The sequence below is a fragment of the Meles meles genome, chromosome 2 (assembly GCF_922984935.1).
Source record: "Meles meles chromosome 2, mMelMel3.1 paternal haplotype, whole genome shotgun sequence".
Lineage (NCBI taxonomy): Eukaryota > Metazoa > Chordata > Mammalia > Carnivora > Mustelidae > Meles > Meles meles.
The window spans coordinates 92,918,656-93,207,013 of NC_060067.1; the positions used below are offsets into that span (position 1 = coordinate 92,918,656).

Genomic DNA, 288,358 nt, shown 5'->3' on the forward strand with positions numbered 1-288,358 from the left:
CTATCATTGCTATTGTAAAATTGGAGAAAGATCAATAAAAAAAGGGATATAATAAATTAGTATTTTTATAAAAATATTTTGACCCTGCAGACCCCCTGGAGGGGACTTGGTTTGGCCAGAGGTCCACAGACTCTACTTTTAGAATCACTACAGTAATGTTCTAAGTAAGGCTATGCACCAAGATGGAGATCTTACCTATTCTCAATCTGGATAATATCCAGTATCTGATGTGCTGAAGTCAGCTGCTGCTTAGATCTCCTCCTCTGTGATCTTCCCACTAAATTGGGCACTGTTGGTCCTGAATATTTAGACTTTTTAAGAAAAATGGTAGATAGGGGCACCTGGGTGTCTCAGTGGTTAAGTGTCTGGCTTGGGCTCAGGTCATGATTCTGTGGTCCTGGGATCCTGCCCCTCATCAGGCTTCCCGCTGAGTAGGAGGCCTGCTTTTCCCCTCTCCCACTCTCCCTGCTTGTGTTCCCTCTCTTGCTGTCTCTCTCTCTGTCAAATAAATAAATAAAATCTTTTAAAAAATGATAGATATTGGTGTTGTGATAAAAACAGTACATGTACTTAGAAATAAAAATTCAAATATTTCTCCTTTGTCCCATAATCTAGTCCCATTTATTAAGGGTAATTCCCTTTTACCTTTTCTGTTCAAGTTATGTTGATTATCTCCATAATTCTGATTATCTTTTACCTTAATTTCTTGGTTTACCAACTTTAAGCAATATCTGTTGGCTTCCCACTGGAGGATCATTTAGCTCATTTATATTATTCTTCTTATTTATATATATATATTTTTAAGATTGTATTTCCTTATTTGAGAGACAGAGACAGAACACACAAATGGAGGAAAGGGCAGAAGGAGAGGGAGAAGCAAACTCCCTGCTGAGCAGGGAACCTAATGTGGGGTTTTTTGCTAGGATCTTGGAATCATGACTTGAGCCAAAGGCAGACACTGAACTGACTGAGCCACCCAGGGTGCCCCGTTCTCATTTATACTTGTTCATCCTCATGATTTTTGAGCATATATTCATATTTTCATTTTTGTTTCTAAGCTCTTTTTGTTGTGTTTGTGGCTTTAAATGCTGTATTTAAACATAGAGTTCAGCTGAAATTTCTGCTGTGAAACCACAGGCCACAAGCAAACCAGAGTGTTCTCCCAAGAGAAGTGAGGGGTGACAGGTTAAGCTCCTTGGGCCCAGTTTCTGCTTGCAACTTGACCACCTAGATCATTCATGGCTCCTGCCTGGTGGGAGGATATGTGAGAGACAGGGAAAGCCAAATGTTACAATAACTGATGATAAAGCAAGGAGAAAACGGGTTTACAGTGATCACATTTGACTTCTTCCATTAACAGATGGAGACATTGAGGCAGCAAATGGAAAAGTGACCTATCCAATGATATTTAGTCAAGGATAGATAGTGGACTACAGTCTGACCTATTCTCATTGCTACTCTAGTTGTCCTGAGGACATCCCTATAATAAACAGGATAGAAAAACATGGTTTTATCAAGTTGATCCTAGATGGGAGTGAGACTTTCTCAATATTATATTTCATAACCTTTTGTTATTTTTAAAATGATAATCCTTAACTTTGTAAAAGTTTTTTGAACATATTTATTTGTATGGGATAGACTTTATTTTCTGATAGTAGGTTTTGTGGGCCTTTAGGAGTTGTGTTTGTTTTAATAATTATTAAACTTGTTCTGGTGATCTGTGATCAGTGATTATGACTTGCTGAATGTTCAGATGATGGTTAACATTTTTTATCAAGAAAGTACATCTTAAAAAAAAAGTACATCTTAATTAAGGTGGAAATAAGATAAAAAAATACGAGTTGTGTTTGCTTTAAAGGACATAAATTTCATAAATTATGAAAAGATACATTAGAACCCTAGGAATATATAACATTTTGAGCTTGCATTTCTGTTTAAAGTGGCTGAAACTTAAAAAAAGAATCAGATTCAGAATATTATTTACCAAATAGAGAAAAAAAGAGCAATCTTCTCTGGTCCGACTATACAAATTATGCATAATATTTAAGAGCAAGATCTGGTTTGCATTTTAGTTATTGATTTGAAATAGAGCATTTTGGCATCAGATATGTAGACAGCAGGCAGTTCCTGTACTTAATTTATCCCCTCATATCCAAGAAGCAGCTTGATGTAGACAGTTTTATGTAAGGTTTGTCACAGATCCTGTGTGCTTTGGAAATGTTTCACATTTCATTAAGTTTAATTCAGTGTTCTGTATGATAAAATGTGGGTAAATACATTCTTCCTAACACTATCTTGGAGACTTTATGCTGCGGGTAATAAATTTGTGAAATTTTTTTTTTCACTTCCTTGAAAGGGATTGCTAGGCAAGTAAAATATTTGCCTAAATCTGGAAAGTAAACGTCTTTCTTAAATACTTACTGACACTAGTCATGATTCCTTTCTCTAAGAGGTGCTCCAGAGGAGATGGTGAAAATATAGTGGGTTCCAATTTTAAGATTTACTAGTCTTTATATTTATAACTTCTGGGCAGAGGCTGAGAAATTATAGAAACTCACAGATTAAGACTGATATATGATTAATGGAAGAAGGTACAAGGGGTAGCTTTGTATAATAATAAATAAGGTACAAGGGGTACAATTCGTATAATAATAAATAAGTGAATAAATTCTTTGTGACCTTGTTGAGAGCAGTGAATATATAGAGAACTCTGACAGTTTATTGAGGACAATAAATGGCAAGAACTAGTGGTAGCACTGGGTAGTGGGATGTGGCCCCCAAATTCTGTTAGGTACCCTTGACTGCAGGTGAGTGGCATACTCAAAGTAGAGTCTAGGTTTTCTTGAGAATGGAATAAATGTCACAGAGTCTTGGCTTAACCAAGACATGGCTTGACCTTGTAAATTTAGTCTGCTCTTAGTAAAGTAAGTGAAGAGAAGGTAGATATTTCTATCCAACACAAATAATTTCTTAAGGATTATCTACGACAAGTATTCATTGCTCTTTCCATGACTGCCAGCTATTTCGGGATGGTGGTATGTGTGTTTGGGGTGGGATGGGCAGGAAGAAGGCAGCAGCTATGTTGTAGGTGGTAACCAAGAAGAGTCAGCTTTGGGAGAATAGAATTCAGTGATAGAGTATAATTTAAAATTAGAGAAATTCCTCCATAGCAAACGTATGAACAGTTCAGTGCCTCCGCATTAGTTAGACTTCGGGTTAAACATATCTCTTGGAAATTGCAGTACTGATATCTCTGGAAAGTATAATATTTTAAGTCATAAAAAGCCACTAACATTGACACAGTTGGTTTATTAACCATCACCAGTTGGTCTTGGAGTAGAAGGAACATAGGATAACATATTTAGAGAGAAAATGAGTCGTCCGATGTATTCCATACTAGAGAACTCTGTTTGTGGGAGACAAACCTATGGGGAAATCAAATGGTGCATGTAGGTGGGGGTGGCTGGGGGGCATTGCAACATGAGAAAATCTGATTTCTAGGGAAGAAAGGGGCTGGAATAGAGGAAAAAAGTTTGTGGAAGATGGGAATAAATGGCTGCCTCCCTGCACATCTGTTTGTTTGATTTTGTGGTTTTTTTTTTTTTTTTGGCAGAGATTTTTTGGATAGATTTTTAATAAAAGAGATTAGTTGACACCTTTTAAAGCTCTAAAGAAAGGAGACCATTTGTGAGCAGCAGAACAGAGTACTAGAAGTAAGAAACACTGTAATCATTCAGGTTCTCAAGTTTGTTAAGTAACAGCTGTGTGTTTCTCTTATTCTCTGACACTAGGATCCCACAGGGACCCTAGTTGTTGCTTCATATCTATTAGAACTAAAAATAAATAAATAAATAAATAAATAAATAAATAATGGCTACTATTGATTAGAAGGATCTGTGCAGGGTTATATTATTGAAAATAAACTTACCTATTTTCTAATTGGAAGTTTTCTATGCGTCTCTCCATTTTGAGTTATATTAGTGGTACTTGGGTTCTATAACCATCTCCCACTCTGTCCCCGGCAAACACAATCAAATACCTACTTATTACCTAAAATCACCAGGCCCAAACTTTTCATTTTCTTATCACAGTTTATTGTTGTACATATGAGGTACCATGCTACCATCAGAATTATATTCAGCTTTTTTATTTTAAAAAACTCAGAGAAAAAATGTTTCCAGTAATTTTCATTCAATGTGAATGACAAGAATATCATAGCTATAAACATTGAAATAACCGTTTCATTTCTTCCTGAGGAAGTTCCAATTTTAAGCAATGAAAAAGGAATTCTATACAAAGCTAGTTTTAAATCACATTAGCTCTCATTCTTTTCTCATATGTATTTATGTTACTTTTAGAATATCTTAATAACCAGCTGGAGTATATAATGTAGAAAGTATGTATGTCCTCTAGAATTTGATGTTGCCTCCAAGATACATTAAGTGGTCAAAAGTTCTTTCAAAGGTTTGCTACTATAGATAGCATAATGCCTGTCCTATGAATGAATAAATTTTGGTATGATCTTTTCCTTTTTCCTTCATTATACAAGCATCCAGTATGTTTTTTAACATTTATCTTAAAGGGTATGCTGTTCCCTTGCCTCAGTTTACCTAGACAAAATTGTGCCAGGAGCAGCTTTGTTTAGAAATTTAAATGCACGTCTCATCATTAAAACACAAATGTATCATTTTTTCTTTTTCTTTTTTTTATCAGTAGAAATGCCAAAATAAAACCATGATACTGTATGTAACTGCTGGGGCTTACTCTCACTATGTGTGCCCCTCTTAAGCTAGTTTTCTTAAATTAGTGGAGGTGAAACACTACATTCATTTTCTTGCCATGCTGGGCAAGTGCTGCTTTAAAAAAGCTAGGAGTAAGCATGAAGATTGAGTTCACCATATTTGTGCAAATGACTTTGATACTGCTTTTACAGTAGGGGTCTTGAAAACTTGTTCTTTCTCCAGTTCTTTTGGCTATTAGAGTATTTGTTTAAGACAGTGTATCATTTGGGAGCATAGGACCTTAAAAAATATTTAATAATTATAATGTGATTTAAAAATTTATAGTAAGTGGAAGGATCTCAGAATTTGTTTTCTAATTAGTGAATAATTGATAGAGTTTAGTTTCACACATTATAATGACCAAGAAAATATTTGGGCGATGACTTTTCCTTGCATATCTTTTTTTTTCCTTGATCATACTTTTGATAACATTTTATAATGGCTTATGTAATTGTAGCAGGGAATTTGCTATTTAATTTTTTTAATGTGTACAGTGAATTTAAAAATTAAGTAAATGTAAGCATAGGACAATAAGTATGATTCTTTTCTTTTCTGAATACTTTATTAACCATATGATCAATTAAAGTTTAAATTAAGGAATCATGTCTAGCTCATCTTTGTACTTCCTCCATTTAATTTGGTAGATAATCCCTATATTTAACTATGTTTTATTGCCTTTCATGAAAGAACATACAAAATATTCTAAAAGAAGGGGACATGGCCCTGGCTTATTTTCTTCTGCCTTATATTAAAAGTATAATGGGAAATATGAGATTAAATATATATCAATTTGGTTTTTTGTTATAAATCTCTATATTATACAATTTCATTTTGAACTATCTGGAAAGATGCAATTTTTCTATATTTTAAATATGAATAACATCATCTAAAGACACTGTGCTTAATTTTCATTTAATAGGTCTTGTTCTGGAGAAAATAAAAAAAAAGTTTTTTACTTTTAAAAGTCAGTATGTTTCTGGAGATGACACATAGCTCACATTCTATGCAAGTGTTTCTGTAGAACCAGTGAGGACTATTGGAGTAGGTTTGTAGCTCACAAAAAGAGAATATCAATTGTCAGTGATAGTGTCTTCAGACCCCTGCAGTTTCTCCCTTTTAGAGGATTTCGTGAGTACAATTTACATTACTATTTACCGTTTTAGTATATTCAGCATGTTTCCATATACATTTCGATGGCTTTACAACATATCTCAGTATAACAATTACATTACAACAGAGGAGTTAGTAATTTTTACATAAATGTACTAGAGTATGTGTATGAAAAATCAGGTTTTTTTTTTTTTTTTGCTAGAGCACTTACCTTTTTATTTTGATACAGATAAACCTCGTATAGAACTTTTCCACTCTCTGATCTAGCAACAAATTATAATTTACAATTCTTTCTAAGTATTCAGTGGATTTATATCTTGGCAAGCATTCTTCATGGGTATTACGCCTTTGGCATTTTATGCTACATTATGATGTTTATTTTGCTTCTTGTTTTGTAGGACACTTTATAGGATCAAAGAATAAGAAAACATTTTACAGGCAAACAGTGATCTAAAAATCTACAGAGACACAATTTTAGTTGATATATAAAAGTGTAAATATTACTATGAAATGGAACAATTCTGCATTTGCGTCTGACACCTATATTGGTTGCAGTTGACTTCCACATGAGTGCACAGTAGTCTACAATAATCCCACAGGCTCAGATATGGATTAAGAGAAAGGCCGTAGGCCTCAAGGCTTGTAACAGGTATGTTTTCTTTTTTTCTTTCTTTCTTTTTTCCCCCCTAGTCATCCACATGCCAGCACATGGAAGGAACTTTGTTCTTTTTTTCTTATTTGAAGAGGTATATTTTTAAACAGCCTTTTGGTAGCTTCTGGAAGCTTTGTGAAAGGTGAATGTTACATGGCAGATGGGTTCTCGAGACGTTTTCTCAGTGCTATCTCACTTTCTGCAGCTCCTGTCTCAGCCAGGATGGCAGAGGCTGCCCCAGTCTGTGTAACAGTTTGGACAGTTCCACGTTGTGATCTCGGTAGTAGCTTGACAGAAACGCTCTGCTCTGAGGTGGGATATAAGAGGACATTTCACTTTGAAGATTAAAGTACATTTCATCTACTGTAATGATGTTTAAATCTGCATGAATTATACCATACCTGGGTTAAGATTTATATTAAGCATGTGGGCTATTTATTTAGCACAACACAAACACAGCGACTCTCTTCTTCAAAATAGGTGCTCTAGGTACATACACTGTTTTTAGCAGGGAAGAGATTTTGTATTAAGCATGGGATTTACTTGATTGTGCAGAATTAAATGTTACAGTAACTTGACTGAATTGCTAGAAAAGGAGCCATGACAACTGGTTGGGTGTAATATGATGCTCTTATTCAAATCACTCCTGTTTTGGAGAATGTTAGTTTGGTACATGTACAATATCAAATACTCCTTGGTCATCATTAATTTACATTTAGATTTGAAAGGTACATAATACTTTCTTATGAGAGTGTAAAGGTGTACAAAGGCATACTGCTAAAACCAGTATTGTGGTAGGCTTGAAAATGCAGTAGGTAAACCAGGTTAACCTCTAGCTTGCTACATTTGTATGATTTGACCCAAGGAAGGAAAAGAATGCCTTGTAAACTATCTTGACTTGGAGGGTGGTAGATTTCTCCTCACTGAAGAAAAGATTTTAATAATTGAATTTGTCAAAACTGGAAAGGGCTGTGCTGTGAGATGGCATTTAGTGGCATTCATATATAGGTTGGATGACCATTGTTAGGAATGTTGTAAAGGGAGGATTTCTGCATCTCTATCTGTACCTCCAGGCTTTGTACTACTCTGAGATTTTCAGCAGAGTTGAACCTTTAAACATTTTTTAATTTAATTCCTTGTGTTGTTCTTTTAAAATGTCATATCTGGTACTTGATTTTAAATGCCATAGAAGAAAGTCTCATTTGGTATTGATTGATGTAACAGTGATTTTTGTAGGAATCATGATCACTGGAATTAAACAGAATAGTTGTGCTATATTCTAATATAGGGATAATAATCAAGGGAGAACCCAAACCACTGTGTGATTTGTGCCTGTCTGTCTCATTTCTGGTTTTGGTCTTCCTCAGTCTTTTGCTCTAAAACCACTGACAGGCTGAGCTGGCACACTCAGACAAAAGAAAACAGCGCAGATAAATTTTATTTCCAAGATACTATATCTGGAAATTTTATTTCCAAGATAATATATCTGGGATATATTTATATCTAAATATATTTATATTTATATTTAGATATAAATATATATCTATATTTCCCAGATACTATATATATAGTATATATATATATATATACTATAAAAGTGTAAATATATATACTATATATATAGTATCTGGGAAATTTTATTTCCAAGATACTATATTCTGTGCCTCCTTTGCTGCCACCCAGACCTGGAATCTAGGGAAGAACCTTACATATTTTTCTCTGAGTTTCTGTACTTCCCTATTTTTTCTTCTTGCCAGCTTGCGCCCCAATATTTTCATATGGTAAGTGATTGCACAACATCTTATCTAGGTCTAGGACTGAACCCCCTGGGATCCATTTCTACTATCCATCCCTTTGGTGTTTGAATTGAACTTCTGATACTGAGGATTATCTCAACCTTACCTCTACCTTTTGGGCATCATTTTCAAACCTGGCTGTCTGTGTCAATGTGCCAGTGCAGACAAACCTTTGTCCTGTGCCCTATTGTGTGTATGTGTGTCCCCATAATCATGTCCACTTACTCAAGTACCCTTTCCTCTTGTTGCTTTGCTCCCTCATTATGGCAAGACAAATGAAAGGAGATTTGTAATGTATGATATGTTCTATTTTGGAGTCTAGTATGTTTAGGCCAAAAGTTACTAGGATACAACTTTGTGGTATGCAAAATTTATTGAACATAAATTGTTATCTCACAGTCATTCAGAAGGGGGGTATTTTAGATGATAAAACCACAGATAGGATATATGCGAATGTATGTCAATGTAATCTGACTATTTCATACAAACTCATGTAAAATAATGTAATAAGAGGAGATAATATATACATTTATAATATAAAAGTATAAAAAGAAGGAATCATATAACACCTTCAATATCAGGTTATTTATTGGCCTATTATTAAATTAAAGAATCTATTACAGACTTTTGATTTGGAGAGATATTAGCTTTAGTTGTTTTTTTTTTTAAAGATTTTTATTTATTTATTTATTTGACAGAGAGAGAGAGAGAGAGAGAGAGAGATCACAAGTAGGCAGAGAGGCAGGCAGAGAGAGAAGGAGAAGCAGATTCCCTGCTGAGCAGAGAGCCCGATGCAGGTCTCAATTCCAGGACCCTGAGATCATGACCTAAGCTGAAGGCAGAGGCTTTAACCCACTGAGCCACACAGGTGCCCCTTGATTTAGTGGTATTAATTTAGAATGTCAGTTTTTTTTCTTCTACACTGTTATTTTCTTAAACAAAGTAAAAGTAAGAGTAGGCCAACAACTTTCTTAATTTACCTGGATTAAATGCATTCTATGATGTTTTGGTGAGTTGGGTGCTGGCATTTTTCTGTAATAGGGGGAGAAGCAAGCAACGTGATAATACTGCCTCCTCTCAAACATTCTCACATTCGTGTTTCTGTTGTCTTTAAGAAGCCATCTTTACTCTTGCCTTCTCTCTGGTCTCTATTTGCATAAAATCAACCACTCTACGCCCAGTATATACTTGATATTGTGACATAATAAGAAATATATGTATTTGGTTTTCATCTCAGGTTCCTGGCACAGAGCTTCTAAAACCATTTTTTTCCCCCCTGCAGTGATAGGGGTGAAAGGAGTGTGTTTTGTTATTCATAATAAGCCCTTTTAAACCATACCCAAGTTTATGCTAATGAGGTGACTCTTGGTGGGAACACAGATAATGTCAGATGGAGGGGGTGGGGTGGTAGTTGCTCTAGGAACCAAACATAATATTAGAGGTTGGAAACTCTCAGCCCTACCATTTGACCTCCAAAGATGGGAAGAGAGACTGGGGATTGAGGTAATGACTAATGGCAGGTGATTTAATCAATCATGCCAAGTTAATGGGACCCCCACAAAAACCTGAAGTGAAGACTCTGGAGAATGTCAGGGTTTGTAAATGCATCCGTGTGCCAGGAGGGTGGCACACCACAAACTCTACAGAGACAGAAGCTCCTGTGCTTTAGCACCCCTCTGGACCTTGTTCTGTGTGCCTCTTACTCTGGTTATTCATTTTTTATCTTTTATAATAATAGAAAATAAAGTGTTTCCCTGAGTTCTCTGAACTGTTATAGCAAATTTTAAAACCTGAGGAAGGGGTCATGAGAACCCTTGATTTATAGCCACTTTGGACAGAAGTAAGTAACCTAGGAACCTGTTACTTGCTTCTAGAGTCTGAAGGGAGGGCAGGCCTATGGTAGTAAGCCCTTTACCTGTGGAGTCTATACTGGTTAGTGTCACAATTGAGTTAAACTGTAGGGCACTTAGTTGGTATCTGTAGAAATTTGCATGCTTGGTTGGTATGAAATGCAAATTTGGTGTCAGAAGTGTGAATTAATAAACCCTTGGGGAGGAAGAGTCAAGATGGCGGAGAAGTAGCAGCCTGAGACTACATCAGGTAGCAGGAGATCAGCTCGATAGCTTATCTAAACATTGCAAACACCTACAAATCCAACGGGAGAGCGAAGAGAAGAAGAACAGCAACTCTAGAAACAGAAAATCAACCACTTTCTGAAAGGTAGGACTGGCGGAGAAGTGAATCTAAAACGACGGGAAGATAGACCGCGGGGGGAGGGGCCGGCTCCCAGCAAGCGGCGGAGCAACAGAGCACAAAATCAGGACTTTTAAAAGTCTGTTCCACTGAGGGACATTGCTCCAGAGGCTAAACCAGGGTAAAGCCCACGCGGGGTCAGTGTGGCCCCAGGCCCCGCAGGGTCACAGAAGGATCGGGGGTGTCAGAGTGTCGGAGAGCTCGCAGGTATTAGAACGGAGAAGCCGGCTGCAGAGACAGAGCCGAGGACTGAACTCTCAGCTTGGGGTTACCTTGAACTGGTCGCGGGCTGGGTGGGCTTGGAGCGTGGCTAGAGGCTGGGGATACGGGAATGATTGGGTGCTGTCCTCTGGGAGCGCACTGAGGAGTGGGGCCCCAGGCTCTCGGCTCCTCCGGCCCGGAGACTGGGAGGCCGCCATTTTCATTCCCGTCCTCCGGAACTCTACGGAAAGCGTTCAGGGAACAGAAGCTCCCAAAAGCGAAGCCGATTACTTAGTCCGGCTGCCGGTAAGGGCGGTGCAATCCCGCCTCGGGCAAAGACACTTGAGAGTCACTACAACAGGCCCCTCCCCCAGAAGATCAACAAAATATCCAGCCAGGACGAAGTTCATCTATCAAGGAGAAAGCAGGTTCAATTCCTAAGACAGCAGAGCAATTCCAGAGGAGGAGAAAGCAAAGCACGGAACTCATGGCTTTCTCCCCATGATTCTTTAGTCTTGTGGCTACTTCAATTTTTTTTTTCTTTTTTCAATTTTTTTTCTTTTTTCTTTTTTCTTCTTCTGCTAAATTTTTTAAAACTTTTACCCTTTTCTTTTTTAACGTTTTTTGACTAGTTCATCTAAATATATATATTTTTCTTTCTTTTTTATATTTTTTTATTTGTTTTATTTTTTAAATTTTTCTCTTTTTTTCCCTTTTTTTTCTTTTTTTTTCAGAACCTGTTTTTATCCCCTTTCTCCCCCCCACAATTAGGGGTCTCTTCTGATTTGGTTACAGCGCATTTTTCCGGGGTCTTTGCCACCCTTTTAGTAGTTTATTTGCTCCTTCATATCCTCTTATCTGGACAAAATGACAAGGCGGAAAAAATCACCACAAACAAAAGAACAAGAGACAGTACTGAAGGCTAGGGACTTAATCAACACAGACATTGGTAATATGTCAGATCAAGAGTTCAGAATGACGATTCTGAACATTCTAGCCGGGCTCGAAAAAGACATGGAAGATATTAGAGAAACCCTCTCTGGAGATATTAAAGCCCTTTCTGGAGAAATTAAAGAACCAAAATCTAACCAAGTTGAAATCAAAAAAGCTATTAATGAGGTGCAATAAAAAATGGAGGCTCTCACTGCTAGGATAAATGAGGCAGAAGAAAGAATTAGTGATATAGAAGACCAAATGACAGAGAATAAGGAAGCCGAGCAAAAGAGGGACAAACAGCTACTGGACAATGAGGGGAGAATTCGAGAGATAAGTGACACCATAAGACGAAACAACATTAGAATAATTGGGATTCCAGAAGAAGAAGAAACAGAGAGGGGAGCAGAAGGTCTATTGGAGAGAATCATTGGAGAGAATTTCCCTAATATGGCAAAGGGAACAAGCATCAAAATCCAGGAGATGCAGAGAACCCCCCTCAAAGTCAACAAGAATAGGTCCACACCCCGTCACCTAATAGTAAAATTTACAAGTCTTAGTGACAAAGAGAAAATCCTGAAAGCAGCCCGAGAAAAGAAGTCTGTAACATACAATGGTAAAAATATTAGATTGGCGGCAGACTTATCCACAGAGACCTGGCAGGCCAGAAAGAGCTGGCATGATATATTCAGAGCACTAAACGAGAAAAACATGCAGCCAAGAATACTCTATCCAGCTAGGCTATCATTGAAAATAGAAGGAGAGATAAAAAGCTTCCAGGACAAACAAAAACTGAAAGAATTTGCAAACACCAAACCAGCTCTACAGGAAATATTGAAAGGGGTCCTCTAAGCAAAGAGAGAGCCTAAAAGTAGTAGATCAGAAAGGTACAGAGACAATATACAGTAACAGTCACCTTACAGGCTAATAATGGCACTAAATACATACCTCTCAATAGTTACCCTGAATGTTAATGGGCTAAATGCCCCAATCAAAAGACACAGGGTATCAGAATGGATAAAAAAACAAAACCCATCAGTATGTTGCCTACAAGAAACTCATTTTAGACGCGAAGACACCTCCAGATTTAAAGTGAGGGGGTGGAAAACAATTTACCATGCTAATGGGCATCAGAAGAAAGCTGGGGTGGCAATCCTTATATCAGATCAATTAGATTTCAAGCCAAAGACTATAATAAGAGATGAGGAAGGACACTATATCCTACTCAAAGGGTCTGTCCAACAAGAAGATCTAACAATTTTAAATATCTATGCCCCTAACGTGGGAGCAGCCAACTATATCAACCAATTAATAACAAAATCAAAGAAACACAATAATAATACAATAATAGTAGGGGACTTTAACACTCCCCTCACTGAAATGGACAGATCATCCAAGCCAAAGATCAACAAGGAAATAAAGGCCTTAAATGACACACTGGACCAGATGGACATCACAGATATATTCAGAACATTTCATCCCAAAGCAACAGAATACACATTCTTCTCTAGTGCACATGGAACCTTCTCCAGAATAGATCACATCCTGGGTCACAAATCAGGTCTCAACCGGTATCAAAAGATTAGGATTATTCCCTGCATATTTTCAGACCACAATGCTCTGAAGCTAGAACTCAATCACAAGAGGAAAGCTGGAAAGAACCCAAATACATGGAGACTAAACAGCATCCTTCTAAAGAATGAATGGGTTAACCAGAAAATTAAAGAAGAATTGAAAAAATTCATGGAAACAAATGATAATGAAAACACAACAGTTCAAAATCTGTGGGACACAGCAAAGGCAGTCCTGAGAGGAAAATATATAGCGCTACAAGCCTTTCTCAAGAAACAAGAAAGGTCTCAAGTACACAACCTAACCCTACACGTAAAGTTGTTGGAGAAAGAACAAGAAAGAAACCCTAAACCCAGCAGGAGAAGAGAAATCATAAAGATCAGAGCAGAAATCAATGAAATAGAAACCAAAAAAACAATAGAAAAAATCAATGAAACTAGGAGCTGGTTCTTTGAAAGAATCAATAAGATTGATAAACCCCTGGCCAGACTCATCAAAAAGAAAAGAGAAAGGACCGAAATAAATAAAATCATGAATGAAAGAGGAGAGATCACAACTAACACCAAAGAAATACAGACAATTATAAGAACATACTATGAGCAACTCTACGCCAACAAATTTGACAATCTGGAAGAAATGGATGCATTCCTAGAGACATATAAACTACCACAACTGAACCAGGAAGAAATAGAAAACCTGAACAGGCCCATAACCAGTAACGAGATTGAAACAGTCATCAAAAATCTCCACACAAACAAAAGCCCAGGGCCAGACGGCTTCCCAGGGGAATTCTACCAAACATTTAAAGAAGAACTAATTCCTATTCTCCTGAAACTGTTCCAAAAAATAGAAATGGAAGGAAAACTTCCAAACTCATTTTATGAGGCCAGCATCACCTTGATCCCAAAACCAGACAAGGATCCCACCAAAAAAGAGAACTACAGACCAATATCCTTGATGAACACAGACGCAAAAATTCTTGCCAAAATACTAGCCAATAGGATTCAACAGTACGTTAAAAGGATTATTCACCACGATCAAGTGGGATTTATTCCAGGGCTGCAGGGTTGGTTCAACATCCGCAAATCAATCAATGTGATAGAACACATTAATAAAAGAAAGAACAAGAACCATATGATACTCTCAATAGATGCTGAAAAAGCATTTGACAAAGTACAGCATCCCTTCCTGATCAAAACTCTTCAAAGTGTGGGGATAGAGGGCACATACCTCAATATTATCAAAGCCATCTATGAAAAACCCACCGCAAATATCATTCTCAATGGAGAAAAACTGAAAGCTTTTCCGTTAAGGTCAGGAACACGGCAGGGATGTCCATTATCACCACTGCTATTCAACATAGTACTAGAAGTCCTAGCCTCAGCAATCAGACAACAAAAAGAAATTAAAGGCATCTAAATTGGTAAAGAAGAAGTCAAACTATCACTCTTCGCAGATGATATGATACTATATGTGGAGAAGCCAAAAGACTCCACTCCAAAACTGCTAGAACTTGTACAGGAATTCAGTAAAGTGTCAGGATATAAAATCAATGCACAGAAATCAGTTGCATTTCTGTACACCAACAACAAGACTGAAGAAAGAGAAATTAAGGAGTCAATCCCATTTACAATTGTACCCAAAACTATAAGATACCTAGGAATAAATCTAACCAAAGAGACTAAGAATCTATACACAGAAAATTATAAAGTACTCATTAAAGAAATTGAGGAAGACACAAATGGAAAAATGTTCCATGCTCCTGGATTGGAAGAATAAATATTGTGAAAATGTCTATGCTACCTAAAGCAATCTACACATTTAATGCAATCCCTATCAAAATACCATCCATTTTTTTCAAAGAAATGGAACAAATAATCCTCAAATTTATATGGAACCAGAAAAGACCTCGAATAGCCAAAGGAATATTGAAGAACAAAGCCAAAGTTGGTGGCATCACAATTCCGGACTTCAAGCTCTATTAGAAAGCTGTCATCATCAAGACAGCATGGTACTGGCACAAAAACAGACACATAGATCAATGGAACAGAATAGAGAGCCCAGAAATCGACCCTCAACTCTATGGTCAACTAATCTTCGACAAAGCAGGAAAGAATGTCCAATGGAAAAAAGACAGCCTCTTCAATAAATGGTGCTGGGAAAATTGGACAGCCACATGCAGAAAAATGAAATTGGACCACTTCCTTACACCACACACGAAAATAGACTCCAAATGGATGAAGGACCTCAATGTGAGAAAGGAATCCATCAAAATCCTTGAGGAGAATGCAGGCAGCAACCTCTTCGACCTCAGCCGTAGCAACATCTTCCTAGGAACTACGGCAAAGACAAGGGAAGCAAGGGCAAAAATGAACTATTGGGATTTCATCAAGATCAAAAGCTTTTGCACAGCAAAGGAAACAGTTAACAAAACCAAAAGACAACTGACAGAATGGGAGAAGATATTTGCAAACGACATATCAGAAAAAGGGCTAGTATCCAAAATCTATAAGGAACTTAGCAAACTCAACACCCAAAGAACAAACAATCCAATCAAGAAATGGGCAGAGGACATGAACAGACATTTCTGCAAAGAAGACATCCAGATGGCCAACAGACACATGAAGAAGTGCTCCACATCACTCGGCATCAGGGAAATACAAATCAAAACCACAATGAGATATCACCTCACACCAGTCAGAATGGCTAAAATTAACAAGTCAGGAAATGACAGATGCTGGCGAGGATGCGGAGAAAGGGGAACCCTCCTCCACTGTTGGTGGGAATGCAAGCTGGTGCAACCACTCTGGAAAACAGCATGGAGGTTCCTCAAAATGTTGAAAATAGAACTACCCTATGACCCAGCAATTGCACTACTGGGTATTTACCCTAAAGATACAAACATAGTGATCCGAAGGGGCACGTGTACCCGAATGTTTATAGCAGCAATGTCTACAATAGCCAAACTATGGAAAGAACCTAGATGTCCATCAACAGATGAATGGATAAAGAAGATGTGGTATATATACACAATGGAATATTATGCAGCCATCAAAAGAAATGAAATCATGCCATTTGTGACGACGTGGATGGAACTAGAGGGTATCATGCTTAGTGAAATAAGTCAATCGGAGAAAGACAACTATCATATGATCTCCCTGATATGAGGACATGGAGAAGCAACATGGGGGGGGGGGGTAGGGGGATAGGAGAAGAATAAATGAAACAAGATAGGATTGGGAGGGAGACAAACCATAAATGACTCTTAATCTCACAAAACAAACTGGGGCTTGCTGGGGGGAGGTGGGATTGGGAGAGGGGGAAGGGGCTATGGACATTGGGGAGGGTAAGTGCTATGGTGAGTGCTGTGAAGTGTGTAAACCTGGAGATTCACAGACCTGTACCCCTGGGGATAAAAATACATTATATGTTTATTAAAAAAAAAAATTTGGAAGGGGAGGCAAACCATAAGAGACTATGGACTCTGAAAAACAACCTGAGGGTTTTGAAGGGTCAGGGGTGGGAGGTTGGGGGAACAGGTGGTGGATAATGGGGAGGGCACGTTTTGCATGGAGCACTGGGTGTTGTGCAAAAAGAATGAATACTGTTATGCTGAAAAAATAAATAAAATGGAAAAAAAAAGAAACCCTTGGAATGTATTACACAGTAACATTTCTGGAGTATCAGTATGGAAGTACTGATATTCTAAAAGTTGTTTTTCTTATCTTTCTCTACCACAAAATCTAATATTATGTCTCATTATGTCTCTGTTTGATAGGAGTAAAATAACATGCTAAGAAAGATGTTCTACAATGTCTTTTAAACATTTTAGTTTAATAAATAGAGAAATAGCCTGGACATAAATGAAAATGATGTATTTTATATTACTTTCTTGAAATACCATGGAAATTGCCCTTGAGTTTCTATTAATGTGTAAGGATTATTTTTATAGTGCTCAAAAGTAAATTTTAATAATCATCCAAAGAAAACTGTCAAAGAAATAGTATTATGCAGACCACATTTACTACTATAGCATGACTTAATGGGGGAAAAAACAGAAATCTTTTGGTACTGTTTTCAATTTCCAGTTGATGTATTTCCTGTCTTAGTTTAAATTAACATTTTTTGTGCTAAAATTTCTATGAATGTATCATTTTTTTTGTAATCAGATGTTGCCTTCTATGTTCTGCTTCAAAATAGAAAATTCTGTTGTTTTCCTTTATTCCTGCTTGATGTGTATCATTGTGTATTAAATCCAAATAAACAACCTGGATACACTGAAATCCACATATCACTTGTAATTTTTAGAAGGGCTAATTTTTTATTTTAACCACTTTTATAAGAAAATAGATATTATTTGTTTGCTTATTTAGTTCGTATTTATAAGCTTTATACTTACATCAGGATCCATTGGAGGGTATTTTCTTCCTTTGCTCTTTCCCAGGCATTTTGTTTTACCTTCTTCCAATAACTGACACCAGAAACCTTTATGAGAATCAAACCTAAAAAAAAAAAATTAAAAACACAAAACACAAAAAAGTATTTTTCAAGCAATTTATAAGTTATAATGACCAAAACCATGAATATATTTTTGGATCTTAATCTATAACCAGAGAAACTGGCATATTTTTTGACTAAGTCACTTTGCATAAACTATTTTGGCATACTTCTGAATTCTTAGTCCATCTGTCATATTTGTACGTTTGCCAGATTCCTAATAGAAAAATTGTCAGCAGAAGGTCTTCTATTAATAGAAATTAATAAGCCTACCTCCTTCATCTGGAAGGAAAAAGTTTTATGAATTTCAAGTCTGTTCTTTTCCTTTGTAGGGTTTAAAAAGGACAAGTCAGGTTTCATCCATATCTATGGACTGAGGTAGAATTTATACCATACAATTACAGAATAATAGAAGAAAAAGTGTTTGATATGCCATGGAGTGATTAATTTTAGGATTCTTCAGCTGTCATCCACTTAATTTTTTTCCATAGCCCCTTTCTTATTTTGGTATGAGCTCTGTATTAAAGTCACAGTACCTATAAATGTGGATTTTCATGGCATAACTATAATCAAAATAATAGTAGCACATTAAATTTATATTTTATTTATTTTTAATCTTCCACATGGTTTTATTTGTTCATTATTTAATATTTTCTTACATTTTAATTTTAATTCCAGTTAGTTAGCATCTAAACTTATATTTTAGTTTGCCAAAATATATTTTTTTAAGATTTTATTTATTTATTTGAGAGAGAGCCAGAGTAAGCAGGGGGAGGGTCAGAGGGAGAGAATCTCAAGCAGACTCAGTGCTGAGCATGGAGCTGAAGGTGGGCCCTATCTCATAACCATGAGATCATGACCTGAGCCAAAGCCAAGAGTTGGACGCTCAACTGACTGAGCCACCTAGGTGTCCCAGTTTACCAAAATATTTTATGTAATTCTTTTTCCTTTTGAGTTTTCATTAAAGTCCCTTAATGATATGGAGTACAGGATTCTTCCCATTTTATGGCACTTAACAACATGTTTTTGGCTCTTCAATGATCACTAAATGTTAGCTGAATAAAAAAATGAAAAAGAAGGAAATGTTTGTCAAGGTTTATTTCTCTTGGACTATATATTTTTTCCATACCTGGGTCATGACTTAAATCTAGGCCTCCTTACTCTAAGTCCAGTGTCTTTTCTTCTTCACTGGTCTCTGGTTATATTTTATATTATTATTCATTATGAATAAAGAGTAATTCCCATGCTTGAATATAAAAACAAAAGTAAGAGTCAGCGATGATAATTCTTTCACATTGCTTTTGTAATTTGATAATTCTATTGCCTTTCTTCTTCATTAGAAAAAATTATCACTTGGGCTTACTTTTTCATTTTGTTTTTAAATCCACATTACTAAAAATACTGTTTCTGACTTTTTCTTAAAATTATAGTGTGAGCAGTGAACAATTGGCAACTGAAATAACACATTTAAGTTAGCCTAAAAATGTGAAATACCTAGGGAAAAATTTAACAAAATATTTGCAAGATCTGACACTGAAAACTATAAAACATTGTTAAGAGAAACTGTAGAAGACATAAACAAAGAGGGTTAAACCATGTTCACAGATCAAAACAATAAATATTTTTAAAGTATCAGCTCTCTCCAAATTTATCTATAGATTCAGTGTAATTCCAATCAAAACTCCAATGGAATTTGTAGGAATTGTAAAAATGATTCTAAAATGTGTATAGGAATGGAAAGGACCTATCAAGGTATAACAATTTGAAAGCATTATGCTAAATGAAAGAAAGTAAATGAGTGGTTGCTGGGGGTTGGGAGTGAGAGGGGAAGGATTGACTGCAAAGGAGCATGAAGAAACTTTTTGGGTAAATGGAAATGTTCTGTGTCTTGATTGTGGTGGTATATACAACTGTAACCCTTTGTCAAAATTCATCAGTCTGTACAGTTAAAATTGGTAGATTTTATTATATATGAATTTTATTTCAGTAGAGCTGATTTAAAATGACACTGTGATTGAATGTATGTGTATATGTATGGATGTGGAAGATAGTCTTTACGTAGCTAATCTTGTGGAGCTTATAACATAGTTGTATGAAAAGAATGCACACCTAGACTTCTGCCTCTATACTGGTTTGGATATTAGAGACACTAAAGGATTATCCACATCCCACTTAGGCAAAGCCCAATTCTCATGATTACTGACACAGCTGTAAGAGATCAAGACACAACATGCTATGTCTTCATGTTACTTATATTCTTGTTTGAATCAGTAAGAAAACTGAATAAAGTAGTCCCACACTCAGAGGTACAAGAAAAAAACGCATTTAACATTATTTAAATAATCTGTACATGAAATCTGGAAAGCTCTAATATGACACAATGGAAGTCTGGAAGTCTGCTCTCGATATAGTATTTTTCATAAACATTTTGTCCTTAGCAACTTCTACAATTGAATTCTGGCCAGTTTTATGTATTTAAGTGATCAAAATTTAGAATCCAGACCAACTATTTTTTTTTTTTTTTGTAATATTCTAACTATACATCATCCATCTCTGGAACATCCAGAGGCCTTATGTTAAAATGAGAAGCCTTCTGACAGAATGATGTTTTCTTAAGAGACACTGAACTTCAGACATAATATAATTGAGAATCAAAATAAAAATGGGTTTTTCTTTCATCTCTGTTCATTGGTTACATGTCATGCAGCAGGCTGTCACGTGGGCTTTATTGAGAAAAAGTATGTATGTGTATGTGTGGCTGGCATGTAGCCCAGGCATCTGTATGCATAAGCTCACAGGCAATGGCATAAGTGTGTTGGAGTGGAAAAGGAGAGGAAGGCAGAAGGGTGATCATGTTTATTTTCTAGGTGACTTGAGCTAGAGGTGAAGGGATTGATGTTGACATTATGAGTTGGAAGACATCAGCAATGCGATTTCAGAGTTCAGGTGAAGAAGCTTGACATGAAATAGAGAAAGATCTCCCTGTATCTGTTTAGAATATTACCAGTGTTTCTCTTAAGATTACCCTTGGTACCACTGGTATCTGGTGAGACAGTAAGAAACCTTTCTTTGTGTAGGCACTCAGTAGTCATGGCGAGGACCTCCTTTAGAGGACTTCAGGAAGTGAACCTTTTGGGGGAAATTTTTTGTGTTGTTTACTTTATCATATGAGATCCTTTATCATTGTATCCAGAGTCTTGCACATAATAGTCATTGAATAGAATCTTGTTGAATAAGGCTAAAACAAGAATGAATTGGTTCTTCTCTCAATCAAATAAATAAAACCTTAAAAAGGTGGGGGCACCTGGATGGCTCAGTCTGTTGAGCATCTGCCTTTGGCTCAGGTCATGATCCTGGAGTCCTGGAATGGAGCCCTGCATTTGGCTCCCTGCTCAGCAAGCATTGTGCTTCTCCCTCTCTCTCTGCCCCACCCCCCCAACTGTGCATGCTCTCTCTCAAGTAAATAAATAAAATCTTAAAAAAAAAAAAAAAGAATGGATTGGTTCTTAAGTTTCTATAGAATATCACCTGGAGATGTCTAGAAATAACTGGAAGAGACTTGTAGGCAGGGACAATTGAAATTCTCCAATGATTCAGCTTCCAACTGGTAACATTTGGGCAGGTGAATCCTAGGGAATATTCAGATTATACTTAGAAGTTCAAGTATGTTTAAAATACCTTTAGATTGAAATAACATTTCCATGGGAGAATAGTGAGTTGCAAACAGTGATGGTAAATTTCAGAATCAAAACACCATCATTCAGGTGTCACTAATATGGAACAAATACGGAAGTTAGTTTTTGTTTGTTTTTGTTTTCTAAATCAGTTCCCTCTCCACAAATTTGCTTTTATGATTTAGTGAACCACTTTGCTGATACCTGTTTTATTTGTAACAATTTTTTTAAGGTATAATTTACTTAGAACACCCATCTTAAGTATACAATTAGGTGATTTGTAGCAAGTTTATATAGTTGTATAACTATCACCACTATCCAGTATTAGAACACTTCCATAATCCCCCCAAATTCCTTAGAGCCCACTGGAAGCAATCCCTGCTCTTACCTCCAGGCCCAGGCTATCACTGATCTGCTTTGAGTCTTTGTCTTTTCTGGACACCCCCCCTCTTTTTTTTTTTTTTTTTTTTGGCTGGGGTGGATATGCCAGATTTTGTTAATCCATTTACCAGGTGATGGACATTTGGGTCAGTTCCAGTTTTTGGCATTCATTCATTCATTTACTTATTTATAATTTTTTTTGGTCATTTCAAACACATAGATTTCCTCACTTCATAAGAGCATTCTAAAAGCAGTATCAATAGCATACAGTCACAATGTTAGAGAACATTGACTAAGCATGAGTCTTAAAAAAAAAATCACAGGGCAGACAATGAGATGATAAACTGTTAATTTAAATTTATGAAGTAGAGTCCAACAGAGTAGGAATCACGTGTGGTTCCCACCATGCGGTTATCAGTTTCTGGCTATTATTAATAATGCTTCTTTGAACAAGTATTTATTGGACACAGGTTTTCATTTCTCTTGGGAGTGGCAATATTTGTAAGCCCCTGTTTAATTTTTAAGAGAATGCAAAATTGCTTTTCCATAGTGGCCATATATTATACATTTTCATCTGCAACATATGAGGGTTCCAGTTTCTCCACATTTTGGCTAACATTTGGCATTGTCTTTTGGATTATAGCCATTCTAGTTGTATTTCAGTGTGATTTTAATTTGCATATCACCATGATCGCACATTTATGATGCCAAGTGATCGTGTGTCTGAAGATGGATTCTTTTTATAAGAAAGCCTGAGACAATTTAAAAAGCTCATTTTAAAGTTTAAGTCTTTTAAAGAAAATACTTCCTGTTGGTATACTATTCATTAGTCACAGTTTATAGTATTGTTTTTCTCTGGTTCTAACATGTTGTGCCAACCTAAAGAGCTTAATAGATTGGTAGCACAGTCCAGTGGGCTGATGGAGTTTTAGTCCTGACTCCTCAATTTATTTGCTGAGTGACTTTTGGCTGAGTTTTTCTGTGCCTGTTTTCATTTTTGTTTTTGTTTCTTTTTTAGCTGAAAAATGGAGCTAATAGTACCTATCACATCTACTGTTGGTAGGAAGAGATATATGTAAACATAGAAATGCAGAATATATATATGTATATTGATTTTCAAATGTTATAACCACTTTTAAAACAAATTAATCATAAGAAATTGGGGCACACTATCTTTTTCACTACTTACCATTGCTAAGTGCTTCTTTCATGGGTCGTCCAGGGAACCAACAGATTTTAGCTACTATGGCTACTTTTTTTTGCTACTGAAAAAAGTTTTAATGTGGCACCTTTTTACTCAAACTCATCTAGAATGGGATAGGAAAGTCTTCCTCAGCAATAGAAATTTGGTTGCTAGGGGAAGTGGGATGAGACACAATTGAAGACCTTCTTGAATTCTGAAGCAGCTTTGATTTTTTATGACTTAGTTAAGCTACCCACAGAACAAAACAAAACAAACCCATGATCTTTATCCAGCCCCTGGCCTTCAAATTCTTACTGTTCATTTATTGAAGTTTCACAGGAAATTTGTATTAAAAATTCATATAACTCAATCCATTTTCATCTGTGTTAACAAACAAGTTAACTGACTGAGAAATAAAGATGTCAGGTTTAGGTGTTTAACCAGTATTTCCGCATATGAAACCTCTTGTCATGGTCATAGATGGCTATGTATAACTGTGGGTTCATAGTTCATGGAAAAATAAAAAGTTTATATTTTTCATAAATTAGTTTATACAAATTAGCACAATTCCACGCTAAACATGATTTTTGCTGGTTTCTCTCAAATGATTAGCCTAAAACACTATGTAACATATAACATGAAAGCTAAAATAGTTTGAGTATGTCAGTCCTATTTACACTTTAAGCATGAAGGTTATATTGAACAAGAATTGTAAAATACTCATTTCCTTAATTGATTTATATGAATCATTTATATTGTTAAAACTTTCATATTGTTTAAAACTTTTCTGCTTATTTAAATCACATCCATTCTGACCAAGAAAATCAGATTTTTTTTACATATTCAATGTCATTTAAAATTCATTATGCCAGTACTAATTCATGTTAAGATATCACAGACTATCCAATAATTGCATGAAATTTGGAAGTCTTGAATACTTTTTTTTAGCAATTGCAGAAAGGAATAAGGAATACTCTTACAATAGAAACTTACTGCCATTTTTCTTGAAAATAGTTTTGAAATTGGAACTGTTTTTATATTGAAGAGAATCAGTTTATAGTGTGTTTAAATTGGAGTACTTTTTCATGCCAAGACTGTATAGTAAAATCTTTGTGTAGACCTAGTTTCATTCACTTATTCTTCTGTGCGGAAAAAAACCCTGGATTTATGTCGTTAGTTGAGAATTCATATCTCTGTTTGCAGTTCAGTACATTCTTAGAGGATTTTAATTATTTCTTTTTAGTACTTTTTAAGTACTAAAGAGATAGTCTTCACTACCACTAGCAGAAAAAATATGAAGCAATAAATTACATTCCTGAGAACACACATTTTATTTGACTCCCTCTCATCCTTGATGAGAAAAAACTTATCAGTATAGTTACTTTAGCAAGAGTAACTAAATGATCAGGGCAGGATTCAGAACTGCAAAGGGCTTGGTGAAGGAGGATATGCATCAATTCAGACCTAAGACAATGACCTGGAATTCCAAATATTCTACAGTAGTTCCAGGGCTGATGTGTTTAAGGCCAACTGATGACTGACAAGAAAATCTAAAAAGAAACTGAATAGTTGTATATTATCTCTATCAGCAGGGTGAGAGCTTGGGCAGCCCTGTAGGGCGAGAGGCTGTGGTTTCAGAGACTACACATATCTTATCTTGCTGCTTTACCCACTGAGCCCCATACCAGGCTAGAGCGGCATATAACAGGCAATTTCAGCCAGATACATCCCGGGTGCAAAGTGATCCACAGTTCTTTGTATATAGTACATTCCTTTGATACTACTTCTTTTAAGTTTACACTCCCTTTTCTCGGCAGTGGTGGTGAATTAAAAGCTTGCCACTGAGCTGGACACAAAGGGGACAAATAACACAGCATGCAGGTCAAGGACCATTCTATAAAAAACGGAGATTATGTCTTTATAATGAATATATATTTTCACTTCTTTTTTTCTGAAATACAGTGCTTTGCTATATGCTCTATAAAAGAGACCCAAAGATAAACCAACTTGAGATAGAAAACTGTTTAGAAAATAAAAGCGTTCTTTTCTGAGAGATACTTAAAAAAGTTATAAAGCAAAGAGGACTTGAATTTCTAACTGCAAACTACAATCACTCAGGTTTCTTTAAGGTCAAGCTGAAAGTTAAATACCTAAGGCGAGTGGAGTCTGTGTTAGTACTTGAACTAAGCTCTACAAAGCTCTAACAGTACTCGTAGTATAAAAACACAGAAGTCAGAGGGTTAATAGTAATAACAAAGTAAATGGCTCTTGGGAAGGAGGCTCAAAACCCAAGTTCCTTTGTCCTCCATACCAAAACGTCTTTCTTACATATGTCTCTATATATGATTTGTTTAAGACATAAGCAGTATTTGATGTTTTTCTGCCAAGCTTTGTTGTAAGGGATGCTAAAAGGTAAAAGAATCCTCCTGCCTCTCACGGCATCTAACTTGCTATATGATGACACACACAATGAAAAGAGAAAATCAGTTGATCTATAGAAGTGATTTTTATAATGAGAAATACAATGAAAGAATTCCGTAACAGTCCTTTTCAGTTTCTTTAAGGTTCAGTCTATGACCCTAAAATTAAAAAAGAAAGTGTTATAGTGGGGGTCAGGTCCATGGACCATCCAACTCAGTATCTTCCACTTGCTCTAGGGGTGTGAAATAGGAACAAAAATAACCCTCAGAAATTTGATTGCTGACCATAACAGTGGAGAAAGTAAGATGGAGGTCTTATTTAAAACGCTAAATGGAGTCCAAAGTCAGGATTAAGGAAAGGTAAGAGAGGGACGTGAGGTGCAAAAATTCAGGAGGCACCCCTGCTCAGGCATTTGCATGGACCTGAGAGTGAGTACCTCCTTAAATCCTAATGCTTCTCTTGTGTTATCCTAGTCCTGGCCCAGATGGAGTCAGTTACCTAAGAAAATCAGAAAAAAAGAGGAAAAGAAAACCAAACCAGAGCTGTAATTGCTTTGGCTCCTGGAGAAGAGCTGACGGGGTCAGATAAACAGTGAGTAAAAACACAGAAGCAAAAAGGGAAGTATGTGTGAGAGCACATCTCCCTCTGCCAATTCATTCGCCTATTGGGTGATTTCTTGTTGCTTGACTTTGGTTTTGAAAATTGCACAAAAGCCAGTGGAGAGAGTTCATAAACCATCTAGTTAACGGCCTCTTTATGTTTCCATGGAGTTCCCACTATGGTCTGTTGAACAGGCTCTTTTGTGGTTAATTGTTGGTTTTAAGGTTTACAATTATTTTGCTTCCCTACTTTCCTTCTAGGGGAAATCTTTCATAGTTAGAAATCAACAATGGATTTAGGACATTTCTTTGCCACACTGTTGAAGTATGTTCCCAAGTAGTTGATGTCAAACTAATCAGAAAATAGTATGTAAGGAACAGTTAAGACAATAGCTGCATCACCAAACTACAATTTTTAAAAAAAACAATTCTCTCCTGAAATTCTAGTAAGTTAATTAGAATATAAACTTACGTTAAAGCTTCAGAGTAATTATAATGAGGAGAGACTCCTAGAAATTTCTGTACTTCATCCATCACTGTAGCAGGATCCATCCTTAGCTGTTGTCCATCGATAATTAGCAACTAAATTGCCGAAGGGGAAAAAAAAAGACAATGCACATTGAAAAAAGATGCTTAACTGTATAATAAAAAAAATAAAGAACTCTTGAATTTATTCAATAAGAGAAATTCTACTGAGGGGATTTGCACACGTTGTTGTGTACTTAACCAGACCCTTTCATTAATGACCTGGAATAAGAAATAAATCATACTAATTAAATTCACTCATGTTTTTGTAATCTGAGAAGTCCTGAAAATACTATGAAAGCAAAAAAAAAATGGTTTTTTTGAGGGAACCGAAAGAGCTTAAGAAATGTGGCTACACAATCACAAGTAGAAACCAAGCAAACAGTGATTCCATCGCTCAAGCTGGGAAGGAGCACTGTAGAAAAGAAGAAAAGTTGGAATAAGACCAGGTGTAATGAGGCAGAGGACATGTCATTCTCCATGAGTCCATTCAAAGGAGTAGCACTGTAAAGTTTTAAGAAATGATTAGATAATCCATTTGGAGAAAAAAGCAGGACTCCCAGAGAACCTGAATGTGGACAACAGTTCCTCAGTTGACTAAGGGGAAGAATTAGCTTGTTACTCTAGGGAAGGAGACAGGTGGCCAGAAAGATGAAATGCCAGGAGACCATGACAGAGGACCACAAAGTGACCACACTCTGTTCTTCCATTTTGCTCATCCCTCTTCTCCAGTATTTCTGCTTAGTCTAGACTGATATTGCTCACTAGGATGTTTTGTGACTATGGGCATCTTCTATTGTTGTGGAGTCTAACAGGTAGCTATTGAACATTTAAGATGTGGCTAATGTGACTGAGAAACCGCCTTCTTAATTTCATGTAATTTTAGTACAAATTTAAATAGCCAGATGGGGCAGTAGCTGTCATGCTGGACAGCATATCTAGACACATAGGCATTCACCACGTCTGAGTGACTGGACTGTTTTATGCAGTCCAATTTTGGGGCTGAGTTTGTAATCTAGGTTGGTGCCTGGCAAAAGAGAGAAGCAAGAAAGGCAAGAAAAACACAGGGGTCATGAAAAATTCAGCAAGGTGGTTCAAAGGGAAATAATGGCACTTAATTAAGCAAAACAATATTTGCCTTATTTGGTTAAGAGGTTCTCAAGCTTTACAGGCAGGCCAAGAATCAGGGATATGAAGCTTTTGAAATTCTTTACAATCAGGATGGGCATGCGATAGAAAATACAGCAGGGAGAATTACTCTGAAATACTTTTAGAAAGAAAATTAAGCAGTTTGTCTACCTCTGCCTAACTAGTATTCTTTGCCACAGTCTTACTTACAACTACATAGTAAAAGCTAGTAATGTTTTAATGAGTAAAAATTTCCTCTATCCTAGAGGCAAAGTCATCAACTTAATGAGATTGTAACATGAGGTAAATTCTTATTGCTCAGTACCTGAAAGGGAGGGAAATAAACAAGCCATCTCTCGATGTGGCTGGCATACCACCCTGGGACCAAACATCTCTTCTGCAAGGCTCTAAGCTCGGAGGGTGCACGGGGCCCAGCTGAGATCACTTCGTAGAAGCTAAACTTCAGAGCTGCAGGGTCTTCATGTGATCGCTGATGCTATGATGAAAAGGTGGATAATTAAACTAACTTGAACCACAGGCATGAATAATTAAAAACCAATCTCTGTGACAAGCCTCGAAGCTAAAGGAAGGAGCGACTCACTGCTGGGGAGTTATTTGTTTCGCAATTAATAAAGGATGAAAATGTTTGCTTGGAGCCTCAGGATTTAAAGTTATGATACTGATGAAGATATCTTTTTTGAGAACTTGTTTGGGAGAGGCTGAATTCTTATCGACAGGCCTCGTTAACCAGAATTACTGAGTTTTTTCCCTTAGTGTATGTATCTATTCTGAAAGTAAACTTTTCAAAGTTGCATTAATTCCCCCTTTACAGCCCATAAGCAAACCATTTGTTATGTCCATTGAATATCCATAACACACAAGCACTCTGCTAGTTCTGCCATATAATTTTGCTCCATCTAGTAATGCAGTTTTAGATTAGGAAAGCCCTACTGGCTATTTTAAATGCAGAGACTACTGAAAATTCTGACATGTACATTATCTGAAATCCACAGCTTTTATCACATACCACCTGCATCTGAAAGACAAGATTATTTTACCTAATGGTAACCTTCCTTTGTGATGAATCAGAATCATTTATTGTACAGAAATGCAGAAAGCAGCAATCCAAATAGGAAAGTGTTTCATAATGGCTCAGGCTGAGGCCCTTGGGTTTGAGGAAATCACCTTTTCCCTAAATTGACCAATAAATATTCAGGCTTAGTGGTAGGTTTGTGGATGTTTACCACAGCTAGTTGAATAGCAAATTTGCTGCAATTGAGATTCAAATTACTATAGTACAACCACTACTAGACTTTGTTAAAGCCTGCATTTTGCTACTATAGAGTGATTTATTTGTAATATTTAGAACATTTTGTTAGCTTACAACCTTGAAATCTCCCTTTATGGTAAATTCTCAATTTTTCAGGGGCTAAGTGGTTGCCAAGTTCCAATTTTCTTTTCTCTTTGAGTCAATTAAGGCCTATTTCTCTTTTTCTCTAGATACCTGGTGGAAAACGTAAAAGACACAGAATCTAATCAGTCATTTTGCAATTTGCTATATACTGTGATTTAAAAGATGGCTGTAGGAGTTTGGCATCAATGCTTGGTGTGGAGTTGTGGATTTCAGCTTTCCAGGCTGTCTCACTTCCTATTATGCAGATTATTACCAACATGCCTATCTAAGATCCCATCTGTTTTATCATGACCTTTTCTCACTCTGTCCCAGGCACAAAACCTTTCCTGACAATCTGTTCTTCCTTTTCCAATCTGGAAAAGCTACTTTTGTTAAATAACAAAAGGACCTGTGCTGAGAAACTTTATTGTCTAATATCCTAGATTGTCATGAATTATCTTTTTGAAATCCTATCAGTGGGAATGGAATAGACTACACTTGTCTGGAAGATCAGAGCTATGTGCATTCACTTTAATACAAAGAGGCAGCATTATTTCCAACCCAGAGATTCAGACAAGGAGTTTTTGGTTTTGTTGTTTTGCTTTTGGTTATTACCTTTGCCATTATGCGGTATCCTTCTTTGTCTCTTTTTGTCTCTTGTTTTAAAGTTTATATTGTCTGATATAAGAAGCATTGCTACCCCAGGTTTCTTTTTGCTTTTTGCATGTTAAATGCTTTTCCATCCCTTCATTTTCAATCTGTATGTGTCTTTAGGTCTGAAGTGACACTCTTGCAGGCAGCATATAGAAAGGTCTTGCTTTTTTATCCATTTATCTATTGATTAGAGCACTTCGTCCATTTACATCTAAAGTAATTATCGGTAGGTGTGTACTTATTGCCATTTTATTACTTGTTTTGCAATTGTTTTTGTAATTCTTCTCTGTTCCTTTCATCTCTTGCTGTCTTTCTTTGTGGTTTGATAGCTTTCTCTCTTGTTATGCTTAGATTACTTTCTCTTTATTTTTTTACATATCTGTTACAGGTTTTTGATTTATGGTTACCATTAGGTTCATACATAACATCTTATTTGTATAGCAGTCTATATTAGGTTGATGGTTGCTTAAGTTTGAGCCCATTTTAAAAAACACTAAATTTTTATTCCCCCATCATGTTTTACGGATACGATATCACACTCTACATCCTTTTATTTTGTGAATTCCTTGACTGATTTTTGTAGGTATAATTGACTTTACTGCTTTTGTGCTTTAACCTCTATATTGGTTTTATGAGTGATCAACCTACTATCTTAATTGTATATTTTCATTTACCTGTGAATTTTTTCCTTTCATAAGTTTCTTACTCTTGATTATGGCCTTTTCTTTCCACTTTTGAGTGGAATTCCCTTTACTATTTCTTGTAAGGCTGAATTAATGGTGATGAACTCCTTTAACTTCTGTTTGTGTGGAAAGCTATCTCTCCTATTCTGAATGATAAACTTGCTGGGTAGAGTATTTTTGGTTGTAGGTTTTATTCCTTTCAGTGCTTTGAATGTGTCATGCAACTTCCTTCTGGCCTGTGAAGTTTCTGCTAAAAAATCAGCCGACTGACTTATGGTGTTTCCCTTGTATGTAACTATTTTCTTTTCTTGCTGCTTCAAAAATTCTCTCTCTATCACTACTTTTTGCCATTTTAATTATTATGTGTCTTGGTGTAGACCTCTTTTTAGAAGCTATACTAGCCTAATAGCAGGTAAGGGGTTTTTGAATATAGGTTTTCACATTTATCTCAACTTTATATTTTCCAAGCAAAAGGGACCCTTACTCTATTTTTCAGTCTATTTTTTTGAAATGTAGATGTGTAGAAGCACAGATATACATACATGTACATACAATTTTGTTATATTTTCATTTCATTAATATATTTTATTAAATTAATGCAAAATTAATAAAAACTTAAGGAGAAAGTTCATTTCTCCAGAAACAAAGAAAACTCTATCCAATTTTATGCAGATATACAACTAGCAAATCTCTTTTATTGAGACTTGAGGTGGTTGCTATTGCTGTAAAACATCCTCCCTTCTTCATACTCTCCTTCTTACCTGTTAGATTCTGTCTATATTTTTCTTTTTTATTTTTTTTATTTTTTTTTATTTTTATTTTTTTTATTATTTTTATTTTTTTTTTATTATTTTTATTTTTTTTCCCTTTTTATTTATTTTTTCAGCGTAACAGTATTCATTCTTTTTGCACAACACCCAGTGCTCCATGCAAAACGTGCCCTCCCCATCACCCACCACCTGTTCCCCCAACCTCCCACCCCTGACCCTTCAAAACCCTCAGGTTGTTTTTCAGAGTCCATAGTCTCTTATGGTTCGCCTCCCCTCCCCAATGTCTATATTTTTCTTACCTGATACCAGGAATATGCTCGATCTGAGGGGTCGATGAGGATGGTTATGATCTTGGCTTTGGGGACCAGAGAAGCTGCTCTTTTAGGAGCTTCCTCTGAGTGGAAGTAATTGGCACTCTTTTCAAACAGAAAGTCAGTGGTGACATTAGATGGGACTGGGAAGAAATCCATATACCTGGAAAAGGAATATTTCTCAAAATAAGACTGGTTTATACTCATACTCTGGTGACTATAGATGTCAAAGGTATCCCACAAATTCATTTGTTTCCTAAACAAAAGCAATTTTCTATAAGGCATATGTTCTATATAGTTAGCAAGGGAAAAGTATACAGGACACTAATAATGTATTTTGAGAATGCTTCTCTAAATACATTTCTTTTTGTTTTGCTTACTATCAGGAAAACAGGTTTGGGAGATAGCAAAAATGTAGACACAGAATGATAGAATTGGACCAATAATCAACCTAACTGTGTAAAATGTATGTAAATGCAGAAATATTTTACAGAGAAAAATGTGAGTGCTCAAACAGAAGGAAAATTTGATCAGAACAGATGATATGTTCATTTCAAAGACATTTAGAAAGGACTTAGATAATTTTTTTTTTTACTTTATCACAAGTGAAATAATTTCCTTTCCACTAATGTGTTGTGCTGTGGTTGTACTCAACCATAAAATGTTAAAGGGCAGAACACATCTGTGCATAAATATCACCTATTTGCTTAACTTTTTTCCCATTTAGAGCCAATTGTATTCTTTAGAGTATTTATAAAAGTTTAGAAAGCATGTACATATTTCCAAATGTAAAATCCTATCAAATTTCCCAATATCAGTAAGTGGCTGAGAATGTAAATCGCCAGCAGTGTGAACACAGGAATACCTGCAGCCTTAAGCACAGATGCGTAGGACATAATTGATTTTGTATAATGTCCCATCTGTACAAAAGCTGTCAAACATAAACTAATTCAGCATGTGATACCATATATTTCTGAGGCCCTAAGGGTAAACTTTTAAAGGAAAAAGAGCCTTTTTAGAGAGCATATGGAAATTTAACTTCTAGGGTTTTTTACATTTGATCATAATGGCTTCTTCATCCTCCACTCCCACCCTCTTCAATTTATAAGTCACCAAAACTTTGGGCTACCAAAGCAGTCGTTCAATAATTATTGAACAAGAGAGACATTAACATTATGTGATGACTTCTTGATGCAGTGTGTTGTTTTCTTTTAGCCATCTCACATGTTAAAGCTTCTGGTAGGATTCCAGTTGTTAACATATTGCAAAATTTGGCTGACACATCAAAGTGATATCTTGAAACCCAGGACAGTAAAGAAATCCTTTTATATTTTCTGGAAATTGCCTTGGTAATATGTCATTCTGGTATCCTTTTACAGGGAAACAGAAACATTTCTGGAAAGTTTGATCTGCTATCTGTTCTTGTGTATAATCTATTTACGGAAAGTTCCAAATTTTAAGATATTTCTTAATTTAGATGCTCACCTTGGTTCCAGGGATGCTAAGGTTATGCCAGATGTCTAGTGGTATCTTATTTGCTCTAAGCTTGTCTTAGCCATGCTTATTCTGAGAAAGGCTCTGAAAGCCACAAAAGAAGGGCATAAAGTACTGAATTCTGATAACTTTTAGTTCCTGAAAGTGGTCCCACTTTCTCATCAGTCCTGTCTATACCTGGAACAGTTTTGGCCTTAAAAACTTTCTCATGCAGTTCTGGATCTTGGACCTATAATGTGTTGATATTGCCTGGCCCCCAAAGGCTTATGGAAAAAGCAGGGCCCAGTTCTTGTCCAAGTATTACATTCCTCTCCACTTTTAAAGCAGTTTTTCATCACCCTCTTTTGTCCTGATGTTAACGTAGTTTTATTCTACCATATACAGGCATATATATTTGAGTCACTGGTCAAATAACAGCTGAAGTAGTTGATGCTTTCTCAGTTCTCACAGTTGTTATCTAACTCCACACAATTAATCAATATCAAGTCCTGTACTGAATTGGCAGTAAAGGATATTACAATTAGAATATATGTAAATCCTAGTAGCTGCTCCAATTATTCTCAACTCATTTCTTTCCTTTTGGACTACACACAAGCAACTCTCGAGAGGGTTGATACTGATAAAATTAAGATCATGCAATCTGACAACAGAAGTTAATATATAACAACTCGTTATGCTAAAATACATGCAAAATATTTATGTTTATGCTCTAGAATTATTACAATAATTCCACTCTTTGATATCACTTTCTGTCTAGAATTTAACCTTTAACAGCAAGACTTAAAGATATATTTTATTATTAACATGTTCATATGCAACATCTACTCCTACTATATTACTCCTACTATATTATATTATATTTGACATTTTAACTTTTAACTATTTTCCTCAGATGGTTGATATAGTTCCAAATTCAATTCAGAGACCAAAGATTAAATTTTGTATATTGTTGATAGTTTTTTCATTTTCATTACTTATGAAATATATACACATTTCTAGTTCTATTAGTTTATTTACCTTTTATGCCAGAGCAAAATAGAAAATTATGTACGTGGACTGTAACATCACCATAATGCAAAGCATGCAAGAAGAGAAAGCTATGAAAGTATTTTCTTAAGAGTAGAGAGGAACGAAATTCCTGGGTCTTATGGTATTTCTCTGACTTTATATCTATAATTACCATCAAAGATAATTAAACTGAGAAAAGTTTCTTATGAATAATTTCTGTGCTGATTCATTTTATTCAATCCATTTCCAAGGCACAGAGGATAACTTTTATTTGTGGCTACAAACTTATATGTTTATAAATATTAGCACTAATTTTAACTGTGCACAGTACGTATACTTTTAGATTTATACTAATAACCCATCTTACCAATCAATCCCCCTGTGGTAGTTATTTCTATTAAAGAACTGTACCTCCTCAAAGGTTTTTGGGCTGGGGGAGTTACTAAAGATGGAAGGATGCATAACCAGGAACAAATACAAAGCAGTGGTTCCTGAAAAGACAATAGAGGTTTAGAAATTAATGAAATGAAAATAAAGTTTCCTATTATTAGCATTTCAAAGTCATTAATAAACTATTGTAATGGTCCAAACAGATACGTATTAGTACTCCTTGAATTAAACTGAATAGATAACTGGCATTTTAAAAGAAGCAACTTCTAAAAAACTGGAGATAAGTATGTTGTGAGGAGAAGAGGCCCATTGTGGGGACTATTTGACTGCATCTCTGTCACTGATTTGGTTTGTGACTTCGGCTTTTAGCTTCTCTTTGTCTTGGCTTTATCAGTAGAAAATCACCTGCCTTGCTCATTTCATAGGCTTTCTCTGAAGATGAAATGACATTTTGTGCCTGAAGATATTTTGATTTTAATCAAGAATTATATAAATGAAAGATCTCATTGTCTCATATAAGATAGTACATCACCAAAACCATTACTTGGGTTCTATAAAGTTCTTCTAGAGGCCCAAGAAAGCCTATTAAATTTGAGACAGAGTTTAAACTTCAACAGGTTTGTTTAAATTTGAATGTACTTACCTATATAAAAAGTGATGTCAAAAATAGTTTGTTTTTTTTTTAAATTTTGTCCTTTCTTAGTGACATAACTTACAAAATCTGCACTTTTGGAAAGAGAATGGCCTATCACAGGTGCCCATATAGATTTGTGACTATTGGGAATCAAGGGTGTGATTTTTTTCAAAATGAGCAGTGTTATAAACTGTAGAATTAGTATATTAGATCCTAAATTATGAGCTAAAGGGCATAGCTTAGATTGCACAAGAAAAAGTAAGGCAATCTGAGTTCAGCTTCCCTAAAATTTAACCTGGGTGCTTGTAACTATAACTATATTTATAAAATTATAATATAAAAATATTTCTGGTCCAGGTATTTAGGATTCCCAAGATCCTACTTTCTACTTCTCTGCTCTAATATGATTTACATTATTATGCAGTCTGAGTGAGTGGGACCTATTAATTATATTCCAGGTCAATAGCTAGCAATGGTCTTCAGACACAGCCTTATAATATTTTTCTCATTTGGAGAAATCACTGTTCTAGTTTTGTTTAGTAATTATGTTATGTTGGAGTCTGTATTAAATTTTGAAAATTCTGATTTCTCTGACAAGCTTTATTTAATATTGCATTTAAATCTAACATATCAACACAACAAAAAAGTTGTTAAAATAACTCTGTCAAAAGCAAAATTGTCTAAAACAATGAATTGAAAGAGGCTGTGTTCCTAGATTAATATCTTACCAAACAATGAACATTTTATCTCTAAAAATGGGTAACTATAGGGAATGAAACATAGTAATCTGTGGTATACAAAATAAAAATGCTCTTCACAAGCTTGACCTAAAACAGTGGTTCTCACACTTCACCATGCATTAGATTAGCCTGGAGGGCTTGTTAAAACAGAGAACTGAGTCTTATCCCAGACTTTCTGATTCAGTAAACTTTGAGAATCATGACTTAAAAGAAATGTGGAACAAAAGCTAAAACTTACTGGGGGAAAAATGTTCCATACTTGAAATGCAGAGTAGAATAAAGCTTTCTTGAACATGGTCTTTAAAGTTAGATAAATTCTAGGATCAGGATTTTATTACAACACTTATCAATTGTGTGAATGTGAACAAAAGCATCTAATGTGAGGCTTAGTTTTCTTATTTGTGTTGTGGGGGAGAAATACTTAGCTATCTATCAGGGTTTCAGGAGGGTTAATTAAGATAACCTGTATGAAATACCTAAATAGCTTCATATCTCAATATTAGTAAGGTATTTATTTTATTTTTATATTTATTTATTTATTTATTTACTTGAGAGAGAGAGGGAGAGAGAGAAAGAGGGAGTGAAAGAGAAGGTGCATGTAGTGGGGAGGGGCACAGGGAGAGGGAAAGAGAGAATCTTAAGCCTAGCACTGAGCTCCACACCGGGCTCTATCTAATAACCTTGAGATCATGACCTGAGCTGAAATCAAGAGTCAGATGCTTAATGGATTGAGCCACCCAGGCACCCCAAGAATTTTTTAAAAAAAATAACAGCTTTTATGAGATAAAATTCAATAATGCTTTAAAAAAATTGAAAAGAACAAAATCTTTGTAAGGATAGGAAGTATGAACATTATAATGTGAAAAAAGAAAACAGATTAATTCCTCTCATAGATCAACTGGAAACACTCTTTTCTGAATTTTATTTTTAAAAATTGTATTAAATCATGTTGTTTGCTTTTAATGGCATGACCAGGATCAATAAGCAAACTGAAAAAATATTACATAGTAAAAGTCATAATATAATGTATCAGTGGCCCAAAAATTCTTAGATTGTGGTTTCTGAATTCTATCTTTACCTTCACACATCCTTGGGTCTGAATAAACTGTCCTGTGTGTGTGTGTGTATCTATGTGTGTTTGAAAATATATAATGTGCGTATGTGTATAAAACAACCACCTATTCATAGACACACCCATTCAAATAACCATCCATAAATCTTATTTTATTTTTTGTCAGTTTCAACACTAAAAATATTTGAATGTGCAGAAGATTATACATCTATGCAAAATTATTCAGAAAAATGCCTTTGCTAAAAACTAAAGTTAAAATGAAGCTCTTTTATTTTTATGAAACTGATCAGAAGATGTTTCTCCATTTAAAAAATAAATTTCATAAAATATTGCTATACCTGGTAACATGGATGAATCTCAAAAGCATTATCTTAAGTGAAAGAAGTCAAAAACAAAAGATTGTACATTTAATGCTTCCATTTGTATGAAATTCTACAAAAGGCAAAACTGTAGTAGCAGAAAGTAGTTTCCAGTGACTGAAGACTACAAAGGCATGTGAATGGGGCATTGACTACAAAGGCATGTGAATGGAGAAACCTTTTAGGGAGACAGAAGTGGTTTTTTTGTTGTTGTTTGTTTTTGAGACAGAAGTGTCAGTGTTGTGTGGTTATACAACTGTGCGTGATTGTCAAAATTCATCAAAATTTGCACTGAAATTGGTGAATTTTATTACATGTAAATCATACCACTACAAAACTGGGGAAAATTTAGTTTCTATAAAAAGGAGATAAAAATTTTTTTCCAAAGGTAAGTGTCATATACAATTGTAACTAAACATTTGGAAATCCAACTGAGTTTAAGATGGCAAATAATGGTTTTGCCATCAAACCCTGATTTTAAAATGTCTGCACATCTAGCAGGAAACAAGAGGATGCACTTCCTGTGGGGCTTTCTGAAGTGAATTTGATATGCCAAGCTTCAGAGAGATGTGATCAGTAATGACAGTGGAAGTTTCTGAAGAGACTTCAGTTTAAATGTTTTTCTAGTTGTCTCTTGACTTTAAATAGATACAGACAAATGAAATAAATAAGGATGAGAAAAGTTTTTTTTTATCACATTTATTATTATTTTCAAATTGATATTGGCAAATGGGACCAAGAGAAAAAGAATAGGCTAAACTCTCTGTTTACATTACATACAATCTTCCCTAGTTATTTTTGGACAAATGAGGAAATGGTAGGTATTCCCCTCAGAAAGGCATATGACTGAAATGGCTGTTTTTTGTGAAGCCAGAATCCAAGGGCCCCAAATAATTTATCATGCAGGATACAGCATGGATGTCTGGCATTTTAAAGTTTCCACTGGGCTTCATTTTAATACTGATTCTTAAAGAAACAAGTATTTTATGGGGAAAAAATTGCATGCCAATTTAAGAAAAGGTGCAAAAGCTTTCTCCTGGGTGTGAATAAATACCTTTGTTAGCACAAAGTTTTGTTTATGTCTGGAATTCTGCTTGTCAAACATCCTTTAGATTTTTAGAAAACAGTCATCTCTGCAAAAAATAGTTTAGAAATAAGCTATATCAGGAAGATGGCAGGAAGAGGCTGTTTTTCTGGAAGGGACTGATTATAAAGAGTTATAGATACTTATATGTATCTGCCTTGACTTTTGATGAATTCCTCAAGATGTGATTCATTTTGATTTTAGAAATGTTAGCAACAACACCTTTCAATTTAGGTCTTAGGAAAAAAATTAACATTTGCTACCAAACTGACTGTTAGACATCCAAACCATATGACACTTATTTTCATCTTTTTCACTTAAAAAATTCCTTTGAAAGCATTTAAGTACATTATCAAGCTAAACAGATTATATCAGAGAACAAAATGTGTTATTCATTCATCAGTACTTATAAGAATTTTGAAAACACATTGTGACTTGAACTCACTGTCTAGTCATTGGGAGTTTTGCACTGTTTGGTAATGATAACAAAAAGCTCTCACCAGTTTTCTGGGGTCCTATTACCAAGAATTTTGGTAAGCGATCACAGGTTTTTTCTTTTGACCAAATGTCTCTGTGGCGTTTGTCATCACAAGGATTCTAAATGGGAGAAGAATACAGAGATGTATTTTTTTGTGAATGTCCAATGTGTGCTAAGAGTTTCAACTTTAAAAAAAAAGATTTATTTATTTATGTTAGAGAAAGAGAGAGTGAGTAGGGGGAGGGGCAGAGGAAGCGGGAGAGAGAGAGAATCTCAAGCAGACTCTCTGCTGAATGCAGAGCCCAAGGTGGGACTCGATCTCATGACCCTGAGATCATGACCGGAACTGGAATGAAGAGTCAGATACTCAACCAACGGAGCGATGAAGGTGCCCTGAGTTATTCAACTCCTGTCCTTAAAGAGATATTCCAGGAAACAGAGTCATGGTCATGTGTCTTCTTTTAAATGAAGGCCTTGAAGTGGCATCAGGGAAGCTTTCGAGTAACTCCTTTCTATTCTGAAGTTGAGTTTCTAGAGGGGTTGGGGGAGAGGAGACATTTCCACTGTGGGTAACAGTCTCTTAGCACTGAGGATTTAATATTTCTTCTGCTTTTGACAGTTCTATGTCTTAATTGTGTGTGTGTGTGTATGTTTTAAATAGTGAATCCCAACACAATGCTGGGCAGAGATTGTGCTTTCTGCTAACATGAAGGAAGGTACACTCTCGCCATTCAATAAGTAACTGAAATATAAGGCATAAAGTTTTTATTCTGAGTAACTTTGAGCTATCTTGCTGCGCTTCAAAGAGGTACCCATCTGGCCATAATAAAACTATTTAAAGAGATAGCAAAGTCTTTTTAGTTGCCTTCAGAGGTTGATAATTGTATATGTAAAACTATAACTTTACAGATTATGATCCTAAAAAGCACCAGATTTCAGCAAAAAGGGTAAAATGAAGGTGAATTACCACCTTAGGGACCTGCTTTTGGTGTATACTACCTGAACCAAAACGACTATGTGAGGTGGATCTAAAACATCCTTAATTTCAACTGCAAAGCACACATTATGTGAAGAATTGAAGATTGAAGTACCCTTTAATACTATTTCAGATATAGCAATCCGGACAGTACTCTGTTTCTATTAATATTACAGATGTATGTAGTTAAATAAACTCTCTGGTTATTTACAATAAGCAACAGATTAGTTAAGACTAAAGTGAGGGTGTTCTTTTTGGCTGCTGTTCTGGAAAAAAAAGAGTTGTTTCAAACCTGTCACCTCAAATAATGATTTCAGTTTAAAAATAAGGTATTGAGGTACCTAGGTGGCTCAGTCGTTTAAGCACCTGCCTTCAGCTCAGGTCATGATCTTGGGGTCTTGGGTTAGAGCCCTGTGCTGGGTCCCCTGCTCAGTGGGGAGTCTGCTTCTCCCTCTCTCTCTGCCCCTCCCCTTGCTCATGCTCTCTCTTTCTCTCAAATAAATAAAATCTTTAAGGAAATAAAAAAAATTAAGGTGTTAAATCCGCAGGAAAATTGCATATCTTTCCAGTCGCTAACATTTGGTGATATTTTGTAGTGGTTAAGAAAAAAAGACATGTGTTCTAGGAACTGCAAAGTAATACGTACTGAGAATTCCACAAGCACCGACTTCCACATTCTAAAATGTGTAGTTACATCTCTTGGAGTATCTGTTTGTGGTCAGGCAGTAATTAGATTACATTCAAAACTGAATGAGCGGAGTATATAGTTCAGAGCTTACTGCGACTTCAGTCTGTGAAATTTACTCAGTTCCACTTCTGATGATTATTATCATTGTACCATCAGCTCTGTTAGTAACTCTCTAGAAATTCAGTAATTCTCATTTAGAAGAGTGATTAAGAGCACAGCCTCTGGAGCCAGACGGCCTGGAACTTGCCTAGCATCCAACCTGTTTACTGCTCTTCCACTCTTTTTAGCCGATTGCAATCTGCAAATTGATCCCTCACTCCTGATTGAAAACACTGCATCTATGGAACCCTTAGCAGAGGTTTCAGAATTTCATAATTCCTAATGGGCAAAGGGACTGAATTTTGCCCACTATGAAGCAATAATATAAGACTGCAATTCAGGAAGAAGTGTTTTCTCAAATCGACTAACATTCCCAAAATATATTATTTTTTCCCCCCAAATGCCTTTACTTTTCAGATTTGGATTATCTCATAGAACTCCAAGATTTGTTTATGTTTATGGGATTAACTAATTATACCCATTATTGAAGCGATGTTACCTGCCAGAGAGGGTCTTTTTGATCAGGAAAGAGCTCAAAATACTTGTGAGCCAGCTGTGCTGGGGGCAGGGTCTGAAGTCGCAAGTTGGTCCAGCTCTGCACGAAGTTGGCCAGATTAACAAATGTATATAGTCCCAGGCGGTCATTCCCATAGTTGGACAAATGTGTCATGAAAATGCTGATCTGAAAAAGGCAAATGACTTCAGTGTAAACATGAGTTATTTTAACCCAAGGGGGCAGTGCAATCATAGCAATGCTAGTTTTTCTTCAGTAGTCTTTGCCCAGGGTTTCAGTTCATGCCCTGTTTTTGAATTGTGGACATATCCCAGATACTCATTATATTAATGCATATTAGAGGATGTGTTACTAATAAGATGTGGTGAACACTTTTTTTTTTAGATTTTAATATATTTCATAACAACAACAAAAACAAGTCCAACTGCCATATATCCATGTTGGTGCAATTATTTTGATGCTGAATAACATCCTAGACACTCACACATAATTGCTTCATGATATCAGTGACCTATTCATAATTTGTGACAGCAGAATCCCAAGAGATTGGAATTTTATAATTTCAATCTACTTAATTTGGCTTATAAAGTAGTACTTCCTGTTAAAGAATATAAATAATCAATGTATCACCATTATTAGCATGAACTGATTATCGTCTGATTTGTATTTATTAGAGGCCATAATGACACAAGACTAGGGACTGAATTTTTGCTAAAATAAGTATTAACTATTTTCCACCAATAACACTCTCAAACCCATTTCCATAGTCATTGGGTCTATTATTTCCAATATCAGATACCTCCTTTAAGACAAGTGTTTAGTGTTTAGCTAGATAGAATCAATTCTTCCTATGAAAGCAGCTGACCTAGATTGAATTCATGCATTGAAAACAAAATCACAGCATTTTCTTCATAATAAAATAAATTTAAATTCTACAGGTTTGATTAAATTTGTCTGGAATGTGGAATGGGCTTTTTAGAAGCTATTGCTTCAAGTGAATGCAAATAGTTTTTGTTGGTGAAGTGTTGACAAATGGAAATAATTCTGCATGAGATTTTCAATGGCAAGAAACCACTGTCGCATTTATGCTGCTATAAAAAGATCATAAAAATAATTCATGTGATAATAGTACTTTCCTAAAATATATAATGTCGTGTGAATGAATAGTAATAATAGTTATTATAATCATTATAATAATGAATATAATAGGTTCATTCATTAGAGACTGAAAGAAATGTTCAAGGAAATTTATTGAAGTAAAGTAGCAGAGATGAGAGAATGGTTACATTAAGATTTGATACAATGAATCAGAAAAAATCTAATTACAACTATGATTAAGAGGAAACAGTGATATCCTTTATTCTATAGAATAAGTCCTGTTGCTTTTATATGAAAAGCTTCAACTGTGATCAAGAATATTGAACTGTATTTCTATTCACTCTGCCTGAACATATTTTAAGTCCTAGAACTTTCACAAATAATATACGTTGAGAGTGACTTTAAATAGCTACCAGGGAACTGATGCAGTCATGGAATTGATAAACAAGACTTTTACTATATTGGGTATTTCTGAAAAACGAGACTTCTAAAATTCAACCTTCTGTTTATTTTTATAGTAACTTCAGTTCTATGTCTCCTGTTTCCCTTTCCTTTCTCCTCCAAAATCTATCAAAAAATCACCTATTGAGAGACTCAAGACAATCATGTTAATGATTAATTTAATTTGAAAATTCCTTTCTAATGTCTGTTAGAGGCAGTCTTTCATCATTTGTTTTATATGCCACATTTTTCAAGTAGCTCAACAACAGCAAAGTACTTCAAGTTGCTTATTAAATGAAGAAATGTTAATACAATGTAATATGTACATACATAAATTAATCCACTTAGCCACTGGTTTATATTTCTTGCTTTATATGAGAAATTTATCAATACTTCTATGTGTCTCTATTTCATTTGAATAGCATCTGCATTGGGCATAAAATGGGAAATGTGGAGATACTGTGTGACTTTGTGATACTAATACATTTGAACTCTCTTTAATTTACTTTTCAACCCAGAAAACATTTTACTCTGTGACATTTAAAGCAGAGTGTCACTGTTTTACCCGTATGAGTATAGAAAGTAAAAAAATGCTACTCTGTCTACTAAAGACAGAGGCAATCCAGAAAGAATTATGAGCTAGTTGATGACAATGCTTTTGCTGAAAGTTAACCTGATTGAAAAAAATTAAGGTAATACTTTTAAGGTGTTGAACTTAATCCTGTAAAAGAAAAGCTACTTAGCTGCCAGCCATGGAACCATCCCCAGGCTTTCAGCTCTTTTTTTGTATATCTACGTTAACATAATGCAAAGTGCATCATTAGCAAAAGGACAGTTTCAATGTGATAGTTTTGTCGTATGTGTTACCTCAAGACATTTTCAGACTTTGAACTCAAGCCTGGGATTTGTTTTGTTTTTCTAAGAAATACAGGGCCACGAAGGGAATATAATTGGTCAGAACATAAAATAACTTGTTTTTAAATAGAGTGTGTGTAGGGGTGTGTGCGTGTGTGTGTGTGTGTGTGTGAATCACAATATTCTCTCTACACGTGGAGTATTCTATATCTCTTGCTGAACATGTAACCTCTACAAGTTTTCTTTCTTTTCTTTTTTTTTTTTTAAATTTTTTTTAAGGATTTTATTTATTTATTTGAGAGAGAATAAGTGAGAGAGAGCATGAGAGAGGAGAAAGTCATAGGGAGAAGCAGACTTCCCAAGGAGCTGGGAGTCCGATGCAGGACTCGATTCTGGAAGTCCAGGATCATGACCTGAGCCGAAGGCAGTCGCTCAACCAACTGAGCCACCCAGTCACCCTCCAAGTTTTCTTTATTAATTTTTAGTTAGGAAGGTATGCACAACAAACAACAGGACTAGTGAGAACAGAAGTGCAATGACAATATTTTGGTAAAGTAATTAGTTTGTTTTCCAGACAGTGTTTCTTTCTTACTCTTGTTCTGACCTATGACAACTGTAATGTCACTTTTATTTCTTGGCAATCGTTTCTGCTGGAATAGAAACAAGGAAGCTTGAAAGGGTTACCTGTTCAGGGAAAATAGATACTAATCATTCCCTAGAGAGGATGCCTTTATAATTTTTGAGTGCTTCAGAACTAAGGATTTGTTTGCCTTTTTAAAAAGCGTAAATGTATCAAAATAAATTATCTTTATCAAACATGTAGAATCCAATAAGAAAGAAAACGTCAAAGAAGTTACAACTGCATTTCTGCAACAGTTTTTGTTTCATGCATATTATAAGTAATTGTTACCAAAAGGATTAATTAGCTGTTTAAAACTCAAATCATTGGAAAGTCTGGCAAAGGTATACATTTTGTTTAACAGTTGAAAATATTCTTTCCAGCCTGATAGACACAGACATGTATAACAACATACTCACGATGATTATTTTTCTGTAAAAAGCAAAAGCTAATGCCAAATAGCATATACACTGGTATTTATGGCAGAGGAAGCAGATTATCATTTGTAAAAGTGTGGCTAAGAGAAAGGTGTGGGCAGCTTTATCTCACTTTCTATCCTCCACCATATGAATCTAGTAAGTTCCAGGTATTGGAGATGCATGAATCACTACTAAGAAGAATAAGGAGCAAAACATGTGTCCTGGTGTAAAAGCAATTGACAGCACAGTATTCTGTTTTTTTTTTTTTTTTTTGAGGTCAAGGGGAGGGGAGAGGAAATAGGGTTGTAAAAAAGTGTATTACTTCTAATATTTATTATAAACCATGCCATTTATGACCAAATCCACAAACATTTTTCTTATCCTACTGCCAGAAATGCTCTGCCGGGTCTGGGGGCAAAAATAGAAATATGTGATGCCCATTCTTGTAAGTACTGTTTGTGGAAAAATGCAGAATTCAAAAGGCACAGAAGAATTTACAGTGAAAAATGTCTGCCTCCCAGTTCTGTCCTTCAGCCAAGCAGTTTATTTGGGTATCCTTCCAGCTGAGCAAAGATTCAAAAGCCTGAACATATATAACAGATCCTGTAGGCAGTTTATAAAAGCTCAGGTCAACAGACCTTACACTCAGTGATTCTGATTTGCTAGGTCTGGAAGATGCCCTGGTACCTGCATTTTAGAAGATCATTCCCATTGTCTTGATGCAGGTACCACTGAAATATAATTTGAGGAAAACTGACCAGACCCATTGTTTATTCTCATAGAAAAGATTCCATTTGCCAAAAGCCACTGTCTTTTTGTAGTTTGTTTTGAATACATTTTAAAAACAGACATGTCCTGTTAAGTCCATAAATGTATTTTGATGTCCTAGCCTCAGAACTATCCCTAGAACAAAGAATTTGGTAAGTGCTGTTGGCCATGCCTTTTGAGGGTTTCTGTACTGCTGACGTATGTGTGTAGATGCACAGAAAACTGCTTAAAAAAATAGCGAGAGAGAGAGAGAGATCTGGCCCATATGGACATATGCAATTAGTTCCTAATTCCCCTTCAATCCTATGTTTATTATTATTACTATTTTTTTAACTTCTAGCTTTTTTTTTTTTATTTCTTTTCAGCGTAACAGAATTCATTGTTTTTGCACCACACCCAGTGCTCCATGCAATGCCTGCCCTCCATAATACCCACCACCTGGCTCCTCCAACCTCCTACCCCCCGCCCCTTCAAAACCCTCAGGTTGTTTTTCAGAGTTCATAGTCTCTCATGGTTCATCTCCCCTTCCAATTTCCCTCAACTCCCTTCTCCTCTTCATCTCCCCATGTCCTCCATGTTATTTGTTATGCTCTGCAAATAAGTGAAACCATATGTTGATATCCAGGATCTATAAAGAACTTCTCAAACTCAACACACACAAAACAGATAAACATATCAAAAAATGGGCAGAAGACATGAACAGACACTTCTCCAATGAAGACATACAAATGGCTATCAGACACATGAAAAAATGTTCATCATCACTAGCCATCAGGGAGATTCAAATTAAAACCACATTGAGATACCACTTTACACCAGTTAGAATGGCCAAAATTAGCAAGACAGGAAACAACATGTGTTGGAGAAAGGGGAACATGTGTGGAGAAAGGGGAACCCTCTTACGCTGTTGGTGGGAATGCAAGTTGGTGCAGCCACTTTGGAGAACAGTGTGGAGATTTCTCAAGAAATTAAAAATAAAGCTTCCCTATGACCCTGCAATTGCACTACTGGATATTTACCCCAGAGATACAGATGTAGTGAAAAGAAGGGCCATCTTTACCCCAATGTTTAGAGCAGCAATGGCCATTGTCGCCAAACTGTGGAAAGAACCAAGATGCCCTTCAACAGATGAATGGATAAGGAAGATGTGGTCCATATGCACTATGGAGTATTATGCCTCCATCAGAAAGGATGAATATGCAACTTTTGTATCAACATGGACGGGGCTGGAAGAGATTACTATTATTTTTTTAACCAAAGCAAAATTTTTCTCCATTTCCACATGTACTTCTCAGATTCTTATTACCTTATAACGTCTCCATTTAAAAGACTGACTTGCATATTTATTTTTACTTTTTTTCATGGCATTTAAAATGTTGTGGCAGAGGACAAACATACAGTAATTCTTTGGAGAAAAAAGGGAAAACAGTTTATTTTTATGAGGTAGTAATCAAACTCTGGGAGTTTCATTTTTATTATCATGAAAATATATGAGTCCCACCACAGTCAAGATTGCCCTCCATTACATAAGCACATGTCTTTCTGGAAAATAAATAAATAAAAAAAATCTGGATTAGAAGGCTATTCTAATGATGCTTTGGGCCTCAATCTCCTATTCTATAATTTCTGAGCTTGAAACCACAGGTAGTTCCTCATTGCCTTCTGAATTAAATAAAATTCCGGATGTTATCCTTAGTGACGACATTGTCCCAGGTGACCTTTACAATCTTCCCTTGTATCCTGGTTCTGTTCCTCAGGCACTAGTCAGCTTGCCTTCCTTACTGCCCGCCGTTGCTCCCTGGTCTTGAAGACCTCCACGGCTTTGTTTATGCAGTTTCTTCTGTCTGAACTTTTCTACCTATCTCAATTCTATATATATAGATCCTGCTTCAATTCTCTCTCTCTCTCTATATATATATATCTCAATTCTATAGATATATTTTTATATATATATATCTCTCTCTACCTCTTCAGATCTCTCCAAGCAAATTCAATCTTTTAACAAAATGAGATCCAGAGCACCACTGTTAGGTCTTTGCAACATTTTCTTACTCTGGCTTGTATTATGCTTTTTTAAAAATTATTGCTTTATTTGTGTCTAGATTGCTAACCTCCTTGGGGCTGACACAGCGCCTTTTCAACTTTATTCTCTGAACTGCCTGTGATATTTGGTATGTGCCTTGAGATGGCACCACTTGTCTCATTTGTAAAGTGGGGAAAATCTAGGTTAGTTGTTTTTTTCAGTGCCATTCTTTCTGGTAATTCCTTAGCACCATTCAAATTGTGGCCTTCTTAATGATTGATTCTCACCTCTTCTAACTTAATCCCCGTTTACCTGTATTCCTCTGCCCTAATCCTGCCTAGTCTTCCCTTACTCTACCCCCCTCCTGCTTCTGTTTCCTGTGAAACTTCCTTTGTAAATAAACTGTATCTTTTAGGCCTTTGACTTTGGCCTGCACAGTGGTTAAGACAAACCACAGAAGCTCTTAACTTTAGGAAACAAACTGAGGGTTGCTTGAGAGGAGGTGGGTGGGGGTTGGGGTAACTGGGTGATGAGCATTAAGGAGGGAGCTTGAAGGAATGAACACTGGGTGTTTTATGTAAGTGATGAATCCCTAAATTCTACCTCTGAAACTAATAATACACTCTATGTTAATGAAATATAATTTAAATAAAAAATGTATAAAACAATAAATAAAAATGCCAAATTTTCATTTAAAAAAAGTGGGATCTGCCACCTACTGGTTCTTTGCTTTCTAATTTACTCATCTAAAAGAAAAAAAAAAGGATATAAAAAAGTAACTACCTCACCGTGTTGTTTTGTTAATTGAGTTCAATAAAACAAAACATTTAAAGAATTGCTTGACACATAGTAATTGCTTAATAAATTATAGCTATTTATTGTTGTTATTGTCCATATATTATTAGTATTTTGGAGGAACACCATTTCTCACTTATAGCTTCCTTCCAGCGGTTCATCAACCTTATCTATACCTCTAGGATCTTAATTCTCTTGTTTTTTTCTGCATCTGTCAGGGTCCATCTGATCACTTCCTCTAGCAGGCAAGATTCTGTGGTCAACAATTAGAACTCCTCTCCTACTATCACCTTCAGATATCCCAAATCATCTTTTTGCGTGAGACTTCAATTTTTCATTCAGTTCTTTCAGTTTCTACATTCCATGTATGGATTGTTCAGCATGCTAGAGAAAAGAACACATAATGTTTCAGGTCACACCTCATGTCCAGTCTCAGTGATGCCTCCATACTCCTGGCGATTCTTACTCAAGATCTTCAGTTCACTTCAGCGGCTCTGTCAATCTTCCCTCCTGTTCTTGAGGCCTTCCGTTTCATCTCCACTCTCCTCAACCTCCCTAGGTAACCCGCGCATGACCAGCCAGGAGTAATGGTCCTCAGGCAGGAGCTCTTTCAACTTCCTAGTGCCCTTAGCAGACATTTGTCCTTTTCCCCCAGTTTTATTGAGAAATATCTGGCATACATTATTGTGTATGTTTGAGGAGGACAGCGTGATGGCTTGATTACATATATTGTGATACGATTACCACAGTAAGTTCAGCTAACACCCATCTTCTCTTATAGATACAATAAAAAGAAAAGAAAGAGGAAACGAATGAATGGAAGAATTTTTTCTTGTGATGAGAAATGCTTCACACTTATTTATTTTATAACTTGGACGTCTGTACTTCTTGACCACCTTTCTCTAGTTCCCACTCCTCCCACTCCCTGCCTCTGGTACTCTGGTAACTACAAGTCTGATCTTTTTATCTGTTTATTTTTTTCTATGAGTTTGCTTTTCTTTTTAAGATTCCACATATAAGTGAGATCAGACTGCATTTGTCTTTGACGCATTTCACTTAGCCTAATGCCTTCAACATCTATCCCTGTTGTCACAAGTATTAAGATTTCCCCCTTTTTGTGGCTGAATAATATTCCAGGGTGTTTGTGTGTGTCACGACTTCTTTATCCATTCGTCCATCAATATACACTTAGGTTGTTTCCATGCCTTGTCTATAATAAATACTGCAGCCATGAATATGGAGGTACGGATACCTTTTTGAGTTAGTGTTTCATATATTCCCAGAAGTGGAGTTGCTACACTATAAAAATTAAAGACTGTCTTTAATTTTTTGAGGATTCTTCATACTGTTTTCCACAGTGGTTGTATAAATTTATAATTTGCACAGGGTTCCCTTTTCTCCACATCTATGCCAGCATTTCCTATGGCTTATTCTTTTGATGATGGCCATTCTAACAGGCGTGAGGTGATAGCTTTTTGTGGCTTTGACTTGCTTTTCCCTAATGACTAGTGATGTTGGCATCTTTTCGTGTACCCATGCCTTTCATATGTCTTCTTTGGAAAAATGTCTATTCAGACCCTTTGCCCATTTAAAGTAATTTTTATTTGTTGTTTGTTTTTATTTTCTATTGAGTTGTGTGAGTTCTTTAAATGTTTTGAATATTGACTCATTATTAGATATATAGTTTGCAAATATTTTTTCCAGTTCTATAGGTTGTCTTTTCCTCTTTTGATGGTTTCTTTTGCTGTGCAGAAGCTTTTTAGTTTGAGGTAGTCCCATTAGTTTATTTTTGATTTTGTTGCTTGTGCTTTAGGTGTCCTATCCAAAAAATCATTACTGTGACCGATGTCAAGGAACTTTGTTTCTCTGTTTTCTTCCAGGTCTTACATTTAAGGCTTAAACCATTTTGGGTTAATTTTTGTGAGTGGTGTGAGAAATAAGTCCACTTTCATTCTTTTACATGTGAATATTCAATTATCCCAGCATCATTTTTTGAAGAGACTGTCTTGCCTCCACTGAGTATTCTTGGCTCCCTTGTCAAATATTAGTGGACTGACTACGCTTGACTTTATTTCTGGGCTCTCTATTCTATTTTGTTACTCTCTTTGCCTGTTTTTATGCCAGTACCATCCTGTGTTGGTGCCCATAGCTTTATAATACAGCTTGAAATCAGGAAGTGCGATACCTCCTGCTTTGTTCTTCTTTCTCAGGGTTTACTTTGGCTATTTAGAGGCTTTGTTCCCAATAAATTTTAGAGAATTTTTTTCCACTTCTATAAAAAATGCCATTGAGGCCACAATTGCCAAACTATGGAAGGAGCCAAGATGCCCTTCAGCAGATGAATGGATAAAGAAGATACAGTACATATATTCAATATTGATATATTCAATGAATATTCATATATTCAATGGAATATTATGCTTTCATCAGAAGGGATGAATACCCAACTTCTGTATCAACATGGATGGGAGATTATGCTGAGTGAAGTAAGTCAAACAGAGAGAGTCAATTGTCATATGGTTTCACCTACTTGTGGAGCATAAGGAATAACATGGAGAACATTAGGAGAAGGAAAGGAAAAGTGAATTGGGGGAAATCAGAGGGGGAGACAAACCATGAGAAACTGTGGACTCTGAGAAACAAACAGGGTTTTGGAGGTGGAGGAATAGGTGAGCCTGGTGATGGGTATTAAGGAGGGCATGTATTGCGTGGAGCACTTTGGTGCATAAACAATGAATCGGGGAACACTGAAAAAATAAAATAAAAATTTAAAAAATGCCATTAAAGGCGCCTGGTTGGCTCAGTGGGTTAAAGCCTCTGCCTTCAGCTCAGGTCATGGTCTCAGGGTCCTGGGATCGAGCCCCACATCAGACTCTCTCCTCAGCAGGGAGCCTGCTTCTTCCTCTTTCTCTACCTTCCTCTCTGCCTATTTGTATCTCTTTCTCTGTCAAATAAATAAATAAAATCTTAAAAAAAATGCCATCGAAATCCTGATAGGGATTGCATTGAATCTGTAGGTGGCTTTCAGTAGTAGTGACACTTTAACAATATTAATTCATGTAATCCATGAACATATGATATCTTTCTATTCATTTGTGTCTTCTTTGATTTCTTTCACCAGGGTCTTGGAGTGTTCAGCATAGAGAAATTTCACCCTTTAGTTAAGTTTATTCTGAAGTATTTTATTGTTTTCGATGCTATTATAAAATATGATTGACTTTATTTCTTTTTCAGAAATTTTGTTAGTGTATAGAAATTCTACTGATTTTTGTATGTTAATTTTGTATCCTACAAATTTACTGATCTCATTGATTATATTAACAGGTTCTTTTTTAAATATTTAGGTCTTCTCTCTATAAAATCATGTTATCTGTAATTAGAGACAGCTTTTGTTTCTTTCCAATTCTGATAACTTTCATTTCTTTTTTTAGCCAAATACTCTAGCTAGGACTTCTAGTACTATGTTGAATTGAAGTGGTAAGAATGGGCACCCTTGTTTCTAATTTTAGAGGAAAATTTTCATCCTTTCACCACTGAGTATGATGTTAGCTCTGGGCTTGTCGTATATGCATGCCCCTTATTATGTTTAATGCCTAATTTGTTAAGAGTTTTTTTTATCATGAATGGATGTTGAGTTTTGTCAGGTGCTTTTCTGCATCTATTGAGATGATAATTTTTTTCTTTTCTTTTATTCTGTTAATGTGATATATTAATGTGATGTATCACATTATTTGATTAGCTTACGTTGAACCATCCTTGCATCACAGGGATAAATCCCACAAGATGATGGTGAATGAACTGAATTCAGTTTGCTGGTATTTTATTGAGAATTTGTATATCCATGTTCATCAGAAATACTGGCATATAGTTTTCTAGTAGTGTCCTTTTCTGGTTTTGGTATCAGCTTACTACGTGTCTCACAAAATGAGTTATGATTTTTCAAAAAAATTGAGAAGTATTAGTGTTTTTTAAGTGTTTGGTAAAATTCATCAGGGAAACCATTTGGTCCTAGGCTTCTCTTCATTGGGAGATTTTTAAGTACTGATTCAATTGTCCTACTGGTAATTGGTCTATTCAGATTTTTAAATTTATTCCTGATTCAGGTTTGGTAATTGTATGTATGTTTTTAAGAATTTTTCCATTTTTTTTAAGTTGTCCAGTTTCTTGGAATATAGTTCTTCATAGTACCTCTTATGATCCTTTTAATTTCTGTATTATTAGTTGCAATGTCACCTCCTTCATTTACAATTTTGTTGATTTGGGTCCTTTCTCTTTTTCCTTGGTTAGTCTAGCTAAGGCTTTGTCAATTTTATTTATCTTTTCAAGAAACCAACTCTTGGTTTTCTTAATATTTTCAAATTTTTTCTGTCCTCTATTTCATTTATTTCTGTTCTAATCTTTATTATTTCCTTCTTTTTGCTAACTGTGGGCTCAGTTTGTTCTTTCTGAAGTATAGAGTTAAGTAATTTGAGAACATTTGCTTCCTAATATTGGTGTTTCTTGCTATAAATTTCCTTCTTAGAGTGCTCTTGATGCATTGCACAAGTTCTGGTATGGTCACATTTCCACTTTTGTTTGTTTCAAGAAACTTGTTAAAATTTATTTTTCAATTTCTTATTTGATCTAGTGTTTGTTCAGAAGAGTATTTTTTAGTTTCTTTGTGTTTGTGAATTTTCCAGTTTTCTTCTTGTTACTTATTTTTAGTTTCATGCCATTATATTCAGAAAAAATACCTGGTGTGATTTCAATCTTTTTGAATTTGCTAAGACTTGTGGCCTAACATATGGTCTGTCCTAGATAATGTTCCATGAGTGCTTGAGAAGAACGTACATTCTGCTGTTGTTGGGTAGAATGTTCTGTATGTGTCTGTTAGATCCATTTGTTCTATAGTGTTGTTCAAATCTGGTTTCCTTATTGATTCTGTTTGGATAATCTATTCATTATTGAATGTGGAGAATTAAAATCTCCAACTATTATTGTATTACCATTTAGTTCTCCTTTTAGCTCTGTTAATTTTTGCTTTAAATAGTTAGGTGCTCCAGTGTTGGATGCAAAAATATTTACAATTGTTATGGCTTCTTGAGTTACTGGACTTGTATATAGTGACCTCCTTTGTCTCTTTTTACTATTTCTAGTTTAAGTTTACTTCACTGATGTAAGTATAGCTACCTCTGCTTTTTTTGTTACCATTTGCTTGAAATGTATTTTTCTATCCCTTCCCTCTCAGCCTATCCATGTCTTTAAAGCCAAAGTGAGTTTTTTGTAGGCAGCATGCAGTTGGATCCTGTGTTTTTTTTCCTAATGGATTCAGCTATTCTGTATCTTTTGATTAGATGATATGCTTATGTTTAAAGTAATTATTGTTAGGGAAAGACTTTTTATTGCCATTTTATTCATTGTTTTCTAGTTGTTTTGTAGACTCATTTTTCCTTTCCATTTTCATTTTCCTTCCTGTTGTCTTTTTTTAGTGTGTTTGATCTCTCTTGATATGACTATGCTCTGGCTTCTTTATCACCTTTGTGTAATTATTGCAAGATTTTTCTTTGTAGTTGCCATGAGGCTCAATAAAATATTGTAAACTTATAACACCCTATTTTAAACTTACAATAACTTAAGCTCAATAAAATTCATATACTTTACACTTTTACTTCTCTCCAGCATATTTTACATTACTACTGTTACAATTCACTTGTTTTTCATATTGTGCAATTAATAACAGATTATAGTATTTATGCTGATTTTTGGTATATTTATATTTTTTTAACTTTTAAACTAGAATTGTGAATTATGTACCACTGTTACCATATTGCAAAATCTAACTATGACTTATAATTGCTATTACCAGTGAGATTTATGTTATCTTTTTTTGTGTTTTTAGAATAGTAGTTAACGTTTTTTACTTCCACTCAGAAAACTCCCTTTAGCATTTCTTGTAAGGCATATATGATGGTAATGAACTCCCTGTTTTTGTTTGTTTAAGAACATTTTTATACTTCCTTTATTTCTGAAGGATTGTTTTGCTGGGTATACAATTTTTGGTTGAGTTATTTTCTTTCAATATTTTGAATATGACATCCCATTTTCTCCTTGCCTGAAAAGTTTCTGTTGAGAAATCCACTGATAGCCTAATGGAGGTTCCCTTGTATGTAACGTCTTTCTTTCTTCTTGCCCCTCTTAAATTCTTTCTTTGTCTCTGACTTTTGATAATTTAACTGAATGTGTTTTGATGTATCCCTATATAGGTTTAACCTATTTAGGATTCTTTGGGCCTCACAGATTTGGATAGCCTTTCCTTCCCCAGGTTTGGGAACTTTTCAGGCATTATTACTTTAAATATATTTTCTGTTCTTTTCTCGTCCTCTTCTTTTTCTGGAATTCTCATAATACAAAAATGTGTTTCTTTTCATTGTGTCCTATAGTTCCCGTAAGTTTTCTTCATTCTTTTTCATTTTTTCTTTTGCTTCTCTCAGTAATTTCCAATGTCCTATACTCCAGGTTGCTAATTCTTTATTCTGTGAGGTTGAGTGTACTTTTGAAACTCCATTAAGTTCTTCAGTCCAGTTATTGCATTTTTCTCTCTCTTTTGATGGCTATTTTCTTGCCAAGCTTCTCATTTTTTCATGTACTGTTTTCCTAATTTCCTTCAGTTGTCTATCTGTGTTTTCTTGTAGTTTACTAAGTTCCTTAAAAGGATTATTCTGAATTCTTTTTCTGACAGTTCATAGAGTCAGATATTGGAGATTTATTAGGTGTCTTGTTTTGTTTTGTTTTTGGTAGTGTCATATTTACCTGATATTTCATGGTCCTCGATTCCTTGCATTGTATCTGTATATTTTCATAATGGGACTCCTCTTCCAGACTTAACAGTTTGCCCTGGCAGAGAAAGTTCTTCACTAGCCAGCTCAGTTTGGGTTTCTGGGTATGTTTGTTGGTAATACCTTTGGACAAGTGGGGCCTGCTATGGTCTATTTGTGGGTGAGACAACTGTTGAAGCTCGAGAACAGGGATGGGAGATTTGCCAGTATTTGAGAACAGCTGGATAATCCTGTTGACTTACTTCTATACCCAAGAAAGTCTGTAGGATGGACTCTGCAGTTGCCTGAATTCTCTGGTCATGTTTACTAAATGTTTGACACTGAGTACTACCTTTAGTAGTGGATAGGGCTGTGAATTAGCTTTCCTGCCCTGGCACGGCAGCAGGCCAGGGCTCATGGCCTATACAGCTCATTGTTAGGGGGCTCCAATCAGACCTGAGTGTTCATGGAATTCCCTGGTCTGAAGAAACTACCAGTTTTGCTCTGTAGACAAGGCAAGCCATAGGCTGTGCTCTCTGTTCAAGTTCCACTGTACACAGGGATGTTTAATGGTCTGTACAACTTCCTGTGTGCTCTGATTAGTTTCTCCAGTCAGATAGCTGAACGATTTATTCAGCAATGAGTGGAGCTAGGAGTTAAATTCCCAGAATGGGAGCAATGGAATAAACAGCTCTAAAACTGGTAAAGCTCTTTCTTGTCATAAGTTCCCTGGCTGTACAGGGCTACTGGCTTTGCTCAGTAAACCATAGGTTCTGTCTGCTCTTCTCTTGGCTTGAGTGTCCCTGGGCCCCAGGGATTTCAGGTATTTTTGCCAGTCCTTCTGGTCAGATGGGGCTGGAAGATGCTCTTCTTAGTGTGTTGGGCTATGTCTCAACCCCTTGTCTGGGTTGAAGCCCCTTGCCTGGGTGACTGCAGGCTACTCTCAATATCCTAAATAGGCTGTCTAGTTGGGAGGGGCCAGGAGACACTCTCAGCTGTGGCTATGAATTAATTCCCCTGCCTGTGCATAGCATGGACGTCTCCATGTCTGGTACTGGCTTTGCTCTGAGGGTGACTGACTCTGCTCTCCTACCTCTTGGCTCAAGTGCCACTGGTCACATAGCTTCCAGGAGTTGTCACCAGCCTTCTGGTCAGTTGGGGCTGGAAGGGACTCTTCACAGTGGGTGAGGAAGTGACTCAGCACTTAGCCTATGTGGACAAAGCAGGCTGTAGGACTGGTAGAACACTTCATTTGAAGATCTGAATCAGGCAGCTTTGAATCCTGCCAAATTCCCTGGTCAGAGTGTGCTGCCAACTTGGTCCTGCATATGATCAGAGCTATGGTTTGGGATTACTACTTGGGTGCTATAGGGATGAACTTGGACTGCCAGGATCTGTACCCAAGAAAGGCTGTAGGATGGACTCTGCAGTTGCCTGAATTCTCTGGTCATGTTTACTCCCCACTTCTCCAGCACAGTCAGATTTCCAGTGCCTGGGCCCCCAGATTCTCCTGCAGTCACTACGGTATGAGATCAGAATAAGAGCTCCCACAAAGTGGCCCAAATGCTTTGGATGCTGGTTGTCGTCTCTGGGTTCTCCCCCCACTAGGGGAACTGAAGGGTTAGGAAAGTCATCTCTATGTGGTGATATGCTATCCTGGGGGAGGGACAATGTGGTAAACACGTGTCACTTCTCTTCCCCTTCTAAAGCAGTCTGACTTGGTCTATAAGGTACAAGGCTGTGCTTCAGCCTCACTGCCATGTTCTAGGATTCTCTCAGAGGTGTCTTGCTCTTGAATAGATGTTAATTGTTCTTGTGAAAGTGAGTGAAGTCAGGAATGACCTATGTTGCCAGCATGGTCAGGCAGACGTGTTTTATTTTGCATTCAATACTAATATATCTCCCAGTGCTTTCCACTCCATCTACTTTCAGCTCCCAAGAGATCTCATTCTATCACTTACACCTCTGTTTTCCTCTCTTTTTAGTTCTCTCTATTCGTCTCTCCCTAATACCTGAAAACATGCCTCAATTCACTCTCATCTTAGGCTCTCACCTCAGTGCTTATCTTTTCTAGCTACTGTCCAGCCCAGCCAAATTTTTCAGAGGAGCAGTGAATAGGTGCTGTCTTTAGTCATCAGTTTTGTCTTCCAATCTGGCTTTTGTCCTCACCATGCCACTGAAAATGCCCTGTTGAAGATGAGCAATGGCCTCAAATTACATAGTCGTATGGATATTTGGTAGTTTTAATCCAGGCTGCTGTATTTGGCAGTGCTCCATTCGACCACACTTAAGTTTTTCTCATTTCTTGTTTTTTTGGGTCTGTTTTCTCCTATTTCTCTTTTCCCTGATTCCTCTTTCTCCATGTTCCCTTTGAATAGCTGGTGTTTCTTAGGGTTTTATTTTTATTGGTGTTCCTTAGGTGGAAGCACCATAATGATTCTCAAATCTCTAACTACCATTCATATATTTGTCCTAAATTTTATATACAAACATCTAAGTTTCTAGTCAATCTGAATATCCCATAGCCATCTCACTTTAAACATGGCTAACTTGAACTCACTGTATGCTCACAGGAAAGTGTAAGTAGGTTCTAGGAGAGCAGAACTCTCATTTATTTCATCATTGCTAGATCTCTGGTACCTAACCACTGGCAGGTGCTCTGTAAATGAATGTTTGAATGAATGAATCTTTACATCAAGAGTTTGTATTCTTTTTGTATTCCCTGTTTTGTCTAAGATCACTACTTATCATATTGTCATCAAGCCAAAAAGCTTAGAGTATTCCAAATACTTACAGCTCCTTTTCATAGTTAGCTTATCTGCTTTGTCAATATAGTATTTTTTTTATAAATTTATCTCTTCCTCTCTATCCCTATTTGTGCTTGCCTAGTTCAGTCCCTCTTTGCATTTTGTTCTGTGCTCTTTAAAAGCCTTCTAACTGGTCTTCCTTCTTTTCAGTGTTGTTCTCTTCTAATCTGTCCTCTAAAAAAGTGCTGTCCCACATAAATAATTTAATATTTTTAGTAGTCATATTACAAAAATGAAAACAACTGAAATTGTAATAGCATATTTAATCTGATATATTAAAAATATCATTTCAGCATGTAGTCAACATAAAAATTATTAATGAGATTGTGGCATTTTGGGGGGTAATAATTCTTCAAAACCTGGTATGTTATTTTTATGCTTGCAGTATGTCCCATTGTGGGATAGCCCCATTTCAGGTGTTTAATAGTCACCTGTGGTTCATAGCTACTACACTGTATAGTGCAACTCTAAAGTCTGTGCCCTTAATGCTTCTAGAGTCCATCATGATCTAGCCCGTACCTTCTTCTCATTTTGTATCTTTCTGTTTGCCTTCATTTACTTTCCATTCCAACAAATGCCTCCATGCATTTGTAGATGTTTCTTCTTTCTCCTACCTGGAATACCCTCTTGTCTCTTTCCAATCTTTGACATTCCCAGTTTTAGGTGACCGCTACCTCTTTTATATCTCTAATGTATCTTGTGCTGTTTTATAACAACATTGATGTAAGTTGCCTTTGCTCCTTTATGTTACTCTGGCTAAACTGTGAGCTCACCAAGAGCAGGGGCCATGTTATAATCTTCTTTATACTTATATGCATGTTTCATTAAAGAAGTATTTGTTGAACTTAATTTGATTAAAGAATAGACTACTAACAAGTGTTTGTTGAATTGAATTGAAGTCCACCTCATTATGGGTGGGTTTTTTTGGCTGTTAAAAATTACATGTTTAATGTAAGAAATTGGAAAATTTTTAAAAAAGCAAGAAGAAGCCAAAATTGCCTCAAGTTCACCACCTACCCAGAAAATAATCTATGTTTGTATGTATGTATGTGTGTGTGTGTGTATATATGTATGTATAGGTGCATATACATGTATATAGGTATACACACGTATATATACACATGTGTATATACGTGTGTATACATATGTATATATACGTGTGTATACCTATATACATGTATATACACACACATATATATACATATATACATACACACATACATATTTGCAAAATTTGCATGTACTTTTTAAAATATGGCATAATTTGGTACCTAGTGTTTGTTACTTAGCAGTATATCTTTAGCAGCTTACTACATCATTAAAAATGTTTCTGAAATATGTATAGGTATATTTTAATGGCTATATAGTTACCTATCTTATTAATCATTGCAATATACTTTCTACTATTGGCCTTTTGGGTTGTTTGTAACTTTCCCTGTTATAAACAGCAGTGGATTAGTTATCATAGTTGATATGTCTTGGTTTGTATCTTTGACTACATTCCTAGGAAAGTTTTTAATGTGGGTGAAATTAATGAGTCAAACAATGTATATTTTAAAAGAAGGTGTCTTTTGAGTTACTTGACTTGGATTCAGCATTGTGGCCCAATTCCCTGGGCTTTATTCCTATTCACCAGGAACATAAATAGAAACAAAACAGGAGAGAGGAAGCAGTCTAGTGGAGTTCATGAATGATGACAGTTTATGGTTGAGCTCTGAGGAATACTGCCTTCTTCATGTCAGTCAAATCACTGCTCATTTTGCCAGATTCTCACTTCTTGGGAAGCATTATTCAGACACTGGATTAGTTTGACTATATAGCTTTAAATTGGTAATGAGCGATGGGTTGGGGGAGGTGGGAGGAATAGAAACCAACTGTGAATGAGGAATAATTAGGAAAGTAGAAGAATGGTCTTTCATCAAATTGTGGAGGGGGAAAATAGTACTTTTAAATATCTCCAGTTAAATTACTTGTAAGGCTTCAGTGAGATAATACGTGTGAAGGCCTCAACATGGTGTCTGACAACAGAGTAAGCATAGACATATGTTACCTGAAAAAGATGCAAGACATAATTTCACTGGGTAAAATATGATATTTAGATTGTCTTTAAATTCTTGTTATCAATTTTAAACTATTAGAATTGTTAACTCTAGTGAATATATTTTGGAGTTCATTTTGGTTCTTGCCTCATATGTAGGAAAAGAAGTCAGCATTCAGAGCACATTTAATTTTTTATTTTTATTTTTAAAATCAGGTTGGACTTCAAAGTTGTAGGACTGTTCTGCTGTAAATAGTCATATATACTCTCAATGTCATGTTATATGATTATCACATGTTATATTGAGTATAATAATGTATTTTGAGTACAATAATGTATTTTGTCTCCTTTAGCATCATGTAGAGAGTCATTACATGTCTCTATCTGCTCTATTTATAGAAAGGAATGAATATATTTCACTTTATGGCATATTTCTTCATCAGGTCATCACAAAAACAAATATAATATCTATGTTCTTAAAAATTATTGTGTAACTCATACACATTAAATATTTAGGATTCATGGGGAGTAACCACTAAAGTAACCTTATTCCTTTTTTTGTACACTCCCTTTAAAAACTATGCAGTGTTGGTGGTTTTCTCCTTATCTCTGAATGAAGGCTAGGGTTGGCAGCATGGCCTCCTTGGTTTCTTAGGTGACAGAAAGTTCTCCTGTAGCTTTAAGTTGCTAACAGAGACTTGATTTAGTAGTTTAAATCTCCTGGTCCAGGAAACAATCAAAATGCCAAACTAGTTGCAATATTAAATCTTCTCTCTCCCAGCTGTGACCTGGTGCCGGAGAGAATCTGTGAGAGAGGCTGGGAGGAGAGGCTGATTGATTCTTCTCCAGTGGGTGATTTTATTCTTTGTCTTGCTTACTGAGGTTTCTGACCCCTTAGTGTTTGGGACATGGAGATGAAAGAAGGAAAACGAGGCAGGGAATTATCAGCTGACTTATAGTGTCATAAGATGGCATATCTTTAACGCCATCTGAAATTTTTGGAGATACTCCTTCTAGGCCCCACCAATGCAATTTCCTTTAGTAGGCTAGTGCTTTCTCCAGTCCTTTTGAACAGGACCCCTTTTATATGGATTCCAGGGTAACATTCCTACTAAAAATTCCACAGCTAGATCTAGGATTTAGGGGCCTTTGTCTTGACTTTGGAAAAGAGGGTGCCTACTTCCCAGACGTATCCTGTCTTTTTCTGACACAGACCATTTTAGACAAACTCTCTCTCATGCTATATGGTCTTACCAGTCAAAAGGCAGACACCAGCTTAATATGTCCCTTTGTGTGGGGGAACCCATATCAAGCTCTCTGATGGTTCCAGTGAAGCTCATGGCAGAGCTGAGATGAGCAGCAGGGCAATCATTCACCTTTCTGCTCTCGCACAGATAGAAGGCAGTGGGGATTGTGCTCACTGCACAACATAACTCTTCGTGAATATCTTCCTCCTTAATTTTGAGAAACTTGATAATTTTATCCTGGGATGTAGGTGAGACATCTGACATTTTTGCATGGTGGTTCTGCTCACAGCTCATTTTGGTGCCTGACACCTTTCAAATTTTTGTGCTATTACAGCAGTTTTATGTTAAAAATTACTTTCATTAGTTTATTTCCTTTCTAGTGGGAGAAAAAAGATGTCACTTTCATATCTAAGGCTTAAATTCATTGAGTACTGTTTTTCTACCTGACTTGTAGCTTAGTCAGCATTTAAAAACCCAAAGGAAAGCTCAATTGCAAAACAATTTGGCAAAGGGCTCTTAACATTTTGAATGTAGGATCTGATGGGTTTTAAAGGAAATCTGGAAGGGTAAATCAATTGCTCTCAATTAGGGACAGGTTTCAAAGGTACACTGATGAGGTCAATGTAATTTAAAGCAATTGAGCTTGGATCATTTGTCTTTCTTTATCACATGTATGTCTCTCACTTAATTTTCTGGCTATATGTTCAGAACTGCGAGTTCAGCCCTTTTTTATAAGCTAATGATTGATGATCAAGTAACCTTTCTGTTAGGTGCCGGAAGAAGTAATTCTATTGGTTTAATTCATTGTCATTACTTCAGGTGCTGAACAAATGTTTGCATGTCATGTGAGTGTATCAACTCTCAGACCACTAATTTTTGATTAATTTTGCACTATGTACCTCAGATATGCTGTTCTGATGTTGTTCCTACATTACTCTGAAAGAAACCTGTTGCAGTTAGTTAGAGCCCCAAAACAGCTGTTCTTGTTCTATTAGACTCAGAAAGTGACAGGATAATGAATACAGTTATAGCTTATGATAGATTTAAAATTGACTAAGAGAAAACCCGATTTAAGTAGCAGTGTTGCACAAAGGTAATATTCAATTTTGCAATGAAAATATTTTTTTTCCGGTAAAAAACCATTGTTTTAAGTACTGCCTTCATCACATAATGAAAATATATAGAGAAAATGAAATTAAACTTCCCTGAAGGTGTTTACCTGAAAAAACGTTATAGAACTGAAAAAAAAAAAATCCTTCAAGTAATGACCCACATGAAAATCCGTTTTGAGCTCATATGTGAATGAATTAAATTTAGGTATTTACAAAATCAGCTTCATCATCGGGAGGTTTCAATTAATTGTATTTGCTCATAAAGCTGAATTTACTTTCGTTGGGTTGGAGGGGGAAAGAGTCACTAGATATTAACAAAGTCACTCGGATATTTATACCTTCAATGAGAAGAAATATAGTAGATCTTGACTAGACATACAAAGTCATACCTTACTATTTTGATTGAAAAAAGATATTTTAAGACACAAAGTTTGACACAAGATAATATAATCGAAGTAGTTCTTTCAGCTTTGAAGGGATAAGGAGAAGACTGACCCAGATACATGAGCCAGCTAAAGTACTGGATAAAACTTAACTACATGCTGCCCACCTGGGTGGTTCAGTTGGTTGAGCATCTGACTTGTGATTTCAGCTCGGGTCATGAGATTGAGCCCTGTCTGGAGCTCTGTGCTCAGTGGGGAGTCTGCTTGAGCTTCTCTCTCTCCCTCTGCCCCTCCCTTGGCTTGTAGGCACTTATGCTCTCTCTCAGAAAAGGAAAAAAAAAAAAAAATTAAGGGCAAGGTACCTAGAAGGTACAGAGTTCTGTATATGTGGCTCAGGGTCCCTCCTCAGTGTTAATGTACAATGACACCAGGGTGTAGTTGTCACATCCGAGAAAATGACATTAGTATGTTGTTATTAACCAAACTCCAGTGGTTCGGATCCCACCAGTTTCCCCACAGACTCCTTCTGTTGCTCGGTCCCAACCAAGGCACCCGGTTGCAGGAGGGGGTACGTGTTTTAAATTACACATTAAACCACACAATCAGGTTAAAATTAAATTTAAAAACATTAAAAAATTAACTAAAGGCAAGATACCTAGAAGAGCATTTCCAAAGAGATGGGGGAAAAACAGATACAAAAGATTCCAAGTATTATGGGTCAGCACAGCTAGAGGCACAGATCGCCAAAGCTGCTGGCAGCTGGGTTAATTCGATGCTTTGGGGAGAACACTACCATGACAGAGTTTTCTAATTCTAGAGATAAAAGGTGAAAAGGCCACAAAATATTGCAACTAAACCAGCTATCTATGTCAAAACGTGTTTTGTAGTAGAAGCCCAGCATTAAATCTATAATTTTGTTATTCTCTCATTAAGCTGTAAGTCCTTTAAAGTAATTCATTTATAGATAAACCAATCAATAAGTAATACTGTTACATAATGAGGAATTACATTCTCTAAAAGTGAATTTTCTTAGGAACTAGGTAAACTAGCTTGTTAAAAAGAACTAGAATTTATAAATGTTTCTGTACCAAAACTGGCAATCCTTTCACATAGCAGCAACTACCCAGAGCTGAACCTAACAGATACAAGGAGACTGGATGAGGTTTTGAAATCTGAAGTAGATTCTGTCTTCTACTAAAGTTCAACATTTCCATAGTGACTTAAGGGGAAGCCTAAAAATATTTGCTTGGATATTATTATTATTATTATTATTATTACAGTAAGGCAAGCCTTGGACACATTAGAATTTTGGAAGAACTGCACAGGTTTTTATAAATGGTCTCATTAATACCAATGTATAGGGAATAGTGCCTGCTGAATAAGAAAATTTGCCTTATTAAGGAGGCACATCGGTAAAGGGGGAGATGGGAGGAGGACAGGAATCTTCTGTCCCTTCCAGCTGTGAAGGCAATTTTCTATGCTTTTCTAAATACCTCTTTAATTTTTTAAACATTTTATTAATTTATTTGAGAGAGCAAGACAGAGTGCAAGCTGGGAGAGGCAGAAGGGGAGGGAGAAATAATCTAAAGCAAATTGCACTGAGTGGGGAGCCCAATGCAGGGCTCAATCCCACAACTGCGAGATTATGACCTGAGCTGAAACCAAGTCAGATGCTTAACCAAATGAGCCACCCGGGCGCCCTCATCTCTATTTAATTTTTACTTAGAGCTCTACTCTGACACTCAGTGTGCTACTTTGGGTGAAGTAATAAACCTCCAGGTGTTTAGGTGCCTCATCATTAAGTTGGGATAATAATTATATTCCCCAAAGGCTCTGGCTGTAACACATGATTTCTTAAATTCTCTTTCTGTCTAATGCACACAAACCTATGGTTCTCTACTTCAGGCTGTGTTATAACATGATACAATATTATTCAGTACTGGGCTTTTCACAAATTTCTGTTTTTGTATGTTCTGTTTTGTATGTATGTATGTATAAATATTTGTCCCTCACTATAAACTTTTGATAGGTTATCTCTCCAACCCTATAGCTACCACTATGACCTTAGGTCTCATTAATTTTAAAACTTATTTTGGTCTGACTTGGGACTTAGCAACTTTTCCTAAGCTTTTGTTACCCTTCCCTCCTGAGGCAAGGGAAACAAAAGCAAAAATAAACTATTGGGACTACATCAAATAAAAAGCTTCTGCATAACAAAGGAAACAATCAACAAAACTTAAAGACAACATACCGAATGGGATAAGATATCTCTGATAAAGGGTTAGGATCCAAAATATGTTGAACATCCAGAAGGCCAACAGACACACGAAAAGATGCCCAGTACCACTCATCATTGGGGAAATGCAAACAAAACTACAATGAGGTATCACCTCACACTTGTCAGAATGGCTAAGCTCAAAAACACAAGAAACAAGTGTTGGCAAGGATGTGGAGAAATAGGTACCCTCTTGAATTGTTAGTGGGGATACAAACTGGTGCAGCCACTGTGGAAAACAGTATAGATGTTACTCAAAAATTTAAAAATAGAACTACTGTATGATCCAGCAATTGCACTACTGGATATTTACCCTTGAAATATACAAACACTAGTGTGAAGGGATACATGCCCCTCTATGTTTACTGCAGCATTATTTACAGTAGCCAATTTATGGAAGTCGCTCAAGTATCCATTGATGGATGAATGGATAAAGTAGAAGTGGTATATCTCTACAACAGAATATTATTCAGCCATAAAAAGAATGAAATCTTGCCATTTGCAACAACATTGATGGAGCTACAAAAGATAACGGTAAGTGAAATAAGTCAGTCAGAAAAAGACTAATACCATATAATCTCACTTACATGTGGAATTTAAGAAACAAAACAAATGAGCAAAGGAAAAAGAGAGAGAGACTCTTAACTACACCAGAAGGAAGGTGGTGGGGGGATGGTAAAATAGGCGATGGGGATTAAGAGTACACTTATCATGATGAGCAGTGAGTAACGCATAGAAGTGTTGAATAACTATATTGTACACCTGAAACCAATATAACGCTGTATATTAACGATACTGGAATTAAAATTAAAAGCTTAATAAAAAACATTTTGGATGGGTAATATTGCATCATATAAGATTCTAAAGGTGCAAGAAGGTGCACAGTGAAACATATTCTTACTTCTGTCCTTCAGCCCCTCAGTTCTTTCAGCAAGAAGCCACTAGTACCATTGGTATGTGTGTGTTCTTCCAGAAATATTCTATGTATATAAAAGCAAGTACATACATATTCCTCCTCTTCTTTGTAATATTGATGGACATATGTGCCTTTCTAATTGATACATATGTATATTGATCCTTGTGCCTTTGTAATATTGATTAAGTATTGCCAAATTGCCTTTCACAGAGATTGTAGCAATGTACATCCCTACTAGGTAAGAGTTATGCCTTGTTACTTTTTTGCATGAACCATTCTAATAAATTCCTAAATGATCTCCTCACTTTTGTTTCTCCCAACTCTCTTAAATCCCAAATGCTAACACAGGAGAAATCCTCCTAAAGCAACATTCCTTTGCTTAGAAAATACTAACTCATTTTTCACTAAACTAAACTCCTTAACTTGGCACTCAGACTGCTTAACAAAATAGGCCCATACTCTTTCTTGAGTTTTAGCTTCTGCCACATATACTCACTAAGGAGTAAGTTGAATTACCCCTTATTCCTCAAATGCTCATGTGTTAGGCCTGGTATCTATTTCCTCTACAAAGCGTGCTTCTCCACTGGTATGTCTTCCAGGCTAAATTCTATCCACCTTTCAAAAACCATCTTAAATATTACCCACTTAAAGGTCAGAATAGGTCAACCCTTAGATCTATGTTCTTTATTCTGCTAATAGTGTCCACTTAGAATAAATAAATACTTCAATAATCATTGCCTTTTGGTTTAGCTGTAATTCAATCCCTTTTGGTTATGTAGTTGCCTAGTTCATAGATGACATGTAGGAAGAGATCAGAAGTGGGATAGATGCAAGGTTTTTGGTGTGAGTGTTGTAGAGGATGGTAGCAAGGAACACTGTATAGTAAATGTTCAGTATGTGGCAGGTACTGTAACTTGCAATCTCATCACTCATAAGAAGAATCCCTGTGAAAGTAGATGTAATGATCTTGATTTTATAGTCAGACAAGCCATATAGCTGGTAAATACCTGACTTAGGCTCTAAACCCAGGCCTGTCTGTATGCAGAGCCTGGACTCTCTCATACGACACTGTGTGGCCATATCTGGAAGCAAGGATTGGCTGATATCTTGTATCTCTGAAGACAGAGGAAAAATCTAATGTAGAGGCAAGTGTCCTACACTCTGGATGTCAGTGTATTAAAGCACAATGAAATCAGTAAATCATGTGCAGAATGGTCCGATTTAGAAGGCAGGGAAATGTTTATTATACCTAGCAAGACTTTCACTCTGTTCTTTTAAGTAACATGTACATGGGTCAACTGTATTGGAAAATGAATGTACTTATAATGTCTGTCATTCTGTAAATAGAGGATAAAATAGGAGTGTGTGTATGTGTGTACACTCTTTGATATTTATCTCTTTGTTTTTGAGTTTGTTTTTATGTCTTGAAGTCCATTGCCATCAAATAAAATTCTACCATCTTTACAAATGGACTGACATCACTATACACTGGGAAATAAGGCACGTTCAACTCTGGAGAAATATTAAGCACACAGAAAACAGAAACAGTGATAACATTAACAATATTATCATTAAATTAAAAAGAAATTGAACAAAATTAAAATATTTTTTAAAAAAATTAACAGTTTTGGAGTTAACAGTAAGTGAAGTTAAAAGCTACTTTAATGTAATAAATAAGCCAATCAATTGTACACAGGTACAGAGTGAATAAATGCTCACAAACTATTTAGTTTGTGGACTCTAATTTCAGATTAAACATGATATAGACAATTGTACCATGTAAGAATTAGTTCCACTAATTCTTTCTCTTTTTTTCAAACCTAACAAATCCATGGCTCTTAAGCTCTAAATGTTATGCAAAATATACGCAAAAGAAGGGACAGTGTCTTAAGATTTTTTGTGTCTTATAAATAAATACGTCTGTTTGCACATATATATATACATGTTTACACATATATAAACACATATTATAAAAGTATAGATAATTTAAAATAAATATATGATATATAATAAGATTATTTACCATTTTGATTTAATCTTGTGCTTACTGGCTTAATTTACAGGGCTATCACCATTTTAAATCTTATGTATTGTGCTAAGTTTGGTACAGTTGATTTATTTTCATGTTAGGGCAAACTAAATTTGGTAAGCTTTTCTTATGTCTATAAAATAATTAAAATGAATAGAGAGTATTAAAAATGTTTTATTTTGCATATACATATGGCATGAAGTAAAATGCTTTCTAAAATATTAAATAATGGGGGCGCCTGGGTGGCTCAGTGGTTTAGGTCTCTGCCTTCGGCTCAGGTCATGATCTCAGGGTCCTGGGATCGAGCCCTGCATCGGGCTGTCTGTTCAGTGGGGAGCCTATTTCTCCCTCTCTGCCTGCCTCTCTGCCTACTTGTGACCTCTCTCTCTGCCAAATAAATAAATAAAATATTTTAAAAAATAAAATAAAATATTAAATAATGATAAAACCATCTCATTTCTCTGAAATCCAATAGGCATTTAAAAATATACTTTAGCATATGTATGTATTATATTTCAATTACTTTTAATATTTTTTTGAGTTACAGTTAAACAGCTATTTCTCATCTCATGTTTCCATAGAATTTTTCCTTAAGAATATTTCTTAAGAAATATAAGAAACCAACAGGATATTTTGTACCGAATTTGGTGATTCATATTTACTGTCCTTGAAATAAAGTAGATAAGTCTTATTCATTTGTGCCTCACTTCATTGTGCAAATTGAGTAAGAATGCAAGAAAACAAATAATTGATAGAAAACAGACACTTCATGGAAAATTTAAAGACCTAAAGATGGTTTATAACCATCCAGCTTTCACGGTCAGAGGGCACAAATGGGAATGCAGACCACAAACACAGACATAAACATGCTTAGAGAAGGCAAGTATAATTTACTTCTTTGGAACACAAAATAAAAGTATACTTATACTAATCAGTTATGCACACTTGATATTATGTATTATTACAAAGTATTAAGAGTGTGTTAGTGTATTAAGAGGGGTTTTCCAGAGAAAGAGAAGTAACAGGGTGTTTGTGTATGTGCGTGTGTGTGTATGTGTGTGTGTTAGACTGAAGATCCAGGGAAGAGTTGCAGTTTCCGTCCAAAGGCAGTGTGCAGGCAGAGTTTCTTCTTGTTGCAAGGATATAAGTCTTTCTCTATTCAGGGTGTTAAATGATTAGATCAAACCAACCTGTATCATGAAGAATAATCAGCTTTACTGGAAGTCTACTGATTTAAATGTTATCTAAAAATAAATCTTCTTAGAAACATCTAGAATACTGTCTGACCAAATGTCTGGGTACTGTGACCTACCATAGAATTTATAAAATTAACCATCACAAGAGAGGATGAATATTATTTTTTTTAAAGTTTCATTTTGGGGGCGTCGGGGGGGGGCTCAGTTGGTTAAGTGTCTGCCTTCAGCTCAGCTCATGTTCCCAGAGTTTTGGGATCCTCATGTCAGTTTCCCTGCTTAGCAGGGAGCCTGTTTCTCCTTCTCCCTCTGCCCGTCCTCCTCCAACTCTTTCTTTCCTTCTTCCTCAAATAAATAAATAAAATCTTAAAAAAAGTTTCATTTAGTTTTCCAGTACTGTTTGTAACAAAACAATTTGTTAGATTATTTTGTCATGTGCATTCTCCTTACACCTAATTTTTTGAGAAGATTTTAGGAAGGAAGAGGGAGAGAGATATGACACTCTGCAAAACTAAGAATAGGACCAAGGTTTTATAAGGGAGGGGGGGTGCCTTAGCCACCCCTTTGACTACTCTGGGTTAGTGGCAGTACCTACCGTGTGAGTGAGTGCTTCTGTGGTACATCTACACAGGCTGGGTTTTAGGCCTCTGAATTTCCAAACTCAGTCCAGATTCCTTCATCTGACAAAAATAGAAGTTACAGATCTGCTGGTCTTAATAAAGCCATGCAGGCTTAGCCAATGAATAATTAAGAGGATGTGAAAATGCTATTATTTTAGTTTGATTTTCAACTGAGACCCAAAGATAATAGCTGTTAAATCCTAAATTCCAGAGGGAGACTCTGAACCACTTGTCTTTCAAGGGAAGTGGTAAAAAACCTTTGGCCATTCACCCACTTGAAGATTATTACATACTAAAGAATTGGACTGACCTTTGTGCCTGGTCCCCAGGAGGAAAGTTCAAAACCCTTGCAATTTCTCAAATGATTCGAGGTCTTTGTTATTTATGGTGGGTCTTAATACTTTATGCTAATGAGACGACTCAGGATATGCATAGATTGAGCCAGAAAAACTAACAATGTAATTAGAAGCTGGAGCTTTAAGCTGCAGATCGACTGAACTCTTTTAAAAGAGGAAAAAGAAGGGAAGGGCTGGATATTGAGTTCAGTCATGTGGCCAGTGATTTAATCAATCATGTCAATGTGGTGAAATGCCAAGAAAATCTCTGGACACCAAAAAAAAAAAAAAAAACAAAAAAACCCAAAAAACCTCTGGACACCGAAGTTCAGTGGAACTCCTTGGTTGGTGAATACTACCACAAGGGTGATGTGCCCTGATTCCACAGGAGTGGGCATAGAAGCTCTGTGTTATTTCCGAGAACTTGCCTACATGTATCCTTTGTAATAAAACTGTAATCATAATCATAGTACATTCCTGAGTTCTGTGGGTCATTCTAGCAAATTATTGAACACAGGATATTGGAAACACCTGAAATTTGTAGCCAGTTCTTCAGAAGTACCGGTAGCCTGGGAATCCCCCAAGGACATGTGGCTGATATCTGAAGTAAAGGCAGTTTTGTTGGGAATCATGCCCTTAAACCTATGGAGTCTGATGTTATGCCAGGTGGTTTCCACTATTCCCTGTGCTTTTGATTTGCATTTCCCTGAGGATTAGTGATATTAAGTATTTTCGTATGCCTGTTGGCCATCTGGATATCTTCTTTGGAAAAATACCAATTCAGGTTCTCTGCCCTTTTTTTTTTTTTTGATAAAATTATTTTTGGGGGTGCTGAGTTGTATGAATTCTGTACATATTTTGGGCATTAACTCCATATTGGACATAACATTTGCAAATACCTTCTCCTGTTCAGTAGGTTACCTTTTTGTTTTGTTGATGGTTTCCTTTGCTGTGCAAAAGTTCTTTAGTTTGATGTAGTCCCAATTGTTTATTTTTGCTTTTATTTCCCTTGCCTGGGGAAACATATCCAGAAAATTATTGCTAATATTGATGTAAAAGAGATTACTTATTTTTTTTTAAAGATTTTATTTATTTATTTATTTGACAGAGATCACAAGCAGGCAGAGAGGCAGGCAGAGAGAGAAGGAGGGGAAGCAGGCTCTCTGCTGAGCAGAGAGCCCAATGGGGATCGATCCCAGGACCCTGGGATCATGACCCTAGCTGAAGGCAGAGGCCTTAACCCACTGAGCCACCCAGGCGCCCCGAGATTACTTATTTTTTAAGTGGCTTTATGGTTTCGGGTCTTACATTTAGGCCTTTAATTCATTTTGAATTTATTTTTGTGTATTGTATAAGAAAGTAGTTCAGTTTCATCCTTTTGCATGTAGCTGTCCAGTTTTCCTATTACCATTAGTTGAAGAGACTGTCTTTTCATTGCATAGTCTTGCTTCATTTTTTTATAGATTAATTGACTATATAAGCATAGGTTTATTTCTGTGCTATTTTGTTCCACTCATCTTTGTATCCATTTTTGTGCCAGTACCATAGCGTTTTGATTACTATAGGTTTGTAGTATATCTTGAAATCTGGGATTCTGATACCTCTGTCTGGGATTCTGATACCTCTAGCTTTGTTCTTCTTTCTGAAGATTCCTTTGACTATTCGGGGTCTTCTGTGGTTCTATACAAATTTTAGTGTCATTTGTTCTAGTTCTTTGAAAAATGTTGTTGGTATTTTGACAGGGATTGTGTTAAATCTGTAGATTGATTTGGGTAGTACAGACATTTTAACAATATTAATTCTTCCAATCCATAACTATGGTATATCTTTTTTTTTTTAAGATTTTATTTATTTATTTGACAGAGAGAGTGAGAGAGCACAAGTATGGTGGACAGTGGGGAGAGAGAGGGAGAAGCAGACTCCCCGCCAAGCAGGGAGCCAATGCGGAGCTCAATCCCAGAATCCTGGGACCATGACCTGAGCTGAAGGCAGATACCTAGCCATCTGAGCCACCGAGATGCCCCTGTAAGCCTGGTATATCTTTCCATTTACTTGTGTTGTCTTTCATTTCTTTCATCAGTGTCTTATAGTTTTCAGAGTATAGGTCTTTTTGCCTCTTTGGTTAAATTTATTTCTAAGTATTTAATTCTTTTTGGTGTAATTATAAAAGGATTGTTTTCTCAATTTCCCTTTCTGCTATTTTATTAGTGTGTAGAAACACAACAAACTTCTGTATATTGATTTTGTATCCTTCAACTCTACTAAATTCCTTTATTCTAATAATTTTTTTTTGGTGGAGTCTTTAGGATTTTCTATATATAGTATCTTTTCATCCGTAAATAGTGACAGTTTTTTACTTGCCAATTTGGATGACTTTTATTTCTTTTTCTTGTCTGATTGCTATGACTATGACTTCCACTAGCATATTGAATAAAACTGGTGGGAGGGACATCCTTTTCCTGTTCCTGATCTTAGGATGTTAGCTATATGGCCTTTATTATGTTGAAGTACATTCTCTCTATACTAACTTTGTTGGGAGCTTTTATCATGAACAAATGCTAAATTTTGTCAAATGCTTTCTCTGAATCTATTGAGATGATCATATTATTTTTATCCTTCATTTTGTTAATGTGGTATATCACATTAATTGATTTTCAGATATTGAAACATCCTTGAATCTCTGGAATAAATTCCATTTGATCATGATGAATAATCCTTTTAATGTATTTTTGGAAGTGGTTTGCTAATAATTTGTTGAGGATTTTTCCATCTATGTTCCTCAGAGATATGGATCTGCAATTCTGTATTTTTGTAGTGTCTTTGCCTGGTTTTGATATCATGGTAATACTGGCCTCATAGAATGAATTTGGAAGCATTTCTTCCTCTTTTATTTTTTGGAATAGTTTGAGAAAGATAGATCTTAACTCTTCTTTAAATGTTTGGTAGAATTCGCCTCTGAAAGTATCTGGTTCTGGACTTTTGTTTTTTGGGAGTTTGTTGATTACTGCTTCAATTTTATTGCTAGTAATTGGTCTGTTCAGATTTTCTCTTTCTTCCTAATTTAGTTTTGGAAGATTTGTCTACTGTCCACCATAATAACGATAATGTCTCTTTCTAGGGCAAAAGACAAGCTTATTGCTCACTGTATGAAATTTGGATTCCCTAAACTTGGGGTTCCTTTCAATAATCCATCCCACTGTTTGTAGATGTCATCTGGACTTTTCCCCTCTCTTGTGAGATTTGGAGCTTAGAGAACTAGCACAAATGTTGATTGATATTCTGGCTGCTGCTATTGCTATGAATAATAAAAGCTTTTTCTTCCAGCATCCATAAACTATAGCAGGCTAACTTGTTAGTATGCAAGTAGGATAAAATCATAGATACTATTAAAATCACCTCACATCCATTAGGATGGCTACTATTAAAACAACAATAACACCAACCACCTAGCCTAGAAAATAACAAGTGTCAGTGAGGTTGTAGGAAAATTGGAAATTTTGTGCACTGTTGTTAAGAAAGGAAAATGGCATCATTGTTATGGAAAACAGGGATTCCTTAAACAATTGAAAATAGAGTTGCTGTATGATTCAGCAATTAAATTTCTGGATATATACCCAAAAGAATTGAAAGGAGGGTTTCAAAGAGATAACTGTGTACCCATGTTCAGAGCAACATTATTCACAATGGCCAAAAGGTGGAGGCAGTCCAACTGTCCATCAGATGAGTGGATAAACAAAATGTGGTATGGAATATTATTTAGCCTTAAAAAGGAAGGAAATTTAGACACATATTACAACCTCAATCAACCTTGAGGACATTATGTTAAATGCAATGAGCTAGTCACAAAAAGACAAATACTGAATGATTCCACTTATATGAGGTATCTAGGGTAGTCACATTTATAGAGACAGAAAGTAAAATAAATGATGGTTGTCAAGGGGTTACAGGGGGTGAGATGAATAGAGAACTGTTGTTTAATGGGTATAGAGTTTCAGTTTTGAAAGATAAAAGGAATTCTTTAGATGAGTTACACAGTGTGAATGTACTTAACATTACTTACCTATACACTTAAAAATGGTTAAAATGGTAAATTTTATAAAGTTATGTATATTTTACCATAATAAAAAATATTGACATGAACCATCTAGATTCCTCCTTGTTATATAGATAAGTTATGTGTTTAATACGATTATTACTATTATTAAAGGGACTAACACCTTTTAGATGTAAACTAGACCTACAGGACATTCTGTAAGACACTAAAATAGACTGTATAGTGGCTGAGTTATTCATTCATCTTTAACCATCCACCTTTGTTTCTCATTATCTTCCAGTATTAGATTTCTACTTCAGTAAAGCCCCTACTGTTTGTTTTTATTTTAAACACCTGAGGGCTATTCTTTCTATAGGGGGTTGCTTTCTCAATTTCTTCACCTAACTGAATCATGCACACTCAGGGAGAGTAATGATGTTCTTCTGTAATCTTTGATTAAGTTAGAAAATAGGCTTATATAAATTGAGGATACTGAGACTGAAATAAGAGAATGTTGTAAATATTCTTAAAATGGAAAATGATAAAAGCAATGAACCTAATGATTCCATCAAGGATAAGAAAAAGCTGAGCAGAAGGATGCTTTTGCCTTTGATTCACTGATTAATTTTTCAGAAAGCCTTCTTGTTATACATTATAAGTGATCCTGAGTAATCTGTGCGCCCTCTTGCTGAGTGAGAGGCAAATGGCAAAATCCTTCCTAAAATCTGTCTATATCCTGGGAATCCAGTCCTACTTCATAGGATTCTTCAATGTTTAGTTCCAAGGACCTTCACATACACTCTTGATCTTCACCATAGCCCTATTAGACTGATATTTACCCCTTTTTATAATAGTTAAGAAATTTGATATTTGGATTACTTGAAGCAAGTGTTGTGACTTCCCTCTGCTACCCAACCCAGGCAGGTCTCCTTACTGGCTCTGTCACCCAGCCTTCTCAATAGCATCTATCTGGCTTTCCTCTTCCATCCTAACCCTCCCTCACTTCCCCACAATTTAGGGACTTCACTGTTTTAATTTTTTTTTCACTTTTCACATTTAATTTAAACCCACCTTCTTGGAGACCTATGTTACTGACAAAGTTCACAATGATTTTTTCCCTTTCCAAACTGCATATTGGTAGTGAATAATTCAATGCCTGATTACATGTTATTTTGATTATTCTCCATATTTTTTTGTCAGACGTTTATTTCATACCTCCTAAGGTAAAATGTAAATTTTAATATAAGGGAAATTTAAAGGAATGTATCATGAGTCATAAAACTTTCTAGTTCTATCTAGTTCTTTGAAGTGGGTATCTCATATTAGAGGCTTAATAAGTATAACTTAAAATAACTTCTCAATTAGTTTTTTGACAGACTTCCACTCTACAGAAAATGATTTGGCTGCCTATTAATTTTCACAAGAAGGGTACATAGCTAGTACCAATCTAAGTATGTAGGAGAGAAGTGAGCTCATCACATGCAATGGATTCATTAGACATTAGGGCTTAACTGTCACAGGTTGAGAATGATGGTTTGATGAACTGACCATCATTAGTACCAAAATGAAAGGTTGGATAATAAATGACCTTTGCCATAATTATTATCTTGCCATAATAATATGCAACTTTCTATTTATACAAAATGCTCTTAATGCTTCTTATAAGAAATTATGTAATGTAATTTAAGAAGAAACACTTAAAAGAGTTTATACTCTTAAATGTATGGATGCAGTATGATAAAATATGCAGGGAACCAGTTTTCTCACAGATTTTTTTCAAATCTTAAATTCAGTAATGACCAGAAATGGCAGTGTTTCAGAAGTATGCCATAAAAAAATTGTCAAAAGCCTTATTAACCTTTTATATGACACATTTTTTACTAGAGCTAATAAAACATAATGACACACTTGCAGTTCTGTCTCACTTTAAGTAGGGGTAAGAATGTGTAATATATTGGCTAAAAAGGAATTGAAGGAAACACCAGCTGATCAGCCTCTGACCACCTGAGATTTAGCTACAGAGAAAATGACACACAGATGACTGCAAACATAGGAAAACAGTTCTTCACTGACAATATATATTTACATAAGTCTCTCCCCAGTGGCTTTCTAATTCATAGTGGAAATGCTGTTTTAACAGTTGTCAAGCACCCTTGCCACAAAGGTCCAGACTGAGAGAGAAGTTTGGTACATCTTTAGGAACAGGCAGAGGCAAACTACACAGTTCTTATTGTTATCAGTTGCTATAGGGATATAGTTTAGCTTCCTCCTGTGTGAAGGAGGGTCCATCGCTTGTACCTCTCAGTATACAAGGTTAAAGAGGATGGGTACAATTTTTATCTACCTATCCTTCTGTGATAATATGGAAAGAGAAAAGATTCTACCACTGAGCTTTGGCTAGTAAAGAAAAGAACATCAAAGGGACAGCAGATGTTTCACACCAGAGGATATAATAAAGGTAAGCAGTGCTTGGTGATGGATGACTAATAATTATTAATATATGATAGTAATATGATACTTAAGAAAGGAATGGAAGTAAATGGAACTAAGAGCAAAAGAAGCCTTAAATTACTAAAAGCATTAATGTGTAAAAACTAAGCAAGATTAAAGTGGGAAAAAGAAGAAATTGGGAGAAAAAATAATTCATGGTATTATGGTTAAAGGGAGTTTAGTTGGATGTTGGTGAGGTTGCAGAGAAAAGGGAACCCTCTTACACTATTGTTGGGAGTGCAAACTAGTGCAGCCACTCTGGAAAACAGTACGGAGGTTCCTCAAAAGTTGAAAATAGAACTACCCCATGACCCAGCAATTGCAATACCAGCTCTCTACCCCAAAGATACAAAGGGGCACCGAAGAGGCCCCTGCACCCCAATGTTTATAGCAGCAATGTCCACAATAGCCAAAATATGAAAAGGCCCAGATGTCCATCAACAGGTGGATGGATAAAGAAGAGCTGGTGTGTATGCATATATACATACACACATATATATGAATATTACTCCGCCATCAAAAACAATGACATCTTGCCATTTTCAATGATGTGGGTGGAACTAGAGGGTATTGTGCTAAATGAAATAAGCCAGTCAGAGAAAGACAAATACCATATGGTTGTAGTCATATGTGGGATTTAAGAAACAAAACAGATGAACATAGGGAAAGGGAAGGAAAAGTAAAATAAGATGAAAATTGAGAGGGAGACAAACCATAAGAGATGCTGAACTCTAGGAAACAAATTGAGGGTTGTTGAAGGGGAGGTGGGTGGGAGGATGGAGTAACAGGGTGAAGAGCATTAAGGAGGGCACTTGAAGGAATGAGCAGTGGGTGCTACATGCAACTGATGAATCACTAAATTCTGCCTCTGAAACTAATAAAAAGCATTATATGCTTTACCCCTGAAACCAATAACACACTGCATGTTAACTAAATTGAATCGAAATAAAAAATTAAAATATTTTTAAAAAGGGCGTTTAGTTGTAAATACTGGCATGCATAAGCTATTAGATAAAAAATATTCTGATGAAAAGTCTTTTGACTCCTCTCTGTGAGGCAAGAAAACAATCAGTGAAATCAAGGCTAAATGTTGGCGCATTGAATTGATGAAGTAAGCAAAAGGATTCATAGTCAAATCTGAGAGAGTGCTGCTGGTAAAATAGGGGCATTATTATAGGTAGCATGAAGTCCTCTGAAGACTGATGAATGATCAGGGTTCTGATCATGAATGTCAGCTGTTAATTTTATGAGGGTCGTGGAACAGAGTGAAAGGAAAAGATGGCTTTTATCATAGCAAGCTGGTTTAGAGCAAAAGAAATACAAAATTATAGGTGACAACAGGCAGGCAGTCACAGAAATGAATTCTTAAAAAAGCTACTGAAGATGAACTCAAGGATACTTGCACTTGGGTGAGCGACCCTGGAGAGAATTCTTTTGAAGCTCAGGGAGATAAGGAGAAGTAAAAAATTAGAATCAGAATTGTGCCAAACATCTTGTGAATGCTCATGAGATTTCCTCAAGTGGTGGGAGCATTTAAATACAAAAATTACATCCAATAGAATTGTTTAAGTTCGCAGCATGCTATCGAAATATTCCATCTCCTTTCACTTGGAAATATAAATGCCTAGCAGCATGCTAGGCAGCACTGTTGAGATCTTTGTATACTGATGGTTAGTTCGCTGTCCAGTCAGCCATTCAGAATTATGAATATAAATTTTAAAATTTGGAGCAAAATGGGGCATTACTTTCTGTACCGTTCATCAGATCTGATTTCTCTTGTAAATATAAGTAGGGATCATTTGTAAAATAACAGGGTAGAATTTCCTGTGCAGACAGATGCTTTTTATATTTATAAAGCTTGAGTTCCTTTTTTCTTTTTAATGCCCTGGGAAACTGCAAACTGATAGGATTTTTCATATCAAGTTTAGTTTAACATATGGCAGAAATCTCTGTGAGACTATCTCCAAACTTTGCAGTTAACAGTTTCCAGCCTACACAGGAAGCGAAGCTGTGCTTCTGACGCATTCCCATTATATGGGAAGACCGCAGAGAACAGCCTCAAGTTAAACCACAAAAATTATGTTTATACAAAGTGTAGCATTCAGTTGAAACCACAGTTGCATAGAAAGCTTCAGTTGGTGCTTCAATTCCATTTTTAAGTTGTCTAGCAAAATATTTCAAGGCATGGGGATAACCAAGTACCTATTTCTTCAGCTTTTATTATTTTTTTTTAAAGATTTTATTTATTTATTTGACAGATAGAGATCACAAGTAGGGAGAGAGGCATGCAGAGAGAGAGAGAGGAGGAAGTAGGCTCCCTGCCAAGCAGAGAGCCCGACGCAGGGCTCGATCCTGGGACCCTGGGATCATAACCTGAGCTGAAGGCAGAGGCTTTAACCCACTGAGCCACCCAGGCACCCCTTCTTCAGCTTTTAGATAGTTAGATAAGCAAAAAAGTTCTGAATCTGGATGTTGCCTATTTTGAGGGGCCTCGGTTTAGTAACTGCCTTGTGTTTGTAAGTCTTCTACTAGATTCTTGTTTTTTTTTTTAAACATTTTATTTATTTGACAGAGAGATCACAAGTAGTCAGAGAGGCAGGCAGAGAGAGAGGAGGAAGCAGGCTCCCCGCGGAGCAGAGAGCCAGATGCGGGGCTCGATCCCAGGACCCTGAGATTATGACCTGAGCCGAAGGCAGAAGCTTTAACCCACTGAGCCACCCAGGCACCCCTTCTACTAGATTCTTAAGTGTAACCAAACCACAGATAAGCACCTCCTCTACCCAGAACCCATGGAAGAGAGGGCTAGGATGACCTTTGTGCAAAATAAATTTTAGGTGTTGCATTCCTCCTATGTTACAAAGTATATGGAAAATAAAGCATTGCTTTAATAATATGTGTATATATATATTATAATATATAATATATATCTCATATAATAATTACTTCAGCACTGCATAGAATTGTATGTCCTGTCACAAATCATTCCATTGCTACCATAGAGCTATGCTTCTTGAGTTCTTCAATGCTTTTCAAAAAGTTTTCATTTCAATTCCAATTAGTCAGCATACAGTGTAATATTAGTTTCAGGTGTACAATATAGTGGTTCAGCACTTCCTTACAACACCTGGTGCTCATCAGGAGTGTGCTCCTTAATCCCCATCACCTATATTCCCCTATTCCCCTATCCACCTCCTCTCTGGTAACCGTCAGGGTGTTCTCTATAGCTAAGTCAGTTTCTTGGTTTACCTTTCTCTCTCTTTGTTTCCTTTGCTCATTTGTTTCTTAAGTTCCACAAATGAGTGAAATAGTATGGTATTTGTCTTTCTCTGACTGATGTATTCTCATAGCACAACACTCTGCAGCTCCATCCACTGTATGGCAGATGGCAAGAGTTCATTCCTTTTGATGGCTGAGTAGTATTTCTTGGGTGCTTTTTAATAAATGTTTTGTTGGGGTAGGATGTCTACTTTTGCCAGCTTTCCCAGTGTTACTGCCCTAGCCATTCTTTTTTTTTTTTTTTTTTAAAGATTTCATTTTATTTATTTGACAGTGAGAGAGAGAGATCATAAGTAGGCAGAGAGGCAGGCAGAGAGAGAGGAGGAAGCAGGCTCCCTGCGGAGCAGAGAGCCCGATGTGGGGCTCGATCCCAGGACCCTGAGATCATGACCTGAGCCGAAGGCAGCGGCCTAATCCACTGAGCCACCCAGGCGCCCCTGCCCTAGCCATTCTTTCTCTCCTTTGTCTCCTGTATCTCTTAGATGAGGGACCAGATTAAGAACTGTGGCTTCATTCTGCTGAAAAATGAGGCTCATCTAGGCCATGGGTGTGGGCCAGGGAGATGCTATCAACAAAATACGATGACAGTAGAAAGAATGAGGACCATTCTCTTACTGTTTGTTTCCCTTTGGCCAAATTTCCCTTTGGAATCTCTTTGAACCCCAGTTTCCTCATCTGTAAAATGCCTCATAGAATTGTTTTTCAGGTCAAATAATATACATATAAAACCTCACAGAGTAATTGCCCAAATTAAATAAGGTCATGTATAAAAAGCATGGAGCACATGGCCTAGCACAATGTAGGTTCCCTTTGTCTCCTTCCCTCCCTTGTCAAGGGCACTTTCTTGCTTACTTCCCTGTTCTTGTTGTAGTTATTAAAGGAAAAAAATATAATTACAGTTACTTGAACTATTATTATTCTGTGGAATTTTAGAAGGCCTTAATTTCAAAGTCCAAACAAAAGGATACTTTAGGTACTCAAAAAATATTGTTGAACTGAATCTCTTAATACTTTGTCTTAAAATAATTATATAAATATGAACAATAAATTATATAAGTATTAATTCATAGTTAGACTGGTTTGATAATATTTTGCTAATAAGAGCTCTTGTGTTAGCAAGTAAGTTCTAGGCCCAACATGGGGCTTGAAATCATGACCCCAAGATCAACAGTTGCATGCTCCACCAACTGAGCCAGCCAGGAACCCCTTGTGATTTAAAAATCAGTGCTTTACTACTCTGGTCAAGAAGTGATGGAAACTTATTAAAGGAAATTTGCAAAATATACAAAAGCAGAAAAAAAATACCTATTTCTCAGCATTTAAAGATGCATTTCTTTTCAGCATTTTTACATATAATTCATTTAAACAAAGTTTTAATACTTATATATGTATAATATTGTATCCTATTTAGATAAAACAAATGCCTCCCTTTTCATGTTATTGCCAGATTATTCACAGGCATAAATTTTTAAATTTGTATAATAATATAAGTCGACATAATTTATTTAAACATTTCCCTTCAGTTGGACATGATTTGTTTCCATTTTATCTCCCCATTACAATGTATTTTTCTGTATTTAGTACTCTTTCCTTAGGATGGATTCCTAGAAGTGGAATTATAGTATTAAAGAGTATAAAGACTTTTTTTTTAAGGCTTTTGCCAAGTTGGAAAATGGCAATCTCAGAATCATAATTTTACTTCAGAGGACACCTAGCCAAGCTTTCCTGGCATTTAACTGTCCTGTTTCCTCCAAACTAATACGTCAGCCTTCTGCTTCACTATCCATAGAGAATCTCACCTGGGGTTTGCTCACTTTACTCATGACGTGCAATGAGTATTCAGATGGCCTGATAATGGTTTTTGAACCTTGATTTATAATGTCTATTAAATGTCTAATTTCTAACAACAAGGACCTGTGTTATTGTTATTATTATTACCTCCAGTATTATTGACATTTTATAAATGAGCACATGGAAGCACAGAGTAAACTCTGCAGAACCAAGGGGAGCATGTCCTTTCTTTGTTGTCTCAAAACCTACACTGGTCATTGGCCCCATGTATGGCTGTGAGCTGCGGACACACTGAATTTACCAACCAGCCCTAATTTAAGACAACGTTCACTGATTTGGAAGGAAAGATGTGGCAATCCCCCTCATCTTAGAAACCAGAAGACCATTAAAAGGATTATTCACCACGATCAAGTGGGATTTATTCCAGGGCTGCAGGGTTGGTTCAACATCCGCAAATCAATCAATGTGATAGAACACATTAATAAAAGAAAGAACAAGAACCATATGATACTCTCAATAGATGCTGAAAAAGCATTTGACAAAGTACAGCATCCCTTCCTGATCAAAACTCTTCAAAGTGTAGGGATAGAGGGCACATACCTCAATATTATCAAAGCCATCTATGAAAAACCCACTGCAAATATCATTCTCAATGGAGAAAAACTGAAAGCTTTTCCATTAAGGTCAGGAACACGGCAGGGATGTCCATTATCACCACTGCTATTCAACATAGTATTAGAAGTCCTAGCCTCAGCAATCAGACAACAAAAAGAAATTAAAGGCATCCAAATTGGTAAAGAAGAAGTCAAACTATCACTCTTCGCAGATGATATGATACTATATGTGGAAAACCCAAAAGACTCCACTCCAAAACTGCTAGAACTTGTACAGGAATTCAGTAAAGTGTCAGGATATAAAATCAATGCACAGAAATCAGTTGCATTTCTGTACACCAACAACAAGACTGAAGAAAGAGAAATTAAGGAGTCAATCCCATTCACAATTGTACCCAAAACTATAAGATACCTAGGAATAAACCTAACCAAAGAGACTAAGAATCTATACACAGAAAATTATAAAGTACTCATGAAAGAAATTGAGGAAGACACAAAAAAATGGAAAAATGTTCCATGCTCCTGGATTGGAAGAATAAATATTGTGAAAATGTCTATGCTACCTAAAGCAATCTACACATTTAATGCAATCCCTATCAAAATACCATCCATTTTTTTCAAAGAAATGGAACAAATAATCCTCAAATTTATATGGAACCAGAAAAGACCTCGAATAGCCAAAGGAATATTGAAGAACAAAGCCAAAGTTGGTGGCATCACAATTCCGGACTTCAAGCTCTATTACAAAGCTGTCATCATCAAGACAGCATGGTACTGGCACAAAAACAGACACATAGACCAGTGGAACAGAATAGAGAGCCCAGAAATCGACCCTCAACTCTATGGTCAACTAATCTTCGACAAAGCAGGAAAGAATGTCCAATGGAAAAAAGACAGCCTCTTCAATAAATGGTGCTGGGAAAATTGGACAGCCACATGCAGAAAAATGAAATTGGACCACTTCCTTACACCACACACGAAAATAGACTCCAAATGGATGAAGGACCTCAATGTGAGAAAGGAATCCATCAAAATCCTTGAGGAGAACGCAGGCAGCAACCTCTTCGACCTCAGCCGCAGCAACATCTTCCTAGGAACAACGGCAAAGGCAAGGGAAGCAAGGGCAAAAATGAACTATTGGGATTTCATCAAGATCAAAAGCTTTTGCACAGCAAAGGAAACAGTTAACAAAACCAAAAGACAGCTGACAGAATGGGAGAAGATATTTGCAAACGACATATCAGATAAAGGGCTAGTATCCAAAATCTATAAGGAACTTAGCAAACTCAACATCCAAAGAACAAACAATCCAATCAAGAAATGGGCAGAGGACATGAACAGACATTTCTGCAAAGAAGACATCCAGATGGCCAACAGACACATGAAAAAGTGCTCCACGTCACTCGGCATCAGGGAAATACAAATCAAAACCACAATGAGATATCACCTCACACCAGTCAGAATGGCTAAAATTAACAAGTCAGGAAATGACAGATGCTGGAGAGGATGTGGAGAAAGGGGAACCCTCCTCCACTGTTGGTGGGAATGCAAGCTGGTCCAACCACTCTGGAAAACAGCATGGAGGTTCCTCAAAATGTTGAAAATAGAACTACCCTATGACCCAGCAATTGCACTACTGGGTATTTACCCTAAAGATACAAACATAGTGATCCGAAGGGGCACGTGTACCCGAATGTTTATAGCAGCAATGTCTACAATAGCCAGACTATGGAAAGAACCTAGATGTCCATCAACAGATGAATGGATCAAGAAGATGTGGTATATATACACAATGGAATACTATGCAGCCATCAAAAGAAATGAAATCTTGCCATTTGCGACGACGTGGATGGAACTAGAGCGTATCATGCTTAGTGAAATAAGTCAATCGGAGAAAGACAACTATCATATGATCTCCCTGATATGAGGACATGGAGAAGCAACATGGGGGGGGAGGGGGATAGGAGAAGAATAAATGAAACAAGATGGGATTGGGAGGGAGACAAACCATAAATGACTCTTAATCTCACAAAACAAACTGGGGGTTGCTGGGGGGAGGTGGGATTGGGAGAGGGGGAGCGGGCTATGGACATTGGGGAGGGGAGGCGAACCATAAGAGACTATGGACTCTGAAAAACAACCTGAGGGTTTTGAAGGGTCAGGGGTGGGAGGTTGGGGGAACAGGTGGTGGGTGATGGGGAGGGCACGTTTTGCATGGAGCACTGGGTGTTGTGCAAAAAGAATGAATACTGTTACGCTGAAAAAATTAATAAAAGGGGGAAAAAAAAAACAAAAAAAAAAAACTATCCCCATTATTCTGTTTGAAAAAAAAAAAACAAAAAAAAAAAAACAAAAAAAAAAACTATCCCCATTATTCTGTTTGAAAAAGAAACCAGAAGACCCAATTATTTATGTGACTAACACCTCCCCTGAAGGCTGTATTACATGACTTTCAGAAAGAATCACAATTCAGCTGAGACCCACGGCCAAAACATCAGGAGCAAATGTGTCCGAATGCAAATATGGCTCCAGTGAGGGCCTCTATCCGAGACAGGAAATTACTAATGTCTGCATCAGGCAGCACCATGCTTAGGGCCACAGACAAGTGAAGTCTGACAGAACACCGAGTAGTAGCCAAAGGCAAGAAAGCCAGTAGATTAAATCCTGCAAAGTACAATCTTGTTAAGGCCTACTCGTTATTACAGGGCATGCTTCGGCAATCTAAACCTCAGATATAATACAATACAGTGTGCCCTGGCGGGGAGATTCAAACTGTGTATCTCAGATCCTGAGGGGAATACCAAATTGGTGAAATCTCAATTTGAATATAACTGGGAACCTTCTTAAATTTTCCTTGCTGGCCCAGATTTCCCATTCCTAAGCTGAATTCTCAGGCCTCTTTGGGGGTAGTGAGAAAGGATCTGGCTTTGACGGAGTTCATCTAGGGCTGTAGTTCTTATAATCGAGAAAGAAGTGAATGGGCAAGGAATTGAGATTTCACGTCAAATCAGAAGTTCTCCAAGAATTGTACACAAGGATTTATGCATGAGATGTATAAGAGGCATCAATTAAAATGGGATATCATAAACAACTTGCTGTTCTAAAACGTGCAAGCACACCTGTGGGGCTTTTGTACTTGCTGTTCTTTCTGGGGTTGAAAGCCAGGAGGTAAGGGCCGTGGATCACAGAGTGTCCTAGAGGTCTTGGTAAGGAGTATGGCTCCTATTCTGAATAGGGAGGTTTAGAGGATGTGGGGAGAGAAATAATGTAATCGACTTATATTTTATTTCCTCCTCAATTATTTGAGAAGCATATATTACATAGAGAAAAGCAAACTATTAGAACAAGGAATATTGTATATACTTCACCTATTCTCTGATAGCTTACATTTCACTACGTTTGCTTCATATTTTGTTTCTTTCTCTATTTTATTTAAAAAAATTAATTTATTTATTTGACAGAGAGAGCGAGAGAGAGAGAGTACAAGCAGGAGGAAGGGTAGAGGGAGAAACAGGCTCCCTGCTGAGCCAGGAGCCCAAGACAGAAGTCGATCCCAGGACTCCAGGGATCATGACCTGAGCTGAAGGCAGACGTTTAACTGACTGAGCCACCCAGGCACCCTTCTTTCTCCCTTTAAATATCTTTTATTTTGCTAAATCACTTGAAAATAAGTTGCAGATGTCAAGACACTCCATTGTTTAAGTACATGTATATTATAAAATTAAATAGCATTATCATACCCAGGAAAACATTATTAATTCAATATTATCTGCCATACAGTCCATATTTACATTTCCCCAATTTTTCCTAATTGTGGCAAATTATAATATCCAAGGATAGCCATCACAATTTCTCTCTCTTCTAGAACTTTGCCCCTCCCCTGAAAAGAGGTGGAGTCTAATTCTCCTCCCTTTGAATGTGGGCAGGGTTTTGTGAAGCAGGAATGATGCTGTGACTTCTGAATCCAAGGCCGTTCTGTTTCTGCTTTGCTTGCTGAGACACTTGATGGAGCCTTAAGGCTGTATGAGGCCATCCTGATGTGAGGAATCCCCTAGAAGCCCATGTTTACAGATCACATAAAAGGCCCAAGACTATGCCAAGTCAGCTCGCTGCTGCTCCAGCTGTCTAGTGTTCTAGTTCCGATTATCATCAGAACTGCAAGCTCAAGAGACCCTCGAGGTCAGAATCACCCAGTCTAGCCCTTCCTGAATTCTGACCTACAAAACCATAAGAGGTGATAGAAGGATTAATGTTTTTTTCTTCAAGACATTGTATTTTTGGTTATTATGTTACCCAGTAATAACACCTAGAAAAATGACTTTTATTTAAAAAAAAATTCAGGATCCAGTGAAAATTTAAAGAATCTACAGATTTAATGCAATCTCTATCAAAATGTCAACATTTTTCACAGAGCTAGGACAAATCATCCTAAAATTTGCATAGATCCACAAAAGACCCTGAATAGTCAAAGGAATCTTGAAAAAGAAAAACAAAGCTGGAGGTATCACAATCCCAGATTCAAGTTCCACCACAAAGTTGTAGAAATCAAAGCAATATGGTTCTGGCACAAAAATGGACACATAGGTCAGTAGAGTAAAAGAGAAAACCCAGAAACAAACTCACAATTCTATGGTCACCTAATCTATGACCAAAGAGGAAAGAATACGCAATGTGGAAAAGACAGCTCTTTAAAAATGGTATTGGGGAAACTGGACAACTACATGTAAAAGAATGGAGTTGGACCACTCTCTTACACCACAGACAAAAATAAACTCAAAATGGATTAAAGTCCTAAATGTGAGATGTGAACCCATAAAAATCCTGGAAGAGAACACAGGGAGTAACCTCTTTGACAATGGTCACAGCAACATTTTTCTAGATATGTCTTCTGAGGCAAGCGAAACAAAAGCAAAAATGAACTATTAGGACTAGGTCAAAATCAAAAGCTTCTGCACAACAAAGGAAACCATCAACAAAACTAAAAGACAACCTATTGAACAGAAGAAGATATTTGCAAATGGCATCTCTGATAAAAGGTTAGTATCTAAAACATCTAAAGAACTTATGCAACTTAGCACGCCAAAACAAATAATCCAATTAAAAATGGGCAGAAGATATAAATAGATAGTTTTCCAAAGAAGACATCCAGATGCCCAACACTTACATAAAGATGCTCAACATTGTTAACCATCAGGGGAATGCAAATTAAAACTATTATGAAATATCACCTTAAACTTATTAGAACAGCTAAAGTTGAAAAGTCAAGAAATAACAAGTATTGGTAAGGATGTGGAGAAAAAGGAACCCCTGTACACTGTTGGTAGGAATGGAAATTGGTGCAGCCACTGTGGAAACCAGTGTGGAGTTTCCTAAAAAAATTAAAAATAGAAGTACTGTATGATTCCAAAGTTCCACTATTAGACATTCATGAAAACACTAATTTGAAAAGATATATGCACCCCTATGTTTATTGCAGCACTACTTACAATGCTAAGATATGGAAGCAACCTAAGTGTCCATCAATAGGTGAATGGATAAAGAAAGTGTGGTATATAAATGCAATGGAATATTACAAAGCCAGAAAAAGGGATGAGATCATGCCATTTGAGACAGCACGGAAGGACCTAGATGATACTATGCTAAGTGAAGTAAGTCAGACTGAGTAAAACAAATAACATATGATTCTACCCATATGTGGAGTCTAAAAAAAAAGTAAATGAATAATTACAGAATTAGATTTGTAAGTGAGAGAACAAACTGGTGGCCAGAGTGGGGGAGGGTTGGGATTGGGTAAAGTAGGTGAAGGGGAGTGAGAGATACAGGCTTTTAGTTATGGAATGAGTAAGTTACAGGAAAAAAAGGCACAATATGAGAAATATACTCAATGACTCTATGATAGCAGTTTATCAGGACAGATGGTAGCTACAGTTGTGGTGAACATAATGTCAAATAAACTTGTCAAATAACTAAGTTGTACACTGAAAATATTGTAACATTGTTTTTCAGCTGTACTCAAAAAAGTATTGCCAAGAAGACAAAAAAAGTATTTTTAAAGTTTTTTTTTTTAAACTCTGGTGATAAGTAACATGAATTTTACTCTGTTAGCAACTCTTGAATGTACATTACAGTATTATTAACTACATATACATTGTTGTGGAGCAGATATCTAGAACTTTTTCATCTTACATGACTGGAGCTCTATACCCACTGAACAGCAACTCCCCAATTCCCCCTCCTCCAACCCCTGGCAGCCACCATTCTGCTATGTTTCTTTCTTTCTTTCTTTCTTTTTTTTTTAAAGATTTTTTATTTATTTATTTGACAGACAGAGATCACAAGTAGGCAGAGAGGCAGGCAGAAAGGAAGGGAAGCAGGCTACCCTCTGCTGAGCAGAGAGCCCAATGCGGGCCTCCATCTCAGGACCCTGGGATCATGACCTGAGCCGAAGGCAGAGGCTTTAACCCACTGAGCAACCCAGGCGCCCTCTGTTTTGTTTCTAAGAGTTTGACTACTTTAGATACCTCAAGCAAGTGGAATCATGAAGTATCTGTCCTTGTGTGGCTTATTTCATTTAGCATAATGTCCTTGAGTTTCATCCATGTAGTAGCATGTGACAGGATTTCCTTTCTTTTTAAAGCTGAATAATATTCCATTGTACACATATACCACATTTGGTTTATTCATGCATCTGTCAATGGACATTTATTTCTACTTCTTGGCCATTGTGAATAATGCTGCCTGGAACACAGGAGAGCAAATATCTCTTCAAAATCCTATTTTCAGTTCTTTTGGACAAATACCCAGAAACTGGATTGCTGGATCATAGGCTAGTTCTATTTTTAATTTTTGAGGAAATACTATATTGTCTTCCATAGCAGCTGCATCGTTTTAAATTCTTGCATTAGGGACCACTTTGCACAACCACTAGGATATATGAGAACACCTGTTTTTCCACAACCTTGTTAACATATTTTATCAATATTTTGAATTTTGGTCAATATGGTAGATAAGAAATAATATCTCAGTATATTTTTTTTCCCTTTTTATTAATTTTTTCAGCGTAACAGTATTCATTCTTTTTGCACAACACCCAGTGCTCCATGCAAAACGTGCCCCCCCATCACCCACCACCTGTTCCCCCAACCTCCCACCCCTGACCCTTCAAAACCCTCAGGTTGTTTTTCAGAGTCCATAGTCTCTTATGGTTCGCCTCCCCTCCCCAATGTCCATAGCCCGCTCCCCCTCTCCCAATCCCACCTCCCCCCAGCAACCCCCAGTTTGTTTTGTGAGATTAAGAGTCATTTATGGTTTGTCTCCCTCCCAATCCCATCTTGTTTCATTGATTCTTCTCCTATCCCCCTACCCCCCCATGTTGCTTCTCCATGTCCTCATATCAGGGAGATCATATGATAGTTGTCTTTCTCCGATTGACTTATTTCACTAAGCATGATACGCTCTAGTTCCATCCACGTCGTCGCAAATATTTAACTTGCATTTTTCTTCCCATGAATGAAACTGAGCATCTTTTATGAATGTAATGACTTTCAGAAGAATCTGTCTGGATGCCATGTTGGGAGATCATTCTGCCCAAGTAATGCAAACTCTCTTGAATAAATTCTGTGATTCTGTGATTAGGTAATTTCCAGGCAACCAGATTTCCCTTCAGATTCAAACAATATTACATATATAGGCATCATAAATTAATTCACTGACATTTATGTGCCCCCAATTTTGCAGTATACTGTGGTTATAAAACAGAATAAGACACGATGTCTTATATCAAGGAATGCACAAACTATTGGATGAGAAAGATAACTGGTTAAGGTGCTGTGGCCAAGTTATTTTAGGGTTATGCCTGGGTGCTATGAGAATACAGAGGAGAAACTGGAGAGTGGAGGGAAGTCTTCTATAAAAAGATGATATATGAACTCAGATTTGCTGGAAAGAATCAAGTTGAACCCAGTAGTGTCCTTTAAGGCACAGAATGAAACAATAGGTCCTATTTAGGGAAACTATGGGTGGAGTGAAAGATGTGTATATGATTATTGAAAGAAGGGGAAACTATCAAAGGATTAAATAAGGAATAACAATATTCATTTTTTAACTTAATACCTATTTTTTATTTCTTAATACCCATTCCAATGACTTAAGAATTTATCATATTTCTTTTTTTCTTAACTGTGGAAATCAAAAGGTCTTAACCATACTTTCTTGTAGTATGTTAAATCTCACAGTAGCAAGTAATTATGTAACTTGCAGTTAGTTGTGAACAACATTACTGATAGAAAAATAGGGCTGATATGGAGGATAGCAAATAAGTGAAATAAAATAATTTGGCTTTACAAGTTTAAAAGTCTTATCAATTTATAAATAGCATCAACAAGATAAAAAGTGATTCTTTTATTATTTATTATTTATAGATCTTTAAATGAACATTCAATATTTTCCCTTGGCTATAAGTGCTTATTAAAGCCTTTTACAAAAGCACCTTTTTTTGTCTTAGTTTTTTTTAAGATTTTATTTATTTATTTGACAGACAGATCACAAGTAGGCAGAGAGACAGGCAGAGAAAGAGAGGAGGAAGGCTCCCCGCTGAGTGGAGAACCCGATGTGGGGGTCCATCCTAGGACCCTGGGATCATGACCTGAGCCGAAGGCAGAGGCTTTAACCCACTGAGCCACCCAGGCAAATTTCAGGTGTGTAGCTTTACCATTTGACATCTGGACACACCACAAAGTTATTATCACCACAAATCTAGTTACCACCCATCACCATATAGTTGACCCTCTTTGGCCATTTCACCCACCCATGAACCTCCTTTTCCTTTGGTAACCACTAGTCTGTTCTTGGTATCTTTGAATATATTTTTATTTTTGATTTTTTGTTTATTTTTTTAAATTCCACATTTGAGTAAAATCATATGGTATTCGTTTTTCTCTGACTTATTTTACTTAGCATAATATCCCCAAGAAACATCCATGTCGGAAATGGAAATATTTTATTCTTTTTTATGGCCAAGTAGTATTCCATTATATAAGTGTACCACTCTTCTTTATCCAGCCATCTATTTCTGGACACTTAGGTTGTGTTGGTATCTTAGCTATTGTAAATAATGCTGCAATGAACAAAGGAGTGCATGTGTCTTTTCAAACTAGTGTTTTTGTATTCTTCAGATAAATACCCAGAAGTAGAATAGCTGGGTCATATGGTAGTGTTATTCTTAATTTTTAAGGGAATCTCCATACTGTTTTCCATACTGGCTGCATCAATTTACAATCTCACCAACAGTACATAGAGTTCCCTTGTCTATACATTCCTTCTAACATGTGTTATTTCTTGTCCATTTGGTCACAGACATTCTAACAGGGGTTAGGAGATATCTCGCTGTGGTTTTGATTTGCATTTCTCTAATATCAATGCCGTGGAGTATCTTTCCATGTGCCTGTTGGCCTGTGCCTGTATATCTTCTTTGGAGAAATGTCAGTCCCTGAGAAGAGTCCCTGCTGTCCTGCCTCTCCAGTGGATGCTTTTAGGGTTATAAATGGGTGTCCTTTATCTATCATCTATGTGCTTTACAAATTTGGTGTTTTGGGCTGGTTTCTGGGTCAAGTGCGTTTGCACACAAGCCTTTTAAGAGTGGGGTTTTCCATTCTCCACAGTTTTTTAATTTTCCTGAACATAATTCCCATTGGTTTTCAAGTCCTGTTGTGTGGGGGGCTGTTTCTTCTGTGTAGGATCTGAGGGTTGGAATGCCTCATGTGGAACTTTGATCTGCCACTCCTCAGGAAAATGTTCCATATCCTTCATATTCCTCTTGATTGTGACCTGCTATAGCTGGGGTGTGTTATTATTCCCTCAAGAATCCATGTCTCTGCTTCTGTTTCCCTTGATGCTACCCTTTTATTTTCTGTTGTGGAGGCTCTGTTCATTTTGTTTTTAGGTCCCTATCTGAAGGAATTATTCTATATGTAGTTGCAGAGTTGTCATGTCCATGGGAGAAAATGAGTTCAGGATCTTGCTATACCACCATCTTGAACTCAGCTTCCCAAAGTACTTGTTTCTTTGTTTGTTTTTTACTCAACAGGGAGATGAGTTCCTTTTTACTAGAACATGGCTGGAAATTTTAAACCATTCACACTTTTTTCAGTACCAGGTAACTAAGTCACATTGAGAGTAATGTGAATCATATTAAGGCCAATTTAACCAAGAATCCAGAAGTAGCATGTTGGTAGAACCACTGAACTCAGAGTTAAGAAAATCAGCGTTCTCAGTGTAGTGTTCAGTGATTCATTAGTTGCGTATAACACCCAGCTACATAAGAAACTAACGATGTACTATATAGTGGCTAACTGAACATAATAAAAAAATTTTAAAAATGCATATTTAACAGTAAGTGAAAAAAAAACCTCCTAAGTGTGTGTGTATATATACACACATATAATGTATGTATATATATGTGTGTGTGTGTGTGTGTATATATATAATATATATAATATACATATAATGCCCATGCAATTGGAAAAAAAAAAAGAAAATCGGGATTCTCAACAGAATACTACAGAAATGATCTTGAGCCTAAAATTAGGTGATTGAATAGATAAACTCTGTGGCTTTCTTCAGCTTTAATTGTCCACTGTTCCATGTCAGGCTAATTCATCATCACTTGTGAAAACCTACCGCCATTAAGGGTCAGTTAAAAATTTCCTGGATCATGAATCACACTTATTTATAAACAGAGAATCTTCTAGAATGTAGTCTTATAAAACCAGTCTTGTTATTATTCACCTTTGGATATACCATGATCAAGCGATTCTCCTAAGACATAACTATTCATGTATTAAGGCAATCATTAAAAAAAAAATTAGTGACCTCTTATTACATTCAAGAGATTGATCTAGACACAGTGGGAAACACAAAAATGAAACACACATAGATCATTCCTGCAAGAATGTCTCCTTATATGGGGCGCCTGGGTGGCTCAGTGGGTTAAAGCCTCTGCCTTCGGCTCAGGTCATGATCTCAGGGTCCTGGGATCAAGCCCCACATCGGGCTCTCTGCTCCGTGGGGAGCCTGCTTCCTCCTCTCTCTCTGCCTGCGTCTCTGCCTAGTTGTGATTTAAAAAAAAAAAAACAAAAAAAATTTCTCCTTATATAGAAAAAAAGATGTAAACTCAAATAATCATGTGGTGAGGTAGGTGTTAGGTGACATATGAGACTTACAGATAGAAAGGAAAAACAACTGGAACTGAGTAAATACTAATTCTATCCTGGATAGGTCACAAATAATATAACATAAATAATGTTTTTAACAGCTGAGTGTATTCTATGATGGGGAAACATAATTTGCTTTACCAGTACCCCTTTTCCCCCTTTTTGGACAATTAAGTTCATTCATTTATGAAATTTTTTTTTTTAGTGGAAGTCATAAATAAGCAGCACTAGCTGAGAAGTACTTTACAGTCTATAGTAGAAGACATATTCAGACAAAGGAGAAGCATTTGAGTGTTCGTATTAAAGCATGAAGGCAAGATCTGGATTAGTAATTCTAATTTTTATGGACCCTAGAATTGCTAGGACTCAGAAGAACACTTTAGGTCCCCTGGGCCCTGATTGTTCAGCTGTCTGCAGACAACACACCCATTACTTGAGGTAGGCTGAGTGACTCCCTCATCCTTACACCAGAGGAACTCGACGAGAGGAAGTCTTTATAGTGAAGAGAAATTACATATGTGAAGCACAGTATATAACAGTATGTAATTTAGCCCCAGCCAGCTCATGAAATAGGTTCTACTTATGCTTTTGATTTGAGAACTATCTTACCAGCATGCAGATTTCCTTTCCTTTTAGATTTATTGTCTTTTTTCATTATCAAGTTATTAGAAGAGCCCGTTTCTCGTTCTCAATATATGTTAAATAAAAATTAGGTGTAAGACATCATGTTTAAACATGGGAATGGTTTTGGAGATGAAAGACACATTCTCTACCACAAGAAGCAAGCAGACTAATAGCAAACCCACAGTTAGACTGGTACTGTGGAGAGAGTCTGCAGAGCATGCTATGGGAACACAAGGCCGGCCAGAGTAGAGGAAGTTTCTTGAAGGTGATCTCTAAGCTAAGCTTTTAAAAGATAAACAGTAGTTACCTCTACTTTAAACTCCAGTTCAAGTTAGAGTTCTCTGGTCCCTAAGTAAAAAATTTATTCTCATTGTTTTTTAAATCCTACTGCAGGTCTGAGTTCCTTTTCAATTTTGATGCCTTAATCTTAGGTCCATGATTTCTTTTCTTTTTCTTTTTTTTTTTAAGATTTTATTTATTTATTTGATAGAGAGAGAGATCACAAGTAGGCAGAAAGGAAGGCAGAGAGAGAGGGAGAAGCAGGCTCCCCACCGAGCAGAGAGCCAGATGCGGGGCTTGATCCCAGGACCCCGAGATCATGACCTGAGCCGAAGGCAGAGGCTTAATCTTAGGTACATGATTTCTATAGCAGTTTTTAGCAATCTTTGATTACCAACATTATTTTTCCATTTTCTTCCTTTGTAGTATTTCCCAAATCTGCCTGATCATAAGAATCAAATGAAGCTCATGATAAGTATTCAGGTCCCCCAAACTGTTCCCTGAAGATTCTGATGCATTAAAGTTTGAATTTTTAAAAAATCAAGTGTCTCAGGTAATACTCATTATTAGGCATGTTCAGGAATTATTTTTCTACTATCCAAAGTTGTTATTATTATCATTTATTTAATTTTTAATAATGGGTTTTCTGTTACCCTTACAATTTTTTTGCAGGATTAATAAATAATTAGGAAAGAAACAAAATTTCCCATTAGGAAAAATAGTTGCTTCCTTTTAGATGAATTTATAGATAAGCACACATAACCCTTACTCATATAAGTTATAGTTTTAAAAATATTTTTCAGTGTGGGTTAATTTCTGTATTTACAGCTATGTTGTGTGAATTTCATTTAACTTTCATTGCAATCCACTCAAATATGTTCTTCCCAGTTTAAGATACTCATTCCTTTTGCATCCATGTTTCTGACTTTTCTTTAATTAGAGAAACAGAATGTAGATTTAGCTTTCAGGGATTTGGGTGGGAGGGTATAGAGGGTATAGTGGATGGATGCTACGTCAAATTGAGAAACACAAAGACAAAAAGTATTTAATAAAATATGGGCATATAGGGATTACCTACTGTTTGTATGGGATGTTTAACAGCTTGGTGAAGAAAGTATAATTTTGCTATGCTGTCAGGCTTTTGGTCCATTTGAATTCCAAGCAAGTGCAGTAGGAGCATGAAATCTCATGACTTTTGGATTAATAAGTGAAGCAAGCACTGACTTTATTATCAAGTATGTTTAAGGGAGGCCAAGCGTCCCACAGATATCAATTGTTAATGACTCAATACCTAGCATCTGTTTATTGAATAAGAGCATAAGCAAAGACTCAGAACAATTTGTAATTAGAAATAAGAACACTGGAGCAGGAAGGCGATATCTTTTTTCAGAGCCATACAAGATAATATGGCTCCCACAAGAACAATCATGTCTAATCCAGAACTATCCCATTTGTCACACCAGTTAGGTATTTTTTCTATCTTCTTAACATAGCTGGAACTGGAAAATCATATTAAAATGTACAGTATACTCTTACTAGTTCCTTTTCTATGACAATATCTGTCATAGATTTATAGTATTCTATTTGTTAAGGGCAATGTAGTCACTGTCAATGAATATTTTTTGTCATCTTCATAAGTTTCAGTTCTTAATATCCTTCTCCATAGTATCTTATAGGTATGTAAAGTATGTAGACTCTTTTTAAAGGGTATATGAAGGTACTTGTAGCACCATGAATTGATCAGGAATATTCGTGTCTGAGTATAGTATATGTTTATGTAGAAATTTTGTCTATAGCTAACAGCAACTCCAGGATAATTCCAGTGTCTCTCTTCTCTGGTATATCCATAAAGTAATTATCATTACCCTCCTGAATCAATAAAAAAAGAGTTCAGAATCTGCTACTTAGGCAAATGGGCTCCAAAATCTGATTCAGTACACTGACAGAGAGCTCCCATTTCTTAGTGGTGTAGAGTGAAATTAGCAAAGACCATGAAATTAATAAATAAGAACAGAATGCCATTTATTAGTTTAACATGGGAAATTGTAAATTATGGAGGGGCTGAAATATTAGAATATGTACAATTCGAAGGGATCTTCTTCTGGTAGGTAGGTTACACAAGAAGTATTCACCAATTGAAAGAGCTATAAAGTTGCACTGCAAATTACTGTTGTAGTGAGTTCAAGTTCTTATGATTGACATATTCTTTTCCTACAGGAAAGTGAATTATAATCAAGGAGTCACTAGGGGCACCTGGGTGGCTCAGTGGGTTAAGCCTCTGCCTTCGGTTCAGGTCATGATCTCAGGGTCCTGGAATCAAGCCCCGCATCAGGCTCTCTGCTCAGTGGGGAGCCTGCTTCCCCCTCTCTCTCTGCCTGCTGCTCTGCCTGCTTGTGCGCTTTTGCTCTCTCTCTCTCTGTCAAATAAATAAATAAGTAATAAAATCTTAAAAAAAAAAGTCATCACTGGGTGAGTTTAGAAACAGGCACACACACAAAAGAAAAGAATTCTTAATTTCTTTGTGGTCCTTGGATCAGATAGCCTGATGGGCCTACCTCCCAACTGTACCTAAACTTCAAAGTCGATATATTAACCAAAATCTCTGTATCCAATGTATATAAGAAGAGGTGTCTAGGCCTGTGATACTGGAAATATCATTTAGAGAAGGCTGAGGTTTTCTCTCTCTTAGATATTGCTAATATTTGTTTTTATCTGTATTAAATTTATTTGGTTTATTTCTTTAACAATAAAAAATACTTTGGTAACAGTAGAACATTTTAGTCTTGAGCGTTATTCTGTCTTCACTGTGATCTATTCTAGTTTAACTCTGAGAGGTGCAACTCTGTTGCAGCTACCTCTCACCCAGATACTGGCAAAACTTATTGTAGCACCTTGATATTATGTTGACATGTGGGCAGAAAACTTAAAATACGCTACTTAAATTCCTTAAAGTTTATATTTTACTTAAAGTTTATATTTTAAACTTAAACTTATATTTTAAACTTAAAGTTATATTTTACTTAAAGTTTATATTTTCTTTTTTAAAATATTTTATTTATTTATTTGACAGAGAGAGAGGGATCACAAGTAGGCAGAGAGAGAGGGAGAAGCAGGCTCCCCGCTAAGCAGAGAGCCCGATATGGGGCTCTATCCCAGGACCCTGAGATCATGACCTGAGCCAAAGGCAGAGGCTTTAACCCACTGAGCCATCCAGGCACCCCTGTTTATTTTCCTTTCAGCTCCAGTGTATTTGAATATATTTGAGACATAGGTATGTTTCCAATACACCTATGCCTTTTTGCATGTTGGAAAACTCATTCAGCATTCTCAGAAAATGGCACTTCTAATCAAGGACTGGGGTATTACTTAAGCTTATAATGGCTATCATTCAAATCCACTATAATTAAATTTCATATCTTTCCTGCAGCTAATACGTACTATGATTCCATCAAGGTTTTCTCATTCTTATTCTGACCTGAAAAAGAGTGCCATCTTACAAATCAGTAGCATGCCTCACTGCACCTGGACCTCTCTTAATTTTAACACAAGCTTTACCCAAACATGTAATTTTGGGATGGATAATTAATGTGAAACAGGTCACTCCTCCTCACTCTGCTCTGTAAGGCAAACATCACTAACTAATGATAGTGGTCTTCTCTTGGGTGAGACTTGGGCTGAGTTTTAGAAGTGGGCTTCTCAACCAGAAATCTCCAGGTGACTATAGTTGCTTCCAAAAATTGGAGTTGGCATATCAGATGAAATTAATTTGGATTCCTGCCCTATCGTATGGTGTCTGACAGGATCTGTCAATTTTGAATTCCAGCATTTATCCAAAAGTAATTGTCTACTGAAAGTTTTCTGAATCAGGAAATCACAAGTTCTCTGGAAATTTTTTTTCCCTCCCCTTTACTCCCTGTGGATCTTCTCATCAAGAAAAACAAAACTGCCAACATTATCTATAAAAGCCTGAAAAGTAGCTAGATTTGCTAAACATTTAAAGCATTTGCTCAGCTAATTTAGCTCAAATTAGTATCCATGATTCATACAAGCTTTACTGTAAGATTTTTAGAAAATAATTTGGGGGGGGGGTGCCTGGGTTGCTCAGTTGTCAAGCATCTGCATTTGGCTCAGGTCATGATCCCAGAGTCCTGGTATTAAGCTTCTTATTGGGCTTCCTTCCTAGCGGGGAGTCTTCTTCTCCCTCCCCTTCTGTCCCTCCCCTGCTTGTGCACTCTCTCTCTCTGTGTCAAATAAATAAAATAAAATAATTATTAAAAAAAGAAAGAATTTGGTTTTGAAACAGTGAAAAATATTTCTTATAAATCTCTTGTATATGAATGATCTAATATTGAATTTCTTCCATGTTAAATGAAACTAATTTCCTCTAGAAAGTTCAGAAATTATAATACCACTAGGAATTTCTTTTTTTTTTTAAGATTTTATTTATTTATCTGACAGAGAGAGGTCACAAGTAGGCAGAGAGACAGGCAGAGAGAGGGGGAGGCAGGCTCCCTGCTGAGCAGAGAGCCCGATGTGGGGCTCGATCCCAGGACCCTGAGATCATGACCTGAGCTGAAGGCAGAGGCTTAACCCACTGAGCCACCCAGGTTCTCCCCACTAGGAATTTCTTAAGCACCAAAGCAACGTTTGGGTAAAAGAATCAAAGAGGGGTCACCTGGGTGGCTCAGTCAGTTAAGTGCCTGCCTCTTGATTTTAGCTCAGGTCATGATGTTAGGGTTGTGAGATCAAGCCTCAAGCAAGGCTCTTTACCGGGCCGTGGAGTCTGCTTAAGATTCTCTCTCTCCCTTTGCCCCCACTTCCACCCTGGCCTCTAGCCCTGGCTCATGCTCTCTCTCTCCCTTTCTCTCTCTAAGAAAAAAAAGAGAGAATCAATATACATTATCTGTTCATAGTCATATTGCTCTATGATGAAAGGAAATATAAAATGTAAGAACTGTATACTTTACAGATTAAAGGGTCTTAAAATAATTGGTGAAAATGTTAACTTATTAAAAATATTTTAACTTAGTCTTCAGTTCATAATCAAGTATTTGTTTCACTCTTTTACCTGTGTATTACTGGCTGAGTTGACATGAAAAAAAAAAAGAGAGAGAGAGAGAGAGAGAATGAGAGAGAGAGAGGAAGAGGAGGAGGAGGAGGAGAAAGCCATAAGAGATGATTCCAAAGATGCTTCCATTTGTAAAGAATAGAATGTTTGAAAAATCAGATTATTTCTGATGTATAAATCAGAATTGTTTACATTTTGGGGGTATGAAGATGGATAAACTTCCAAAAGGGGAAATGGCATACTACCTGAAATCATCTTAGTTTTGGATACACATGATGATTTTTCCCAAAGATGAGTCACCCTTATGTCTAATCTCATTTTCTAGAAGCTGAGAAATAAATATCATCATTAAATACAAGAAGATGATGAAAAATGCCTGTAATTTTATTTGCAAGACCTGTAAAATTAGGATCCAGAATGGGGCTTTTCAAATTTTATTCTCTTTATTTCTATCTTCTTCAACTTTTATGCTAACAGGCTTTTTCATATTTGGAAAATTATACTTTTTCATCTTTAATATTGCTAATGCCAGAGGCAAACCCATACAACTGATAAATAAACCTAATTTTATTTTTTTATGTTAGTGATAGTCATAAAATCCCTTCTTTTCCTTATACACCTTACTTCAGTTAGTTCATCTTTTTCTACACAACTTTATCACACTAGCCTCAGGCAGATATATGCGCAAACAGTTATTGTAGAACTGGCACACAAGTATTAAGAAGTGAAGGAAGAAGAGCAGCAGCCAATTAAACAGGCTGCTCTGCCCAGCCTGAGAACTAACAAGACAAGCTCTCACATAAATGTATCCAAAATGACCATATTTACTCATCTAATTCCTCTTTCACTTTGCTTATACCTTTACTTATACTAGGAAGGGGAAAAACAGAATCACAGTGTTAATGGTCATTTAAATGAGAAAACTGGTCCACAGTGGGAACAGGAGAATTTTGCAGGTAAAAAATCTTGTTCTTTGGAAAAATGTCTATTCATGTCTTCTATCCATTTTTAATTGGGTTATTCATTTTTTGGGTGTTGAGTTTTATAAATTCTTTATATAAAGAAGACAGACAGATGGCTAATGGACATATGAAGAGATGCTCATCATCACTAATCATCAGGGAAATACAAGACAAAACTAAACATGAGATACCACCTCATACCTGCCAGAATGGCTACAATCAACAAAACAAGAACCAACAGGTGTTGGTGAGGATGTGGAGAAAGGAGAACCCTCTTGCACTGGATGCAAAATGGTGCAGCCAGTCACTCCGGAAAACACTATGGAGATTCCTTAAAAAGTTAAAAATAGAACTAACCTATGATCCAGTAATTATACTACAAGGTATTTACCCAAAGAATTTAAAAATACTAATTCAAAGGGATACATGTACCACAATGTTTATCAATGTTTACAGCAGCATTATCTACAATAGCCAAATTATGGAAAGAGCCCAAATGTCCATTGATGTATGAATGGATAAAGAAGAGGTGGTGTGTGTGTGTGTGTGTGTGTGTGTATATTTTTTAGAACATAACCCTTTCATTATCTAGCACCTGTGACAGTTTTTTTTTTAATATTTTTATTTATTTGACAGAGAGAAATCACAACTAGGCAGAGAGGCAGGCAGAGAGAGAGGAGGATCCCAGGACCCTGGGATCATGACCTGAGCCAAAGGCAGAGGCTTTAACCCACTGAGCCACCCAGGCGCCCCACCTGTGAGAGTTTTATGTCTCTAAAGGAGACAGGAATTTCGGAGCATTTTTGGCTCTTTTAAAGGAAAAGGAGTGGGTAAGCACACCCAGAGGTGAGTAAAAATCTTAACACAGGGGATCAAGCCCACACCTGACATGTTCCCCACCACTGTCTGTTCCAGATTTTTTTTAAGGGATATATATATATATAAATGGATAAAGAAGAAGTGGTATGTGTATATATATATGACTATTACTCAGTTATAAAAAAGAAGGAAGTCTTGCCATTTGCAATGACATGGATGGAGTTACAGAGTATTATATGAAGTGATATAAGTCAGAGAAAGACAAATACCATATGATTTCACTCATGGAATTTAAGAAACAAAACAAAGCAAAGGGAAAAAGAGAGGCAAACCAAGAAACAGACTCTTAACTATATAGAACAAATTGATGGTTAGCGGCGGCACGGGTGGGGGGGGGCATCAGGTGTTATAGGGAAGTGCTGAATCACTATGTAGTGCATCTGAAAGTAACATTATGCTCTTTGTTAACTGAATTTAAATAAAAACTTTAAAAAAGATCTTGTTCTCCATAAAAGAAAGAAATCTTTGAATTCTGAACACTTTTCAATGCAAAGGAGGTCCTGGAGCACTCTCCTGGCTTTCCATAAGTTCCTCATGTCACTGCTACTTGTAGAATGAGTTTGCCTCCTTCTCTAGATGGGGTTCCAAATTGAATTTTTTTCTGTTTTGGAGCTAGAACTTCATATCGAGTTGGCTGAAACTACCCAAACTCTGACCTTTTTGTCAGGGTAATTTTCAGCCACCTGATCATTTTTCACTTTTTTTTTTTGAGATTAACTCAAAGTACTTACTGGATTGAGAACCACAGTGAAGAAAAGTTCACCTCCTTGGATACTTTTGTCCAGCTCTTTAGGACCTCCTGGATATTCCTTGTAGAAAATTGTGTGAGTGAAAAGCCCACAGGTTTGTCTTGGAAGAACCTGAAGGAAGAATAAACAAGTAAGGAAAAGTTCCTTTGACCAATTAATTTGTTGAAACTTGGGTTTTTTTCTCATGGAAGTTGTTGATGCATAAGTTGGTGTCATTATTCAACTCTTAACTAAGACCCAGAAAATCCTTCACACTCTGGGAAAGAAGAACGACATCAGCACAGAAAGAATACTGAAGAAAGTTGAAGAAATATTTTAAAATTAAGATAGACTTTGAATTATTTTAGCCACTTATCTATTTTAAATCTCCAAGTCAGTACTGCTGCTATGAAGCCTAGTATGTTCCAGCATCTTAAGAAATAAAAAAGTGAAAATGAGACTTTAAAAATATTGGAATTGTCTACCCTATAATCTAGTTGGCAAAAATTTTAAGGATAATACTTTCTGCCAAATTCTACACATGCACTAGAAAATGAAGTCAATCATTAACAATTTGATTCTTAAGAAATGGCAGTATTATGCTGAGCGAAATAAGTCAATCTAAGACAATCATCATATGGTTTCACCCATACGTGGAATATAAGAAACAGGGCAAAAGACCATAGGAGAAGGGAGGGAAAACATGGGAAGTCATCAGAGAGGTAGAAAAACCACGAAAGACTCTTAGCTATAGGAAACTAGCTGAGGGTTGCTGGAGGGGAGGCAGATGGGGGATGAGGTAATGGGGTAATGGGCATTAAGGAGGGCACATGATATGATGAGCACTGGGTGTCATGTGCTACCGATAAATTATTGAACTCTACATCTGAGACTAATGATGTACTATATGTTGGCTAATTGAATTTAAATAAAAAAAAGAAATGACATTTTAAATTAGAACAAATATTTGAGACACGAATCATAGCATGTTTTCTAGTCTGGAAGAACAACTGCCCCAAATTTTAAGTCTGAAGGCTGCCAGTTCCAAAAGTTAAAAAGAGATTATGCTTTTGACTATTAATTTTTATATACCGCCATAAACAAAATGATAAAACATCACTTAGGAGAAAACTTTATTTTCATCCTTTGTATATGAAAACCATGAATTGTTCCAATTATACACATTCATGATAAGGATTTTTTTTTTTCAAATTCTCAAAGCTTTTCTGGTAAAATAACAGAGCAATTATAAAAGAAAGTGCGAATTAATGCTGTGTAGGATGGTACAATCTTTAGCTATACCTTATATAATGACTTTATAATGACCTGTGTTTCTTACTATATACTTGAAGGAATAGTCAATTAATGAATATACTTTGAAGAGCTACAGGCTTACAGAATCTTAAGCATGCAAGTGTTCTGCTTATTATCCTCAGTAAATTGATCTTCATTTTTTGGTCTTTATTCTTAAAGCATGTTTGGCTCAGTAAGTGCTTTCAAAATACTACCTATGTAGGACTTTTCATGCTTTGCAACCCTCTACAAATATACCAGTTCTTTTCCTTTAGTTTCTGTATTATAATAAATTTCAATCTCGTCCTTGAAAGTTTTGTTACAAAAAACACAATTCTTAGCTCAATCAGTATATCATATATTGCTGTGTAAATTGAAACTTTACATATCCTATTTATTTTTGTAAACTGGTCAAATATCCTTGAGAGCTGTTCTATCTTGATGAAATAGTTAAATGAACTTCAATTTATTGCCGAGTATTAGCTCTGGTGATGTTTATGTTTAAAAGTACCACATTCTTACAATGTTATGCACAAAATCAATGGCAAACAAGAACCCAGTGCAAAGATATTCTAGCTGAATTAAATATATTCCCTAACAATTCATGAAAATACCATTCTCTAGGAAATCAAAGTTTGTACAGCATTTGTTCATTTTTTTAAACAAGTACCTATTTTTAACTCTAAGTAAGTCCATGTGGGAGAACACAAATATACATTCTTTCTACTCTTGAAGAATTTAAGGTATATTGGAATAAAGAGAAATACTCCAAAGCTAAATAAATACCCACAGGTGATTAAAAGCTAGGTTAGTTTTACATTTTAACAGCGCATGATTCTGAATCACTTTCGGGATTCAGTTTGAATATCTTGCCTGAAAAACTATGGAAACATAAAGAGCTATCTTTGGGACTTGATTGCCTTGCTGATTCTATGCAAAATGGAGAGAGAAAAGAAATTGGAGTTTTGTCTATTTCTCAAATTATTTGAGTTTGAACACAGAGAAGAGGAAGTGCAAAGGCTTTACCCTTCACTTCCGGGAAGGATCCCACCTGCCAAGAGGATAAGAGCTAATGTGAGCGCTTGGATGATCAGCGGGCCACAACAGGAGGGTGAGGAGATACTTAGAATGTGACAGGGTCATATTCCATTGTCTCGCTCACTGAGCTCAATGCTACAGGACACTGAACATATTCCTTCAAATAGCTGTCTTGTGTTAGAGAAGGAATGAGAGAGGGTTTGTTGTTTGTTTGTTTTTTGTTTATTTTTAGGCGTTTTGCTAGGGACTGTCCTCTAGAACTGATTCTAGGAGTGTGACATTATCAAATTCAGACTTTGAGACATTGAGGAGACTATGGAAACCTTGCTGACAGTAAGTGGGAGATGGTTAAGAAAGCCCTAACCAACAAGAATCTTGACCAATTGGATCTGAAGCCAGGATCCTGTACTTAAGAACTAAATCTAGAGCAGCTTTCAACAAATGCTTTTAGGAGTTACCAGTTAAGACTATCTAGGAGGCTGCCAGCAGGGTTAATGGGAAACTTTATCAATGGGAATCTCCATTAGAAACAGTGGACAATCAGGATCTGTAGTCTATTGTTTAGAGGGCTCTGGCTTTCCCCAGAGAGTCACATTTAGCAATCAGGGGTTAGGGTAGAGAATCCTGGTTTTCCCTTAATTTCTTACTGAATGAAGATCGAATTTGTCCAGCAGACAGTGCACTAGGACTGGAAACTCAGAGACTCTGGTTAGGGCACAAACGCCTTGAAATGCCATAGGCTTTCATATTTTTGTGGAGTTATAAGAGGATCTGTTATGGAATTCACAGGAGAGCAGGCCTGAGTTAGCTGCTCAGCTGTTGTACACCGAGGTGCTTTACAATAAATTACGGGACATGGACTTGATATTGAGGAATAAAGGGAATAAGAGTAGGTAGAGTGGTCAGAAAGTCTTTTGAGGAGGGGTGCCTGGGTGGCTCAGTGGGTTAAAGCCTCTGCCTTCGGCTCAGGTCATGATCCCAGGGTCCTGGGATCGAGCCCCACATGGGGTTCTCTGCTCAGCAGGGAGCCTGCTTCCCCCCCCCCCCCCGCCTACCTCTGCCTACTTGTGATCTCTGTCTGTCAAATAAATAAATAAAATCTTTAAAAAAAAAAAAAGTCTTTCGAGGAAGAAAAATAACAAAGATATGGACACAGCAATATCGTTTTAGAAATTTTTGGCTGGAGTGAGTCTGTATTAGCTACAGGAAAATAGAAGGTAGAAAGGTAGATTTAGACTAAATTGTTTTCAGGTACCTGAAGAGCAAGTTAAAGGCTGTGGAGATAATTGGATGTATCAAGGTTAGGAAGGCCAAAATCACAGCAGTGTTCTAAAGAGAATTAAAAAAAAAGAAAAAAGAAAAAAAGACTGGCAGTATCAGTGGAACAGGCTATAGTTGGGGGGGGGGGGCGTAAATGGAAGCTATAAACAAAGTAGGAGCCAGCAGCTCAGTTTACACATGAAACCAAGGCAGTGAATTAGGCTGTGGGAAACTAAGGGGGATAAAAATGCATTGTAAAGGAATTATTGTTGGAATGCAGAGGCTGGAAGTTGGAGGGCAGTGGGCAGCTTCATGTCCGAATTGCAGAACTGAATCTGGAATAGCAGGATCAATAACAGCTGGCTTGAAGGGAAGTAATGCGTTCCATTTAAGGCCTTTGGAATTTGATTTATGAATATTTTTTTAAAAAGTGTCCCTCATCTCATAAAACAAAATATGGGTGTGATTTTTTTTTTTTTTTTTTCCATTCTCTTCCTAGGAGAGCATACTGGCTCTTATGGTCTTACTTGCATCTCTATTTGGATGACTCCAAGTCATGTTCTCTCTCTTTTACTGCACAATCATTTCCTGCTTGAAAATTCTCATCCAAGAGCCCACAAAGCAGATATAGAGGGTTTCCGTGGATTGCTACAAAACTGGAGCCATAGGGACAACCATCAAAACAGAGCCTTTATTACCTGTAAGATTTGTGCATTTGCAGTGCAGTTAAAATATGTTTTTAGGAGAAACACAAAATGAACATATCCCATGGGACACAGCCAAGCAAATTTTCTGGCATTATTGACAGAAACAGAAACAAAAGAGGACAATGTTTAATAAAGTCCTTAGGGACCTAAATTCACTGTTCTACCAACATTGCCTATGATTTTAAAATGCAGGAAAGTACTGAATACTCCTCAGTTATAACCCAGGTCTCCTAAATGCTCTCTGGTCAACAGGCTGGCAGTTGAGGCATAGGAGTTTATCTTCAGTAACGAGGAAGGGCAGACTGGGATAAAATAGAGCCCTTGTGTCCCCACCTAGCATTTACAGCAGTTTTTATTGAGGGAAAAGTCAAAATGGAAGATGATCCAACTTAAATGTCATCACCCGTTCTGTAATTTTTACAGACATTGGAAAACTGTATGGAAAGAAGTCAGTTCCACCTAATTCTAGAGATATCTGGTCAGACATAGTCTGACAGAGTGTTACAGTGCCTCACCGCACAGTATTTTTCTCCGTGGTATTCCTTCCCAGGAGGAGTCTAAATCAGGAAGCCCCTTCCTAACGTCATCAGTACTCTTTGGGTTTTCTAGTTTGGAAAAAAGTCGGATTTGTTCCTTTGGGAGGCCTCACAAAGTATTAAGTAATAACATATCTTGACAGTAGGCATGTGTCACCATTGTAAAACAAAACAAAACAAACAAAACATTAGGGAAGCTTTGGAGAGAATTTGATAGTGGATGAAAATGACTTAATTAACATCGTCTGGTATACATTTGTACTCTATATTATGATCTGTTAGTAATTACGCAGGGCTTCATGTGTGGCTTCTTGTAAGTAGTCGAGTTTTTCTTTGTTTGCTTGGTCTGACATGATAAAGAGAAGAACAGTTTGACTTGTAAAAGAGCAGCACGTTAACATAGGGAGAGTTAGTTTTCGTTTTACGTACTAAATAACTTTTTAAAAAATTTTTCTGAAAAGATTTTATTTATTTATTTAACAGACAGAGATCACAAGTAGGCAGAGAGGCATGCAGAGAGAGAGGGGAAGCAGGCTCCCCGCTGAGCAGAGAGCCCGATGCGGGGTTCGATCCCAAGACCCTGAGATCATGACCTGAGCTGAAGGCAGAGGCTAAACCCACTAAGCCACCAAGGCGCCCCTATTTTATGTACTAAATAACTTTTTGAAGAGATGATGGCTTCTGTAAATTACCTGCAAGTCAGATATATTGTTTCCTTAGTATTTTAACATCAGTTCCTGGTTAACAGTAGTGTCAGTTAAAAAAAAAAAGCAAGCATTTTGTATTCAAAGAATTGTATGGAAGTGACTTTAATTAAAACATCCTCTGCTTAGATATGATAAATATACTTCCTGCAGTAGGAAGCTTTTCCTATCGTTAAGAGCTCAACATTTTGCTCTTCCCTTTTGTTCCTTCTTCAAATGAAGAATGTAAATCTGGAAGAATTAGTTGTATCCTATGCATACCAGAGGAGGCTCACCATGATGTTTTTGTGGATGAAGCCCCTCCGGTGTCTGGCTGGTTTCAGATGCGGATATTCTTCTGTGCTGGTGATTCTAATATTCCAAACCTTCTTCCAAGCCTCGTAAAGCTGAACATGTACAGGGTAGACGCCCGAATGGTGAGGGGCCACTGCGTAGCCCATGTCGGTAGGAATGCCATGCTCCTAAGACCAAGCAAATATTGATTAGAATGTGGGAAGATTTACCTTGATCCTATTTTTACCCCCAGATTTTCAAATGTGCTATAAATGCATTTGTTTAAATCCATCACTACTTAATTGTATTGTAAAATTAAGGTGTCCAATATTACGACCTCTAGGCGTCATGAAGCCCGGTAACCTTTCCATTCGTCTTGATGTTAATACATTTGTATTTAAGAGGGGGCAGAACAGGACTGATGATTTTAATGAATAACTGGAAAGAGTCTGCATTTAGTGCATCTTGTCATTGCCACCCGTCCTTCTTTCTACTCTCACAATTTCAATAAATTAAAGGATAAGCACTTGCAACAAACAACACTCAGCACTCCCCACAAAAATAAGACCAATGTTTATTAGAGGGATAAAGCACGTTCCAATTTCACTAGAACTGCTAAGTGGGTTTTATTTTGCCTATTACCCAGGTTCTACCAAATTGGCCACATTTCTGCTGGTCCTTCGGCATGTGGGCTGGTAATAGATTATGTTTCCTGCCTTGGAGGAAGCAGGCACCTGCAATGAAGAAATGTGTAAATCTTGTAGAGCAATTTTCTTTGAAGTTGAAGTCCTGGTTATAGTAAAAGTAGAAGGTACTGAAAGAGCCAAATAATCTGGAAATTTAGTTGGTGTGAAGTCAAGATTTTGTGTATAAGATGAGTCCAGTTACAAAGAATAGTTTTAAAATTGCACATACAACACATATGTGGATACCACTAGGCCCTGACCGGGTCAGAAAATCCAAAAATAAATTTATGTGATATCTGGATATATTGGAGGATGTTTGGGGAATTTTGTATAATTGTCATTGTTCTTCTTCATTTGAATTGGTCCCTTAATCCTGATACATATAGGCATCTTGGCATACAGGGAAATTGCATAGGCATAAAAGATGAAACACATCTTTTATAAAAAGAATACCCATGGCTTCAGCAGTAGACATGTATTTTTTTTTTCCTGAAAAATAGTTTATTTTTCTATCTGTATTTTCAATTGCTTTATAGTCTTCAAAAGTTCCACCCAAATAGGCCTCATTTGATTTAGTCATGGCTTTTCTTCATGCCAAAGAACAATTTCACATACAGAGAACCATAGTTATCAGGCTTCTAAATGTATTGAATTACAGAAATACTCTCCAAATGGATATGGGAAAAGAAGTCAGCTTTGTTTGGCTAATTTGTAAGGCTAGCTTTTTTTTTTTTTCAACTTAGATAATGACAGGAGGTGAAGGAAGTATATGAAGTCCCTGAAAGAAAGAAAATGGGTTGCCAGTGGTTTGTTGTTCCTTAAGTATCTGTCCGACTCCCTCACACAGCGTAAAAGGCCCTCAACATTTGGTCCCAAGCCTGTCTACACAGCATTATCTCCTACCAGCATTCATCCTCCCCACCCACAATTTCTGATGATTCCCTTTAAGTCTTTGCTGTACACTGTATACACTTGTCCCCCTCAACTGAATGCCCTTTGCCCCTTATCTTGTAAATTCTGTTCATCATTTAAGAGTGAGTTCAGTCAGATAGAAGTACTGGAATTGCTGAAAAGAGAAGCTGCCACATTTGTATGGTGAGAAAAGAGAATGAGTAGTATTAGTGTTGAGTGGCCCATGTCTGTGTTTCTGAAGGGTGACAGAGAAAGTTTTGTGTTTTTCATTGTATTTGCATCTTTGTGGAGCTGGCCATATTTGATGGAATTGCTATTATATCATTTAGAATTTTGCCAAAAACTGAGCTGAAATATCTCGCTGCAGTTCTTTTACTGGCTTTTAGAAACTCAAACTAAAGCAAATTTTTTCAACTAAAAATAATTCACCAGTGCATACTTTGTGTTAGACTAGGTCAGTGAAGTATTCATCTAATTTGGTTTAAAAATAGGGGTGCAGTGATCGTGGACCAGATGAAAGAAAATGAATTTCAGTCCTTGAAATTTAAAGAAAAAAATTAACAATTACAGATTAACAGTTTCTTAAGAAGCAAGGATGAAATTCACAATGATAGGAACTGTAAGAAATTATGTAAGAAATTATTTGTAAATTATTTGTAAAATAAAATAAAATGTAAAATTTGTAAGAAATTATGCTGATAGAAAGCTCAAGGTAGTTTTCAATGCCCATAAGTAGTAGGCTCTGTGTTCAGGAACCCCATATAAGAAGAGGATGGCCCTGCACAGCAGGGACACTTCCCTCCTTTTGGAATATTCCCAAATATTTGGGGACCAATGTATGCACAATTTTGTTTTTATTTCCAGCTTTTAACACTGAAGAAATACTGAGACTTCTTAGTCTCATCTTTTGTGTGTTGATGCCGTGTGTCATGATGGTAGAAAACTCCATTTCTGGAGTCAGATATATCTGGCCATTTCACTCTCCCATTTTCTACCTGTGTGGCCTTTGGCAAATGATTTATGACCCTATCTAAGCCTCATGTCCCGTTCTCAAATGCTAGTCATAGGGTACTTATCTTGAAGGAGTTCCGAGTAAATTAAATAATACTACACAGGGAGAGCATTTAGTGCATGATACACATTCAATGTATGTCATTTATTGTTGTCATTACTGCCCTGCATCCATTTTTTTTAATAAGCTGTGATCCTACTACTCAACTCTAATGTGGAAATTATGAAACCACCAGGCCATCTTTTTTTTTTTTTAATCAGTAAAAGAGCTATTACACCCTCTTTTCTGCTTTCACTGTAGGTTTGGTTTTGAGATTCTCTCACATGAGGATTCTGTGACTTCTATCTTAGTGTCCTGTCCCAGCTTCTCTCCTGATCTGTCCATATAGTCGCAACCAGCACCATGTGGCTCCAGGCTATAAATTGCTGAGAGCTAGTTAGTAGGAAATCTTTTAAAAGGGCTTTAGATAAAGGCAACATAAATTGGCCCCCAGATTCCATTCAATACCAGAAAGAACAGTAGAAATGTTCTTGCATAGAAAAGTTTGCGCTAAAATGTAGGTAGTGTATTTTGGAAGGCAGACTATCAGGTTTTAGAGGGTTTAGCCACAATGCTTAATTCTTAACTGATAAATCTATCCACTTCTCTCCAATTTGGTCATCACCATTACCCTGGTCTCATTTACCATTTTATCCCATGGGCTTGTAGCCCAGGCTCCTAACTCTACTATCCATTTCCTCTCCTGCTACATCCATCCATTTTCTACACAGCAGCCAAAGTAATACTTTAAAGTCACAAATAGGATCCTATAACATTCTATTCAAAATCTATCCTTGGTTTCCCCTTGAACTTAATGATAAAATATAGAATTCTTAGGATAGTTCCAAGCATTGCATAGTAGGACCCTTGCTTCTCTCTCTATCCTGCACCCTTCACTGTATGTTAGTCATGTTAATCTTTTCCTGAAATCCACCAAGTGCTTTCCTACCTTAGCACCCTCCTCTATCTGGTTTCCTCAGCCTGGAATATCCCTACTCCAACACTTCCTGTGGATAAATGTGATACCTCTTTTTCATAATTTATTTTTGTCATATCTACAAAGAAGGCTTTACTGACAAGTTCTGATCTAAATTAAGTCCATATTAGGACTTTGCCTTATAGCTTTTGTTTCTTTTTCATAGTACACAGCACGATTTGCAAGTGAAAATTTTTCTGTATAATTATTTCTTAATGTCTGTCTTCCTCACTAAACAATAGACTCCACAAATTTTGGGTTCTCTTTCATCCACTACTATATGCCCAGTATCTTGCCAATAGCAAGCATGAAATAAATATTAGTGAGTGAGTTTGTGAGCTGATTCTGACCACCTCCCTCTCATGCTAACTTTCTCAATGATCTCAGTTAAGCTCTCAATTCACCCACAGACATGGGTAACTCACAGGGAAATTTTATTAAAGTAATATTTGAAAACACCTTTGAGACTATAGCTAAAAATATTATTCAAGTGTAAGACAGACATATTTATTATTATGAACTTAAATATTTAAATTATAGAATAAAAATTATAAGGTTTTCAAAAATTATGTATTTAAAGACTTTCAAATAGATGTGAGGATAATACATTTTTATCAAGCAAAAAGTTATGCTATATTCTTTAGAAAAATTCCCCCAAAAAACTAAAAGAAAAAAGAAAAAAATTGGTATTCAGGTACTTGAGCAATACTGAAGAATCATTGTTTATTATAATCTTTGATAATATTTATTTAAATTCTTTCTAGTATAAGAATGGTACTTTACTTTTTAAAATTTGAGTATAGTTTACACTGGATGTTACATTAGTTTCAGGTGTACAACTTAGTGTGACTTGACAGGTTTATACATTATACTATGTTCACAAGTGCAGCTACCATCTGTCCCATTACATCACTATTACAAAATCATTGACTCTATCCCTTATGCTCTGTTTTTTGCTTTTTATTTCTGTGATTACCAATCCCATATCTGTAGGCCTGTATCTACCACTCTCCATTACCCATTTTGCCCAACCTCCTCCCTTCCCCTCTCCCCTTTGGCAACCATCAGTTTATTCTCTGTATTTATAGTTCTGATTCTGCTTTTTGTTTGTTTATTCTATGTCTTTTTAAATTTTCTATTCATCAGTGGAATCATATGGTATTTATCTTTCTCAGTCTGACTTATTTTGCTGAGCATAATAGAATAGTACTTTACTTTTGGATTTTTCTGTTTTAATCTTTATAAACAGAACCTTTTAAATTTCCATTTATGACTAGACTGGTTGCCTGTTTCCATATTTCTCAGATTAGCAACTTTAAAAACGACTATAATTAGAAAACCCCACTATGGTAGGTAACCAAACAGACATTCTACACTCTGTAGTAGAAAAAATCTAAAATTTCATTACAACGTAGTTTGGAAAAAACTTGTGTTTCTCTGCAGTTCATTTTGGTTACATGTCCTACTTCTTCAGCATATAGACTTTCATTCTTTGGTTAACCATCATAGTACTGAGGATTTACATTTATAGTTTACATGGGTTTATGATAAAGTAGTAAGTTTTGGAGTTGTTTCTAGAAAAAAAAAATTATTTTGCTTTGCTTTTTAAAGTGGCTTCCTTAAAAGCTATTGCTTTCCACATAGAAAAGACTACATTTTTCCAGAGGACAGGAGCATGTTTGAAAAATGAAATTAGAACCTTTTAACATAGAATACATATGAGTGCACACATACGCATATATGCACACAGTATGTATGAAGAAAACGATTTCTGAAACTAGGCCTTTAAATTTGAGGAACATTCTAATGTTTCTAAAAACAATGTGTTTTCCTAAAGTTAAACTAATGGGCCGCACAGGAAAGTTAGCTTATGAGTGGTTTTATATTCAGGTGCTAAATATAAATGCACTATCTTTAATCCATGGTCTAATCTTGAGCTAACACGTGTAATTTTCCACCTATAAATTTAGGGACGTAATAACCTCCTAAAATGTAATTGGCACACTTACACAAATTTGGTTAACATTTATAGATTTGGCCAGTAGATTTATTTCTATTTTTTTTAACATGGTAATATTTAATTCTTCATATAAATTTCTGTTTGCTGGTTGGTATGTGAAAACTCTGCTGTGAGATCATGTTGTTTTTAATACATTTGGTTTAAGAATTTAAATTCATTATCTGTCAGCAGCTATTGTATAATAAAGAGTTTGGCTGGTCTTCATTATCCCCGGTTTCTGGAAGGTAAGTCTGAAATCCTCAGATTTTTAGAGTGATAAGAATGTCTTTGTTATTGATGGTGGGCCCCTGAGACCATATCTGAGCCATGTTAACAAGATGACTCAGAATGTGGTTTGGCCTGCCAGAAGGGCCACCCATGAAATTAGAGAGGAAGGGCTTTGAGCCAGGTGATATCGGCCTGACTTCCAGGGAGTGGAGGAGAACTAGATGTTGAGTTCAATCCCATGACCAGTGATTCAATCAATCGTGTCTATGAAATGAAACCCTGATAAAAACTCTGGACACCAAGGCCTAGGTGAACTTCCCTGGTTGGTGATTTTCTTATGGGTTCAGAAACGCCAGGAAGGTGATTTCTTTTTCTCATAGTTTGGATTTAAAAGAAGCATGCTACAGTAACAGGAGTCTTTGGATTAAAGTGTTAAAAGTGTTAATAATGAAATTTTGTGAAATAGAATGACATTTTTGTAACTCCTAAAAGAGAAGTATAACCTTACTACTCTAAAGTTACTCAGCTCTGGAAAAGAATATATAGTGTTTCATCAACTACATAGTGAGAAAATAATCTTATTCTTCCAATATCTAAAGATACCCAAATCCATGACAATGCAATGGTAGGTGTCAACCAAGAGTCTCAGGGAGAGGGAGAGCATAGTATCATGGAGAAAGCACAGATGTAGGAGTCCTGGGCTCAATCTCAGTGCTACCCTTCATTCATTGTGGGACTTTGGGCAGGTCTCACTAAGCCTCACTTCCCCTGCTTGCCAAGTAGGGGTAATAAAATTATTTATAAAGAGTTGTAGAGAATGACAGATATAATATAAGCAACATTATTAGTCAATTACTATGTAATTTCCTTTCATTTTATTAACATTATTCTCTTTGTGTTTTAAACAACAAAAGGACAAGGAACAATGGTAAACTAAGAACCCTTCCACATCGCTTCTACCCTTCAAAAAACTCTTTGGGGTGCCTGAGTGGCTCAGTTGGTTAAGTGACTGCCTTGGGCTCAGGTCATGATCCTGGAGTCTCTAGATCTAGTCCCACATCCTGCTCCCTGCTTAGTGGGGAATCTGCTTCTCCCTCTGACCCTCCCCCTTCTCATGCTACTCTCTCTTCTCTCTCTTTCAAATAAAAAGAAAATCTTAAAAAAAAAAAAACAAAACAAAAGAAAAACTCTTTAGAATTCTTCTTCTTCTTTTAAAAAAAATTTCACTTATTTATTTGACAGAGAGAGAGAGAACGCACAAGCACAGGGAGTGGCAATGGGAGAGAGAGAAGCAGGATCCCTGCTGAGCAAGGAGCCCCATGTGGGACTTGATCCCAAACCTTGGGATCATGACCTGAGCCAAGGGCAGAGGTTTAACTGACCGAGCCACCCAGGTGCCCTGAGAATTCTTATTTAAGAACAGACCTTCCTTAAAGAAGATACAATATCAGTATCAATCTTATCTAGAAAAAGTTTTACAAAAAAGTATGTTTTTTTTTTCTGGAAAAAGTAATTGATCTTACGTATAAAGTGGGAGGTAAAAATACTCCCGGCAAATCATAAATTTGATAAGGCTGTAGTGACAGTATCAGTAAAAACCCACCTTGACAACACATAGTCCCCTTCAAGTGTTATCCCAAGTTAACAGCTTAGTTATTTGAAAAACTTAAATGAAATTTAGTACACCTAATGCATTAAGAAATTCCAGTAACAAAAGTTAAGCTAATGATTCAGTACCAATACTGAAATTTAATCTTCATTTTCCCTGGTATCCTCTAAGAAGGGATTATCTGGGGGAGATTGAAAGATTTTCTTCTAGTCTTCCCTAATAATTATGTAATTTATTTCAAGTAAGTTTCTATTTAACAGAGCATGCTGTTTTCCTCTCTTCAAGTTCCCTTCAGAATTTTTGAAGTGTCGTCATATCATTGTTGAGTGTTTCATAAGTAAACACACCACTAAAGGGTGTACTTTTGTAAGAGTACTCAAAGGAATGATGTAAACACTTGTACCTTGCATAGGCTAGGCTCATTTTTTTCAATTGGTGGCATTTCTTCAAGTAAACACGTGAAGGAATTTGTAGAAATATAAAAAATGAATTTATGAATTTTTTTAATGCTGTAGCAAAATAACCAAAAATAAAATTATCTGGAGACACAGTAGAGGAATTGGGAGGATTTAGTTCAGTCTAGCTTTCTGGAGTATGAAGTGATGAGCTTTATGTGGATGTTTGGGGTCCTTGAAAGGTAATAAAGCTACAAACAATTCAGAGACAGGCTCACATTCCCAAGGTACTTGCGAGCACATTAAATCTTTCTGAAAATCCACAGGATTGATTATAGTAGGAATCTTTAAGTCTGCCTTGTACCAATTTTAATTTAATATTCCAGAAAGAAGAGAACAGTTGGTATTGCTCTTTGTTGTAACTACTGCTTACCCTCTGGTATTTAAAATAGCCACCAGGATGATTAACACTTGTGGTGCTGGCTGCACAAACACAGGAAATTACATAAATTATATAAAGAGCTATTTAAAAGGAAAACATGGTGAGAAGTAATTCTCATTGTAAGGTTTTGGTAATAGCATCAGCCATGCCATTGATACTGATATTAACTGCTATTACCAAAACCTTATAATCAGAATCTCATTTCTTCCCTAGAGAGTTATTTTAAACAAATTCAGAATATTAAAATCTGACTTTTGGGGCATTAGAGCTTGATAGCCCTGGGGTCAAATCCTTTCTCAGCTTTTCACTGACTGTACGAATTAAGGAAGATTATATAAGTGCCCCGAGCCTTATTTTCTGCACTTTCAATATGGAGCTGATCAGCCTTGCAAGTGGTTGGGAGGATATTAACTGAGGACACATGAAAAGCACGAAGCACAGTGTCTGGCAAATACCTGGAGGCTCAAGTTTCTCTTCCTACATTTTGTCTGGAGAGTCTAGAAACTTTCTACTTGAAATGCAAGGTCCTGTTTCATGCAGGGGAACAGAATAATAGAATTTCAAATTTCACCACCTTCCCTGATCTGAGCACAAATTAAAGGGAAAAATGGAGAATTAAGAAGGTTAGTTTGGATGTTGCTGCAATGATCTGGGTGCAGCGTGAGAAATGTGGAAGTGGAGTGGTGATAGAAAGTATCCAAATGGAGCAGGATATGGTGCAAAGAAAGAACTCACAGAATTTGTTGAATGACTGTGGACATGGAGTGGGAGATAGGAAAATGCCAAGCAGGTGCAAGATTAGCATTTGAGTGGACTTGACTGTCATTTCTTCTTTTGCCGTCACTTTCATCCCTGCCATGTTTATAATCACCTCTCGCAAAACAAGTGTGCCTTCCATTTTAACTAAATGTAAGACACTCAAGAAGGAAGGAGCAGTCAAAATTTAGTAGCAGCATGCATGAATCTGGAAATAAACCTTTCCCCGGCTCCATCCCCACATCTGACTCCAGCCCACCACTAAGAATTTCTTGGAGAATTCATAAAGGCTTTGAGTTCATTTTGTGTCCAAATAAATTTGGGCAGGGAGGGACTATTTTCATGTAGGACATGTACTAAATTTATCTTTCTTTTTACAAAACCAGTTTAAATCACCCTATATGCACTGGAGATGCAATGTAGAATTTTTTTTTTTAGAGGAAAAAAAAGGAAAGGAATCAAAAAGAATAGTTTTCCACATTCTCCCCGTTGTTAGGGAGCATGAAGTCTTCCTATAGAATAGAAAAAAGTAATCTGGAAAGGCATTTGCAAAGAAAAGGACTAAGATCCTGAGGTAATCAAAACCACTGTCAAAAGTTTAATAATGTATCCAAATGAGAAAAAAATGCTGTGTCACTATGGGAATGGGCAGGGGCCAGTATCTTCATGTAGGTGAAATCCAGAGTTTCTAAGGAAAAGCAGCAGATCATCCTTGCATACTTTAAATAAGTATGCGAAGATAGAAAATTGGGAGACTCAAACCTTGATGTTATTTTTGACCTGTTATTACCTTTTGCTTCCTCACCATCCATCCAATAAGAAGCCCTATTGATCTATTTCAGAAATAGTTTTCACATTGCTCTCCTTTGTAATCTCACTGCTGTTGGTTTAGTTAAAGCCTGTCTTTATTTCCTCTTCCTTAATCACTTTCATAGTAATCCAATTTGTCTACTTCCCTCCAGTCTCTCTGCTTTTCTCCATCCTCAACACTCCTACTCTAATATTCTGTGACTCTACAGTCTATGTGGACGTGACAGAACTCTGGGAAGGAGATGACAGTGTCACCTTGGAGTTCAAAATGCTTAAAATATCTAATTCTTGTAATTAGATACGAAATTCCAATTTAGGAAAACAGATTCTAAAACATTCTGATGAGAAAAGGTGAAACAATTGCCAGAAATACAGTGAAGGAGTACAACTGAAGAAGGATAGCTTCTTTAAAAACAAATGTCATTCTTTTCAGAGAATTATAATTATTCAAAACAAGGAAGAAAACATCTATTTAACAAAGTGATTAAGAGTCAGAAACATCTGAATTCAAGTGCCAGATCTGTTGCTTAGCTGTGTGGTTTGGAGGAATTACTAAACCTCTTCAAATATCAGCTTTGTTTTCTATAAAATGGAGATGACATCAGTAGGGCTGTCATGAGGATTAAATTTTTTTTAAGACTTTTTTTTCTTCACTTGAGAGAGAGAGAGAGAATATCAGCAGGGGCAGGATTAAATATGATTAATTAGAGAAAAATAAGATTATTAATTAAGAGCACCAGCCACATAGTGAAGGATCAATATTATTAGTGATTGTCTAAAGAAACTATGTACAGGGCCCTCACACACACAAGGGTTTAAAACAGGTACGTGAGATGAAAGGAAGTACACATAACAAAGGACGAAGCAATTAACAAAACAAAATAAACAAAAAAGGTAAAAAAAAAATTGTGAAGGCGGCTAAAGTTCAAAGTGAGTTTTTTCCATAAATAACTAATTAAAAATAATTCTAATAAGCAGAAGATTCATAAGTAATATTATTCCATGTTCACAGTTGGAGAGGGGAGGGCTGAAATATTTTGATGATCTGGGTAAAATGCAGAAATGTCCAGTATCTCTTCTGATTCTACTTTCCCTATCAAAGGGAATAGCTTTTCAAAATACATATGATGATATATACGTAAGCTTAGATGAAAGACATGATGAAGTAAATTGTAAAGTATTTCAATATTCTCCAGGTTCAGAAGAGCACATTTTAAAGTAATTAAAACAAAAATTTGTAGATTTTTAATTAACTTAAGACGTGCTCTTCTGAGCCTGTTCAACTTGATCAATAACCAAGAAGATGCAGTAAGTCATACTGACACAATATACTTGTAAGATATATGTATGACACAAAGCTAGGGAAGATGTAATGCATGTTAAATAAAGAATCAGTCTTTACAAGTATGTTGATAGACTGAAATACTGAACACATAACAAATAGGAAATGTTAAAGGGACAGTTTTAATCTCAAAGCTAGCATTTAGTTAACAAAATCTATCGGACAAAAACAAATACCTGAAGGCTTACTAAATAGCTCATGGACAGAAGGTCTGGCAGACACAGATGTGATATGATGGTTTAAAAGAATGTGATCTTTGGCACATAAGTAGATATAAAGTGTACATGGGGGTGCCTGGGTGGCTCAGTGGGTTAAAGTCTCTGCCTTCGGCTAGGGTCATGATCCCGGGGCCCTGGGACCGAGCCTCACATCAGGCTCTCTGCTCAGTGGGGAGCCTGCTTCCCTCTCTCTCTTTCTCTCTGCCTGCCTCTCTGCCTACTTGTGATCTCTGTCTGTCAAATAAATAAATAAAAATCTTTAAAGTGTACATGAAGGGAAAAATTATTTTACTGTTTTCTGTTCTAATAATGGTCAGATTAGGGCAACATATATTGGGAGACAGAATGACAAGTTTGAGGTTGTACAAATATGGCAACTGGGATGATGAGGGGATCTGAAAACCTATGGACTGCTTCAAGATCCATAACTTAGACAGAAGCACATGTAGTGGTATTAATCATGTCTCTTTATTTTCTATATTTCTGATACTTTGACAGCTGAGACCTTCCAGACCCTGCAAAGACTGCCTCTCCCATGGCTATCCAGTTCCTAGAGATAAACACCTCCCCAAGAGCATGTTCTGCAAGCACAAACCAACCAGTTCAGGCTCCCTCCTCTCAACCACTTCCTTCTTCTTCTTCTTTTTTTTTTTAATTGTGTTATGTTAGTCGCCATATAACACATCATTAGTTTTTGATGTAGTGCTCCATGATTCATTGCATGTAACACCGAGTGAACCGTGCAGTCAGTGCCTTAATACCCATCAACCACTTTCTTCATAAGCTGAGTGGCTTCATCCCTGCCCTAATCGTCTCCGGGTCAGGTATGGCACAATTAGAAAGAATCCCTTTACAATAGTGATCGCTGAAATTTTCATCCAACCAGCCAATCCTAAACCTGTTTACCCTGCCTCGTCTTGCCTCTCCTGTAGAAACCACACTAAATGCTCTTGCCTGTGCATTCCCCCTACTCTGTTTCTTGACTGACTTTAGTGCTACCCCATGGTTTCCTGGATGGTGTGGTGTACTCTCTCCTCTTTGGGAACTGAGAGTGTCAAGCTCTCTTTCCAATGGCAGTCCTCCCCTGATCTGATGATCTCACCATACCCAAATAATAATAAAACCCACATTTTTAAACAGTAATGATAAAATCTTAAGATCCAGAAGAATATTTATTTTTATTTTCATCTACCAAACATTGAGGACCTACTAGGTGTCAGTCACCATTCTGTGTACACAACTACCTAGATTAGCAGAACAACTCTACTTGAATGTATGGATTGTCTTCCCTCTTCTAGAGCTTACCTTCTGAGTACACTCGTTCAAATTCCTTGTAAATCATACAATTGATTATATTCAAGGGGTAATATTCAAAAAATTTACAAGTCAGCATTCTATGCAATTGGTCACTCAAAACTTCTGCTAAATGTAGAGCTGGAGATGGATGCTGGCCACTCGGAGCCAGACCTCGTTAGTTGCTGAGCAGTTGGGAGCTTTGGGACATCCTGGGGTAGGGGCTGAGGTGGTAGCGGGGTAAGGGTAGTAGCACTGACACATTTCAATATTGGAATCACTGGCATGGCCATACTAGTACTTTTATATTGAATATTAGTCCTGATAATATATCCTTCGGTCTCCCCTTGTCTCTTGTCCTTACCAAGTTCCTTCAGCCATTGTTTTTATGAAGTAAATTATAGGCTTCACCTTATTAGTAATTGTGCCCTGAATAATGGCTAGTGTCTTTTTTAAACTGCGCTACTTGGATAACTCAGAAGTGGTTTATCAGCTCAGGGTAGACTTTTATATCTTGACTTGAACTCTCTTTCTATTAGGACCACTAGAATTGTGCTTTGTTTTCAATATCAATAAAATAAAAATCTAATGTGTCTTTTTTATAAAGTGCTTCACTGAAGTGAAGATGATGGAATTCATTCATTCTGTAACTGGCAAGCAAACTAATTAAAAGATTATCGTATATTCCTTAAGCCAGCAAGTCTTTCAATATATTTTAAATTACATTTTGATACTATAATCTTTATTTCCATATTAGAAAAGTTAATGTGCTCACTAATCTAAAAAGTTGCTCACTTGACAATAGACATTTCAGCTAATGTGAATTAGCAGTTCTGCTGAACTTGGAAAAGAAGGGGGCCAAAGGACACTATTTGAAGGAATAATGATAATACAGGAAAAAGTACAATCCTTGGCAAGATTTTATGTTTTCAGGATCAGAAACATTGTTCTACTACTACTAATTTTACAAATATTGTCTATAACCGTGTTAAGTATTATCTGATACTGGCAGTGAATTCTAGGGTAAAAATTTCTACTAATTATTTTATCATTAAAATTAAGACACCATAATTTACCAAAAATGTTAGATATAATTCTTCAACTAAGAGTATATATCTTGATGATTTTTTGAGACTTAAATGCAATAAGTTATTTACTTATTGAATGGAATTTTGTCCAATTTTAAAGGCTGTACAATAGATATTTCAAACTATGTTGTAGGTCATTAACAAATGTTATAATTAATCCTTGCCTCAGATAAGGTACTTTTCAAAAACACCCACCCTTGTTAACATTTCATTTTAATACCTGAATTAGCCCATATTTGATAACTAAAAATATTTTCTAATCAGCCTTTAAAGCTGTATTTCCTGGTGGCTGTAACCATCAAATGCAAGTTTGCTTAAAGAATTTACTTGACCTTCCATAATAAGGTATTAGGCAGAGTTTTCAAAGCTAAATTAAAATGGACATCAAGTTCTCTTGTGAGACAGAAGTGGCCACATTGTGAAAAAGGATAATAGATCAGATGCATTTGCTAAAACTCAATGAAAATAACAGGTGTTTGGCTGTATAGATGGTGATAGAGAATGCTCAAACAAAAGAGTTTTATGTCATAGTCTCAGATTCTCTTACTTGAAAACATACTTTAAATGTTTTCTAATTCAATCACTTATTTGAATGCTGAATGTCATCCGTGAGCTCCGATCTTGTTTGAATGCCCAGTTGCTCCTAGAGCAACACTTTGGTTCTTTCTGTGTTCTTTCATTTCCTTAACTGGGAGAAATGCTCGTGCTCATATTAAAATTTCAGAGCCTCCAAACTGTTGGAGAAAGCAGGATGTTGCCTAATTTAGACACGTGCTATTATTAGTAGGGGTTAAGCTTTTGCCTATTTCATCTAGTTAGTTGATAGTTGATGAAAAATTTCCTTCAGAATAGTTTCTACTGAATTAAACTAGCCTCTTTATCTGTGATAAGAGATACTCATTCTTGTGGAAAGTTCCTCAGATTTAGTTGTTTGTTTCCTTTCCCAACATTTTAGAAACTGTCCATTTTAGGGAACCTCGGGGAAAGATGCCTTAGGAGATCAACCTGTAGTTCTCAGTTTCTCTTGTGTTATCAGAATTACCAAACATGCCTTTGGATTAGCAAGCAGAAGTGAAACCTAGACTTACTCCTTTGAGTTGGGTTGACAGGCTAGTGAGAAAGCCTGGGGGGAGGGGGTGTGTCACAATTCATACAGTTTTAGAAGACCTGGATTTCTCCACAAATAAGTGAAACCATATGATAATTGACTCTCTCTGCTTGACTTATTTCACTCAGCATAATCTCTTCCAGTTCCATCCATGTTGCTACAAAAGTTGGGTATTCATCTTTTCTGATGGAGGCATAATACTCCATAGTGTATACGGACCACATCTTCCTTATCCATTCGTCCGTTGAAGGGCATCTTGGTTCTTTCCACAGTTTGGCGACCATGGCCATTGCTACTATAAACATTGGGGTACAGATGGCCCTTCTTTTCACTACATCTGTATCTTTGGGGTAAATACCCAGTAGTGCACTTGTAGGGTCATAGGGAAACTCTATTTTTAATTTCTTGAGGAATCTCCACACTGTTCTCCAAAGTGGCTGCACAACTTGCATTCCCACCAACAGTGTAAGAGGGTTCCCCTTTCTCCACATCCTCTCCAACACATGTTGTTTCCTGTCTTGCTAATTTTGGCCATTCTAACTGGTGTAAGGTGGAGGACATGGGGAGATGGAGAGGAGAAGGGAGTTGAGGGAAATTGGAAGGGGAGGTGAACCATGAGAGACTATGAACTCTGAAAAACAACCTGAGGGTTTTGAAGGGGCGGGGAATGGGAGGTTGGGGGAGCCAGGTGGTGGTTATTAAGGAGGGCACGTATTGCATGGAGAACTGGGTGTGGTGCAAAAACAATGAATACTGTTATGCTGAAAAGAAATTAAAAAAAAAAAAAAAGAAGAAGAAGACCTGGATTTCTGGGCTTAATTCTACCCCTACTGAGCTTTATAAGCCTGAGTGAGTCACTGTATTTCTCCGATTTTTAGTTTCCTTATCTATAACGTGAGAATAAATATACCTACAATTCAAGGTTGTTATAAGAATAAAAGGGAATAACACAATATATAAAAAACTAAAACCCTTTTCTCCTTACCTCTTTACGTTTAGCAGCAAAGCAGCTTTGTAACCCTAATGCCTTAATGAGAAGTGAAAGAGTTAACATTTGTTTAGAAAATGTGTAGAATTCACATGAACCAAATGTCATTGCAATACAGATTAAGCTTTTAACCTTGAGGATTTTGTTCCTCCTACCTGTCACTCTGAACACCTGAGAAGCCTAGGCAAAAATTGAAGAGGGCAATTTTCTGATACTGAATATGTAATGATGATAAAAACAACAACTGTCATCTTCTGTTTGTTAGGTGCTAATCACTGTTTGCAATTGCTTTACATGCGTATTCTCTTTCGTGTGGTTATGGCTGGAAGGGACCGGTCTTGGATTTAGTCTTTTTTTCTTACCTGTCCTTTCCTGACAAAAAGAAATCCATGCATCCTATATTTTATTAACATTAAAGAACACATTTTGCCTTATTTCTGAAGACCCTCTGTGACTGTTCTCTATGCCTCAAGGACCATAATTTGGGTTGTCAACCTGTAGTTAGGAATGATATTTCAAAGAAAATGTCCTTTGCTTGGCACTTGAGTGAGGAATAAGAATGACCAAATTTCACTTCTGAGTTATTCTTTTAATTCATGATGCTTTTCAGTTGAGAATTCTAAAAAAATGTGTATAATTCCTGTGCATGTCTGTTCTTACTATGTGTACTTTCAAGTATTTACACTTGTTTTAAGTACAAACATAATATTCATTGATTCATTCATTCAAGTAATAATAGAATACCTATTATCTAGATACTTTCTTAATGGCAGAGAAATATAGATAGCAATGAATGTTATGTCATTCATCAAATCTGCCTTGAAAAACTATTTTCTTTTAAAAGCAAACAAAAGCAACAACAAACAACAAAAACCTCCCTGCTCACTTCTCAGTTTCTAATTTCTTATTAGTACTTTCTTTCATTCTATTTAAGTATTTTCTTCTTTCACATATTCTTTTCTTCACAGATTAAAGAAGAAAATACAAAGTAATTTTCTTGTTCACATCCTTTCTTGCTGATTAATGTTGCTTATATCAGCAAGTCTTAGGCTTCTGAAGATGACAAAATTAATGTGTGCTGTGTTTAGTGCTCTCTATTAAAAATTGAGATATTTACACACTCTTACATGCTCTTTACCATTTCTGTTTTTATTCTATGGAGGGAAAAGGAGGCTCTCCATCTCACAAGAGTTTGAAAATTCTATCAGAACATTTTCACAAGACTGGTATGGAGGACACTGTTCTCATCTTCTTGACAAAATGTCAATGCATGGCCATGGTGCACTTGAAGCCGCATATCTATTTTGGGCAGTCCCTGAAGTTGAAAGACAAGTATGGGCTCCCAGTGCTATCCGTAAAGTGTTTGGTCTTCTATATCCTCAAGAAAAAAGTACATTCTATAAATTCTAACCTTTTCTTGTACACATTTAAGTAAGGTGACATGTAGATTGATTACCCAAACATCTTGGCTTTGGAAGTTTATACAGAATACCACTCTGTGGTGAGTCCAGTACTCTGAAACACCGAGTAAGCAAAAAGCCAACAGTGACATGGCCAAGTGGCCAGCCTAGGGAGACATAACCCTTGCTCTTGTTTCCACCGATTGACAACTGCAATCTCTTATACCATTTTAGGGTGAAATATGTTAGGGATAGTTGTGTGATAAATAGAACTATACAGTTTAAGAACATAAAATACTGGGAGCTATGATGCTTAAGGACGATAATTTTGGGAAAGGCATATATGTGGGGAAACCTCAAAATTGAAGTCACATTTCAAATCAATCATTTCTAGTTATGGGGTCAGGACTTTAAATCTCTGGTAAAACATATTTTCTGTTTGTCAAGGGAGCAATGGTATTTTAGAGTTTCTCAAAATCATACTTAAATTAACCAGGGCTGTGTATTTTAGTTGATTTTGCACACTGGACTAAGTCTACTATTAGTAGGATTTGCTTAGAAACATGATTTGGTGGTTTTAGAATTATTCACAATATAATGTATGAACATTGTAATATCAACCTTGTGGTTTGCAAATAAGATAAAAGGCTATAACAAATAAGATATATTACATTTTAAATCTTTTTAAAAAGATTTTATTCATTTATTAGAGAGAGAGGGAGAGAGAAAGAGAGACAGAGAGCATGAGCAAGAGGGAGGGGCAGAGGGAGAAAGAGAAGCAAATACCCCACTGAGTGGGGAGCTGAACATGGGACTTGATCCCAGAACCCTGGGATCATGACCTGAGCTGCAGGCAGATGCTTAAACAACTGATGCACCCAGGTGCCCCTCAAATCTTTTTTGAGTGGTAATTTCTGTTGCCTTGATCATTTATGCTTCAAGTTCTTATTGAGTACCTTCATGATATAGGAACTGCCATCCTGTGATGAACAAAATATAGTTCCTGCCCCAAGGCCCTCCCCACCCAGGGTGGGAAAATGCTGGGTAAATAGACAATTGCCTGTCTCGAGTTCTCCCATGTGTTTCTGTGCCTATTGGTATTTTTCATAGAAACACAAATACTGTATGGGCCTGTTGATCACCATATACCATCCCTGCTGACTACATGCACATTTTCTTGAAAACTGTACTCATTAGAACTTTTACTGTAAACTTCCCTGTCAGGAATCAGAAACCCTTCAGTATAAAACAGTGTATGAAAATTTAAAAAAAAAGTGTATGAATCACATGAATGTCCCATCACTATAACATGTGTGTTTGCAGTGCGTTTAAACGATTTTCTTCTCATTTCCATTGCCTCCCTGGCTTGAGTCTTCATTACCTAGTCTCCACATTGTGGTCTCCTACATGGTCTTTTCCCTCATCCTCACCATACTTCAGTTCTTCCTGACATGTACATCTTATCCTTATTTCAGGTGTACCTAAATCCTATTGCCATAAGTACATTTTCCTGACCACTCCCAGTGACACTTATTTATCTGAACGGTGGGGTTTTATATCTGTACAGTTTGGCACTAGGTCATGGAATATCTCATTTTGTTGGAGGATTGTTTTATGTGCATATTTTGCCTTCCTGGTATAGCAAAAAGCTCTCTCTGGATAGGGAGCCATGTCTTATGAGCTCCGACTAAACTGTCATGTAGGTAAGTCTTGTGAGTGTCTTGTGAAGTTTTTCTTTTTTTAAATTTTAAAATTCTTTATTTAAATCCAATTTAGTTAACATAGACTGTATTATTACTTTGAGGGATAGGGTTTAGTGATTCATCAGTTGCATACAACACCCAGTGCTCATGAAATCAAGTGCCCTCCTTAATGCCCATCACTCGGTCACTCCTTCCTCCACCCACCTTCCCTCCAACAACCCTCAGTTTGTTTCCTAGAGTTCAGCATCCCTTAGGGTTTACCTCCCTTTTTATTTCCATCTTATTTTATTTTCCCTTCCTTTCCCCTCTGTTTGTTTTGCTTCTTAGATGCCACATGAGTGAAATCATAGTATTTGTCTTCCCCCGATTTATTTTGCTTAGCATAATACTCTGTAGCTCCATCCATGTCACTAGAAGTGGCAAGATCTCATTCTTTTTGATGGCTGAGTAATATTTCAGCGTGTGTGTTTTGTGTGTGTGTGTGTGTGTGTGTGTGTGTGTGTGTTTGAAGAAGTGATATGTATACCACCTCTTCTTTGATCATTCACTGTCAATGGACATCTTGGCTCTTTCCATATTTTGGCTATTGTGAACATTGGTGCTATAACCTTCCACTCTTCTCTTCTACTCCTCGTCTTCTGGGACTCCTATTACCCAGGTATTGTTTCACTTTATGGGATCACTGAGTTCTCTTAGTCTCCCTTTGTGATCCAGTACTTTTCTTTCTTCTTTTCAGCTTTCTTATTTTCCATCGTTTTATCTTCTATATCATTGACTTGCTCTTCTGCCTCATTCTTCCTTGGTTTATATCCTCCATTTGGGACTGCATCTCGGTAATAGCATGTTTAATTTTGGCCTGACTGGATTTTAGTTCTTTTATTTCTACAGCAAAAGATTCTCTAGAATCTTCTCTGCTTTTTTCAAGCCCAGGGAGTATCTTTATAATCATAAACTCAAGTTCAGACATTGTACTTATATCCATATTGATTAAATCCCTTGCGGTGAGCACTAGCTCCTGTTCTTTTTTGGGGTGGAAGGTGAATTTCTCCATCTCATCATTTTTTCCAGAAAAGAATATAAGAAAGAGAAAAAAAAAAACCCCGATAACAACAATAGGAAAAAACCCCAGAAACAAAACAAAACAAAACAAGAAAAAAAAACAAGGAACATAACAAAGCAAAGAATTAGACTGGGTGTGATTTGGTCTGCTTGTTAAAAGAAATGAGATCCCAAAATAAGAAAGAAAGAAAAACTTACATATATATACAAAAATAAAATAAAATAAAATACAATGAAAGGAAACAAATATATATAACACACATATAAAAATTAAAAAGAATAAAAATGAATTGAGAAAATAATGACTGAAAAAATAACACTGAAAGACTAAAGAATTGAAAAACAACAACAAATGCTATATACTATTTTCCCCAAGAGCTGAAGTTTTGTAGCCCTCTATGATCAGTAAACTTGTGTGAGCCAGTTGTTCCTGCTGGTCTTCTGGGGGTGGGGCCTGTTGCACTGATTCTCAGGTGCACTTGCCCTTTTGCTCATATGACTCTATTGCCAGGAGGCTGGACTGTAAGCAGCTCCAAAGTCCACTATGACTCTGTTTTGTTACCTGAGGGCTTTCAGCACTGATGGGTAGGATGACTATGGCAGTGCCCAGCTCTCTAGCCGGGGAGCTGAAAATTCGCACCCCTACCCCCCACTCTTCATTGAGCCCTCAATCAATCACTCTTCTCTCCCTGGCCTCTGTCTCAACTCTGTTCACCCAGCCTGTGACCGAGCATTTTTATCTCAGGCACATGACTGAGTTTCAAAACTCCAAATTTTATGGACTCCTGCAGTGTGGACCTGTGCTGTTCCTCCTGGGGAGGGAGGGGTCTTGGCATGCATCTGCCTTTTGCTGGACTTGTGCCAGGAAAGTGGTCACTTGACTGTACAGCGGTTTGCAGTTTATGGCAATGCTGAGCAGAGAGCTTGCACCTAGACTCACTGTTCTCAGTTGCTTCCCCGCTCCTGTGCCTGGGAACTCGGCTGGACCCAGGCACCCCCATTCTTCCTGTGACCCCAGGGATCCTGAGACCATGCTGTCACACCTGGGATTCCAGCCCACTTTCCCACCTGAGCACCTTTATGCCCAGGACATCCCCCAATGTAGCAGATCCTAAAAGTTTCGCTTTTGTGTTTCGTTGCTTACCATACCTTGCGGTAGCCTCCTTAAGCACCCTTCCTCCCCTCTGCCATATGGTCAGATGTAATGCCCGGTATTCAAGTCTCTGCACCTCCAATCTTCCATGAAGTGGTCACCTTTCTACTCATACGATTGCAGCATTTCTTTTCTCAGATGTCTCCAATTGATTTTGCAGGTGTTCAGAATGATTTGATAATGATCTAGCTGTATTCATTCAAGGGACCAGGCAAACCTAGGATCCCCTACTTTTCACCATCCTAACTCCACTCTTGTGAAATTTTTCTTAATTAGACCCTCAACACCTTAGGCATAGTATTGAGCATCCAATACAAATTCAAAAGTCACATCCTGAAAGGCTCCAACACCAAGTTTTTCTAATGTCAGTGTACACTACAGTTCAATGTAATATTCAAAGTGAGTTACTTACTAAAGCAAATTTTTTGTTGAGAATCATCTGCTCCACCAAAGATGACTCATTATGGAAGAGGTGAGGTTGCATGTGGCTCCACATATGAGGAAACCACCAAAACTCATCCACAGACCCCAGAAGATGGTCATCTCCTTCATCTTCCTCTTCAGTTCCTTCAGGGGAAAAGGATTGTTCAGTTAATTCCAGTTACAACAATTGCCCGTCACGCCCATGTATGTATTTAGAAGACTCCATTTATACTTTCTTTGATACACAGAAGGCTTTAAACATGAAATGTAACAAAGAAAAACCCGTTCCTCGGGGAACAGCCAGAGACTGTGACAAAACTCTTTTACAAATTTTTCAACATGAGCCATGGGTATAGAATTACTGCAAAATGGAAATACGCAACCATCCCCAAGGACATTAGAGCTCTTTCAGTGTCTGTATAATCTGTAGTTTAGAGAGAATGGGGGGATAAGTAGGAAATGGAATCAAGAGAATGTGTATAAAGAAATGAGTGGCAGGGCTCCAGCAGTAGGTCATTCTGACGTGGGTTGTAACACCACAGTCACAATAAAGTAATTTCATAGTTTATTTGGGTTCCTCATTAGCTCTGAGAAGAAGCTACTCACCAGTTAGTGAAAACTAAGGCATAAATAAGGAGGAAAAAAGTAAATGTAGGAATTGTTATTTGGAAGAGTAGAGAAAATTGAAGGGAAGAAGAAAGGAGAAAGGATGAAAGTGAAGGAAAGAGGCTGAGAAGTGGTAGAGTCGGAGTAAAGCAAGCCACGCTGCTCCTTGGCGGCACTCGGGTTTCTCATGATTGTCCTTTCTCTCAAGTTCCAGAAGCAGACTTTCTGTCAAGAAACTCCTGTTTCCTTTAGAGTCAGCCCTGTTGTCACTCTTTTGGTTTTTCCTATTTGGGCACATTTTATTTCCTCTGTTTTCCCTGCAGTTTAGTTGAATGGGTGAGAAATTCCTCAATTTTAACTTGAGGAGGATAGGACTCCCTTGGTTTCTTTACCAAAGCCTGGAATGAGAGCCGTAGAGGTTGCTTCACTACTATCCTGGCATATCATAAGATGACATTAATCTCCACAAAATTATGCAACCACACTTAAATTTCCGCCACAACACTGAATCTAACAAGCTGCTAGGATATGGAATAGTAGGTTCTTCCAGAGATGTTCCCTCTGAGTAGAGAAAATGCTCTCTTGTATTTTCAAAAATTTCATTTTTCTGATATGACTGGTTTCAATAGTGCCCTATGGGCTAACGATGGAGGGCAGACTGCTCTCCTGGCCCAGCTGGTAGTGCCTGCTACTACTGCTCTTCTCTTCATTTTCCCAAGAGAAGGAAGCCAGAGCCCATTGGAAGGATAAGAATCAGATCCTATAATTTACTGGGCAGTGAAAGTGACTTACCGAAGATAAAGGCATAGGACGAGGCTGCGCAGTCCTCATTTATATGCGGACAACAAGGGTTAGTAATGTAGAATGAGTGGAATGACATAATTCTTTAACAAGGACAGACTTTAATTTCACTTTTATATGGTTAAATACTCAGCTGATATGAAGAAACTTTTTTCCTTATATATAAAGAGCACCTTTAAATTTAATCTATTATAGTTCCCTAATTTTTTCCTCTTCATCACACATTCATGTTACCAAAATATAGTGGAACAAGGAGAGCCTTTAGAGTTAGAAGTTTTCAGTTCATTTGTAGCTTCCAACACATTTGAATTGTGTGATCGTGGGCAAGTCACATAACCCTTTAATGTCTGTATTTATGCAGGTAAACAGTGGATAGCAATACCTATTTTATTCTTTTGGGGAAGGAAGTGGCACTATAATCCTGACACGGATTAGCTAATCTAAAATGCCTTTTTCCTTTCTTTCTATGTTTCTACCCTCGTTCTTCTTGTGTCTTTTGCGGGCCTCCTTGTGTTTTATTTTTTCCCACGATGATACTGCATGATGTGTGGGGGAAGATCTCACTTGGGTGTTATGCGGCAGATGGGACGCTGTTCAAGAACTAACCATGCCATCATATTAACTGACTGACCTGATTAGTGAGTCACCAGCAAAAGCATTCTTGGGGCTTCTGAGTGATTATTTTACAGTTTAGGGGAAACGTCTAGAGAGGAATGCAAGGGAATATGAATATATGGATTCAAGATTTAGAATCTCTGATGACCTCAATCATTATAGGGTCTCCTTAGGTCCTGCTACCTTTTAGGTGATAAATATGGTGGCCATGGTGAAGAAGCATTTGTTATATTGACTGGTGTCATTTAAATATGTGGTTTTTTTGACATAAGGATGATGTCATTTAGTTTCCCCACAATTAAACATCTCTACTAACATCCAAGAGACTGTCCTCTTTCTTAACATTCTCAGGACACCATGAGTTAAGATTACCGTTGGTTACTTATTGCAGTTTTACTTTCCATTACTGAAAAGAAGCTTAAGTCTCTGGGGATTCCCAGTAATCAGTGCATTCCTGACTTCCACCTCCTCTGGATAAAGTGAATGTGGGTAGAGTGAGATGAAATTTCCTAGATTATGAAAACTCACCCCTCTACTGCTTTAAATCTCTATCCCCTATCCCCGGTAACTCCTATCTTTCCCTGCAACTTTATTCTCATCTCTTTGTTCATTTTTCTAGTTGGACTTTATCCATAGTTTCCTTATCAGGACAGTGGAAAGATAGCTTTGGAAGGAGAGCTCAGGCATTTGTTGTCCTTTCCTGGATATCATGGTGCCATCTGCTATTAAAATAGTCATACATTTGAATGATGCAGGAATTAGACAAATGATGTCTGCCCTCTGACAGATTTATATAAATTCATAGTGGGCATAAATGTATGCCTTTCCCTTTTTCCTTTATAACTCTGATCTGATTTCATTTAATCCTACTTTGGGGATGTTTTTACATCAGAATTAATTATATTGAGAACAAGTGTCTATTGCTTATTACTTTAAACAGTATGATAAAAAGCAGTTGAAACATAGCTGTAGTTGGATGTCCTGGATGCTTGCCATCCCATGATCTCCTAACTTTGCCCACCTTTGTTAGAGCTGGAGGAGGAGAGAACTAGAAATCAAATCCCTCAATTTTAAGTGTCATTTTTTAAGGTGTTAGAAAACTATGCTGAAATCTTAGAGTTATTGCAAATTATTATTTTATTATGTATCTATTTAAATAACTTATGTCTCATCAGTATCTTATCTTCTGTTTTCCTACTTTGATATTTAAAATCATCAGTGATTGAGACTGTACCTTTTGTCAAGCATTGTGTTAACTGTTTTAGAAGCATCGTCTCATTTAATTCTCACTAAAACCTTATGAGATAAGGGCCACTGCTAACTGTATTCTTCAAATAAGGAAACTGGTATTTGGAAAGGTGAAATAATTTGTCCCACATCACTGACAAGGTTGGGACAGAACCTGGTGTTTTACTGGGAATTTTTCTTCTGAGCTGTGGGAGGTGCCCAAGTGAGGAAAGGGGAGAAATCTTTCAGAAACAACAAGAAAAGGCAGTAACTGGCTAGAGTCATTCTTTAGCATTCAGCATTGGACAAAAAACTGAGTTGCCAGGAGTATTTTCATATATTTCTATTATGTTTGGGAAAGAAAGCTTTTAATTATTCTTAGTTTTTTTTTTTCCCCATTTTATTTATTTTTTCAGTGTAACAGTATTCATTCTTTTTGCACAACACCCAGTGCTCCATGCAAAACGTGCCCTCCCTATTACCCACCACCTGTTCCCCCAACCTCTCACCCCTGACCCTTCAAAACCCTCAGGTTGCCCCAACCTCCCACCCCTGACCTTTTAGTTTTTGAAGTGATTTTCTTTCACAACAAAGCATGGTCAAATTTTATTCTCTGACTTATAAATTCTAACCCAGATTAAACAACTCCAAATTTAGGGCCCTTAACTATCATGAATTGACCAAATTTGGAATTTAGAAAATAAGACCATCATTTAATTCAATATAATATTACTCTTCACATTAGTAATTAATTCTGTGGTACAGTTAGAATTTACCCATATTGTTGGTTCTCCAAGGTTTGGGGAAATACACAAACCTAAAGAACGTATAGATAAAGAGAAGGAACACTTTGCCATTCAGGTTCCTTTATCAAGGATTTCCAGATAATCAGTAAAAATCCAGTTTATCTAACGCATAAGACTTGGGCTCTGCCTGACGTAAAGTTGAAACTATTTTTGACATTAACTAGCTATATGACCTTGGGCCCCTCTAAATTTCTACTTAGAAAGCAAGGGAACATATTCTTTAACTCCTAGGCTTCATTGAAAAGGTACATGAAAAGTGCTTAGCTAAGTACCTACAATAGAGTGTTGCTCACTACAAGGGAACTATGATTTTATTTCCTCCATCTCTTATGTTTCTGCACAAACCCTTCAAAAACTAAAATATACCAAACAAGATGGAAACCCTCTCCTGAAAGAAAGTCTTACTATGATGATAGTGCTGTTTTTCTCCTTCCCTTCAAGATTGAATAAAATAGAATTTTTTTAAAAGGTTTTATTTATTTATTTGACAGACAGAGATCACAAGTAGGCAGAGGTTGACAGAAAGAGAGGGAGAAGCAGGCTCCCTGCTAAGCAGAGAACCCTATGCACGGCTCGATCCCAGGACCCTGAGATCATGACCTGAGCCGAAGACAGAGGCTTTAACCCACTGAGCCACCCAGGCGCCCCGAATAAAATAGAATTTTTAACAGGAGAAGGAATTACTCATTTAGAAAGAAGACAATGTAATTCAATTAAACATTACAATTTCTAATTTTGAAAGATTCAGAGTATTAAATTTTACATCTTTTCCCACTAAAAAGTGATTGTATTGATTTTAGATAATCCTAACTAAGTTTTTGTGGAAGCTTTCATATACACAGATAATAAGATCTGTTCAAGCCTTGACCTTAGCTTTATTCTGTGTTCTACTTTCCTTGGCTTAGGTAGTAGACATCCTTACTGTGAGCTATGGGAATTATTCAAGTAAGGAAAGAGGACAGATCTTTCAGAAACAAAAAGGGAGGAGAGCAATTGGTAGAGTCACTCTTTAGCATTCAGCATTGGCCATAAAATAAGTTGCCAGAAGTGTTTTCTCCTAATTCTATTATGTCTAGGAAAGAAAGTTTCTTTCTTTCTTTCTTTTTTTATAAAGATTTTATTTATTTGAGAGAGAGAGACAGAGAGAGTGACAGAGATAGTGAGAGAAAGCAGGAACAGGGAGGAGAGGGAGAAGCAGACTCCCCACTCCTCCTAACGTGAGGCTTGATCACAGGACCCTGGGATCATGACCTGAGCCGAAGGCAAACACTTTTTAATGGACTGAGCCACCCAGGGGCCCGAGAAAGAACATTTCTAATTATTCTAAATATTTAGAGTGATTTTCTTTTACAACACAATATTGTCAAATTTTATTCTCTGAAAAATACTAATAGTTAAAATAAAAGTGATTTTATTTTCGCTCAGTCATTTGTTCATTAATTCATTTTCAGTAGCCACCGTCCTAGTTGCTGGTGTTACAACAGTGAAGCCTCCATGGAGTGTTCATTTTAGTAAGGGAAGAGAGATAACAGATAAATAAAGACAAAGTGCATTCAACACCCATATATGGTAAAACTCTTAGCCATCTAGGAATAGAAGAGAGCTTCTTTAAGTGAACAAAGAGTGTCTAGGGGCACCTGGCTTCCATATCTGCGTGGCTCAGATGGTTAAGTGTCTGCCTTTGGCTCAGTTCGTGATCTCCAGGTCCTGGGATCAAGCCTGTGTTGGGCTCCCTGCTTCTCCTCTCACTCTGCCCCTTCCCCCTGCTCATGTTCTCTCTCTCTCTCTCAAATAAATAAATAAAGTCTTTAAAAAAAAAAGAGTGTTTACAAAATGGTCTATTGAAGGGATTCCCCTTGAGAATGGGAAAAAAAATCTACTGAGAGATTTCCCCTGAGGTCAGTAATAAGACAGGAGTGTTATCCTCACCACTTCTATTTACTTTTGTACTGGAGATAAAAGTTAGTGCAATAGGTAAGGAAATAAGAATTTGTAAGGTTCATAAAGGAGGAAGGACAATTTTTAAAATACAAAAATTACACGATGTATAGGTAGGAAATCCAAAAAGTGTCTACCAACAATAGAAGTAGTAAGTGAACATAGCAGAGTTGCTAGACGCAAGATCAGTACACAAAATCAGTTGTATTTTTACATACCATCAACAAAGAAATGGAAAATGAAATAAAAACAAGACATCATCTGCTACTGCATCAAAGAGCCCCACCAAAGAATAAATCAAAAACCAGTAAAGTTTAATTAAGTGTAATTAAAGATGACCTAAATGTGTTCAAGGATTGGAAGACTCAATATTTAGGATGGCATTTCTCCCTCAAATCAACAGATTTAATGCAATCTTAATAAAAATTCTAGCAGGTTTCTTTGTGGATACTGGTAAGCTGGTTGTAAAATTTATATGAAAATGCAAAAGGCCAAGAATTTCCAAGGCAATCTTGAAGAAGATGAACACAATTGGAGAACTTACACCAGTAGATACTAATATTAGTTATAAAGTTACTGTAAATAAGAGTGTGATGTGGCATAGATCCAATGAGCAGGAGAGTCTAGAGTCCTCATATATGGTTATATATGACAATATGACACTATGGTGCAATGGGAAAAGGAAGGTCATTTCAGTACTTGATGTGGGTTAGATAACTTTGTGGAAAAAGAAGGTATCTTGACCTCTGTCTCACACATACACAAAAACCCATTCAGGTGGATTTCAGATTTATAAGTTTTAAGAAAGTAGGAACATATTTTTGTGATCTTATAGTATGTGAAGATGTCTTCGAAAAGATACAAAAAGTTGACCACTAAAGGAACAAAAAGATGAACTGGACTACATGAAGTATTCACCAAAAACATCATTAGAAGTATGAAAAGACAACCCATACAATAGAAGAAAGTATTTGGAACACATGTAACTGACAAAAGGCTCATTAAGAACATGTAAAGGAAAAAGAAGAAAAAAGAATATATAAATAATTCCACAAATCAGTAAGTAAAAGCATACAATACTATAGAAAAAAAATCTCAGATAGTTCACAAAAGAAGATATCCAAATAGCCCATAAATATATGAAACATGCTCAATTTTACTGCTCATAAGAGAAAAGTACCTCAAACCATAACATATCTCTACAAGGTCACCAAAAAGGCTAAAATTAAAAAGACAAATAATATCAAATGTTAGTGGGAATGTAGAATAACATGAAAACTCATATACTGTTGAGAATGTAAATTGATAGAACCATTTTTTAAAAACTGTCATTTTCCTACTAAAGTTGGCCACAAGTGTGTTATATAACCAAAAGTTTTGCCTCTAGTTGACAGTCAACAGAAAAGAGTAGTTATGTTCTCTGAAGGATGGTACAAAAATGTTCTTAACATGATTATTAAAAAAAAGAAAAAAGCTGAAGACTAGAAAAAAACCCAACCATCTACATTGGAAAGGAATGGAATAAAGAAATTTTGGTATACACACAGCAATGGAATGCAACACAGTAATGAAAATGGAAGAATCATAGTAATCTCTGTAAAACCAGAGTAATGTTGAATGAAACAAGGTGGCTACAGAAGAGTCCTTACTGTATGATCCTTTTACACACATCTCAAAGCCATGAGAACTAGCTTGTGATATTAGAAGTCAGGGTAGTGGATTTCTTTGAGGGAAGCTAGTGGCTGTGAGGAAGCCAGGCGGTTTGTGGGGGGTGGGATTTGGTACCATTCTCTCTCTTGATGTGCGTGCTGCTTTGTGAAAATTCACTGAGCACTACACTTAATACTTATGCACATTTACCTATGTAAATTATAGTTCAGTAGAAAAGGAAAGCTGTTAGGCCATTAGAACATGGTGAATAAACTTTCAAACCATCCACATTTTGTAAATGTTAGAAAATGATATATTAAGTAGAATTGAATAATATGAAGAAAATAAAAATGGAGAGAGACATGGAATGTAGGAAGGTATGAAAAGAAGGAGGCACAATTTTTAAACAGAGTAGTCAGAGAGGCCTTATGAGAATAATTAACTTCCGTTTTCTTACCTGTATGGTAAAATTTTCCTGAAAATCCCAGGTTGAACGTAAAATTTGTGATTTGTGCACGCAAAAGATTCTGAGTGTCAAGCAGGGCCTGAAATACACAGTTTAAAAAAACCCCACATTATCTGGTTAGAGAGTGGTTTTGAGACGTTTTAAAAGATACATTCCTTTTGCACTCAAGGAGTAAAACTAGTCTTTTATACATGAGAGAAAATGATGGAAAGTAGTGTCTTTACCACTTTACAACTAGAGAGATGCTTTCAAGATTATGTAAACATATACATATATTTATCCTTTAGCTTGCAATAAATCAGCAAAAAGTGTCAGCTAGAAAAAGGAAGTTACACGAAAAGTTTATTCTGCATATATTAAAGGAACTATTATCTAGTACATAAAATATATCTCCTTTCACTTCTCAGGGACTTAGATCACCAATTGTCAAAAGAAGGACCCTCTTTAAGTGTAACTATATAAGAATGTATGTTGAAACAATCATTGTTACTTGTCACATATGTCTTTGCTCTTCAAAATCCAAGATTTTTCAATCTTTGAGTCTTAGATTCCCATGAGATAGTGATTATTCTTCAAAAGGGGATATCACAATAAAGTAAATCTCCAATTTGACCTTTCATTAAAAAACAAACAAAACCCCTACTTCTGGTAGTGAAACTCTTAAAACAGGGTCATCTTATAAAGTATTGACCATGCTATGAATTTTTAATGGGCTTCTTTTCTTCCTTCTCCTTCTTTTCTTTCTCATTCTCATTTAAATGCTTATTCTCACATTCCTTCTCTCCCTGCCATCCTCTCCACACAGACTATGGTAGTTGAGTACTCACATCAACTAGGCAGAAAGTAACACTAAATGTTAGATTTGTAAAAGATTTAGTTAACACTTCTTTTACACGCAGGGAAACTGAGGAGAGATGACTTGCCCATTTTCACAGATAAAATTAATGTAAGTCGTAGATTGAGGATATACATTGCTTGATTCCATTTTAGGTACTCTTTTCGCCCATTCCATAGTACAGCTGGGCCCACAATAAGATCTTTTTCTTTTTTAAAGTAGCATGGCTGACACCTGGAAGCCTTGCCCGCTCAGGTTTAAGGTTTCAATCTTTTTTTGGCAATATAAATAGATATACCTTTTATTCAGAGATTATCCCATGATTATGCCTTATCTGTGCATGTATGTGATTCTTCTTATTGTGTAAAAACAGAGGAAGAGGACTTTTGAATCTCAAATTTAAGTTCATCTGACCAATGACAAGTTTTTGAAATTCAGGTATCTAAATCTTTTTCTATCACTACTCTGTCTACTTGAACAACTTCCTTTGATTGCTCAACTGAACTGGGAAATATGTGGGTCCCGAGGGCACTCAATGATGGAAGACAAGTCTGTTTGTGGGTTTCCATGCCTAAGTATCAAAGCAACAATGTTAATGTCATTGCCAATGGCGATTTTCATTAAATTCTGGCATCACAAAGCTTGGACATGGGTTAGGCAGGGGAAGAAGAATTTGGCCAGTTCATCAGTGACAGATTAAATAGTGGGACCCAGAATCCTATTGTGTGAAGGGGTAGGGAGTGGTGTAAGGTGTGAGCCTTTCTCTTTCTGTCCTAACGGAAGGAACATAAGGTATGGAGTAGGAAGGTAGGGATTGAAGTGCCAGCTCTGGGACTTAGAGAAAAGGCATTTAAGACTTGGGAGTCAGATTGCTTCAGCCGGAATTCTGGATCTGCTTCTTCTTATTTTTTTTAAATTAAATTAAATTAAATTAAATTTAACGTAATTTTTTCAGTGATCCAAAATTTATTGTCTATGCAGCACACCCAGGGTTCCATGCAATAAGTGCCCTCCACAATACCAATCACGGCTCACCCAACTCCCCACCGCCCCCCTCCAAAACCCTCAGTTTTTCTCTCACAGTCCACAGTCTCTCATAGTTTGTCTCTACCTCTGATTTTGCTTCTATACAGTATTGGGCATGTTATTAAAGCTTTCAAACCTCAGAAGCATCACATGTAAAGTAGGGATAATAAATGATCTCATTCCCTCTCTCTTTCTCTCTCTCTGCCTGCTCTCTGCCTACTTGTGATCTCCCTCTCTGTCAAATAAATAAATAAAATCTTTAAAAAAAATAATAATTATCTCAGAGCACTGTTTTGAGGGTGACATATTTTATGCTCTTGGCACAGTGACTGGCACGTAATAGGTCCCCGACAATTATTAGTTGCTGCTCCTCTATTATGGCTGCTGCTACTATCACTATTATTAATGTGGTTGTTGTTATTGTCAGTGATGTTAGACAATTCATATTCTCTGAACTTTTCCCTTCGTTTATTGGAGTAGAGACAATTATCTAACTCCTAGAGTTGTGATGAGGATTATAAAAGAGGTAATATATGTGAGGGCTTAATAAGCATTTTTAAAAAGTGGCATAAATATTAGGTGTTGACATAATTATCAACATTCATAATATATATATGTATATTTTTAAAGATTTATTTATTTTAGAGATAGAGAGAGCATGAGCGGCAGCAGAGGGGGAGAGAGTGCGAGTACACGAGTGCCTGTTGGTGGGGAGGAGCAGAGGGAGAGAATCTCAAGCAGACTCCCCACAGAGCACGAAGCCTCTGATGCGGGTGTGATCTCAAGATCCTGAGACCATGACCTGAGCCAAAATCAAGAGTCAAATGCTTAACTGACTGAGCCACCCAGGTGTCCCTTATATATGTGTATATATGTATATATGTATACACATATATACATATTTGTGCATTTGACTCTTGATTTTGGCTCACACATATATACATATATACACATATATACATATATACACACATATATATGTATATATAAATTATATCATCTATCTCATTTACTTAAAGTTGTTCTTCTCATTTTATTTGGCTTCAGTCTCCTCCAGCCTTTCTCCCTGCTTCTTCTTTTTCACTTCTTCTCCCTAGTTGAAGATTCTAGCTGCTCTTTCTTCCCTTTTGATTTTATCTTCTTTATCCATCTTACTTATTTCATTTATTCATTCTACTTACTTTACTTAATGGTTAAAATATGGATTTGAAATCCATTTTGAAATAATTTCTTGTGTGTTCAATGCTTTAAAGTTGGAAGTTTTTCTTTCTATCTCTTTGGAAAAAAAAATCCCCAACTAAACTTGAACTTGAACTTTCTGCTTTGTGACTCTTGATTGCCTTTTAAAACTTAAAATACTCGATAAGAAAAAAAAAAAAAAACCAACAAGCCTATCCTGTTCTCTTAGGCCTTAGAAGCTAAATAATGTGCCTATGAACTAACCTCTAAATCAACTAGAATATGTTGATCTAAATTATTGAAATAGACCTGATTATGCAGGTTTGAGTTGGCATGTTACATATTTATTTAACATTCTAGAAACAAACACTAACACACATAAAAGATACTGAAACAGATGGTAGATACTAACATTATGCCTATATATGGTGAAGAGGGAAATTTATTTCTAGATGATATTTTATATACTTAAGATAAGCAGTAACACTTCTTATCTTTTATATATATTTTTTATGAACCAGGTTTTGGGGGTATCTATGAGAACAACATTGTATATTCATCCATTACTTCCATCTTTTCAAAATATGCTTTTGTGCTAGAAGCTAGAGCACCCAGCAGTTATTCTTAGAGGATACTCTTTTCATTAAACTCTTCATTGCTAGAATGATTTTATTCAACATTAGTCTTTTTAAAACTGAGATAGTCTATTATTACTATCAATGAAGTATTCAAAACTTATATAAATGATACTTTGCTTTACTCTTTATGTGTAACATGTCAAAAGTGGTGTGATAGTATTTAAAAAATCTAATCATAATAAGCCAAATCAGTGTTCTAATACCAAATTCAGAAAAACATATGCATTTTGCCCAAGCAAACCCTCTGTGATGTGCAGAGTACTTTGGTCATGGAGAAGGGAAAGAATCACAACCACCTGGAGACGTACCATCTAATGGTCTCCTCCAGGCCAAGAACCCTGAGAACATAGATAATCTACTGTCAGGAATGTCTGATTATTGAAAAATGGTACTTTGATTTTTAACTATTTTAAAACTTTTTATACAATAGCAAAGTAATTTATAATTCCATGCATCAGTAATTTTTTTTCTAAAGATTTTATTTATTTATTTGAGAGAGAGAGAGAGACAGAGTGAGAGAGGGCATGGGGGGCAGTGTCAGAGGGAGAAGCAGACTCCCATAGAGCTGGGATCCTTACTCGGGACTCCATCCAAGGACTCCAGGATCATGACCTGAGCCGAAGGCAGTCGCTTAACCGAGTCACCCAGGTGCCTGTCAGTAATTATTTTTAAAATAACATGTTACTTTTTTTTTTTTAAAGATTTTATTTATTTATTTGACAGAGAGAGATCACAAGTAGGCAGAGAGGCAGGCAGAGAGAGAGGAGGAAGCAGGCTCCCTGTGGAGCAGAGAGCCCGATGCGGGGCTCGATCCCAGGACCCTGAGATCATGACCTGAGCCGAAGGCAGCGGCTTAATCCACTGAGCCACCCAGGCGCCCCCATGTTACTTTTTCTAATTAAAAACTCAAAATCACTAAAAAATCCACCTCTCAGGATAAGTTAATATTATAATGGAATTCTTTCCCATTTTTACGAATAACTATCTAAATATATGCAGATCTATATAGGTATAGGTAAGTGAAATTAGAGCCATAAAGCAAAAATTAGAACTATACCAATTATTACTAAAAATACAGTTTCAAATTTTGCCTATTTATTTATTTGTCTATCTTTTAAATGTTTTGTTTGTTTATTTGAGAAAGAGAGAGAGAAAGAGAAAGATGCAAGCAGGGGCAGCAGCACAGGGAGAGGGAGATGCAGACTCCCCATCGAGCAGGGAGCCTAATGCAGGGCTTGATTTCAGGACTCTGAGATCATGACCTGAGCTGAAGATGGATGCTTAACCACTGAGCCACCCAGGCATCCCACCTTTGTCATTTAATAGTATATTATGAGCTTTTCCCTGTCACATTAACCTTCCAAAACCAAATTTGTTAATGAGTGCAGAATACTGCATCAAATTGATGCCCTACAATTTATTTAGCCATTTTATCTTCTCTTGTACATTTAGGTTGTTTGCATTTTTTGTGTAATATAAATACTGCTCTGTGTATCCATATATATTTATATAGCAATGAAGTAGCCATTTCTGCAAGAGGATAAGAATAATTCTACTCACTTTGGCAAACAAAACAATTTTTTAGCAAATTTGAAAATGCAATGAAAGTATTAAAAGAGAACATAATATCCACTTAAAATTATACAGATTAATAGATTTAATAAAATTAAATAGAACTGACCTATGAATATAATTTAACATGAAAATTTGACTTTCCAAAATGATTTTTTTCACATCTTAAATCTGAATGCTCTCCTACAAACTTCGTTTTTTGAGGGTTTATTCCACAAAGCCAAAAACCCTTGCAGGCATTAAGAGATACAGTTGAAGACCAAGAAGAAAATTAAAGAAATTGAGCTCTAAGAACTGAGCAACACGGGAGCTTTTATGAATCATTGGGCTTTCTCCAACTTTCTTTAACAGAGGGAATATATCAATTAAAGTAAATCAAAGATAAAATTTAAAAAATAATTGCAAAAAAGTTTTATATGGTGAGTCACATTAGTATTCATTATATGTGTGACATTCTTTGAGGGAACGCTTACTAATTTTGTGTTTCTTATCTGTGTTTCCCAGATGATATTTTGACCTGTTTTATCTTTTATAAAGTAACTAAAGGAGTTGGTGAGCCAAATTAAAGCTGGGGAAACATTTTATTGCTGGTTGTGGTATTTCAGCAGCAGGCAAAAATAGTGTTTCAGCACAGAATTTTTAGTCAGTGTTTTCTTAATCAGCCAAATACTAGTTATAAACATATGTAATCTCCTAAAGTAAGTGAAAACGATTGGGCAGCTAATTGCAGGATCTTGTGTCTATCTCCTCACAAACGTGCACACTCTGGCATCATAGGCATTAACATAAAAGATCATTATTCCCCCTTCAGACCGGATGCACGATTTATATAGCTGAAGTGACTTCCCACAGTCACAAAGTTAGTTAAGTGCTGAGGAAGTGATTCAAGCAAGGATTTTAGATTTCAAAGCTCACTGCTTTTGTTGCCCACAGACACAACAAGAATATTAAGGTTGAACACTGATACCAGTTACCTGACAGTAACATACCTAATGGTAAAACAATCACTCAACTTTTAGTTGTCTAAATTTAAAGTCTACACACAAAAAGGAAGAAACTATGTTCATCCCGCTGGCTTAAAATATAAATACCAAAGGTTGGAGTGTTTTCCATGATTTATATGAGCCCTATCACATTTAGGAAAATTGATAGGGAACTTTCACCTAGCAATTTGCTAATTAGAATGAGGTGTTTTAGAGATTATCTTGCTTACTCTTGACATTACCTTAAGCCACGGCCATCATATACTGAATGCTTAGACTTTGAGGGTGGTCTCACTAACACGGCATGATGAATGCATAGCAGATTTGGAATCAGAGTGACTTAGGAGTCTGACTCAGCCATTTGACTACTGTCTAAGCCTGGCCAAGTTATTGATCCTCTCCAAATCAGTTTCCTCCTCTAGAAAATGATAACAATATACTGCTTCTGGATTTGGTATAAAAATCAAATGAGAAAATGGATATATGGGCCTAAAACCTTCCCTAGGACATAGAAGTGTTTTAGCTCTGTGAATGGAACCATTTGTCCCCTTCTCAGAACCTTAGAAACTCCTTGTCCTATCACAAAATTCTGTCTTCCATTTCTCACTGTGACCTATCTTGAGTAAAATCAAGCATATGCCTAAAATTTCAAATGGTATTTTCAAATTTCCTTTCTAAATAACTTTAGTGAATTCTTCATTCTCCAACTCGATGTTTACATATTTTATTGTTTGCATTGTAGTAGCAGAGTAAGGACAAAGGTTTGTGTGAAAGCAAGGAGAAAATAGCTATATAATAATCTTAAATTATTTCTGTTACATATTTAAACTGGTTCAGAACATACATTATACATAACCTCTAAATTATACAGATGAGAGATGGTTTTTCCAGAACATCTGTTGACACGAAATTGGCAAATAATGATATGTGAGTAGGAAAATAGAGAACAATTAAGTAAGTGCTATTTTAAGTATTCACTTGAAATTGTTAGGCATACCCCGTTTAGCTTATGGCTGATATACTAAAATAGTCAAAATACTAATGTACTTTTTAAAGAAAGAAGCATAAAAGTAGTTCACAGTGTCTTACAATATAGCATCTTTAGGAAGCGGTAAGTTATATCTCACTCATTCCATTATACAGGAAAAATTTTTATGTGTTGTAATAAACGTAATTTTAACACATTAATAATTAAAAATTCTTGCTTTTAGCAGCAAAGCAGAGAAGGAAGCAGATATGTAGGATTCCATACCAGGGGACTGGGGCATTTCATTCCACATATGAATGAAATCATATGGTATTTGTCTTTCTCTGACTGAATTATTTCACTTAGCATAATGCTCCATCCATGTCATTACAAATGGCAAGATTTCATTCTTTTTTATGGCTAGTAGTCCTGTGTGTGTGTGTGTTTGTGTGTGTGTGTGTATGTATATATACATACATACATACATACATACATATACCACATCTTTATCCAGTCATTAGTCAATAGACACGGGCTACTTTCATAATTTGGCTATTGTAAATATTGCTTCTATAAACATAGCAGGGTCATGTATCTTTTGAACTGGTGTTTTTGTGTTTTGGGGGTAAATACCCAGTAGTGAAATTGAAGATGGTAGGGAAATTCTAATTTTTAACTTTTTGAGGAACCTCCATACTGCTTTCCACAATGGCTCCACCAGTTTGCATTTCCCATTAACAGTACAAGAAGGTTTCTCTTTCTCCACATCCTTATCAAAACTTGTTGTTTCTTCGGATGAATGGATAAGGAAGATGTGGTCCATATACACAATGGAGTATTATGCCTCCCTCAGAAAGGATGAATACCCAACTTTTGTAGCAACATGGACGGGACTGGAAGAGATTATGCTGAGCGAAATAAGTCAAGCAGAGAGAATCAAGTATCATATGGTCTCACTTATTTGTGGAGCATAACAAATAACATGGAGGACATGGGGAGATGGAGAGGAGAGGGAGTTGAGGGAAACTGGAGGGGGAGATGAACCATGAGAGACCATGGACTCTGAAAAACAACCAGAGGGTTTTGAAGGGGCGGGGGGGGTGGGAGGTTGAGGAACCAGGTGGTGGGAAATAGGGAGGGCACGTACTGTATGGAGCACTGGGTGTGATGCCAAAACAATGAACACTGTTATGCTGTAAATAAACAAATAAAAAAAAAAAAAAAAGAAAAAGAAAAAGAAAAAAAAAGAAAAAAAACTTGTTTCTTTTGTTTTTGATTTTTAGCCATTCTGATAATTGTGAGGTGGTATCGTAGTTTCGATTTGCATTTCCCTGATGATGAGTGATGTTGAGCATCTTTTCATGTGTCTGTTGGCCATCTGGATGTTCTTTTTTGCAGAAATGTCTGTTTGTATCTTCTGCCCATTTTTAATTGGATTATTTGTTTTTTGGGTATTGGGTTGTATCAGTTCTTTTCATCTATGTTCATCAGGGATATTGGCCCGTAGTTATTTGTATCTTTGGTATTGGTTGTAATTTCTCTTCTCTCATTTGTGATTTTATTTATTTGGGCCCTTTCTCTGTTCTTCTGAGTAGAGTCTGGGTAGAAATTTATAAACTTTATTAATTTTTTCTAAGAACCAGCTCCTGGTTTCATTGATATGTTCTTCTTCTTCTTCTTTTTTTTAAATACCTATGTCATTTATTTCTGTACTAATCTTTATTATTTCCTTCCTTCTGCTGGCTTTAGGCTTTATTTGTTGTTCTTTTTCTATCTCCTTTAGGTATATGGTTAGGTTGGTTACTTGAGATTTTTCTTGCTTCTTGAGGTAGACCTGTATTGCTATACATTTCCCTCTTATGATTACTTTTGTTGCATTCCAAAGGCTCGGACTGCTGTGTTTTCATTTTCATTTGCTTCACTGTACTTTTTTATTTCTTCTTTGAATTTTTGGTTGACCTATTCATTGACTAGTAGCTCTTGCTTCAGTGAGGGATAAATGGGGCTCAGACAGGCCTCTGGGTGCTTCAGGTAATAAAGTCAAGTTTTGTTCAATGAAGAACCTCTTAGTGTGGCTTTAAATCAGATTACGGATCCTTTTTGGAGTGGACTGAAATGCTTTATGACTTTTTATTTTTTAATGAAAACTGGAGTAAAGACACAAGTGTATACTTTGTCTAGCAACTTTAGTCTGCTGGAACCTAACTGTAAATGCAGAAATAAGAAAAATGCCTAGGAAATCAGAACAGCTACCCAGAATCAAGTATTAGAGCTATTGAACATTCTTTAAGAAAGGGTTTCATGCTCTCATTTGGAATCACTATTTTACATATGGGTCTCCAGACTTTGTCATCTGAATTTCAAAAATATAGCAGAGAAGTTAGCCTACAGAAACTGACCACAAGAAAAGATGCTAAAGAACTTAATGGAAGAATTAGATGGAAAAAGTGCAAATCAACACAAAAACTAAATATATATACATATTAGGTTGGAGGCAAATGGCTGAGTGCACCACCATAGCCTCTGAACCTTCACGGCACTAAATCCAATCACCGATGTTCAGTTAAAAACTGAATACGATAAAGTTGAAAGTAAAAGTTGTGCTGTTGAGTTAATTAATCAACTCATTAATCAAGTATACATTCACTGAGTACTCACTATGTGTCCGACCCTTTGCTGGTTGCTAGGATAATCAATTTACACCCATCCCTCAGTGACAAGATGTTTCAGGAAGAAAAGAGATATCTGAGAAAAGATTTTTGTTCTCTAAAGTGGTAAACAATGTATAAAAATATAGTCTAAAATAAGTTTTCTGGAAGATGGTTTATAGTCAAATCCCATTACTGAATGACTTAGAGATAAGTCAAACAATTTTAGGCATCAATTCATTCTTCGCACACAGGTCCAGCCCAAAGACCTTTTTATTGTTAGGGAAACACTCCAGAATTGTTCTTACTTCTGGGTCTTTGCTCTCAATGTTATGCCTGTCTTTCCCAATCATTACATTTTTACAATTTGCATTTCTTTTATGTCTCTGCTCAAATACTACCTTATCAGAGAGGCTTTTCCAGACCATTCTTATAAAGTTGCCAACAGCACACCTCCACCTCCTGAGGCCCAGACTTTCTCATCTTCATTGCCATACATTACTTTCTCCACAGCATCTGTCAGTACCTAATACGTTATATTGTATACGTGTTTATTTTATTTATTTTTAAAAGATTTTATTTATTTGAGAGAGAGAGGGAAAGAGAGAGAGAGAGCATGAGCAAGGGGAGGGGCAGAGGGAGAGGCAGACTCCTTGCTGAGCAGGGAGCCGATTATGGGAATCAATCCCAGGATTCCAGGATCATGACCTAAGCCAAAAGCAGATGCTACCCAATTGAGCCATCCAGGTGTCCTCTGTATACTTGTTTATTGTTGTCTACTCTCACTGAACATAAGAAATATGAGAACAGGGACTTTGTCTGCCTCATTCACTGAAGACTGGCCAGTGCCTGCAACTTGTAAAATTTGTTGAATGACTAAACAAATGAATCTATGCTTCTGAGTTGGAATTTCAGGTAGTTGAGCCTAAAGCTGAAGTACAATTCTGGAACTAAAAAAGTAACTAAAATTGAGAAAAATGAGTTTTTTAGACAGTCCAGCTTCTTTGGAACAGCAGTCATAGCAAAAAGGATGGTGACTCCAAACATGGAAAGAGAGAAAAGGCCAGCCAACTTGAAGAGACCAGAAATAGAAATGGCCTAACGTCTGACAAAGGCTTCAAGCCAAGTCAAGCTACCAGAATAATTTACTATGACTTTCTGACAACATTCTAATTGAGAGGCTATTAAGAAAGATAATAATGTAGTTTCTGGGAGGAAGGTCCCAGGGCTTGAATCCCAGTCCAAGACACTGAGTAACCTTTCCTTTAGCCTTTCCTAAGCCGCAATTCCCTTATTCTGAAAAAAAAAGGGGGAGGTGACAATGCCTATCTCATAGGGTTATAAGGTTATATAAGGTTATAAGTTCTGGATGATGTTGTTTATGTAAAGCTTATACCTTGAACATGATAATCACAATAAAATTTTAATACCTTATCCTAATTCTGAAAACTATGTATAACACTGAAAGTGATGAACATCAGACATGAGTTAAAAAAGTTAAAAAAAGGAAAAAAATGATAGGAATATAAAATGGAGTCAACTATAATACAAATATAAAAAAGGAACAATTAATATGCTGGGCACTGATATTAGTTCTGTTTTGGCTATAGTGCACTGGGCACGGTGGGGGAAACATATAACTACAACTAGAAAAGGGGAAAGACCCCAGGAGTTCTTTCATGGAGATGGTACTCTATTTCCTCAGGGGATGAAAGAAGTATTTGGTGACCAAAACCTGACTAGAGCGTCCTCTGCTTGGGATGGAACTAAGAATGCTAATAATGTATGATAATCACAGGGTAGAATCACAGAATGTTAGAGGTGGAAGATATTTTAGAGATTGCCAAACCTGTTAATTCTCAAATTGTTGCACTGAAGCATCTGTCTTTGAACAGGAGGATAAACATGTAACTGCCCATCCCTCATATTCCTGAGACTTTGCTCTATATATTGACATAGTTCCTATAAAGAAAAAGATTTTTTTTTGAGTCTATGTTTAACTGAAAAATCCAAGGAGATTTTTAAATAATTTACCGTGGTTTTAACAGAATATTTTAAATTGTTCACCAGCTAAGTTATAAAAGCCAACCAAAGCAAAATAGGGAAAAATTGCTTTTTGTTAAATTTGTAAAATGTAATTCTATTCATGTATATTATTTTAACTTCATCTCTTTTTAGCTGATCCAATCAGACCTTCTTGTAAAACTCTTGTGCCTCATAAAACCTCTAGAATTTTGGCCTGGAATTATTCTTGACTAAAGAAGCCTTTTTTAATACAGGGACTAACTAGGTCACAGACATTTGAAAATTACTATGTCTGACTAATTTACCTAAACGGAAGTATTTCCTTCCTTTCCTGATTTATTTTTCCTTTAGAGTGAAAAAAGTTAGGAAAAGTTATAGGTTTTAAAGAAATAATAAGATCAAAATCAGTCGGAAATAGTGCTTGCTGATTTTAATATCTGGTTTTATAATATTTGTTGTTAATGAGATAAATAGCAGCTTGTTTGTATTGCTCTCCCAGTTTGCATGATTTCAAGCTTCTCTTGCAAATAGGAAGTTCGTTTGGCTATTTTAATTACTTAAAGGTCAAAGAACCTACAGCCAATTAATGTCAAGTTAAAAAGCCCACGACTGCTAACTTCGTATTTATCCCCAGGGGATTTAATAAGATGGTGCAGTCCATTTCATTTTAGAATGAACTTTTCAGTGGTTTATAATGCCCCCCAAACTGATTTCTCAAAGCAGATTTGCTTTGATTTAAATTAGATTTGCTCTCAAACTTTTGCACACTGTTTAAAATATCTGACATTCACCTCTTTGTGAAATGTGGAATCAAATGCAGGATGGCTCACTGCCCTACCAGGTTTTCTCAGCAGGGTTGTTAGCTGTATAGGTGAAGGAGAAGGTAGTTTAGGTGGCTTCTTATTCCTAATGGTGAAGTAAGGGGTCCTATGAGACAATGCCATGAGGATCAGATGGTCCTTTGTCACAGCTGCTCCAAGGGCCAGGTATGTAGTTAATTTATGAATTTGTGTTTGTGGCAGGTGGTCTCTTTCCACTGGTGTTGCAGCCCTGTGTGCCTTTTCTTTCTAGGCGTGTTCTTTGAGCTACAACAGGGATAGCCTTTATGTCCATGATGGACTTAGCCTGATGTGTCCTTTCTCTTTTGGCTAGGCTTTTCCCCCCTGGTTATCACTACTTCTACCTTCTTCTCAAATTTTATGTCTTACTCTTCATTGCTCAGGATCAATAATGAGCTCCTAGTTACATGAAACCCTTTTTATTTTTAAATATATCACTTGTTATAAAATCCTCTGTCATACGCCTCCTGCTTGGAAAGAATGTGGAAATACTCACCAGATGCTGATGTGTAATTGGCATGTGGGTTTCACATGTACACAGGCAAAGCACAGAATAGAAATTTCAGTGCTTTAGTCTTTGAAATCATTAAACTGAATATCAAAGATCACGTTTGCTACATTGTGGCTTCAGACCATTCCCAGTATCTCTTCTAACAATATACCCTAGGCTTGATTTAAATTCTGAATTATAATTGGTAAGTTGACTCAAAACTGGAAAAAGATGCTGCTATTTTTTCGTCCCCTGTGTGCAACCCCCCCCTCCCCCCCCGGCTTTATTGAGGTTATTTTATTCGATTTAGATCACCAAACAATTGTTTGTTCTCTGTGACCCAGTTCAGATGCAAATCAATGACCTAGAAGGGAGGGAGTCCTCTTACTACTCCAGGAGGCCAGGAACTATTCAGTTCCCTCATGGGAAATTCTTTTCTCTACAAATATAACTTCACATAAAACTAAAATTAAAGTGTAATCAGTGATAGAACTGCCTGGGTCCCATAGGTTCTACAACACTCTCTGCACATCACTAAAAAATAACACATATATCCCATTACTAAGGAAGAAAGGACTTATACACCAAATTATTTGACATATTTCTGCATGATTGATTAAAAACATTGAAAAAATTTTTAAAATGTTCTTTTCCCACAAATGCTTCCAATATTATAAATTCCAAATAAGAGCTCCATTTGTTATTCCCTGAACCTATGGAAATCAACCACCTTTGTCTTATGTGCCATCTCCTATGATCACAATAGAGGTGGCGTGACTGGCTGTCAGGGAGCCCGCAAGGCCTGGACGTAGAAGCTGTGACTTCATACCTAAACTTCTCAAGCAAGAAACAACAGAAGTGTCAAGGAAGTTATCACCCACTTTATTCTTCTTACTCTGTGGGAACATACACACAGTGGGTTTTAACAAAAGTGGGTTTTGGAAAGTTAGTTCAAATGCAAAACGTTTAATAAAGTTATACAAAGTCAACCAAAACCAAATTGCAATTTCTTCTTTTTTGGAAGTTTGTTATGATGGATTGTGTAAAATTAACATTCCAAGAGACATTGTAAAGGTGCTAAGGAGACTGAGAGTCAAGTGTTCTTTCTTCTGGCAGCCTGGGGCTGGGAGCAGGTGCCATGTGCAAACCAGTCAGTCCCAGGCCACTCCGAATTTTGAGTTCACTGAGAAGAGCAATGCGTGTGCATTTTAGATACTTCTGAGTTTCACATTTATTTGTATGCTGTGTTAGCTTGCTTGTTATCCTCCATTAAATACCCTAGGATCAACACAGGGAAAAACTCATATTCTGTTTTGACCATGGTTGTAATAACTGCTGATAACCTTAAACATCTGCCTTCATCTCAGTAGTGACTATTTTGATAAGGAATGGCTTAAAATGTTATTCTCAATTCCCTCATTGCCATTATTTTTATTCTCAATCTTTTTTAATCTGGATACCACTGGGGCTTACGTAGATGTCTATCATTTCTGTTATTTGACTGGTACTTCCACAGAAAACCCTAGTGGTGACTAAGGTTTCTGCCAACTGTTCTGCTTATTTTCAATTTCACTCTGAACAAGGGTAGGAACTGAAACCAATGAAAGAAAAAAAAAATTGTGTAACGTTATAATTCTCCACCACCCCTAGTATGGTGAGTTTCTCAGTACCTGAAAACATCCCATATTCCAGTGTGTCTAACAACATCCCACAGGTTCTACTTGGGGAATCCTACCCTAGTAGAAAACCGATAAGGTCAGCATTAAAATCCAGGTTCAGAACTTGGAACTATCTCTTGGGAGAAGTGCAGTAAATCTGTATTTGGCCTTAAGTATGCATATTTTGTGTGTTGTCCTTTGTAACACAGAGAGAAAGCCTATGCAAACTGGAAAAGAATCCTTAAAAAGTCATCTTTCTCAGAAAGATAATAACTTAGGCCTTTCAGAGATACACTCCCTTATCTCCACCTCCCCTTCTGCCCCCCCACCCCCCATAATACCGGCCAAACAGATCCACTGGAGAGGCTCTAGGTTTGCAGCCAAAATTCCAATTCTATAAGATGGCACTGAAATCCAAGGATAGACTGGAACTGATTAGGGTTGTTCATGGCTGAGAAAAATCCTCCCACTCTGAAATATTATGACAAGGTGACAGTTCCACGAATCTGTGAATGTATGGGTGGGAGACTGATGGCAAGAAAGGAAGGGAATATGGAATACAAAATACCTTCTAGGATTCTCTTCATCAGGTAGAAAGAATTCTGATTTTCTTAGCCTTCCCAGGGATCTTGCACTACAGCAGCCAACTCAGGGGTCCCAACTTATCCCTGAAGAAAGGCAAGAGCTGCAGAGCCTCTAGCAGAAATGGCAAGCTGGCCCTCCAAGCATGTACAAGTGCTTTAATGGAGCACTATATTTTGTGCTACCAAGAGAATGATGAGGATACTAGAAAGCTGTAATTCTGATTTTGAGATAAAAATAATATAACTTTACATTTGTATTGCATGTAATTCACAAAAAGCTTCCAATATCATCTCATCTGATCCTTACAACAACTCAAGAGAGGCAAGGCATAAACTATTAATGCTACTGTACATTTAAGGAAACCAAAGCCTAGATAGGTTAAGTAACTTGCTTAAATCCACAGTAAATAAGAGGCAGAATAGGGGATTTAAACCCATATCTCCATATGGTGCAAGCTGTCTTGTCTAGAAACAAGAAAACTAAAAATATCTTGACTAATATACTTTCCAAGTATAATATCTGATATAGACAAGTCTTTCAATTCTTTTTTTTGAGAATATAAAACAACCTTTCCTGACATAAACCAAGATAATGTGTCTTATTAATTTTATGTCTATTTCTTAATCTACATTCTCCCCCTTCTCTCTCTATATATAGAATCTTGTGTGTATATGTATATACATATACATGTGTATGTATTACATATATATGTAATCTTTCATGGGTATGAATTAACCTTTCATTTTTCTGTTACAAAATATTTGAGGCATTTAAAGTGGATTTAGTATTATTAGACCAAGAAGTTTAGGCCAAACTGATGAAACTATAGCATTTATAAATTCATTCATTTACAGTGCAGAGTATAGATTAAGGCTTGATATCCTGAGAGTTAAGGTCTTAAAAGTGCTCTATTATGATTCTCCACAAGCAAGAATGACTTTCACGTTGACACTAAATGTGATTTTCTGTCCTTAGGCCAAGCTGGTTGGCAGATTGCTTTTATGTAATTCCTGTGAAGCTGGCAGGAGGTGACTCATATACATAAATGCCTCTTTCAATCAGGAAGAAGGTGTCAGAGGGCGGGTGGGTGGTGTCTGAATGACTAAGGTTTAAGATGTTAGGGGTACTGAAAAAAAAACAGTTAAAATGAGGGTTTCTAGGGAGATGCACACATGAGAATCTCAGGATCATGTCAATGAATCAAAGGAAAGCTTTGAAAGGATCCTACTACATTACTTGAACCTTAGTGCTCATTTCATAACACTATGCAAAGACAAATTCTGAAAACTACTTGTAAGTTAAAAACAGCCCAGAATTTAAATAAGTTCTAGGAATGAGACTTGATTGCAAGGTGATAAATCAGGAGAGTAAGTACCTTGTATGAAAGGGACAGAGGAGTTGTGGGTATGAGAAAGTTATGAGGAAATCCCAGAATCTTTCAGAAATCCACACAATGGAGGAGTGAAGTATATCCCTGAGAAAATAAAGTGCCTATCACATTTAAGTAAAACAATGAAACTTTCCTACAATGGTAGGTATGGGACAGAATAAAAATCTCTGTTGAAATCCTTGAACTGATTTCAGAGAAATGCAAAGTAACAGGCCAGGTATCTAGGTGGTAGTTCATAATAGCCCATGTTCTCAGTAAATGTCCAGTGGAACAGATAAAGGCTGGTATGTAACTGAATTCCTAGGGAAAACTGACCAGGTTGACAACGTGAAATTCATTTCATGGCTTTGTGTTCTGGATTTCTCATGAAACTGTTCCTACATATGTTTTTTTCATCCCCTAAAATTTTTAAAGGGGTCAGAGCAAAAAACAAAAACAAAAAACAAAGAATGGAGCGTGTATGAAATTGTTCATAAAAACCAAGAGTGATCAACGTGAGCAAGGAGCCTGGACTCAACAATGTTATCAACAAAAGATTGCAACACCTTTTCACTCACTATTACTCTGCATACTGTGTTGGTCTATTGGCTTTCCCTATACTACAATATCAATTTATTATTTTCAGAGACTCCATGCTTACTTTCAATTATAGCACCAGAACAATTTCTATCAGTACTTTTTTTTTCCTTTTCATTTCAGTTTAAGGACTATATGTGAATTCTAAATGTCTCCAGGAAGTTCTGGTACTGTTGTTTGAATTCTTCTACTAGTAGGCTTTTTTTTTTTTTTCCCTAAGTCTTCTTGATGTGATGAGTTTCTGAGTGAGCTAGAAGCATTATTTCAGAATACTTTTGATATGGTCTGCTCTTGCCAGTAAACTTTTCAGAAAATAAAGAATCTTAATTCTGCAGCAAATCTAAACAAACATCATTCTAGTGTTCAGACGCAATCATTATTTCCCCCAGAGTGATTCTTATATGAGTTGCTTTAAAGAATGTATAATCAATTTTCTGTGCAGACTTGATAAGAAAGAAAATTCCTATGGAACTAAGTAAAAAAAAAAAAAGCATGTTTTCACCTTTGTTTGTTTTGGTGTAGCATTTAGATTGTATCTTCTAAAGTTAAAAGTGAGCTTTTATGGTTTATCTGAATGAGTGTTTTGTTACTATCATAGGCTTACTGTAATTTACTTTTATAATTTGTCAAATGAAATGGCTCTTGAAAAAGCCATCATACCACACAAGTGTTCATACTCGCATTTCTTGAAGATGTCATACTGTCATTAAGGTTCCTGAGAGAGTTTTGAAAGCTACCCAAACTAGAAATCATATATTCAAAAGAGTGAGAAAAACATCTTGATTGAGCCTACAGATCTGGCAATAGACTTTGGTACAAACAATAGCATTTGGGACACAAATACACCTCAGACCTAACATATTGTGTATATCATTGTCCCAAAGGACAGATAGTGGAGAGAAGGAAGATTGAATGGTTCAAAATGTAAAAGGCAGTCAGATAGGGCTGGGCTCCTGCGCTTCCATTTACATGCTGTACAACCTTGGGTAATGTCTGCATCTCAGTCCACTCTTCTGTAAAATGACACCTTTTTAATGTAACTGCTGAGAAGAACTGACTGCAAATAATACATAAAAGCACTAGATTAAATAATCAACTTAAAACACACAAGAAGTCTTTCAAAATGTTACTTCCTTTATCTTTACCTTTTCATGAATGCTTCTATAACAACGAAAAGCAAATCGGCACTCTCCAGGTACATTTGAAATCGGGTCCAATGTTGGTTTAGTAAAGTGGGTGTTTTAAGTACCTCTCATCAAAGTGTACTTATAGCTAATTCTAATTAAAGCTAACATTTATTGAGCAATGGGCATTTCATGTTTACTAGGCTCTGTGCTAAGGATGGACAAGCTCATTTAACCCATTGAACAACTCGCTGTAGTTTTTAAAAAAGATTTATTTATTGAAAGATACATTTGTTTATTTGAGAGAGAGGGAGAGAGAGCAAGAGCCAGGGGAGGGGCAGAGGGAGGGAAACCCAAGCAGACTCTCTGCTAAGTGCAGAGCCTGAGGCTGGGCTCAGTCTCATGACCCTGAGATCATGACCTGAGCCAAAATTAAGAGTCAGACACTCAAGGGAATGAGCCACCCAGCAGCCCCAAAGATTGATTTATTTATCTGAGAGAGAGAGAGAGAGAGAGAGAGAGAGAGAGCACTGTATGGGTGAAAGTGGGGGGAGGGGCAGAGGGAGAGAATCTTCAAGCAGACTCCCTGCTGAGGGCAGAGCCCTACCAGGGCTTGATCTCACAGCCTATGAGGATCATGACCCAAGAGATCACAAGCTGAGCAGAAGCCAAGAGCTGGTCACTTAACCAACTGAGCCACCCAGGCCCCCCAACAACTTGTCGTATTATCTCAGTCTATTCAACTACTCACTGAATTAGGCTATTTAATTTGTTTTACAGATGAGGAAAATGAGGCACACAGAGGTTAAATAAATTGATCAGAAATTAAAAACTGAATTTTAATTAATTAAATAATATATATATATTTTTAAAAGACTGTTTATTTGAGAGAGAGCAAAAGCGATCCTAGAGGCTGAGGGAGAAGCAGACTCACTTCTGAGTGGGGAGTCCAATGTGGGGCTCAATCCCAGGAGCCTGAGATCATGACCCAAGCTGAAGGCAGACGCTTAACTGACTGAGCCATCCAGGTGCCCCCAAAAACTGAATTTTAATTTAGTTTAAAAAAAAAGGAATATGAGGTTTCCTTTGCAAGAGGACTGTGTGATTTGGGGATTATATGTTCATAGCACTAAATCCATATTACTTTTCAAAGCTTATATTGAGGGGCACCTGGGTGCCTCAGTGGGTTAAGCCTCTGCCTTCAGCTCAGGTCATGATCTCGGGGTCCTGGGATCCAGGCCCACATCGGGCTCTCTGCTCAGTGGGGAGCCTGCTTTCCCCCCTCTTTCTACCTGTCTCTCTGCATACTTGTGATCTCTCTATCAAATAAATAAATAAAATATTAAAAAACAAAACTTATATTGAAAGCATTAATAAGCTATAACACAATTCCATGAAGAAAAGCTATGACACAATTCTCCATAGTACTCTTGAATTCCTGCATGTCTTGTGAGAGGAAGCACTGTCTTTGCTTTGTAGTCTTTTCAAGGATGTTTGTAGAGCAAACAACCTTGTAAGACAGAGACAGTCTTCTTCAGAGCAAAGGGCAAGTTTGCTTACTTTCAAGTATAAAAAGGACTCTCTGCCTCGGAGGCAAAGGTCATGCTAGCTTTGGACCCATTATAAAAGATTCATTTCCTTAGATTAGGGATCCTCTTTGTTATGCAACCCACTGCCTGTGCAGATATCAATCATCTGGAGCTCTTCCCATCACCCTTCAGGAACTGGCACGTGGAGAACCAGCTTAAATGTGGATACTCTGGCTACTGCTATTGCTGTGAGTAATAAACTACCTTTTGTCAGCACCCATGAAACTGTGGCAGGCTGACCTGTAAGCTTGCAAATGGGGGTGAAATCTCAGACTGCTCATAGTTCTTAACACATGGCAAAAGGAAAATTGTAAACATGCATGGACAGCAAAAGATCCAGTGTGTTTCAGGTATTATCTAAAGCAACTGAAAAAGGATGTGTGTGTGTGTGTGTGTGTGTGTGTGTGTGTGTGTGTGTGTGTGTGGCGGGGGTGGGGGCGATAATCATTCCCAAAGGCTGTGCTTTATAATGGACCAGAGAAGCTTTGGGATGGGAATTTGTGTGTGTATGTGGAAAAAAAAAAAAAAAATAGAGGGCATGTTGCTTGAAACCATGGAAAACGAATAAATATACATGGCTGTAAACAGCTTTCTGAAGACAGGTACACCTTGCTGCACATGATTTATATGTTTGCTTCTGGCTTGAAAATGAGCACTGATACTAGATTCACAAAAGCTGTTAAATTCTTCTGAGGCTGAACACTGAACACTGCAGGAAATGGTTTCCTGTTTGTATTCTTACAAGCCCAATAAGCTGGTTTGTGACTTTATGCAACTATTATATCTAGCAAATTGTGTGGAGAAAGAAGGGTTAATTTACTGTGAGGATAATTCACTGTTAATAAACTGTAACAAGCATCAGTAAGTAAAGAAAGGTAGCTTAATGGGGATACAGTAAAGAGGAATTTTCTTGCTTTAAGTGTATTTAATTAACACAGTTCATCCTCTGGGGGGCAGGAAATAATGAGACCATAACAGCCCTTGCCTCTGGATTTTGCTAAGTCTGTATAAGAGCAACAAATTATTTCACATGTAGCAAATCCCTCCTGTTACATGTGAAAGACCTTGTCATACATACCTTTTAATTTAGATATAAGTAAATTTGTGAAAAACTAAACAGCATATTTTTATAACTCAATCTACTTTAATATTTACAGATAACAAATCTACTATTTGCATTGTACATATTATTTAAAAATAAACTGAATTTTACATGCACATAATTGTGTACTGAGAATAATGGATACAAAAGTGTAAAAATCTTCCTTAAAATGCAGTATAACTTGTAGGAGATAAAAGGGAACCAACATGTAAATATCCAGTGACTGCTAGGACATGACCTCAGACTTCTTTAGACTTCATGAAGTAGATATCATCATCCCTATTTTAAAGATGAAAAGACTGAAGGTTCGGATGAGTTAAGCAACTTGTTCAGTGTTCACAACTTATGTGGACCTGAGTGTTGAACCCATGTTTGCTCAAGTCCGAAGCCTTGTTATCTTTTCACTTTACATCTATTCCTTGTGTGACAAAGATAGGTTCTAGGAAGATAAATTCATTTATTATCCTGGATTCATATTATTCATCATAACATCTTTAAGTAATTAATCCAACATATATTTATTGAGGGAGTGGGGACAGTGAAGGACATTTAAAAATGCCACATACTCTTACTAGGAGGAGTCTATAATCTGATGGAAAAGCATATACATGAAATGTAAAATGGAGGGCATTTTGTGATCCAGAACTTCAAACGAGACTTTCATGAATTAATTTTGGAAGAGGACATTCCCTAAAAATAATGAGATAAAGAATTCATTCAGGGTCTCAGCCATTTCTGTGACATCTAAATATATCTCAGCCATGACCTTAATGATGAAGTGCCCCAGGGCTGCTCATCTTTTATTCTCTTCTCTCCCGTCTCTTCCTAGGTGATTTCATCCAGTGCTAGGGCTTTATTACCATCAATATGTTAATGACTTTTCAACTTAGATCTTTCCATGTGACTTCTCCCTGAACTCTAGACTTGCATACCCAACTGCCTGCCCATCTCCACTTGGACACCAAAAAGGCATCATACACTTAACAGGTCTAAAAGAGAACTCTTGATTTTTTCCCCCCTTAATAATAAGTAACACTGGGGCGCCTGGGTGGCTCAGTGGGTTAAAGCCTCTGCCTCCGGCTCAGGTTATGATCCCAGGGTCCTGGGATCGAGCCCCGCATCGGGCTCTCTGCTCAGCAGCGAGCCTGCTTCCCTCTCTCTCTCTCTGCCTGCCTCTCTGCCTACTTATGATCTCTGTCTGTCAAATACATAAATAAAATCTTAAAAAAAAATAATAAGTAACACTATGAGACAGCCACTGTCCTAAGTACTTTACATGTGTTTAATCATTGAATCCTTGGGGCACACCCATGAGGTAGCTGTTATGATAGTTCTAATTTTACATAAAAGGAAACTGAGGCACAGAGACTAAGTAACTTGGCCAAGGCCAGTAAGTGATGAAGATGGGATATCTATGTCCACAGTGTATGCTGTCACAACCACTTCAGGATACTCCTTTCTGTGTCCCCCAACTCAGGGAATATGCCACTGACAAGCCAAATGTTAGGAGTTATCCTCGGATCTACTATATCTTGAAGTTCCTCACATACCATTCTTTCAGCTATATGTCCATAATATATCTCAAACATGCTATCTTTTCACTATCTTTCTTACCACTGTCATTACTTACCTGGCCTATGATGGCCATCCATCTCACCTTCCATTTTTTCTATAGTGCCCTCTCCATATGACAGACACTATGTTTTTTTAACCTGAATCAGACCTTATCACTACCTTGGCGAAGATCTTCAGTGGCTAGTCCCTGAAATTAGATAATTCCAAACTTCTCTCCATGGCCTACCTGGCTAACTTTCTGAACCAATCTCACCTTAGGCTCCTTCACATCCACTGTGCTCCACCCACGCCGGCCTCCCTTTTCTCTCACTTAACCACACTAAGCTGTACTGTAGGGTACCTTGTGTGGAACTGTCTCACCCCAGATCTTTTTATTCATGGCAGGCTGGTCTCTTCTTTCAAGTCTCAGCTCAAATGTTATATCAGAGAGGATTTCCCTATCCAGTATCTCCAAGTCAGAACTCCCCTGTGCCTACCCCCAGCACCTTCCACCACTCTTGTGAGCTCACTGAATGCATTTCATTTTGTTCATATCTCTCTTATCTCTATACCCAAGATTTTGTTGTTGTTATTGTTCATTCGTTTTTATGTTTATTGTCTGTTTCTTCTCATCAGAGAAGTGAGATGTATGCCAGCAGTGAACTTGTCTGTCTGGGCCACCACTATATCACCAGCTCCTGCCAGAATGCCTGGAACATAGCAGACACCTATTACTATTTTCTGAGCAAAAAAATGGTCTCATTTTTTTCTAGCTGATCTTATACCTCTATGTTATTTAGAAGAACTAATTTTACTCATGTTAGAATACTTTCCAAAGTGCCGCTCAATTATTCTCTCCCAAATTCTTTCCAAATTTGTCCACAAATTTACTGAAGGCATCCTGGAATTGGGTATTTGGCAGACACAGTAATTCTTACAGGAGACATACATGCTATGAAGTTGGTATTATTCTCATTTTACAAAGATGGAAACTGATGGTTTCAGAGAGGTTAAGAAGATTGCATAGAGTTACTCCAGTAGAGAGGGCACAGTTGAGATTTGGACTCAGGTTGATTGGTCTGACTTTAGCTCCCACATTCTTTTCAGCAAATATTTTATGTTCAGCTATGCAACTGGCAAGGAAAAGTAAATAATCAGAAGATGAAATGACAGACAGCTTTCCAGCCTGTATAAATGTGAAAGCAGGGAGGAGGATGACTGATGTCTACAAATGGTTGAGGTTAGAAAGAATGGTCAAAGATTTTGTAAGAGCTAGGGGTTGGGAAATTTATTTCAAATTAAAAGTAAGCTTATGAGATGTATTACAGTAGCAGATGGTAGAGAATAATTAGATAATTATCTTTTAACTATTTTAATAAGATTTGTTATAGCTGGATCATAGGTTATTCAGGGAAACCAGAGTGTCTCGGAATATCCTTCACCTGAGATGCTAAAGTCAGAGAGCTCAACCACAATTTCTCACAACATGCCCTCCAATCTCATTAGAGCTGTCAGGCAAAGCAGAGCAGGTGGGCCGATGATTCTAAGAATTTCTAAGAGTTTCTAAGAATTTCTAAGAAATTCTAAGAATTTCTAAGAATTCTTAGAAAAGGGTGTTCTGCTCATGCTATTTCATCATATAGTTACTCTGTTCAGATCAGTTGGTGCTGGGCTTTCCTTAGTAATGTTTGAAAGATATTCATAGTCTGAACTGAAAGAAACCTTAGAAATGATTAAATCCAACTCTTTCATCTCAGCAAAAGAAACTAAACCCAGGAATAATAATTTATAACTTGTATAGTGCTTCCACAGTCATAGGTTCCCTGCATTCTCACAATGGCTCTCTGACCAAGGAGGTGCATTATTTCCACTTCCGTCTTTACATGGAGGAGTGAGGCTCTGAGTGGTTACGTGTAAGCTGGTCACTACAGGAATAGTGTGTGGGGTACTGTGACTTGGTATCTTCTGAAAAAGGCTGCATAAGCATTCTCCCTCTATGATATTAATGAGGTTCTTTAAATTTATTTTTTAAAATCTCTTGTACTACCAACTGATCCAGCCCCGAGGTTCTTTTAATTCTGATAATTTTCATGAGGCTTTCTGGGAATATCAACACATAAAGGCTATATATCAACTCAGAAATATACTGTTCTATCTATGGAAAGTGAAATAGAAGAGAAAATGTTAACTGACTAGACTAAAAGTGTAAGGAAACTAAATCCTCACTTTAGCTACATGAATGAATGAAAATAATTTCTGATGTGTTAAAATGGGGGCAATAAAGTGCAGAGACCATCACCTTCAACTGGCGTATGTCTTTTTCTTTGTAAAAACACAGTACTGTATAGACCAATAATGACAATTAACATCCCAGTGGAAAAATGGGCAAAGGGCGATTCTCAGAAGAGAAATAGAAATGGGCCATAAACATATGAGATCATCTTAACCTGCTGCCACAATTACATAAATATAAAAATTAATGAAATAGAAATTCTTATTCATCAGATTTTCAAACGTTAAAGAATGAGTAAATCCACTGTGTAGTGGGACTTAAGGGAGTTTTTTCCCCTTCTCTTTCTTCTTTATAATTGTCTACATTATTTGATTATTTATTACAAAGTGCATCTGAAAAACAAAGTGTATATATTATTTTACATATTTGAAAACCATGAAAATTTATTTTCATTTTGGACAATACAAACAAACCAACCTAGCTCACATTAATTGGAGTTTCTTAAAGACAAATGTTTAGAGCTTTCTAACATAAAATTTGTTTTCTTCATTCAAAAAATATTCCCCCCCAAAATGTTCCTCATCTGATGGGATAACTCTATCCCACCTACAATTCAAAAGAAACCTTTGTGATTTCTTGAATATCACATTATAAGCACATTCAGTTACACTTAGAAGAATACATCCCTTACTTTCCTCCCACCATCCCTCCCTCCTTCCCTCCCCACCCCCCTCTCACTGCTCCTTCATTCCTCCCTACTCTTACCCTCCCCTCAAATACCGCTTCTACTATGGTAGTTCTTAAACCTCCTGCTCAGGGACCTCTTTGCCTTAGGAGTCTTTCTTCTGACTGACCTGATATTCAGGTTCCTGAAAGATCAAAGAAGCCATGCACCATGCAAAATTATCCATTGTCTTCTTAATTAGCTCGAACTAAGCCATCCATTTGTTGGAATCATTTCCTCAAATCCTCTGCTTTTCTGCTTCTTTTGCCTTCATGTAAAATCTACTCTATGTCCACAAGTTGTTTCACATGTGTACACATTTGCTAAAATAATATCACACAGTCTTGCTACATGGTATGGCTAAAAAGTAAGTGAAAATAAGAATTCTTCCAGTGATAAATCAGTCTTCCAGTCTTAAAGTCAGGCACAAAAACCATTCTAATTCTATTATGATCGCTTCCCATCATATATTTGCTTACATAGGTAGAAATATATAGTTTAATATAAAAGCATTTCCTCGGGGCACCTGGGTGGCTCAGTGGGTTGAGCCGCTGCCTTCGGCTCAGGTCATGATCTCGGGGTCCTGGGATCGAGTCCCGCATCGGGCTCTCTGCTCAGCGGAGAGCCTGCTTCCCTTCCTCTCTCTCTGCCTGCCTCTCTGTGATTTCTCTCTGTCAAATAAATAAAATCTTAAAAAAAATAAATAAATAAATAAATAAATAAAAAATAAAAGCATTTCCTCTACAGAGAAAGATCATAGGACCCATGTCTTTGTATTTTGCAGTAATATTGATTACACTTTATTTAAATCAGTATTTTCCCAAATGCGAATGTTTATCAACTGCATTAGAATCACCTACGTGAGCATATTAAACATAGACATTCCTGGGCCCTCCTCCCCAGACCTACCAAGTCAAAATCTGCTAGTGTAGGACTGGGAAATTAGCATTTTTAAACAAGCTTTTAAAATGATTATTTTGCCTCTTCTGTGATTTGGAAACTCATAAAAATAGTTTCATCTTGAAACTATTGATTAAATACATCTATGTATTTAGATGTATGATTAAATACATCTAAGTATCTCTAAGTTGAAGACTGTTTAAGATGAAACTAGTGGCAAATTCTTGGATTGTTACTCTAAAAAACACTGTATCACCCTGATTTTTATTCTTTTACAAATTACAAGTTGATTCATCACTGATGACTTTAAATACATCTGTGTCTTAGGCTCAATCAACAATAAAAATATAAATTGTTGAATATGGAGCTGAGTCTGTCTCAGATGACGATACGTTAGTGACTTGAAGGGTAAGCTTAAATTTGATAATGATTTTGCTCCTTAGAGACATTCAGTTAAAATAGAGAACCAGTCTGAAAACTGTTGCTGGCTTGAAAATAAAGATGTGCAGTTAATTATCTTCCCAAGCTCTCCTTGTTCTTCGGGATGTTGCATTGACATTATGTCAATTTCTAAGTGCAGAGCATTGAACACTGGGCCTCTGCCTAGGTTCTGAATTATCCCAAAGGGATGATGAACAGCCTCCTGTCACTGGCATCTATTAGAGACTGATCCCATTTAAGGAAACAGAACTTTTTTGAGTACAGTGAACAACTGGGTCTTCTCTGAGAACGACTACTGAATGCTAATTAGTTCTTATGAAGTTATAACTGACAATGATTTTGGAGATCTGGCACTAGCAAGAAAGTTCCAACAAGAATGAAAAATATGGATTTCCTTTTTCATTGTTCATCGGTCCCTCCATCAGATCAATGACAATGCCCCTGTATCAGATAAGAAATAATAAAGATTGGGAAAGTGTTTTTCCCTTCATTCTCTTTAAATGCTTATGACATTTCGGTAGCAGATTAGCAAATTATGCAAAAAATCTATTGAATATTAAGCTAAACTATTTTTGTCAAAGCAAATACATTAGAGTTAAAATTAATTTTCATTATAATACCTTCTTGCTTTTGAAAATATTATCAGATAATTGTTAAAATGTTACGTAAAATTTCTTAAAGGTATTTTTCCGTATGTCAGAAATCCAAGTCTGCCAGGACACAGCAATGAACTATTTTGATGACAGCAACTCTAAGGCTTGAAAAGCTTATTGTCAAAACCACTCAATTCAATTACTCAAGAGTATCAAGGAAGTTGTCTTTCTAAGAGATGAACTCAAATACCTTGTCTCTTAGGGTTCCTAAGGAATGTCTGTGTTATATGTTGTTTTGGTGTAGTAGATTATTTCATTCAAGATAAAGATAGTGAAGAACCACCCCCCACCCCCCTTTTTTTGATAGATGATTGTTCAGTGCCTCAACCAGCTGGTTTAATTTCTACACGCAACGTTTCTTCTTTTTCTCTTTTTCTTTTCTCGGAAAGCTGATCCTACTCAGTATATATAGTTCAGAGGGAAAAAAAAAAAAAAAGAAACTGAGTTACGTAAAAATAAGTCTGTAAATCTAAATGGGGAAACAAGAAGCAATGCTGTACAAATCCAAACACCAGAGAATCAAACGAGGGTAGCAAGAGTGAGAACAGATACACAGATGGAATAGAACTCTGCTGTTTTTGGATTAGGGTAATTAGGGTAGGGGATTCCGAAGAGGGAAAGAAATGGTAAAATAAAACAAGGGTACTGAATCTGAGGTGGATACAGAAACACAAGATAAGATAAAATGGAAAGAGGGGAAAAAAAAAGCATAATAAAACTGTTACATAACTGTGTGCTTAAGTAACTGTGTGGTAGTTGTAATGAACTGGCTTTTACATTTGGTTTTTAATTCACCTAATAATGGATGCACTTCTAGAAAAATGATATCAGAAACTAGTGAAGTAGTGAATTGATGGAAGTCACAGATCTTATCCTACTGAGTAATCTTTGGAGAGCTAACTTTCTTAAACTACTGAGGTGAAGTTGCTCATGTTAACTTTTAGAGTGTAAGGGATAGAATGAGTTTCAGAGCATGATAATCTAATTGTCCTCAATTAATTACTACTGGTTCAGAGAGCTAATTTATACACACACACACACACACACACACACACACACACACGTTATGAAAGTTTCATTTTCCAGTGAGAACAGTAGTAAAATCTCTTGGAGGAATGAGTAGCTGTAAGAATGACTGGCATGATTGGGGCACCTGGGTGGCTCAGTCAGTTAAATGTCTGACTTTGGTTGTAGTCATGATCTCTGGGTCCTGGGATTGATCCCACCATCCAGCCTCCTGCTCAGCAGAGAGAGTCTGCTTTTCCCTCTCCCTCTGCCCCTCCCCAAGCTTGTTTTTTTTTTTTTTTCTCTCTTTCTCAAATAAATAAAATCTTTAAAAAAAAGTACTGGCAAGATTACATAAAGAGCATAGCTTGTGGTAGGCAGAAAAAAAGCCTATTCTCCCCCCGCCCCAGCCCCCAAGATGTTCAAGTCCTAATTCCTAGAACCTGTGAATATGTTACTTATGGTAAGTAGGATTTTGCAGAGGTGATTAAGTTAAGGATCTTGAGTTGGGGATTATCCAGGTGTGCCAATCTAATCACAGATATCCTTAGAAATGGAAAACCTTCCTACTTTTAGCCAGAGGGGGACAGGGCTATGAAAGAAAAGCAGAGAGAGGGCACCTGGGTGGCTCAGTGGGTTAAAGCCTCTGCCTTCGGCTCAGGTCATGATCCCAGGGTCCTGGGATCGAGCCCCGCATCGGGCTCTCTGCTCCACAGGGAGCCTGCTTCTTCCTCTCTCTCTCTCTGCCTGCTTCTCTGCCTACTTGTGATCTCTGTCTGTCACATAAATAAATAAAATATTAAAAAAAAGAAAAGCAGAGAGATGTACAGAGCTGCTTACTTTAAAGATAAAGAGAGGGAACATTAGCCAAGGAATGTGGATGGACAGTGGAAGATGGACAAGATGAGGCAATGGGTTCTTTCCTAGAACTTCCAAAAGGGGCACCCCACCAACACTTTATACTTAGCCCAGTGAAAGTGACATGTTAGACCTCTTGCCTCCAGAACAGTAAAATAATAAATTTGGGTTGTTTTATGCCACTAAGTTGGTGCTACTTTGTTACAGCAGCAATAGAAAATATATAGCTATTTTAGTAATTGGTGCAATTAATAATTATAACTACTAATTATAATCATTGAATTATTAATATGAAAAAGAAAAACCACTTACTCTTTTAAGGTAAAATTCCAGTATGCACCAAATGAGTCAATTTTAATACTTTTAAAATTATAGTCCACTTAGAAGCTTAATAAAACAAGTTAACTATTTCCTTTGTCTATAAGCAGTCCATAAATTATGTCAAGTGTATCTCATAATTTATTTTATATCAACATTATTATTATAAGATCTATTTTGTATCTCAGGCTACAGTTTCATTATGCATAAATGGCCTATAAAAGTTAAGAATAAAAAGTCCTTTAGCTATTAATTCATACTTCCCAGAGACTAAGAGACAATATATCAGAACTTTTTGCATTTTTATACACTTTAAAAAATGTTAAAAATGCCTGTATAAAGCACATTAAAACATTATAGGGACAGTAAAATCTGAGCACATACAGTAAGAAAAAAGTTAAAATAAATCATGGGCAATTTCTATTCTTTAATTAATCTATACCAAAAGTGTCTGTCATATGCCAGTTTAATTCACCACAAACTGCTAAGCTGATTAACCAGAACTGTAGGCAAAATGCCTACATTAACTCAAATCTTAAAGTAAAATCTAGCTTGTCCATATCATTGCAGTTATAAAGTCCAAGGCACTCTAAGGGTGTTTTGTTTCACATTTATAATTAAATCCACAGCAAAGCTTCAGATATGACCCATTAAGCTATAATAGACTCTGTCTTGGGTGCAATCTGCTATAAAGTAGAATTTGCTAGGGAGGATTTGATATGGACACCACAGTACTGTGTTAGGATGTAACTGGGAAGCAGCATGAGGTGGAAAAGTCTGCTTTGGCAGCCAGGTGGGCCTGCATTTTGTATTCTGTGATGGGCACATCCTAGTTGTAAGATCTTAGGCAAGTAAGTCTTAGTATATGAATCTCAGTTTCTTTACTTAAAGTGATGATACTTACAGTCATTGTTTTATAGGATTTTTGTGAAAGTGAAGTGACAATGAATGTGATATACTTAAAACAATATATGAACTTAGTAAGTATTAACCCGTTTGGAGAGCAGTTAAATACCCCCAAACATAGCATTATAAAATAACCACATCTTCTATAGGCTTAACATTATAAGTCATCATCACAGAAATACAAATGCAGATCCCTTCATATTTTGAATTACTTCTTAGAATTATGGAATGTTAAAAAAAATAAAAACTAACTCAACTCTCAATCCACAAAAGGACATACCCAGTAATCAGCAAACTGCAAAATTTTCTCCTTTTTTACTTCTTTTATATAAAAAAATGTGTTTCATTATTCATCAATGTACCCCTTAAAATCCCTATCACAGCACTTTGACAGAATAGATGTTAATAATTTTCTAAACTGAATTGACTATCTCTAGAATCTAAGTCTTAACTCAAGAGTTTTGGTCTTCTACTCTGCTGGTAGTCTAGCGTGTAGAGGTTGCCATGACCTGGTTGAGCTCTAGAACCATCGATAATGGCTCTGCTCTTTGTCATGCTTGGAAAGGAGATTCACTGTATCAGGACTTTAACAATGTAACTAGTCCCCAAATATTTTGTCTCTACATTCATATAGTGTTCCACACACGTTTGTCTCCTTTAAATGATTTAGAACTCATTGTTTTAGAATGTCATTGTGTAACAAATAACTCCTTAATAGTAATAGTAATAGTAATAGAAATACATTCTAAAAAAAAAAAAAGAAATACATTCTATCTCACAATTTAACAAATTTAATAAAATGTATTAAGTGTAAGTTGATAGTGATATGAAATAATTTTTTTCCCTTTGCCTAAACTATTATCTTATTTCCCCATGATAAATTATTGCCAAAAACTATTTCCAAAAAATTATTTCCTTAAAATAACTATTTGTATAATTGCTAACACTATGACTATTTGAGTTTGATAAGAATATTGAGTGATGCGGGGCGCCTGGGTGGCTCAGTGGTTTAAGCTGCTGCCTTCAGCTCAGGTCATGATCTCGGGGTCCTGGGATCGAGTCCCGCGTCGGGCTCTCTGCTTGGCGGGGAGCCTGCTTCCTCCTCTCTCTCTCTCTCTCTCTCTCTCTGCCTGCCTCTCTCCCTACTTGTGATCTCTATCTGTCAAATAAATAAATAAAATCTTTAAAAAAAAAAAAAAGAATATTGAGTGATGCATATTCCTGTATATTATAAATCACATTATATCAAATTTAGAAATATGTATTACATCAAACTGAAGGAGAAATATTTCATATACATACATAAGTACAGTCCCAAACTGACTAACTTTTTGACAGTTCTAAGATAATTAGAGACCAGTGTCTTCTCTTTCTTTTAAAAGATTTTATTTATTTATTTGACAGAGGGTATAAGCAGGGGGGGTGGCAGGTAGAGGGAGAGGAAGCAGCAGACTCCCCAGGAAGGTTGAGCAGGAAGCCTGATATGGGGCTCTATACCAGGACCCTGAGTTCATGACCTGAGCTGAGGCAGACGCTTGCTGACTAAGCCACCCAGGTGCCCCAGAGACCAGTGGATTCTGACATATTCTACTCTTACAAGCATTAAGGTGACTTCTAGGGATCCTTAATATTCCTAATGTGGGCTACGTTGGTTATAGATGAGGGAACTGTTAACTAAGTGTTGTAAACTCAACAAAACTATCTTTCAAAGATGAGGCTGAATAAAGGCATTTACATTCCATAAAAAAAACCTGGGAGAGTTTACCATGAAGAGACTCTCATTAAAAAACCTTTAGGGGCACCTGAGTGGCTCAGTGGGTTAAGCCTCTGCCTTTGGCTCAGGTCATGATCTCAGGCTCCTGGGATCGAGCCCCGCATCGGGCTTTCTGCTCAGAAAGAAGCCTCCTTCCCCCCCGCTCTCTGCCTGCCTCTCTGCCTACCTGTGATCTTTCTCTGTGTTTAATAAGTAAATAAAATATTGAAAAAAAAAAAAACCTTTAAAGGATGTGCTTCAGGACAAATGAGATTCACTCATTCAACAAATATATACTGAGCCAGGCACACTTCTAGGTGCTGGAGATCTGTCAGTGAACAGAATAGATGAGAAAATCTTGCCTTTATGGAGCTGACATTTTAGTAGCCAAAGTTACAAAGCGACATAAATAAGTAAATATATACAGTATGTCCAGTAGTATGCTGTTAAATCTTTACCAACTGGCTCTTTGTGAGGGGGGGGAAAAAAAAGCCTGCATCTGTGCATTTGCCAGTTTCTGCGGTGTAAATGCTACCTCCACGCCGAATTTCAAACTGCTGGCTAAGTCCTGAGGGAAGAGACAAACCCACCTGTCCTGCTGAGCCTGTTTGAACTGACTTGAGCACAGCCCTGAGGATCCCAAGTGCTAGGGAGAAAAACGAGCAGGAAAAGATGGGGAGATTTAGCAATTGCAATCTAAAAGAGAATGGCCAGAGAAATCTTCACCCAGAAGGTACAATTTGAGTAAGGAACAGAAGGAAGTGAGAAAGAGAGCCATGCACACAATTTTGGAGAAAACCATTTTAGGCATAAAGAACAGCAAATACAAAACCCTGACGCAGAAGCTGGGAACCGCAAGGAAGCCAGAGAGGCTACCGCAGAGTGAGAAATTCAGGTGGTTAAAGGCAGGGTATACAAGGCTGCAAGAATTTGGCTTAGCGCGAGATTGGAAGTCACTGGAGTGTTCTGAGCTGAGGAAGGACAGGATCTAAATTATATGTTAGTGGCCTCAGTCTGGCTTCTCTGCCGAAAAGGAGTAAGCCAGGATAATAAAACTTTGATGGTAGTAAAAATAATAATGTCTAAGATCTAGGATTCAACAACAACAACGAGTCTACATCCAAAACAAGAACAGCTCATCAGCCAAAGGAGAGTGGGCATGACTGGGACATAAAGTAACTGCATACTTTTTGACTGAGGTGTGAAGACATTAATTATTAGCACTTGTTTAGCAAATATGTTTAAATTTCTGGAGAAACTCCCAGAAGAAAAGAAATAAAATATATGCATTTCAAACCAGGAATGGGTAGAAAAAAGAAGGAAACTGACAATAAAGGCAATAAAAAGCAGAGCAAAAAAGAGGAAACTGAACAAGTGGGACAAATATAAGGCACAAAATAAGATAGCTGAAATCAATCCATACACCCTGATAATCACATCAACTGTTTGTAGATTGATCTTGTTAACTAAAAGACATATATTGGCAAAGTAGATAAAAAGAAAATTAGTTGACAAGTTGTTTTTTTAAACTAATTTATAATGTCAAGACATGCAGAGAAGACGGAACAAAGAAAAAAATGAGGTAATCTGCAATTTTTAAATAGTAACCTGCAAGAAGCTGGTTAGCAATGTTAGCATAAGGTAATGATAAAATTTTCAATTAATATATAAATATATATGTAAATATAAATGTGTATATATGTATATATATCCTTAAATAACATAGCTTTAAAATATAGAAGGTGATAATTGACGGAAAAGCAAGGAAATATTTACAACCCACTAACAGAGTTAAAGAATTAAACACACCTCCTTAGAAAACATCAGTTAGTACACCCCGTTCTTCCCCCTGCCTCCACAAAAAGATAAAAACAGTAAGAACATAGAAAATTTGAACAACATAGTTAACAAAATTGAGCTAACTGGAGAATATTTGTTTTTATCAAGTACACAAGCAATAGTATATCCAGTCACAAAGTGATCCTAGCAAATTTAAAGTATCCGTTTCAAGCAGACACATGCTTTCAGAGCAAACTGCAGTGAAAATGAATATCAGCAAATAAAGATGAGAAACAGCAGAGAAAATGGAAAGGAATTAGAGAACTATGAGGGAGAGAGAGAGGGAATGTGTGTGTGTGTGTGTGTGTGTGTGTGTGTGTGTAGGGGGAAAAGAATTGGGGCTCTGTAGGTTTTGACATTAATAGTGAACTATCTGGAGAAATTTTTGTTTCCTTTCTATTTTTACTTATGACAGAATAATTGATTGCAGTTGCCTTCCCTGCCCCTCCCCCCCCACAGACATGTGGTATGTTAAGTTCTTTTTCAATGGGTTTATGAAGCCTCTGGCTTTAGTTTAGCTGGGGTAGTGGATATTCTGATGAGAGAGTAAAGTCAGGCAGATCACCTTTACACTCCAATTACGGTCTCCAAGGGTCGGCCCCTCGTGAGACTGAGAAATCAGCCAAGTCTGTCTTCTGAGCCTGATACCGCTTATTTCTCAGACCTTAGTGGCTTTTCCTACTTCTATTTTCAGTTCTTTCTTTTCCCTAGGTACTCTGGGATCTTTAGTTAGTGAAGAAAATAATGATAAGTTCATGATGACATTGTATCAAGATTTAAGAACTGCCCTCTCCTAAGGCCACTTTTAAAATGTAGATACCTTTAAGGGACAATCTACAACAGCCAAATTAAGGAACAGTGATGGGTCAGAAACTAGTGGGAAAGACTGGGGATGATGTGGAGATGGAAGGCATTGCTGAGTTGCTAACCTCCAGTCACACTGTGGGCACCTCTAGTGTGCTAATAATGTATGGCTGCACTGGTTCCTCATTTTTTCATGGATGTTAGGAAGTTTGGCAAGAAGACAATGTGTGCCAATCTTAGGAGGAGGCGGGAGACACCGGGAGGAAGAGAGTGATATATAGCTCTTTTATTTGTTGACAGTATAACCACACATAGTTCCATAAAACTTTGAAAGACCCCCTTCCCTCCCACTTCCCAACTGTCTTAGGGGTGAAATGTTATAGGGAATGGTCTAAGTCTACAGATATAATGGATCTTAGCCCTAGAGTGAATTCATTCTTCTAAGGGATAATGTGAATTGTTAGTACTCATTTGATCCTGCTGTGCTTTCACTGATAGCTTTAAAATACTGTAATGGCAGAAACATCTATTCATAAACCACTTTCCCTCTCCAAAACCCTCTCCGTGCACTTAGTCTCAGGAAGTCTGAGGACAGGTCCTAGAACACTAGGAACTTGAAAATCACAAAACTAGTCCACGGTGAATTTGAGACAAGTCTTGTCCACACAGTTCAATAAAACACACCCATACCCCTTTTTCTGACTTCAATAGGACTGAAATGAGCATTGGCACTTTTGGAGAACATATTAATTGTCTGAACTGTATGTTCTTTGGTTCTCTAAGGGCTACGGCTGACAGTTTATAAATTCTGCAACTAAAAAGGACACCTTAAGTCTGTATTTTTTTCTTCCTCATGAAGGGTCATGTATTTTGTGCCATGTCAGCTTCTTTCGCTCTTTAAAAAGTGCTTGTGGGGGCGCCTGGGTGGCTCAGTGGATTAAGCTGCTGCCTTCGGCTCAGGTCATGATCTCAGGGTCCTGGGATCGAGCCCCGCATCAGGCTCTCTGCTCCACAGGGACCCTGCTTCCTCCTCTCTCTCTCTGCCTGCCTCTCTGCCTACTTGTGATCTCTCTGTGTCAAATAAATAAGTAAAATCTTTAAAAAAAAAAAAAAAGTGCTTGTGTTATTCAACAGCTATTTCATTGCTAATTCTAATTTTCTAGTTAAGTAAGAAAACACTTTTTTTGTTCCACATAAAGAAAAAAAATGACACTTTTGCAGTGATTAGTATAATAATTAAAATTTATGTGCCACACACCATCGTAGTTTTGCAAGAAACATTGTATGTTGCCTTCAACCGTCTCACAATCTTTTCTATTTTTCTAATACTTTAAATAGGGAAAATATAACATTCTTCATAAGGGGTAATAAATAAAAGAGCTTGATTAAAAATATTTCTATTAAGGGGCACCTAGGTGGCTCAGTGGGTTAAGCCTCTGCCTTCCGCTCAGGTCATGATCTCAGGGTCCTGGGATCGAGCCCCGCATCGGGCTCTCTGCTCAGCAGGGAGCCTTCTTTCCTCTCTCTCTGTGCCTCCCTCTCTGCCTACTTGTGATCTCTGTCTGTCAAGTAAATAAATATAATCTTAAAAAAATATTTCTATTAACTAGGTACTTTTAATTACCACATGCACAACCTTTTCTTGGATCACACATGCTCTTTAATCCCCCTTCCAAGGAAAAAAGATAAGGTAAGTTTCCTAACTAGGTTAATTAACCCTGGTTAGTTAGGAAGACTTGGGGCGCCTGGGTGGCTCAGTGGGTTAAAGCCTCTGCCTTTCACTCAGGTCATGATCCCAGGGTCCTGGGATCGAGCCCCGCATCGGGCTCTCTGCTTGGCAGGGAGCCTGCTTCCTCCTCTCGCTCTCTCTGCCTGCCTCTCTCCCTACTTGTGATCTCTATCTGTCAAATAAATAAATAAAATCTTTAAAAAAAAAAAAAAAAGAAGTTAGGAAGACTTAGTGAAGACTTATTGCTCCAGTTTGCGTGGGACTCTGAGTTTTAGCACTGAATGCTCTCAGTCCAGGGAAACCAAGGCGGTTGGTCACCCTAACTCCTGTTTGTCCTCCAGCTAATTTCTCTTCTATCCTTCACATCAAAATTTCTCCACTGCATATCCTACACTCTTCTTCTCCATGTCTTAACTCTCTCATTTACTCCTGACCTTATTGCAACTGTGCCTGTGCCTCGAGGCATGCCTCTGGCTCCATTCCCCTGGAGTTTGCAAGGGGCTCCAATGACCTTCATCTTTCAGGAAAGGAGACTTGTAGTTCTTACCTCAGTGGCCCCTGCTGCTGGATTTTATACTGCAGTTCATACCCTTCCCGACATTATTCCCAAGGCATATACAGTAGTCCGCCGTATTCACAGGGGAAATGTTTCAAAGCCAACAGTGGATGCCTGAGCTTGCAGATCATACCAAACCCTACATATGTTTTTTTCGTATACATACATCCCTATGGTAAAATTTAACTGATAAATTAGGCACAGGAAAAGGTTAACAACAGTAATAAAATAGGATAATTATAATGATATACTGTAATAAAAGTTATATGCATGTGGTCTCTCTCTCCAACATCATATTGTACTGTACTCACCCTTGTGATGACTGAGATGACAAAATGCCTAATGAGGAGATGAAGTGAGGTGAACGACGGAGGCATTGTGACAGAGTGTTAGGCTACTATTGACCTCGTGACCATTTGTCAGGAGGATCATCTGCTTCCTGACCATGGCTGACTGCTGGTATCTGAAACTACGGAAAACAAAACCACAGATAAGGGGGCACTACTGTATAAGAGCACAGTTTCTTAGTCCCTGACACTGTTCTCTTTGACTCTTAGTAATGAGATCATCTCTCTCCAGTTGACTTCTGAAAGATGATTTTCCTCAAGATTCTATACTATACTCCATCTTTCCCCCTTATCTTCTGTAAGCCCTTTCCCTGGCTGATCTCACGTACTTTCATGCTTTAAGCCATTCCCTCCACTGAATAGTAACTTTAGAACCTATGCTTGCCATCCAGACTTCTCTTGAGAGCCAACTACCTATTAAAACATCTGTACCTGTATTTCTCAGAGGCACTTCAATAATTTAACATTTTTAATATGGCCTCTAATTACCTTCACTATGATCTTCCTGTTCTCTGGTTTTTTGTTTGTTTGTTTTTGAATATTTATTTATTTACTTGAGAGAGAGCATAGTGGAAGGGGCAGAGGGAGAAGGAGAGAGATTCTCAAGCAGACTCCACACTGAGCTTGGGTGCCTGACATGGGGCTCGAACTGAGACATCACCAAGAATTGTACATTTAACCAATTGGGCCACCCAAGCAACCCTCTCTTCTCTTTCTTTGTTGTTGGAATAATCAACCATTATTCACGTAGCCAAACATCTTAATGTTATCCTTGAGTGTATTCTCCTTCATCTTCACTGACACAATAAATTGTTCAATTTTACCTCCTAAAGAGTTTTTTTTTTTTTTTTTTTTTTTTTTATTTATTTGACAGAGAGAAATCACAACTAGGCAGAGAGGCAGGCAGAGAGAAAGGAGGAAGCAGGCTTCCTGCTGAGCAGAGAGCCCGACGTGGGGCTCGATCCCAGGACCCTGGGACCATGACCTGAGCCGAAGGCAGCGGCTTTAACCCACTGAGCCACCCAGGCGCCCCTTTTTTTTTTTTTTTTTAAAGATTTTATTTATTTGTTTGACAGATAGAGATCACAAGTAGGCAGAGAGGCAGGCAGAGAGGGAGAGGAGGAAACAGGCTTCCCGCTGAGCAGAGAGCCCAACGTGGGGCTCGATCCCAGAACCCTGGGATCGTGACCCTAGCCTAAGGCAGAGGCTTTAACCCACTGAGCCACCCAGGCGCCCCTCCTAAAGAGTTCTTAAGCTGATCCTTCCTTCTCCATTCTTTATCATTTCCTAGTTTCAAGTAATTTCTTTTTGCCTGAACTATCACTGCTGTAGCCTCCCAAATCATCTTACTGCTCTAGCCTTGCCTTCAAAATCTGTCCTGGTTAATGGGGCTTAATAGTTTCAGGTACACAGCACGTAGTATAGTGTTTCCCAAGGCAGTACTTACGTAAAAGGAAGGAGAGAGAGAGAAAGAGAGAGAGAAACGAAGGAAGGAAGGAGGGGAAGAAGGGAGAAAGTAGAAGGTGAGTGGGAGATAAGAGGGAAAGAAAATGTTTACACTCTCAGGGTGTAAACAAAACGCTAATGTTTTGAGTGTTTTGAGACAAAAATTACAGATATAATGTAGAAGTAGTTTAAAAGCCCAAATAATTCAAAATATACTTTCTTTTAAGCCTTTGGATTGGTTAGAAAATATATTTCCATCTAAATGAGCAATTCATTAAATTTTTTATACATGTTTAATTCCTATTAAATGTACTCAATTGTAATGTGGTTTTTAAAAAATATTTTATTTATTTATTTGACAGACAGAGATCACAAATAGGCAGAGAGGTAGGCAGAGACAGAGAGGAAGGGAAGCAGGCTCCCTGCTGAGCAGAAAGCCCAATGCGGGGCTCGATCCCAGAACCCTGGGATCATGACCTGAGCTGAAGGCAGCGGCTTAATCCACTGAGCCACCCAGGCGCCCCTGTAATGTGTTTTTTTATACCCCTTAAAAATGGTTTAATCTTAAGAGCACTGAAGGCATTTTATATTTTGTATAATTTTAGAGGATATAGTAGGGTTTACATATAAAACTTAGGCTTATCTAGCACATTTTTAAATGGCATCACAACATATTTTCTCAGTTTTAAAGAATTATAGTTCAGAAATCAAACCTTAAAAACATGTTTTATCATAATATTTTGAAATGAGAATATTGGAAGAGAAATATATACTTTTTGTAATTTTCAAGTACATAATGTTTAAGCTACCAACTTGATTTTAATTTAGCTACAATTTTCAAGTATATTTCATAAGACTTAATGAAAACTTAAGCACAACTTCTATGTTAATTAATTTTTATTGAGTTAAAAAGAAGAGTCTAAAATACTGTCAAATTTTTTTTTCTTTCAGTTTTCACACTCTCTTATGGTAACATTTAATGGTCCTTCTGGTATTCTTAGCTCATTAACTAGCGTGATTAACATTACTACTATTTGCCAGATGCTTAGTCTTTATAGAAAAGAATGCAATTTTCAAGATTGTTTTCCATCTGATTTAGTCCTTTGTATTTTACCAAAAGGTTAAAGCTGTACAGAATAAAAAATATGAATCAAATCTCTCCTTTCACTTTTATGAGAAATCAATCTGTAATATAAGATAGAATCCTATAGTATTCTGAATGGAAAAGTAAGATAAATGTAGATCATTTTAATGTCTAATTTCATTAATATTAAACAACCAGTTGTTTATGTAATACAATTCATTCACAACAGTCAACTATCTTCAAATAATTGTTTTCTATTTAAGGGCAACAGTTTTATGCAATGAGAAATCTAATACCATTTAATGCAGCATGATAGGCTTCATATATGTATCAGAAGTGTTCAATGAATTTTGAAACTTAATTTAAATCCTTATGTTTGTGTGTGAATAAGTATGCTTGTATATTCATAACTTTCCATATTTAGCAGTGCTGATTTTAAGAGTTTCAAAAAAATGTAAGAAAATGAGCTGCACATTTGACTTCCAAAAATATCTGAACTTGCTACTTATGAGATCTTTAATTCTTGAAAATTTGTGGGAGTATTTATTTTCATTAAAACAAATTTACTTTGATTTCATATTTAAATGAACTGAAGTCTTAGATTAGTAATAGTTTTCTAAGGTCGATAGTTTCTGGAAAGTTAATTAAACAAGATGATTTCTACTCTGTAGCTGTACCTACCCATAGAAAAGCATGTCAGGATCCTGCCACACTCAAATTTTTAGCACAGTCTTCATTTTTCTTGATTCAGAGAGATATAGCCCTCTATCTCAAATATAACTGTGGGAAGCCATCTCATCCCAGTTTGCCTGAGACTTTCTGATAAAATGAATATCTCATGTCCTAGGAAATCCTTAGCCCCAGAAAAACTGGGACCATTGGTAAACCTACTGAAAGACGACCTAAACTTTGAAACTTTTGAGTTAAAAAGGGCCTTACCTTAACATCATTGATGTTCATTCTTGTTCCCTCCTTTCCCACAAAAATATCATCAATATCCACAAGAATGTACCTGTCCAAGGACAGTGTCAGCCTCTTTCCTGACAAGAAGGAAACAGCGTCTATGAAGATGAGCTTATGCAACCAAAAGTTCAAGTTGTTGCCAAAAAAAACTCTTTGAATTCCATCATGAAGCCCCAAGTCATGTATGACAGTGGCATAAAAAGCACCTTTAGAGATGGGAGGAGAAAGGTTCTCTGGGGTCTTTACTTTGGCAAATATTACTGGTTGGTAGGCTGAGTGATTAATCTGGAAAACTGTCCAGTCTGTTCCAGGTAAAGAACCTTTTTCCAGCTTGGAAGATTTGGTCACATGAAGCAATGGAGAATGAGGGTTAATACAACAATCTTTTACTGCAAGGTTTCCATATATGAAGAAAGGGAAACCTTTCAACTGAAAACTCTGTAGACTCTTCTCGCTAGTTTTATGGAATCCAATGATACCCACACCATATTCCACACAATATTTATCTAAAAGGCTTCGGTTCCAAGAGTCCATATTTATATACTTTAATATATTCTCATAAATAATGAGAATATATTTGCCTTTAGTTTTTTCTATAAGTGCTGGGAGATCCCCCTTTCCAGGAGCAATTTCAATGTGATACTGAAATCTACTGGATTCTAGAATCGTAATTATGTCTTGACCAAGTGATGAGTATTGGCTCTCCACAAACACCAGGACTGTGGGGTCTGTCCTCGAGGCATCAGAAAGCTTCATTGTCTTGACTTCCATAAGCCTGTATGGTAGGTGCTGGAAATCCCCACAGTCCACTTCGGACATCATCTCAGAGGGTTCATTTTCCTGTTTGTAGCCACTGTACAGGTAGTATGCAGATATAATAATGCTCACCATACAAAATGTGGCAAGCAGAATAACTGTCCTTTGAAAGTGTCTGTGAAGCTTCATGATAAAACTCATGTTGCATATACTTCCCTCAGACTGTTTCAATAGAAGCACCATAAAACAAAAAAAAAAAAGAAGAAGAAAAAGAAGGAAAGAAAAGATAGTATTCGGCTACTTTTCCAGTCTCAGTCGATAGTTTATGTCACCATCGCAGCGCATTTGTGTCACTTGATCAGAACTCACAGAAAATATAGCCTGAAAAGTAGAATAAAATAGAACAGAATGTCAAACATTCATTCTGTGGCATTAAAATGAACCAGTTTTTTCCTGCCTATTGGCATGAGTGGCAACCTGTTAGGCAGATGAATGGTGTACGGTCTGTAAGAAAGCCTCTTTTTCCTCCTGCCTGGTCTGGATGAGGACCTAGGAGGGAAAGAAACGGAAAAAGGGCTCCACATAACAGAGGCTCTCTATCCTTCATATAGAAAACACACTGGACTAACCAGAAATTTCCTTTTATTGATTGAGCTTTGCATCAGATTTTGTAGATAACACATACCTAAGACCACAGAGAGGTCACCTGAGCCGTGCACAGCCCGATCATGTAATGCATACATGATGCACATGTACTGAACATTCATAAAAGTGTCATGTTTCATTTGGTGCTGTAGTTAAGACACTAGTTTCTGCTGTTTGGAAAAGAGCACAGTAATTACATGAAAAAAGTAGTATAAAAAGTAGCATAAAAAAGTGGTATAAAAGTGTTTTTTAAGAACAATGAAAATAACTAAAACTTCATGAAACGCCTTGTCATGCTATAATTTTAAATCCCTTTCAAGACTTACTAATCTTAGAAAAATTTAGTACCTTTTGAAAAACAATAAGAAAGAAACCCAAGTGCTTCTTAGAGCGGAAGTTTATTAGAGTCTTATGGTGCTGCCACTTTTTGAGGAAATATGCACTATAAAAGAATTAAGGAAGGTCTTCTTATTGTCCAGAAGGCAGGCTGAAAGGGTTCACTGAACCTCTACCTCTCATTAATTGTGTCACTTTGGCCCCAGTATCTTTTAAGTAAAATGGTAAGTTTAGAGTAAATGATCACCAAGAACATTCTGGCTCTAAAATTCTGTGATATTCACCTATGAAATAAGCAATGGAAAATATTTGGAATAATATATGTTTATCTTTATGAATAACACATTCTGGCTTAGGGGTGCCTGGGTGGCTTAGTCATTAAATGTCTGCCTTCTGCTCAGGTCATGATGCCGGGGTCCTGGGATCGAGCCCTACATCGGGCTCCCTGTTTGGCAGGAAGCCTGCTTCTCTCCCTCTCCCACTCCCCCTGCTTGTGTTCCCTCACTCTCTGTGTCTCTGTCGATTAAATAAACAAAATCTTAAAAAAATTACATTCTGGTGTATAACTGCAGGATATTTATGGAATAGGATACTTATAGATAAGTTATTTATCCTGTAAATTATTCGTTCAAATATTTAGGGCATCTATATCATTCATTCAAATATTTATGGAGTAACTTCCTTTCTATTTAAAATATAAATGGTCAACAGAGTGAATTTCCTTAAGGTTTCCAAAATTATAGAGACAGTGACTAGCATGACAATAATAAATGATTGTTGATTAGAGACAAATGCCTCTAATGGGATGAGAGAAGTGCCTATGGCAAGTGGGGAAGCCTGAAATCATGTAGGATTTGGGTAGAGCCTTGAAGGTGAGGGTAATGTAAGTAGGCATGCGAGATGGAGGGGATTTATAGACGTAGGGGTGAGCACAATATTGGGCAAGGAACACTCTGACAAAGAATGGAAGACAAAGGAATGAAGTCCCCACCCAAAATAAATTTTACAGAGTATGGTTACCTTAGTTTATGGGGAGACTTGATAGCATACAAGTTCAGGGTTGACAAAACTCATTGGGAGACATTCTACTTTCCCACTTTGGGGAATAACATGGTAAGGATGAGATTTTTCAGGAAAATGAACTAACCAATAACACGGAGGATATTCTAGAGCACTGTTAGTAAAGGCTGGCAACTGGTACAGGCCCGTTTCTCACAATCAAGTCATAAACTGTTAATGATCTTGGTCATAAGTCAGAGAGAATGTGGGAAGAAGCAAGCAAATCAAAATTACCAGGACAACACAGAGTTTCCACTGCAATTGTAGTTATTTCGTTTTGGAAAGTAATTGCAATTTAAAAGTTATGTACATGTTTATGAATAATATAATATTCTGGAGTATAATAGTGGGATATAAAATCTTATATCTTTCTATGCCTGTTTCAATTTTAGCTGTGAGGTGTTTTTGACTGGATACAAAATGTATTACCACATTTTGCATTTCAGATAGCAGCATTTCATAGTTTATTCTTGTCAGAAGTGAATGGCATGTAACTCATACTAAGCTTATCTGTGATGAGGCAAAGTGGTGAGGAGGACTTGTTCTCACTATTTAGGGTGGATATTAGGGATCTATTAAAGCTACCTTCTCCATTACCTGGTATAAAATACTGAAAGACCTCTCTTTTCTATTAAACTCTTCAAGTTTCCTCCTGAAGCCAAGGGAATTCCCGTGTATGTCTCTGAGGGTAGGATTTGGTCTAAGATACTTAAATGGACACATTAAGATTCTGCAAGTCTTCTTCTTCTTCTTCTCTTTTTTTTAAGATTTCATTTATTTACTTGACACAGAAAGAGATCACAAGTAGGCAGAGAGGCAGGCAGAGAGAGAGGGGCTTGATCCCAGGATCCTGAGATCATGACCCGAGCTGAAGGCAGAAGCTTTAACCCACTGAGCCACCCAGGCGCCCCCCTCTCCCAGTCTTCTTTAAGCCTTTTTTTGACAGCACACTTCACTGTGACCAAATTTGGTCCCTGGTATAGACTCTCAAAAGTTACTGTTCCTACTGCAACCTCATCCACCCCAACTACTTCCCATTCTTTCTCTGTCTGTTGGCTCTAAAAATCACAGAATGCAGAGAACTATTGCTGTCCCTCCTGCGTGGGATGGTGCTCTAGCAACTTTTCCTGAGCTCTTCACTGGGGGGAATTACTAAGAAGACAGGAACATGTGGAAAATGAAGCTCCTCTACACAGTTTCCCTGTGAAACCTTCTCAGATGGAGCTGACCTTCCAAACGTGGTCAGACCAGCAGTGACCCATGCTGTTGTAGAATTGTTATCTTCTTCGTAATTCTTGACACTATTGTAATTAAAATTTTGTTTATTGTCAGTCTGTCAGTCTCTCTTATCCAACTGTGAAACACTCTAGGAGGGTAGAGGTAAGGCCTCTATCCTTGAGCGCATAGGGCCAGTGACAGAATAGGCACCCAGGGACTGTTCGTGGAATTGGTCGAATACAATGGCATATTAACCTTCTAGGCTAACTTGACAATTCTACTTTATTCTAATTTCATAACTTATTTTTAAGGTTACACATCACTAGTAATATGATTATAATTATCTATACATGTATAATTATCTATACATATAATTATCTATACATTAGCTGGATTTAATGTCTCTGTTTTACTTAATTCTAAGAAAATATAATCACACTATCCTGACATAGGATAAAGGAAGCCACTATGGTAGATATTGTATCTTTACCCGCCCAAAGACACCTATCAATTAATCACCCTGCCATTGGTCATCAGGTATTTGTTGAACACCTAGTTTGGGCTTAGGGCTGTATTAGATGCAGGGGACACCACAGAGATAATATTAAGAGTGATGCTGGTCTGTGGAAGCATGGTCTCTGTTGGAGGAAATGACTCGTGAAACAACAGTTAACACTATGCTGTACATAAGAGGTAGTAGTTAAGGCTGTACAGACTAGATTTGTTATAAGTTTCAAAAGAAATATTAATGATTAATTAAGGATTAATGACATTTAGGAAAGCAGTTTCTGGAGACATGGTGCTTGAGGAGGACATGACATGATGGGTAAGATTTGGAAATGAGGGTGGGATGAACATGTTAGGCAAAAGCACCTGGCAAGGGTGGGGGGGTCCCTGGCTGGCTCAGTGGAGGGAGAGAATGTTACTTGATCTTGGGGTTATGAGTTCAAGCCCCACATAGGGTCGGGGGAGAGCTTACTTAAAATACCTGGCAAGGGTGAAGAAATGAAATGGTTATATGTTTATCTGAGAGTGAGACTAAACTAATATGATACCATGTGTTGGGTTAAAAATGGAAATAATATTTCATTCAAGGAGTCCTGCAGATTAATGTATGTCCTTGGAAGTGACTGTGAAGCACAAAAGTGTGGAGTTGGAAACAGACAGCACTAGATGAATCTGAACAGAAGAGAGACAATAAAAATAATCACATTTACAGGTGATGAGTGTAGCAGCGGCATCCAGAATGGGCAAACAGCAGTCATATGAACAGAAAGAGTATATGCTACATTGTACAGAGTGAAGAAGCAGGGAAGGTCAGGACAGTCCCACTGAAAGAGTTGCTGCGCCATCTAGGTGGGGGGTGGTGGGGGTCCAGACTAAGGTGGTTATCAGGGAGAATGAAAATGAAGAGAGACAGGAGAAAAACAAAAAGGAAATGATTACTGATAAATTATGCTTGGGGACTAGAAGAATAAAAGTGCCAGCATTAGAAATATACAAACTTAGAGTGGAAATTGGCTTGAGCTAATCATGTTCACCTAAGGTGTAGACAGGTGAATGCTCAGGGAGATAGCAAGATCAAAATGTTCTGTAAAATAGGTGGATGTTGACATAGAAGATAAGGAAACATTTGAAATTAATGGGTCATAGGTGAATCTGGATATGCTGCACAAACTCAATTCCTCAGGAAATACTTTTGTGATCAAGTTTACTCCTCTCCCTTTAGACCAGGTCCCCAGATGATGTAATCTATAATTAAATTTTATTTCAGGCTTTTATCACAACTCTTACTAAATATTATTAGCAACATTATTTGTTTAATGTCTCTCTTTCTTGTTAGACTGAAATTTCCAAGGGTATATTGTTTGTGTCATTCCCAGTAATCTTTCAAACAAGAAATAGGATAATGACATTTTTAAAGGCCAACAAGAGCAACAGGCAAACACTTCAGTATAGTGATTATTGTATTTTTTAAAAAAGATTTTATTTATTTTGAGTGAGTGAGAGAGAGCGAGCGAGCATGCACAAAGAGGGGGAATGACAGGCAGAGGGAGAGGGAGAAGCAGGCTTCCTACTGAGCAGGGAGCCTGATGCAGGACTCCATCCCAGGAACCCAGGATCATGACCTGAGCTGATAACTGATAACGCCCAACCAACTGAGCCACCCAGGCATCCAGTGATTGCATTCTTGAAGTGCTCTCACAAAAAATCACACACTGAAAATCATGAATTTTTATATAATCTGAAGAATTCTCTGAATGACTAAAGAACAGGCACACCAGCCTGCATGTTAGTGAGTTTCCATGGACACGATCGTCTTTACTACAAGCAGAGAGCTGACAGGTGTGCTTGCATTAGGAGACCTATGATGGGTTATATGCTGAATGACCAAGGAAGTGTAAGTTAAATTAGAAAATCAATAAATCATTTAGGCAGGCATTTTGGGAGACCTGGAGTAGATACAGGAAAATTTCAAGGTTGGACTGGTTATAAACATCCCCACGTCACAGGATTTCCTATAAGGCACGCCAAAGGAAATAACATCGTAGGGGAAGGTACAGTAACAACAACAGCAACACAGCTAAGTTAGTGAACACTTACTACATGCTGACGTGGTGCTGGGCCTTTCAAAAGCTAAGTAACTGCCGAAAGCTAAGTAACACCTCATAGTGACCGAACAGAAATTGGAATGTGACAGGCTGCAATGAAGATACCATACGCCCAAGAAAGCAACTGCAACACTTTTCAGGCTAGGACTATGTAGGAAATGGACAGTGGGTAGCTATTATCTTTAGATGCTGCAGTTTCTGCATATGAAAATGGGGATAGTTGTGGTACCTATTAGTAGGGTTTTTATGAGGAGTATGAGGTCAACTATAAAAAGCTCTTAGAAAGTGTCTGGCACATAGAATGAATATACTAAATGTTACCCGTGATGATGATGAGGAGGAGGATGGTGATGATGGTGATGATGGTGATGATGATGATGATGATGATGACAATGATATAAATAACATGGGAAATGGGAAATATCCTGAAGATGGACAATAAAAATTCGCTAAGGGCTTTAAAGGGACAGCTTCAAGCATTCCAGTGTAAGCAGAGTTGTGGGAAGAGCAGAAAGTCCACCTTTGATGCAGGAAGCTAAATTCAGAGCAGAGGAAGTGACTCAATCAGAGGAATAACCCAATATCACGTCGATCCTTGGGCTTCTTCTCATTCCTCCCCATTACCCCAGATAAGCTCACATACTCATTGGCTTTCCCTACCATCTATGCTCCAGTAAATGCCAAATGTTTATTTTAAGTCCAACCTCCTTCTTCTGAGCTTTAGGACTGCCAATTGAACTATCAGCTTGATATAATAACAATAACTCACAGTAATTGTATTCTTCTTATTATATACCAGCCACTGTTTAGCTCCATGGGATTCATGTCACAAGAAAGCTCAACCTGTCTAAAATGGAATGAATGATTTACACTCTAAAACCATCTTCAGCTTCCCACGGACCGTGTAGTGGCTCATCCTTGACACCTTCTTTTCCTCTTACCTCTGCTTATCTAAAGAAACCCAAGCCCTCTCATTTCCGTTTCCCAAAACTCACCTCACCTCTCCAGTATTCTGCTCTTTCCTAGGCAACGTCCCTCTCACTTGAACTACTGCACCACTAGCCTCCTCATGACCACTCTGGGCTCCCTTTATACTTTTCTCAGTCTAGCATCAAAGTGAAAATCGAATTGTTTCTTCCCAGCAGAAAATGTGTCCCAGTGGCTTCCCATTTCACTTACTGATTAAAATCCCTATATATGCCCTAGAAGGCACTGTGAGGAACAATTCCTACTCTAACATCTCAGGACTGATGCAATGGTGTGCTCCTCTCTAAATTCCAGGTAAATGAATCCTCTTTCCATCCCCAAAAGCAACCACCTCTTTTCTGACTGGGGGTCTTCTCACATGCTGTCCTCTTCGGAAGGACTTCCAAACTTCATCTGGAAGTTTTCTCCCATATCTTTATCTGGCTTCATCCTCTGAATCCTACGGTTCTAAGCGTAAATGTTCCCGCCGCACAAAAGCCTCCTTGATTCCCCAGGTCTGTTGGGTCTCCCTTTTTACACTCTCACACCCCCATCTGCTTTACCTCCGCAGCACATTGCGTAGGTATAATTAGTCATGCAGCTTTTTGTGTAATATTTCTCCAGAGATTGCAAGCATCTGTAAGTACCTGTTCACCTTTATATTCTAGATACCAGTACAGTGCTTGAAGTAAGAACATCCTGACGAATACTTGTTAAATGAATGAAAAGAGAGCCTGTACTAAATTTTACAAATAGCTGTCTTCACAAATGAGGGCAGTCATTAAGTCAAACTGCCTTCTGTAAATGCATACCTCCACCAGTCACACTGGCCTCAAATAGTCAGGGTGATAATATGAACACTGTGAATGGCAGTGACCACCTTGATTGCAGCCATAAGTCAGACACATGTAGAAGTTACCTGTCACTGAATCTTACTCAAACATCTACTTTTCCCATTCTGGTATTTTTCAGAAATTGGCATGGCTAGAGTTGCTTTGTAATGCATCTGTTTTTTAAAAAGGAAAACATCTGTTTTCCACCAAGGGAGCATTAGCTGTTATTTAATTATATACCATTAACAAAAGGCAGAGGGAGAAATTATATTTTCGAATCATAAGCCATTCTGTATATACAGAGAAGAACTGAATATATACAAACATACATTTTGCAAAGTATTTTGATATCTGCAAGGGGCAGCACCTACTTGTCACTGTAACCTATCTTTTCTCTTCCACTAACACCCACCATCATTCCAAAGTAAAAATCAATTTCTAAATGCAATAGAATCACGTTGAAGTTGGCAGTACAAGAAATGTTGAAAAAAAGATTGCCATCTGGAAAATGAGTATTAATAACTAAAGAACTTCAGGTTCTAACATAAATGAAAGATATTTAAAAGAGCTTGACAACATTCCCCTTTCACAAAATTAACTGTATTTTATGGTGTTGAAAATGCACTGGGAGGCTTCAAATACATTACATGAATTCGCTAAAAGTAATTTAGTAGTATTAAAAATTGACAAAGAACACGTTCTTCTCTGGGAAGAAATGTGTGAACCTGTGTCATGTTAATTGAACCCTGATGTGGTGGGGAAGTCAGATGCTGATTTGCATGGAGTATGACCAAGAACACTCCTCCATCCCTAGAACTGCGGTTTTCCTTTGGGGTGGATGGGCAAAGAGCTGCACTTGGGGGCACGGGTTTTGTTGGATACATTCCAAGGAAAAATGCCTTTCTATTGCAATTTTCCCTCCTTCTTTGTATTTAGAAATTATCAAAGAAAAAAAATATTTTTCACCTCTCTCAGTCTTAATGCCAGCCAGTGAAGCAAGATAAGAAAACTACCCCACTACTGCTTGCTCTTTGTTCTGTCTTAGAGGAGAAAATGTCTGTTCTGACTTAGAGGAGAAAATGTCTCCCAAATCCCCTTAAATTGAGCTACAACGTATGCATCCATGTCTACCGAATAGCAGGGCACTGTGATGACTGCTAATGCAGCTTTCAGGATCTAATATAACCTTTGTTGTTTTTATTCTTCTTCAGAGTCATGGGAGCAGAAGTATTAACCTAATCTCTCCTTGTTTGCCTAGATCATACAATGTAAAGTTACAGATCAGTTTGGGCTATGTTTTAGGGCAGATTATATGAACCAGAGAAGCAGAGGCAGCCAATCTGCAGAGAGGATAATGTAAAAAGAGCAGAGAAGAGCAATGAAGCAATATGATAGGGAGTCCTAGGAAGTCTGAGGTCTTGTTCTATTACTCTCCTATGGATGCATCAACAAAGTCGTCAAGACATATTCTTCCTCTGTTACCTTAGGCATCATTTTGAGCAAGTGACACTCAACCCAATTGGGCTATCATGGGAGAGGAAAGAAATCAGCTAAACTGGACTGTATATACTTGCTTGGAGAAGGTACCGCATGTAATGGTCTTGGGCACTGGTTTAAGCCTGGCACAATAATAGGTGCTGAGTAAATATCTCTTGAATGAATAAATGATCATTTCATATGTAGGAGTACATTAGGGTAGAAGTGGTGGAAATGATTGAAGTGGTACACGAATTGCCAGGAGAGCAACTGCCATTATATGAGGAGGCGTATCAAGCACAGATCCTTGAAAACCTATAGAGAGACAATGTAATATGGTGATTCGGGGCACGTGTGTCAGAGCCAGACTCAAATTGAACCCCATCTTTTACCATTTGCAAGTATATGATCTTAGAAAGGTAAGTAACCCCTCAAGGTCTCAATTTCCTCATTTGTGAAATGAAAATAATTAGAGCATCTACCTCAGATTATCTTTTTGAAGATTACGTGAGCTAAAAATTAATATATGTGTGCTTAGAACAGTGCCTGGACAAAGTAACCACTTTATGAGGGTTAACTGTTATTTTGAAAACTTTCATATCTATTACTAAATATTTAGACAACAATACTAATCAACAAGTTTTGCATTATTCTAATTTTTTTCATGTCCATTTGTCCTGTCTTTCAGAACAATTTCTACAGTGTTGAGCAACAAAGAAGATAGGAAAGGATCTCTGAGACTGTCACTGTCCAGGTAAGGGACCAAGGCCCAGAGCTAGCAAGGGAGTTGTCCGAGAGTATGTCTCTCAGGGCAGAACAAGGCCTAGAATCCATATCTTGCTTTATGTTACACTCAAACGTTATAACCAAAGAAAAGAATTAAAAATGAAGTGTATGTAAAACGGATACCCATCATTGAAACGCTAAAATGTTTAGTATGGGATTTTAATGCTTGATTTTTTAAGCTCATGCTTGGCAATAGTAATCAAGAGTTATATCCCTCAGTAATTTTTAGGAGTTTTTGTGAAAAAAATTTGTGTACACATTAACTGTAGAAAAGCCTGAATTAAAAAAAAAAAAAAAAAGGAAAAAAGAAAAGCCTGAATTTTTTTTTCTAGTTACACAACTTACAGAAAATTGATGAAGAATGTTTAGAGTAATGTAAAGGTCACTGTGACATCCCAGAACCTAAAAATATAGTTTTTTATTAAAAACAAACAAACGGACAAAAAACCCAATTGGTTTTCTATAACCAATTATTGGGTACTCTAAGAAAAAAATTCAGTTATAAAACAATTTTGAGCACTGTTCAGACTAATTATCATTATAATGTAAGCTGTTGCTTTTGTGGCCTGGCAGCATCCTCTAAACTGGACAGGTGCTTAGAGTTCATGCATGTCAGTGTGATGCTTACCTTCAATAGCCACACCTCAAGGAAAGCAAACTTCCACTGTTTTTCCCTATTGTCTAAACTGTTAAGCCATTATAAATCCAAGACATTCATTTCGTTGAGAATAGTGTTTTATCACCAATTCTATTTCTCTGTTTTTATAGTGCTGCATACAAATCACAAAGTATTTAAATACAGTTTTCTTTGGAGTATTTCATACCTCAAAAATACATATTTAAGTTTAAAAGTTGGCACTAATCACTAAAGAACAACTAAGACTCAGCCAGGTTTCAAGGAAGTCATACAAGATTCCCTGAATTGAAAGAAAAAATTGTAATTTCTTTATGGTTTTAAAATTCTGAAACAGCAAGTTGACCACTGAATATTTAAAATTTAGCTCATAACAACTCTTTCAGTATTGAACTGAATATGTGTGAATATATATTCTATATGGTCCAGAAAAATGAAACTTACTGCCTAATTATCTCTTGTACTCTATATTTTTTTCAATAAGCCTTTCAGTCACATCACAAATTACTCTAATAACTTGCTGTAATCTTCAGAAATAATAGTTTCATCAAGAAAATGTACTGAAAGAGAAGGTATACCATAATTCAACTATAACAAATCTCTCTAGAAAGAGATAAAAGTTTTGTTTTATCTAAAACATTTTAGTAACCTAAGAATCTTTTATTCTAAAAACTGTGAAGAAATTAACTCATGTGACCAGTTTAAGAGTAATATTTACTTAACAAAGAGAGAAGCCTTCCATTTTACCATTAGGAACTATAAAGAAAAACAATAAAAATATGAGAGCTGGTAGATACTGTGTTAACTGAGAAAGAAAAAAAGAGCTTCTGTTAGGGCTCTTGATATGTTCAGTACTATTTTTCAAAAGAGTCTCTTTCAATCTCCTTCTCAAATACAATATTAATAGGAAGCTATAGCTGAAGAAAAAGGGAAAAATGCCCTCCAGCCGACTATCAGATGTTTGAGAGTTTGTCCTCCATATCATGCCCTGTGGTGAATAGCATTGTTCAATAGTTGATAATATGGTATTTTCTAAGGACAAATAAAAAGTGGGTTAGAGATGAGTTTCACATGTATCTGAATATGTGATGTCTATTTTAATCTAATGTGAAGACGTAGTGTTTACATTTACTTAGGAGTGATTTTCTTAAAACTCTTCCCAGATTACATATGTCGCTGTATTTCAATGTGTTTATAAAGAAAAATTAAATTTCAACTTTAAATGAGTTTGAAGCTTAAATAGTTTCCAGATAGTAGAAGAGCTAGTTGGAAGATGATCTAGGTAAAGCTTTTAAACAATGGTCACTTGGTTCTTTTGAGGAAAAAATTGTGGTTATATTAAATGGAAGATACATGTATTTTCTTTTAATTTAAAACTTCTATATTCAATACATAGGCTGATTATTTCTTTCCAGTTGCATGTAATTTTATTAACTGTGTAATTTAAAATAATGTTTATAAAATGAATTGCATCAAATAGAAAGACTTGTTGAGGATCATTACTGTATAGACAGACAGGTAGTTATAGTTTAAACCTCTTGCTTACAAATTTTTAATTCATCAAGCAATTCACATGTGTTCTGTTTAACAAATCTGCTGCAGAATAATTACAACTTGTTGGTCGAGATCTTAAACAATTATAAGGGATCATCTCTTTAATACTTCAATTTTATTTAAGAGAAGCTTTAAAATTACCCCAGAATGATATTTGTGTCTCACTTAATTTAATTAAAATGTTCTATTTCTTCTACAAGAATAAAATGAGGCACTTGTTCAATCCTGAAATTCTTAGATTAATTGAAAACAAAGTTACCATCTCTACCTAAAAGCCCTTCTTACGTTTATGGGTGAGCATTAATGGATAGTGTAAATAAACAGATGCACTTACCTGGAATTAAAGTTGAAAGCGCCGAAAATGCTTGAGAAAGTTTCAACAGATATAAAAGAAACTCAAACAGCAGCATCCACTACCACCGGCTCAGGCTTTTTGGCTTCACGAGCGGCAGCAATACCAGTTCTGGCCCAGTACCCTTGTGTTATGTAACATCTTATTAATATTAGCCATCAAACTGCTACCAAGCTGGTGAGGCACTAGAGGGCAAGAGTGTCACATGCAAGACCCGTCGCCAAGGGACAGGCTTTGGTACCACTTCGGGAAGACAGATGCTAACTAAGCTGATAAATAACACTATGCCTGAACGCAACAGCGAACTTGTAATGTTCCTCAAAGATTATTTTAAATGTCAATTTTCTGACTAGCTGCAGAGTTAAAGGTTAATAAATATGCATAAGCAAATAATCACACCATGCAAAACTTTCGGGATTATATTTATAAACCTACAGTCATCCGGGAGGCTATTTTTTTCATTGTCTAAATAAACTTATTTAAAACATAAGAGGAAAGGCTAATTAAATAATAACTAGTGACGGTTTCAGGACCCCTTCAAACCGCGAGAAACTTGTCGCGATCGAGAGTGCGCATTCTGGAGTCCGCATTCCGAGCCGCTGGGGTCGGGGTCCTGGGCGAGGACCGGCCCTGTCCGTCTTCCACGGTGATTACCTCGGGCTGCAGGCGTCCGTGGGATCCTCCTTCCCGGAGTGCTCGGCCCCAGCGACTCCCAGGGGCAGCCCCGCGGTCCGGGTGCCGTATGGCGGGAACTCAGTGCTGGGAGCCGGGCGGGGACGAGGCGGACGGCCCTTCCCTCGTCCGCCCGGGCGGACGGCTTCGGTGGGCTACCCCGGCTGGTCCAGAGCGCGGGCGGCGCCCGGCTGGTAGCGGCTGCGGGGCGAGCGCGGCGGGCGCGCCGGGGACTCGTGCGCTCGCTCCGACGCACACCGCGTCCCCGGGACCCGCCCGGCCGCGCCGCCGCCGCCCTCCCGCCGCCTCTCCGCTCCCGGCCCGCGCGCGCGCCCGGCTGGGGAAGGGGTGGGGACGGGAGCGGGAGCAGGGGTCTGGAGGAGCCGCCATCCGCCCGGCTCGCGGCCAGCCGGGGTCTACCCTGAGGATCCGCCAGCCCGGGCCTCTGCCGGATGACCCCGGGCGTCCCGCCCCGGCCGGCGCGTTCCGACGGCTGCTGCTAGCAGAAGGTGGGGGCCGCCAAGGAGGATACTGGTCGCGCCGCCTGGGAAGTGGGTGCATCGTTCCCTCTGGTCTTGCTCCTGCTGGTGGTCGTGGTGACACGACCTGGCAGCAAGTGGCGGGCGGCTTCCAGGTTGTAAACCAGAGTTGTTGCTCTGTTTGCCGGCTTTACGAAAGACCAAGTGTTCCAGTTCCTGAAGACAAGTAGAAGACCAACGATTGAAGCGACATTTTGGATACAAGGTGTGAGGTTGCACTCCTTCAAAACTTAAGTCGAGAATCGAATGATTTTTTTTTTTTAATCATATTTTGATCCACTAACATAGCATATGTGAGAGTTTAACAAGTCGGGGAGGTTGGGGCTTCTAACATAACGATAACTTGCAGTGGCTGTCTGTGGTCTTTCGTCCCAACTACTCGCACCTGTTTATGGAAGCATAGGCCTGTTTATTTTGGAGGTTCCAACCACACAGCCTCACCCTTTAGCCCATTTGCTTAAGATCAACAGCTACTCCCACTCACTGGGTGATCCAAGACTCAAGTCTCACCATTGGAGGTGTTGTGTACTCCTGGTAGCTAGGATTAGTTTACAGAAAAGTATGTGACCGAATCTGGCCAATCAGAGACAAAAAGCCACCGTTCTAGGATTTTTTTGGCCACCAGCTCCCACCCCCACTTAAGGAAGTGGACTCTTTTCTATGCAGTCTTTGCAGAATGATGTGTGAGGTTGGAACTTCTTGTATCAGCATATGAAGTTTGAGAATGAAGCTAATACTCAGGGAGGCATGCCTGGGAGTTGGAGGAAAGTTAAACTGCAGATGGGGAATATTTGAGCTCCAAGTCCAGCTATGGCTGAAACAAGATCTTACCTTGTTTTTCAGTATTCAAATATGAATCAGTAGTTTGCTTTGAAGCACCTTGAGTTGAAATTTTTGTCCATTGGAATTGAAAGACCCAAATAAGTGATACAGGAATTAAACACTTTGACCATTTATTAACTTTCTGAGGGCATTTGGGATATTGTAGAGCAAGACCTTTGATTAGATCCCAGTGTCCTGAAAGAGTTAGTTTGGAATTTTAAAAAGCTGGGAAAGTTGCATATTCTTTTTGCTCTACATGATAGAGAGGTTATAGAAGTGTCTGAACCTATTACTTCTTTTGGAAGACTACAAAAGTGTCAAGATGGTAAAAAAATCTCTGGCCAAATGACATGTGCTAAGTTGGTTTATTTATTTATTTTTTTAGCTGGTGCCCCTTGCCCCTGCTTGGTGCCATTCAGGAATTTTAAGAACCTGGATTTATTGTTTTACACTCCTTTTAAGAGAACCTGCTCTGTTATCCGTATGATATGTTGTCCGTATCATACATTCATCATTTCAATCATAAAAAAATTGAACATTTATGACATAGCTGTGGGAGTACGGTAATATTTTAAAAAGAAAAGCAAAGCAGGAAACTTCTCTGCCCTTCAGTGTACTCATGCGGGAATAGGAGACCATACTCTTTGACAAGATTTTAGGAAACAGACAAGATTCATGAGTCCATACATGCTGAATGGCATTCACTTCTTTCTTCTTCTATCTTCCATGTACAAAAACAAGCAAACAAACAAAAAAAATAGAAAACCTCTTTTACAGAATAAGATACTCAGTATTTTTAATGATTATATTCTGGCATTTTCTTTAGCTCGGTGTGACAGAGGCACAATTGAGTTTCCTGATGCTTTGGGAAGAACTGCTACTTCTAGTTCATGGATGACGGGTACTTCCAGCCATCCATATGAAAGTGCCAACTTTTCCTAGGAGATAGAGCCCATAGCCCTATTTCAGAAATTTCTATCTGTGCACCTGGAAAATTTAGGCCAGTGTTTTAGCAGATCAATATGCCACCTATATCCCCTTTCTCTTTACTTGCCCAGCAGACAGGTAAGGATGGAACAGGTAGCTCTGTCAACCATTGCTCCCTCTAGCCTTTCCTTCCTATCTTCTTTCTCTAACCCAAGAATATTAAGGCCAGGGAACAGTTTTCCCTCCAGACTGGTATTCCAATTTAGTGTAACAAGAGTTATAGACAATCAAGAACCTGTGACAGTGGGTGAGGCAGAGGTGAAGAAAACAATGTAGTCCAGGACCTCACATTTCTGAAGCATCTCAAGATAAATTATCTCCAAATGAGGTGATACTGTATTTTTTAATGTGACAAATGTGCTAATTTATACTTTAAGGATAAACCACAGTTTTTGTAGCCACCATTAGCTTATCTATTATTACTATTTACATACATACTGGGAACCTAAAAAAAAAGAAATGGAAGTTCAGGCTTTTGGCAACCTCTGAGAAGCTTTGAGACAATGTGACATATTTTTTGTCAGATGCATAGCTTCAAATGCAAAAGGAAGAGTCTGTAAATTAAGTATCTAAAGAAACCATTAAGAGAAAAAGAACAAATCTATACACTTTTGTAAATTGAAATAATTATTGTATTTAGTGACTGAAATAAGGTTTTGAATCACAGTGATGTAGAGATTTAAAACATTTTAAAAGGTTAAAAATTATTTGTATATTTTGATAGGTCTTTGGCCTTCATCTAAATGCTTCTACGTGGAAGGTGATGGTTATAAAAGAATTTTGGGAAAGGTCATTTCTATTTTCAGAGTTGTCTTCTATTTTTCAATGTCTAAATTAAAGCAATATATTATTCTAACTAGTTTCTAAAAATGTAGGGGTTTATAAAGAACACATCAGTACTTCTGGTCTGAAATCGCTAGTAAGTGTATTACTTTTCTTGAAAAATATTCAGCTTGGATTTATAGTGTAGTAATTAGTGACACTGTTAAGCTGAAGATAATGGAGTGAAGATTTCAAAGAAAACATGTTTCTAGCTGGGAACTGCGAACTCAGCTCAAGGAAGTGTACCCCAGTTCTACTGTCTTAAGAGATGTTAAAGTAAAAATAGACCAAAACCAAAATCTCAGCAAAATGATTGGTTAGGAGGAAGCAAAGTGGAATCAGGTATTCGGCTTCTTGGAAACCACAGAAAAATCACTTTTACTGGCTTCCAAGTCTCGTTGCAAACATTGCCTCTGAAAAGTATATAAGGTTCAGTTAGTGGGATGAAGATTTCATTTTCTATAACACCACTTTAAAGCTTCATAGACTAGGTTGGAACAGTGGTTCTCAAACTTAAGTGTATATCAGAATCCTCTGGAGGTCTTACTAAGTCACAGGTTGCTGGGCCCCATTCTCAGGTTCTGATTTAGTAGAGGTGGGTGGGGCCCGAGAATTTGCATTTTTAACAAGTTCATACGTGATACAGATGCTATTTACCTGAGACCATACTTTATGACTCTCTGGTTTAGAACATTATTGAGAATACTGGTCTTATGTGGTCTGTAAGAATGAGCATTTATTATTATTATTATTAAAGATTTATTTACTTTAGAAAGAGACTGTATGTGCAAGGAGGAGTAGAGGGAGGAGGAGAGAGAGAATCCTCAAGCATACTCCCCACTGAGTGCAGAGCCTAATGTGGGGTTTGATCCCAGGACCCTGAGATCATGACCTGAGCTGAAATCAAGAGTCAGATGCCTTACTGACTGAGCCACCAGGGTGCCTCTGAACACTTATTATTATATAAATTATTTGGTTTTCAAAAACTGTATCTGTTTTTATGTTAATCATAATAAATATACAATAAAGTCAGTATTTTAATTGGTTCTCCATACAACCAATTAAGTAATTACCAAATTAAAAAAATTTTTTAAAAGTAAAATAACAAAATTTGGAAACAGGTAAATGGCTGCAACACTCTTATGTCCTTGAGGGCTGCCCTGCTCACTGGTTCATTTTGTGTTTTCCACTGCCCTAGGTCCAGGGTCTGCACAACTGTGGTCATTTAAAATACACTAAGGAAGAGAAAAAAAAAAAATTTTCTTAGCCTGAAAGAGTGGGTTAGCATAAGAATGGCCATCTTGAAGGCCGGGAAGCCATTTTACTGGCCGTCCCTAACCTGCCGACACTGTGTACGTGACTTGAGATAAGAGGGACTAGCTAAAACCTGAAAAAACAATTTAATCATATACCACCAGGGCGGTTAGCCTAGTAGGTAATGTTTTACACTGTCCCCGATAAAGGAAATAATTTTATTTTATCCTATCATTAAATGTTTTTTATTCTTGAGCCAAAGAGTTCCTCTACTCACTATTTTCTATCAGTTCTGTTTAATTTCAAATGCTTTGTCCTCAAAAAATAGTTTTTCTCTTTGTGCAACTAGTTTAAGTTCTTAGGTGTGAGGCATAATGTCTGTAGAGTTAATTATAAGCCTAGGGTGATGACTGGCAGTATAAACGTATTTGTATCTATAGGTATAGCATACACTGTTGAAATAACTGTTGTTTTGTTCCACCTTATATGGGGAAATACAAGTAATCATCAGATTGTAGAACATGCTCTGTTGAGTCTTCGAAGCTATTCTTAATATTCAGGCAGGACCAAACATCATTAAGGTGTTTCTTTGAACTTGCTTGCAACATTAAAACATCGTTTTATAGTTTGGCCTCATGCCATGTAGTACCAGACAGATTCATTGTGAGAATAAAGTGGGTGATTCTGCTCTCAAATTGTGTGAAAACAGGCTTCATAAAGAACTCAGAATATATTCCCTTCCATCTCAGTATGCTATTTCTCCATTATATCTGATCCTTGGATTTCAAGAGGTTGAAGAAAATAATAAATATTCAAGGAGTAAGAGGTGTATGAGTTAATTTTGTTTTGTTCCTCTGAAAGTATGTCTTTAAAATAGTGATATGAGAAGTTGTTAGAGAAAAGAGAAATAGCAGAGAAAATTATTATGTATTGACAAGTCCAATATTCTTAGGCTGGAGGCTTTTTGACTGACTTCTCCACCAAACATTGGAATTAGAGAACTGTGAGTATAAAAAATGAAAATTTAATTGGTAAAGGGAAAATTTATGCATACAGTTTTTTTTTCCCCCCTCAGACATGAACAAGTGCCCTCAGTAGTATAGAAGAAATGGAAATGGAAACTCTGCTCACCTGGCATTAAATTTCAGTGTTGCTCAGGATCTTTGGCATTCGGAGCAAAAGGGTAATAGATGCTCTCATTCAGTTTTCTTAAAATCAAACTTCAAATCAAACTTATAGATGAATGAAATTACAGGAACTTACTGGTTAAGTTCAAAGTATTTTTCTCCAAAGTCTCATTTTAATTGCTGGGATTCATGATCATTTTATTTTTCTTCTGTAGGATACAGTGCAGCCTTCTGACAAAGATAAATAAGTATTGCTTGGACAAATGAATCCAAATATGAAAATGGTCCTTTTTCTTTTCTCTTTTTTCTTTTTTAAAGATTTTATTTGTTTATTTGACAGAGAGGGAGATCACAAGTAGGCAGAGAGGCAGGCAGAGAGAAAGGGGGAAGCAGGCTCCCTGCTGAGCAGAGAGCCCAATGCTGGGCTCCATCCCAGGACCCTGGGATCATGACCTGAGCTGAAGGCAGAGGCTTAACCCACTGAGCCACCCAGGCACCCCTGAAAATGTTCTTTTTTCTTAAGCCATTTATGTAAAGTATAAGAATTAACTTTTGAAAGATTCCATTGGTGGTTGTACTGGTAGTTTTATATTTCAATTATATATTTAGAACTTAAAATGCAATAGCTTTGTATTTACACACACAAAAAAATTTTAAACTTGGTTAAAGGGCTTGGGGTGGTAACAAATATTTTTCATTCAAGCTTCACTTCTCTGGGAGCAACAGTTTTCGGGCTCTTAAGAATCTTAACTGTAACTCAATATTGAAAACTATTGTTTTTCAGTATAAGATAGAATTTAAACCAAACAAAGCCAGGAAAACCATATCAATTCAATTTGTAATACTTTACAAATAATAAACTATATATTATTGTTCCTTTACATCAGACTGGATCATTTTATGTGTGTATCTATCTGTGTCTGTTTTACAAATCCTTTACCTAAGAACTTAGCCATTTTGACAAATAGTAATAATAGAATCTCTGCACAGTAATAGCAACAGAGATGCCGATGAGACGGGAAACACGACAAGCCTTGCTACAACTTGGGGCTTTGTATATGCTGTGTCATGTAATCTGTATGAGAGCTCAACAAAGTATCATTATAATTGTGTAGAAGTAGAAAACCAGGTTTAAGAAGTATAAGTCATGTTCCAGAGTCTATCCACTGATGGTGGATGACTTTAAAGCTGGTTGGTTGTAGGGTGGGAGGAGAGAAAAAAGAAAAAAAATGATGATAGGCAGAAATTTAATTCCAAAACTCATGCTCATTTCATTATATTGTGATGCTTTCCCAATGAATTAGTTATGTTTAGACCATCAACAAGTATGTATGGGGTATCTATGTACGTGCATATAATGTGCTGCAGAAATATAGTAGTGAGCTAGACCCTGACATCCTGATTTTCACATTATTATTACACAGCTATATTTCACACTTAATTTAATTACATTACTTATAGTTATTACTTATTATTATAAGTCAGCAATGAAACATACTGGGTAATCAGAGTGAATATCAAACAATCTGACTGAGTCTGAGGAGGAGTGAGAGCATGGAAAGGGTCAGAGAAACTTACCTCTGAGACTGATCTTTAGTGACTCATGACACTTGGCCCAATTTCTCTCTTTAGTTCTCCAGAAAAACAAAACAAAACAAAACAAAACAAAAACCACAGCCACAGCCATAGTGGGTCTAGGGTACTAGAGAGTGAAGGGTGGAGAGTGTATGTGAAAGAGTTTAATTTTAATAGCCTAGCAATAACCTGTTTTGGAAAGGTCTCAGTGTTTGCAATCATCACATTTCTGAAGGACTGGATTCACTTTGTAACTAATAATTTTCTTGACTTAACAAATTCTCTTTGGAGTCACTTATTCAAATGTTAAAGCTCTTCTAGTGGGACAGGACCCTTTAGTAAACTGCTCTCTCTCTTTCTGTCTGGCCTGCCTTCCCATCTTCTCTTTTCTCCTTCTTTTCATCAGTCCTTTTGGTTGAGGCTATCTCAAACACAGCAAAGGGACCAAAACAAGAATCTGTTAATTATCTGATATTTCCATATTTCTGGAACTTAACCAGCATCTAGCTTTTGTTCAAATGCTTAATATCTTGCATTTTTGTTCTTCAGTGAAATTGATTTCTTGACATTATGGTGTAGTAGAATCTACGTAGAGGTATATGACCTGTGCATTAGCTTGGCCTGTGCATTTGCCAGTTACTGAATTTTGAGCCAGTCATTTAACTTGACCTGCTTAGTGAGAGGAATGGACACTCTTTGAGAAAACTGAGAATAAAATACAATATGTGAGAAAGTCCTATGGATATGGCAAAATGTTATACACATACATACGTTTTTAAAATGAGGTTATCTGGTTAATGGTGTTTATAGGAGTGAAAGCTGTAAGACTGTCTTGAATTAATTTACCTGAGAACTAAATCTTGGGGTACTAGTAACTTGAGCATGATTTTCTATTCAAACACTTTTCTTCCTTTAACAGAATTTAATTTCTATTCTAATAATCAAACTACAAATTATAATCAGAGAATGTCATCTGACTGTCTGCTGATCTGTGTCAGATGCTGTCTTGTTCCTTATTTCACTGGATTGCCGCAGAAGTTCTGACTAGAAGTTCTCTGATTGGAAGGCAGTCTGCTAGTTGTCTCCCAAAATTCACTCTCTCCTTCTTCCACAATAATCACATTGGTATTAGGACACATGGCAATCTGGGGGAAAAAAGTCTGCATCTTCCAACTAGATGTCGCTCAGCTTTAGCTAATGGGATACAAGAGGGAAGACTGTGTAATTATGTTTGAGAACCTTCCTGTAGTAGACAGACATGAGAGAAGCCCTTATTATCTTTGTCTCCTGTTGTTCAGGAGACCTCTCCCTGTATCCTCTCCCTCTCTGTGAGGGCAGGCAGGATTAGTGATGTGTTGTAAACCAATAAAATATGACAAAGGTGGCAGGATGTTATTCTCATGTGTAGGTGATGTCCTGAGTCGACTTAGAGATGGATTCTTCCCCACTTTGCCCCCAGATAAGAATGCAGTTCAGCCAATATCTTTGTAACAGCAGTGTGCAACCCTAAGCAAAGGAACTACAAGGCTGTATCTGTATTCCTGACCCAAGGAAACTGTAAGATAATAAATATCTGTGTTTAAGGTGGTAAGTTCATGGTAATTTGTATGGAGTAGGTGACTAATACACTCATTCAGAGACCGCCAACACCAACTCTTTGCCCTTTTTCCTTTTTCATGTCTTTCTCCATTGTATTGCCTAAAACTCACTTACTGGGCCAAGAGGCTGAGGGCCACACTTTTGGGATGGTGGAGCCTTGAATTAGACAAGGTTTAGGTTCCTTGGGGGAACTTTACTTTGTCTTTTCTACTTTTTTATCATTTAATGCTGAAGTTTTCCAAATAATTCTCTAAGTATGACTAACTGGAATTTGTTTAATTTTACTCTGTACTACTGTAAGAATTCAAGTTTAATAATACAGAAGAAGAATTATCATTCATTACTTTACACACAGAGACCCTAACCATTAGCATTTGGTGTGTTTCTCTTTAGTATTTTAATCTAATGTTTTGTAAAAGAAGACCTCTATAGCAAATATTTGTGACATTTAAATGTCATGACTTCTCTGTCATTAAGATTAAAGTGTACTGAAATTACTTTAAAACATCTGTTTGCAATGTAAAAAATATCCAATCAAATAAGTATGTGGCACGAAAGAGAAAATATCCTATCCACTTTTCTCATTAAATTTAAGCTTTTATTTTTTAAAAAAGTCAATTTAGGCCATCTATTTTTGTGTTCAGAAATGTCACCTCAATAATTAAACATATAGGTTGGATTCCCAGTCTTTGGCTGTTGATATAGAAGTTTATTTTGGGTACCCAAACTATCTAGATTTTTTTGTTTCATTCACTGATGAATCTCAGATCATTTCTTAACTTCGGGCATATATAAGTTGTGCTTTTGCTAATATTTTCACAGGCTTTATATAGTTCCCTCCTCCACACCTTGACTCAACTCTCCAGCTGTACTGATATCACCTGCTTTGTACTTCACCTAAATGGACCTTTCCTATACAGTTCAGTTGAACCCTCAGCTTCTTTATGGAATCTCTCTTAGATCAGGTTAGACCTCTATGATTTCTCCATCCCCCAACCCAGATCATTCCCTCTCCACACCAATCAGATAACATTAAGAACCTGCTACTTTCTTATAATTAGACTTTCTTATTGCCACTTAAGTTTTGCTGGTCTGCATAGAGTAGAGATTTAGTAATGTTTTTGTTGGACAGTTAGCCAATAAATTATTTAGTAACATTTTTGTTGGACAGTTAGCCCAAACACTATTAACAGCTGTATTTTCCATTTATTAAATAAATAATATCATCTTCTTTTTAAAAAAGATTTTATTTATTTATTTAGAGAAAGAACAAGAGTGGGGGAGGGGCAGAGGGAGAGGGAGAGAGAGAGAGAGAGAATCTCAAGCAGATTCCATGCTAAACTTGGAGTCTGATGTGGGGCTCCATCCCACAACCCTGGGATCATGCCCTAACCAAAATCAAGAGTCAGACACCCAACTGACTGAGCCACCCAGGTGCCCTGCGTAGGATCATTTTCAATAAGAGGTCTATGAGGGGCGCCTGGGTGGCTCAGTGGGTTAAGCCGCTGCCTTCGGCTCGGGTCATGATCTCGGGGTCCTGGGATCAAGTCCCACATGGGGCTCTCTGCTCGGAAGGGAGCCTGCTTCCCTCTCTCTCTCTCTCTGCCTGCCTCTCTATCTACTTGTGATCTGTCTCTGTCAAATAAATGTTTAAAAAAAAAAAAAAAAAAAAAAATAAGAGGTCTATGAACTTACTTCATACATAGGAAAAATTTAAGAACAATATATGAAATGAGGAAACAAGCCAAAATTTTGGAATTTTATAGCAACCTCATTTTCTGAACTGAAGTCACATTAAGAAGGTATGGCTTGGCTCTGGTCATTGTGTTTCATGTACACTGTCCTTGATGTGAGCAAATCTATCCATGTACTCTCGCTGTGTTTTCTTTCAAAATGAGGAAAACTCAATACAATGATGTGAGGAGTACAACATGACATTTAAAAAATATGATAATTAATCAAGACTCTCCAATTCAAGATGAAAGTGTCAATTAACACTCAGAAGGTTTAATGTTCAAGAGTACTTCACAGAAAATAGGTAACCAAATTAAGGTGTTCCTCTTCTGAAATGCTCCCAGTGTGTTTAGCTGTGCTTTTATACTATGCAGAAGCACTGATGGCAAGATCCCATGACACGCATGTCAGTGTATTATTGACCCTTGAACAACATGGGTTTGAATTGTACAGGTCCATATATACACAAATTATTTTATAATGCAGTACTATAAATGTGTTTTCGCTTCCTTATGATTTTCTTAATAACATCCTCTTTTTTTCTAGCTTACTTTATTGTAAGAATACAATATAATATGTATTACATACAAAATATTTATTAATCCGCTATTTATGCTGTCAGTAAAGCTTCAGGTCTAGTTAAATTTTGGGGAAGTCAGAAGTTATATACAGATTTTCAACTGCACAGGGTCAGTGCCTCTTCACCCCTGTATTTCAAGGGTTAACTGTACTTAATGGAGTGAGCTGTAATTTTTTTAATTTAGCAAATTAAATCCTCAAATTATTTTAGAGACTTTTAAAACACTGAAGTGGATTTCCTAATTAGAAAATTCAAGTATAAATGGGATGATAAAGTGTGACTTACGGTCTGCAAAATCTTTTGTAATCAATTTCATTAAATTCTTAGATGATTCATTATATTATCTACAAGTGAAGCAGAGCCTCAAGGTGTAGTCGTTAATAGGTTCAAGTTAGTGATAGAATGAAGCCTTCAACTCTGATTCTTTAACTCCTTTAAATTAAACTTCTCTCATTCTTGTGAAAAGGAAATTTTATTTGTGGTGGTCAGTGTTCTAAATCCATACCAGGTAATTAGCTTAAAGAATAGAAAGCACTTTGTGATTTAAATTTCAAGAAACTGATAATTATCCTAAATTGAACAACTATTTTCTCTCCCACTTTCTGGGGAAAAAAAAAAGAAATTTTCTACAATGTTTTTTACATTTGGCACAATTTTAGATTTAGTTGCTTTTCCGCTTGATCAAGGTAGAATGGGTAAAGGATATTCCCTCTAGGAAGTAGAAAGCTGGTGAAAGGTGGAAAAATTTATCTTCTTCCTTAGCAAGTTGCTTTGTAAATTTGATGAACAAGTCCAGATTTTATTTTGTTGCAGTTTTATTTACTAAGCTTCTATGTAAGGTAAAATAGTCCAGGGGTTTGTCATTCTAAGAATAATTTCCAGTTTCAGAGAGATGCAGCACTTCTTTTTTGTTTTTAAACCAGACCACATTTAACGGTGGTAAACCAAGTGCTGCCACTCATGTGTTCCCAGGGTAGTTCTTTTTCAAGGTGATGGTGTCCTTGTAACTCTAACCACCAGTCAGTGGTTCTGTTCCAACCAAAGAGTCATGTTTTGAGTTTCCATTTATATCTTTGACCAGAAAACACATATCAGATCTTAGTCATCCCTCTCTGGAGCCAGAACCACAATAATATGGAAATAGTCAAAGTGATCTCAGTGTAGCTAAATTAGGTACTCCCAGGAAGAAAGGGTGACATTTCTAATAGTAATTTCTATAAATCAAGGTCAAAACTCAAAGGACACTTTGGATTGATAATTCCAAATATTTGCACAATGGGGTGCCTGGGCAGCTCAGTGGGTTAGCCTCTGTCTTTGGCTCAGGTCATGATCTCAGCGTCCTGGGATCAAGTCCCGCATTGGGCGCTCTGCTCAGTAAGGACCTTGCTTCCTCCTCTCTCTCTGCCTGCCTCTCTACCTACTTGCGATCTCTGTCTGTCAAATAAATAAATAAAATCTTTAAAAAAAAAAAAGTCAAAGATGTTGTGGTATAGCAGAAACAGTATTTAACTTGGAGTCAAGGGCCCTGAGTTCTGCCCATTTATTCATGTGTTTCTCAAACAGACTCTCTGAATCTGTGAATCATTGGGAATATTTGCTAAAATGCAGATCCCCCAAGTTCTGCCCACTTCTATTAAATTACAGTCTTTGATGGTGGCATATTGGGAAGCTGCATTTTATCAATCACCTGAAGTGATTCTTATGTACTCTGAAGTTCAGTATTCTCTGTTCCTATTTCTGTTTTTGAAATTTTCCTTATCCTCAAAATGAAAACAAAATATTTCAGAATTTTAAGTTTAATGTATTCCCTAGTTCTGTTGATTCCTTTCGTGCTTAAATACAATAATTTTGGGCATGAAAGTTATTTTGTTTAAAATATTATCACCTGTACCAATGAAAAAATTTATAACCTGTAAGTACAGTTAATGATTACACTTAACACATTGTACCCATCTTTTACTTATTTGTGAAATTTTTTATCTAAAATTTCAGAATTTAGTGCTGTGTGATTTCACTTGTTCTTGATCTTAGCACACAAAGAAAAATATTTCTTCTCATAAAAAGTACAATATTAGTGTTATGTTATGCCCTTAAAAGAAGTTATATGAGGGAGATGCCACACAATTTTAATGACCGCACTGCCAACAAATCCTGTAATGATTCTACAGTCAGTTTTTATTTCAGCAAGATTTTGGTACTGGAGAAAAACACTGAAAATAAAACTGGAATGATGGAAAGGCTTTGAAGAGGAATGAAGAGAATAATAAAGTGAAATTATTGAGTGAGGTACTAAAATCAGAGATGATGATGAATTTTTACTCCTTTGTAAGTAATACAAGCTTCGTAAGGGCAGCAGATTCTTATAAAATTCCTGAGTAGCATTTTAGCTTTTTTTTTTTTTAATTACTGCTCCTTATTAACATTTTTATTTATTTATTTTTTTTTTTTTAAAGATTTATTTTTTTGACAGATAGAGATTACAAGTAGGCAGAGAGGCAGGCAGAGAGAGAGAGAGGAGGAAGCAGGCTCCCAGCCAAGCAGAGAGCCCGATGCGGGGCTCGATCCCAGGACCCTGGGATCATGACCTGAGCCGAAGGCAGAGGCTTTAACCCACTGAGCCACCCAGGCGCCCCATCCTTATTAACATTTTTAAAATCTCCCGTGGTATCCTGACTGAATTGCAGGAGGAAAACACATAATTCCTTTCTAAAAATAAGGAAACTATGGTGTGAAAGAATTTATTTTTTTAATGCACAGGAAGAAAGGGCCATATAGACCTGAACTCAAGTATGCTCTATGTGGTTATCTAAGATAATATTAGAGGCCTGGGACCAATCACACTGTGTTTTCCTGTTCCCATGCCCCAAATATCTGCATATGTCGTATGCTAAAAGTTTTACACTGAAGAGATCATATTAAAATTTTTCATCAAAGATAATATTAATGGGAAAGGAATAAAAACAGGACATTCAGCTTGATGGCTTTAGCAGGAACAGGAAGAAAGAATGTAATGACTTCTGTTTGGGAAATAATGTGATGTATGTAGATTAGCCATTTGTAAAAAGCACTGGCTGAACATTAATCTCCCTTTCCCCTCTATCATTATGGTACTCTCACAACCTGGACTCCTGACCTTGGGTTAGATTTGCAATTTTAGCTTTAGTAATTGGCTTCCTATTTAGAAGGAAATTATCTTTTTTTCAAGTTTTTGTTTAAATTCCAGTTAGTTAACATATAGTGTAATACTAGTTTCAGGAATAGAATTTAGTTTTCTTATCCCTAAAATACATTGTTAAAATAGTAAAGAACTTAAATGAAGATCATGTATATGTATGTATATGTGTGTGTGTGTGTGTGTGTGTGTGTGTGTGTGTGTGTGTGTATGAACATTTCAAGGTGTATTTACCACTGCTTAAATATTGGCTTGTAACAACCAATTGAAAAAGTCACAGCTCTAGGGGCGCCTGGGTGGCTCAGTGGGTTGAAGCCTCTGCCTTTGGCTCGGGTCATGATCCCAGGGTCCTGGGATTGAGCCCCGAGTCAGGCTCTCTGCTCAGTGGGGAGCCTGCTTCCCTTCCTCTCTCTGCCTGCCTCTCTGCCTGTTTGTGATCTCTGTCAAATAAATAAATAAAATCTTAAAAAAAAAAAAAAGTCACAGCTCTAGAGTTGTCATAATGTCAGATGTTAGAAGCATTCTTTTTTGAAAGTACATAAATAATTATAAAATATTTGTAAGAATGCATAACATTGCAAAAATCAAACAGATTTGAGGTAACTTCTCCAATTGGCCCAATCTATGTGACCTCTTTATTAGACATATTACATTGTTCAACATGTGCCTTCTGCGATGTATTTTCTTCGAGTCCTTCTCATAATAGCTTTAAAACAGATAACCAAGGAATTCTCTAGCCAAAAGATGGAAGTTTGGAAAGAACTTGGGACTAGACACTTAAAATACAGTTTCAAATAAATTATTAGTTATTAGAAAATAATTAATGTATAGTCTACTGTTTGTATATGTTATCTGCAGGATGAGATTGTAAGTCTTTCTCCTCCAAAGGTGAATGATTGAATTCGTCTCTACTGTTACATTGCCTAATAAAAAATATTACTTAAAGTACATTTAGAACAGCTAGAATTTGAAGCACTTTTATTTCATGTTTACTAAGCTATATTGTTTACTAGTGTGAGTTTTTTGAGCATGAAATTTCTAGTTACGTCATGTGGAATTTTTCTAATTCCGGTAGCCATTTGGAACTTGTTCCTGATTATAGATTAGTGGAGGTGAACTCTGTACCTTTAGGAAAGGAATATAACCTTATCTTTCTCTAACTGCTGTGATATTTCTTCTCTTTGACATCAACAATAGCCCGAGTACTCCTACTAGGTCACATAGTGTGGAACAAACACAAATGGAACAAACACGAAATGATTTATGCACACTTAAGTGTGTCCTATATCTTATTAAGTGAAGATGAATTACTGTATTATGAAGGGGCACATTCTCCCCCTCCCCCTCTTCATTCTTTATAGATTTCAAGGGCTTGGTTTTAGGCTTATTGAAAATGTCTTTTAATGTATTACCACTGTTTTTGCACTTTTTGATGTCTGCTGTATGATTGATCCTTGCAGTGTTCCTGTAGGAAATCTGGGTTGGATTCCAGTTTGGATGGAACACAGCATATACAGGGTTTAGATTTCTCTTTGTGTTACTTGTTCATATGTGATTTATATTGAAAAATTTCCAATTGTGTATGTCATATTCAAGATTTTGATATAGATCATTTAAGTCTCTATTTTCCTTTTGCCTGTGTGTCATTTTATGAGGTCACTAATGAACATTCTATTAAGGCACTTTGGTTAAAGCACTTTAGCTCAAAGAATGGCTTTTAGGGATCAATAATTATGGTGAATAAAGTAATGCATTAATACAGAAAGGGATCATTTGTCATTAACTTCATAAATGCACACTGTCTTGTGGTTTAATGGACAAGCTTGCTCCAATCTATCACTCTATAGAGTATTATCATTTATAGTCTGATTGCTGTTTTATCAGAAAGTCCCAAGGCAAAGAATTAAAAAGTTTTTAAGAAGTCAGAGAAAGGCTATGAGATCTCACCCTTAAGCCTCAGGGAAATATTTTGCATAAAATCTGTTCCCTGATGCTTTTAAGTTTAGGATTGTGAAAGTCCTTTGATTTGTTGTTATTTGATTCTGCCAATGTGCTGAAAGGTCAAATGTGAAAGACAATTAAGTAACTTGGATACTGAAAGGCTTGTTGTTCCTAAACTTAAGTGGTGTACATTCCACTGATAAAAAGTGCATAGTTGTTCATGTCTGTGTAGGCAGAAAATTTTGAGAAAAGACTGTATTACAGTGTTTTACAGTTAGGGCTGTATATGTAGCAATATAATTGTCAATCTATTTAGAAGCCAAAGATTTAGTTTTAAACTACTTAAGAAATCTTTTAATCTGTTTCTATAATTAAATGGTCAGAAAGTAGTCTGATGTAAACAAAAGAAGCCCTCTAAAATTTTTGCAGATCAATGAGCAGGATTTTCTTTTCATAATATTTCTTGTTCCTTGTGTAGCAGAAAGAGGAGATCCAAATGCTAAACTTGTTATCCAGATCCTATCTCATTTTAAAAATGTAGTCAGCAAAAATTTGAGATATTAATGAACTTGCTGAACTTTACAGGAATAAATGATAGTATAATTCAAGTATTTTGATTTGGAAAGAAAATCTACAAGCCACAAAAAAGAGGAAATTATAGATGAAATAATTCCCAAATCTGAAATAATAATACAAGTTTTGTCTCCAGTTGCTTAAAAAAACCTATCTACTGCTTTCATATATTCTGGAAAATTATCATTTCTTAAGTGTTCACAACAAGTAAAGGATTGCCTGCTTTATGTAATTATGTGTATGTTCTAAAACGAATCAATAAGTTAAATCAACATTTCAATTTCAGTTAAGTTTTTTACTGCAGAATTGTTTCTTTAGGCACTAAAATATTTATTTTGATTGATATTAATATTTACTAATAATTATTGATTATAATTTCCTTGAACCTATATATTATTTGCAGAAAATATATTTAGTGCTTTGCGTTTCATTCAGGAATACACCAGTATTTAGTCTTTAAAAAAATCTCTTTCAAAAAAGTTTTTATGTTTTCTTCATGTAGACCCTTCAGATTAAGCCTGTGTATTTTTATATTTCATGTATTTTTACTATTGTGAATGGGGATCCTATTTTTTTTTAGATTTGTATGTTTAGAGAGAGCACAGAGGGGAGAGACAGAGAGAGAGAGGCAGTGAGACTCTTAAGCCCAGCCCAATGCGGGGTTTGATCTCATGACCCTGAGAAGAGAAAATGAACTGAAACCAAGTTCAGATGTGTGTGCCACCCAGATGCCCCATGAATCGGGGTCTTTTAAAATGGTTTGTTACTGATTACTGTTATCTAAATCTTTGGATTATTTTTGCTTTTTCTTCCTGTGCTTTGCAGTTGGGTTCTTCTAAATCTGATATGGTTTGAGAAGATAGGTGTGGTTCTGTGGGGTGAAGTCTGGAGCCAACCACCAAGAAAGAATTCTTGAGATCTCTTTGGTGCAAAATGGTAGTTTCATGAAAGCAAGGGGACAGGACTGCTGGACAGAAAGAGCAGCTGCACTGAGATTGTGAGGGAGTGACTGATTATATACTTGGGAGTTGGGGGAAGTAAGGAAAAGGGAGGTGCCAAAAGGATTTTTATATGTTAAAGAAGACTCACAGGATACCAGAGGCCTTGCCATTGTCAAGTTAAGGTTTTGTTCCCTCCTCCCCTTCCCCCAAGCAAGGTATTAACATTAAGATAGTTGGGAGAGTCCTGGAAGAATGTCCCTCCCCAAGAGTGGAGATGGGGGAGGTTGCAGGGTGTCCGTTTATGCTTTATCTTCAGGTAGCCTTCTACTCCCTCATCAAATCTATGTCTTTGGTTTATTAAAATTATATAGAATATCCCCTTGATTTCAGGTGCCTCAGTGGTACAGTTGGTTAAGCCTCTGACTCTTGGTTTCAGCTCAGGTCATCATCACAGGGCCCTGATCTCAGGGTGGTGAGATTGAGCCCCATGTCCAGTTCTGTGCTCAGCACAGAGACTGCTTACGACTCTATCCTCTCTCCCATCCTTCTCTCTCTCTCCCTCTCCCCTCTCAAATAAATAAATAAATCTTTAATAATTAAAAAAAATATTTGCATGATTTCAACAAAACCTATTTGCCTCTATCTATTTCAAGATAAGATTTTAGCGTTGAAAGGTGACAACCTTGACTTGCTTGCGTTATGAATGGGAATGCCTTTGGTATTTAGTATTGCGTAATTTTTTACTAAGTTGTATTTATCACATGGATGGCTCATTTTATTCCTAGATTAACTTATTTTATTTTTAATCAAAAGCCTTTTCACCAGCTGGGATAGTACTATATTTTCAAATTTGACCTATTAATGTAATTGTTATATAAATAACTCTTATTTACTGGAATAATCATTTCTCCTTTCATGTTTCCTTCCTTCCTTTTCTCCCTCCTTCCTTCTTTAGTGAACATACATTATGTGCTTGTCATGGATTTTTTTTTTTTTTTAAGATTTTATTTATTTATTTGACACAGGGAGACGGTGAGAGAGGGAAGACAAGGAGGGGGAAATGGGAGAGGGAGAAACAGGCTTCCCGCTAAGCAGAGCCCATGTGGACTTGAGCCCAGGGTCCTGGGATTATAAAGTGAATGGAAGGCAGACTCTTAACAACAGAACCACCCAGGTGCCCCCCCTTTTTCTTAAATTTGAATTTTAGTTAGTTAACATACAATATTGGTTTCTGTAGTAGAATTCGGTGATTCATCACTTCATACAAAACCCAGGGCCATCACAGATGCTCTCCTTAATACCCATCACCCGTTTAGCCCATACTCCACCCTCCCTCCATCAGCACTCTGTTCCTTATCATTAGGAGTCTCTTACGGTTTGTTTCCCTCCCTCTTTTCTTTCCCCCCTTCCCATATGTTCATCTGTTTTCTTTCTTAAATATGGATTATTCTTTTAATGTAAAGTTTGAAATCTTATTAATAATGTTAGTTGATGAAGTGGAGCTTTCATTGGATAATATTTTCTTTAGAATATTCTTCAAAAAGGTATGTGAAATACTTATCAACTTTGTTTTTTAAAAGATTTTATTTATTTACTTGACAGAGAGAGAGAGATCACAAGTACGCAGAGAGGAAGAGAGAGGGGGGTAAGCAGGCTCCCTGATGAGCAGAGAGCCTGATGAGGGCCTCAATCCCAGGACCCTGAGATCATGACCTGAGCCAAAGGCAGGGGCTTAACAACTGAGCCACCCAGGTGCTCCACTTATTAACTTTTTAAAGAAACTGTGTTCTGTAATACAAATAGGAACTAGCTTTGTAGTATCTGGTAATTCTCCCCAAATGCAGTTAAGACGTATTTCACAAGACACAAGAAAGTCTACTGAAACAAAAATCAGGAAATTTCTACAAAGTAGTTGTTAGTGTGGAAACCAACCTCATTTTCCACAATATAAATACTTTTAATATAAATGTATTTTAAAGCACTATATTAGAGAAAAATAATGGGAAGTAATTTGGAAAACTGATCTTAACACTTGGACAGGCTTTTTTTTTCCAACAGTAGAACTCCATTTTGTGACAATTATCCTAAGCATGTCTCTATTGTTTAGTTATTATTTATCATCTATTATTTTAATTAAGGCAAATTACACAGAAAAATAATTTTGGGACATCTACACATAATCTTTAGTGTGACTAATCCTTTTGGTGGGAAACACACCTCTCTCACAAATTATTGCTAGTCAAAATTAGATAAATGCATTAGAAAATGCTTCTTATTTCTATGATTTAAATATACAGAGCTGTTTCAGAACTAAATGAAAACATCATGAGCAAAGAGTTATTTGACAATTGAGTATATTTAGAATATAAGAATGTCCTGTTATAGGTTTCACCTGTAGGAAAATAATTCCATGTGGTTAGGTGATTTCATTATGTTGATGGCAATGTATGTTGGGATAAACTGAGGAAAGTTGCTTCACATCTCTTTTTTTTCAGTATTCCTATAGTGTTAAGATTCATGATGGAGGTATCTCGCTTCTGCTTTTTATTTGGGAAAAGAAAAATTGATTACCTAACCATTTGATCCAGTATATTGAATCCTGTGATGAAATTTTTGGTATTACTAATATTCAAAGAAATGCAAATAAGCAACAATGAGGCAATTTTAACATCTTTTAAATTAGGTATAACCATTAAAACTGATAATAGCTTAATGCTGGCAAATTCCCAATAAAGCTAAAACATTAAATGTGAATTCATATACCTCTTGAAAACAATTTGGTGATATATGTCATAAGCCATAGAAAAGTTTATACTTTTTGACTCTATAATTCTACTCTTGAGACTTTATCCTAAAGAAACTCTTCAAAAGAAGGAAAAAGAGCTAGGGGCATAAAGAAGCTTATTACAGCAAAGAGTATAGTGAAAAACGGAGAATAAATTTAACACTAACATGGAATGATTAAGTAAATCAAGGTGTAGACAGTCGATGTCATATTATGGTGTTAGGTAAATATTATGAAAATGGTTCAACATGGAAAAGTGTTTGTGATATCAGGCTAAGTGGCAGAAAAGTAAAAAGCAAAATTCTGTGTACCTGTGCCTAGAAACCCGTATAGATAATACACTGGAGAGAAAAATTAAAAAATGGAAATAACTGGCTTTAGATCTATAAATTATAGATTTTTTCTTCTAAAATGTATTTTAATGTTTCAAATGTATGTCTCGCATTTTAGTGGCTAATTGGCTAATGGTTATTGATGATGTATTAAAATATTCATGAAAAACTAATTCCTTCCTGCCGTTCATAGTTTAAGCCCCATCCATTTCCTATTTAATAGTACGGATTGGTTTATTCTTCTCCTATCCCCCTACCCCCCCATGTTGCTTCTCCATGTCCTCATATCAGGGAGATCATATGATAGTTGTCTTTCTCCGATTGACTTATTTCACTAAGCATGATACGAAACAAGATGGGATTGGGAGGGAGACAAACCATAAATGACTCTTAATCTCACAAAACAAACTGGGGGTTGCTGGGGGGAGGTGGGATTGGGAGAGGGGGAGCGGGCTATGGACATTGGGGAGGGGAGGCGAACCATAAGAGACTATGGACTCTGAAAAACAACCTGAGGGTTTTGAAGGGTCAGGGGTGGGAGGTTGGGGGAACAGGTGGTGGGTAATGGGGAGGGCACGTTTTGCATGGAGCACTGGGTGTTGTGCAAAAAGAATGAATACTGTTACGCTGAAAAAATAAATAAAATGGAAAAAAAAATAGTACGGATTGGTAGCACTATCTGAAACATACACAGCATTTGATGGTTTCAGTGAATTTGCTGTGGGAGATAAATATAACCTAGTCCATCAGTTAGGTTTGTTTAGCTGATAAAATATGTTCTACATATTTCATCTATTTATATAAAAATAATTTACATAATTCTAAAACGCATCTGTATTTGCTTATGACAGTAGCATATGTATAGTCACAAAGGTAGTTAAACTTTGGAGTTGTAAGGCAAGGGTATATTATTTGATAAAGAAAAAGATATACCATGAAAATAAAATAGGGAATTAAATAAATATACTCATATACTCCCAAATCTCTAATTATATTTTATCCTTTTCTCAGTGTATATTCAGGGTACTTAGATATTTTGGGAGCTTAGCAATCATGCAGATCAGGGGTTGTAAATCCAAGTCCTGGAAGGGCCAGACAAAGAGCATAAAATACCAAAGGGTTTCATTTACAGTATGTGAGCTGACCAAAGAGGGCAGCAGTGGCTCAGGTCTTGCTGTTTGCTGTGGGACAGTACAGGCAGAGTATTCAAAAGAAGCCAGACAGGTACCTTGAGTTTTATGTAAAAACTCTTTTTAGCATCGAAATTAATTCATATTAAAGAAATGAAAACACAGGGAGTCAAACAAAATCCACTTATTTGCATGTCATGTCCAGCTTAGAGCAGCCAGTTTGTGGTTTTAGTATAAATCATTTTATTTTATTAATTTATTCTGTTTTAGAAATAAAGCATGAAACTGAAAGAAGTGAAATGACTTGTGTAAGATTACAGCAAATTAGTCACAGATCTGCCTCCAGAACCAAGTCTTCTGAGCCTTGGTTCTTTGTTTTTTTTTCTGGCAAAACTGATTCTTTTTTTGGGGGGGCGGGTCTACTGAGGAAGAATTCTTTAAATAGCTTTAAATGTCTGTATGGAAAGATATAAAAGTATTTATAGCTACAGAAGATGGGGAATATTTTATTTGTCTGAACAATTAATTTTAATACTATGCTTCTAAAACTACTTTTGCACAAATTTTCTTAAGCTCAAATTTCCCCTGAAAGTCAAACAAACAACTACAGTCCCTACTTCTCCCTCAGATAAACAGGTACAAACAGCAAGTGTGAAGCATTCTGCCAATATTAGAGTAAGTGATTCCTCTTAAAAAGGGGCACCATAAAGAAAAGCAAGAACTTAGTCATCTTTTTAAACCCCAAGTGACTAGCTTTTGAGACACTATTTTAAATGGAATTGTTGAGCTAACTCATGTATCAAATCTCCAAGAAAGAAGGACTCAGAACATTGAGCTCTGGATTTGGATAAGTACCTTATTCCGAGTCTTCCTTTTTTTGTCTCACTCAGTCTAGTCCACCTTCCTCATCAGAGGTGAATGTCTAACCAATGGCTCCCAAATGAGGAGCACCCAGCGTACTGTTGCCCATTCACATGATACCACAGGATTTTTGCAAAAATTGAGGGAAGTGCAGTGGACGTCTTCCAGGAATTGTCAAAATTACTATCTCAGGGTAGTTCACAGCTTTAGTATTAGATTATGCTACAGTTCCTTTTGATGATGACATCTTATCTTTTCATAGGTGAGTTTTCAATAGTGGTTGTGACAAAAAGCATGAAATGAAATGGGACTTGAAATGAGGGTGGTGGCATCCAGTCTGATCTTGATTCTTGAGTAATAGTGTGATGCCCATCAAGTAATATACATCCCACTGGCAAATAATTATGGTTGCTTATGAATGAAATAATATGCATTTTTTTCTTTAATTATGTATGATTATTTTTCAAATGATTACTGACTTGTTAGGACATAAGTACTTATTAAGTTGTTTGAGCCTCATTAATTAATAAATGGAAATCTTAAGAATTTCTTTTGGTCTAAAGGTACCAGAAAAAAAATTACTGAGATAGAAATGGTGCCATGAATCCAGAAGACTTGAGAATATCTGGATAAGCCTTTTAGCCTTGCATTCAATATGTAAATGTTGTCCCAATTCTTTTTAACTTACTTTAGACCATTTCCTTATTTTAATTCTCTATTTTCTGTAGAATGGTACATCATTGTCTCTCGATCATGGTATATCCAGCTGGTACTTTGCAGACTTACTTTCCAACCTGCGTTTTTATACATATACTTTCCACATGTGGCAGTATAATTTGTTGAGATACTAATTTGTGTTTTGTTACCTCTTTTCCGCCCTCCCTTGTCCAAATAGGTTCTCAGACATTTGTTGATCTTTGAATAAGGGAGTGGGAGTTTCTTCTAATCAGAAAATAGAAGCCATTGATAGACAAACTGTTTTCCTGATTTTATTTTATTCAGAAGGCCAAAATCCTTGAAAGATGTGTTTAGGATTGAAGGAGAGCAAGAAGGGGACTGTGTTGAGGGTAGGAAGGAAAGAGAAAAGGAGATACTAGGGCTACTGCAACAAATTAACACAAACTTGATGTTGAAACAACAGAAATTTATTCTCCTACAGTTCTGGATACCGCAAATACAGAATTCATGTGTCAGCAGGGTTGGTTCCTTCAGAAAGCTCTGAAGGAGAATCTGGTTCCACACCACTGTCCTAGCTTCTGGTGGTTGCTACAGTTCTTAGGTGTTCCTTGACTTACAGACACATCACTCCAGTCTTTGCTTCCATCATCCCATGGTATTCTTCCCTCTGTCTCTGTGTCCTCTCTTCTTATAAAAGCATTTGCACTGAATTTAGAACTCACCCTAAACCCAGGATGATTTCATCTTGAGATCCTTAACTAATTATATCTGCAAAGACCCTATTTCCAAATAAAGTCACATTCCAAGGGTCTGGGTGGACATGAATTTTGGGGGGACACTATTCAGCCCCCTACAGAGAATCATACCAAGACTGAGAATGGAAGTGATTGGCAAGTAAAGAATACTGTGGATCTGTACTTCTTCTTTGGCAGTGCCCGCATGAGTGGGGAACTGGGAAAGGGGGTGAAGTGGTTCCTATTTCACCAATTTGGAGAAAAGTTAGGTATCAGGGGTGTGGCATAAACCAAAATTTTCCTGCCCAAACTTGGCACAGAAACAGTAAATCCCCTGCATCAAGGGACCACACAAGCTTGAGCCGTATTTGATTTGAATAAAGTAATTTCACAATTTTTGCACATCCAAGTGTCTAAAACGTAGTGTCATTGCAGACATACTTTTTCCACCCATTCTCCATGACTGAGCTCAAATTCCTTTTCTGTCCCCAAACCAGGCTAAAGTTATTCCTTTCTTCTTTGTAGTGATTGTCACTTACTTTTGGTAATTAATTTTGTATTGCTTCATATCCTTTCTCCCTTCTCAAAGTACTTGCATTTTAAGCAGGTGAAGCTATTTGTCATCTCACATCTTTATCTTGTTTTCCTACTATATTAGATTTTAGTTCCTTTAAAGAAGGGATTCTGTTTTATCAGTCTTGGTAGCCTTCACATTTCTTATCATCATACACTCAATACACAGGGATTTAATTTTATTTATTGCTTGTACCTTTTGTACAAGCTTGTACCTATTGCTTTGTTTCTGGTATTCATACTTCTCCCTGTTTATTCCTTAATATACTTTAAATATGTATTTAAAAGCATGATAGTCTCTGGTATTTTTGCAATACAGACAAATTATTTGCATTTTTCTAAGAGCGTGTTCAGCTGGCAAATATTCCTTATGATTTCAACCAACCCATCCCAAGACAAATGACAAGTGAAAAAAGTAGGTTTTGTTTTCTAAGTCCTTTGGCATTTCAGGTGCATTAGGATTGCTTCCTTTTGTGTTGAGCAGCATTGCTGGCCAACCTTAGCAGTTTCTGAATTTCACAATCTAGTTTGCTTTATCAGCAGTATATGGCAGTGAGCTCTAAGTGAGAAATAAATTACAATCTGATATACAAACAAATCCTCTGGGGCTCAGTAGGTGTTCCTATAGGGATGCTCTGCTCTACTGATTTCTTTTCCTTGGTGTGTAACTTATATTGGAACTGGAAATAATTCAAAATTTAGGGAAAATTAATCTTAAAATACTTCAGTCCTTTTCAAAGAAAACTCAATTAGTCTTTCACATCTAAGACAAGAGAGCATTTTCATTTTTTTTCTGTTTGGAAACAACAGCAGACTTAACACCAAGTGAGAACTCCTGATATCAGTGAAACTTTTCTTCAGATCCAAGATATTCTGTGCCCAGAGTGGATTTGAATAGTTCCCAGAAAATCTATATGTCATGTTCTATGGGTAGACCATCAGATTTCAGATCTGGCATTATCTTTGACTTGACATGTATATTTCTTATTTAAACCTGAGAAACTTAAAAGTAGGTAATATACTTTTTAGTTATCCAATTGTGTTTATTTAACTGCACTTACTCAAAATGACTAGTGTTAGAGTATTTTTAATCAACTTATAAAGAAAATAAGTATCTGAGATTTTCTTGCCAAATTATACATTCTTTTGTCATGTTTTGTTTTAAGTTTTTATTTAAATTCTAGTTGGTTAACATATAGTGTAATACTGATTTTTAGGAGTGGAATTTAGTGATCCATCACTTACATAGAATGCCCAGTGCTCATCACAAATGCCCTTCTTACCCATCACCCGTTTAGCTCATCCCCCCACTCCCCTCCCCTCCAGCAACCCTCAGTTTGGTCTCTGTAGTTAAGAATCTCTTATGGTTTACCACCGTCTCTCTTTTTTCCCCTTCCCCTTCCTCTACGTTCATCTGTTTTTTTTCTTAAATTCCACATCTAAGTGAAGTCATATGGTGTTTGTCTTTCTCTGACTTATTTTGTTTAGCATAATATACTCTAGCTCCATCCATATTGTTGCAAGTGGCAAGATTTCATTCTTTTTGATGGCTGAGTAATATTGCAATATATTTGTATATATATATGTGTATGTGTGTCACATATCGTTGGAACTGGGATACCACATGTGATAGTATATATATATATATATATATATATATATATATATATATAAATATATTACATATATATGTATGTATATATATGAATGAATGAAATCTTTATATATATATATATATATATACATATATATATATATATATATATATACACACACACTATCACATGTGGTATCCCAGACAACACAACACATGTAAAATATATATATATATATATATACACACACATATACATATACTTCTTTATCCATTCATCAGTCAGTGGACATTGGACATTCAGACTCTCCATAATTTAGCTATTGATAATGCTGCTATAAACATCAGGGTACATGTACCCCTTCAAATCAGTATTTTTTTATCCTTTGGGTAAGTATCTAGTAGTGCAATAACTGGATTGTAGGGCAGTTCTGTTTTTAACATTTTGAGGAAACTCCATACTGTTTTCCAGATTGGCTGCACCAGTTTGCATTCCCACTAACTGTGTAAGCGAGTTCTCCTTTCTCCATATCATTGCCAACATCTGTTGTTTCCTGTTTTGTTAATTTTAACCACTCTGACAGCTGTTAGATGGTATCTCAGTAGTTTTGATTTATATTTCCCCAATGATCTGTGATGTTGAGCATTTTTTCATGTGTCTGTTAGCCTTCTGGATATTTTCTTTGGGAAAACATCTATTCATGTCTTGTGCCCAATTCTTAACTGGATTATTTTTTTTTAATTTTTATTTTTTGGGGGGTGTTGAGTTTGATGAGTGTTTTATAGATTTTAGATACTAGCCCTTTATCAGATAGTCATTTGTGAATATCTTCTCTCGTTCCATAGGTTGGCTTTTGTTTTGTTGACTGTTTCCTTTACTGTGCAGAAGCTTTTTTCTTGATGAAGTCCCCATAGTTCATTTTTGCTTTTGTTTTACTTGCCTCCAAAGATGTGTCATGTAAGAAGTTGCTGTGGCCTCAACAAAGTAGAGATAAAGGAGACATATCTTAACATCGTAAAGGCCATATATGAAAGATCCAGTTAGTATCAGCGTCAGTGGGGAAAAAGTGAGAGCTTTTCCTCTGCAGTCAGAAGGAAGAAGGGGATGTCCACTCTCACCATTGTTATTTAATAAAGTACTCGGAGCCCTAGACTCAGCAATTAGAAAACAAAAAGAAATAAAAGGCATCCAGATTAGCAAGGAAGAAGTTGAACTTTCACTATTTGCAGACAACACAATACTCCAATGTAGAGAACCTTAAAGACTTCACAAAAAAAGTTGCTAGAACTGATACATGAATTCAGCAAAATCACAGGATACGAAATCAATGTACAGAAATCTGTTGCATTTCTATACACCAATAATGAAGCAGCAGAAATAGAAATCAAGGAATCAATCCCATTTATAATTGCACCCAAAACCGTAAGATACCTAGAAATAAACCTAACCAAAGAGGTAAAAATCAGTATTCTGGAAAATATAGAACACACCATGAAAGAAATTGAAGATGACACAAAGAAACAGAAAAACATTCCATGCTCATGGATTGGAAATGTCTACCCTGCCCAAAACAATCTACACATTTAATGCAATCCCTGTCAAAATACCACCAGCATTTTTCACAGAGCTGGAACAAACAATCTTAAAACTTGCATGGATCCTCAAAAGACCTCGAATAGCCAAAGCAATGTTGGAAAAGAAAATCAAAGCTGGAGGCATCACTATTCTAGACTTCAAGTTATATTACAAAGCTGTAGTCATGAAGACAGTGTGGTGCTGGCACAAAAACAGAAACATAGGTCGATGGAACAGAATAAAAAAACCCAGAAATGGACCCACAACTCCACAGCTCTAGGACAACTAGTATTTGACAAAGCAGGAAAGACTATCCAATGGAAAAAGAGAGTCTTTTTAACAAAGGGTGTTGGGAAAACTGAACAGCAATATGAAAAAGAATGAAACTGGACCACTTTCTAACAATACACAAAAACAAATTTAAAGTAGTTGGACGACCTAAATGTGAGATAGGAAACTATCACAATCCAAGAGGAGAACACAGGCGGAACCTCTTTGCCAAATTATACATTTTTAACTGCCTCAAAAAAAATAAGTATTTCCCCCTCCTTATCATAATATAAAAAGCCATTTCTCCCTTAAATTAGGAAAGTGAATCTATTTCTGTGTTGGGAGAGGGGGAGGGGGTTATGGACAATTTGCTGTTTTTAAAAAATGTAACAACGTCCCTTAATTTCTACTCCTAATAGTGACATCTACATAGCTCCATCTTTTAGCCTCTAACTCCAGGATGAGCAGTGCCTCAGTTTTGAATTTGTGACCAATAATGAATATTTGGTAATTTTACGTGAAACTTATTTTCTTTTTGTAAGTTGGAAAATCCAAAATTGTGTGGTTCACATTCCCCAAAACATCATTCTGACAGAATTATCCCTTTAGATGGTTTCTGAAACATTTTGAACTTAGTCCAGGACTCTAGGTTCGTTTCTGTAAGGCTTGCGTTTTCTACAGAAGGTAAGAAGACGTGTCTTGTTTCTAAGAACAGCTATGCCTTGAGGACTCTGGTTTTAGTAAGTGGTTTTTGTCTTAGTAATCTTAATGATATCTTGATAATTAGTTTAGTCCTTTAGTTTCTTTGTATTCCCAAAGAACTCGATTTTGCCTGCTGAGCTCACTATGTCCACTTGGAGTTCTTTGATGCCCTGTATTCCTGGTCTCTGTATATGGACTTGTTAGACTTTCCTACCCCCACTCCTACTGCACTCGGCCTCATAATGACTTTTTTAGAATTGTTTCTATTTTGTGACTGCAACTTCATTCTGAAACTCAGTTAAACTTACAGAAGGAATGAGGAAAATAGAACCCAAAGAAAGGCAACATGTGAGGGCACAGAGTAAGTAGAAGGATATGAGAACAGATTCTCTAAATTCAGAAAGATTCAGTGGGTATGGAAGCAACCTACATTAGAACAGTGGTGATCTTCTCACTGTTGGCATTGCTGGTTTCCCATGGTTTCTACAGCTTCCATGGGGCCATCTTTCACTTTCCTAAAGACTGCATATTTTCCATCCAGCTAGCCAGAAGGACCAATAAAACTCTAAAAACATGTACATTGGGTCAAAACATTTGCTTAGACAAGGTGCTAGGACTGGTGTGCTTCCAGAGATGCTCCCAGCAGCATCTTTGCCCTGGAAGATGGCTTTCCACCAGTGTCATTGTTGCATGTGAAATCACCACTCATGCATGAAAACAGAGTAGTCCTTCTGTGAATATAGAAATCCTGTCACATAGCCCTTTCCCTCTGATTCTCAAAGACCAAACATTTTCTGCCACTTTTAGAATTTGTTTGACAAGGGCTTGAAACAAACAAACAAACAAAACACCAAAACAGGGCCCATTGTCAATCATTATATCGAATTGTTCAACAGTAAGTTGGTCCTAATGGGAACCAATTCAGCATTTTCATGGTGGCAGCTCTAAGAAATAACGTGTGCAAAGTGCTTTTACCCACTCCTTCTTTGGACCTCCACCTAAGTCTGTTATCTTCTTTTGGATGTTGTACTTCTTTCTGGCTGGAATCTTACCACCTGAGGGTGATTCATGATCCTTAGCACTGCTATTTCCTCAGTGTGGGGAGGTGGTCTCAGGTTCAGACCTCCCCCATCCACTGTGAACTATTGTGTTGTGCACTTGGCTGGGTCAAGGGATTTAACACACTTTATGTTCCTAGATCTTGTGTTTCATTTAGAATTCGAAGAGATGAAAAAAAAATAGAATTCGAAGAGATGGAGTACATGATCCAATGACACTGATTATGGGAAAAAACAATTATTAGGACAATGAATACATTTACAGTAAACATAAAAAAGTGGAGAAATACAAGAGGACTATTTTTTTGTGTATGAAATAAAAAGTGTCAGACTTTGTTTCAAATGATCACCTTTGTAATTAAATGTGTAGTTTAGTATAATTACAAATGATTAACTCTGAAGCCTAATAGGATTTCTTATGTTCATGCAGTGAGTTTTGCTCAATGTTCCAACTGGTATGTCCTGACCTGGCACCCATTCCTGCTTTCTTATTTAGAAGACAAGTTTTTCATTGGTGAGGAAGTACTCTCTGTGCATAAAAACTGAAAAGTTTTAATACAAAGAAGTGGTAACGAAGTATGGGAGTGTTGATATTTTGACTTTTATCGTCTCATCCTTTTTTCTCTTCCTACATAAGATTTAGAGCTTGCACAAATTGAACGAAACTGAGTTTAAAGACCATCACTGAAAATCTCATGTAAAAATCCTGGTGTCTGTCTTCTCTTTTGAAAAGTGGAAGCAGAAGCCATGCTTGGTTGACATTCCCAGGCTCTTAACCCTCTCCCTTTAGGGCAGAGTGTTGTGCTCTCTATTGTCCTGAGCACCACAGCGCTGGAAATTCTGTTGTCTCTCAAATTGTTCTTACATCTAGTCTGCTTCACCTATATATGTTACCTTTAAAGCCCTCGGAGACATTTGGGAGCCAACTTCTCTTCCTCATGTTAGCCTCCTGTTTTCTCAGAAAATTCCTCATGGTGCATTTTACTTCTATAATACAGGCATTGCAGAAAACAACAGCATCCTTAATATAACATAATACCCAGAACCTGCAACTTTTGATAATCTCCTGGGAAGAGGAATCAGATGCCCACGAACCCAGGTTTTTCCTTGTTATTCCCATGATCTAATGACTAGTGCCATCACTACAGTGACTGACCACATGGCACACGGCCCCTCTTTTAAGTGGGCCCTGATCTTCCCGGCCACTTACATTGACTTGAGTCCTGACTTTCTTTTTTTCTTAGTACAACTGAGAAAACCTGAGGTTTTCAAACATCTGCCTCAATAGTGAGAAAGAACAAAGGAAAATAGATGCAGCAGAGATGAAATCTAAACTTTCTTGATTACAAGATAGAGCTTGTTCCTTGGAGGTAACAGGCCCCATCAGATTCGATATGAAGTGATAATCGCAGCTCCTGTTTCCTGAGTGCTTACCACCTGCCAGTTGCTATATTGGAGTGAACTTTATTTATTTATTTTTATTAAATCATTACAAAATTTCTGTAAGGTAATCGTATTTTTCTCATTTGCCAGCCGGGAAACTGAAGTTAAAAGCTAAAGTAACTAGCAATACGTAACACACCTTATTAATCAAAAGGCTGGACTTTTACCCTAGATCTGATTGTGAAGCAGGCACTTCCATTATTTTGCAATACTGAGAAAAATATTAGTTTAAGCCTTTCCCTTCTTTGCTACAGGCCCATTTCCTCCAAACTGTCAACCTCTTCTTTAACATTTGTTCCCCATATGCCGGCTGGTATGTTGAAATCCAGAATGAATGATGTTTCACTCTTCCATAAGAGTCTTTCCACTTGTGTTCTCTAGATTAAGATGCGTCCTTTTCGACTGCTCTGTGGGTGAACTTCAAACCCCACCTAGGGGAGATTGGCCTCTTGTGTTCCTAATATCTTACAAGTGCAGTGTTGGTCTTCACATTGTGATAATGTCACTAATGCTGAAATATGTGGGAAATGTTTCTTCACAGGATCCAGAGTGGGAGAGAGTAAATCTGTCCATCCCATGTGAGAAACCAGGGTGGGCTGTAAGGGAACGTGACTGTGTCACAGGAGGGATAAAGCCTAGTTGCTGAGTTCTCTGTCAGCGTAGGTGGGGAATGTGGAGATGGGGTGAATAGGAGAAACATATTTCCTCTGGGAGGGTCTGGGAGCTTCTGAGTTTCTAGATCTTAGAAGGATATGACACAGTAGTGGAAGCACTGTGTCCTAGCAATGGGAAAGCATATTTTATTTGTGTTTCTTTCAGGTGGATGGTTGCTATGGTTTATGTTCCCCCCAAATTTCTGTGTTGAAAAACTGACACCCAATATAATAGTATTGGGAGCGGGGACTTTTGATTCGTGTTCTTATAAAAGAGACCCCACAGAGACCCCTTGTGCTTCCAACAGGTAAGAACACAAGGAAAAGGCACTAACTCTTAACCAGGAAAAGGGCCCTTACTCAACCATGCAGGTCCCCTAATCTCGGACTTCCCAGCTTCCGGAACTGTGAGAAACAAATTCCTGTTGTCTATAACCTACCCAGCCTATGGCATTTTGTTTTAGCAGCCAAATGAACTGAGACAGTTAGTTAAGAGAAACAGTCATGCCATTATCCCAATGGAACTTGGAGCTATGCTTTATCATCCAGTGGATAGGTATGGAGAAGAAATAATTTCAGCAACACTTAGACCAAATTGTGGCTGAAGATTCCCTGACCAGAATGTGACTTTTATGGTTAGGCTTTTCACATCTTTGCCTCTCCAGTAGAGAGTAGAATGCTGGTGTCTTTAAGTAGAGAATCAATGAGAAAATAGGGAATATCCTTAGAGATGCATAGCAAAACTCTGTGCTGGGGGCCCACAGGAATATTGGGGTGATATAGCATTAATAACATGGACTACTATCATGGCCATTGTGATGTGCCACCTAGATTTCCACTTCAGGACGGAAAGATTACTCCCCCAGGTGCTAGGAGTGCTGTGAGCAGAAAGCCCTCAGCTGTCATCCTTCTACAGAATATGCTTCTGCTGAGAAGCAACTCACCCAAGGTCATACTTCATTTCTGGGGTGGCCTGTACGCAATGACTAATCTACATGAGATATAAAGTTTTGGCTTTATCTCCTTAACTCAGGACAACTCTGAAGATTTATATTCCAGCTTTTCAACTTTTCAGAATTGCCTAACGTCTCCATTGAGATTGCATCAATAGTCAAATACAATTGCAATTGTATCATTTAGGTTTATATCCATCATAACACATAGCTCAGACTGGACACAGAGGAGACATTAGTAAATACCTTCTGACTGAGCTCAGATGAAGTCTCATTAATGGATTGAACAACATAGGTATGGGATTCAAACAACCATATTATGTTGGGAGCAGAACTGAGCTATTGTGGCAGTGTGTTGAGGAAATGGCCTTGGACCATTTCAAAAATATAGTTCCAAGTTGCTATTACTTTCTTTCTCCTCACCTTTGTCTCTGTTACAAATATTTTATAAATTATATAGATTTTTAAAAATGTATTTATTTATTTTAGGGGAAAGGGCAGAGGGAGAGAGAGAAAGGGAGAGAGAATCTAGAGCAGGCTCTATTCTCAGCTTGGAGCCCAATGCTGGGCTTGCTCCCATGACTCTGAGATTATGATCTGAGCCAAAATCAGGAGTCAGATGCTCAACCAGCTGAGTCACCAGTAACACCTTAAAGATTTTTTTAAATACACTCACACACACACACACACACACACACACACACACACACACACACTCAGATCTCCTATATTACCACAACAGAGAAAACCATTATATTCTTCCAGAGATTTTTCTTTTTTTTTTTTTTTAAAGATTTTATTTATTTATTTGACAGAGAGAGATCACAAGTAGACAGAGAGGCAGGCAGACAGAGAGAGAGGGAAGCAGGCTCGCCACTGAGCAGAGAGCCCGATGCGGGACTCGATCCCAGGACCCTGAGATCATGACCTGAGCCGAAGGCAGCGGCCTAACCCACTGAGCCACCCAGGCGCCCCAGAGATTTTTCTATTCATGGCTCTGCATGTTTATATCTTGTACCTGAAACAATTTTTGGGCATAGTTACCCTCATTCATCTTCACTAAGACTGGTGAAAAGTAGTATATAATCATATGATACTCTATTTCTTTTGTTACTGATAAAATTAAAATTATTAATCATGTTTTTATTGATATTCCCTCCCACTTATTGAGAACCTAACATGACCCAGGTAATGTGCTAGATATCCCACACCTGTTAACTCATTCAATAGACATACCATTATAAGGTTTTTAAATTATTATCTCTATTTTGTTAAAACTGAGGATTTAAGTATCATGACATAAGTTATAGGAGTAGTAGGGGACAGATTTTATCTGATTTTATCACCTCTTGGGATTCTAGGCCCTAGACCACATGACTACCACCTGGGAGGAGGAAATAAAAGCAGGTCTGACAAACAATCTAAAGAATTAAAAAACAATGAAAACAGATGGAGAATTTGGGCAAATGTACAGTGCAAGAAAGGGAAAAGGAATGGTCCCAGGTTGAGTATATGGTGAGAGTATGTTCCTTTTTCACTGGCCTATTATACCTATTCGCTTGTGAGATATGTTCTTGCCTTATATAGCTGATGTTCCTTTGTGTTCATTCACTGGGAGCTTTCTTTCCTCCTATGATATCATCTGATGATACAGAAATGAAAGTTGCGATACTTTTTTTTTTTTCCTAACAACTGAAAAATCCTGCTCCACTTACTGTTACCTTAATGAGTCTTGTAAAAATGGAAGTTCTCTTAGGGGTAAATGTTTCCATTTTCCTTTTTTTTAATATTTCAAGAGATTGAGCCACAGGGAATGTGAAGACCCAAGATGCTGGGACTTGTGGTGGCTGAGGCTGACGTCCAGTCCTTCTGGTTGCTGGTCCCATCTTCTCTCTGTTACATTTTTCCTTCTTTATACACAGAGATATCATCCAGAGACTGGCTATAGGGAAGTCATAAGATTAAAATTAAAATAACCATCATGAATAAAAAAGGCTGGAATTCAATTATTAAGGAATAATCTGGTATCTGAGTAGCAAGAGATCTTTGAAGGTCGTGCCTTCTTCATGGCACAAGTGGAAAAGCTTGTTAGATGGAGAAATAGACCTGTTATTCCGGATGGCAGAGACAAAAGTTTTAAATGGCCTTTAAAAAATATTGTTTTCCCCAACTCACAGAAAACATTTGTCAAGCAGCTATTGTTCTTGCTTTAGAAAACTATAGTTAATAAAAAACAGGAGCAAATAATTTGCATATTAGAAAGATTATAAATCAATGGGTAGCGAATAAATACCATGTTGTACATATTTATCTTTTGGCTTCTTCCTCACTCCTTTCCCATATCCAATTAACACCCTGATTTTTCTGGGAAAGATATGAATTTCTCTTACCTAAGTACTAGCTTTCAAACTTTTTCACTGTAGTTCAAAGAAAAAAAAAATTACATTACTTCTCACCCAAGACATTACACATTTATATAGAACTAAGCAATTTTCAATAAAAAAAATCACTAGTGGTGATACACTCTGATATTTCTGTTTCTATTCTGGTCATTCTTTAAAAAAATTGCTTGCAGTCCTTTGTACTGAGTGTATGGCCCACCAATGAGATATTATCTACCATTTGAAAAATACTTGTCTAATTCAGTATGATTCAACTGTGGTTAAATTGAACTCGGGTACTATTACTAACAGTAGAGATCCACTGAGGGATGGGTAAATAACCCAGTTAGAGCAAGTGAGGGGAGGGAAACTTCTGTGGGATATGAGGATGTGAATTTGATAAACCCACAGAGGTTTTAGAAGCGCACAGACAATCACTGTAGGCCAGTGACCGTGTGGAACCTGATGCTGGTGATTTCTCTGCAGAAGCAGAATGGAGACTTGGAAAGCAACAGATGCTGGGTACTATTGCTGGAGTTACTGTATCAGATCGCTTTATCAGGCATATTTCTAGACGGTTCAGTTTATGTAAGCCAGTAAATTCCCTAGATTGTTAGGCAGTCTCACAGGATGAAAATTTACATTTGTAAACTTGACTATAAAAGGACTGAATTATCAGGATCTAAATTGTGACTGGGAATTACTCACAGGAGGTGGGATTGAATGATCCGTTTCAATTAATTGCTTGCCTCCCTGAATTCTGGATCAAAATAATCTCTGTGACATTGACAGCTTAAGCTTCTGAGGAGGGACATATTCTCCAATGACTCCTTCCCAGGACAAGTGAGAGCTCTCTTCTGAGGACAGGGGTCACATCTGTTTGCAATGAAGATGATGCCACACTCGACATTCATCATGGACAGTTCAGGAAGATTGTCTGTGTGCTTCTAAAGTCTATGGAAGTAAGGCTTTACTTACCTTCAGCTCCAGAAAGAGGAGCGGTTGATGTCATGAAGGGACAATGGCCAGTGCTGGGATAATGTTTTTGAATGGATTATAGATCTGCATGAGGCTTTCTAACCTAACAAGTGGTTAGGGACCCTTTTGAGGCTTACGACACTGGGAAGTTATAAAGGAGGATGCATGGCTTTGTGCAAATGAGTGAAGTAACTACTTTGTATTCCAAGCTGGGTGGAACAAAGTTTAGACATATGTACATAATTTTCACTTCTACCAAACAGAACAGTGTAATTGAATTTGGTGATTTAGATCGTGAAGTGAAAATTATGTTTGAAATCTGGATGTCATATAGGAATGAGGATGTTGAGGTACTGGATCCACTACTTACTAGTTCATAATCTTTGCTTAATTTTGGTCTCTAATAAACCAACCAGAGATACCTATTTATAAGGATAGGGTGCTTATCTTCTAGAGACTTTCTGGGAAAGCAACACAAGATATGGAAACCATGCTTGAAGTTAGAAGTCCCGGTTTTGCTACTTACTGTCTTCATGCACTTAGGGCCTCCTCATATTGCCATCTAGGAAATGAGGATCATACAGTATCTGTTCTGATTTTATTGAGGTCGTTATGGCAATTAGATAGAAAATGCACATAAAAATGCTTTGAAAACCATGAAAGTACTGCATAAGTATGGGAAGTTATTTGTCTACATATAAAGAAACCAGCCTTGCTTTTCACAAATGTCCTGTCCATATTAAAAAAAAATTAAACTACTTATTAAAGAGCGCCAGCAATTAAAGAGTCTCAGTTTTTACCAGTTCGATATCCTGGATTTTATCTGATAATATGAGTTTGTTTTGATATCTTTGTTTTTAGGCAACTTTGTAATTAATCTCAGCCATTAATTACTGGAAGTGTGAGAGTCAAAGCTCATCAAAGTGTGACTATAAGTACAGAAGTTTTTATCTATTATTCTGTTCTAGTCAAAGTGCAATAACCTCACATTAATCAATCCTAATGATGTTAGAAATAGAAAGAGATCACGAATTGTTGAGATCACTAATCCAATCTCCTCATTTTGAAGATCAGAAAACTAATGTTAGGGCAGTTAAGTGAGTTGTCTAAAAAATACAGAGGTAGTGTTTGAGAGAAGTAGAATGGTTATGTAGGTATTTTTGTTCCCGGTCTGATACTTTCCTCAAAGATCCACCTTGATTCTCTAGGGGAGAACAATATCCTAGCTACAAGGGCTTCAATTCTTGAGTTCCTCAAACCTAAATGCATATGTTGTTTCTACTGTCAGAGAAGTAGCTGAGTTATAGAATGAAGTACTGTCATAGAAGCTGTGGAAAACTTCTTCTATGTACATCAGCTCTAATAGAGCTCGTGATTGTGGGACTAGGGAGAAACGTTTTCTTAGAAAACTACTGATCATAAAGGCACTTCAATCTCATTATAGAATAAAATAATTTTTTTAAATGATGGTATCACTCATTTTCTTTTCTTTGCTCCAAAATTTAGTATGATGATTGTAATCGAACTTTCTAGTGGTAGGAACTGAAGGCTGAAAACGAGGAATTGTTGAGAAGTCCAAAAAAGTCAGTTAGGCATCCTGGTCTCCTCCAGTATCCTAAGCACATAGAAACTTGTCCCTCAATGATTTTGGCAGGAATCTGGAGGTTTCTTGTTTGGGAAAATTAAACTAAGAGACTCCAGGCTAGAGAGAGCAGGCACAGCAGAATATAAGAGATGGCATACCAAAAAGAGAAGATTATGTAAACCCCCACATACTGAACAGTGAGACCACCTGGACCTTTCTACATTTTGGACTTGTGTCTCTTGGCACAGCATTGCTGGTAGATTAAAGTTATTCAGTGGGTTCTTTGCTTAAGTCATTGTATAGCTCCTCAGGAAAAGACGTTAGTTGCTGGCATCTGGGGATATCTAAACAAATTGGCTGAATTCTACTAAACAAAATGCACCCATGGATGGAGAACTTCCAACCTTGCCATTATTATCTCTTCAATATTTTGAGATTAAATAAATAAAAAATAAACATTTGAGAGATGGCTCCAACATGAAATACTGAAACCCAAACCAAATCAATAGAAAATGAACTCAGAGAAAACAGACAGTTCAGGGAGTAGAAGAAAATGTTTAAGGAGGCAATACTTATTCATAAAAAATTAAAGAAAACCCACAGGGGTAACCAGGGGATGCTTACGTATTAAAAATATGTAACAAACCTGAAAAGTCTAGTCTGAAAGTCTAGACAGATAATATCAAAGCCATCTCCCAGAAAGTAACCAAAAATACAAAGAGATCTAAAATTGTAGGAAAAGATAAGAAATTTAGAAAATGAGGGGTGCCTAGGTGGCGCAGTGGGTTAAAGCCTCTGCCTTCAGCTCAGGTCATAATCTCAGGGTCCTGGGATGGAGCCTCACATTGGGCTCTCTGCTCAGCAGGGAGCCTGCTTCCTCTCTCTCTCTCTCTGCCAGCCTCTCTCTCTGCCTGCCTCTTTCTCTGCCTACTTGTCATCTCTGTCTATCAAATAAATAAATAAATCTTAAAAAAAAAAGAAATTTAGAGAATGAATTTCAAGACATTCAATACAAAGTTATTAAGGGTACCAGAAAAAAAAGCAGGAAAAAAGGGGAGAGAAATCTATTTAGAAAAGTATTCAAAAGCTGAAAAACATTTATTTTCACACTCAGAATGTTCATCATTCATATCATGCCATCTCATCACACAATTTCATAGATTTGTCAATATCACCATTAATTTAACCAAAGTTTATTACATGTCCACTTTGTACCAGGCCCTCTACTAAGTCCAGGGAATGAAATGCAAGCCACATTAATGGGAGCCTGCCCTCCTAGAGCTTACCTTCTGGTGAGACAGAGAGACAGGAATAAATCATCCCACCAGAAAATGTAAAACTGTGATTATGAAACATGATAGGAAGAAGTACACGGTGCCAAGCAAGACTATTCTAGGGGCTTTAACACAATAAGAGATTAGGAAAATTTTTCTGAGGGAACATGAGATGAGCTATAGTATGAAGGAAAAGTAGATGTTATCTAACCAAAGTGGGCAGGGACGAGCATTCCAGGCAGAGGAAAGTACACTGCAAAGGTCCAGTGAAATAAGGAAGCATGGTGAGTACAAAGGCCTGAAAAAAAGCCAACGTGGATGAATTGGGGACAACAAATGAGCAACATGGGGTAAAATGAGGCCGGAGGTAAGAGGCCAGTGGGGTATTGAGTTAGGCAAAACTTTGTAGGCCATTCTTGAGGTTTGCCTTTCACCTAGGAATGCATAATTGAAACTCACTGAAATGTTTTAAGCTGGGCTGGAGACAGTCAAATGTGTGTTCTTGTAAAGATCACCAGCCTGCAATGTGGAGAACGGATTGGAGAAGGGCAAGGAGAGACGCTGCTGCAGTGCTGATAGGGGGCTTGCACGGTGCTGGTAGCATGGACAAGTGTGATGATGATGATCATGGGGAAAAATGCAAGTTCTTAAGAAATACTTCGTGGGTTAAATCAGCAGGACTTTGTGATATTATATGAAGGGTTGATTGCATATTCTAGGAAAAACACGTTGGCTAGTCTGACCAAAAAATACAAAGAGAGGGAAATATAAATTAAGAGCATTAGAAATGTCAAAGCAAATATATCTACATATAGGAAAAAATATAAGAACCAAACAAGGTTTTGGCCTAGAAAAGGTGCAGGGGAAGTGAGGGCATGTAGATAGACTGATTTGGAAGATGTTAAGGAGGTAAAATCAATGTCCCCAGTGATGGAGAGAGGAACAAGGTTTCTTTTTCTCTTTAGGTCATTCAGGTCTCCTCTGATAACTCACAGGTAATTTCCTGGCAGAAGAAAGTCAAAGAGTATTTGGGAAAAGTAGAACAAAATAAATCCATATAAAAGCCTCCCTGTTGCTCTTGAATCCATTGTGCCCTATCAAACAATTTTTTAGGGGGTAACTTGAGTAACCCGATTAAAATGAAAAATTTTATTGTGATAATCCTAGCTTATCATTTCTTAGTAATTTTCCCATGCTCTTGAGATAAAGTTCAAAATCCTTAGCATATGCTATGAAATCATAAATGACAGTCCTGAAAAAAATCCCGAATGCCTCCGTCACAGTACTCGGTGTAGTTTGTTACCAGATATTCCTTGTGTAACATTTCTCCTTGCTTTGAGTGTTCCCCATTTGTGATCATTGTGTCATTGCTTTCACATCTACCTATGCATACATCTCACACACACTGCTACTATTTTAATTTGAGACCGTGGATTATTTTTAAAATAGATTTTAAAAATTGGATAAAAATGGCTTTATATAAATGTATGCCCTCATCGTTACCATTTCTGTAGCACCTTATTTCTCTCTCTCTATATATATACATATATATAAACTTTAATGTGATATCAAACTCATTGCCTAAGGAACTTCCTTTAACATTTCTCGCAGGGCATGTCTTCTTACAGTGCATTTTAGTCACCTTTGCCTGCCTGAAAAACTCTTTATTTTGCTTTATTTTGCTTCTGTTTTTGCAAGATATTTTTGCTGGGTTAGGATTTCGGTCTTGAAATTAATACTTTTTTTTCTCTCTACTTCATTGTTGACTGGTTTTACATTACTGAGAAGAAGTCTGTTGAATACTCTATTTGTAGGTAGTGTTTCTTTATTATTTGGTTACGTTCACGATTTTCTTTTTATCTTTGTTTTTCAATAGTTTAACTATGATGTGTCTCATTTCCTAAAAAATTATATCCTGTTTGGGTTCTCTGAGCTTCTTAGGTCTATGGTTTGTTGGCTTCTTTCATTAATTTTAAAAAAAATCCTAGCCATTATCTCTTCCAGTATTCCTGGTGCCCTATTCTCCCTATTTTCTCCTCCTAGTACTTCATGGTACATCTATTAGACCACCTGCTCCAATCATACTGTGCCAAGCTTCTCTCTCCTTGGAAGTGCAAGAGAATACGATTTTTTCCCTCTCTTGACTTCTGAAAGCTATTTTATGTTGAGGCAGAGTCTATAGTGGCACAAGTCGATTTTAAGGAAACGTTATTAACCACAAGATAAAACCCAAAGTCTTTCTGTAATAGTGTATTAAAAAATAAACACGTTTAAGTAACAATAAAATAAGTCAGATGTAGTTTAGGGCTCATTAAAAAATGAATTTTTTGGTAGTCTTGGATCTATGTGAAATTATTGGATAGTTTTGTGTTCTATACCTATTCAAGGACTATGCATCAGTATCCATTTTAAATTTCTGTGTAATGTTACGAAGCTTCTGCAAATAAGAATTTTCCAACTCTGCTCCTCAATGTGCTTAGAAAGTCTTTTAGAATTTAATTCATGAAGTAAAGAATGTTCAACTATCTCTACCGTCTCTTTTTTTCTTTTCTCTTTAAAACAAAAGCAATAACATTGACCCTTTATCTAGGACTTATTCAGTGTCAGGACTCTCTGGATGGTTTATTTGCATTAACTCATTTACTCTTCACAACAGTGTTGGGAGACAGGTGATACTAAACTCCTTTATAGGTGAGGAAATTGGCTGTGACTTGTCTAATGTCCTATAACTAAGGAGCAGTACTCTGATTCAAGCCTGGTTAGTCTGACTCAGGAGTACCAAGCACAAGAGGGAAGTCTTTTGTTCTTCAATAGTTTTGTGAAGGTTTTAGTTTTTCTCAGCAAACAAAAGCAAAGACACCATGGGAATTCAAACTTACATGCTGTTTTCTTAGTACCTTCGTGTAAAAGTAGTAAATAAAATGTATTTTCCCAAAACTCTGATTTTTCATCCTAATGATATTTTATGCTTTACATTTTACTTCAAAGCTTTCTTAGAACTGAGAGTCTCTTCTAGGTATACTGGTCGTAATGTTAATGTGTTTTACTAAATGTTGTTTAAGAAAAATCGAAGAAATAATTATTCTCACTGGATATTAAAGGGCATTAAGGAATAAATATCAAATTATTTTTGATGTGATAATTATTTTAGTGTCCTACAGCTATGTTTAAAAGATTTCTAAGCTTTAAGAATTCATACTGAAATATTTAAAGAGGGAATGATATCATTTAGGGATTTGCTTCAATACAAAATTGGTACAGGCCTGCCTGGGTGGCTCAGCTGGTTAAGCATGTACCTTTGGCTCAGGTCATGATCTCAGGGTCCTGGGATCAAGTCTCACGTGAGGCTCCCTGCTGGTTGGGGAAAGGGGGGGGAGTCTTCTCCTTCTTCCTCTGATCCTTCTCCCTGCTTATGCTATCTCTTTCTGTCTCAGATAAATAAATAAAATCTTTAAAAAAATTATCCCACTACTGAATCTTTTAAAAAAAGTACAGATAGTGAAGGAGGGTATAGGTAAAAATGTTTGCCATGAGCTGGTAATTGTGAAACAGGATGAGGGGAACATGGAGGTCATTCTTTTATCTATTTGAAATTTTCCATAACAAGAAAATAATAATAATAAGAAGAAATAGTTTCATCAGAGGACATCATTATAATATAATTATTACAGTTTAGTTTAAGGAACTGTAATGGCTTATCTTCCGAATATATTGTAGGCATGAACAATACAAGGATGCCCAATGCAAATATATGCTGGTAGGAGGGAAATCAATAAAAAATCATATTTTAAGACAATAATGGTTATGATTTTAAAAAGTGATAGACTGCTAAAGGATTGGCACAAACCCAGACAAAGTGTGTTAGCTCTCCTTACAATTCCTATAAGGAACTGATTAGAAGAATGTTTGATGACAAAGGAAAATGTTCACTTTAAATTTTTAAGTAAGAAAAAGCACTTTTAAGATTTTGTAGTTAAAAATTAATTTTATCAAAAGCATTTGAAGGCTGCATACCAAAATGAGAAACTTAGTTATCTTTGGATGATGAGAATCTAAGTTTTTTTAAAAGTTATTTTTAGTTTTTAAATAATATACATTTAACCCGTATTATTTTTATAATAAAATTTTACATTTATACATATCAATGTAATTTTATTTACAGTGGGTTTTTTAGTGATATATATATGCTATATAGAAAAAAAGCAGAATAAATTCATGTTGGAGGAATTGTACATTTTTTATTCTATGGGGAAGGGAAGAAAGCCACTATGGCCAAAAAATTTGTAAGTAAATTTTATAATTTTACTGGAGTGGCTAATATGGCAGTATTAGGTCAACCACACACATTGGAATTTTCTTGCATTAAACTTACAATTCCTACTAGCTAAAAGAGCCTACAAAATGAAACATTGCTCCATCTCAAATTGGAATGCTATACATAATCAAGTCAAATTATGAAAGAGAAAAAATAGCAGTTATGTGTTTTGTTGAAATTGTATAATATTTAAGCAAAGAAGAATGAATATGAAGTATATAATGTAAAGACGGTCAGAGTGAATGTATCAGTGTCATAAACATGTTGATTTATAAGTGCTACAAAATGTGTCTGAAGGTAATTTTTATAAATAGCAAATAATATGAAATAAATGATGTCTTTATACAAAAGTGAAAATCTATTATTATATCTTTCATCTATGTTTATAATATCCTTTCATTTGTCAAAAACACTTTTTCTAGTATATTTGTATATTTGCAGTATGAGGTAGTTAGTTTGCATGGGACAGCATTTCTAAGTTATCCAATATTATCACTGTCATTTCTGTTTGAGTTCTCTCATCTTTCTTTCATTTTTAGAAATGTATTTTCATTATTTCTTTAAATATTGCCTTCTCTTCTTTCTCCTTTTTCTGATATTGCTAATATCTGGTGATGGTACTTCTGTTTTGATCATCTTAACCTTTAGTTAATGAAATAATGTAGAGTTTCTCTTGCTTTCTTAGTTCCTCTTTCCTTCTAGGAGAATTTATTACTGTCATCATACAACTCAATCATTCTTCAGTTCTGTCAATTTCACTATTAAGCCTACTCTTGTGTGCTTCACTTAATTTTAAACTATTTTCATGTTCTTTTTTTTTTAAAGATAGTGGAATAGAAATTTAGAAAGTATCACATTTTACTTTTCTAAATCAAAGAAAACGTATTATAGTGTTTTAGATATAAATGTTAACCATAAAAGCAGGTGATTGTGTCATCTTGTCCTATTATTTCATGAAGTGCTTTTAGACCAGCAAGACAGGTCTTCTTGCAAAAAAGTGTATTTTTATCCCTTTTGTTAAAGGTATTCAGTTTGCATAATATTCTGTTGCTTGAGTGACACTGTTTTTTTTTTTTTTCCATTGAACAATAAGGAAAGTGTTTTAAAATTGTGTTGGAATTTGCAGGCATTCCACTTATCATGTAATTTATATGAAAGGATCAGCTTTCCAAATACATATTTATGTATTTATTTATTTTAATATTTTATTTGTTTGTTTTTATTGATTTAAGAGAGAGAGAGAGCACGAGTGGGAGAGGGGCAGAAGGATCCCCACATGGGGCTCAATGACTCCAGGATCATGACCTGAGTGGAAGGCAGATGCTTAACCCACTAAGCTACCCAAGCACCCCTCAGCTTTCCAAATAAATTTAAAAAGACAGTGATGTTGTTTTCAATCTTTTGCAACTCATTTTTTTTTGTAATTAAAAAAAATTAAGTTCATTTACTTGGCACTATATGTAATCAAAAAAATTTGCAGGATACTTGTTGCCAAGTTGTGTTATGCCAGTAAGTGAACAGTTTGTTTCAGGCTTTGAGAATGATCAGTGTTTTTTAATCTCTAATGATACGTAGGAAAATGACAGCATCCTATGAATATGCTACCCATTGGTCATAACTCTACAACACATTTGTTAAGATGATGTCTTACTAAAATAAAACCTTAAAATTTCTTATGTATTTGCAGGGTTGCATCTTTTTTTTAAATTCCTACATTATATATGAATTAGAAAATAAGGGGCGCCTGGGTGGCTCAGTTGGTTAGGCGGCTGCTTTCAGCTCAGGTCATGATCCCAGGGTCTGGGATCGAGCCCCACACCGGGCTCCTTGCTCAGCCAGGACCCTGCTTCTCTCTCTGCCTGCCACTCCCCCTGCTTGTGATTTCTCTCTCTCTCTCTCTCTCTCTCTCTCTCTCTCTGACAAAGAAACAAATTCTTAAAAAAAAAAAAAAAGAAAAAAGAAAAAGAAAGAAAATAATATTTATTAAACTTTCACTCAACAAATATTTTAGAGTAAATACTGTATGTAAGGCATTTTTCTGCACACTGGGTATACAACTGTGAACAAATAGGCAAAATTCCCTACCCCCCATGGAGTCTATGTTCTGGTGGAGTGGGGAAGAATCATTTGGTCACTGTCCTAGTCTGTTAGGGCTATAACAAAACACATGGACAAGGTAGCTTACAAATGACAGAAATTCAGTGCTCCCAGTTTTGGAAGTTGGAAAATCCAAGATAAAGATACCTGCCTCCTGGGCAAATTTCCTTTCTGGTTCATAGCCAGCACCTCCTTGCTGTATCCTCATATTTAGTGGAAGGGGCTAAGATTTCTTCCGCGTATTAATCCCATTCCTGAGGGCTCCTTCCTTAAGACCTAAGCATCTCCCGAAGGCCCCAGCTTCTGATACTGTTACATAGGACTTTAGGATTTCAACATATGAATTTTGCAGAGACACAAACAGTAGGGTCATAGCACTCACAAATGTTATGGAGAAAAAAGGAAAAAAAGAAAAAGAGTGACAGAACAGGGCCTGGGAGTGGGGAGCTGCCGTTTAAATAAAGATTAGGAGAACCTAAACTGGTGGTTACATACATGATCCACAAACAGCTGTATCATTTAGCTAATCAGTTCCCATTGTTGTGTATCATGTAGAAAACTGAGATTTATATATGGCCATTCTTTTATTGAATCAACTGTGACAATTACTACTACAAATAAAAAGTTTATCCTCTGAAGTGTTGAGTAGATCTTGTCATTGTGAATTTGATTAAAAAAAAAAAAGAGTATTCTAGCAGTTTTTCATAAGCAAAAGGGTGTTTCATGCTTTAACAGCCTAAAGCTGTGAAAAGAGACCAGTGGTAGTTCAGTTAGGTTCCACTGTGGGTAAAAAAGCCCTGACAGGGGTGTCTGGGGAGCTCAGTCAGTTAAGCATCTGCTTCTTGATTTCAGCTCAGGTCATGATCTCAGGGCCCTGGGGTGAAGCCCTGCATGGGGCTCCCTGCTCAGCCACAAGTCTGCTTGTCTCCCTCTCTGTCTGCCCCTCCCCTGCTTGCTCTGTGTCTTTCTCAAATAAATTAATAAATAAATCTTCTAAAAAAGAGAGACAAAAACAAAGAACAACTGCCTAACAAATAGTGGCTCAGACTAATGTGTATATCTTTTCAATACAAGTGAAGAAAGGAGGTTGGTGAGAGTGGCAGCCCAACGGTATTATGGACGCAGCTCCTTCTCTCTCTCTCTCTCTCTCTCTCTCTTTTCCCTTTTGTGTTTGTAGCTTCTTTCCTACAGTCATCTTAAGGTAAAGGTGCAGTAATGGGTCAACTCAGTGGGTGTGGGGTGCTGACGGTGCAGCTGACTCAACTGGCTGGGAGGAGTCAACCCATGCACATTACAGAGAGAAGACTCTTCCTTGGCTCTCTCCTAGGAGATAAGAACCCCTGAGCCTTTGGAATATCTTGCCTGATAAGAGTGTCCCTGCAAACTTGGACAATGCCAGATAGCTTATGGTAATCATGTGATTTATTTCCCATGGGGCCCTGGGCCATACCATCAGTTTGAGTTCTGTGGGGGCTGGAGACTGAATAGCTGAAGTTAGTTGCCTGTGTGTTCCAGCCCTATCTGACTGACTTCTAGTAAAAACTCTGGACACACAGGTAAGCATCTCTGGTTGGCAGACTTGATACTTGCCATACCTCATGAGGAGACTGAAATGATGTCTCTGATACTCTGCTGGGAAAGGACACCTGGAAACTCCAGGTCCAAGTCCAGTGGGACTTCTCCTCTGGTCTGATCTTTTTCTTTTACTATTTCTATTCTGTATCTTCTTGATGCAAGAACCATACCATGAGTATCCCAGCTTTTCTGGGTCCTGTGAGTCTTGCTGGTGAATCACTGAACTTGAGGCTTGGGGTTCCTGACACAGTAGGTGATTGCTGTTATAGCCCATGACTTTCTCAATAAGGATATTTATTGAAAGTTGAACACAATGCTTATAGTGTATTATTGGCTAAAATCTGGTTACAAGGTCATACTAGCTGTAATCTTACAGTTTGGCAGCAGCATGCTCATCCAAAAATTGGATCCTTGTCACTAAAGTAAAAGGGAGGGTAGATTTAAGAAGCAACAAGCTGTCTTTTCTACACATAGGATTAAATTTGGGTTATGAGATAAATACACCTTTAATCTATTTGGATATTTATCTATTTCTTAAACTTTTGCTTTTTATATTGTATAGTTTTAATTTAAAAGTGAGTTAACTTATTTATTGCTTTTAAAATCTTCATTGCAGGGCACCTGGGTGGCTGAGTTGGTTGAGCATCTGACTTTTGGTTTCAGCTCAGGTCATGATCTCAGGGTCGCAAGATCGAGCCCCACATTGGGCTCTACAACAAGCGTCGGCCTTTTTAAGATTCTCTCTCTCCCTCTCCCTCTGCCCCTCCCCTCACTCTCTCTTCTAAAGTAAACAAACAAACATTTAAAAAATCTTCATTGAAATCAATTGAATGTTTTAATTTATTTATTTTTTCAGTGTAACAGATTCATTATTTGCACAACATCCAGTGCTCCATGCAAAACGTGCCCTCCCCATTACCCACCACCTGTTCCCCCAACCTCCCACCCCTGACCCTAAAAAACCCTCAGGTTGTTTTTCAGAGTCCATAGTCTCTTATGGTTCGCCTCGCCTTCCAATTTTTTTTTTTTATAAACATATAATGTATTTTTATCCCCAGGGGTACAGGTCTGTGAATTGCCAGGTTTACACACTCCACAGCACTCACGATAGCACACACCCTCCTCAATGTCCATAACCCCCTCCCCCTCTCCCAACCCCACCTCCCCCCAGCAACCCCCAGTTTGTTTTGTGAGATTAAGTCATTTATGGTTTGTCTCCCTCCCAATCCCATCTTGTTTCATTTATTCTTCTCCTATCCCCCTAACCCCCATGTTGCTTCTCCATGTCCTCATATCAGGGAGATCATATGATAGTTGTCTTTCTCCGATTGACTTATTTCACTAAGCATGATACCCTCTGGTTCCATCCACGTCGTTGCAAATGGCAAGATTTCATTTCTTTTGACGGCTGCATAGTATTCCATTGTGTATATATACCACCTCTTCTTTATCCATTCATCTGTTGATGGACATCTAGGTTCTTTCCATAGTTTGGCTATAGTAGACATTGCTGCTATAAACATTCGGGTACACGTGTCCCTTCGGATCACTCTGTTTGTATCTTTAGGGTAAATACCCAGTAGTGCAATTGCTGGGTCATAGGGTAGTTCTATTTTCAACATTTTGAGGAACCTCCATGCTGTTTTCCAGAGTGGTTGCACCAGCTTGCATTCCCACCAACAGTGTAGGAGGGTTCCCCTTTCTCCACATCCTCGCCAGCATCTGTCATTTCCTGACTTGTTAATTTTAGCCATTCTGACTGGTGTGAGGTGATATCTCATTGTGGTTTTGATTTGTATTTCCCTGATGCCGAGTGACGTGGAGCACTTTTTCATGTGTCTGTTGGCCATCTGGATGTCTTCTTTGCAGAAATGTCTGTTCATGTCCTCTGCCCATTTCTTGATTGGATTGTTTGTTCTTTGGGTGTTGAGTTTGCTAAGTTCCTTATAGATTTTGGATACTAGCCCTTTATCTGATGTGTCGTTTGCAAATACCTTCTCCCATTCTGTCAGTTGTCTTTTGGTTTTGTTAACTGTTTCCTTTGCTGTGCAAAAGCTTTTGATCTTGATGAAATCCCAATAGTTCATTTTTGCCCTTGCTTCCCTTGCCTTTGCCGATGTTCCTAGGAAGATGTTGCTGCGGCTGAGGTCGAAGAGGTTTCTGCCTGCATTCTCCTCAAGGATTTTGATGGATTCCTTTCTCACATTGAGGTCCTTCATCCATTTTGAGTCTATTTTCTTGTGTGGTGTAAGGAAGTGGTCCAATTTCATTTTTCTGCATGTGGCTGTCCAATTTTCCCAGGACCATTTATTGAAGAGGCTGTCTTTTTTCCATTGGACATTCTTTCCTGCTTTGTCGCAGATTAGTTGACCATAGAGTTGAGGCTCTACTTCTGGGCTCTCTATTCTGTTCAATTGATCTATGTGTCTGTTTTTGTGCCAGTACCATGCTGTCTTGATGATGACAGCTTTGTAATAGAGCTTGAAGTCCGGAATTGTGATGCCACCCACTTTGGCTTTCTTTTTCAATATTCCTTTGGCTATTCGAGGTCTTTTCTGGTTCCATATAAATTTGAGGATTATTTGTTCCATTTCTTTGAAAAAAATGGATGGTATTTTGATAGGGATTGCATTAAATGTGTAGATTGCTTTAGGTAGCATAGACATTTTCACAATATTTATTCTTCCAATCCAGGAGCATGGAACATTTTTCCATTTGTGTCTTCCTCAATTTCTTTCATGAGTACTTTATAATTTTCTGTGTATAGATTCTTAGTCTCTTTGGTTAGATTTATTCCTAGGTATCTTATAGTTTTGGGTACAATTGTAAATGGGATTGACTCCTTAATTTCTCTTTCTTCAGTCTTGTTGTTGGTGTACAGAAATGCAACTGATTTCTGTGCATTGATTTTATATCCTGACACTTTACTGAATTCCTGTACAAGTTCTAGCAGTTTTGGAGTGGAGTCTTTTGGGTTTTCCACACATAGTATCATATCATCTGCGAAGAGTGATAGTTTGACTTCTTCTTTACCAATTTGGATGCCTTTAATTTCTTTTTGTTGTCTGATTGCTGAGGCTAGGACTTCTAGTACTATGTTGAATAGCAGTGGTGATAATGGACATCCCTGCCGTGTTCCTGACTTTAACGGAAACGCTTTCAGTTTTTCTCCATTGAGAATGATATTTGCGGTGGGTTTTTCATAGATGGCTTTGATAATATTGAGGTATGTGCCCTCTATCCCTACACTTTGAAGAGTTTTGATCGGGAAGGGATGCTGTACTTTGTCAAATGCTTTTTCAGCATCTATTGAGAGTATCATATGGTTCTTCTTCTTTCTTTTATTAATGTGTTCTATCGCATTGATTGATTTGCGGATGTTGAACCAACCCTGCAGCCCTGGAATAAATCCCACTTGATCGTGGTGAATAATCCTTTTAATGTACTGTTGAATCCTATTGGCTAGTATTTTGGCGAGAATTTTTGCATCTGTGTTCATCAAGGATATTGGTCTGTAGTTCTCTTTTTCGGTGGGATCCTTATCTGGTTTTGGGATCAAGGTGATGCTGGCCTCATAGAATGAGTTTGGAAGTTTTCCTTCCATTTCTATTTTTTGGAACAGTTTCAGGAGAATAGGAATGAGTTCTTCTTTAAATGTTTGGTAGAATTCCCCTGGGAAGCCGTCTGGCCCTGGGCTTTTGTTTGTTTGGAGATTTTTGATGACTGTTTCAATCTCCTTACTGGTTATGGGCCTGTTCAGGTTTTCTATTTCTTCCTGGTTCAGTTGTGGTAGTTTATATGTCTCTAGGAATGCATCCATTTCTTCCAGATTGTCCAATTTGTTGGCGTAGAGTTGCTCATAGTATGTTCTTATAATTGTCTGTATTTCTTTGGTGTTAGTTGTGATCTCTCCTCTTTCATTCATGATTTTATTTCTTTGGGTCCTTTCTCTTTTCTTTTTGATGAGTCTGGCCAGGGGTTTATCAATCTTATTGATTCTTTCAAAGAAACAGCTCCTAGTTTCATTGATTTGTTCTATTGTTTTTTTGGTTTCTATTTCATTGATTTCTGCTCTGATCTTTATGATTTCTCTTCTCCTGCTGGGTTTAGGGTTTCTTTCTTGTTCTTTCTCTAGCTCCTTTACGTGTAGGGTTAGGTTGTGTACTTGAGACCTTTCTTGTTTCTTGAGAAAGGCTTGTACCGCTATATATTTTCCTCTCAGGACTGCCTTTGCTGTGTCCCACAGATTTTGAACCGTTGTGTTTTCATTATCATTTGTTTCCATGAATTTTTTCAATTCTTCTTTAATTTCCTGGTTGACCCATTCATTCTTTAGAAGGATGCTGTTTAGTCTCCATGTATTTGGGTTCTTTCCAGCTTTCCTCTTATGATTGAGTTCTAGCTTCAGAGCATTGTGGTCTGAAAATATGCAGGGAATGATCCTAATCTTTTGATACCGGTTGAGACCTGATTTGTGACCCAGGATGTGGTCTATTCTGGAGAAGGTTCCATGTGCACTAGAGAAGAATGTGTATTCTGTTGCTTTGGGATGAAGTGTTCTGAATATATCTGTGATGTCCATCTGGTCCAGTGTGTCATTTAAGGCCTTTATTTCCTTGTTCATCTTTTGCTTGGATGATCTGTCCATTTCAGTGAGGGGAGTGTTAAAGTCCCCTACTATTATTGTATTATTATTGATGTGTTTCTTTGATTTTGTTATGAATTGGTTGATATAGTTGGCTGCTCCCACGTTAGGGGCATAGATATTTAAAATGGTTAGATCTTCTTGTTGGACAGACCCTTTGAGTAGGATATAGTGTCCTTCCTCCTCTCTTATTATAGTCTTTGGCTTGAAATCTAATTGATCTGATATAAGGATTGCCACCCCAGCTTTCTTCTGATGCCCATTAGCATGGTAAATTGTTTTCCACCCCCTCACTTTAAATCTGGAGGTGTCTTCGCGTCTAAAATGAGTTTCTTGTAGGCAACATATAGATGGGTTTTGTTTTTTTATCCATTCTGATATCCTGTGTCTTTTGATTGGGGCATTTAGCCCATTAACATTCAGGGTAACTATTGAGAGATATGAATTTAGTGCCATTATTAGCCTGTAAGGTGACTGTTACTGTATATTGTCTCTGTACCTTTCTGATCTACTACTTTTAGGCTCTCTCTTTGCTTAGAGGACCCCTTTCAATATTTCCTGTAGAGCTGGTTTGGTGTTTGCAAATTCTTTCAGTTTTTGTTTGTCCTGGAAGCTTTTTATCTCTCCTTGTATTTTCAATGATAGCCTAGCTGGATAGAGTATTCTTGGCTGCATGTTTTTCTCGTTTAGTGCTCTGAATATATCATGCCAGCTCTTTCTGGCCTGCCAGGTCTCTGTGGATAAGTCTGCTGCCAATCTAATATTTTTACCATTGTATGTTACAGACTTCTTTTCCCGGGCTGCTTTCAGGATTTTCTCTTTGTCACTAAGACTTGTAAATTTTCTGTTAGGTGACGGGGTGTGGACCTATTCTTGTTGACTTTGAGGGGGGTTCTCTGCATCTCCTGGATTTTAATGCTTGTTCCCTTTGCCATATTAGGGAAATTCTCTCCAATAATTCTCTCCAATAGACCTTCTGCTCCCCTCTCTCTTTCTTCTTCTTCTGGAATCCCAATTATTCTAATGTTGTTTCATCTTATGGTGTCACTTATCTCTCGAATTCTCCCCTCGTGGTCCAGTAGCTGTTTGTCGCTCTTTTGCTCGGCTTCTTTATTCTCTGTCATTTGGTCTTCTATATCACTAATTCTTTCTTCTGCCTCATTGATCCTAGCAGTGAGAGCCTCCATTTTTGATTGCACCTCATTTATAGCTTTTTTGATTTCTACTTGGTTAGATTTTAGTTCTTTAATTTCTCCAGAAAGGGCTTTTATATCTCCAGAGAGGGTTTCTCTAATATCTTCCATGCCTTTTTCGAGCCCGGTAGAACGTTCAGAATCATCATTCTGAACTCTTGATCTGACATATTACCAATGTCAGTATTGATTAGGTCTCTAGCCTTCGGTACTGTCTCTTGTTCTTTTGTTTGTGGTGATTTTTTCCGCCTTGTCATTTTGTCCAGATAAGAGGATATGAAGGATCAAATAAAATACTAAAAGGGTGGCAAAGACCCCAGAAAATGTGCTGTAACCAAATGAGGAGAGACCCCAAATTGTGGGGGGGAGAAAGGGGATAAAAAGAGGTTCAGAAAAAAAAAAAGAAAAAAAATTAAAAAAAAAACAAATAAAGAAAAAATATAAAAAAGAAAGAAAAAATATATATATTTAGATAAACTAGTCAAAAAACGTAAAAAAAGAAAAGGGTAAAAGTTTTAAAAAATTTAGCAGAAGAAGAAAAAAGAAAAAAAATTGAAAAATGAAAAAAAAAAATTGAATTAGCCGCAAGACTAAAGAATCATGGGGAGAAATCCATGAGTTCCATGCTTTGCTTTCTCCTCCTCTGGAATTGCGCTGCTGTCTTAGGAATTGAACTTGCTTTCCTTGATAGATGAACTTCATCTTGGCTGGATATTTTGTTGATCTTCTGGGAGAGGGGCCTGTTGTAGTGACTCTCAAGTGTCTTTGCCTGAGGCGGGATTGAACCGCCCTTACTGGGGGCCGGACTAAGTAATCGGCTCTGGGTGCTTTTGGGAGCTTCTGTTCCCTGAACGCTTTCTGTAGAGTTCCAGAGGACGGGAATGAAAATGGCTGAAAATGGCGGCCTCCTAGTCTCCGGCCCGGAGGAGCCGAGAACCTGGGGCCCCACTCCTCAGTGCGCCCCCAGAGGACAGCACCCAATCACTCCCGTATCCCCAGTCTCTAGCCGCACTCCGAGCTCACCCAGCCGGCAACCAGTTCAAGGTAACCCCGAGCTGAGAGTTCAGTCCTAGGCTCTGTCTCTGTAGCCGGCTTCTCTGTTCTAATACCTGCAAGCTCTGTGACACTCCGACACCCCCGATCCTTCTGTGACCCTGCAGGACCTGGGGCCACGCTGACCCCGCATGGGCTTCACCCCGGTTTAGCCTCTGGAGCAATGTCCCTCAGTGGAACAGACTTTTTAAAAAGTCCTGATTTTGTGCTCCTTTGCTCCGCCGCTTGCCGGGAGCCGGCCCCTCCCCCCGCGGTCTATCTTCCCATTGTTTTAGATTCACTTCTCCGCCAGTCCTACCTTTCAGAAAGTGGTTGATTTTTTTGTTTCTAGAATTGCTGTTCTTCTTCTCTTCGATCTCCCGTTGGATTTGTAGGTGTTTGCAATGTTTAGATAAGCTATCGAGCTGATCTCCTGCTACCTGATGTAGTCTCAGCCTGCTACTTCTCCGCCATCTTGACTCCTCCCTCCAATTGAATGTTTTAATATAGACTTTTCTGTCTTCCTTATGTACTTTCTTATTTAATACATGCATGCAGTAGGCTTTCCTCAGGCCCCTGTGCTAAATTAATGAGGCACGGCTAATGCATGTAACTATACTTGATGAAGACAAAATGGCAAGAATTTAGCTGTTTTTTTAGGACCACAGTGAAATCTTAGTTTTGCGTTCATCTGCCTACCTACCTCTCTCTCTCTGGATATGCTCCCTCTCTTCTTCCTCTCCCTTTTTTGAATCTATTTCCCTGTTCCACCACTGTGGTATTAGTTCTTGATACTGGTCCTCTTTTACAGCTCCTGAAAAGGAGGAGGTCTAAATCATTCTAGGGATGGGGCGGCCATGGTCTGTATCATGTGTCACCTTTCTGCCACTGCTCTCCCCACCCTAAGTCTTCACTGAGAGCTGCCTGAACTGGGGTGAGCACTTGACCAGTCCCTAGGCTTGCCCATGAGGTGATGTGACACATGAAAACTGTGCCCACACAAGGATTAGCTGGGAAAATTAGACTGTTTCTCTTGTGAATTTCTTTTTCTTTCTTTCCTTTTTTTAAAGATTTTATTTATTTGACAAAGGGAGATCATAAGTAGGCAGAGAGGCAGGCAGAGAGAGAGAGGAGGAGGAAGCAGGCTCCCTGCCAAGCAGAGAGCCTGATGCGGGAATTGATCCCAGGACCCTGAGATCATGACTTGAGCCAAAGGCAGAGTCTTAACTCACTGAGGCACCCAGGAGCCCTCTCTTGTGCATTTCAACTGGAGATATGGACCAGATTGGGTAGTTGAAAGAGAAGTTGAAAAAAAAAAAATCAGAGAAAGTGGTAGGACAGGAAAGCCATTACAAAATAAGCTAAAAGTGTTGAGTGCTAATTGTTGACAGTTTGTGAAAGGAGAAACCACCAAGACCAGAACTGAATATCATGCAAGCAGAGAAAGAGTAAACTCCTGCCTCCCTGGCAAAAAGAAAATTCCTATATTCCCTAGACATCTGTCTGAGCCCTACTTCTGTTTCAGTCTCTGTGACACTTGGTGCTCCAATTCCCATGAGATTCCTGCGGTCCTCCTGTGAACATTTATCTCTTCAATAAACCTCTCATTACTTGAAGTAATCGTGCATGGGCCCAATTCACATCAGTGTTACCAATTTTAGAGGATTCTCTTTCTTTTATTTTCCAACAATTATTCCTGGTTCTGAACTCGAATCCTTGCTTTCCTTCGTTCTTCACAACTTCCTTCTCACACGTGATAGATCTTCACAGTTCTGTTCTTGAGAGTGTTCCCTTGTACTCTCAGCGTGGGCAAAAACTCTTTTTAGTGTATCTCTACAAGGACTCACAATTTGTATTTATGTGTCAAAGCAACCCTCAGTAGCTGCTGTAAAACATTTAAACCAAACTCTACCTTCCATCAGCCCTCCTTTGCCTCACATTTTTGTTGTAAGACACACTGCCCCAAATGGAGAGTATTCCCCCATACTGACAGTCTCCTGGAGGAGGACTGGTTCTGTCTCCCCCTCTATGTCTCTGTATAAACAGATAAGTTTATATAACTTCTGTGCAACTATAGCTGTCATGTGGTTCATAAGTCAGATCTTGGGAACTGCTGGAATGACTAACTGTACTAAATGATATGCAGAGCATATTAACAAAATGTGTGTGTCAGAGGATTTACATTTTCCTTTCTAAAAACTTTTATGGTGACATTGTCCCTTAGCCAGTGGTTTTCAAAAATTCTTAAGCAATGGAACCCTTTTTCCAAATGTGAATCCCAATATTTAAACATGCAGAGTGGAGCTGTTCTGTTGGAAACAGGAATAGAAAGCCCAAAGACTCCTATATCAGTGACTTATCCTGCCAAATCCCTGTTGGCTGCTCCTTGAAGTGCCTTGTTAGCACCCCACAGTTCTCTGGAGTACAGTTTGGATACACTTGCCTGAATTTGAGATCCATAAACAAAGACTATATTGTATTAACTGGTGGAGGTGAACAGTTGGCCACTGCCTGGGGTCAAACCTCTTGATAGCCCTGGGGAGCTGCAAGTCAGACTCTCACAGTGTCAGAGAAAGGTATTTTCCCCTTGTTAATCCCCTACTTGCTCCCATCATTTTTTGTATCTGATAAGACCATCGTCACAGCTTTATGTGTAGTTCTGGCTGACCTTTCATTTGCTTCTTGACAGAGTAGATAACTTGTTCCAAAGCATATGTGGGCTTTTCCCCGCAGCATACAGGATGATGCTCAGTTAATCTCCCCACATTCCTATACCATTAGAGCTATGATATGTGTCCTATGAGCAGTGGCATGGAGCCTTTGGTTTCTGGGATGTCAGATGCAGTAAGTGAAATGCTAAGATGACTCAAGATGGCTGGTGTCCCTACCTCTGCAGACTGCCTGGATCTCAGTGAGCCATGGAATCTCCGATTTATATGAAAACAAGGCTCTAGGATCAGTACAGGTAGGAGATGCCCTCAAAGAAACCTCCTCTCTGAGGGTTCACCTCAGCATTTAGCCTCATGGGCCACATCGAGATCCGCGTCCTCACAAGGCTGCCATCCTCTGGGGGTCTGACCTACCTTGGCATGATGCTCTCCTTTTCTTTCCTGCTCATATATTCATTCCTCTTCCTTTTTTACTATTTAAGCATGGTATAAATATCTCTTTCGCAATTTAAAAGAGTGACATGTGGGGTGCTGTATCTGAGTTCCCAGCCCAACTCTCACATCCTGATCCTCTCCTGCTCTGTCTTCGTGGGAGGTGGTAGGATAGCGACACCAGTCACTTCGAGCTGCTGGTGAGGAGTCCTCTGACTACGAGTGGTGGCGTGTGAGTTCTCGCTTCATGTGTAACTTGGGAGAACACACGTGACTTATTTGTGTGACTGCTTAAATGTCTAGGAGATATTAGGGGACGTATCAGGGGATAAGGTTGTAGCACTGATAAGTTAATCTTGTCAGAAGAGGGACTTGGAGTGATAATGTGGACTGACACAGTTTGCTGTGGAAGCAGGGTGAAGTTCTATAAGGACTGATCTCGTGTATATATATATAGAATCTCACTGAACACAGCAATACTTAGCTCATGGTGGTCACCGGCACAATGAATACTGGTAATTTTGGTTATTATTATTATTGTCATCATTTTTGTTTGTTTAACATCAGCCTACATCAGGGTTGACAGATTGACAATATGACATTAGATCTTTGTGAGGACTACTGAGTCTTTTGGTCTACAGGTATATCACCAGCAGAGTTTCCCTGGCACATAGCATTATGCCTCGTACCATAAGAAGTTTTCAAAAAAAAAAAAAAAAATCTGTGGAATGACTGAATTCCTAACCTTGGTGTATTGTCTCCTGAGTTTATATTCTGGCATGTTGATGCATCCATGTACCTCTATCACCATGAATGGAAAAGGAAAACAAAACAGCTTATTCTAATGAGTATCATTTTAACTAAATTTTGGATTTGCTTATGTCCCAAGTTGTGGTGCCAGCTTTCATTTTTTTAGACTCTGCACTTGTAGGGAGGACTTCATACTGCTATAGGAGGCATTCAGAGTTACAGATGTTTTCAGTCTGTGTTTATTAAGACTTGACAGCCACTTGAGGATGGCTCTTGGCAAACGTGAAGTTGCTGGAACACAAAGGTTGCACCATATGCAAAGCATTGTGCCTCTGCCTGCACTTCCTTTGCTTTCTAACAGTTTGGAGCCAATAGCTTAGAACACAGTGGCTGTTCAAACTAGGTTTGCACTTCAGTGAAAGGGGAAATTTTATCAGATGATAAATTTTTATAGTTCCTGTTTATGGTGTAGTTGGCAAAGGAATAATTAAAATCTATAGCATATTCTTTTTTCTCAATCTTTTTTCTTTTAGCTCAAGGCCACTAAAATGGCCAACTAAATCAGTCAGCTATGGGGGCAACAAGTTTTCTTTGTGCCTTATAAACATTCTTGCACCTTCTCAGAAAGTTACAGAATATTTCCACAGAAGATCTACATCTTCTTGAGGCTGAGGTTTATCAGGGCCCCATGGCCTATGTTGGAATGGGAGCAGTGAGCCTTTATGGGTTGGAAAACAATCAGAAAAACCATATCCTGTTGAGTTTTGCCTTGTAGTTATAATGGTGGAGGAAGAAACAGGTGTACAACTAACTGTTTTGCAAACTGCACTGGGAAAGGGGACATATTCCTTCCTTTAGTCATTTCAAATGCATCCTGAGCAGACATCCCTAATACAATTACAGTGCCTAAATTTTCTGCACACTTTGAATTTTATAACATTGTTTGTCAGATTTATATTTTGCTTCAGGTGTTCAGTTCAAAAATAGCATAACTTATAAGTACATTCTGTTTTTTAAAATTACAAAGCCAAGTTCTACAAATCCTGATAAAATTATGAGGAAGGACGGGAGATGCCAAGAAATAGCTTAATGTATCAACACCCACAACACAAGCTTCAATCCTGAAATGATCCCCACTTGCATATAAACTTAGTTAAGGAGACTTAAATTGGGACCCTAGGAATAGTAGATATCTTTCTTTAAAATGAATCAAGGATTTTTGAAAAATCCTTTTTAAAGAAATCAAATTATATTATAATGGTTTGAAAATAGGGATTGAATGGCATTAAGATTCTAATTTTTATGCTGCCACTAACTTATTAGCTAAATAAGTTAGGGTTTATTTATATGATCCCAAAAGCTATTTGTGGATGAGATAATATTTTGCATGGTTCTCTCTTCTCAGAGAGAGAGAGAAAAACATCACTCGCTACTGGCTAATCTACAATCACTTGTTGAGAATCAGTTAAGTGTGGGAAATAAAATAAATGGAGTAGGCAGCCCTGTTGTCGGATAGAAATCCAAAAGGAAAAGATAATAAGTGGTTTTCACTGGTGACTTTTAATAAATGCCAGCTGGTGGGGTGCCTGGGTGGCTCAGTGGGTTAAAGCCTCTGCCTTCAGCTCAGGTCATGATCTCAGGGTCCTGGGATCGAGCCCTACATCGGGCTCTCTGGTCAGCGGGGAGCCTGCTTCCCCTCTCTCTCTGCCTGCCTCTCTGCCTACTTGTGATCTCTGTCTATCAAATAAATAAATAATCTTTAAATAAATGCCACTTAGTGATGGCTCCTTGTTGCTGCTCCGCTCTGTCTGTCTCCATCAATGCCACCCATCCCTCCGCAAACAAGCATACCACGCTCAAGTAACACCAGGCTCAGACATAGAGACACATTACCCCTCACCCTCATGCCAGCCTTCCCATACCTCAAAGGGTAAACTCCACCAGGAAGGTTGGACTTTCTCTGATCTTATGTTTTTTCAAGCCATTTTTGTGCTTCATGCTTCCTCACAAAAGTATCTTTGTGAAAGTTCTCCAGTCGCAGAGTGATAAACTTTTTTTTTCATTATTTAGAGAAGTATACCTAAATAAGAGTTTTTGTTGACCCCAAAACTGATTGTATGAATGCTCTAAGTGCTTTGCCTACTTCTATGCTAGTAAATGACCTCTTAATGTAAGACTAGGAAAGAGATGGCTTTGCAAACACAGAGACTCACTCTTCTACCACCACCCTTCAGGACAAGAGAATAACAACTCTAAATTGTCATGTATTCCTAATCAAGATGCATTTCTTTAACAAGGGGCCTTGAAATGTAAGGATGATGCACATGTATTGTTATCTGGGAAGCAGATGGCTGCATTCAGAAAAAAAAAGACCCTCATCTGAAAAGCTAAACATTACTTCAGATAAGAGCAATGTAAAAAGTTTTAAAGCCATAAAATGTTGTTTAAAATGTATAAAAATCTTAATCTTAGAATAATACTTAAAGTCAAAAGACAAATAGCAAATGAGGGGAAATATTTGAAATATGTGAAGAAGATCTGATTACAAAATATATGAAAAGCAAAGGGTAATTAAGATATGAGTAAATGACCATATTTTTTGAAAATGACTAGATTTTATAGGGAAAAGAATAAAAATGATTTTTAAACAAAAGAAAAGACATTCAATTTTATACATAATAAATATGGAGTTAATATTAAATTAAAAAACACAAACTGACACTATTTTTAGTAACAAAATTGCTAAAAACTGTTGGCAGATTTATTCTCTCTTTTATTGATGTGTTGAATTTATTGAGTGTGAACTGGCGAAAGCTCTTTTGAGGGATATTAGGCAATACCTATTAAAATTTAAAATGTGTATACTCTTTTTTTTTTTTCTTCTCATTTTATTTATTTTTTCAGCGTAACAGTATTCATTCTTTTTGCACAACACCCAGTGCTCCATGCAAAACGTGCCCTCTCCATTACCCACCACCTGTTCCCCCAACCTCCCACCCCTGACCCTTCAAAACCCTCAGGTTGTTTTTCAGAGTCCATAGTCTCTTATGGTTCGCTTCCCCTCCCCAATGTCCATAGCCCGCTCCCCCTCCCCCAATCCCACCTCCCCGCAGCAACCCCCAGTTTGTTTTGTGAGATTAAGAGTCATTTATGGTTTGTCTCCCTCCCAATCCCATCTTGTTTCATTTATTCTTCTCCTATCTCCTACCCCCCCATGTTGCTTCTCCATGTCCTCATATCAGGGAGATCATATGATAGTTGTCTTTCTCCGATTGACTTATTTCACTAAGCATGATACGCTCTAGTTCCATCCACGTCGTCGCAAATGGCAAAATTTCATTTCTTTTGATGGCTGCATAGAGGTTCCTCAAAATGTTGAAAATAGAACTACCCTATGACCCAGCAATTGCACTACTGGGTATTTACCCTAAAGATACAAACATAGTGATCCGAAGGGGCACGTGTACCCGAATGTTTATAGCAGCAATGTCTACAATAGCCAGACTATGGAAAGAACCTAGATGTCCATCAACAGATGAATGGATAAAGAAGATGTGGTATATATACACAATGGAATACTATGTGTATACTCTTTTATTCAAGATATTCTACTTTGAAAATTGATTCCTACAGCTTATATGTATAATTTGCATGCATGGTTGTGTGTACAGTTCTAACTTCATTCACTGAAGAATTTTTGATAGAACCCAATATTGGAAACCACCTAAACAGCCACGTAGATCACAGGTTCAATAACTTACAGAACACTATCGTGGAGTGCAAAGCAGCCATTAAAAAATAACAAAACAGCTTTGTACATACCTGTGGAATATAAAATCTGTGGTAAAATGAAAAATAGACACAGAAAAGATGCATAATATGTATGTAATTTGTATGCTATTTTAAAAAATAACACACACAGACATGGTAGTATAGGAGTATAACTAAAGAGTACAATAGAAACGTCACATTTAATACATCTGGAGCATGGAAGGGAAGAAGAGAAGACAGGACAAAGAAGCATATTTATTCTTAAATATTTTTCATGCTTCCAGAGTGAATGGGGTTGTGTGAAATAGTATTTACCACTCCTGAGTGTTTTATCATTTATAACATCACTATTCTGTAATTTTAGAAATCATATTAAGACAGAGAGATAGTGTCATGTCTACTTTACAGATGACAAATGAAGGGTTAACAAAATTTATATAAGTTGCACAAAGTTAAAAGGTTTGTTAGGGTTAGAATCAGGAAGTGAGTCCTAAAGGTTTGGAATAGGCACAGCTGTCCTTCAGGACTAGGTCCAATGTTAGTAAAAGTCTGTCTTTTAGCTATTGTCTCTCCTTAAAATTCCTTTACACAGCTTTCCTAACCAATGACACATGTTAATTATGGTGATATGAAAGGACGAGCCTACCACTTAATATCTGGAGACACCCACACACTCTCTTTCTCTCTCTCTCACATGCACAGACACACATAGGCACACACACACACACACACACACACACACACACACACACTGCTTCATTTATTGCTTACTTAAATATTGGAGAGTTGTGCTGGTTAGATATAATCCTCTCTGAGGATAACATTGAACGGATTGTCCAAAGGACTTTTGGGAAATATCAGATCAAGGAGCTAGTGGAACTTTAGAAATGGGTTGATGTCAGCTGTGGAAACATGGTGACTTGGGCATGACTGTAGTTGATAAGGTTGGCTTTAGAAGCTTGCTTACTGAGGTAAGTGGCTGACTTTCAAAAGAGAAGGATCATCACTGATTAGTTGGATAGCAGAAGTGTGTTCGCTGAGGCAAAGGGTCATTAATTTGTTATATTGACTTAAAACCAATTCTGTTGTCATGACTACAACATAGCCAGCCTTTTCTTAGGTGTATGGAAACTTCTAAAGATTTTATACTTCATGATTATAAGAATTTCTAACTCTGGGTGGCCTACCTAGTGTATCTTCTCATTTTAAAACAACTTATCTCCAGTACTATACAAGTGTCTCCTGGGGCAGCTAATACGTAGTATCCATAGTTTGTTGCTCAGGTTTACTCTTGTTTATTTTCTCCTCTCACATTTAAAAAAAATGTGTGAAAGAAACAAAGGCATTTTCAAGGTAATATTCTTTTTTTTTTTTTTTTTTTTTTTTGGATTTATTCACTTATTTTGTGGGGAAAGGCAGAGGGAGATGAGGGAGAGAAATCCTCAAGCAGACTCTCCCTCCAGGCAGGAAACCCAATGCAGGGCTTGATCCCAGGACTCTGAGACCATGATCCACATTGAAATCAAGAATCGATACTTAACTGCCTGAGCCACCCAGGTCCCCCTGGAGGAAATATTCTGAAATTATGGCATCAGCCTAGTCTTTGGTAACCAGAATCCTTGCTGAACGCAGAGAGAGTTCAGATTTCCTTGACTCTGAGGAATTTATGGTTATGGGCCATTAGTGGTCTATTTACATGGCAGCCTGATTATTTTGGCTGAGAGATGAAAGGAGAAATTGGTGCACAGGATCCCTGAGAAAGGACAGAAATCAGTAATGAAGGAGTCATGAAGAGTTAAATCCTCTCCCAAGCTTCTTGCAGATCCTCCTGAACACTTGTAGAAGAGGCACTATTTTCATGAAAAACATTTTCATATATGATGAGAATTAGCACAATAGTTTGCTTTAGATCATTCAGACAGCAAAAAATGGATAAATGAAGGCACAGGGTGGTCTCATCAGTGTCTTCTGATTCTCGGGGATTGGTGTTTTAGGGGCTCTTGGGAGACAGTATCCTTGTCGACTTCTCACAGTGGGCACTATTTGGAATCGCAGCATTGAGGCACTTTCCATCAGGTGGGAGAGCACAAGTTACTGCGGATGAGAAACCTGGGCAAGGGAGGAAGGCAGGGGAGATGTTACAAGGTACTATGGCTTAGAGGAAAATTTGCAAGGCCAGGTGGCCTGCCTTTCACCTGTGGAGGCCTCTGTTTCAAGAAGTCTGAAGACTGCAGGTACACAGGACAAGACAGATGATTTGTGTGATTGTCACTTGTTTAATTGTATAATTGTTAAAATGACTCCCATCTGCACACACACACACACGCTCCATCACTCTCTCTCACAAACAAAATAAATCTTTATGGGTTTTTTTGTTTTTGTTTTTGTTTTTGTTTTTTTAAGAAGATTTGTTGGCATCCCAGGCAGAAGTACCTGCAAATGCCTGAGACTTGTCAGGGAACGACAGGTGATTTTAAATTACTTGAGCACATAGGGTAGAAGGGGTGAAAGATACAGTTAGATGGATGTTAGAGACATGCAATGAAATGATACTTTATGCCAGAGTACAAAGTTTGTTATGGGGAATAACTGAAGAAAGAGTAACAGGATTAGATTCGTATTAATGTCAATCACATTGATGTCATTTTCAATATTATAAATGTAAGTAATTGCACGTGGGTGTGCATCTGCATTCTTTAGTTGCCCATTTCTCTATTTTTTCAAGCATTCTCACTACTTTTCTTATCTTTTTTTTTTCTTAATACTCAGTTCAATTTCACATGAAACTGTCTCATAACTCCTCAAAAGGAGGAGAAGAAAATCCTTGAGATGGGTCCCAGGAGGTCATGTTAAGATGACCTGAAATGACAGCCAATGTCCTCTTCCAATCAAGAGGCAACAGTGCTCTTTAAACTAGACTCACTAAAAATGCATCTGGAATCAGCTGCTTGGGAAACATTTGGAAAAGCTATTCTCCACAGAGGAATGTCCTTCTCTATTGTTCCAAGAGAGCATTTGGTTTCTAGGAGATCATCAAATAAAAGTCCAACTGCACAGTTTTCCCTCTGGGCACAGCCTTTTTTTTTTTTTTTCCTTCTTCCAGCTCCTCCTCTCCTCATTAGTAATGTAATTCTCTTGGGAATCCCTGTGTGAAGAAAGACATCTGTTTCCATTTTCTTCTTCCTAGGGAGAAGAACTGGATCTCTAAACATCAGTGAATAGATTAGTATCAGGAGTGTTAGCATAAGCCCAAATATCAGGGAGAATCAGGGACTCAGAAGACAGGATGCAAAGTGTTTTCCCCACACCTTAGGCTGTTTTCCTGCTACTGCTACTCAGTGTGAAGGGAATACATTTCTCTCTTTTTTTTTTTTTCATTTTCTTTACCAACCTCCCTTCCTCCTTCTCTCTCTGTTTTTTCTTTTTTAATGTGTAAAGTTAGCAAACAGATACAAGGTTAGGAGTAAAATGTGTCTCAAATAGTCCTACAACTTAGAAGAGAGGTATAAATCTAAAGTTTTATATATTTATATGGAGAGACATATATTTTTTTTCATAAAAAAAAAAGAGAGATGGTATATCCGCCTTTCAAACACCTTGATTAATTTCAAACACCTTGATTAATCCAGTTTCTTTGTGTGTGTGTAATTTTGGGTGAAGTATACTTTATGAATTATGAACCCATTCAGTAATAAGGGACTGATAACTTAGTTTACTGTCACAAACTAGTTATTTTCAAAAATATGCATAACTTCAGTTAGGTTAAGGTGGTTTGATCTTGTGATTTATTTTTCTTCCACAAATTATTTAGTTCTATCAGCATGCCTCATGAGAATTTCCCTTGTACTGTTTATCAGTCTAACTCTTATATTTCATGAGTATTAGTTAAGAAATATACCGCATCATGCATGTTGCATACATTACATTTAAATATTAAATAAATCTTAATATTTATTTTTCTTTGAAGAGAATGTTAGTTTTTCTTTTTTAAAGCATTTCGTTTGAAACTGACAGTTGAAAGCAACAAGGGAATCAACATTTCTGAGAGGCACACTATGTGCCAGGCTCTCTATATAAAATAAATTATTTAAACCTTACCCAAATTCTAAATTAGCTGTTGTTTTCTCCATTTTATAGGTAAAGATGAAAGAGGTTGAAAGATTTGGCCTTGTTTGTATAAAATCCAAGTAAGTACTGGTGTTTTGAATAAAATTCAAATCTGTTTGGCTTCAAATCCATGCTCTTTGCAGAAATTACATAAAAAGTTTGAAGACTAACGACACTTCTGAGTAAATTAAATGTTTTGTGCCAGATTCAGATAAGACTTCATACTCCCAGAACTAGTTACCAAATTAGGCTTATCCTAAAGTATGATTCAGTCATTGTTTTAAGTGGTCACTTCTTTAAGCTGAGTATTATTTCATTTACTTGTCTTCATTCTGTTGGGGCTGCAAACTGGTGAGATATTGAATCTAGAAACTAGAAGCATCTGATAGAGAAGGATTTAAGAACATTTGAGTGGACTCTGGAGAAGGAAAGCAAACAGTGTAACACTGTTATCCTTTATAGTTGGTGGAATCTTTGACAAAATAGCCATTTCCCCCTTCCAAGTCCCAAACACACAAGCTGCTATCTGATCAGATATTCATTTATCTTTTAACTAACCAAGGATTCCACCTGGGGGCTAAGTGATTTGGGGCTCGGTTTCCAGAACAGAAAAACTAAACTGTCCAGTGATTCAGATATCATTTTGTGTATTGATACTGGAAATAGATTCACTTCCTCTTCTAAAGTCTTTATGTAGAAATGAAAAGTTACTCCTTGAATTCCATGGTTTTTCTTTAGAAGGATGCAAGACAGGGACGCCTGAGTGACTCAGTCCTTTAAGCATCCAACTATTGATTTCTGCTCAGGTCATGATCTCAGGGTTGTGAGATCAAACCCCGAGTTAGGATCTGTGTTGGGGTGGAGCCTGCTTATGATTCTCTCTCTCCCTCTGCACCAACCGCCCCCCTCCACCAAACACACATATACACTTGCCTGTGCAGTCTCTCAAAATGAATAATAATAATTTTTAAAAAAGACATTTTTATTTAAATTTCTACCAAGTAATAGGTTTCATGGAAAGTCCTTCTTTGTAAGATCATTCATATAAAGGTAGATAGACAGATAGACAGACACAGGCCTTCGTTTCTCAATCTTCACACTATTGGCACTTGGCTTGGATATTCCTTTGTTATGGGGTGCTATCCTGTACCTTATAAGATGTAGAACAGTGTCTCTGGGTTCTACACTACATGGATGCCAATAGCAGTCCCACCTTCAGGTTGTGACAATCCAAAATGTTTCCAGGTGTTATCACAAATCTCCTGCATGACAACCACTTTTAGAACCACTGCCACAGACCACTCAGTCTTTCTTTTGTTAGCGCTGTTTGGGTTCAGAAAGAAAAAGATATTCTTGAAGCTAGAGAAGGGAAGGTAAAAGAGCAAAAGTAAGACAAAGAGAGAAAATTAGATATGAAATAGGATTATTCATAATTCCCTCAACTGAAAACAGTCCAAATATTCATCAGCTGGCAAATGGATAAACAAATTTTAGTATATCCATAAAATGGAAATTTAGCCACAAACAGGAATGAACTACTGAGCAAAGCAAAATCATTTTATAGTTTTAATGAATTTGAAAAACACTGTCTTAGTGAAAGAAATCAGAAACAAACAAACAAAACTATATACCCTATTATTCCATTTAAATGAAGTTCTAAGAAAGGTAGACATATAGTGGCAAGAAGCAGATGATGAATGTCTGAGGTTGGGCATGGGGAGGAGGGATTGACCTCAGAAGGTCATAAGGAAACTTTTGTAGTGAGGAAGATGTCCTGTATTTTGGCTGTAGTGGTGGTTATCTGACTGTGGACATTGCCAATATGTATGAAATATAGACTTAAAATGGGTTAATTTTATTATATGTAAATTATACCTCATGAAGCTGTTAAAAATAGATCTGAAGAAAGAGGAAGAGAATACAATATCAAGGACAGGATGAGGAAGACACTTTCAGACTCATCTTTGTAGATAGTCTGTGACAGTTGACCTCGTGGAAGTGGACGTGGATGCCCAGGGCTGGAGGTGATTGGCAGGTCTGATTTTTGTCTTGGGAAAATCCTCTGGCAGTCGCTATTTTTACACAGCAGCTTGTTCCTAGTGGGGCCAATCAGAGTTGTCTCGAAGGTGATGTAGCAACCCCTAGATCCTTGGGAACCATCATCTAGGAACCCTGAAGCTTTGGAGCTCTGAATAAATAAGAGGTAGAAGGTTTAATGCTGCTAATAAGTTTCGGCACTAACAATAGAGAGAGACAGCAACATATCCTCAGACTCAGAGATGCCATGCCAACTTTAGGAATGACCTTTTAGAGTTTGCTCATTAGCTAAGCAGATACTCATTGTTTCTTTCTTCATCAATCCACTTCAGGAGCTTCTTGATATCAATGTCGGCTAACAATCTGAGGACCTAATGCATGCTTAGCATAAACAGTTTGCCAAGAAATGGTAAGCAAGTGGTAAGAAAAAAGCCAAAGAGAGATTGCTCCTGCTATGGAGTTAGAAGGAAGGGAGCTTTTTTTTTTTTTTTTAATGGTTTCGTTCATTTATGTTATTTATTTATTTATTTTTATTATGTTCAGTTAACCACCATATAAGTACATCATTAGTTTTTGATGTAGTGTTCAATGATTCATTAGTTGTATATAACACCCAGTGGAAGGGAGCTTTCAAAAAAGATATCAAATTGACTTAAAACAAAAAGTCCTTAAAACTGGACAGTGCAAATTCTGGCTGAGTCGCTTGCTAGCTCAGTGACCTTGAATCAGTTACTTTCCTTTCTGAATCTCTTCATATAGAAAATGGGACAATACAGCTATTTATAGTTGTTATGAGAATACTAAAGTACTGTATTAGTATCCTAGGGTTGTCGACAAATTACCATAAATGGGGTGGCTTAAAAAAACGAAAATTTATTCTCTCACAGTTCTGGAGGACAGACTTCCAAAATCAAGGTGTGTTGGCAGGGCCACACTCCCTCTGGAGACTCTAGGAGAGGATCCCTCCTTGTCTCTTCTAGGCCCTGGTGGCTGCGTCATTTCAGTCTCCGTCTCTGTCTTCCTAGGGCCTTCTTTGCGTGTCTCTGTCTGATCACCCTCTGCCTTTTCTCATATAAGGACACCGGTCATTGTATTTAGGCCCTCCTTAATCCAGGATGATCTTACTGCAAAGTCCTTAATTATATCAGCAAAGACCCCTTTTTCAAGTAAGTTCACAATTAGAAATTCCAGGTAAACAACTTGTAGGCAGGGTGGGGGCACAATTCAACCCATAAGTACTTCTAGAGAGAACACAGTGTCAGCTCAGTACTTAGTAGCTATTATGTTCATGATTTTATTTTTATAATTTCACAAGGGCTGAAGAAGTAGCTTCTGTAACGATTATTTGAATGCCTCAAATTTCATGTAATTCTATTCCTGTAGGCATAGTAAAATATCAAGACAAATGACTTCTGAAATTAATGAAAATTCTATAATTAATTAACCCTTTTCCCAATACTGTGATAGTGTTTCTCTCTTGTCCTCTTCCAATTATCTGTGTAGCCTCGAATTCTCTCAGTAGGGGTGAGCATTCAGGACATACAGTCATTATTTTTATTTCACACATTGTTTTAATAACAAATGTTTATTGAACAATTATGATGATAACAGTGACCTAGAAGGCAATACAGAGTGTAAGATCTGATGACCTGGGAATTTACTCTTGCTCCGTGGAATGGAAGGGGGCCAATCTGTTTAGGGTCTTCACGTATATTATTTGCTCCTCTGTTACGCTATGAAGTACCTGTTTCAATTCCACTCTCCACACGCTCTCTCAGAGGTGGAGTCACCCAAGGTCACATAAGTAGTATGAGTGGCTTGGCTGGCTTAAGGGACTCCCCTACGTATGGAACTATATAATACTCAAGATGTGTAGGCTCATTATCCCAGCCCTCTTTCCAAATCAGAAATTTTAATTATGTGCCTCGACAACATAATAGCTTTTGAAGTTATGATTCAAATGAATCTCTGATCTGCTAAGCAGTAGGATTCTGTGGAGTAGTTTAAACTCCAAAACAGCTTTTCTTCTCCCCCTTTTCATAGGTTTAATAACAATCTTTTCTCCCTCAATGTCCCTTTGTAGTGATATACCGGCTCAGTATTTTCTATAGATAACACAACACGAGATCAAAATGTGCAGAAGTAAAATAAATGGCGTCTGAGGATCATCTGTTGTCCGTAGGCAGCGTGTTGGCAGCAATTCCGTTTGCTTTACTGCAGACTTGACAGGCATCCTGCTCCCTCACGGTGAAGCTAACCCGCCTCGGCAGCGGCTGCAAAAGCAGCTTCGGGTGATTAAATCTCAGTCTTCCTGTCAGGAAACTGCCTGTGATGTCTTTCCTCACAACTACTTATGTCTCATTACAAGCCTCCTTTCTTCTCTGTAGATTCGGCTCTGGCTTTGCGAGGAAAAGTGCTCACGCGGCACGTCTTGCTTTCAGATCCCTTACCTTTATGTTTTAGGGGACAGGATGCTTTATTTGCTCATTAACAAAGAAGCTGAAAACAGAGGAAAATATCTCTGAAAATATTGAAGCTTGCACATGCATTTCTAGTCTAAATATAAATGCTTGATGTTTTTTTCTCCCCAGTTGATTATGAATACACATCGTCGCTCTGTTTTCACCGATGTTTTCTAAGCAAAGATTACATTTCAATAAGAATATGTAGTGGATCTGTGCAGTCTTTTAAATGTATAAAAACATGAAATTCACCAACAGATTTAGAGACTTGATCCAGCAAAAGCATAGATCTACAAATATTGTAAAAAATATGTATACGTTCAGCTTGATAATTAGAAAGGCATTTGGATGGAGGTGATTCATGAAAAAAAAAAAAAAAAAAACAACCCAAACCCCACAAAACGATGAAGGTTCTGAGTAATACTGAGCTGAGGGTTAGCCTGAAGCATCATCTACATCACTCAGGAATAGATACACTTATTTAAAGGAAAAAAACCTACAGTCACAAAACTGAGACACACATCTCCCATCCCTTCCTGTAGTTTGCTTTCATTTCTTTCTTATTTTCATTGATAAATGGTGGTGATTTTTTTTCTTGAAGATTTTATTTATTTGACAGAGATAAAGATCACAAGCAGGCAGAGAGGCAGGCAGGGAGAGAGGGGGGAAGCAGGCTCCCTGCCGAGCAGAGACCCTGATGTGGGACTTGATCCCAGGACCCTGAGATCATGACCTGAGCCCAAGGCAGAGGCCCAACCCACTGAGCCACCCAGGTGCTCCTGTGGTGATGTTTTTTTATCAGATGAGTTCATTAACGAATTAATAAAGTTAAATGTCAAGTTATCCCAGAACAAAGACAGTATACAGGTTTGGGTTAGGTTTCCTAGAAGCAGAGTTTGAGATGAAGATTCGGGTACCCATTTTTTTAAACTAAAATATAGTTCACTCACCGTGTTACATTAGCTTCAGGTGTACAGTATAGTGATTCAACAAATCTATTTGTTATGCTGTGCTCACCACAGCTCTGGCTACCATCTGTCACCATACAATGTTACCACCATACCACTGACTATATTCCCTATGCTGAAGTACCTGTGTTTTATTGTAGGAGTGGTGTTCAGCAAAACCCTCTAAGATGGTGAGTGAAGCAGGATAGAGGGGAGACAACTCAGTAAGGATATGGTCTCAGGGATAGCTCAGAGCTGGCCTAGCCCATGAGCCCGGGGTTCAGGAGCATAAGCTATAACACAAAGTAGACTTTCCCTCAGGGCGAGGAGGGTGGCTTATCATTATTCATTGCTGTGGGTTTGTGTGAGGCTGGATGGTGAGGTGGGGACATAACTTTCCAAAGCTCCCATCAGCTAAGGCCAGTTCACTGAGGGAAGATGCTGCTGTGAGTCCTCAGGAGTTAGCACTTTCGGTGGCTAGAGGGGCATGTGCTGCCCCAGCAAAGGGGGTTTGTCTGGCATGCCACTATCCCCTACCTATAACTTACAGTCTGTTATACTAAAATAATGTGTGTGTGTGCGCCAGAATTTGGAAAGGACCACACATCTTCGAACCTATTGGCTACAATTTTGCCTGTTGGAATCTATTCTATGAGCAAACGAACTCATCATTGTTTAAAATGCTGGTGCCATGCCATAGTTAATACAGCAAACATTGCATCTCACCTTGTACTAATTAATAGATTCTGTTCTTTTCAGAGCTGGATAAGTTTAGTTGAAAGAGATGTATTTGAATGACACATAAACAAGTTTGAACTTAAGATACATGTATAAAAGATAATATAGTGGGAGCTCTGGGCAGTCAGAGGGATGGAAAACTTGGCAAACTAATAGCAGCAGCCTCATTGCTTTGGGTCAAACTGTCCTCTGTGTGGGTATGTGAAAATATCTGCACAGGCATCATAAAGTCATAGATCAATTTGTAGCTTATTAGTTATATATTTTCATGCCCCAGAGCTCTTATTACATGCAATTCATCCAGACTGGGTTATTGTATTTCAAACTAGTATTAAATATCACAAAATTATTTAGCAAACAGAGGTTGGAGAAAATCGAAAAGTTAAAACTCATGATCAAGTACTTGTATCTTTTTTTTTTCTAATTTTTTTTTTCAAGTACTTGTATCTTAACAGGGAGTAGTTTCGCCCACAGCCTACCCGGTGAACCTGTAGATTAGTTAGTCTACATATAGTCTGTGTGAGCTATAGATAAACCTCTATAACTACTGTGTTTCACTTCCTATAGTAAACTTCCAGAAATTTGATTTTTTTATATTGATAAAAGAAAACATGTAAAACGTTCCATAATAATCACCTTACAAATGAAGATTTAAAGTAGTACTCTTGTCAAAAAAATTAAAAAAAGAGTAATATATGTTAATTGTTTGATATTTAGGTTGGTTCCAATTTTTATTATTCTTGTTACATAATAATGCAATGAACAGGCATATACCAAACTTTCCCCTTTATTTCTGATAATTCTCTCGTCTTTGCCAAAGTGTACATCAATCATTTTTATTTTCTGCCTTATGGTTTCAGGGCTTCTGGGAAAAAAACTGCAATGAAAAGAAGCATACCTAAATACTGTGTTTATGATGAAATTCATCTGTTACTGGTACATGTGACTATGTATGTGATATTAACTTCAGGCATCAAGTGGATTGAGCAGTTTTCCTTAATATTCTAGCTTCCAGATGTTGTTACATTTTTTAAAAAAACTTTCTGCTACTCAGACTTAAAAGAGCTTGTTTAAATTACTATCTATACTTTATTTGGAGGTGACCTTTTAAGATATGTATTTCAGTTTGTATTTCGTATTTCCTATGAAAATGTCTGTTATATTAGAATTTTCAAGTTTGTTATCATGTTACTGAACATTATATACTTGTAAAATATGAACAACAAATCTGTAACAAAATCCACTCTCATTTGTATCATTTATCCCTTTTCTCATTCTCCATTTTATTTTTCTTTCTCTTTTTCTCTCATTTTTTTTTTTTTTTAGTTCCCTCTGCTTTGATGATTTCAGGATTAAAACAAAATTAATGTTCAAAAAAAATTGCTAGGTTAGATCCAGGTTTTACCTGTACCACTAAAATTTCCAAGAATACAGTGAGACATTTTGGTTTGAAGAATCTGATTTTCTTTTCTTTCTCTCCTTTCTTTTCTTTTCTTTTTCTCCTCTCCCCTCCCCTCTCCTCTCCTCTTCTCTCCTCTCCTCTCCTTTCTCTTTTTCCTTTCAAGATTTTGTTCATTTATTTTACAGAGAGAGAGAGAAAGAGAGAGAGAGCACAAGCAGGGGGAGAAGAAGGCAGAGAGAGAAGAAGCAGGTTTCCTGCTGAGCAGTGAGCCCAAATTGGGGGGGGGGGGGAGCTCAATCCCAGAACCCTGGGATTGTGATCTGAGCCAAAGACAGCCACTTAACCAACCGAGCCACCCAGGTGCCCCTGATTTTCTTTAAGTTAGAAAATTTCATTCTGTTAAGTATCTGAATATTATTCTTCCATTCAGGCATCTGTAATTCCTAGCTTAAAATAATTTCTTACTTATGTTTGTTCTTGTCTTTTCTCTCTGCATTCTGAGTGAGTTTTGTGCTTTTGTCTTTCTCATTAGCAATTCAATTTTAGACTGTTTATATTTTCACAGCCTTCAATGAACATTCAAATTGTCATTGAATTTTAAATTCCCCTTTTTTCTTTTTCATGAAATTCTACTTTTATCTATGATTTTTTTCCTATGTTATACTTAAGGATAAGCTTATTGAATTTTATCTTGCTTTTTAAAAATGTCAGGAAAAAAATGTCAAGAATATCAAACAGATTTTTGTTCTTTAAAAAATTTTTTTTCCATACTTTTCTCGAAGAAAGTTATTTTTGTAGACATGATCTTCATTTTTGTCTATATCTTTAGGGCATTGTTCCTTGCTCTTATGCTATAGTATTTTTTATACTCCTTATTTTCATCCTTATTACTCATCCTAGGGGTGGGAACTACCTAAAGTCAGCATTAATGAATGGGCCTGGCATGGTTGATGACATGTCCTTTGGCCTCCAAGTAATAATAGCGGCATTACCTCCTGGATACAATTCTGAAAATCAGGTTGATAGCCTCTCCTCTGTTTAATATGCAAATGATTCGTGGGCATTTCTCTACTCTTGGTCTAAAATGCTGAAACTGGATTGTTTCCTCTTAGCAATTTTGGGGTTCTCTAGGTTGTTTAAGAGTTACAGATAGCACATGACTGCATTTTCCAGTCATTCTAATCTCAGGATTTGTTCGTTCTTTGCCCCTGTTTACAAGACCCTCCTATTGGGATTCTGGGTCTCAGAATGCTATAAAATTCTTTCTTTATCCCTTTCACTTCTGCTGGGCTGCCAAAAGCAATAATCTTTGTTTATAAATAATGACTGTATTGAATTTTACCTGAACCCTTGCTCCTGAAAAACAGTAACAACATAAAGGAATACACCCCCTATCCCTTTTTGTATTGTGGGAAATGGTTCACTACAATTTATTTCCATATGATTTAGATAAGTCTTATGGACGCCCACTTAATGACCTATGACAAGGTCAGATACAGACCCTCCAAATTTCCATTCTTTGCTTCAGAAATGATTAAATGAACTGTTTTGTCTCCACTGATCAATCAAAACAAAATGCTTGTTAATCGAAGTTTGGTAAGTTTCTCTTCTCTTAGGCCTCTGAACTTTGCCACATGCTCAGCCTGGGCCAGTCCTCCTCACAGATGGCTCCTAACTAAGAATATTCCAACCTCAGGGTAAAACACTCTCTGATTGAAGATCTACTCTTTAATCCCTCAACCCCTTGGTCATCCCACCTCCCCACACGCAGTTTGTTCTAGCCTTGCTTACTCCTCCCTATAAAAGAAAAGCCTTCTTCTGCCTACATTTTGAGATGCTTTCCAATCTCACTGTTGGGATGTTCTGCATAATGCAATAGTGAACTTTACTGAATAGTGAGAGGTTGGGAGTACAACTGCATTTTCTTCTACATGGATTTCTAGTTGTCCCAGCCCAGTTTGCTGAAAAGACTGTTTTTTCTCCATTTAATTGAATTGGTGCCCTTGTCTAAAGTCACTTAACCATAAATGGAAGTTTCTGGACTTCAAAGTCCATTCCATTGATCTATATGTCTATCCTACTGCCATTAGCACCCTGTCTTGACTTTTGTAACTTTGTGGTAACTTCGGAAATCAGAAAGTGTGAATCCTCCAACTTTATTCTTTTTCAAGATTGTTTTTACTATTTCTGTCCCTTGCATTTTCATTTGAATTTTAGGATAATTTTTTCAATTTCTTTTTTTTAATTAAAAAAATAACATATAATTTATTATTTGTTTCAGGAGTACAGGTCTGTGATTCATCAGTCTTACATAATTCACAGCCCTCACCATAGCACCTACCCTTCCCAATATCCATCACCCAGACATCCTATCCCTCCCACCCCACTCTACTCCAGCAACCCTTAGTTTGTTTCCTAAGATTAAGAGTCTCTTACGGTTTGTCTTCCTCTCTGGTTTCCTGTTGTTTCATTTTTCTCTCCCGTCCCCTATGATCCTCTGTCTATCAGTGAGATCATATGATAATTATTTTTCTTTGATTGACTTATTTTGTTTAGCATAATATCCTCTAGTTCCATCTATGTCATTGCAAATGTCAAGATTTCTTTTTTTTTTAATTGCTGCATTAAATTCCATTATATATATACCACATCTTCTCTATCCATTCATCTGTTGATGGACATCTAAGCTCTTTCTATAGTTTGGCTATTGTGGACATTGCTGCTATAAACATTGGGATACACATGCCCATTTGATCACTACATTTGTATCTTTGGGGTAAATACCTGGTAGTGCAATTGCTGGGTCATAGTGTAACTCTATTTTCAACTTTTTGAGGAACCTCCATACTATTTTCCAGAGTGGCTACAAGAGCTTGCCTTCAAGTGTAGGAGGGTTCCCCTTTCTCTGCATCCTTGCCAATACCTGTCATTTCCTGACTTGTTAATTTTAGCCATTCTGACTGGTGTGAAGTGGTATCTCATTGTGGTTTTGATTTGTATTTCCCTGATGCTGAGTGATGTTGAGCAAATGTCTGTTGGCCATCTGGATGTCTTTGCAGCAATGTCTGTTCATGTCTTCTGCCCATTTCTTGATTGGATTATTTGTTCTTTGGGTATTGAATTTGATAAGTTCTTCATAGACTTTGGATACTAACCCTTTATCTGATATGTTTGCACCCCATTCTGTCAGTTGTCTTTTGGTTTTGTTGACTGTTTGCTGTGCAAAAGCTTTTCATCTTGATGAAGTCCCAGTAGTTCATTATTGCCCTTGCTTCCCTTGCCTTTGGCGATGATTCTAGGAAGAAGTTGCTGCAGCTTAGGTAGAAGAGGTTGCTGCCTGTGTTCTCCTCAAGGATTTTGATGGATTTCTTTCTCACACTGAGATCTTTCATACATTCTGACTCTATTTTCATGTGTGGTATCAAGAAATGGTCCAGTTTTGTTCTTCTGCATGTGGCTGTCTAACTTCCTCAACACCATTTATTGAAGAGACTGTCTTTTTTCCATTGGACATTCTTTCCTGCTTTGTCAAAGATTAGTTGACTATAGAGTTGAGGGTCCATTTCTCGCCTGTCTGTTCTGTTCCATTGATCTTTCTGTCTGTTTTTGTGCCAGTACCATACTGTCTTGATGATTACAGCTTTGTAATGGAGCTTGAAGTCCAGAATTGTGATGTCACCAGTTTTGGTTTTCTTTTTCAACATTCCTCTTGCTAGTCAGGATCTTTTCTGGTTCCATACAAATTTTAGGATTATTTGTTCCATTTCTGTGAAAAAAGCTGATGGTATTTTGATAGGGATTGCATTAAGTTTTTAAATTTCTGCAAAAAAAGCCAGCTGCGGTTTTTATAGGGATTCACTGGATGTGTAGATCAATTTGGGGAATGTTACAATGTTAAGAATATTAAGTCTTCCAGTGATTGGACATGGCGTTTCTTTCCATTTATTTGGATCTTTTAATTCTTTCAGCAATGTTTTGTAGTTTTTAGTATACTGGTTTTGTAGTGCTTTTGTAAATTTATTCCTAATATTTGACTTTTAAAAATTCTATTGTAAGTGGAATTATTTTCTTAATTTCACTTTCAGATTGTTCCCATTGTCTATTTAACATTTATCTGGAGAGGGAAGTTTTTCTTCTATGGTTTGAAACTCTGGCAGGTGCTATATTAATTCCCAGGGCTGCCATACAAAGTTCCACAAACAGGGTGACTTCAAACAATAGAAATTTATTGTCTTACAGTTCTGGAGGCCAGAAGTCCAAAAGCAGAATCTTGGCAGGACCATGCACCCTCTGGAACCTGTGGGGGGATCTTGCCTTAACTCTTTCTAGCTTCTAGTGGTTTGCTGACAATCCTTGGCATTCACTGGCTTGTAGATGCATCACTCTAGTCCCTGCCTTGGTCATCACATGATCATTGAGCCTATGTCTCTGTCCTCACATGGGATTTTCCTCTTCTTTTCAGGAAAGGACCCTAGACTTATTGGATTAGGGCCCATCCTAGTAACCTCTTTATAACTTGAACACATCTGCAAAGATCCTATTTCCAAATAAAATTACATTCACAGGTACCAGGGGTTAGGAGTTCAACACAATTCAACCCATAACATGTTCTATGTTTCCTTGTTTTCTTAGGCAATAGAACGGACAGTAATTTCTTTACATTATAAAACCCAGTTTTGATTTAAAATATAGCATGGTCAGCTCATGTCAAAGGTTAGTCCTGTAGACCTTTTGCCCTCATAGAAAAAAATATAAGGGGGGTTTCTTTTCTCTTTATTGTTAGGCAGTGCTCCCATTTGCAAACTGCTCTTTCTAATCTTCTGGGTTTGGAATGGAGCAGGCAAAGGAAGGGAGGAAGAATGGCCTTATTTTACTAGGATAAGTTGTAAACTGCCATCATTCTCTCTAGACCCAGATGATACTCCTAACTGATTTTTCATGGATTCTTTGGTGACTCTTCTGGGGGACTTTATGACTAAAAATCCTGTGATATCTCTTCTATGTATATTGTTTCTCTGACTTTTTGCTCCCTCCTTGGCTCCTGCTTTCGGAGCAGTGACTCTAAGCAGATAGTCCCTGGTGGAGACCATTTGCCCTTCTGTGCCAGCAGTTTTATTGGAAAGAAGTTTCTCTCATTTCTGCACTACACGGTACACATCTGGTTCTTGGGAAGTGCTTGAAATACGTTGTGCTTTGAAAAGATTGGCTACCTCTTTTCTGAGGAACTAACTGGCTAGCCGGTCTCGTCTCGGTTAAGATTTCTCAGGTGGTTCTGTTCTCTGTGCTTCAAAACAACCAAGAACACATACCAAAGTTCCATCCTTGTAGCCTCTCGTAATATATGTTAGGGGAAGAGGTGACAAAAATTCTCTCCTTGACTAAATTCTGGCCAGGCTCTCCAGGATCTCTTCTTGAGGAGGACTCACTCTTAGCCTATGAAGACTTGAATAAACACTAGTATAGTTTCTAACAGCTCAGGGTTACATCCTTAGGATGACCCAACTCATTCTTAAAGTGCCTGCCTGAGGAAATTCAAAGCTGCCAAAATAATTTTGTTTGTTAAGACAACACCTGAAGATACGACTCCCATCTCTGAGACTCTGTGGGCAGGTAGGAGCCTAACTTCCATAAACTGTAGCAAATCCAGATGGATTTCACATGAACCAACACCTCCCCTTCCTGCTTTTTGTAATTTTTTGTTTTTTGCGCTCTACTGACTTTCTGCTCTACCTTTTCCTTAGTCATTCATCCTCCCCGAAAAACACTCAGTAACTTCTGTACAAATCGAAGTTGAGTTCAGTTCATGCTGCACTCTTTCCTATTGCAGTAGTTGTTACTGATTAAATCCATCCTTACGACTTCAACTAGTATCTAGCCCTATTTATCTTTGCCAGAAGGAAGCAACGTTTTCCTCCCCTTCTTTTCAGGAGCTGAGATTCATAACACTCTAGTACCTTTCTTCAAAAAATATTCCCACATAGTTCTCTTGAGCTTCCATGCTTTTATATATTTGATCTAGGTCAGAGACTTTCGCCTGAAGGGCCCAAGAATCATATAACTGGTTAATACAGTTTGGATTTCTCATGAAGCAGACCCTGATATAAGTACTGAGTGAAAGTAGTTTATCTGGAGGGGATAGGAAACATCATAGAGCCAGGGTGGGGATTGGGGTGAGGTGGATAGGAAAGAGAGAAAAGGAAGGAAAGTCTCTACAAAGAAAATATACTACTAAAGCAGCTGTCATGATGGAGAATTGAATCTTAATCTCACAGGGAAACTCTGAGAACTTATAAAAAATGCATGCCTCAGAATTTTCTCACTAGTGGGTTAAGAAAGAAATGATATTTATGCACCAATGTTGGTTGAAGAATGCTTCTTTTTAGTAAGAGATAAAGAGGAATGGTGTTAATTTCCTGGCACTTCCAGCCGGCTATACCTGAGAACTGCTCTGTAAAGATCTAGAATAAGACTTCAGACCACAGTTGCAGATCCTTGCACTTAAAAATTTTCCAGAAAACACTAAGTAGAAAGACAAGGAATGGGTGAGGGTACTGACAGTATTTGCTGCAGTCTGTGACTTGCATGTTTAGATTCCATTTCTGTCAAGGTAGTGGCTGGTAACAAGTACTTTTCTTTCCTTTTTTTTTTTTTTTAAGATTATTTATTTTTATTCTGTGGGGGAAGGGACCGAGAGAGTACCAAGTAGACTCCGAGCCAAATGTGGAGCCTGATGTAGGGCTGGATCCTATGACACTGAGATCATGACCTGAGGGGAAGCCAAGAGTCTGATGCTCAATCCACTGCACCACGCAGGCACCCCTGGTAACAAGTTCTTAAAACAAAAAACAAAAAACAAAAACCAAAAGAAAGATGGAGCATCTAAGATAGAAGTTTTAGTCTCCGCTACAGCCATTGGTCTTAAGTCTACAACTGATATTTATTATTTTCCTCCTCTATCAACATTCTAGATTATCCCATATTCTCACCTAGCATTTCTGCTGATCTCTGTTATTTGCCCAGTGGGGTAACACAGACAGACTATAGCAGATGTCTTGTCCATGTCCTCTTGGATCCTTTTTTTTTTTTTTTTTTTGGGTACACATTGCATCTCAGTATGCTTTCACATTCAATAGTCAGTACTTTCATCACTTTGGCACTGGACTACCTGATGTAGCTGCTGGAACCCATTTTGCACAGACGAGGAAACTCAGAAGTACATGGGAATATACACCCACATGGGGGCAACTCTTCGCCAATGATTGAGGTTCAAGGATGTAGCTATTCCTGTTCTCTTACCCTTGTTAAGTGTCATATACACTGCTTCCTATGGGAGGGCAAGTTTCTTTCCATTGGTCTTTGCTTGACATCAGTACTATTGTTTGGGCTTCTTCCCTTCCCAGTCCCATTTCACCTACTCCTCTACTAGTTTTTCTGAGGAACATCTCCTGTATAAATGAATTTTCATAAGAATCCTTATCTCTTTGTCTGCTTCTGAAGAAACCCAGACTTAGACCTTCATCCTGAGTAGTTGGAACCCAGCTTACTTTGCCATTGTCAGGCTGTGTGCCAGACAGTTGCATGATTAGGGTTTAGAAGCACCAAGAAAACCAGTCAAACTTCTGAGTTCCAGAAACACTCATTCCGTCACCACTGTGAAACCATAGCACTATCCCCTCATGGTAATCAGGGTTATTTTCCCTTGTCAATGTAGTAAATCTGGTTTTGTACCTGTTGGTCTACTGGCATAAAAAGGTCCAAATGACCAGCCCTAAGTTTCACTTAGTGGATACCTTAGTATGTCCTCTCCTAGTACCACTTCTAAAGCTGGTAACCAAATAGTAGTGAGAAGTCTTGGTCTGACAGAAGTCAAGTCACTTCTGTCTTGGTTTAAAGTATGTATAGCATATATTTTTAAAAGATTATTTCAGAGAGGGAGAGAGGATGTGCAAGTGGGTGGAGGGGCTGAGAGAGGGAAAGTGAGAATTTTTTTTTTTTAAGATTTTATTTATTTATTTGACAGAGATCACAAGTAGGCAGAGAGGCAGGCAGAGACAGAGAGAGAGAAAGGGAGGGAAGCAAGCTCCCTGCTGAGCAGAGAGCCCAATGCGGGGCTCGATCCCAGGACCCTGAGATCATGACCTGTGCCAAAGGCAGAAGCTCAACCCACTGAGCCACCCACGTGCCCCGGGAAGTGAGAATCTTAAGAAGACTCCCCACTGAGCATGGAGCCTAACTTAGGGCTTGATCCCATGACCCCATGAGCAGAAACCAAGAGTTGGATGCTTCACTGACTGAGCCACTCAGATGCCCCATATGTATAGTATATTTAATGACAGTGTTCCAACACTCCAAGCTATCATCTCCAAGCTAATACTTTAGTTGACCATTTCCAAGGCCATTCTAAAGTTACAGGAGGCAGCTTTTTTGGATAACGTGATAATTACAGGAACAGTGAATCTGTGATCACAGACTCATAACATTACCTTTTTAGCTGCAAAAGGGCACCCTTGGTAAGGGAAGATATATGCAAGATCCCATGATGACAAGTCAGACATTAGGTGAGCCCTTAAAATGTGGGAGGTAAGTCAAGGTAACTGCAGGCAGGAAAGCCAAACCCAAATCTCTCTTCAACAATACTGTCCCAAAGAACTTTCTGCAATGATAGTAATGTTCTACATCTGTGCTGTTTAGTATGGTAAGCACTGGCCATATGTGGCTGGTATGACAAGTGTCATAACTGACACTCACAATGTAGCTGGTATGACTGAGGAGTTATATTTTGAATTTTATTTCATTTTAAAGTAGCTAAATTTAGAATTAAATGGTTACATGTGGCTAGTGTCTACTAAATTACAGAGCACAACAATAGGTCAATGAATTTAAACATTTTGTTAATACATCTTATAAAATAATTGTGAAAGTTTATTTATTCTCATATATTAACATGAAAAACTACATTACATGTTGAAACTATTAAAGATATAAACCTATTACACACATATATATAATATAGAAACATAATTTTATAATAAAATGTCAGTTTGTATCAGCCAAGTTCTCAGTAGGAAAAAACCACATAGTAATTTGAAAAGGAGAGTGAATATAAGAATTATTTTGGAAATTAACCCCTTATCAGATATATGGTTTGCAGATATTTTTTTCCCGTTCTATAGGTTGCCTTTTCTTTTGATGGACTGTTTCCTTTGTTGTACAGAAACATTTAAGTTTGATTTAGTTCCACTTGCTTTGTTGCCAGGACTTGTCACAGCCGTGAAATCATTGCCAAGCCCAATGATAGGGAACTTTTCCCTATATTTTTTTCTAGGAGTTTTATAGTTTCAAATCTTACGTTTAAGTCTTTAATCCATTTTAGTTGACTTTTGGGTAATGTGTAAGATAACCGCCCAATGTCATTCTTTTGCATGTAGATATCCATCTATCCCCCCACCTCCACACACACCATTTGTTGAAAACTATCCTTTCTTCATTGTGCAGTCTTGGCAGTCTTGTTGAAGTTAAGTGACTGTATATGCAGGGATTTATTTCTAGGCTCTCTATATTATCCATTGGTCGGTCTGTCTGTCTCTGCCAGTACCATGCTATTTTTGATTACTGTAGCCTTATAATATATTTTAAAATCAACAAGTATGAGGCCTCCTTCTTTGTTTTTCTTTTTCAAAATTGTTTTGGCTATTGGGGTCTTCTGTGCTTTCATATGAATTTTAGAATTTTTCTTATTTCTGTAAAAAATACCATTGGATTTTGATAGGGATAATGCATTGCATCTGTAGATCACCTTGGGTTAGCATGAACATATTTTTTTTTTAAATTTTTGATTATTTTTTAAAATTTTATTTATTTATTTGACAGAGAGAGAGAGAGAAAGAGAGAGAGCGAGGAGCACAAGCAGGCAGAGTGGCAGGCAAAGGGAGAGGGAGAAGCAGGCTCCCCGCCAAGCAGGGAGCCTGATGTGGGGCTCAATCTCAGGATCCTGGGATCACGACTGAGCCCACGGCTGATGCTTAATGACTGAGCTACCCAGGCACCCCAGCAAGAACATTTTAATGCTATTAATCCTTCTAATCTATGAACACAGGATATCTTTCTGTTGTTTACATCTTCAATTTCTCTCATCAATGTTTTGTAGTTTTCAGCATACAAGTCTTTTACTTCCTTTCTTTATTCTTAAGTATTTTATTATTTTTGATGATACTATAAATGGGATAGTTTTCCTAAATTCCTTTTCATAGAGTTTATTATTAGTATATAGAAATGCAACTGATTTTTGTAGATTTTGTGTCCTGTAATAATAATGAATCTGTCTGAGAGGTTATTTTCCAAAATTTATAAGGGAATCCTACATCTCAACAGTAAAAACTAACGAACAAAATGAACTAATAACTTGTCTTAAAAAATATGGACATTGGGGAGGGGAGGAAAACCATAAGAGACTATGGACTCTGAAAAACAACCTGAGGGTTTTGAAGGGTCAGGGGTGGGAGGTTGGGGGAACAGGTGGTGGGTAATAGGGAGGGCACGTTTTGCATGGAGCACTGGGTGTTGTGCAAAAACAATGAATACTGTTACGCTGAAAAAAATAAATAAAATGGAATTTAAAGAAAAAAAATGGGCTAAGAATTTGGATTGATATTTCTCCAATAAAGATATACAAATGGCCAATAGGTATATGAAAAGATGCTGGGCATCATTAATCATCAGGGACATGCAAAACAAAACCATATGATATAATTTCACATTTGTTAGGATGGCTATTATAAAACAAACAAAAGAAGCTCAGTGTGCAGAAATTTGAACCCACCCTTGTACCCTTTTGGTAGGAATGCAAAATAGTGCAGCTGCTATGAAAAACAATATGGAGGTTTCTCAAAAAAATGAAAATAGAACTACCAGCTGATCAGCAATCCTACTTCTGGGTATTTATCTAAATGAACTGAAATCAGAGTCTTGAAGAGATGTTAGCACTTCCAGTCTTATTACAGCATTATTCATAATAGCCAAGATATGGAAATAACTGATTGTTCATTGACTGATGAAGGAATGAATACACACACACACACACACACACACACACACACATTTTGAAATATAGTGAGATATTAGCCTTTAAAAAGAAGGAATTACTTCCAGCTGCAAAAATATGGATGAACCTTGATGACATTGTATTAAGTAAAATAAGCCTAGTCACAGAAAGACAAATACTGTATGGTTCCACTTATATGAGGTAACTTAAAATAGTCAAATTCATAGAATCAAAGAGTGGAATGGTGGTTGTGTGGTGGGGTCAGGGAGAGCAACATGGGGAGCTGCTAATCAATGGATATAAAATTTCAGTTATGCAAGATGAGTAAGTTCTAGAGATCTGCTGTATAACATTTGCCTATAGATAGCAATATTGTACACTTTAAAAATCTGTTGGAAGAGTAGATTTCATATTAAGTGTTCTTATCACAATAAAAATGAAAAGGACATTTCTCATAATGAAAGAAAATCCAAATGGATTCAAAACACTCACTATATTTCAGTGACCAAAAAACATTCATAAAGATATAAAAGATTGAAATTTTCGGGGAAACTCATTGATTTTCAAGTTTAAAGAAGGTAACTTGCAAGCATTCCGGGAAAAGAAACAGAGGGTCACTTAAAAAGGAAAATAGGAAGATGACTTTAGAATTCTCATTAACTTTAGATGACAGATGACAACAGAGAAACCTCTACAATGTATAAATGTATAAAACCTCTACAATGTATAAAAAAGAAATAAATAGAATCCAACATTCCTATGACCAGGTGAGTTGTCATCAACTGTAAACACAGAATGAAGATGAGTTTGACAGTCCAAAGCTCAAGAAGTAAAGCATTTATCTACTCACTGGTAAAATATATACTGGTTAGTAATATCCATTTTATCAGAATTATATCTAAATAATCACAGAAAATAAAATATAAAATGTAATACAAAAGGTATATTTAAAAAAATAAAGATGCTTAGTAATTTAATTATTAAAAAACCCCAAAGAATTATTAATTATAACAGAACTTGGAGTAATGGGAATTGGCTAATAAGAAGTTACAAACCCTAAACATTATAAAATGAATGAATGAATATCAGATATAATGAGCATCATCTCTTATCTCTGAGGCTGAGATAGAGTACTCAGGAAGAATTAACACCCCCCAACTCACCCACCCTGGGCTGAGAACCTTATTTCTTTGGAGAGGGTAGAGCTGGGCTCTTTGAATGGTGCAGAAATCATTCAGTCACTGTGGTTGGTGAGACTTGCAGGGAATATGCCTCGCCTCCTGCGGAAGGCTTTCATGGCAATGTACTATGTCTAAAGATGTGCTAAAAATTCAGGCACCTGGGTGACTCAGTTGGTTAAGTGTCTGCTTCTGACTCAGGTCATGATCCCAGGGTCCTGGGATGGAGCCCCACATCTGGCTCCCTGCTCAGTGTGAAGCCTGCTCCTCCCTCTCTCTCTACCCTCCCCCTGCCCCACGTTTGTGCATGTGCTCTCTCTTTCTCTCTCAAATAAATAAATAAGGCCTTAAAAAAATGTGCTAAAATTTAACCAGAGGAGATGCCAGGGCAGGCTGCTGATGGCTGGCCGCTGCGCACTGCATGGAGTTGCCCTCTGCAGGAGCCGGTACTAAAAAAAAAAAAAATAAATAAAAAAAAATAAAAAATCACACCTTGCAGGAGCCCAGTCCTTGAGAAATGGTGATCTGAAGGAGCTCAGCATTAGAAAAATGGCACTGTACGAAAATGAGAGACAGAGAAAGCACCCTATAGGACACGGCAGTGGAAAAATCATGCTTTGCAGGAGCTGAGTGCTGATGGCTGGATGCACGGAGGGATCATGGCTTCAGAAACTTGTCCGCTGGCAGAGCAGCGTAAAACCCAGGAGGTGCAGTGCCCGTGTCAGAAGGAACACAGGGAAGTGGTCATAAGCTGGATCTGGGGTCATGATCTTACTGGGGGACTGCATATTCTGGGCATGCACTTGGGGCAGAGAGACACTGGATATCCCCATATGCATCAGCTATGAAGTAGGAGTAGGGCAAAACCTCAAACATCAGCCCACTGGAACTGGGAAGAAAAGCCTCTTCCTTTCCCAATATTCCTCCTGCTCCCTCCAGTGATAACACCTAATGTCATGCTTGCTGCAAAGGAGACATGCTTAAAGGGGAAATCCATTATTACAGGACAGATAGTTCATGTGGACTGAGAGACAATAAATTGATAACTGGCACACAGGCATTTTGTGACTTCAGCACTAAAATAAATCTGTAACCTCAACTTCTAAATGTATCTAATGTTATCTAAATAGTGTTGTGATTCTTCTGCTATTTTCTTCCCATCATAAATCACATAAACTCAAGTCAGAAATTTTGCCATTCTTTTTAATTTTTTTTTTAAATTTATTTGACAGAGATCACAAGTAGACAGAGAGGCAGGCAGAGAGAGAGAGGAGGAAGCAGGCTCCCTGCTGAGCAGCGAGCCTGGATGTGGGGCTTGATCTCAGGACCCTGGAATCATGACCTGAGCCAAAGGCAGAGGCTTTAACCCACTGAGCCACCTAGGCGCCCCTCTTTTTTAATTTAAACTACTATTTCCATTTCACTTCTCAATGACTTCACTGTATTTTTTCATAATTATTTCATACTTCTCTGGCACCAAGTATGTTTGTGAACTGAAATTAAATATTTAAATTTATTACCATGAGATAGAATTTGGAAATTTTAAGATCCTTGTATTAGCAACATCAGTCAATTCTTTTCAGTCCTTCCTGGTTAAATACCAAATATCACATAGTGATCTACAAACTGTCTTCAATACTTGCTCACCTGATGACCTGACTAGGCCTTCTAATTTGTTAAAACAAAGAACTGGAAATCACTGGTTTTGTGACCCAGCCATTAGAGTCACTTGTTTAATTTTGTTGAAGTACACCAAAAACTTTACACTAGGCAACATTTCCAATTTTACCTGTTACTCTTTCACGTAGAATTTTATATTCAAATATTGATAAAACTGGGATAAAATTAAAAATTATATTATTTTTCCCATGAGTGGTGAACAAAGACTTATATAGTCCTGCCAATGTCCAAATTTTCAAAGTTCCTTAAAAAGTTCTAAGGGGGCACCTGGGTGGCTCAGTCAGTTAAGCATCTGCCTTTGGCTCAGGTCATGATCTCTGGTTCTGGGATCCAGCCCCGCATTTTGCTCCCTGATCAGGGAGGTTCTCCCTTTCCTTCTGCTGGCTACTCACCCTGCTTGTGCTCTCTCTCTTTCTCTCTCTGTCAAATAAATAAATAAAATATATTTTTTAAAAAAGTCATAACAGGTGGGCAAAGAAGACACTTGAGAATTTTTATAAGTAGAGATAAATTAATTATTTTCTAGTTTTAAACAATAATTACACATCTGAAATAGGTATATAATTATGCATATGAAAGAATTAGAAGAGCATGATAATAATTGAGAGGGAGGGCTTATTCATGGAGCAGTGAAGGTACAGGTCATTTCGACTCCAATTTCTCTTTGGGAATAAGATGTGCCACCACTATACCTAATGTTCTGACACCCAGATTTTCTGAAATCTTGATCTTGTAGCTATCAGAATAAAGATTTCTTTTAGATACTTATGAAAGTTTTCTGGTCCCTTGCCCACATCAGAGATGCCAGAAGAAAGGTTAGTTGGCTTGAAGACATCAATAAAAACTATCCAATTGGAAGAACATAGAAAAAAATATTCGAGAAAAATGAACACAGCCTCAGTGAACTGAGTAACATATCAGAAGTCTGGCACCTGGCTAAAGTCACAAAATATTGGAAGAAATAATAGCAAAAGTCTTCTAAAATTTGATGAGAAAGCGTCAACTTACTGATCTCAATGCTCAGCAAACTGTAAGCAGAATAAACATAACTAGGTACATCATAGCAAAGTTATTGAAAACCAAAGATAAAGAGAAAATCTTGAAATCAGCCAAAGAAGAAAAGAAATATTACATACAACTGAACAATGTTATAAATGATATCTGACTCCGCATTAGGAACAGTGGAAGGAGAAGATGATGGGATAAATTTACTTACAGCACTGAAAAATAACCTGTCAATATAGATTTCTGTATCCAGCAAAAATGTCTGTCAAAGCTGAGGTAAACTAAAGGCATTGTTACACAAATGGAAGCAGAGAGAATTCAATTTTATCAGACTTGCACTATAAGAAATTTAAAAAGAGGTTAGTTATTCATTTAGCTGAAGGGAAATGACACCAGATGTTAATTCAGATCTATGGCAATAAAGAGCACCAAAAATTACAATATGTGAGTAAATATACAAGACTATATATTTCTTCTTTTCATTTCCTTAAAAGGTAACTGGCATTTTAAAATGAAACAAAAAAAATTGTACAGGCGTGTTATAGTGTATGCAGAGTAAATGATGTTAACAATATCCTTAAAGACAGGAGGTGGCAGTTATATGGAATTATACTGCATAGGGGGTTTATATTTGTAAAGTAGGAATTATAAAGTGATAAAGTAATAATACTAAGAGACTGATTAGTAAGGCATACATATAATTACATATATAGGAAATTAATTGTAATTTAATTGTAAATTAATAGTAATTAATTGTAAAAATTGTAATTAATTGTAAAAATACATGTGGCTGACATCACTATAGGACATAAAATCAGACACTAAATGCATTTGATTAACCCAAAGTAGTCAGGAAAAAAGGAATAGAAAGAAAACAACTTGGGAAAAATAAAAACAAATTGCAAGATGGTGGATTTAAGTGTAACTGTCAATAATTACATTTATTTTGTCTCAACATCCCAGTTAAAAGGCAGTGATTGTCAGACTGGATAAACAATAAGACCCAGCTAAATCCTAGTGACATGAAAGGCCCATTATGTAAAGTAATCTAGGTAGGCTGAAAGTAAAAGGATGAAAAAAAGATATGCTATGCAAACAGTGATGTTAAGATAGAGCTAATATGACTATATTTGTTTCAAACAAGGTAGTCTTCAACATAGGGTTCAATTCATCAGGAAAACAACAAATCTGTATGCATCTAATAATAGAACTTCAAAATATATGAAGCAAAAATTGACAGTTAATAGGAGAAATAGATAATTCACAGTCATAGCTTCCTTAGATGTTTAATATTCTTCTCTTACTACATGATAAATCAGGTGGACCAAAATGAGGTTTGCAGAAGAAAGAGGGGTGGGGGGATAGTGTAACCAGGTGATGGGTATTAAAGAGGGTACACATGATGATGAGCACTGGGTGTTATAGACAGATAATGAATTGTTAAACACTACATCAATGATATACTATATGTTGGCTAACTGACTATAATAATAAAACAAAAAAACCAAAACAAAACAAGTAGACCAAAAAACAAAAAAAAGTACAAATACAAATACAAAATCAGTTTGTTGTATACCTAAAACTGCTATAAAGTTGTTTGTCAATTATATCTCAGGTTTTTTTTTTTAAAGATTTTATGTATTTATTCATGAGAGAGAGAGAGAGGAAGAAACACTTCCCACTGAGCAGGGAGCCCAATGCGGGACCTGATCCCAGGACCCCAGGATCATGACCTGAGTCTGAGGTAGCTTAACCATCTGAGCCACCCAGGCGCCCCAATTATTTCTCAGTTTAAAAAAAATTATGATGTAAAATATATGAAGAACACTATCTCCTAATTGATATTTATGAAACAATATATTCAATAACTGTAGATTATAATTCTTTCCAAGTACACACTGAACACTCACCAAGATACATGTTAAACAAAATAAATCTCAGTAAAATTGAAAACAATGAATTCTTTTCTTTTTTTTTTTTTTAAAGATTTTATTTATTTGACAGACAGAGATCACAAGAAGGCAGAGAGGCAGGCAGAGAGAGAGGAGGAAGCAGACTCCCTACTGAGCGGAGAGTCAGATGCAGACTTGATCCCAGAACCCCAGAATCATGACCTGAGCCGAAGGCAGAGGCTTTAACCCACTGAGCCACCCGGGCACCCCAAAAACATTAAATTCTTAAAGCTGTTCTCTGATTGCAAACGAATTGAATTAGAACATTAAAAAATGGGGCATCTGGGTCCTGGGATCAAGCCCCACATTGGGCTCTCTGCTCAGCAGGGTCTTAGAGGGAAATGTATATCTTTAAATACCTATCTTAGAAAAGAAGAAACATTTAAGATGAATTATTTAAATTTCCACTTTAACAAACTAAAAAAAAAAAAGAAAGAAATTGAAATCCAAGACAAACAACAGAAAATTAACAAAGCTAGAAGTCAGTTTTTTTTTTAAAGATTAATAGCTTTCATCTAGTAAAACTTATCAAGAAAAAGAGAAAAACACTATCCTTATACCACAAAGAGAAGATTTCACCCATATCCTGTAAACATTAAAAAGATATTAAACGGTTAATTCTGACAACTCTATGCCAATAAATTTGAAAACTTAAAAATAAAATGGGCAAATTCCTTAAAAAATACAATTCAACCAAAGTGCCTTAGTTAAAAAGATAAAATCTAAAGACCCCTATAGTGATTAAAGGAACTTAATTTGCAATCAAAAGCCTTTTTACAAAAAAAAAAGTCATATACAGATGGCTTTATTGGTGAATGCTATAAAACATTCAAAGAATAAATAATCCCAATCTTGTGCAATATCTTTCAGAAAACAGGAGGAGAGAATCAACCCTTTTATGAAATGAGCACCTGACACCAAAACCTAACAAAAACTTTACAAAAAAGACTGTTTCAGATCAATATCCCTCATGATCACAGGCATAAAATCCTCAACAGTGCACTAGCAAATCAAATCTAGAATTATGTGAAAAAGAAAATACATTATGATTGAATGGAATTTATCCTAGGAATGCGAGATTGGTTCAACAGTTGAAAGTGATGGATGCAATTAACCATGGCTAGCAGAGTAAAGGAGAAAAAAAAAAATCATTTGATCATATCAATAGAGGCAGGAAAAGAATTTGATAGAATTCAATATCCATGCATGATAAACTGGGAATAGAAGATGGACAGACAAGTAGGAATAGAAGGAATCTTCTTCAATTTTATAGAGGAAATCTACAAAAAATCCCATAGCAAAAATCATTTTTAATTGTGAAAGATGGAGCACATTTCTCTTAACACCCAGGGAAAAAGGCAAGGATGTTTGCTCTCACCACTTGCATTCAGCATTATAGTGGAGATGCTAGTTACTCTAATAAAGCAAGAAAGGGGGAGGGTATAGAAATTGAAAAGGAAAGTAAAATCGACTTTATTTGCAGTCCTAAGGAATCCAAAGACCAAAAACAAAACCAAAAATCCCACGAAACAAACAATAAGCTACTAGAGTCCTCTACTCCAAAATTCAGCATCAAAAACATAAAATCCTTAGAGAAACAAATTTGGCAAGCGATTTGCTGACCTCTACACTGAAAATTGTAAAACATTGCTGAGAGAACTTAAAAAAGACCTACATAGGGGCGCCTGGGTGGCTCAGTGGATTGAGCTGCTGCCTTCGGCTCAGGTCATGATCTCAGGGTCCTGGGATCGAGCACCACATCGGGCTCTCTGCTCTGCGGGGAGCCTGCTTCCTCCTCTCTCTATGCCTGCTTGTGATCTCTCTCTCTGTCAAATAAATAAATAAAATCTTAAAAAAAAAAAAGACCTACATAAATGGTAGCTTTATTAGAATTATAACAATATATATCAAAATTTGTGATCGCTAACATAGGTCTTAAGAGGGAAATGCCTTTAAATACCTGTATTAGAAAAGAAGAAACATTTAAGATGAATTATTTAAATTTCCACTTTAACAAACTAAAAAAGAAGAGAAATTTAAATCCAACATAAGAATAAGAAGGACTGGGGCACCTGGGTGGCTCAGTGGGTTGAAGCCTCTGCCTTCAGCTCAGGTTACCGTCCCCGGGTCCTGGAATCGGCCCCGCGTCAGGCTCTCTGCTCTGCGGGGAGCCTGCTTCCTCCTCTCTCTCTCTCTCTCTGCCTGCCTCTCCATCTGCTTGGGATCTCTGTCTGTCAGATAAATAAATAATATCTTTAAAAAAAAAAGAATAAGAAGGACTTGTATCAAAAAATAAATAAAAATTATTCCCACAAGTCAGTAATTAAAAAAACAAATTATTTACTTGAGGGAGAATGAGAGAGAGCACAAGCTGGCAGAGGGGCAGAGGGAGAGGGAGAGGGAGAAGCAGACTCCCCACTGAGCAGGGAGCCTGATGTGGGGCTCCACTCCAGGACCCTGGGATTAGCACCAGAGCAAAAGGCAGACACTTAAACCCACTGAGCCACTCAGGCACCCGTACAATTCAGTAATTTGATGAAAAATTTTAAAAGGACACAAGACTAGAAGAGACACTTAATGGGTTCGAAAGAGAGAGGATGAGTTAAACACCAAGGCATCACCGTTCTGCTCCTTTCTGTTACTTCCTGGAAGCGCAGCACTGTGGAGGTCAATGGTGGCCACTCTGTTTTCCCAATCATGTGCAGATTGCGTTAATGCAGAACCCTGCAGGGAATTCTGGGAAAACGAGTTCCAGATTAACCAAGCTGACTTGATACACACCATCTCAGTAGCTGTGAATCACTATAATTCTATTTTCGAAAGAGAGAAAACCCAAGCTTTACAATTTCACCGTCCAAAGCTTGAGAAAATTGGGGGAAGAAAATCTAAATTCACTACAGTTTTCTAAAGGGTAATTTTCCCACTTGATATTGTTAGCTGTCAAATTAACTTCTCTTACTTTATTTGCACACATGAAATTTATTCATAAAGAACTGTGCATGGTACACTGAGCAGCAGGGTATTTCTAAAATCTCTTTGCATTTACTCCTCAGTTTTTTTTTTCCCTGTTATTTTACTTCCTGAGTGTTTACCATCTAACCATTATTATGTATGTCTTGTAAATATATAATTACATACCGGGTTTGCATCTAGCCGAACACCCTCTTTCAGTAGGAGGGGGGATATTTATAAGAACAGCTGCTGTTATTATTCTGTTATTATGTGTTACTCTCAGGCCTCCCAGCTACAGATGAGGGGGGAAAAAAGGCACACCTCTCTTCATTATTCTTCTGGAGCTACACAATGAATTTTGACCAAAAAACCCCCATCATTTTCTACCAGGTTTAAAGGCTGTATGTGACTTTTCCTAGGCAACTAATGAGCAACTCTGACACATGTGAATGAATTTCTGGTAAGCATAGTATTTATACTTAACCTGGTACACTGAAGCTTTGTTCTTTCTAAACTGCTTTCCTTTTTCAACATTCTCACTTTGTCATTCACATTACTAATTTCTTGGTCTATGAAAAATTAAAAAAAAACACAGAAATTATTTTCTTTATTCCTTTGATTGATTTAGCCACCAAATGCCATGAATATTTATTTTTCTATTTAACATTCATTAAACTTTTACTAGCCACTGGGAAAGAAATGAGTCAAGAGTAGAAGGGGGAAAGATGAACGTAACATAGCCACAGCCCCTGGTTTACATCCATTCCCTGGCTGCTGCCTTCCTCCATGCCCTATGGGGTCAAGTGTGGTTTGCTCTTTATATAACCCATCAGAGGGGTTCTCAATACTAACCAATCAAATAGAACCTCCTTTAAAAAAAACCTCCTTTAAAAAAAAAAGATTTATGTATTTTAAGGGTGAGGGAGGGGCAAAGAGAGAGGGAGAGAAAAACCTAAGTAGAGTTCTCACCAAGTGTGGAGCCCACCTGGGGAACGATCTCATGACTCTGAGATCATGATCCTCAGATCATGGCCTGAGCTTAAGAAAGAGTCTGTGGCTTAACCAACTACCAACTGCACCACCCAGGCACCCCACCTTGTAAACATCTTAAGGCATCACTTTCCTTCCCTGTCCCCGGCTTCTTCTGCAGCACCCATACTCACAAATTTATTTCCTGAGTCCCCCTCTCCCACCAAATTTACTTCCCAGTGCTCCCATGCAAATTCAATCTTACTTCTTGCCTGTCACACCCTTTCCTCTCTTCCTTAGTCCATTCAGTGCAAGCCCATCTCCCAGACTTTGCTTCTGCTATTCTGACACCTCGGGTACATTTCTCTCTTCTCTTCATGTCCTGCCCATGTCAAAACCATTTTGACACTTCCTTATCCTATACATGAATTTCTAATTAAGTAAACATTGTATACTAATATAATTATATTAATCTTGTTTTTCTCACTTTGTTTCATGGGTATATGTTTTCCTAACTAATTTGTTAATTAAACCTTATCTGCTTTTTATGCTGTATGATTGCTGGCAGGCTATTTAATTCACAAACAACTGCAATGTAGTGATTAGGAGCCCAGATTCTGAAACCTCATACTGGATTTAAATCTCAGCTACTTACTGTCTGATCCTGGGCAAGTTATTTAATTTCTCTGTGCCTCAGTGCCTTCATCTGGAGAGAGCAGATAATATCAGATAATATTACCTCTCTCATAGGATTGATATGAAGATTAATGGAGTAAAAATACCGGCAAAGTGTTTAGAAGTGTGACTATGACACAGTTAAATTGCCAAGTAAATATTAGCTATTATTAGTAGTCCTAAATAAATACTTGTTAATTGAAAACAGAGAAGCACATACACTATAATTAATAAAATATTTTTAAGAGCAGAAGAATACATTGGCATGAGTAATGACAGGAAGAACCTAGTGATTTTGTATATAGTAAAAAATATGTAGTCTTCAAAGTTTCCCCCTCTGTCATACTTACATAGGTAACCCCCCAATCCTGGTCAAACCATATTCACCACTGACCATGTCAGTATCACACAATTATGCTGACTAATCTTGGTTTGCACTGATGAGCAGTAATATTTAGTCAAACACTACTGCAATCCATGTTTTCCTAGTCCATCCATTCTTATTGCCCTTGACCAACTATTTCATATCTTTGTGTCTTAATCCTTTATCAGTTTTTCCTCCATCCTTAAGCTTAAGCTGAAAACCTAGCTTCTTACCATAGTAAACAGAAAAGACCTTCCTCAGATTCTCACCTATACCTCCCCACCTTTCTGCCCCTGATCTGAAAAGACTCGGCCCTCCCTACTGTTACTATGATAAGTAATTAGTGTTCCTAAGTCAGCCCCCTAAATTGCACACTAGATATTGTTCCTCGACTATTTAAGAACTGCCCTCTAGCGTTTGTCCTGCATGATTAATATTTCCCTCCCTACTGGATCATTCTCATCTTTGTACCAACACGCAGCTATTTCTCTCATCCTAAATGTCTTCTTTTGACTCTCACTTCCCCCTTCATCTGTCAGGCCATTCCTCTGCTCCTTTATAGCAAAATTCTCA

General features: G+C 37.1%; 1 protein-coding gene across 3 annotated transcripts; it reads right to left on the reverse strand.

Moving 5' to 3' along the window:
* Positions 1-5,280: 5,280 nt before the first annotated feature.
* NDST3 (N-deacetylase and N-sulfotransferase 3) lies at positions 5,281-192,756 on the reverse strand. Of its 3 annotated transcripts, none has more exons than XM_045986881.1 (14): positions 192,554-192,756; positions 178,649-179,809; positions 137,325-137,412; positions 129,214-129,368; positions 107,588-107,773; positions 101,778-101,906; positions 41,039-41,221; positions 38,799-38,895; positions 34,387-34,510; positions 31,506-31,680; positions 28,032-28,202; positions 26,526-26,635; positions 17,698-17,800; positions 5,281-6,850 (listed from the first exon to the last, which is right to left on the reverse strand). In XM_045986881.1, the coding sequence occupies exons 2-14, from the start codon at positions 179,669-179,671 to the stop codon at positions 6,731-6,733; spliced, it is 2,664 nt and encodes an 887-aa protein (XP_045842837.1). In that variant the 5' UTR covers positions 179,672-179,809; positions 192,554-192,756; the 3' UTR covers positions 5,281-6,730. The 3 variants fall into 3 exon arrangements, with proteins under 3 accessions (XP_045842837.1, XP_045842847.1, XP_045842855.1); XM_045986891.1 differs by lacking the exon at positions 192,554-192,756 and adding an exon at positions 191,882-191,994; XM_045986899.1 differs by lacking the exon at positions 5,281-6,850 and adding an exon at positions 21,324-21,424 and having other exon boundaries at positions 17,727-17,800.
* Positions 192,757-288,358: the final 95,602 nt, after the last annotated feature.

Coding starts and splice junctions, on each gene's coding strand:
- NDST3 (XM_045986881.1), bottom strand. CDS start 179,671: ATGGTGCTTCTATTGAAACAGTCTGAGGGAAGTATATGCAACATGAGT. Junction 41,222..101,777: donor TCACTGTGGTTCTCAATCCA/GTAAGTACTTTG, acceptor TGCCTTTTTCAG/ATCAGCATTTTCATGACACA. Junction 38,896..41,038: donor AAAAAGACCCTCTCTGGCAG/GTAACATCGCTT, acceptor TCTCCCATTTAG/AATCCTTGTGATGACAAACG.